The 245,572-nt window shown below is 40.8% G+C and overlaps 1 protein-coding gene and 1 pseudogene across 2 annotated transcripts; both read left to right on the top strand.

Moving 5' to 3' along the window:
* Positions 1-25,172: 25,172 nt before the first annotated feature.
* Positions 25,173-243,103, top strand: ROR2 (receptor tyrosine kinase like orphan receptor 2). 2 transcript variants are annotated; one of them, XM_032786541.2, is made up of 9 exons: positions 25,173-25,641; positions 178,047-178,124; positions 191,780-192,067; positions 193,164-193,194; positions 226,348-226,475; positions 234,956-235,270; positions 236,539-236,784; positions 238,654-238,856; positions 240,027-243,103. In XM_032786541.2, the coding sequence occupies exons 1-9, from the start codon at positions 25,533-25,535 to the stop codon at positions 241,467-241,469; spliced, it is 2,841 nt and encodes a 946-aa protein (XP_032642432.1). In that variant the 5' UTR covers positions 25,173-25,532; the 3' UTR covers positions 241,470-243,103. The 2 variants fall into 2 exon arrangements, with proteins under 2 accessions (XP_032642432.1, XP_032642433.1); XM_032786542.2 differs by lacking the exon at positions 25,173-25,641 and adding an exon at positions 147,366-147,465.
* On the top strand, positions 35,826-36,297 carry LOC116828378 (histone H3-like; annotated as a pseudogene).
* Positions 243,104-245,572: the final 2,469 nt, after the last annotated feature.

Below are 245,572 nucleotides of genomic sequence, written 5' to 3' on the forward strand. Positions count from 1 at the left end.
GAATATTGGAGAATATTGACAGAAAGCAAACTTCAGATTCCGGAGTATTCACATGGGGATTCTGATTTGTAATAGAACAAAAACACACCATGTGACTTATGTCCAATCAAAATAGCTCAGATTTGTATAGCAAACCCTCAGAATGTTCACAGACAAGCTACACATCACAAACCATTAGAAATTATTCAGAAAAAAAGTTTTGAATAACAAATTCCTGAGCTGTTCACAGATACTTGGTGAACAGAAAAAGATGAGCAAAGAAACTGTTATGAAAATCATTCCCCCATATCTATACTGCTACTTTTCAAAAAGGTTTTTAGCAAGCAGTCTCTAAATATATACATGGGTTCTCATGATATCAAGTTTTAAAATTGTCTTAATAGGCATTTGTACGGTAGATATGAAAACTGTTCTTATCTGTCTTGTCAGTTCTTGTGCTCCTGGTTACAAGTTGTTTTTCTTCTATTGTTTGTTATTACTTTGCATTTTTAAAATGTCAACATGAAAAATAATCTGAGAGAAGTTAACTAAGTCTGTTCATTTTTGTAAACCCCAGTTCTTCTGCTTCTTACCCCTCTGTCATTCTGTATTGATTGTTGAACACTCTAATTCTATGCACATTAGACACAGATCTGTGAACACTACAGCAGCTTAGTTCCGACTGTGTAGATTGTGAACTTTTTTTCCAAACTACTCTTATGAGTTCGGAAGTGTAGGTCTTTGTAGTTATAATACGTTGTATCATGTAAATCCATGTGAATACACACACCTGAACAAAACTTTCCCTTCACATTACTCAGCATAGACAATTTGATTGTGTTGAGATCTTTCTGAATCTTTTATTTTTTCCTTCTTCCCTCTTCAAAGACTTTCCCCCTCTTCCCTTTATGAGAACTTTCCAGGGTAGGCACTAATAAAATATTAAATGTCTAGAAGATGTTGAGCAAAACAAAAATATTTGGAAGACATTAAGACATATTCAAATAGGGATTCAGTGATTATATCCCTACTTCCCAGCTTTGGAGGCAGGCCACCTTGGCAAGGCCAACATTTGTCTGGGTGGCCTGGAGCAAAGGGGAGCAGTGGAATTGCAGAAAGTTGGATGGCTCTGGATCTGTGATCACCCTATGCAAATGTGCTAGTGTAGATTAAGCGATGGGTTGCTCCTTCAAAGGCATCTGATTTCTGTCCCTGCTTCCACAAGAATGAACCTCCCAGCTCAGGTAAACAGACTTACAATAGAGGGGCTCCAGCAAGCGCTCTAAAAATAGCATGGAAGTTGTGGCTGCAGTGGAGACTCAGGTGAGCCTCGAGCTTAGGCCTAGGGGGTTGGTTGGGACTTGGGAGAGTTGACTGCAACTGGCCCCAAAAACAGCTCTCACGTACTGTGCTACAGTCTATCTCAGGAAACAGCCTGCAGGCCTAAGCTTCTCTCCTCTGCTTCTGTGGCACTTAGCTATGCTGCAAAACCATATGCCATCTGGTCCATTAAGCCAACCAACACTGGATGTTCCCCAGCCCATAGAGCATGAGCTTTCGTCACAGAGGGAACAGAGAGAGAGGGAGAGACAGAGCAAAAGAGGGGGAAGGAAAGAAGGATGTTTGTGTGGGATGTTTGTTGCCTTTTAAAATAAATAAATAAATGTATTGAAGGCCAAGATTCAAATATGGACACCTAAAGTTGCTGCTTCCATTTTATTATATTCGGCATAATGGTATAAATACACACACACTTTTTTAAAATTGGAAGTATGATAAGAATATGTACATCCATATTCCCTCTCAGCCACAACATACCTAAATCTAAGTAATGGTGGCATTAAATGATAGCAGCTGGATAGAAAACAATGCAGTAGGAATAATTCTGTCATTTATTTTGAAATAGCGGATCCTTGTTTCCCGTTTCCCACTCCCCTTTGTCCAGTTTTTTGGTCAGTTTTAAAATAACTATTCAAGGCTTTCTTAATATAGTCTTATTGTATTAAGGTTGTGACCAAATGGAGTAGGATCTCTTGTTTTATTCAGTGCAACCTAAAATGAAGTAGGTGCATCACATTCAAGTCACAGGATTTTTATGAGATGGTAACTTTACATTTCTTGTTAATATTCTGAAAAAAATATAAATCCTAGTCTGTTGTTGCTTCAGAGAGAGTTTCTGACTAAACCGTTTTTAAAATTCTGTCTACGCCTTTAACTCAGGCAGAAAACAAGTAATAAGTGATCACTAAGCTTTCATAACATAAATCCTGTTTTAATAAATTTCTAATACCTAGTGAAGTTATATTTAAAAGATGCTGGATTCTGACCTGTTAAATTCATCACCTGCTTGCCTCACAACATTCTCCTGGAGGTTAAGCGTTCATGTCCCTTTTCACCAAGAATACATCAAGTTATTACTACTTCTGGACAACAGGACATAAAATTTCCAAATCATGCTTTCCTATAATAGTTGTGTATAGATGTGCCCTCTCTAGGAATAACAAATAGCATCATTGGTGTAACTCAACAAATCAAAAACAGTAAGGGGTCATTTAATTTGTAATTTAGCATTCATAATGTTAAGTATATTCAGCATCTTTCATTCAAAGAGATCCTTAAAACCTTTGCAAAATAATTTCACAAGCTATCCATAAAGGAATCACTTCAATCACCATTGAAATGTGGCTGCTACTGAGGTAAAATGTGACAACAATTTAATGATGCAGCAAAACTATGTAACAGTGTAAGGCGAGAAGTAAAGAAAAAACAAGTGAAATCCTGGCCCACTGGAATCCCAGTTTTGCCATTTACTTTGCTGAGGCCAGAAATTCACCCACCTTCTGTACTTAGCCCTTGTAGGGTTTTACATCTTCAAAACTGTAGTAGTTAGCTAACAGCCTAACCTCACAAGCCCCCTGAGAGAGAAATAAATTAAGAGCTGTGTCTGAACCTTAGCCACAGATTTATTTATCCATCCATCCACCGCATCCATAGTATCTGATAAACTTTGAGGATGTTCTGATTCTAAGCCAGACTTTGCAGCTGGGGTCTATCTTCTTTACAGATGAGAAAACCAAGACCCAGAAAAAGATTCTCTTTAGAAAGCTGGGAGTTGCTGGGTCCTAGACACATATGTAGTTCACTAGACGAGGCTGACTCAAGTGAGCATCAAAATTAGCTTCTACATCCAATTGCAAATATAATTGTAATGTTTCTTTGATTTTAGTCCATTACTTTCTGTTCATTCTTTAGTTCAAATCAGAATAAAGGTAATGAAAGCTGCACTTTTTACTCTTCAGAAGGTGTGTCACGGATAACTGAGAATTAGTCTTTGAGGATATGGAGAAATAATGGATGCTGGATGATTCTGCTGAACAGAAGGCCAGTATATCATCAGTATATCGATCAGCATAAAGTGTACAACAGGGAGTGCAAAAAGCCTAACTAGTCTAACAGCTAAAACTGAGAGAGCCACATTTCTCCCCTGTGGGCAGATGGTTATGTTTTTGACCCAGTATAACTTCTTTAATCATTTAGATATACAGTGGATTTGAGAAGGCTCCAGATGGAGGCTGAACCTCTGACCCTTTAACATAAAAACATCTATGATACCAATTACACCATCTGTTGGTCATAAAACCACATTCTCTATCTTTTCTTGGCTTTTGTGCTATACAAAAGCTGAAGGGTGATATTTGGGACTGTTCTAGTTTATCCATGCACTGTAATGCAGAACACATTTCCACACAAAGAATGAGAACAAAGCACAATAGCACTGAAGTTCAATTTACATTCTCAGTCAGTGAAAACAAAAATGAAAATAAAAAACAGTTGTCTACAAGTCATTATTCATACTCAAACTATGTCTTCAATTGTACTTTTTCCTCCAATGCCTGTGGTGAAAAATAAACTCTGAAAAGTCCTCTCACAGGCGCATGGCATCTGTAGAGTAACATTCTGTAGCTGCAGTTGTAGGTCCACAAGCCATTTCAAGGCCTCTTCTGTGGTGCTATGGATATCATCCATTTCACCGTAGAATCCATATTTGGGACACTGTTATAATACATTCGATTTTCTCACCACAGTTGTACGAATAGAAGCCTTTGATTTTCCACTTGTGCATCATCTAGCTGCATCTTCCATGGTTTGTTCAGATGAAGTTCAGTGTGGTCCCACGCAGACATTGAAAAGTCCTGGATAGCAAGAAAGTCTTTGATCATAAAAGAAAATATGGGACTGAAGGTTACACAGGTAGGCCATGTTGGTAGATGGCATGCAACTGATATTTTTCCTGCTTTTTAAAGATGCCTTTGTTAGCAATTTGCATTGATGATACGAGACAGAGGTGTGCTGTGTAATGCCTGACTAGAAAACAATGACATGCTAAAGATTCAGCAAGTCTGTCATAAGCTCCCACAAAGCCACTCTAGCTTCACATCCATTCCATCCCAGCGTATAGCATAGTCTCAAACAGTGTCTGAAAGACTCAAGAGGACTTTGAGAAGTGGCTGGATGAGAATCAGGATCCAGTAAGTGCCAAGGCTATATCAGCTGAAACTTTTTGAACTGAGATTGCAGGAACTGATAGTGAAAACATTTCTGTGCTGAAGATAATGATCAATAGAGGATGCTTTTCTAAATTATGATCATAAGGACTTTAAAGCATTAGGATACGGCATGGCACCCTCAAACCTAGGAAATGAGAAGAAAATCAGCTATTAGTTCCTAATGGATTTTGAAGGCACAGCACAACTTTTCAATTGTTTAGAGGCATTATGTTTCCAATCAGTAGTTCAGATTTTTTTTCTCTGTGTTACTTGTGAATTTTGAACTGTTTTAAATAGCAATAGTCATTTCAGTGTATGCTCTTTTTCTTTGGAGTCAGTGGCTGTTCTCAATGTTAAACTAGGTATGAAAAAGATCAGCTTAGAATACACATTGCTTTATATTTCAGTGTGGAGGCCAACAGTTACTTGGAACAGAAAGTAATGATGAAAACAATGTGGTGTCTGTTGGCAAATATTAACATTTTAGTGCCCAGTTACCGCACCTTGAAGCTAATCCTCCACTGCCTTTACCCAGGAATGATGCAACATCCACTGATGCAAAAGCAGTATCACTGTCTTCATCTAACATGGAGAAGTTAGTTCACGTTAATCCTGCTCTGGCACATGTCCAGCCAGGGGCAATGTGTGGAGGTGCTGTGCTTTATGGCCAGGTAGAGAGTCCCACTGAACTGTTCTTTAAGGATCCTTATGCTGCAGCACTAGAGTGCCAAAATGAATTACCATATTGTGGTATACATGGGATAAACAGAGCAAACAGGGAAAATGTTTCTTCAAAGAGATTGGAAGAAGACTGCAGCAGTCCAGAACACATGAAAGCTTGTCAGCATCCTTTTACCTTCCAGACTCCTGAAGCAGAAGACAAAGCATTAGGTAAAACTCTGGTAAACTATACTGTAGTTAATTGTTATTTATTATTTGATTATCTTTCCCAAAAATGATACATGAGGAAATGGAGAGAATTTAAAAGTATAAATCTATACAAATCCCCTTATGATGGGGAAAATTGAGTAAAATACACCACTGATGTAAGGCCTTTAAGTACAAATCCATTTGGCACACGAGGGATGAATTTGACCAATTAATAGAGCAATGGAGCAAAGCCATAGATGTTGGAGCTAAGACAAGGAAGAATATATTAGTAATAATGCATGTTAAGGAGTGGTTTATAATGTGATAACGGCATGGCCCACGTGCATTGTCCTCCTGCCCCTAGAAACTATGATGATAAATGAACATACTGTTGCCATATGCTTTATCTTTGTCTAGATACTAGTATGTGCCATCAAATAGGATGTTTGGTCTTTGTGTTGAAAGATAGAGAAAGAACATAATAAAATATAATAGAAGGAATTTTGGCCCCAATTTTCAGAAGGCTCTCAACCCAGCCTCCATTGTATGCATGCATTTTCATACACAGATTTGCCGAGTTCAGTACTCTGTGCCTATGCAACTGAAAAATTCAAACACTCTGTTTATAAGTAGCCTCCATCCTGCTGACAATAGCATGCTATTTCTTCCTCCCTCTGCTTGATCGTCTATGCAACCTTTGCACTACGAAGCATTCCATTCTCCTCCATATCTATGCTGGGAGCCTCTGATCTCTTTTGTTGTGGTTCTACTGCCACATAGTAAAGCACTCTTTCTCTGATGGCAGTGCCCTATCTGTGCTAACACTGGCATCAGTCTTCAATTCTGAGCCCTCCTCATTCTTTATCTCTTCCTTCATTTAATCTCTACATTTAACTACCAGTTTCATACTGATCACTCAACTGTGCATGTCTCTGTCACTATTTGTGTCTCTCTTGACCATATAAACTTGTGGCTTGGGATCAAATCCTGCTCCCACTGAAATCTATAGAACTTTTACCATTTATTTAAATGAGGCAGAATTAGGTCCTTGGTTTCAACTTCTTTCAGTTAGATGTCTTGAAAACAGAAGTGCGTCTCTTGGAGTGCAGGAGTGAGAGAAGAAGCATCTTCTAACAACACTCCATTTCATCTATCTCACTCCTCAACAAGGACCTCCTATTTTCCTCCATTGCCGTTTAACTGGATACCAACGGTCACCCAGAACACTCCTCCCTTCACCTCTCCTGTGTCTTCAGATACAGCTGTTATACGTTTCAAATCACTGCCCGTGTGCCACAATTTCATCTCTACATCTGCTGAAATCGATGCCTTACTTTCCATTCCCTTTTTCATTTTTACAGAAACCATGACCTCTTGAAGTGCCAGCTCTCTAGACTCCAGCATGTGCCAATTGCTACTGCTTGTCCTCTCACACTTACAAGAAGCATGACCACATTACTTCCAGCCTCATATTATTCTTCGGGTTTCCCATTCATTTTAGGATCCAAAGTTGCTTTCCTTGTTTCCAAACCTTTCCATAACTTTTCTCCAGCCTATCCCAAAGAACCTGTCCCCATACCTCTCTCACGTCCCTACTGTTAATCACAAAGTTACTTACATTCCACACAGATCTTATTTGTTGGGTCTTTGTATCACAATGTGTCCCAGATTTGATAGCAGGTTGAAGTATCCCTGTACTATTCCCCTTTTGTTCCTTCTACTCACTAAGGGTTTGATCCAAAGCCCAGTGAAGTCAGTAGAAAAACTTTTACTGATTTCAGTGGCATTTATATCAGGTCCCTATAACATTGGTCCCCTTTCTTTCTTTTCTGATAACCTTCCCACAGAGTTAACGCAAAAGTGTTCTTTTCTACCATCTGCAACAGTCTTCTTATATCTCATCTCTGTTTTTTATCAAATTTTATCCCCAAACATATTTTCCTCCTTGCTCTTCATTCTATAATTTTCTTTGCCTCTCTCTAATGGCCTTATGAATGCTTTGTTTTAATTCATCACACAATGAGTGAGATCCTTACCCTGCTCTGCTCCTTTTTCACCAAGTTTAAGGGCCCTAAAAGCCCAAGTTCTGATCTGGGAATGATTCCCCCAGTGCCTGGGCTGCAGAAGACAACTCCAGGCTAACCTCCAAGCACTCCCTTGCAAGCCCTGGCATAGCTGGCAGGGTGGAGCTACAGTATACAGTGTTGTTGAGATTCTAGTCCATTCTTCTGCCACCCCTAGGACAGCCCAGGAGGCAGCTGTAATTTAGCTCCTAAGTGCTGTCTAAATTATGCCAGCAGCTGCTCAGGAATGAGATTATGCAAAAATAATACCTTAACCTCTGCTCTGCCTCTAAGATGTATAGCACAGAATCTTATCGTGCCTTGACGCAACTGTTTTGCAGTAACTGTATTCACTGTCTTTTATTTAATTCTATTAAGCATTTTTGGGATACAGTTTATGAAATATACTGCACTGAACTGTTACTTGGTTCCATATATTTATCCCTGCCTCCCCTCTCCCATACCGTGGCTCTCAAGATCTTAAAACTAATCAGAATGAGATCAGGTGTAATTCTAGGGCATGGAGGAGGCTTCACCTTCTGCTGAAAGAAGGAAGGATTTTCCTAGAGAGTACAGCTGATCTTCCAATTAAGGCACAAGGTAGGTGATGTGGATTCTATTTCTGAGTCTGCCATAGCCTTTCTATGAGAGGTTGGGCATGTTTTTTTAAACATGCCTATACCTCAGTTTCCTCAACTATAATAATAATTCCTTACATCATAGGCTGTGTTTTGAGGTTTCATTCATATGTTTCTAAAACACTATGAGAACTTCAGAAGCAAAGAGCTATATACGTGCAAATTATTGTTATGAAAGAGGACTCTATTGTCTTTAGTTAGCCCTTCATGCACTGTCTGTGCTATATAATTTAAGTAGATCACTCTGGAAAATAAATTACTGCATCTGAACTCCTCCATGGGTTCTGACAGGCCTGTTTAAATAGGAAATTAGGATATCATATGTAGGCATTACTAATAAAACTTTATAGGAGTTTAAATATGGTAGTTTCTTGAGAGGCTAATATACACCTCTACCCCGATATAAAGCTGTCCTTGGGAGCCAAAAAATCTTACTGCGTTATAGGTGAAACCGCATTATATCAAACTTGCTTTGATCCACCGGAGTGCACAGCCCTGCCCCCCCGCCGGAGCGCTGCTTTACCACGTTATATCCAAATTTGTGTTATATCAGGTCGCGTTATATTGGAGTAGAGGAGTAGTTGTCAGTATGTGTCTTGGACAGAAAAGTATCTCCTAAAGTTTAAAAAGACTAAACTAGTTGCAGCATGGAGCAAAACTGATAGAATTACTTTGCAAATATTAATATAAATGCATTCTCCACCATGGAAAATAAAGTAAGAGATGACCAGCTAAATAGATGTGTATTGGAAATAGTTCCATTCCTCTACTGCACATTCTTTATGAAGCTCACTGCCATGAAATTTCTATATATGGTAGTCCTAAAAATATATTAACTTCATTGTTTAATCCTTTTGGTGGAAGGTATGCATGTTTATGTTTATATAGCAGCTAGTTATATTACTTTTGTTAGACATGTCCGATTAGAATTTGCCAAGAAGATTGTAGGGTATTTCCTATGTGGATACTAAATTTCTCTTCATAACATTTCAGATTTGTATTATTTCCATAAGTTTTCAACTTCATTCAACTCTTTGTTTCAAGTCATTACAACGAATTTGAGTTGTCATTGTTCAAGTCTTCTTTATAATATATTTCATCAGAGTTTAAAATAAATGCAGACAGCAACAGTGTTGGACCTTCCATGCCAAGCAGATAACACATGGTTTGAATGACAGAGACATGCCATTAAGTGTGGTTCAAGTTGAAATCCTTGCATAGTTGTTGTAGAATACTCTGATACAAATCTCCATCTTTAAAGCAGCTTCTTGATTTTAAATGGATTCTTTGGAGGCTATATCCTTCCATTGATGCAGGCATGTAACTCCCATTAGTATTAAACAGACTTACTGGAACCAGAGGTTCAAATCCTGGCAGAGTTATATTGACTTTTCATCCTCCTGAAGGCAAATAAATGAGTCCCATTTCATTTATGATGGGGAGAGAAGGGAAACGGGAGGAAGTGGAGGTGTCTTTTGGCGAAGACCTTAAATGTCATTATCCTGTACACACTATTATGAATGCTGAACATCTTATGACTTTTGTTAAAGAGATTTGGTCCAGAGTCTCTGGCAACAATTGCTTCTTCCTCACTCCTGCTGGGAAATGTTCTGTATGCCACTTTGCACAAAGAGGTGTCTGCATTTTAGTAGTGCAATATGTACTATAGTAAATACTGGGATTCTTCAAGCTGGAAAGCACTATAGAGATGTATGTTGCTATTATTTGTTATGTTAAAGAAAAATTAAGGTGGCAGTTAAAAAAAGTCAAAGATTTCACCAATGGCATTAACTCAGCCTCTTTGTACATACAGAATTTTTTGTGTGCTAAAAGTGGTGTATAAATTTCTGAAGTGTTTTTTTATTATTATTAATCCATAGTACCACGTGCATGTTTATACTGCTAGAATTTGCTTGTTCAATAACGATCCAGTCTTTGGGTAGGTTAGAGTGAACCCAATCCCTAGTATGTTGAGCTGGCTGGCTTGATAGCACCATAGAATATTTGGAACAGTTAGTCCAGCCTGTTTAATGGGTCTGTATAAAGTGTCTGCACTCACTCAGTCTTTTCTAATTCCATATAAATTCTAACAACATCCTCTGTATTCCTGTTGGAGGATTATCTGGGGTGATTACAGAAAGATTTTGAAACAAGAAAAATGTTCTTGGCAAAGTGTTCATTTTGACTGTGGCTATTATTCCCAACCAAGAAATTACATACTTCCCCCAACACTCCAGATCTGTTTTCAATTGATGATGGAGTGGTTTGACATTTAAATCATAGAGCTTTTCTAGGTTGTTTGATATTTGAATTCCTAGATATCTTATAGAATTTGTTGCTCATTTGTACCCATTAACTGGCTGGCTTCTGGCTTGGGTGCCTGCTTGCAGCAAAACCAAGCACCACAGGAAGTCTTCCTCATTTTACATCCTCTGATGGACCCCTCGCCATCTATCTCACTTATTATTAGGCTTTTGTCCTGAACTTAGCCCTATGGCTCTGTTATTGATAGTCCTTTCCTCTTTTAGGGTACTAAAGAGTTCAGTGATTTAGGAGACCTGTAGCCCTAGCTGAGAGGCATGTAGTCCCTGTTCCCTTTATGTGTGGCCCACTTGTTCAAGGCCTTAAGAAAATTCTCTTGTTGGGTTTGGTAGGGGAAGCCACCCATTCTCTGGTTCCGGGCCAGGACCCTGTATAAAGTCATTGGTGCTATCTCCCCACAACCCTTTAATGTGTCCCTGGCTGTTCCTCTGGTTCAATCCTCTAATCATCTCCTCCAAGGTCCTTGTTTCCTGGATGATTACTCACTGTCAGTTACTACTGAGAGTCTCTGCTCTTGGTGTTTCCTCAACTTCTCTGGCGCACACTGGGCTATCCAAACTGTCCTTGTAATTTTCCTCCGTAAGTCAGGAGTTTCCCCCACCACAGGCCAGCTGCAAAGTTTTAACCAGCTTCACCGTCAGCTGAGCCCCTTTTTCCAATTCATTCTCCAGCTTGAAACCTTCTCTAGATGGTGTCTGTCTTGCTATGAGGGAAGAAAAAGAGTATATGCTGGTCCCCTTCCCAAAGCTCATCCCAATTGGTTGGGAGAAGGGAACCTTGCCCTACTCACTCTGCAAAGTTCCTATTCCCAGGCCCTTAAAGATACAGAAGCAGGATTCCTTCCAACCACTACTTATTCCCAGGACCATTCATCTCTCCCCCTATACCCTCAGCCTTTGTACATCAGCTCACTCCAGACTCTTAAAGAGGCCATACTCCTTATCATCTTAAAGTTATGAGCTGACCACTAGGTACCTTTCCTCTTAGAGGAGCAGATCAACCTGTCTCATTAGACTACAGTTTTCTGGGAGAATTATCAGAGTCTGGTAAATTTATAGCTAGATTTTGCGTAATTTACTTAAAATCAAGATGCTTTCCCAAAGTGATGATTTCTTTAGATACTAATTTTAGGGAAATATTAGGTACAGATTAAAATAATATTATCTCATCTGCATATAAATCTATTTTCTGATGGAAAAATGATTTTTGCTCCTCCATTCACTTATTACTCAAATACAGATGATGATATCTTGCTTCCCAGACATATAAAAATCATGTTCAGACTGTGACCAAGCATTAAAAAAGTCAACCCAGAAGGTGAAAGTTCAGGAAAGATATGAACATGTGGAAAAGGAGGTGTGACAAAGTGGGGATTTTCTCGTGTTATGTTGTATGTGAGCCTATGTAAGTTTTATTGTTTTGCATGAATATTGTGTGTGCCTCAGTTTCCCTGTGTGCTGCACCAATACCTCGGTGGTGGGAATAGGGGTGTGTGACTTTGGCTCAGACCTCTGGAGCAAGTGAGGCTGCTCCAGCTACCTGCACGAATGCTATAACCGCTGCCTTTTGTAACCTGAGACCCAGGAAGAGGATGCAACCAGGTGATGACCAGGTGACTCTTTGCCCAGGAAGGGAGACAAAGAGAAGAAGGAGGAACAACAGGGGTGTCTGAGGTCGGGTTGCTGGAAGCTGGCAGTTTGCTTGAGGGGACTGGAGGAGGGGGAGTGCAGGGCTTCTGGCCCAGGACTCCCCAAGATGGACTTGGCTGAAAGTCACTGATTTCTGTGCTAACAAGTTCTGTTCTACGCTGTATTCCTGTCGAATAATAAATCTTCTGTTTTACTGGCTGGCTGAGAGTCACGTCTGACTGTGGATCTGAGGTACAGGGACTTCTGGCTTCCCCAGGAGCTCCATCCAGGCAGACTTGCTGCTGAAAGTGCACGGTGTGGAAGGGGATGCTGAATGCTCTAAGGTCAGATCCAGGAAGGTTGAAGCTGTGTAAGCTTCTTGCCCTGGAGACAGTATGCTCAGAGAGAGGAGGCATATTCCCCCAGAGTCCTGACTTGCTTCGTATGGAGTAGTTCCAGAGCATCACCCAGTGACTCTGTGACAAGAGGATTACAATGGAAACATTTTTACAACATTAACTTGGGTCTCACCAGCAGCAACTAGAACTACTGAAGGTTTAATTGTCAGAGTTTTTACTCAATCGCAAAAGGAGTAAAGGGCAGGGCCAGTGCAACCATTTAGGCAAACTGGGCGGCCGCCTAGGGAGCCTAAAAACCCACTCAAGTGAGGAGGTGGAGTGGAGGTGAGCTGGGGCGGGGAGGGAAGGGCACAGGGAGAACCTCCCGCAGTAACGGGGGTGTCGTAGCTTCCTACTCAGATTTGAACCTTAGCGTTCATAAAATGAGAAGCTAGCATGAACCCTCTAAGCTTAATTACCAGCTTAGATCAGATATCGCTGCCACCAGCCAAGGATTCCAGGGATTGGCTCCCTCTGGTCTCCCAAAACCTTCTCTGGGGGACCCCAAGACTCAGAGGCCCTGAGTCTCACACCAAAGGGAAAACAACCTCCTCCCACTTGTCTCCTCTTTACCTCTCCCTGGCTTCCCTCCCTGGTTATCCTGGATGATACTGTACTTAAACCCTTGACTTTCAAAACAGAGAGGACAATCACCTCCCCCTGCCCTTTCTTCCCTGAGGCTGCACAGAATGCACCCTCACGTAAAATCTAACCAAAAGAATTTCCCTTCCCTTCGTTCCTTAGCCTACCCAGAGAACTTAAACGGGGTCCTTAAAAAGAAAGCTTTATATAAAAAAGAAAGAAAAACACATAAACATAGTCTCTGTATAAGGTTGAATACAGGGTCAAATGCTTAAAAAAAAAATGAATGACAACCTTATCAAAAAGAAATACAATTTAAACATCCCAGCAACTACACACATGTAAATACAAAAACAATATAAAAAAACTTATATTGGTCTTATACCTGTACTTACAACTAGGAAACCAAAGATAGAAGATTCCCTCTCATAGCCGGAGACACACGAAAAGACAGACCCAAAACTATTCCTCCCTGAGCTTTGAAAAATCCGGTTTCCTGATTGGTCCTCTGGTCAGGTGTTTGGTTCCCTTTGTTAACCCTTTACAGGTGAAAGAAACATTAACCCTTAACTATCTGTTTATGACAGGGGGGAAGAGGGGGGAGAAAGGGGAATTGCTCCCTGCCCCAGATCACCTCCACTCTGCCTCCTTTGCTGAGCACACAACCCCCACTCTAAGTCTCCTCCAATCGGTGCCGCAAGCCTGGGATGGGAGGAGAATTAGAGCAGCGCCAGTGTGCTCAGCGGAGGATAGCTGGGGTGGGCTCCCCAGGTGAGGTTAGCTGCCACAGCGGGGGCTTCTTGGGCAATGTTAGCTGCCGTGGAAGGGGGCAGAGTTAACTTCTGTAGGGGGGCTCCCCAGGTGGGGTTAGCTGCCACGGAAGGCAGGGTTAGCTGCCATGGAGGGGGGCGGTGTTAGCTTCTGCGGGGGTGGGGGGCTCCCTGGACTGGGTTTGCTGCCGTGGAGGGAGGGCTTTCAAAGGGGAGTAGCTGCTGCAAGGGGGGGCTCCCCGGGGTGGGGTTAGCTGCCATGGGGGAGCTGGGGGCAGGGTTAGCTGGGGGGGTGGCGCAAGGTGGAAGTTTCGCCTAGGGAGTGAAACTTCCTTGCACCGGCCCTGGTAAAGGGATAAGGCCAGGTTTCCTCTCCTGCTTGGTCTTGCTCAGATTGTGATTCTTGTTGTAATGGGAGAACAGGAGCAACTTGCCCAATAGTCCCACCTGTGAGCAAAGAGAGGATGCAAAGGGGAATAGAGTGACAGGAGCCCTAACTTTGCCCCCACACCACACACACTTGCCCACCAAAGTAGCTGGTCAGGTGTCAGGGAAGAATAAGCTGCTCCACAAAAAGGGGTGAAGTAATATACTTCTCTTCCACTCTTGCCCAGCCCCTTGCAGAGAAAGGAGGCAGCAGGGGATAGTTTGTGACTCTGAGTGACAATTTATTGTCTGATCTGCTCGGATAAAGCAGCCCTTGCCTTCCCTTACTCAGGGCAGATTGTGAAGTCACAATTTAGCCCTGATGGACAATACACATCATTTCTGTAACTGCTGCTTGTCTCTGGTCTTGCCGCTTTGTGAATGAAAGGGGCAAAGTTGTAAAAGGAGCAACAGAAGGGAATGTGAGTGGCAGAGGTATCCTTAGAGAAGGGAGATCTTGGAACAGAACTGTATGTTTACTAACTGCATAAATTTAATATGCAAGAAATGATAACATTTAGATATTTGGGACTAAATTAATTGCTGGTGTAATTCCATTAAAATCAATGGCATATCAGCAGGCATACAGCTGACTGCTTTTGTCTGCAGTTGCTCTTTCACCTTAGTCTCTGTACAAAGTAATTTAAAATAGCTGTTCAGATTGTTCTGGCACCACAGTTGGGAAGGGAAACAAGAACAAAGACAGAGTGTATCTTTAAGTGAACTGAAATTTATGGTTTCCTCTCACATCTATTCTTTCTGTGTCATGCTTATGTGGATTGCATTGTTCATAGACAAGGGGAAAGTAATATAGTAAGACAAAAGATGAAAATGGACAAAATAATATGCTATAGGTAAAACTGCAAGAGGAGAACCAGTAGCCAGCAGATCCACATACAGTAAAAAGTTTAACATTTCCAAAACATATAAAATATATTTATTTATTTAAAAAAACCTGTTAGATATAGCACTTCAGAGGGGAGATTTTCAAAGGCACAAATGGGAGTTTGTCACTCAACTTCCATTTACTTTTAAGTGAAGTCCTAATGCCATTGATGTCAGTGGGGGTAACCAGCTGCACAAGTTATTTTCATTACTGATGCTGTTTGTGTACTTTTTGCATTTCTCCTTGGACAGTGAAAAAAAGATTAGTCATCTTTATTTCTGCACATATACCTATTCTCGTCAATTTCAGAGGACTGTTTAACTAAAATTCAAGTGCGAACAATAAATAGTAGGAGTAGAGGAAGCTGTAGGCTAGATAAAAGTGGGTGGAATGAGATGAGAGAAGAAGAAAACGTGGCACGGCTTCCTCAAAAACATCACAAAACCCAAGAAAAAGTCTATCAGAAAATAGACTCAAATCCAACAGCACTTAATTGCCACAGAAAACAGCAACTATGGCCAGCTTTAGTTTGTGTGGATGTTCCCATTGCTATGTCTTCTGTGTCTTCTTTGATGTTTATCCATGTTGCTTTTGCTGTCTTATGTGTGCATACCATGTGTGCCCGAAGGAGCAGGGGAAATTCCGCTTTACCATCCAGCTGATCTCTGACTAACATATTGAACTTCTCTTTGTTTGACTGGGCTTGTCACATGTTCTGATCACTTGCAGGCTACCACACCCATTAAAAGTTACTACAAACTTGTTTTCTGTGGCATGATCAATATTAGGTTGCAATTCTTGTTTTTTCTTTTATTTTCTCCTGCACTTTGCCACTTGTAAAACTTTTTGGGAATGTCAGTTAGCTGGATACCACAAGCTATTTTTTCCAAATCTGTGGCCTACTTTGATACACCTTTACAAGACTGGTCATGTTAGGTCTGTCATCTGGAGACCTGTCGCTGACTCCTGGGACGGAGACCTGTCGCTGACTCCTTATTGCTGTTTCGTGTGGTTCGAAGTCACAGAGGAACAGATTTTCAAAAGTGCCCATCATCCTCAACTGATGTCAGACTTTGAAAAGAGCTCAGGTCCCATTTAGGCACCAAAATAAGAGTAGGTCAACACTGCAATAAAACACCTCTGGCTGGCCCAGATCAGCTGACTTGCGGGACTATAAAATTGCTATGTAGAGGTTCAGGCTCCATCTGGAGCCTAGGTTCTGACACCCTGCAATGGGGAAGGTTCCTTTGAAACTCTGGCTCTAATTGTGGGTGCTGAGCACTTAAAATTTGGCCTTGAGCTCCTTTGAAAATCTGCTTGTGTGTGATCGTTAAGTTGTAGAGCTCCTGTGCATTAGTCAATACAATTCTAGTTAGTTTTACCATCGCTTTTGTATATCATTCCATGGTAACTAAATCTCTAACAGTCCTGACCCTGTACCCACCTAAATTAGGAACAACAAAAGTTATTTTTATATTTCAGTTTTCTTTGTGAGAGAAACAAGACGATCCAATCATTAGGGCACTAGCCTAGGACCAGGGCCAGCTCTAGCCATTTCACCGCCTCAGCACGGCAGCACACCACGGGGGGCACTCTGCCACTCGCCAGTCCCGCGGCTCCGGTGGACCTCCCACAGTCGTCCCTGCGGAGGGTCCATTGGTCCCGCGGCTCTGCTGGACCTCCCGCAGGTGTGCCTGTGGATGCTCCACTGGAGCCGCAGGACCAGCGGACCCTCCATAGGCATGCCTGCGGGAGGTCCACTGGAGCTGCCTGCCGCCCTCTCAACAACCGGCAGAGCGCCCCCCGCAGCATGCCGTCCCAAGCACGCGCTTGGTGCGCTGGGGCCTGGAGCTGGCCCTGCCTAGGACTCAGGATGCAAGTTCTTGCTCTGCCATATCCTTCCTGTAGAACCTTGGGCAAGTCACTTAGCCTTTCTGTGCCTCAGTTTGTCATCTGAAAAATGGGGATAAAGAGCACTCCCCTACATCACAGGGTTGGTATGAGAATAAATACACTAAAGATGGAGATACTATGGTAATGGGGGCCATGGAAGTATCTAAGATTGGTAGGAGTCTTTTAGTACAATCAACAACTAGTGATAGTGGGAATCATATTAAAAAGAGTATCTTAGTTATTTGTATTTGGGGGGAGGAAGATTAAAATAGACAAATTCATTCTTCAGTGAAATCTCAGGAGTACCAGGGATGACTTTGGCCCTAAATGGAATTTTTTTTCCAGGTTAGAGCACTTCAAATTTTTATTTGCCCTTATTAAAGAAGCTTGATCTTACACTGTGTTCAGTTTTGAGCATCAGCAAAGAATTCTTTGTTTGTATTGTTTGTAGTAATAACTGACACTGAGGGGATGGAATGAAGCTTTTCCCCCTTTTTCAATTTTTCTGGTTTTATGAGTGTCAGAGGGTTCAGATGGCAATATACTACTCAGAGATTCATAATCCAGATCACCTACGGATTATGGGGGTCAGCTATGTCTCTTTGAACATTTCTGGAGTGTACTTTAAAAAATAATAAATAATTGTATTTGTTTTATTTTATTTTTTAGGAAGGGGAAATGCCAGACATATCATGTGTTCACTTTTAAATATATCACTTATAATGACATGAATGCTTGTTAGCATTTTGGCTGCATGAGACTGACCAACATCTGTGATCAATGTGGTATATTTACATTGGTGAAAGAAACATGGGGACAGTTGCCCTGTGTGTGCGCTTGAACGAGAGGGCGGAAGAGAGAGAGGGTGAGAGATTCCTGCCATATTTTTTCATTATTTCTTTTGTGCTAGCTTACTAATTAGTGCAAGTGTGTGTGTGTGTGTAATATCTAATGTACAATCTGTGTAATCCTATATAAAATATGTAGTTTATATATATACATATCACTATTATGTAAGAAAAATGCTTTCTAATTAACATAATTTTTCCAGTCTCATATTTTGGTTGCTATGGAGAACTGTTATTTCTGTGTCTCTTTAAAAAATGTGGGACACCTGCAAATTGGCTCTGAATAATAGGGACATTACATAGAGCATAGTTCATAGTGGATGAAATTCACAAGGCCTATATAGCACTCAAGTCCTATGCTGAGGGCTTAAGTGGCGCTTAACTGGTACCTAGACCTTGAGCTGACTCTGCACAGGGAAGAATTTCACCCAGTTTGTTAGAATGAAGTTTGTAAAGTTAAAAATATTTCCATTTCCAATGCAGTAAGAAATTCACATCTCTCTGAATTTTACTACCACTAGTAGAGTCTTCTGAACACTTTTAACATAAAACTAAAGTTTTGTTTTCGTATGTGGCATATGTTTAAAATATATTAGTACATAATACTGCCTGTATATTTTTAAAGCTTTATACAACTTTTATTTTGGAAGTCAGACATGCTTAGTCGGGGTGGGGACAGGTTGTGTTTAGGAATGAGGGGCCAAATTCATCTCTAGTGAAACTTCATTGATTTAGTTGAATTATGTGGCAGGTACTTGCCAACTGTTTAATGAAAACTACAAAAGAAGAGCTAGGGGTTGATTCACCAAGCCTGAGGCACAGAAGCAGTCTTTTCCTGTGCAAGTAGTCTCATTGCCTTCAGTGGGCCTAATTACATGAGCATAAATATCGGGCCCCTAACCAGGCGTTGATTTATGTAGTAGATTTAGTGCATGAATTAGATTTTCTCTGGATTTTGGAAGTGATTATGGGATCATTGAAACTTTATGAACTGAAGCCCGAGCCACACCAGAGCTCATAAGCCTCCTTAAAACATAGTTAATATAGGACGTAGAAGTCAAATGGTAAAATGAATCTGTTCAATTTTTTTATCAGATTCTCAAATAAATATCACCAACTAGCTCCACCTACTGCTTTAAACTGCTCCTATCAGGCACATTTTCAAACCATTTGGTCATGCAAATAAATCCATGCACAGATCTTTTTTCATTAAATAGCAAGAGAACAGTTTTGGACCGTATGCTAAAGAACACAAGTGAACTCTCTAATACTTTAAATCAGTAGGGTGAGCAAACCCAGAAAAAATGTACAATTGTCCACCATTTTGTGCTTGCTGCACATATTTCTTGCTATACAGAGAAGGAATTTATACTGTGGTTTCTTATGCTTAGGCTCTGCCAACTGATTCTCCCTGAGCATGCAGCATGCTCGTAAGTGGAATATTATGAAACCCTGTCTTTGAATGAGACCCAAATGCTTGTTGCATTAATTGGTCAAGTTTCCCTGTGCTTGTTTCTTGTGTGAGATGGGAATAATGATATTTCATTTAGGTTTCCATCAGAATCTGATCAATCGCTAAATTCAGAGTTATTTGGACACAGGAGCTTGTTTCAGGCCCATATCCTAATTAACTTGCAAGGTGCTTTGAGATCCGCAGATGAAAGGCACTGAATAAAGGCAAAGTATTGTTTATTTATGTTATTATTTTATTTATTATGGGGACATGCAAAATGAAAAGCAGTTATACATGAAAGTAAACACATTTGGATTTTCTCCTTCATAGTGTATATAACAAAGAAAGCTAAACTACATAAGCATAAAATATAGGAGGATTTAGGTTTTATAGGCCTTCAGTTGACTGGTTTACCTTAAATTGGGTTTAAAAATGATTTAGTTAAACCAGGGCAAATTCCTATGTAGATACTCTTAGAGTGACTTAGTTTAAACTGAATCTTAATCAATTTAAAGATTAAATAAAACCAAAATAATCCTGGTTTAAACTGAAATAAGACTGTCCACACAGCCTTTTGTACTGGTTTAACAAAATCAGTTTAAAATACAATTTTTAGTTAAACTGGTGCAATTTTCTTTAGAGAGAGTTCATTCTCGGTGTTGACTGTTCCTTGATGAATTAATTGATAAATTCAGTAAATATATTATCCATAACTGCTGTCTACATAACAGTCACTGCATCTAATTCTGTAAAGTGTAAGGGGCCCAGGAAGGAGATTGGTATGTGTGTGGAAAAATCAACTTCTCCTGCAGTAAAACCCATGGGAGGAGGTTCTGGGAAAAGAACTCTCTGCTAGGATGCAGTTAGGAAATTTTTCTACATTGTTTTGTCTAACAGTCTTTAGACCAGATTCTGATCTAATTTACACCAGAGTGACTTGATAGGCTTCAGAATCTGTCTCCATGTTATAAGCAAGACGGATTTCGTGTGAGATCTGCAAGGGGACAGGAAAAGAGTTAAGATTGCTTGGATAATGCTCACTGCATATTTCCATATTTTAGAATCCTTTTATTTTTGAGACAACTACAGTGTTCTCTTACTAGCTTTTTCTTTTAAGTAACTGAAAGGATAGTTACTTCAACTATTTTTAATTACTTATTTATGCATGGAAAAATAGTTTTACAATGGAAGGTAGTGGACAGTTTTGTTAAAGACATAACATAATAAAGAATAATCAAGCCTACCTTATTCTTTCATGACTATATGAGCTCTACAGTACAAACATGAGCAAAAAAGTGGTAAAGTCTTATTCTTGTCCTTATAGTCAGTAGATATAGGTTGGAATGTTGTGATGGAATCCTAAACACAGCAGTGGATGTGTGCTAGTACTTAAAAATTGTGACATTTACTAATCAGAAAGTGAAATAGACCAATCTAGTTATTTTTCTTGTCCAAGCTGTGTGGCCTGACAACATTTAACATAAAATGTTGACAATAAATTTGATTTTTAACATTTTAATTTAATCAGAGTTGTTGTTAGTAATAATAATTCCTTTAAAATAAGAATTATTATAATGAATATGTATTTTCAGAGCAGGCTAGAGAATCTGGATACCAGGGCTTTCCCTTCCCCCCAAATACACTCCCCTGAATTTTCCCAACACCCCCACCCCCAGTTTTGTGACTTAGTTACGTGCAGTGTTGCCAATTTAGTGATTGGTTGGAAATGTGAAATGAAATTGAAACATTAACACATACTTTAAAAGCATATAAATTGTATGATCAAATACGTGTATTTGAAAAGTATGAACATAGACTAGTTTCCTTATACAGCTTTTGTTTTTATGACTATGTCAGATGTCAGTTGGTGACGTTGGGCAAATTATGATTTGTAAACAAAGTCTAAATGAGCTCTCCCTGTCAGCTAGTGATGAGCTGGGGGGAAAGGCTTCAGATTGTATTTACATTCACACCTAATCTACCTAGGTATCCAGCAAACAGAGCTGTGTTGCCCAAATGATAGATTTTGGCGGGGGTTGGGTTACAAATTACTTGAATGTGTGTGTGGAGGGGAATGAAATGTTGTTATTCTTATTGCATGAGTAAAGGGCAATAGAACTATACTTAGCCTGTGCCTGTGCTGACTGAGGGCATCAAGAGAGAGGGTGGGGACAGGTGTTTTGCTTGATGGTCTGCCTGAGTCACAAGTACTATTTGACCTGCCCCCCTCCACTGTTTAAAGACAGAGCTGATTAGGCTCCATAGATAGTCTTTTGTTTTGTTAAGTAACCACTACAGCTGAAATCACTGATGATCAGGTCTAAGTGGAAGACAGGGCCCAGTCTGCACTAACAGCAAGGTTTCCCTCACTGAGAACTCAGCTGAAATCACTGTGAGCTGGGTGGAACCTCAAGAGACATGCCAACAAACATGGGTGTGGCATCATACTTTCTATTTGAGCAAGAGATACCACACACTCCAAACTGGAGGCTAATGTTAAGTGCATTGTCATGTGTTCATCCTGAAGTTGAACACTGGTTCTGAAAAAGACTAGCAAATGCTCACTATCTTTCTGCAAGAAACTCAGCTGACTGCCTAGAAGCATATAGTGCAACAGTGAAAGACTCAACATTTGAAAAAGTGAAGATCTCTCTCACCACATTCAAATAAGCAAGTATTAAGTCATTGTGTATGTTATCCTGATGTCAGCGGTAAGCTAGTAGATGCATTTCTAGATCTTCAAGACACATAGGCTGCATCTGTGACAACAGACATCTTAGAAGAGTTAAATGCTTGTCAGCTGGGCCTCAGATAGATGGCTGCTTGTGCATTTGATGGAGCTGCAAACTTAATGGTGGAGTACAAGCTTTGCTCAGAGAAAAGTGTAACTCTAATCTCTCCTATACACAATGCAGAACTCATCCACTCCAACTAGCACTAGTACAAGCTGCAGACTCTTCAAAAGATGTTTTAAAAGCTATAAATGTAATGTCTTCATTATATTCTTTTTTCAGCAAGAGTCCAAAAAGACAGAATATCTTGGAAAATATAGAAGATACACTGGAACTGAAGTTCAAATTAGTCCAACCTGGGAAAACCCTCTGGCTTTCTCATGTGCGATCCTTGGCTGTTGTCTTAAAATTACTCCAGCCATTATTACTGGCTTTGGAAAGTATCTACCAAGAAGGAATGGACCTAAGCAATAAGGCTGGTGGATTACTTTTGCTACTATGTTCAGAGAAGACTATTGCCATTCTCTCGCTCTTGTAAATCTACTGTTGAAACCACTTGGGTCATTAAACAATGCCATCCAGGCATCTGCTACAACAGTAGTAGTTCTTTGTCCAGCAACAGAAGCTATATTTGGATCAATCAGAGAAATATACATTGAAAAAGTAGTGGAAGAAACAAAGACTTCAGTCCAGAAGCTGACTAATGAAGGCATTTATACTGAATCCTTAAGTGAAGAGGACAGAAGTGTTTAAGACAACTGAAAAAGTACACAGACTTTATTGTTAAAAATCTACAACAGCGACTTCTAGATTCTACTCAACCTCTATGTAGCTTTTGCAGATCTGTGTCCTATAAAACACTGACAGCTGAGTGAAGTGAGGTGCTACCAGAAATGGGGCTGCCTTGTGCTCAGGACAGGATAGAAAATTTGAATAAAAAGTGGAATATCGTACAACAAGTGAATGAAGATTTGATTTCAACTTCTTTTTTTATCACCACTATTGGCTCGACCCAATCTTTATGCTATGTTTCCTGGGATGAAAGATGTAGGAATTCATCACTTGTTACTCCCAGTCACAACAGCTACAGTTGAGTGTTCTTTTTCATTATTGAATAGAATTGTCTGTTCTGAAAGAAGTTGCCTTCTGCCTGATCATGTGAACGAACTAATGAGCGTATCAGTTGAAGGAATGGAAGTACTGGACACATGAAAAGCCACCAGAGATGAACGCATTGCATTCAAGAAGTTCATTAACAGAGTTGTGCAAAATTATAACAAGAAACCAAGAAGGATGTAGATGTCATGCTTCACAGAAGGGTTGAGTACCCAACTTCAATTTGTGGTGATTTCAAAACATGAGTTAAATCTAATAAAATGGCCATGAAACAGTTTTCAGTTTTTACTATGGTGGCATACAACCCACCTTCACCCTCACAGTCTCACCCCTCATCGAACGTGATTCCCCCCCAATTTCAATTCCTGGGGAAAACACTGCTGGATACATAGCTTCCTTTAAAATTAATGGAAGTTACATAAATCCCTACATGACTTTGAAAATCTCAAGAATGATTTTTTCATCTGATGGGGCCCCTTAAACTGTGTCTCAGGCATACTGGCTGAGTAAGTTGCCTTTTGGTGGTAAAAGTTTCCTGAGGATGGCTGGAGGTGGAAGGAGATTCAATGTAGTCCTGGCATTACTGGCTCCAAATCAAGAAAGCATCCCTGTTCAGAAAAGTGCCTAATTGCTTCCTAAATCAAGGCCTCTCTGCCTAATGATGATCTGGTGTTAGTTAGCATTAACAAAGTAGTGATCAGAGAGGAAATTATGACTATTCCAGTCTCATTCCTTTTTCATGATGAGGTGCCACAGAAATTTTCAGCTTGGGACTGGAAAACTTAAAGAGGAAAGAAACTGGCCACAAAGACATAAAGGACTACGTTGCTGTGTTTGTCTTTGTTTATGGTAAGTAGAAAATTTTGGGCAAAATAGTATTTGTTGAAAGCAATGTACAGTCAGGGCCTGATTCTGAGGGGTGTTGAAATCAATGAGAGTTGTGTGTGTGCTCAGCACTAATCAGCATCAGGCCTTTACACACAATACCTATAACAAAGAATAATATTTGTAAGATCTTATATCTATAGCCTCAATTATTTGATGAGATTTCACTATCACTTTATTTATTCCAACAAATCAAATACATATCTATAAATACTATTTCAGCTGCAAATAATATACCAGACCTCTAGATTTTATGTCATATCATGGAATGAACAAGTCCCTTCTCTGTTTTCTGCATTAGCGTTAGGGAATGATTTCTTCACATTCTTTGTATGTGTAAAAAAAAAGAAATTTGAGAAAGCAAATAACTATATAGTTTAAATGGTGCTCAAAATATTTAGTACTAACTGTAATAAATTACGGTTTAAGTGCCTTGCAGCTTTAAGGGAACAAATCGTTTTCTTCCCTTAATGGGTAAAATTAGACGATTTACTTTTAACATTACAAGTAAAGAGTTCCACTGTGCTCTCAAGGCAGGATCACATTCGCTGGGTACTCTCATCTTATCGTGTGTGTTACAATGCTAATGAGGCTGGACGTTTCCTTGGAAAGAGTAGTGGTTTGTGATCACTCGACACTGCATGGAAGTGAAAAAGCTGCTTTCTCTGCTGCTGAGGAAAGGGAGGCAAGTCCCATCAAGCGGTGTATTGTTTCTCCCTTCACGTTTTCCTTTTCGGACGCTTTTTTGGTATCTTGAATACTAGAGCTTTTCCCTGGGGGACTCGCTTGTTGCACGGCCTAAATGTACTTGGTCCTCTGCAAGCGACTGTTTTGTCACCTGAAAACAGGAGTGAATTGCCAAACGCAGACTCCTGCCAGTTCACGGCAGAGACCGGCCTGCACCTGAACCAGCTGCCCCTGAACTGAGCAGGAGAAACCCCTCCCGAGGGGCCTCCTCAAGCCGCTGAAGTCCCGCTCTCCTCCCCGCTCCCGGCGTTTGCTGTGTTGCCGGCAGAGGGGGCTGAAGCGCAGGGCTTTTCCTTCCCCTCTGCGCCGCGCCGCGCGAGCTGCGGGCTTGGCACGTCCCCCCTCCCCGGGGTGAGATTTCCCCCAGTGACGCTGGGATGCCGGAGGAGGCGGCCGGGATCGCTCCTCGCTCAGTCCGGGACTTCCCGTTACAGTGAGAGCTGGCTGGAGCCCGGGCGCCCCCGTCCCCGCCTGCTGGGCACTGGGACGCGGCTGGAGGAGCCAGGAGCCGGGAGCAGAGGCGAGCTGCGCAGCGCTGAAGCGAGGAGGTGAAATCCCCCCAGCCCCGGGCTGTCACGGGGCGCAGCGAGCTCCGGGCAGCGCCTCCACTTCCAGCCCCGGTCGCCTCTGCGAGGGAGCAGCCGCCGCGGGGACCAGAGCGGCTGAACCACAAAGGGCTCTTTGTACGGCGGCCGGGCGCCCGCCTCCCTCGCAGGCGAAGCAGAACCGGAGGGAGCCCCGCGGGCAGCATGGTCCGCACCCGGGCGGCCAGGGGGGCACCAGCGCAGCGGCGGGGCGCGGTGAGCTCCCTGCTCGCCCTGCTGGCGGCGTCCTCACTCCTGCCCCTCTACGCCGCAGGTAAGAGGCTCTGGGACACCCTCACCGGGCGGGGGGTGGGGCTACTTCATCTGTGAGTGCTCCCCCCGCCGGTTGGGCATAGTCCTTCGCTGGCTGCCCGCCTTGCACACCCGGGCGGAGGAAGGATGCTCCTTTTTTTGTGCGGGGAGGTGTTTTTGGTTCAAGACTAGCTCTGCAAAGCCTCCCCGCCTTCCTTCCGAGCCGGGGCTGGCGGAGCCCGTTTGTTCGTTGTTGTCTTTGGGGGCCAAATAGAAACCTGATGTTACATTTTTGTGGGGGGGGGGGGTGACTGCTGAGAAAAAGCTTTTGAGGCTTCCCCTTCCCGCGATCCATCACCGTCTCTTCTTCCTCACCCCCAGCTGCTCCTGTAGCTGAGCCTCTTAATGCGTTTCAGCAGTGGGTGCCCCGCATGGCGCTGGTTTGTTTTTTTGATGGGGGGAGCAGCAAAAACAGGACGGGGGACGTTTGTTGCAGTCAGAGGCCCTGATGGGGAGCTCAGGGTGGGGTTCCTCCCCTCCGACGGGCTGCTATAATGTGTTATTACTTGGGCTGTTGAGTGTTGCCAGAGTCTCGGTGGGGGTGGGGATTAAGGTTGAGTGCAGTGGTTTGGAGGGTGGGGGGAGCAGCGGTGCTTGGAGTTGATGGAGGCTTAATTGAGTCTCTTTCTGTGTGTGTGTTGGAGGGTCCCATTTCCTGTATGTACCTGGCTGAGCCGCAGAGAGCCGAGGGGGCAGCCCTGGGGAGCAGGAAACGTCCGGACTCGGTTCACCAAGCATTGCGATTGTTTGGAGAGCTGAATAAACTGGTCCTATTAACATCTGACCTCGCGCCGTGGCGGACTGGCTGCGGCTGCTGAAACGTTGCCAGTTTGTCCGGCATCTCCCTGGTCCAACAACGCCAGGATTTATAGAGAGCTCTGGGAGCGTGTGGGGCGGGAGAGCTGCTCTGGTGTAAGCGCTACAGTGTCCGTAAAAGAAGCTCCATCCATGAACGGCGTGTTTCATGGCCAGCTAAGCTGCGTGGCCCTCCCCTTGAAGCAAGCAGGGAGAGGTTTAACTTTTCCTTGCCCCTTAGGTTGTGGAGTGGGAAGGGGCGATGGGAGCTCCTGGCTTCAGTCCGACACTCTTTGATCTCTCTCAAAACCGTTCTCGGGACACGCCCCCCCCGCAGCTGATAAACTTTGTTCCCCAAACCCCTTCCCTGGGGCGTTTTGCCCAGTGATCCCGGGGAGGAGATGACACTGAGTCGTCATTTGCATTTCAGGTTCATAACCGGTCCGTCCTGGGTCAGCTTTGCGACGGGATAGTTTGGCCGATAACTAGTGAATCTTCATTTCTTTGTAAGAGGCGTCAACTTAACTGCCCTGACGTACATAAGGAGCCCGACGATATCTGTACGGAATAACAGTGATGCTGCAGATTGGAGGGGATTTGTTAATCAGTTGCATGTTTGAAAGGGTTTTTCTTCCCTTTGTTGGGTTCGTAATCCATTTACCTCTCCCCGGGAGGTGACAGATGCCTATATTTCCTGTTAGTCAGCTCTGGGCTCCTCGGTCGTGCCATTTGCTGCGTTAGCATGGAGGGAGGGGGCACGAGAAAGGTGGAGGGTTTTGGGGGAGGCGGTGAGGTAGGAGGGGAGCATGTTACACCTCAGGGACGTGGGTCAGCTCCTGTTGCGCGTTGAGGCTTTTATTGCTCCCTTTGAACGGCCTGGGGCAGCGCTAACAAATTGCAGCGCCCTACACTGCTGCCCTGGCTTTCCTGCAGGGAGCTTCAGCCACAATCTGGGTGCACATCGGGGGAGGAATTTCACAAGCGCAAGCCCCTAGCGGTGCGGGGTGTTAGCCGGTGGCAGATGTTCAGTGGGTGCCTTTAAAAGCTTCCCGGAGTCTTGGCTGTGGAGATGGCGATCCTTCCGTGTATGCTGTCGTTCCAGCTTGAATGCCAGATACCATTCCCCTCCCCCCCCCCCATTTTCTTCCAATCTCTCAAAACAGCTGGATCTGTTTTTAGGGACCAACATGAAGGACATGCGCAGGATTTCCAAAGAGTTTTACTCTACCCTTCTCTGCAACGCAGGGCGCTTCCTTCCCCTTTCAACAAAGAGTCTCTCTAAGCAAAGTCTTAAACTGCCTTACATGCTTAATTTGATTTTGGTGAGATGTTTTCTGTACTCTTGATGGCTTTGCCAGTGAAATCACAGTTGAATGGCATAGTAACTAAGCAAAATACTCCAAACATTTGGCTGCCTGTTACCCAAATCTGCATATTCATTGATTATCTAGCATTCCCAGCTCACTCCTTCCCTTCATGTGCTGGCAGAAGAACTCTCCCCTCCCCCTCCCTTGCGAATGTCTTTGATGGGTCACCCCTTAAGTATTATTCGCAGGGTGTAGTCACACAGCGTTTGCTAGTGTCACAGCTCTGCATAATTGACTGCAAAAACAAAGACATGCCAAACAGTTCTCTACATCTCCCATGAACAGCAGTTGTCTCTACTGGGAGTTAGTAGTGGAATGTCTTTTTGTGGGGATAAAAGCACTGAGTGTAAGACAAAATATTCTAAGGAAACCACGTACAGTGATATAAACTGCATGCACAATCTTAATTTTGTTGTTGTTCTGAGATTGTATTGACAATACTAGGTTTATTTCTCTAGTTGCCTTTGTAGGCAATATGACTTGGTTGTGGTGGTATGGTCTTAAAAATAGAATTAAAAAAATGCAATTAAAAAATGTTGGGAATTTTCCCCCTCTATTTATTTTTCCTATAGCTAGGTTAGCTGAATCATACATTAATCTGAAAATGTTAGTATGTATGTGGTTAGAACTCGTATTATACAAAATTTGTATCCACATCCCATTAGCAAAAATGATCCAGGGATATCTGCGGATGCGGATACCCGCGAATATCCGCAGATTTGCAGAGCTCTAAAAATTGGTCTATATTTAATGTTAGGTGCAAGACCTGCACATTTTAATGACCCTATAGCAACCATTTATGTGACTTAGGATGTAGGCCATTGGTGCAAGATTTTTTTTTCTGTTACTATGTCTACTTGGAGAGAAATCAAAATTGAAATGTTATGATTTTACAAATACTGCACTTTATAAAATTACAGATGCTACTAATGAAGAGAAAACATTTCTTTGGGTACAGTATTATTGAAGTTATTATAGTGCAGATTACATCTAAAGGCCTTTAAATATATTACTAGATGTAGTAAAAACCTTGAATTTCTAAAGTTTTACTGGATTTAGCTACTGACCCCCTTCTGTCCCCCTTGACTTTAATAAATGAGATTTAGCCAGAGACTTCCCATTAAATCCAATGCAGATTATTTGGCTAATTCCCATGCAGCTCTGAAAGTGGAGGAATCTTAATACAGTTAGCAATACATTTCACTAAATACGATTTCTACGGCAAGCTTTTTTCCACATACAAGACACAAATCTTTTTTGTTATAATTACAATGCCAGTTGTATAGCAGTTCAGTTTGTCTTTGAGTCAAAAGGTAAATTAAGTTTCCACTGAAACTTTTTCCCCCCGGAGTGTCTTGATTTTGTTAATAGCAATTCCATCACAAATGCTTTTTCTCCATAATCTCTCTTCTGCTGTAAATAGAACAGAAATGTGACTTTGTGGGGACAAAAAGGCATATTGACAGGCTGGGTAAATTAATCCTATTTAGTGAGTTTTCAGTTGTTTTCAGGAAAGCTGATCTCTTTAAATTCATTGCACTTTTGGGCAGGTGTTAATCGTACTGAGTATTGTCATTTGTATGGAAATGCACTTGTTCATTAATTGTGAAACTAACAGCCTTAGTGCACATATACTGGTTGGTATTTAATTAGAAAGGAAAGGGTCTTGTTGCAATATGCAATGAGACTCCATTGATAACTGTATGAGTTCTAAATAAAGATTTGTTAGTGTCTTTTTCAGACTATATATTCACAGAACCTCTATTATCAAGTGAAATGTTGTATTCAGTTAAGATGATAGGTAGATGCATTTAGTATCTGTACATGTTGGAAACAATTTATCAGTCAGTAGTCAAGTTGTTCCCCCCCCCCGCCCCCCGAGTCCCCTTTTCATAGTTCATACATTGTCTGTCAGCTCAGCAGTCATGTCAAAAAAAGCAAACCACCTTTGTTATGCATCAGCTTAGTATGTTTATAGAAGCGTGGTGCGGTGTTTCTCTTAACAGGGAAGAAATGCTGTTTATGGTATTTCATCTAGTTTGTAATATTCTTGTAACTGGGCTTCCTGTGTGAAGGATGGCTTGCTATTTAGGCTTGTTTATTCTCTCTGGAGCTGTTGCTTTGTAAAGGAAGTTGTCATTTGGCTCAGCATGTCTGGAAAGTAGTCAAGCACTCAAGTCTTCTAATCCAGTGACTACAAAGTAGTTAAAGCTTCAAAGAAAAGGAAGGACAGGATTTTGCTACACTGAAAGAAGATGCATTGTTTGTTAATCCTATTTTTTATTGTTACTAATACTGCAGGCTCCTGCAGCATAGTCATTTGGGACAAATAACAATTTAACTTAAATGATTCTTTCCTCTGTGAATAGTTTGAAGTCAAATGTCCCTTACCAATTTACTTCTGTGCAAGCCTTTTGAGCTGTTGGCTCAATATTAGTTCTGTTGTAGAAAGCATTCTAGAAAATAGTTCTCTTCAATGATGTTTCTGTTTTGAAATGAAATCTAAACAGTTTGGACAGATACAATTAGCTTATTGTTCATTAGCTTCACAAAAGTAAATAAGATCATATCTATCAATTTTTTTTGTTTCTAATAACTTGCTAATTTGGAAATTATGAATCCAAGAAGGGGGGAACAAACTTTTAACTTTTGTGTTGTGAGTACAAACTGTTTTTTTTTACCCAGTTTATTTAGAACTGTTACAAGTGGCCAAGAGAGAACAATGTAATTCTTGCAAACTTTAAAAAGTCAGTTAAATGCCCAGATTAGGAATTGACAGATTAAACCACTGAATGCTCTGAATCATTTAGCCTAGTATCCTGTCTCTGACATCACAGAAAGGTGCAGAAAACTCTGTAGTGGACAGTTATGGAATAACTGCCCACAGAGAGATTCTTTCTTATACCAGGTGAGTTTCTATCTCTTCTAAAAAGTTTTATTCTGTCCAATATAACTGTGGAGGTTCTCATCCATATAAATGTCTACTGCCACATATAAATGAATACCACTAAACTTTTAGGTGTGATATGTTGTGGAAGTGAGTTCCACAAGTCAGTTATAGATTGTGTAAAAATATTTCCTCTTATTTTTAAATTTATTGCCTTATCAATTGAAATTAGTGCCCCCTTGTTCTTGTATTAGGAAAGGCTGAACAGGTGCAACTGGTTTACTTTCTCTATACCATTCACTACATTTGTCTCCTCTCTAAACTAAGTTGTTTCAATCTTTTTCATATTCTGTGTGGACATCCTTCCTTTTCACTAATCATTCTGGCCAATGGTGTTTAGACTCCTTTCTCTTTCATATCTTTTTTTGAGATGAGGTCACCCCCAGACCTATAGATAATATTCCAGATGAGAGTGAACTATTGATTTATATAGTGGTATTATAATATTTTCATTTATTTTCTATCCCATTCTTTATGCATACCATTGTTTTGTTGCCTTTGTTTTTAACTGAGTGATCTACAGCAAGGTTCAGCTCTTTTTCCTAGTGGCTACAGTTAATGTAGAACCCAGCAGCAATTGATTCCAATTGACTCATACTGGGTATTCTAGTTCTAGAGGGGAAGGCAGTGCATATATCTATTACAGAGAGATTACACTATGCCTGTCTGTAAAGGACATTAATTTACCCTTTGTCTTAATCTATATTAAATGCAGACTGCAAAAAGTAAAGTATTCTGAATCCTTTTAGGCATTATATTATTCTCTTTCCCTGCTATGGTCGTATTTTGCATTGCATGTGATGTGAGGTTTTTACCACGTAGGTGTTGTATCAACCAGGCAGGATACTAACAACTTCAACAGGACTGTATTTTTACAATAGAAAGTTCTGTAGCAAGCTGCAACTGCTGCACCCTCTGTAACTCTCACTCAGCCTCCTCAACTCCTCTCCCCTTCTTTCCTGTCCTTTCAGACTCCCAACAGCCAGGGCTCCCAGTTCTAATAATTACAAGCATATCTAAACACCACAATAGGTGACTACTTCAGTATTACTAAGGTCATACTGCATTGCCAAGGAGTTGCTTCTGTATTATTTTGGTTTGCTAGGGGATCCTAATTTTTTGAATGGATATGCTTTCTAGGCCTTAAAATCCTTGGACTAGATCCACAAAGCATTTAGATGTATGTTACTTTAGGTGCCTTAGTTCAATAGTTAGATGCTCAGATTCTGCCTAACCCAGTAGGTGCCAAAATTCCCGTGGTGCCTGAATTTCTGCCAATGGGCATGCATACAGCTGCTTAAATCCTGATGCCCAATGCTTATTTTATGCCTGAGCCTCAGTGGGAGTCACAGACGACATCTACTGGATCAAGCCCTGCATAAAACACAGCCAGAGGAGGTGGCATCACACATTCCCCAAAGTCATTAGAATACTTTCCCAAAATTCTGGAGATCTGGGTTCAAATCCTCATTCTGCCTGATTTGGTGAAGTATTTGAATCCAGGTCTTCCACTTCTTAGCTGACTGGCCTATAGAGTATTTTGCAGCAGAGCTCTCTTATTGAAGCAGGTCCACTTTGTACAAAATACTGAAATATTCTGGAGGTGGGAGGGAATAAAGACAGCATCTATATTCCAGTATTTAGGGAACTCTCCTTGGAAATGGGGAGAGTCAGGTTCAAATCCTTGCCCCAATGAATATTCAAGTATTTTAAACAAAGTGGAAAAGTTTCAACAGGAGATTCCACTAGAGTGGCGGCAGGGCAACTGACCAAGTCCTTTGGGCTGGCATGTTCCTAGATTTGGTATTACCCAATCAGCAATTCAGGTTGTATTCTCTGAAACCAGCTTTTGAAAAGATACTACCAGTTGTAATCAGTTATACAGATGCTCAGCAGACAGTTAGCCAATGAAAGTACTGATGACAAACAAGGTCTTAAGGTCCTAAAAAAGAGCTCTGTGTAAGCTTCTCTCTCTCTCACCAACATGGTTTTGTGGGTTTTTTTGCCTTCCTCTGCTATATGGAATATGATTTGCCAGCTGGGATCATCTGGGCACGGGGCGGCTCCAGGCACCAGCATGCCAAGCGCGTGCTTGGGGCGGCATGTTGCGGGGGGCGCTCTGCTGGTCCCCGGGAGGGCGGCAGGTGGCTCCGGTGGACATCCCACAGGCGTGCCTGCTGAGGGTCCGCTGGTCCCGTGGCTTCGGTGGAGCATCCGCAGGCACGCCTGCAGGAGGTCCACCAGAGCCGTGGGACCGGCGACCGGCAGAGCGCCCCCCACGGCGTGCCGCCGTGCTTGGGGTGGCGAAATGGCTAGAGCCGCCCCTGTCTGGGCATATCTCATCTAATCAGTTCACTGCCTTCGTACAAGCTTTGGGCATTGGTGATACTGGGCCTCTCCAGTTCTCTGCCCATAGCACACAGTTAAGTCCCTTGAGGACTGAAATGCTTTAGTCTAACTAAAACTTTATATTAAGCCTCAAAGATATTTGGATGAAATTTCATGTCCAGCGATATACCAGAAGTCAGACTAGATGACTGACTGGTCTTAATATTAATTGATGTTCTCTCCTATTGGAAAAAACTCACTGAGAAACCTGGGGAGACCTGTGAACCCTACTGAACTTAGATTTCTGGCTTCCAATTGCTCTGACAGTTAAAAACTTCTCCTAATATCTATAGCCTAAACATTTTCTCCCATAACTTTGTCACTGCTCCTTGTCCAGTTTAAAATTGTTTTAGGCGGTTCATTAGCAGCTCATCTGGTAAGTATTATTTCAGGATGAAGTGGCTTCTTTAAGTGATTTTTCCTTACTTTTGCCAGCCTAATGCCTTAACATTATTTTTCTATACTTCTGTGTATTTAACTAGAATGACTTTCCTTTGTTGTATAAAGAAAAGATAAATTCAGTCATGGTTCTGCTACAAGTTAGCTTTCACACTCAATTAATTCAAACTAACTTTTCAACACAACATACGTAACTGTCCAACTGAATCGTAAACTGAACTATAAGGATAATAATCTATTTTAACATTGTAAAGATCATATAATATCACATTTTTGTTTAGAGTGATTGGAATACCATGTAACTTAGAGTGAAAGAGAGTAAATTTTTTTAATGCAATTTCCCAAGAAAAACAGTTAAAAGTGAAATTGCATAGAGATAGCAATATTGTTTATACTAGCCAAATACATATCTTCTCTTCTTAAATTTTATTTTAAAGAAAAATAAATTTCTATCACAACATAAACTACGACCTAGGATATTTAAATAAGGTTACTATATGGGGAGAATCTCAGAAAATTATTTTGCTGACTCACCTGACAGCCAGACCAGATGGGTTTCATTAGCACCCCCAGTTCAGGTGTAGAAAAGGGCTGGAGTGTTTTTCAGAGGATTAGGGAGCAAGGGACAGAGAAAGAGAGGTCCAGAAGAGAAAACCTTAGGAACAATTGAACTCCAGAAAAAGCTTAGGCTAAGGTTAATATTTTCTTGTTTTAAGTTAATGAGAAATGTGAGGAAAGGGGCAAATGTAGACCAAGACCTTTGTATTATGTATATACTTAGTAGCAAGATAGGAACAGCACCTGTTTATATATATATCTGCATCTGTAAGATATTATTGAATTTAGTAATTCAACATATGCACACATCAGAGCTATGCATATCCACACATTAAAATTATCAGCCATAAAGAAATATGCAAACAAAAGAGAGACAGTGCAGACCCTCATTTTCTTCTACAACACTCTCCCACCCCTGAAAATGCTTCAGTAATACAATAATATGTCCACAAAATGTATAAAGCAACATTCATCCAAATCAGAATATCAAATAATTCTACTGTCTGAAATAAGACAATATAATGCTGCACATCAGGACTTGGATCAAATATCTAGAATTTCTCGATCTATACTGTTTAGTATATGAAATAAGGAGTTTGACTTTATTTGATAAGAAATTTTAAAAATTGATGAATGGTAATGCACGTGGAAATACTATTTCCGTATTACGTCTATTAGGCTAGTTTTTCCGTGATCAATACAAATTCTGCCATACTGCGTTTTTAAACTAGATACTTCCTTCCTCTTCCAGCAATCAACACTTGCACATCTGGCTGCCACCAGTAAATTGTTTCATGAATTTGTTTTTCTAAAATATATACTTTCTCATTTGGAACATGCAAATGTAATATTGGTGGCTCAAGAGGGAGGTCATGACCTGTAATCTCTTTAAGCTCTATAACTATTTGTTTCTAAAATTTTACTACCTTTGGGCATTCCCACCAAATATGTAGAGAATTTCCTGCATCACCCCCAACACATTAGATTTTCTCTCCTCTAAATTTAGTCTAGTTGTCATGAGATCCCAGTAGTACATAATTTTAAAATAATTTACATTTATGGTAGTACTGTGTCCGTGAAAGGGTTGTGCCAATTAGAAATTCCATTTTTATCTTCTGATATGGCTCTATCAGTAATATTTTCAGTATTTTAATAAATGTGCATTTTCTAACTAAGAGCCAGAGAATTCCATAAAATACATTTCTAGAATTTCTCCTCTAGAATTTCTTTTTAAAAATGTTTTAAATTTCCCAACACTATTCTTCCATTTGAGCTGTAAGGTAACTTTGATTCATTAGAGAGGTTTAGAAAGATCACAGCTTCTCTTGTCTGTATCCCCATATCTTAAATATCTTCTTCCAGTGAACTGTCATCAAAGAGAATTTTTTTTTTTTAAACCAAATGGATGGTGGATTTAGTATCTATAGTCCGTTAATTGTTTATATTGAAGGGTCACTTATTTATACTCAAGAAACTTTGCTTTAGGCTATGTCTACACTACAATCTTAAGTCAACCTATGCTAGGTGCACGTGGCTGAGAGGTGAAAACATTATTAATTAGTGTGGTGGCTAATGTCCTCACTACCCTACTTCTGTTGGTGGTCCTTACAAGGAGCACTTCCATCAACTGAAGAGGGGCAGTGCGGGGGACTTAGAGCCAAGCTGGGAACTGTGACCATGGGGAGAGTCAGCGGCAAACAGCTGGGAGCTGCAGGGAGTGCTGCTGTTTCTGGTGGACTGGAGAGAGGTTGGTAGCATGCTGCAGCGAGGATGGCCCATACCAAGCAGACAGCTTGTGAATCCACAGGTGGCAAAGAGCCCTTCAAGCAGCTTGCCACTAAGGCTGCCCTGAAAAGTGCCCCCACTACGGGTGGGGTGAAGAAGCTCCATTGCTACCGCCCCAGCACCTTGGCCCTGCAGGAAATCCACCAAGCTGCTGATCCACAAGCTGCCCTTCCAGCCCCTGGTGTGGGAGATCGCCCAGGACTTCAAGACTGGTCTGCACTTCCAGAGCTCTGCTGTCATGGCTCTGCAGGAGGCGAGCAAGGCCTATCTCATGGGGGTCTTCGAGGACACCAACCTGTGCACCGTCCATGCCAAGAGAGTCACCATCATGCCCAAGGACATCCAGCTGGCACTCCACATCTGTGGGGGAAGAGCCTAGAGTACCCCCCTCGGAGTCCGCCGGCTCACAAAACAAGCCTCTCCTTGTGGAGCTAAAACAGTGGCCCCTCCCTGCGTCTCCCAGCTCGTTGCCATTGCCTCTCCAGGTGGAGCTAACACGTGGGAGCTGTAGAGAGGAGTTGCTGAGGGTATGGGGGGCGGCATGCCTGGGATGTGTGACTCAAGCTGTTGGGGGAGATGAACCTTTAAATTGTTCCCTCAACTCTTAGTAGGACAGTTATCTTTGGCAGAAGCTCCCAGCCCCACCACCCTGCTTCAGGGTAGAAGCCCAGAGCTCCCCCATTCTCCCAGTCTGGTAGGTGGGTGAGGGGCAGAGCTCCGAGAGCTGCACTTTAACGTTAAAGAGCCCCGTGCGGCTTGCGAGCCATAGTTTGGACATCCACATTTTAGTATGTCAGCATAGCAGGGGAGTTACATCAGCAGCAGAAGCATTTCAGTGTGTACACCTTCACTGTTTTGTCAGCGAAACCTGACTTTTGTCAACAAAACTACCTAATATAGACAAGGCCTTAGAAGCGTTACGAGTAGGTTACAAGTAGTAATCTCTTATCTGTGCGGTTCTAATTTATAACCTATCTCAATAACAAAACTTGAATTGGGACTTTCAAATAAATTTTAAAATAAAATTACATATTCTCCTTTATCTTATACTTAAAACAACCTAAGAGAGAGAGAGTATTTTTGTTTGTGCCTTATGTTTTCTAATTGCTTGGGCTTGATTTTGTTACACACCTTTTCAGGATATTCTCACAGTTGATTGCCACTTAGGATTCAAATGTCTGTAAATCTTACGCTCCTGAGCTTCGTCCGTAATGTCCACATAGGACATCATTGGCCCCACAAGTGTCCTGTCTTGAGGCTAACTTCTAGGTAATTGTTGGTTAAAGACAAATGTTACCAGAATGAGGAAGGTAATGAACCTCAAAAACCCCCTTGGATTGTAAACTCCAGCAAATGCTGCTTAGCTGAGTTTTAGGACATTCATCCTAAGCCTTGTATCACAGTAGGTAAAAATGAATGATCATTTTTAAACTGAATGTGTCAGGTAGGAGAGTCTTCTGCCATAATTATTGTTATGACATAAAAATGGTATATAGGCTAGAGATAAAAAGCTAGAGGAAGTTTATACCTTCCTACTAAAACATTAATTTTGTATTTTAAATATAATTAAGCAGTTGGAATATATATATTAAGGTAAATCTGAATTCAAAGTATCAAGGAAAAAGGCGTCTATCCATAATTACCCCATAAGTATTAAGACAGTGTGTTGGAAGAAGTGATGTAGACCATACGTGCATTGTTTTGAAGGGATGTTTTAAAATAAAGCTGAAGAATCAATAAGAATCTTTTGACAAGCCAAAAACATACTAACCTTGTGGGGAATACCTTTACTGGGGAACAGGAAATAAAGACATCGCCTAGCATACCCTGGGAACCCTGATAGCTGAAGTTGCTGCTATTTGAGACCTTGAAAATTTAAGATATTCTGTAGTTACTATGGTGGCTGACGGCAAATTCTTGTCTCTTTGACCAAAATCCCTTGCATAGGGATAGGTGATCTGGCTTGGATAAAATTACAAGCTTGAAAAGGATCTGAACCAAACCTATTTGAGGCTAACTTTGCTGTTTTAATTTTTTTTAATAACTGCACTTCCTAATTCTGGCTGGAAGCAATTTAATGCTGCAAGGGTGAATAATCTTGAGGTATTTCCAGCCAGACCAGAAGTGGTACTAGATGTCTTGGAAAAACTGTGTCTGTTCTTGCTAGACTTATAATCCAGTTTTGCAGACTCAGTTGATTTGGACATTTAATATGCGAATTTTTGGATACTTGTCCAACCTGTAGAACCTTCTGAGGCTCCTGTCTCATTTGCCTTATCCTATTTTTGTCAGCATAGTGCATGTGGAAGACTTACTGAATCTCTTTAAATCCTAATACTTTAAGTATGTCAAACTAGCTAGAGTTTCATGATTTATTTTTAAAAAATTTACGGTATATAGATTAGACATTTTTACAAAACCTTCCAACATAATTAAGATATAAAGAAATGAGTTGATCATAATATTACTAAAACATTTTAATTGATGCCCATAGGGGCATCAGAGAGAGAGATTCTGGGGATCATTCACAAAGTTAGGAATGGGGTGCTGATGAATGAACAATTTTATGGAATGGGGAATCTGTAGTAATTGCTGTTGCAGACAGTGTGCCTGAATTTCTAAAAATGTTAGCTGAAAAATGTCTTATGAATGTTCTATCTATTCTAGATAATTTCTGATCATGTCATGTCATTTTTTTGGAGAAAACTTGCACTTCTCATTGAAGTGATATGGCAAATCTACTTCAATAGTAGGCAATGGATTTGCCATACAGAAATTATTCTGAATGTGGTCTTACTCAAAAAGGACCGGACTCCCCTGGCCCTTGTGTAGGGAGAGGGAGTGAAAGTTCCAGGACTGATTCTTTCCTATATCATTGTGCCCTGTCCAAGGGCAAGGAACAATTCTGAGAACTTCGGAGAGCTCAGGGACTACACTCTCTGTGCATTCCTGGAGGCAGGGCTGGCTCCAGGCCACAGCATGCAAAGCACGTGCTTGGGGCGGCACGCCGCGGGGGGCGCTGTGCCGGTTGCTGGGAGGGCGGCAGGCGGGTCCGGTGGAGCTGCCGCAGGTGTGGCTGTGGATGGTCTGCTGCTCCTGTGGCTCTGGTGGACCTCAGGCAGACACGCCTGTGGCAGCTCCACCGCAGCCGCGGGACCAGCTGACCGTCTGCAGAAACGCCTGCGGGAGGTCCACCGGAGCTGCGGGACCGGCAAGCGGCAGAGCGCCCCCCGCGGCGTGCCGCCGTACTTGGGGCGGCAAAATTGCTAGAGCCGGCCCTGCCTGGAGGTCCAGATTACTCTGGAGGAGTACCACCTATTGAAATGAATGGGGCAGTTCATACCTCAGAGCTATGATTTTAGGCCCTCTGCAATCTCAGTAAAGCGTCTTTGAATCTGTTACACTTGCTTAACAATCTGAGGTGGTGGTGGTGGTGGTTTTTTTTTTTTGGTAACCATAACAGCTAAAGACTTAAAAAGAAAAAAAAAGTGTGGGGGGGTTGAGACCCTGGGGAAGAATTGAGGTCTGTCTGCACCCCTTGCCTGACTAGTCATTTGTGCACTACTCTCTCACTGTTGAGGGATGCCACCCACACTTTAGGCAACATGGATATACAGACTTTGCAGGCTGACTGCTCCAACTATGTGCCAGAGAGTTATGGGAGGGATTGTTCCTCCTTACGACCAATCTCTCCCTCAGCTCCCTTTGGGATGACTTGGCTCCACACCATCCCTCAGTGCAAGCCAGGAGCCAAGTGTCAACGTCTGGCCCCAAGACCATAAATCCACCCTATAGTAGAAACTCTCATTATTCTATGCTCCTGTGAGTTCTGCTTAAATTAGTTGCTTTTCTGTAATGAAGTACAGTATATCATCATAGCTTCTAACCAGAGAAGGAAATTAATTGTTTTGCAAGGCAGAGGTAAGACAGAACTACTAAATGGTAAAGGTTTTGCCCCCCCCCTTTTTTTTTTTTCTGGGCTCAGATTAGGTTTACTGAGAATTTTTTCAAAACTTGGTCTCTTAATTTTACTTATTTACTTTATTTTTTTTTTAAAGTAATGCATGTTTACAACATTTTAGGGGATTAACCAGAATCCTTAGTGGCTTATGTTTTCTTGTTCCTCTCTACTGTGGGATAAAGTGCTTAGAAATCCTTGACTGTGTGGCTAAATATGTGACATGACCATTTAGTTAATTAGCATTACTGCACAATTCAGAACATACAACTTCATCATCATAGCAAACTTGAGTCCATAGACTATTTTAAATAAATGTTCAAGCTTAGAACTAAAACCAGTTAATACTATAAAAATATGCATTTCATTAATGTTTGCCATGTATCATGCATTCTCTCCTTCCCTGTCCATCTCCTTTAACCCCCATCTTTGTACGTCCTGCTCCTTCATTCTAACTTCTCCCTTCTCTTTACAAATTTTCTATTTCCATCCTGTTAGGTATGTTTTCTCTGCCCACACTCAATTTCATTCTGGCCCTTTTCTCTCAATTGCCTACAACTCTAGATTCTTAATTTGCCACAGTCAATGGGCATAGCACTGTCAGTATTGCATCTCCACCAGTGCGGGCCCTGCCCTAAGGATTAGAAGAGATTGGAGTTTGTGTCCAAATCTTGATCCACCTGCAACTTGTTGTGGTGGCTCTTGTGATGGGTAGGCACCTCAAGTCACTGAACAACTGTCAGATGGTTACATTTGAAACAGTGATGGAGAGATGAATTTGTCTATTTTATTTTGAGAGTTACAGTGCTACAGTAAAAGTAATGGGGTTGTCTTTTAACCATTTGAGAGAAGTCAGCGTTCTTTTTTTCTGTAAATTAATACTGTTGGTTATGAAAAAGTGAAAATTCTGAACGCCTTTCTCTTTGTAGTACATATAATATGTGCATTCTGTATGAGTTTCTTCATACTTTTCTCCCAGTGACTTTTATCTTTGAACTAGCAAGCCCACTATCTTTGGCAATTGAGTCTGTTAGGTCAGACTTGCGCTTTTCTGTGCAGGGACTGCCAAGTTATACTGAAATGTGTGGCGATTTTGTGATTTGGGTGAATGTTCAAAATAGGCTAAGAATTGAGACTACCAAATGTCTTTAATTTAAAAATGTAATTTGGACTGGAACCATACGTCCCAGGGGTAAAAGACCAGTGCTTTCATTTTTACAACTTAGTCATCGTTCCTCCCTGCATAGGGGATTTTTTTTTTTACTGTGCAAGGGCTATGGTTTACATTGCCTTTTTAACAAAAATGAGTTCAGTTGATTTAACGTTCTGTTTTGTGATGAAGTATCCTGCCTAGGTCATAGTTTAGCTGTTCACAAGATATTTATGAAGTGGTAAAATTTCTCTACTCTGCGGTGAGTTTAGTCTCTGGAGTAGGGCAAAAAGTTGGCTGTTTAGCAAATAAAATACACTTTCAGATTATATGTTAAAACTATTGCATATAATTTTAATCTTTTAGAACCACTTAAATCAGTTAAATTTCTGGAAACTGCTCAGAACTATTGTAAGCTGATCTTTGCAATAGGAAAGGCTGAAACCATTTCAGTTAGATGAGTAATGCACAAGGCTGTCCCAGGGAGCAAAGTTTCTGATTTACAGAACAATTTAAATTCATACCTTTATGCTGTATATAAACTCCGAAAAGTATTTGAAAATAAGGGCCCATTCTTGAACTCCTTTCTCTGACAAAGCTCCCATTGACTGACTGACATGAGTTTTGACTTATAATGGACCAGAAATGTTGGCTTACAGTTAGCATTTCTGATAGACTGCTAGTGGTGGTAGGGTTTTTTTGTGTTTTTGGATGTTGATGGTGAAGTGACATTTGTGATACCAACAGTATGTTTCTTTCATCTTTGTCTAGTGACTGTTGTTATTTTGTATTATGGTAGTACCGAAGGCCTAGTTAGAAACAGGGGTCTTATTGTGCTAGGCATTGTATCTACTCGTAATGAAAAGATGGTCTCTTCCTCAGAGAGTTTGTTGTGTGTAAATAGTGAGAGGTTTTTTGACTTGCCAGCAAAAGTATAGAAAATTAATCTTGGTTTGAATTGCAGTTATATCTGTGAACCAGCAGTGGTTTCTCTAAATATTGTTCACATCTATGAGTGGCCTGTAGAAACTTTTTGCAAACTTTCCTCTCCCTTTATGTATATTGGCAAACTTTATCAGACCGCTATTCTATGATATATTGAATTTTGAGTACTGTTTATTGTAATATATCATGTGGAGGAACTTGCACGGTATTTCACCTGTGTCATTAATTAGCTGGGCGTTAATAAGCAGAAGTGATTTTTCATTGGTTTCTCTGAGAGAGGCTGTACGATAGTTTTTTCCACCTGAACTGGAACTCAGCTATTTTCTTGTAATTCCTGTTTCTGTCTGACTCTGGCAGGTAGTGACCTCCTACTTTCTGTAGTGCAGTTCCTCCAGTTACTGGTAAATAGATCAATTTTATTTTATATTTTGGCTCATTTAATTATAGCTTAGACTTAAAGGGGAAATTTTCTTTTTTTTCCTGAGACAAAGTTCTGTTTTTGCAATAGAGATGAGAGATTATTCAATTTCCAGCTTCAGTGAGCCAGCAAAGTGGTGAGAATGGCCCTGAAGCTAAACCTTGCTTGTAGATTCACAAGATCTGACCCTGGGGAGGAAAGTGCATTTGTTTGAACGTGGACCTTTTTCAAACTTTGGGACACAGGAATCATTTCTGACAGAAATTTGTTCCTGACAACCCCCTCCCACCCCCATTGAACTGAACTTGAAAAACATGACTCCATAAATATCTTTTAAATTCATATTTTGCCTGTAAACTACTTATCACCTGTAGTTAACATCTGATACATCTGGTCCTGTATTATTAGTGCTGCAAGTAATGTACCTTTGCCCAGGGTTGGATTAAAGTTATGAGGGGCTAATGGGAGAGAAGGGCCTAAGTATGAATTACATATTGCAAAAAAAATTATGATGTCATCAAACATTTTTCTACATACATATTTATATATTATCTAAAATTAACAAGTTTATTCTATTCTCATTACACTCAATTCTTCAAACAAACACATTTTCCCCCTAGCTTTAGCTGTGACAAAGTCATGAATGATGTCATCGTAACTCAAAGACTGTTTCATTCTCAGTGCTCATCAGGGACAAAGCACTGAGAGCCTCTTGAGTCGTGGATCAGAGGGCATTTTTGACCCTTGTTAGAGCAGAAGGAACGTTCTCCACTACAGTTAGTGATCGTTAATGACACAAACAGCCATAATGCAGTTACATCATTTGGGAAACGTTCTATCACATTGGATTCAGTGATAACTCGGTACATCCAAATAGATTTGCTTTCATCATCTTTTCTCCCTATATCTGAGAGTGATGTGAATTCAACAAACTGAAGAAATTCTTTAGCAAAATCTACTGGGAGATCATCTGGGTACTTCTGACACAGACTTTGATACCTTCACTGACTTCAGAACTTGAAATATTAGGTGAAAAAATTGTCAACACACTAACGTTTTTTTCAAATTTTTCATAAGCCTCGATCTGGTGTTCTAATGAACTCTTCAGTTTGTCGATGATTGTGATGAAGGTATTAACTCTGAAAGTCTTCTTGTCACTGAGTGAGTGGGCAGTTGCATCATCGCATGTGTTCTGTCTTTTGCTGCATTTGATTGCATCAACTGAAGAAATTGTACAATTCTTGGACAAATACAAACTGCTTCAACACAACAATCCGGGGCAGACTGGCCAACAAAGGTTGAGTGAGCGAACAGCACATGGTATGTAGTCAATCAAAGCATTGCGCTCTTTTTTTTTTTTCTTTGCCTGCATCCTGGAATGTTTGCCGCTCGTATTACTTGCATTGTCATAGCTTTGGCCATGACAAAGGCTGATGTCAATCCCATTTTCGGTGAGAAAATTATGTAGGTATGAGGCAAGTTTCTCCCCTCTGTGGATGATGATGTTTATGACCCGTTTATGAAGGTCATGAAATGCTCAACTGGTCCTCTGGGTAGCACATTATGCACAATGACAGTCAGCTGATCTATATGTGACATCCACTGTTGAGGTGATGGACACTGAAAAATATCCCACATCTTTGATCTCATCTACAATGGCTGATAGTGTCGTCTTTGCCAGCAGTGCAATGAATTCATCACATAGATATGATGTGTGGCCTTTTCTATGATTTGCTTGTTCATTGATGTGGTGAGCTAAGAAAGGGTCAAATTTAGTGATTAGCTTTAGAATGCCAAGGTAATTGCCGTTGAGTTTCGATCTAACAGTCTCATATGAACCACGGAATGGCAGACTGCGCACAGCAAGAAAAACTGTGGTTTCAACTACGCGTATGAGGATGTTCTTCCAATAAGCACACGCTTCCAAAAACTGGTTTTCCAGCTGGGTTTCAATTCTGCCACTAACTTTCTTTTGGGCATGGTAGTTGCTAATGGACAACATATGCTGCTCACTCATTGCATGATTGGTAATGTATGCAGTATTCTTCCAATCACTGAAACCTTCACTGAACATTCTGCACTTTTTGGTATCAGAAAACAGGCAGCAATAAAAACAGTATACTTTCTTTTTGGAAGGTGAATAGATGAGCCATTCTCACTTGCCAAACTGTTTGTTAGGCTTCACATATTCAAACATTGATTTGGTCAGATAAGAATTCTGATTGGTGTACTCTTGCTTTGTCAATAAAAGTCAGCATCTAGATTCTGCCATTTCTATGGGCCTTTCTCAGTCCAGTATGCAATGAGATCTTGAGAAATCATGTCCCAATCGTCTGGATTGTTGGGGAAGGATATTTTTGTATTATACCGCTACACTGATATAATGTGACCTAATATAACATGGGTTCGCATACAATCAGTAAAGCTCTGACACGCTGCTCCGAGCAGCGTGTTAAGGGTGCCGGGCCAGGCCAGGGCCAAGGGGTTCCATAAGGGGCAGAGGGTCTCGGGGGCGGTCAGGGGTGCTTTCTCCTCCCCCCCCAGGGTCTAGGGGGCAGAATTAAACCTTCAAATCCTGTGTGGTAGTACTGTAATGTAGCTATTTGCTACAGCGACACACCTTAGTAAATGCACACCCTTGAGAGCTGGTAGCTAGGTTGATGGAAGAATTCTCCTGACAACCTAGCAATGTGTATACCAGAGCTGAGATTTGGTTTAAATATGGCCTGGTCTACACTACACAGTTAGGTCAGTGTGAGGTAGTTTAGGCTGACCTAATTATGTCAGCGTACATATGGCAGCCTTGTCCTGCCGACGTAAGTGCCGTACTACATGGATATAGCAGCAGAGAATCCTGTGGCACCTTATAGACTAACAGACATTTTGGATCATGAGCTTTTGTGGGTGCATACCCACTTCGTCAGATGAATGTACCAATAAATAATAATGGTAGTAAAGAAAAAAGCCAAAAGAAATACCAGAACTGAGATTGGCAACTGTATAGCTGTTATAGAAACCATTGCATGCATTCGATAAGTAGGAAAAAAGTTAATAATATTAATAAAACTGTAAGTGACCCCCAGAGACTTTAATACTGTTAATGACTTAGGCAGAGGATAATGTTGGAAGGTCATGAATCTTCTAATTTCCTTTGACAAATTTTGCAAATAACCTTACACTTAAATATAGCAAGGGAAATGTGGGGCCTATTTAAGCATTATTTGATATAAGGTAGCGTCTTATGTGCGTGCATAGGCTAATAATATGTTAACGGAAGAGCCTGTAAGAGTTACAAAAAGAGAGTAGAACCAACCAAAATGCTAAAATAAAAATCCTGAACAAGAAGTTCCTGTTGTTTTAACTTAGAGGGAAGAAGAAAAAAAAATATCTGGTGCAGATCATGCTGACTTTATTTCATGAATTTTTGATCACGGGAAGTGAGAAATTTAAAAAAATCTTGATGCATTTAAACCTTGTAGCACTACACTTCTTAATGAGGGTCAATAGATTCCAAGGCCAGAAGGGATCATTGTGATAATCTAGTTTGATCTCGTGCGTGACACAGAGCAGATAATGTCCCCAAAATAATTCATAGAGCATACTTTTAGTAAACATTGAATCTTGATTTAAAAATGGCCAGTAATGGAGACTTTATCACATCCTGTGGTAAATTGTTCCAATGGTGAATTATCCTTACTGTTAAAATTTACTCCTTATTTCCAGTCTGAATTAGTCTAGTTTCAGCTTCCCATTGTTCGACTGTTATACCTTTCTCTGCCAGGTTGAAGAGGTCATTATCAAATATTTGTTACCCATGTAGATTGAAATCAAGGGTTTGTCTACACTACACTAAAAAACCTGCAGCACTGAGTCTGAGTGCCAGGTCAGCTGACTCAGGCTGGTGGGGATTGGGCTGCGGGGCTAAAAATGCAGAGTAGGCATTAAGGCTTGGGCTGGAGTCCAGGCTGTGAGACGCTTTCCCTCATTGTGAGGTCTCGGAGCCTGGACTCGAGCCTGAGCCTGGATGTCTATACTGCAACTTTATAGCCCTGCAATCCAAGACTGAATCTCCTGACCCTGGCCAGCAGCACTTGTGTTGTGGGTCATTGCCATGTAAACATACCCCAAGTCACCATTTAACTTTTTCTTTGTTAAGTTAAATGGATGAACTCAAGAAGCTCAATTGCTATAAGGCAGGGGTTCTCAAGCTTCATTGCACCGCGACCCCCTTTTGACAACAAAAATTACTACACAACCCTAGGAGGGGGAACTGAAGCCTGAGCCTGTCTGAGCCACCTCGTCCTGCGGGCGGGCAAAGCCAAAGCCCGAGTTCCACCACCCTGGGCAGGGGGTCCAGAGCCGAAGCCCAAGATCTTCAACCCCAAGCAGGGGGCCTGTAACCTGAGCCCCACCATCCAGGGCTTCAGCCCTGAGCCACAGCAAGTCTAAGCCATCCCTGGCGACCCCTTTAAAGCGGGGTCCCGACCCACAGTTTGAGAACTGCTGCTATAGTTTTCTAATCCTTTAATCATTTTTGTGGCTCTTCTCTAAACTCTCTCCAATTTATTAACATCCTCCTTGAATTGTAGGCACCAGAACTTCACATAGTGCTTCAGCAGTGGTCTCAGAGGTAAAATAATCTGTCTACTCCTATTTGAGATTCCTCTGTTAATGAATCCTAGGATCACGGTAGCCCTTTTGGCCACAGCGTCGCACTGGGAGCTTATGTTCAGTTGACTATTCACTCCTTCCCCAAAATCTTTTTCAGAGTCACTGGTTTCCCAGGAGAGAGTCCCCCATCCTGTATGGATGGCCTATATTCTTTGCTCCTAGATCTATTTGTTTATATTTATATGTATTAAAATGCATATTGTTTTGCTTGTACCTATCTTACCAACCAATCTGGATCGCTCTGTATTAGTAACCTGTGTTTTTCATTATTTACTCCAAGTCTTGTATCACTGCAAACTTTATTAGCAATGGTTTTATGTTTTCTTCTAGATCATTGATAAAAATTTTATGTAGCTTAGGGCCAAAAACTGTTCCCTGCAGGACCCACTAGAAACATACCTGCTTGATGATAATTCCCCATTTACAATTACATTTTGAGACCTATCTGTTAACCAGCTTTTAATTCATTTAATGTGTGCCATGTTTATTTTATAGAGACAAGGTGGGTGTGGTAATAATCTTTTATTGGACCAACTTCTGTTAGTGAGAGAGACAAGATTTCGAGCATACCCCCAGACCTGAAGAAGAGCTCTGGGTATGTCTTCGCTACCAATATTAAAGCGCTGCCATGGCAGTGCTTTAACATGGCTGTGTAGTTGCGGCACCAGCGCTCTCCCAGCTTTGCAAAAACACCACCTCCACGATGGGAGTAGCTACCAGCACTAGAAACGTGGCTCACAGCACTGGTGCACTGTCTACACTGCCACTTGACAGTGCTGAAACTTGCATCGCTCAGGGGGGTGGTTTTGCACATCCTTGGGCGAGAAAGTTTCAGCGCTGTAAAGTGGTGGTGTAGACAAGGCCTGGGAAACGTACTCAGAGTATCGCACCTAAATACAAGGTAGAAGAGATTGTTTAGCATAAGTAGTTAACACATTTCAAGGGACTATTCAAGGTGAAGTGGCCCATTAACACCCCTCCAGTCACAGGGAGGAAAGGAAGGGGTGGGGAAAAGCAGCTGGGGAGACTCTTAGTGAGGGCTTGGCTACATTAGAAATTTCAAACCGCTGCCCCGGCAGCACTTTGAAGTGTGAGTGTAGTGTGAGTGTAGTCAGAGCCGCAGCGCTGGGAGAGAGGTCTCCCAGCGCTGCTTGTAAACCACATCCCTTACGGGTGTAGTGTGTAGCGCTGGGAGCCGAGCTCCCAGTGCTGCCGCCCTGGTTGCACTGACACTTTACAGCGCTGCATCTTGCAGCGCTCAGGGGGGTGTTTTTTCACACCCCTGAGCGCGAAAGTTGCAGCGCTGTAAAATGCCAATGTAGCCAAGCCCTGAGTTACAGATTGTTGTAATAAGACACAAATCCAGTGTTTCTGTTCAGTCCATGATTTTTAATGTCTAGCAGAGTAATGAATTTAAGCTCCCAGGCTCATCTTTTGAAAGTGTTATGCAAGTTTCTTTTTGAGGATGGATATAGGCTAGATACAGAGTGATTGTTTTGTGACAAGTGTTCACCCGCAGATGATGTGGTGTTTGTCTTTTATCATTTTCCTGTGTGAGTTCATTCGAGATCATAGTGATTGTCTGGTTTCACCCACATAGTTGCTATTTATATCCTTTTAGGTTTTCAGTCAAAATGTTGTGGGGTACCAAATCACATGCCTTACATAAGTCTGTTATGTCAACATTATTATTTTTCTCAAACAAACTTGTAATCTTATCAAAAAAAGATGAAGTTAGGTTGGCAGGATCTATTTTTCATAAACCTATGTTGATTGACATTGATTATATTACTGTAATTCTTTATTAATCGGGTCCTATATTAACCGTTACATTATCTTGACCAGGACTGATGCACTGGTAATGGAAATGTAGTACTGGGAATGAAAAAGGAGAGAGGGATCCAGCCACAGACATCCAGAGTTTTTATGCCTGCAGAATAAAGTAATGCTAACAACTGATAAACTACTTTATTGGGGGAAAACCAAAATACTAGAGCAAAATTAGGCCTACTCATAAATAGAGTTAAAATCAACAATCATTCTAAAACAACAAGGAGTCTGGTGGCACCTTAAAGACTAACAGATTTATTTGGGCATAAGCTTTTGTGGGTAAAAAACCTGAAGAAGTGAGCTTTCTTATCCATGAAAGCTAATGCCCAAATAAATGTTAGTCTTTAAGGTGCCACTGGATTCCTTGATGTTTTTATGGATACAGACTAACATGGCTACCCCTTGATACTTGAAATAATTCTAAAATGGCTCAGCCACTGAACTGCTCTTTTAAATCTGTTTTTAACAAAAAGAAAAGAAAAGAAATAAAAACAATTAGAAAATAATGAAAAAATTGTAATTATAGTTGTATTGGAATGGTTGTTAAAGCTGAATTTTTTTAAGACTGTGATAGTTGCTAGTAGTTAGTATGTCCCTGACCTAATTGCTTCAAGTCAAGCAGTTCAGGGAAAAGCATTGTGGTACTGATTTTTTTTTTTTTTTTTTTTTTTTCCTGAAAACAGAACAATGCTGGTAATTCTAACTTCCATCTCTAGAAAAGCAATAGAATCTACTAGCTCAGTGGTTTTCAGTCTGTGGTCTGCACACCCCTAAGGGTCCACAGACTATGACTAAGGTTTCTAAAGGAGTCTTCACCTCCATTTGAAATTTTTTAGGGGGTTGCAAATGAAAAAGAGGTTGAAAACCCTGTACTAGCTAGTTATTGAGCACATCAACTTCCTCACTCAACATCCTGCCAGTAGAGGGCTCCATAATCCCCAGTGAATGAGAAAAGGAAGTAGGATCTTAGGGAAGAGAGTTCTAGGCTCAGGAGATAGCCAGAGGCTGCACAAAACTATGAACTGTAGCCTAAGCGCTGGGACTGGAAGGCAGAGAGCCAAACAAATTCACCCTGTTGCTGGCAGAAGGCAATCAGTAGCTGCAGCAGGAAGATACAGAAGCAGGCAGTAGGTAGGAGAGTAACTTGGAGGAGTTACACTGAAATTGTTACATTTGTACCAGAGGCAAAGAGGTGGAGGTGTAGGGTTGGCCCCCCAGTCTCCCTGCTCTCCTTAGCCACACTATGTATCCCTGTGCAGTGTGTGCCCCAGGCTCTGCAGCTGAGGGTGCTCTCTGCCCCTCCTCCCCCACTCTTCAGCTTCTGGGGCAAGACCCCAGAGCAGGATGAACCTGGGATTATGGAGGGATGAGGTCAGGGTGATCCCCTTGGCAATAGGCCCCTGCCTGAAGGACCCTGGCTACAGAGTGCAAGCAGGGCCCTGATACTAGTGCCTGGTAGGGGAGGTGGTCCTGGGCCAGGTGGACTCTTTCTCTCCTGGACTGCAGAGTGTCCTTCAAGATGGCAGGTGCCAGATCCAGCTGGAGGCGCTTGCCAGTGGGTTATTGCTGAGGGAGCTGGGGTGCTGCAGCTGAAATTAAAACTGGGGAGGGATGTGAGGCGGTCTGAAGCCACCCGGAGTCCTAGGGAGTGTTGGTGATGTAGGGATCTGGGTAGTGTGGCCACCCAGATAGTGGAGTTCCCTGTGGGGAGCAGGAGCTTGGCCACAGATAGAGGAGAAATGGGATGGAATAGACTCTACAGGGAGTCACTGCCTGTTCTCTTGGATCACTCCGAGCTCCCTCACTGCCTCTGTCTTCCTCCCAGCACCTTCCAACTCTTCTCTGCTAAGCTGGTAAATTGCCCCACTTGCCCCAAAGTTCACAAGCCATCACTGCCTCTCCCCACCTCCCATCCCACCTGGTTGCCCTCTTGCCTTTATACTCATGTACTGGACTACCTTGTGGCTGAATTAGGAACTGTTCTGATTGTTTACTGTAAGCACTAGGGTGTTTGCACCCTCTGTTTTGCCATCTCTAGTAAAACAACTCTTTGTTGTTCAAAGCATAGATGTTTATGGGAATTCACCAACGGTTAGTCTATAGAATCTAGTGTTTGGAGTGCCTCCAGAGCCTATCTCTGAGCTAACAGAGCACACTACCAGTCATCACAGAGGACTTGTGTACCACAGAAACACCCTGCAGTGAGGCCAGTTACAGTACAAATGTTTTTAGTACTTACAGCATACTGGAATCATGACTACCCTGGATATATCCTGATGGAAGAACTTGCTCAAAACTTGCTCAAAATGAGATGGAATATTTTTCTGACAAGCTCACAAGAGGCAGGTGTCAGGTTGTGCCTTTATTGTAGAGCTAAGCAACAGACACACTTTTTACAGAATTGCTCTGCCATTTCATTTACTCACCATGGTACATGGCTTTTTATACTGCTGACTACAATAGAAAATTCACCCTTCAGTTTTCAATTTTTGTTCTATCTCAATGGACATAGCTAGAGCGTGAAAGCTGTTCCTTTACAAGATGTATGTTTTATGGGTTCAGAATGACATTTTAAAAAATATGGGCTGGATCTTCAGCTGGTGTAGATTAATGCTTAGTATGGTTCCGTTGAAATCAACGGAGTTGCACTGATCTACTCCATCTGAGGATATATCACTAAATAAAAAAAAAAGGTTAAATTTTGAGCCTTGTAAAGTTGACAGATGACTTTTCTCATTGCTGAGAATGTTTTAGAGAATAAGGTTTGACTTTAGGCCAACTCACATCCCCAGGAATTATCAGTAACATAGTAAATAACATTCTTTTAGCTGTGGATCAAGGTAAAGTGACTGATTTTAATCTCAAGCTTTTTTTGTATCCCTTTGAAATTGCCTATTACTAGTCCTCCATTTTACCTGCTTTATTGTCATTCTGTTAACATTTAATTGAGAAGTATGCAGATGATACCATTTGGTTTGCTTATTTACAGTCTAACTGTTCACCATTTGCTCAGTTCCTTGCAATCAAATATTAGAAAAATAAGATATTTTAAATGCACAAGAATAAGATAAGAAAATCAGTTTATTCCAAAGCAAATGCTGCAGATCTTCAGAGTCAATTGGAAAGAATTTCTTGCAACATCAGAAATTCTAAGATGATGGACATATTTAGGACATACTTTAAGGATTCCACTATGATGACTTTCTTGTCAAGTGATGTTGTGGACACCACCTGGAAAGAGAAAAAGAGGGTGACCTAGAGAAACACTGCACAGAGCAATAGAGAAAGAAGCAAAATCCATCAACATGACACTCAAAAGTCTGAACAGACCAGCACAAGACCGAACAAAATAAATGGTAGAAACTCTGGTGAGCACCTTGTGCATTTGAGAGTATGAGAAGATAAAGAAAGAAGACTCCTAACGGCCCATTGGTAATGTTTAAAGCAAAGCTTTCTAATATGAAGGATAATTTGTAAAAATTTAGATGGTGCGTCTTTATCTTGTATAGAATTACCTACGACTTTGGCTCAGATTGTAAGTTTTTTGTAAACACACAGAGTAAAATCCTGATCCCACTGAAGTCAAGTAAAGTGTTTTTTTCCATTGACTTAAATAGAACCAGGATTTCACCCACTGATTTTTTTTCTGCATAATGGATTGTGTGACTCTAGGCACCCTGGTATTTATACTCTATACGCTACTGCAATGACATTTGTGCAGAATATGATAAACAAGTCTGCCCTAGACAAAAGAATGTGGGTTTACCTCATTTTATGTATTAGCAGTAAACAAAGCTATCAAGCTAAACCAGTGGGGACTATCCTGTTCCTCAACTCAAGAAATGGAGAATGAACATGGTTCCTGCATGTTAGAGACACAGGAAACTGAATCCCAATTAGGTGTTCCTGACTTGTAAGACAAAGACATCCCTTTGGGGATATAAGTAACAGAGAAAGACTCCATCTTTATCTTTCGCTTAGGAAGACAAGGGGAAACCATCACCTTGTACATCTGTGGAAGGGCCTCACTGGCAGAAAGTCAGCCATTTTGGAAAAAAGAGAGATTAGTAAGAAATCTAACTTGAACAAAGACTGTGGATTGTTAAGTTGGGTTTTGCCATTATAAACCATATTTTTCTTTTGTTTGCTTGTAACCATTTTTGTCTTTATCCTGTGTACTTGAACTCACTTAAAATATTTTTTTTTGGTTTTCCTTTTAATCTACACCCAACTCAGTGCTGTGTTTGAACTAAAGTGATTAACTCTAGTTAAAGTAGTAAATTCTGCTTTTTGTCTCTTTAAATGAGCAATTAATCTCATTACTTAGTGCTCTAGGAAAGGGCTCGACTCTTCAGGGCAGATGGTTTTGAGGAAATTCAGGACTGAGAATATGTTGGGGTCAACCCTGAAAGTAGTAATCTTGGCTGGTGAAGACCAGGGTGGTGCTGTTGTGTTGACGGGAGGCTGCTGGGGTAGAGTGCTGAACCAGGGCTGCACGGCACATAGACCAATGGTGGGCAACCTGCGGCCTGTCAGGGTAATCCACTGGCAGGCCATGCAACAGTGTTTACATGGACCGTCTGCAGGCATGGCCGCCCGCAGCTCCCAGTGGCTGTGGTTTGCCATTCCCAGCCAATGGGAGCTGCGGGAAGCGGCGGCCAGCTCATCCCTTTGGCCTGCGCTGCTTCCCTCAGCTCCTATTGGCTGGGAACGGCAAACCGCGGCCACTGGGAGCTGCAGGCAGCTGTGCCTGTGGACAGTCAATGTAAATACTGTCTCGTGGGCTGCAGGTTGCCCACTACTGTCATAGACACTCAGTGAACTGCATGCTTGGTTGCTGGTGTCTGGGCTGTGAGCCAGAATAGCAGAGCATTTAAGGCCTTGCATTTACAGGGTGACAGAACCTCTTGTCTGGGTAGAACCCCCAAACATGATAGACTCTAATTTTGATTGTTGGATATATTGTTGTCAATAGCTCTCACTTTCATGGTTGTTATTAACTGTGAGAATACAGGGCACAGTGCTTAAAGCCAGATCAAGCTTTTGGTCTTGCCCCAGTGCAGCAGGCATGAGAAATAATTCCTATCTTAAAGTATATTTAAATTTCAACAATGAGCTCATAATCAAATTTCAGTCTTGGCATTTTTGATGAGTAAGTTATTTTGCAGAGCCTTATTAGCATTTAAACTTAAATTCCTGTCAATGACCATATATGGAGTGTTTCTTCATATATCTCCATGATTTTTGATGGACTGTATTTCAAAATAGCAGATTAGCTGAAGAGGAATGGGTTTTGATTTATGAGACTCCCTTGTTGCAATGCATGTGTGTGACCTGAAGCCTCATGTGGCTTATCTTGCCATCCAGATTTGAAATAAAACAGTTGTAAAAATTACAACAAAAGCAGATTTACAGATATCAGAGAACAGGTATATTAGTCAAAGAACTGATTAATCAAGTGGCAGGTATATGCTATTTGTATAAAAAAAAGAAAATCCTCAAACACTCAATACCCTTTAAAAAGCCAGTCTAGTTCTGAGATGTTCACTCCCAGCTGTCTCTATTTTCTGGGATATGGCGTCACCAGGCAGCACTCAGTCTGACAGTTTCTAAAGGCAGAAGTTATCCATAATTTTTGGAGTCCAAGAAAAAGTTCAGTTCCAAACAGTCTTTAGTGCCTCCCCCTCTCCCAGCCTCTTGGATTATTAGGAGAAATAAATAAAGAAATAATTAAACACATACAAGTTTCTCACCTTTCTTCCGCTTCCAAAGCTCTGGGCTAGTGCAGCTGTCTCTTGCTTTCTTTCAGCTTTGGACATTTTTACCAGTCACTGTTTTTGTCCCTCAAATTAAACATCAAAAACAGAGCGTGGATCTTTTCGTTCATCACTTCTTACTGATGGCTATTGCTTTGGTCTCTTTCTTTTTATTATTTTTTTTCTTTCCAGTCAAGAGTTGCAATCAAGAGTTGTTAAAATCCCCTGTGAGTCAGAAACTCCTGACTGCTGATACTGGGTTTGATACTGGATGACTCTGCAGCCTTGGGCAAGCCACCTGTGCCTCAGTTTCACCATCTGCAAAATAGGGATAATGGTTCCTTAACATCAGCAGGAGGAGATTGATTGTGAAGTGCTTTGAAGATGGAAAAAAGTTTTGTTAGATATTATTGATAATCATTTCTCCAGGCTGTCTGTAATTCCCTTTCCTCCTCAACTGGCCCGTTTGCCTTTCCCCCTTCAATTCTAATTTCTCTTTCTAAGTTTCATAGGGTATTTCTTAATTACATGTTGCAAAGTAGAAGTACTTATTCTTGAGTCCTCCCCCCCTCTTACTAACTGCTATGTTCTGTTAATTGCCCTGGAACACTCTGGCTTGGGCTGTCTTGATGCCCCTTACAGAATATGAGCAAGCACCTTCTCAGCCAACTAACTACTTTTAAACGAGTAGCCAAATTGATGATGTATTGTGGTGTAATTACACTAATCTTTGGCTCTACACAAGAGAGAATTTGTTCATGTGAGGGTTTTTGTTTTTTTCCCCTTTTCTGTTCTCAGTGGACAGTGTCTGAAGAGTTGTGGATCTGAGCTGAAGAGCAACAAGGAGACGCTATGTCTTTCTATTCCTATAAAAGATGAGATGTTCTGATTCAGCTACTGAATGCAATGGAAAAACTCTTGCTGATTTTTACACTCTTGAAATCCTTAAGCCTGTGGATTATGTAGTAGGGTTAAACTTTTAAATAAAAGTGGCCTGACTTTCAGGCTTACTGAGCACCTTTGTCTTCTGTTGGAAAAAATACGTGTGTGAGAATTTCAGGAAGTACCATATTTTTAGGGCTTCTAAATTTCGCTCCCACTCCACATTATAGTGGGAAGAATCTTTGTTTAAGGAGATTACAGTGGATAGTGTCCTGTCTTCAGATTTTCCCCATCAAGGGGGTAGTTGTAAATTGTATTAAAGTATACTTTTGTTCTAACTTTTTTTTATTGTTGCAGTGAAAAACTATATTATTAAATCTTTCCTCATTAAATTTACAATGGTATTTTTCTGTTCTGAGTTGCTGCTGTTAAATCAGGGCCTAGAACTCTATCCCTGCATGTTTAGGCTTACTTGGAACTCCATCGACATTGGTTGTCAGCCAGTTAAGAGTTCCAAGTGGATGCAATTTAATAACCCTTGTGCTGCTTTGATTTGCCTTCCATACCATCTGGTCTATGTCTCACTTTTTTTTTTTTTTTTTTTTTTTTAAGGATAAGAAGTATTTTTCAAGTAATATTTTAAACTTCAGGCATGTCATCTGAAAATGTAGGCTGCTGTAAAATTTACCAATGCAATATGTTTTCATGGAAGGAGACCCTCTACAGGGGGAAAACGAAGAAGACAGAACATGAACAGGAACTTGTAGACAGGTTGGAATGGCAGGAATATAGTGCACAGTAAAGACGTCTGTTCTCTAGGACTGGAATATTAAACACCTTATAAAAGTGAGATTATTTAATGGTACCGAGATCTTCTAGATTGCTCTCCACTGTTCTGTTCCTTGACTCTGTAACATATTTAATTATTGGGGGAGGACAACAAGAATCCTCTTATTTTTGCAATTCAGAATCTCTTCAGGCATTGCAGAGCTGAAAGCAAAGCACTGCATTAAAGCTTGTGATCTATTAGCTGTTTTTAAATTATACTCAGTTATTGTTTCTCTACCGAATGTAATGACAACATGGTGTAATGCTGCCTAGCTTTAACCATATGAGTGTCTATTCACCATGAGGTTCAGTAGGGTGCTCTTTGAAAAGCTTGTCTGTGTTGTATGCTGGAACTCATTCTTATTGAGATTGCCCTCATAAATCTAAAACCATTTGCCAAAATAATCTGGGTGCCTTTCCTTCAGAAGTAGGGTTCTATGTTTAAGATGGGGTAGCTGATTTAGGTACAGTTCCCGGTGGACTGTTGTCCACATTACATAAACTGTCATTGTGGTTGGCAGCATTTTTGGCCGTCCTAGGTAGAATGATCTACGGTTTATTGTATAAAGGCACAGAACCATATTCTTACAGGTGGTCAGGGTGGAGGCACATTGTGGGACAGTGTTTGGAAGTTTGTACTGCCACTACCTGTACTTTGTGATGGAGGACTTCCGTCTTCATCACTGTCATCATTCCGGGAAAAGGAAGCTGGATGGGGGCTTCTTCAATCTGTCATCCATGCATGCATCCAAGCAGAGATCCTCTGCACAGCATCCTCTAACTCCTTGTGGGAGCAGTCTGTTTCTCTCGTGGCTTCCTTGTTTTGATACTGTGACCTGCAACCCCATTCCTGTTTTTCATTTTTGTTCCCTGTAATGCATTAAATTCTGGGTTCTGCGGCCCCTCCCTCATCTGAGGGGGTGAACCTTTTATTGCTTGATTGACTTTTTCCACCATCCGAGACTGGTACCATTCATGAGCACTAAATTCACAAATCAGATGTGATTTAACATAACACGGGCCCCTCCCCCCCATTTACAACCTTTAAGGCCATATATGTTTCAGATCTGGGTAAATAGAGACGCCATCTGAGTTGTGATTGATGGTGTGAGGAGTTAAGGGAGTCAGTGTCAGTCTGCATGTATTGCGCTGAGTTAGCCATTTAGTCCCACACACTTCATCAGGCTGTTGACATTTTGGCTCAGTCCCTCTTTGCTCTGCTCCCCGCCCCCCTCCTGCTCCAATGGCCTGGCTTCCCTCCTCAAAATGGGCAGCCAATTCTTAGTTAGCCAGATATAGCATGCTTGTCCTGTCAATCAACTGTTGCTAGATAGGGCATGGCTTCCACAGCTGCTGTAATGATGTCAGTTTCTCCTGCTGAAACACAGTTCTACAGAGGCCACATATCATTCAATATAATTTACAGGTTTTTTTGTAAGTGATCTCTCTCTCATGCTTTTGCTGAAGTTTGTAATATTTTTAAAAAATTAACCATGCATACTTGCATGTAAATCTATCCTATAATTTTCTAAATTCCATTTAATATGCAGTCTTCAGCAGTTACCCAAAGTTTCCTAGCCAAAAGCAAAATATACATAGCACATAGAATCTAAAAAATACTCTTTGTACTACATATTTCTTCCTGCAACTGCCATCGTCCCCAGAAACACAAGGCTTTAGTTCCAGTTTGATCTATCAACGGGAGATTTTTAAGCGTCCCTGATACCTTCATCTCCATTGGAAGAACAGTATTTTATCATGAGGTATTTTCAACTGCCAGTCTTATGGACCTTATTCAATATTCAGGAGTGGAAGGAAGTTGTATTTTGAAAAGGAGATTTAAAGTGTTAAAAGAAAAAGTTGCAGAAGATGAGTCTTTTGGACTTGTTTTCTTCTGGGCTGCACTGCTGATTTTGTCTTTTGATTTTGGAAGCAATAGTTTATTTCACTTTGATTCCAAGTCTGTGACCTGTTAAATGTGTGGGCTCTTGGAGTTCCCTTTCTGCATTGAGATTATAGCAAAATTCCATTTTCCAGTTAAGTATCCAATAAATCTTGAGCTGTCAATATGAAATTTGTGTTTAGTCTCTCAAGATTTCAGGAGGGATTCTGGAGGAGCTCTTGTCCATTAGAGTTGCGGTCTCAAATTTGACTTCCAGAATTAAGCAGGGCTGTCAAACGATTAAAAAAAATAAACAATCACAATTAATTGCAAGCTTAAAAAAAGTAATCGCTGTTTTAACCGCACTGTTAAACAATAATGGGGTCAAAATCCCCCAGCCAGCCCTTCAGCACTGCACAGCCTGTAGTGCCCAGGGCTTTGGCGGCGATTTAAAGGGCCAGGGTCTCCGGCCACAGGCACAGCGGTGGCCAGGAGCTGTGGGCCCTTTAAATCACCACTGGAGCCCTGGGGTAGCGGGGCTGGGGGCCTGGGGCCCTTTTAAATTGACGGGCCCTGGGGCAGCTGACCCTTCTGCGCCTGCCCGCCATCAGCAGCAGCCTTGGTGGTACGGTCAGCACTTTCTTACCGGTACACCATACTGGATCATACTGGCTTATTTTTACCTCTGTAGCCTTTAGAATAAGTTGTCCCTCAGTAGAATTGTGCTGAATCAGGTATTTCCTAGATAATCAGGCTGCCTCCCCTTGGTTATAGAATTCTACTTCCTGTGCAGAATTTGTTTTTCTTCAAGGAGAAAATTCCATTGAAGTGGGCTGAGCTGTCTCCCACCATGGAGCTAAAACGGTGTCCTGGGGAAACCAGTTACCTTTGCTTGAATTTTGTCTAGCGTTATTCTGCGATGTGCTGAGGCAATCTGGGCAACAGATATCTGGGCTTGTATTCACATCCCTTTCAGGATGGAGGTTATTGAGGAAATGTGGTTCCTTTGTGGGTGGAGCTTGTCAACATCTTCCGATTGGGAATATGAGGGATGGCAGATGCCCCCTATCTTTTGCTCAGTGAATTATCTTTCTATGCTCGTAGTCTTGCTAACGTGTGCCCTGTACCCGGTTTCACATTTTGGGGGAAAGTAATTGAGAAGGTGGTAGCCTGGCAACTCTGGCTTTTTCTAAGTCATCAAATTTCCATGGCATCTGTCAGTCAATTTTGGGGCCTGGTTTTGGGCTTAACTTTAACTGAACTGGTGGTATTGCTTGATCTCCGTCTGAGAGATGAAGATGATCCATGATATCCATGCTAAGTCTTTTGGCCCTCTAGTTGCCTTGGATATGCAGGCTTCAACAATGAGATGCTGTTGGCACATTTGTGTCCTTTAATAGGTGTGAATGGGGTTGCTCTACTCTACTCTTCAGGGAAGTCTCTGAGGGTAATGTTGGGCCATTGCTTCTCTGCCTTGTGAAATGTCTTCTGTGAGGTATAACAAGGTTCTGTTTTATTGTGATCGTGGTTATTATTTGTATTTCAGTAGAGTCTATACTGTTAGGAGCTTTCCAAATACGATTTCTCTATATTTCCTGTGTGTGTGTGTATGTGTATATATATATATATATGTATGCTATTGGGAGGGTTAGTGAAATGCCATGGGATTTGATGTTCATGAACCCTGCTCTAGACCTGGCTACTGCAGTGGAACAAATGATCCAATGTTCCTCTATGATTAGAGTCTAGACAAGGGCTAGCTTTTGAGACTCATTTGGAAATTGAAGCCAGTGCAGATGTCCACTTACTAAGGAAACCTTCTATGCATGAGGTACATCACAGAAAGGCTCTGGGAACTGCCTTGGCTCTCCGCAATTTTTTGGTGGTCAAGATGTTGGTTTTCACCTGTGAAACCCTAATTGTTTTTGAAAACTGGGTTACAACAGAATCTCTCTCCCCCCTCCCCCCAATGACATTACTGTTGCAATCCCCAGAGGTCACTGAAAAAAACGGCTGTTTTGTTTAAATGGAACTTGTTTTCCTCCATTTGCCCACCAGAGCCCATATTTATTAATCTCCTTCGAATGCTGCAAAGTCCATCTCTTGTCGTCCACAGGCCTGTGGGAAAAGTGATGAGGGGGAAGATACAACTGGGTTGAATTGGAGTAACTGTTGTGAATATCTAGTGAACTTTTGATAAATGTTGGAATAATGACAATTTGATAAGCTTATTAATCTTAATTTTTTGTTTAATGTTTAATTAGTGAGAGGCACCTAACATTAGAATTTTAAATTCCAAAGTGTTAAAAACAAACCAAAGTTAACCTTGGAGTTTTTTGCAGGGAAAATAATTTTTGTTTTTTGGATTTATTTTTCCTTTTAAGAAGAAAGGAAGTCATGAGTTGCATTGAATGCTTGTGATGGTAATTACCATTTCACTTACAATAACAAACATTTATTACTAATAGTTGTTAATAATAATATTAATTACTATAATATTATTATAGTAGTTGAAAATGCATAGAGGCCTACTTCAGTATTTCTGTTCTAATGTTGGTTGAAACAAAAGAAGGAAAAGGTTTGAGTATTTTTGTGTGTTTTTTGTGTTTTTTTTTTGTTTTTTTTTTTAAATATGGGAGCAAATTTTTATCTTCATGAAGGAAATGTTTTGGAGTCAGTAGTGATTCGCCAGAGGGAAGAATCTCCTGCTGGGATTTTAAAATATTACTAGAAGAACCTGTAAAGTGCATAACTTGGTTGCCTCAGATTGTTTTACAACAGGTGTTTAATAGAGCTTTGCTGTTTGTTACAAAACTTTGGGTGCACTAAAAGAATGCTGCTTTTTGTCAGGGATTTCTCTGTATTTAATTTACTTTGGTGCAGATATAGCAGTGGGTCTTCTGTTGTCAACTTCATTGAAAGTGTGAATCACAAATTAACATCCTGAAATATTACATCTACATTCCATTGCTAATCCTAGAGATACAAGTCAAACATCAGCTTGGGGGATTTTGATAGTTTATCTCAACAAGAATTGAAATAGTTATCGCTTAACCTTGTTGAAAAGTGTTATCTTTGAAAACAAAACAAACAAAAACCAAGAAGCGTGCAAGCTTTTTTCTTTATACAAAAGAATAAAAATGTGCCACAATCTCTGTTTATATAATTGATTGAAACACTAATTCCTCTTTTGCCCGGGTTCTTAAATATTTACAGTTGTTTAATAAAATCCATGATAAGATTGTTTGTTTGTTTTTTATTGACTTCTCAAGGCGAAAAGTTCTTATCATACTTCTTGCATTTTTAAACAGAACCCATAATTCAGCAACTACCACTACAAAGGTCATGATCAAAAGATATTTCAGTTAGGCAACAGGCTAAGGTTTGGCTTATCAAACATAAAGCCTGATTTTTTTTTTTTTTAAAGTTGTACTTTGTTTTCCTCAAGAAAATAACACTCCTTTGTAAATATGGCAAGGGTCTGTGTTTTCTTGTTCAAACCTAATTTGTTTAAAAGACCCAGTTCTTGGGTACAAGCAGATGAATGTTTATTACTCTGACTCAACATTGCCTTGTGGCTTGTTCAACTGGCTACTGTGTCTCATATGCCAACGAAGATATTTGATGCTGCCAACCTGTATTAGGGAGGATGAAACCTAAGAGGGTAGACACAGCTGAAACAAGGAAGCTCTTAATTTTAGTCCATATTGCCCGGAGGCAGCAATAGCTTAAATGTCAATAACTTTGCCAGTTTTGTCCATCTGTTATATTATTTATAAAACATCATGCAGGTTCCATGTTTAATATGCTGTAGCTTCAGCTGACTTGCAGATGGAGCTAAGACTATGGCAAATTTCTGTTCCTCCTTCCCCAATTCTTTTTTCTTTCATGATTAAACTAAACAAAATAGATTTTTATTTAAAAAAAAAACCTCAATCTCAATGTGAAATCTCTCTAATTCATTAATATTTATTTATTACCAATATATGTTTTGTAGGGACAAAATACCACTGCAGTTGAATGTATCATTCTTGGTACTATGATCCTTTCTATGTTTTGAATTTAAATAAATAAATAGCAACTCTCACCATCAGCACATTAAAATAGTCAGAAGGAACCCACTTACAAAAATGGATCTTTTAAAAAGCCTTTTGAATCAGAGAAATAAAATTGAATGCACTAAAAGTAAAAACAGAAATATCTCATACCTTTGATATCCAGTATATCCAGGCAGATGTGGAAGTAGGAGGGAGGAATAGTAATTTTTGATCCTTTAAGTTGGAGGATTCTTAACATTTTGTAGTGCTATGCAAAACACTTCAGTTCCAGAGAGCCCTATAGCAGGTTAAGTGAGTGTCTGAAGAGGGTAATGGGCAATTGGCAGGGAAGATAACACTGTGCTAAGTTGTACCTCTTGCTGCAGGTTTTCTGGCCGACTTCTACTAGATTTGATTTTGTTGTATTGAATAGTAATAAATAAATTCAATAGTAATAAATATTTGTATTGGTGACTAATTACTTATGTTTCTAAGAAGTAAGTCATTTAAAGGTGAGGACAAATTATATGAAAAAAATCTTCTGAGACAGGTGTGGAATTGGCTGCAGATATTAAATCAAATATGCTTCTATTATTAGTTACAGATCAATGCTGATTTCTGTTAATTAGTAGTCTTCTCTTCATATTATAGCAGTGATACTCAGACTGAGGCTCAGGAGACGCAAGTGATTCTTTAATGTGTCTACCGTGTCTCTTTTGTAGCACCTGATATTAAAACAGTGTAATTTAATTAACAACCAATCAGGATGCTTTTACTATGTTATTAACCAACTGTAGAGTACTCGGTGAGTCATTTTGCTGTGAGAATATATAGTGTGTGTGTGTGTGTGTATATGTGTGTGTGTATATATATATATATATGTGTGTGTATATATATATATAGTAATGAATAATAAATTCACACTACTGCGGCTCTTTTGGGTAATGCTGATGTTAATTTGACTCCTGAACCGCTGAACATCATTGTATTACAGGCTTAGCTTGGTAATCACTTAATAAGGAAAATATTGTTTTAGTTTCTTCTAAAAAATATGGTTTGACTAATGCTTCTCATGAGGGTTTTAAAAGGAACTTATTTGTAAAAAAACTGCATTGAATTCTAAAGACAGAGAGCTTTTCACATGTATTATTTATTTCTGTATTATTGCTGAATTTTTCATAGTTATAACTTCTCATCTATGCTTTTCATATGTGCCCCACAATGTATTCGTGTTATCCCTACTACTGTTTCATTTTCATGCAAGAGTAAAGGGAAGTATTGTTATACTTTACTATTTTTGTCTAAGATTTTGTAAGTTTGAACTTGCTAACTAAATGAGAGCGTTTTTTAAAATTGTACGTTTTAATCCTCTTAAGTTACTTCTAAGCATATATTTTTTTAAGAATTAGAACTGATTAAAACAAAACAATGCTGTGTCCAAACCTGCATTTTTCTTATTACTTTCCAATCATTCCACCACCATCATCGAGTACTATATTTTTACAATGCAGAATTCTTTAATCAGTCCTGACATGCATCCACTTTCCATTTGGCCTGGCCCCAGCAAACACCGTCGTGCTCTACTACACATCATTTCTCTCCATAACCTCCCTTTTTCCTTTGGGTAACATACTTCATTTCAGTACTTACCTCTTGCCACATGAAGAGGGCCTACAGATCTGTAAGGATTAATCTAGAAGTAGGATATTTGGTGCATGAGTAGGATCTCATTTAGGCCCACAAATACTACTGAACATAAAGTAGTTATGGCCTTTTTGACCATAAACTTAGCCAAACCAGCTGCAAATCTAAATAATATTGTTGTGCTCTCTTACCAAACTGCTTGCACTTCCATGGTGAAAGAGGAAGTTTGTACAATGGTCCTCATCTATTGCTTTCCAGAACATCACAGGTTAAAAGACTGCCTGAGGTCAGTGGTTCCCAAGCTTAATTGGTGTGTGTACAACCTTCTTAAAAAATTGTTGTGAATGAATTGATGGAACATCAAGTTCACAGATCACCAGTAGTACACATACTGCAGTTTGGGAACCACTTCTCTACATAACATTGTGATGGGTGGTGTAGGAATACTCAAGTCTGAGAGAGAGAGGGAGAGAGAGAGAGAGATTTGCCACCATATTCTAAAATGAACAACTGCTGTCTCATGGTGAGAGGGCACAATGTGGATGCTAAATGCTGCCCCACTGGTGCTACAATAAGACGTGAAAAATGCTTTTCCAAAAAGCAAGATTATCACTCTTAATACACTGCAAAGTTGGTGGGGGTGGGAGTGAGTGAGTGCTTTAACTCAGTTTTAGAATATGCCTTATGTTTACTGATCATTGATATCCAAAGGTCTTGGCACTTTCCTCTTGAAACTCATAATTCAGCACAAACAGCAGCAAAAAAAATTTTCAGTGTATAAACAGCATGAAGAATTTCTATTTCTACATACCATTTCTGTAATGTAAGACAGCAATAGGGAGATTCCTGTTGCTAATACAAAACAAAACAAAACAGCCCTAAACAATATTTGCTGCAGCAAGTCATCTAAAATAAGAAGTCATCTTTGTCTTTTAATTATGGTCCCCATCCCAGAGCATGTTGATGCTTAAAGTTTAAATATTGGTTTCATAGGCACAATAGGCTTGATCCACAACAGCCCATTAAAAAAACTTCAGCTGACTTCAGTGCACTTGGGATCAGGCCTCAACAGCACAAGCCCTAGCATACTAAATTTGTATGAAGCTTTGGGGCTGTGTTTCTGTCTCCGCCAAACAGGCTATGGGCTTCCTCTGCCCTCTACTACCTTAAAAAACCCCAACCCCCCCGCAACATTCTTGGACCTAGAACATAGCTAAGGTCAGAAGCATTTTCAGTCCTGTTGCTTAGGAACAGGGAAAGTTGTCTGATGATGATAGAATCAAAAGACTGGAAGCACTTCGAGAGGACATCTAGTCTGGTCCCCTGCACTCATGGCAGGACTAAGTATTATCTAGACAGTCCCTGACTGATGTTTGTCTAACCTGCTCTTAAAAATCTCTGATGACAGAGATTCCACAACCTTCCCAGGCAATTTATTTCAGTGCTTAACCTTCCTGACAGTTGGGAAGTTTTTCCTAGTGTCCAATCTAAACTGCCCTTTCTGCAATTTAAGCCCATTTTTCTTATTATCCTATCCTCAGAGGTTAAGGAGAATAATTTTTCTGCCTTCTCCTTGTAACAGCCTTTTATTTACCTGAAAACTGTTATGATGTCCCCTCTCATTCTTCTCTTCTCCAGACTAAACAAACCCAATTTTTTCAATCTTCCCTCGTAGGTCATATTTTTAGACCTTTAATCATTTTTGTCACTCTTCTCTGGACTTTCTTCAGTTTGTCCACATCTTTCCAGAAAAGTGATGCCCGGAACTCGACACAATACTCTACTCCAGTTGAGACCTAATCAGTGCAGAGTGGAAGAATTACTTCTTGTGTCTTGCTTACAGCACACCTGCTAATACATCACAGAATTATGGTTTGTTTTTTGTTTTTTTTTTTGCAGCGATGTTACACTGTTGACTTACATGTAGCTTGTGATCTACCATGACCCCCGGATCCCTTTTCGCAGTGCTACTTCTTAGGCAGTCATTTCCCATTTTGTTTGTGTGCAACTGGTTGTTCCTTCCTAAGTGGAGTACTTTGCATTTGTCGTTATTGAATTTCATCCCATTTACTTCAGACCATTTCTCCAGTTTGTCCAGATCATTTTGAATTTTAATCCTATCCTCCAAAGCACTTGTAAACACTCACTTGATTTATTTTTATTTATTTTTTTTTTTTAAAAAAAAGGCTGCTGGGTGCACAGTTTTTCTTTTTTCTTTCGAAGTTTCCCCCTAAACTGGTGCTGTGTACTTCAGGTGCCTCTCCCCCCGCTGCTGTGCTGCTGCTGCCCTCTGCCTTGAAGCCCCTGGCCAGCTGCTCCTGGGACCTTCCTGCTTTCTGTGCAGCGCGGGGGCGCTGAAGTCAAGGTGTCCACTGCCCCTGTATCCCATCTCCATAGAGCAGGGGTGGTGGGCGTCAGGCATGGCAGGACTCAGGAGTGGGACAGAACTTGCTGGTGACTGCTGCTGTATCTGAACAAGCAGGCTTCAGACTTAAGTAGTGCCAGATCTACTTAAAAGGGCAGCGTGTGTGTGTGTGTCTGTCTGTCTCTCTTTTCTCTCTCTCACACATGCCTCCCAGCACATACTCGTATTATTGTTACTTCTTGATAGTTCCTGCAAAATATATAAAATAAAATAAAAAAATATTCCCCTCTCACCTCTATGGGTGGTATGTGTCTTCCTCAACCTCGGGTCCTCTACCAGTGGCCTGGGAGTTTGAGGGTTCTGCGCAGTATCTTAGCTGTTCCTAGCACTGCACTCTTCTGGACAGAGAGCTCTGATGTTGTTCCTGGGATCTGTTGGAGCCACTCACCCAGCTTAGGAGTCACAGCCCCGAGTGCTCCTACCACCACTGGGACCACTTTGGCCTTCACTTTCCACATCCTCTCTAGTTCCTCTTTCAGGCCCTGGTACTTCTCCAGCTTCTCATATTCCTTCTTCCTGATGTTGCTGTCACTTGGCACTGCTATATCTATCACCACTGCTGTCTTCTGGTCCTTGTCTATTACCACGGTGTCTGGTTGATTGGCCAGTACCTGCCTGTCCGTCTGGATCTGGAAGTCCCACAGAATCTTAGCCCTGCTATTCTCCACAACCTTCTGTGGAATCTCCCATCTGGTCTTGGGAGGGTCTAGCCCATACGCTGTGCAGATGTTCCTGTACACAATGCCAGCCACTTGGTTGTGCCGTTCAGTGTATGCTGTTCCTGCCTGCATCTTACATCCTGCCACTATGTGTTGGACTGTCTCTGAGGCCTCTCTGCACAGTCTGCACCTTGGGTCCTCTCTAGTGTGGTAGACCCCTGCTTCAATGGATCTGGTGCTCAGTGCCTGTTCCTGTGCTGCTATGATCAGTGCCTCAGTGCTGTCTTTTAGTCCAGCCCTTTCCAGCCACTGGTAGGATTTCCCAATGTCAGCCACCTCAGCTATCTGTCGATGGTACATCCCATGCAGGGTCTTGTCTTGCCATGGCACTTCTTCTGCTTGGTCTTCCTCCCATGTCTGCTGCTGCCTCAGGCATTCTCTCAGCAGCTCATCTTTGGGGGCCATCTTACTGATGTACTCCTGGATGTTCCGGGTTTCATCCAGGACAGTGGCTTTGACGCTCACCAAGCCCCGCCCGCCTTCTTTCCGGCTGGTATACAGTCTCTGGGTGTTGGACTTGGGGTGGAAACCTCCGTGCATTGTGAGGAGCTTCCGGGTCTTCACATCGGCAGCCTCCATGTCCTCCTTTGGCCAGCTCACTATACTGTCAGGGTATCTGATGACCGGCAGGGCGTATCCGTTGATGGCGTGGATCTTGTTCTTCCCACTGAGCTGGCTCTTCAGGACCTGTCTTATCCTTTGGTGATACTTGGATGTTGCTGTCTTCCTTGCCTCCTCATCATGGTTTCCATGTGACTGTGGGACGCCAATGTACTTGTAGCTGGTCTGTATGTCTGCTATGTGGCCCGCTGGTAGTTCCACCCCATCAGTCTTGACTACCTTCCCTCTCTTCACTACCATCCGGCCACACTTCTCCAGTCCGAATGACATCCCGATATCCTCACTGTAGATCCGCGTCAGGTGGATTAGCGAGTCGATGTCTCGTTCATTCTTAGCATACAGCTTGATGTCATCCATGTAGAGGAGGTGGCTGATGGTAGTTCCACTCCTGAACCTGTACCCGTATCCAGTCCTTGTGATTATCTGGCTGAGGGGGTTTAAGCCTATGCAGAACAGCAGCGGGGACAGTGCATCACCTTGGTATATGCCACACTTGATGGCCACTTGTGCAAGCTGCCTTGAGTTGACTTCTAGTGTTGTCTTCCATAGTCCCATTGAGTTCTTGAGGAAGGTCCTTAGTGTCCTGTTGACTTTGTATAGCGCCAGACATTCACAGATCCACGTGTGCGGCATTGAGTCGTAGGCTTTCCTGTAGTCAATCCAGGCTGTGCTCAGATTGGTCTGTCTAGACCTTGAGTCTTGGGCGACTGCTCTATCTATGAGCAACTGGTGTTTTGAGCCTCTGGTGTTGTTCCCAATGCCCTTCTGAGCTGTGCTCATGTACTGGCCCATGTGGTCCTGTAGCTTGGCAGCTATGATGCCTGATAGGACTTTCCATGTTGTGGGGAGGCAGGTTATTGGCCGGTAGTTGGACGGTTCTGTCCCCTTGCAGGGGTCTTTCATGATCAGCACTGTCCTTCCTTGTGTTAGCCAGTTTGGGTGGGAGCCTGCTGCTAGCAGCTGGTTCATCTGTGCTGCTAGGCGTTCATGCACTGCTGTTAGTTTCTTTAGCCAGTAGGTGTGGATCATGTCTGGTCCAGGTGCTGTCCAGCTCTTCATGTTCTTGACCCGCTGCTGGATGTCTTCTACTGTGATGGTGACTGGTTTCTGTTCTGGGAGATTGCTGTGCTCTGTTCTCAGGTCCTGCAGCCACTTTGCACTGGTGTTATGAGTCTTCTCTTTCTCCCATATGTTCTTCCAGTACTGTTCAGTTTCTGCTGCTGGTGGCTCTGCTGTTATTGTGTTGTTGCACTGCAGTTGGGAGTACACCTTGGATGGTTCTTTGGAGAGCAGGGCATTTACTTTTTTGGCCTCTGCTTCTCTAGTGTATCTCCTTAGCCCGGTAGCCAGTGCTGTGAGCCTTTGTTTAGCAGTCTCTAGGGCTTCAGATGGAATCAGGCCCTTGTATTTTTTCAGTAGCCGAGTCTTATCCTTAATCTCTACACCCTTCTGTAGTTCCACCAGCTGACTAACTTCTCTCTGAGTCACCTTGATCTTATCCTCCAACCTCATTTTCCAGGGTGGGCGGGAGGGTATATATATATATATATATAAATAAAAAATACAGAAAATCTCTCTCTAGGTTTTTTGTTTCTACTGCTGGTGCACATCCTCATATGACCTCGATATTGGTGCACATAACAAAATTAATTCTGCACACAGATGGAAAAAATTAGAGGGAACATGGCTAGCAACTCTCACTGAAATTGTAATTCAATGAATGTTAACTTAGTTTTGGCTACAAAATAGTCGTTATAAATATATGAAAATATGTATCTGTATTAAACTGGTATCTCTCTTTTCCATTCAAACATTTTAGATATGTAGCAAATTGCAATTAAGTATTTGATTGTATATACAAATAAACAGGATGCCATCTGCCTCCCTCCCTTATTATACAATCCACTTGTAATAAAGCACTTTTCTAAGGGGTTTCAATAATTTACATTGCCTTGACCTCATTAGTTAAGTTGTTGGTAAAGCTCCTTAGTCCCTTTTTATGTATTTTTTGAAATGTAGCATAGGTTCAAAGACTGATCAAATTTAGGCTAATTCTTTCCCTATACATATATTCATTTTAACTATTCATAACAGTGTGCAAAAGTAAGGTGAAACAAAAGTTGGATTTACTTATGTAGTCTAAACATAAAGTTTGAGGAACAAAAAGACATAATTAAGAAATCCAGGAACACTATATATTTCAGAACAAAACAAAAGAGCATGATAACTTGATATTAACTATATGAAAATACACACATTCTCAGCACTACCTAAGTAATGTAAGGGACAAAACACCCACTTGCGTCTTCTTCCATGCTGACAAAACATTGTTACAGATAATCTGGTCCTTTCAGCCCATGCCTCCATTCCTGATATCTTGGTTTTATATTTAGAAGAAGAAAAATGTCTCCTCTGTGTGACTGTAGCTAAGCGTCTCCCATTCTTTTACTGAATACGACTTCTCCTTTTGAAACATGGTCTCAATGAGTTCTACATTCAAAACACAATCCCATCAGCTGTAGTCTGAAACACAGTGTTCTTCGAGCTGTCTCCTTCTAAGTGACTTCTTCCTGTCACTTTAAACCCATACAGAAACACAGTTACGTTGGCAACTCTTTCTTCCCCTTCTTCTTGTCCCTCTTGTCATCCTTCAATTGTCCCAAACCGGCAGACCCTTTATCACGAAGGCCAATTTAAATGCTGAGTCCAATTGGAAATACAGGATTTTGCCTTGGGTGTATGAGCATTTAGAATTTCAGCACTTTGCAGGATTGAGCTCTTTGTCACATGCCTATTTGTGTGTTTAACTGAGCACCTATACTTACAGAGAAAATGCCATTAGAATTTCAAAAAAATCAGGGGAATCACAATTGTACATGAATCACCATCTCCTCTTATTTGTGTTATGTGGACAGCTTTAACGGGTTGTGTGTTCCCAGTTCTGTAAATGAATTGCAGAGCACATCTAACTTCTAAAGAAGAACAGATTCTCAGATAGATCTGTTCTGAGGATTGGATGTAGACAGGTCTATTCTTAGGGCCTGTTCCTGCTCCTGTTGTAAAGTCTACAGCAAATCTCCACTGGCAGCTTTGGAACAGGATTGGGCCCTATTTTGGAGGTGGGGATCAACAAATCTCAAGTAATTCAAGAGCCACAATAAACTTTACTTAAAGAACTACCAAAAAGTGTTCTGCCCAAGAGTTTAAGGAATGAAGCCTGGTGAAAGGAGACAGATGCTAGAACTGTTCTTGTGCTTAAGTGCCAACCTCCTCAGGTTTGAAATGGACACACTTTTATTTAAAAAATAAAAATAAAAAAACCCCCAAAAAGCTGAAGGGACACTTTCAGGGCTACTAGTTGATCCCCAGTTTACCTTATTAACTTTTTTCAATTAATTTCACAGCATTTCGTTTTTAAGCAAGCATGTCTACTTCTACTTGATGCATCTGATGAAGTGGGTTTTAGCGCATGAAAGCTTATGCCCAAATAAATTTGTTAGTCTCTAAGGTGCCCCAAGGCCTTCTTGTGGTGTCTACGTCTATGACTCTGGAAGCTTGCAGTGAACTTTCCATTGGAAGCTTTCATCCTGTGTTTTGCCTTGAAATGCTACTGTGGCAGGATTTAAAATACAACAGGAGATGGCTTGAGAAGGGTAATTCCTAGATAATGCCATTATAATTTGAAAATTATTTAAGAAAATAAACCAAACCTGGAAAAAGGGTTTATGCCGGTCCAAAGGGTTTGTATTAGAAAGTCTCCAATTGCATACTTATGTACTGATGGACAGATAACTAACTATAGAGATTTATATGCTATTACCAGTATTCATTCAGCTGAAGAGTGATTAACTCACTTTACAATTTAATATTTACTTTTATAGAAATATATCTGGGATACAAGTTAACAGAGGTCAATAATGTTTGATCTAGAGCTTCTAATATGTTTTTTGTTTTCATTTTAAATGAGCTCTTGACATACAGCTAAAACCAAACAAACTTAACATTCTTAAAAAGCACTTGGTCAGCTGTATCCTTTTAAAGGTGTTGAAATGATGTCTTTGATGTGAACAGGAACCATTATGGAGTCACGTGATTCCATAACTAACGCGATCAGTCTTTTTCTATTTTCTAAAACTAATTTTGAACCCACTCAGCTTTTATAAAATCCTTTTTCTGATTAAAATTTGTCATGTAATCATTGTTGGGAGAAGATTTGATTTTGGGAAGTTTGGGGTTATTTAGATATGTTAGTTTTGAGTAAATGAAAACACACTATTTTTTTCAATAGGTTGTTTTTCTATTCAAAATTACTTGATGTAAAAACTTAAGTGAGAACTAGTGTACAAGGACTATTTTGTTATGAAGTAGATGTGCAATAGTCTTAAATTATTAGAAGTAATATCATGTATTATAAAATAGGTGTGGGTGGGTGGATATAGGTATTTATATACATATATGTCGTAGAATATCAGGGTTGGAAGGGACCTCAGGAGGTCATCTAGTCCAACCCCCTGCTCAAAGCAGGACCAATCCCCAGACAGATCTCTAAATGGCCCCCTCAAGGAGTGAGCTCACAACACTAGGTTTAGCAGGCCAATGCTCAAACCACTGAGCTATCTCTCCCCTCCAAGAGAGCTGTGGCAAATGTTACTCTACTTCATGTAATCTAAGTTCTGTTTTATTAAAAAAAAAAAAATACAAAAAATACCTCATTAGACATATATGTTAACCTCTAAATGGCTCTGGTCACTGCAGGTGGATCTTCTTATGACTAGGTCTGGGGATTAGCTTTTGCCCCCTATGACACCCCTGTCATCAGTTGCTCACACTGTGGGTCCGTTCTCTCTTTGTGACTCAAAGTGCTCAACCCTTCAGACAGGTCACTGTACAGTCTCCCCCTTCTGGGTCTTGTAAGTGGCTAGTATGGGAATCCAGGACCCTGTGACTAGAGATCCTGGTCTACTCAGCCTCCGACCTTGTTTGTTTTCCTGGGCTCCTCCAGGCCCAAGTGCTCTATCTTCTGGTCTAACTCTGGGTTTACCACCAGAGCTTTCTCTGCCCATCCTGGCTACTTCACTCTCTTGTCAGACTCTAGTCCAGGGCAGGATCCCAGGGCTTATTCTCCTCCTGGACTTTCTCCTTTTTCCCTCTAGGGAATGGAGTGCAGGGTCCCACCCTGTAGCCTCTTCCTGTGCTCACTTTCTGTCTTTTTATAATCCTAGCCCAGCTCCTATCTAGCTGGGCTTCATCTGCAATTAGGGTTTCTCAATCCGTGGCTCTCCTCCAGGTGCAGCATATAAGGTTAATTTTTCCCATTGTGGCTCACATTAACTTGCTCAGGGCTTGTGTGGGATAAGCACACCATCACATTGTTACACTCCTTTGTTTCTCTTATAACAGGGATCAGCAACCTTTGGCGCGCAGCTCGCTAGGGTGAGGACGCTGGTGGGCTGGGCTGGTTTGTTTACCTGTCGCATCCACAGGTTCGGCCAATCGTGGCTCCCACAGGCTGCGGTTCGCCGTCCCAGGCCAGTGGCCGCTGCTTTCCACTGCCCCCGTTGACCGGTAGTGGCAAACTGCGGCCAGTAGGAGCCACGATCGGCTGAACCTGTGGACGTGGCAGGTAAACAAACCGACCTGGCCCACCCTGGGTAAGCACCCTGGTGGGCCATGTGCCAAAGGTTGCTGATCCCTACCTTAGAACTTCTGGGTTACTTTCACCATAATTTTTCCAAAATATCTTTTCGTAATTTCTTCTTTTGATTCTCTGTCGTCCTGACTTTGGGACTCTTACCTCTAGAGAGGTGAAAGGAGGTATGGATACATGGTCAGTGCTAGAAACTTAACTGATTTCTTGAATTTCTCATGTGTGTATCTAAACTATGACAGTAATTTTTTTTGAAAGGCAGTATATTCCCAGCCTTGTTTTTTCTTTTCCCTGGAAATAACCTAACAATGGCTGACATGATCCATATGACGTCTTGTTCTAGGAACCAGCTCAAGATGTCAGTGAGTGATCAAAAGAATCTTCCAATCAGATTCATTCTGGTAATAGGTTTTACTATATTTTTATACTATATTTACTTCATTTTATCGTCTTTTCCTAATTAGGAAGGATAAGATTAATGGTTTGGAAACCTTTTGGATGAAGCTGTGTTAAGGAGATGCCAGTAACAGTAATAATGTAGCCCCCTGTGATTTTTGGCAGTTTAAAAAAAATCTTGAAAAATTATGGCTTATGAAAGGTGTCAGTTTTATTTGGGACATTAATTCCATCCTCCACCCTCAATCCAATTGAACCTCAGAGTTACAATGTCTTGGGAATGGAGGTTGTTTGTTACTCTGAACAAAACATTGTGGTTGTTCTTTCAAAAGTTTACAACTGAACATTGACTTAATACAGCTTTGAAACTTTACTATGAAGGAAGAAAATGCTGCTTTTAACCATCTTAATTTAAATGAAATGAGCACAGAAACAGTTTCCTTATCTTGTCAAATCTTTTTTAAAACCTTCCCTTTCAGTACGGTAGTGTATATTTAACACAGTACTGTACTGTAGTTGCTTTTTTCTTGTTTTATTTATTTTGCCTCTGCTACTTCCTGATTGCGAAGTTCCAGTTCCAGTTCCAAATGAGAGGTGTGTGGTTGATAGGTCAGTTCCTAACTCTGGTGTTCATAAGTCTGAGGTTCTGCTGTATATCTATAGTTGCAGTCTGGTGAATTGTGATAAATTGGCTTCATGTTTTGTGACAGAAGATGTAGCATTTATTTAATATAGGGAGGTGCTTAAATTTTAATACCATCTTTCTATAGTCTAAGACTGGCTTATAAAATAACCTTAATTGATTAATAGCTGGATGCAAATGAGTCAGCCTCTAAGTTGCTTTATTTTCCTACTTTTTTGAAATACTTTTAAAATCAGTTTAATTAGTTTATCTGGAAGCAGTAGTCTTTTTTTCTAATGCATATATTTTGCTTTTTATTATTTTAAGTAATTTAAAAATTTTTAAAGTAATTTTAAGTATTATTTTAAGTGCCTTTATTTTAAGTGAACATCTTATTTGCATAACTGAGAGTTTTGAGATATGAATAACAATTAACCAAAGCTTGCATACCTGACTGATGAGAATGAAGTTGATTATTGTTCTCACTGGTGGAGATTGTGCAGCTAGACTTGTGCACTGCTGCAAATCAGGTTTAAATCATTATTACAGATATGTATGGTTGGTTTATAAGTGTGTTATCTTCCGTAACAATCAAACATAAACATATCTAGTGTTCTAAGACCAGGGTACATGAGATGACAACCCACATTTCATTCAAAGTTAATTAAGTAGTTTTTCAGATACTACTTTCAGAAGAATATTTTAATTTTTTTAATAATGAGGGCGCAAGTAGGTGGACCTTACAGAAAATACTTTGAATTAGTGTTGCCTAATAAGGAACCAGAAATGAAACTCGAATTAATCAGACAAGAACAGAGGGTACTAAAAACTGTTTTTTGGGGCAGCAGAGGCAATGCCCTGGTGAAAAGCACAACTTCTCTGTTGCAGGGAACTGGAATGGTGTTGGGATTCCTATTAGTGTGCTATAGCTGGACGCTGGGGGCACCACCATTTGTATCAGTCTCTGATAAATTTTGCATTGCCACCCTCTTTTTATCTGGCAAGAGTCAGAAGAAGCTTTTGTATGTTCTGCCTCTTGCAAAGTGTGAGGATCTTTACTGCTCCCCCAGAGGCAACTAGCTGCTGTGAGATGATAGAGAGGTTGCAGAGAAGAGATCTGATTACTCTACATGTCCCAGAACCTACATATTTTGGGTCCTTTTCCCCAGTGAATAACTCTAGTGCCTGCTTCTGCTTGGTTTACATGGAAATGTTGTTTGTATAACCACAAGGGATAAATGCTTCTATTTTTTTTAAATTGATGTCTTAAATCCTGAAGAAATATATTCATTCTCCCACACTTGCCAGGGAGAATTCACACTTGATATTCGTAAGTGGGTGCACAGAATTTTAAAGCCTTGATTTTTTTTTGATTTTTTTTTTTTAAACTGGTGTGGAGGTTGTCTTTGAGTAGATACAGCCATGTATTCCACTTAGGCGTGTGTGTGCCCAGCCCATTGGAGCTGGAGAAATTTGCCTAGCAGTACCTATAGAGGGGCAGCACTCACACCTCATGGCCATAGCCTTTCTCTTGGCTATATGAGGCAGTGCTGCCCCAATCTTCCCTCAGTTCCTTCTTACCACCCATGACTGGAGTCACAGCTCTATGTGGCCTTAACCTCTCAACTAGCATAGTGTTCTCTTGTGTATATAGTTGGTACCCTTAGCGTTAGTTGGATTAGTTTAGTTTTACTTGGCAATGCCCTCATTGGGATTTTAACGTTGTCTTTCGTGTGGGGGCCGATCCCCAATAGCACTCCCTACACATGGTGCTTACTCTGTCTCAGTGAGGCCCACATTAAAAAATGTGGTGCTATCAGAAGATGGTTCAAGATGAGTCACCTAAGTGGTATGCATGGGTGCATCTACTTGAAGAATAAGAAACTGTTACTGACTGTAATTGTGATTCCTTGAGATGTGATGCAGACGTGTATTCCGCAACGCACCATCCTCTCCCTCTGCATCAGAGTCGGATTTCCATGCCTGTGGTGCAAAGAAATTGAGGGAGTGTCAGGGTGGCACTGCTTCATGTAGCCAAGGGAGAGCCTACGGCTGTGAGGAGCAAGTGCTATCCTTCTACAATTACTGCTAGGCACATTTCTTTGGTTCAGGTACTCTGGGCGTGCACACACCTAAGTGGAATATACGTCTGCATTGCATCTCAGACCCACGGTTATCGTAAGTAACCATTTATTGTTTAGAGACTTTACAGGACAGAAGATATGTGTGACTCACTCTTTATTGAATTTCATGGGTTGCTTTTCTTGTTTTATTGCTTTTTGGAATGGCCCTTTTGTACTTTCCATTACTGAGCTGGATGTTGTCTTGTAGGTAGAGTTGGATTCCCAAACATTGCCTGCAATAAAGGCTTGTGCCATTAGGTTATTGGGGATGGGTGGGGAGAAGAGAAAGGACTCAGTGAAAAAGGCTCTGGTTGTTGCTGGATCGAACTATTTCTCAGCAGCAGGGGTGCTGGAACAGTTTTTTTAGTGGTGGTGCTGAGAGCCATTTAACCAAACTATAAACCCTGTATATAATAGAAACCACTTCAAGTAAAGGGGTGCATAAGCACCCCTAGTTCCAGCACCTGTGCTCACCGGGTAAATAAATTAGCAAATCTAACCGTTATTTTAATGTTTGTTATGTGTGTTACAAATAATGAAAGAGAGGACACCTACAAACATTTTCAAAGATCTATTAACGTGAAAATACTAACTGATTTTTCAGAAGCATGAGTAATTTGTGAGAAGTGTCAAATATTTGTGAAAATTTGCAACGCTTTCTTTACTATTAAGGCAGCGTTGAGTTGAATGCTCTACAGTCTATTCTGAATTGTAACCTATTTCAACTATCTTCTGTTAAAGCCAAATTCATAGGAAATATTGTGAAGAAATTAGGATTCTGGTACACTATCAATTGTAAATTCTTGGTCTTCCAGTAGTGTTTTGTATTGTGGTCTGAGATGGTTTTATATTGATATATTGCGGTTTCTTCAAGTAGCTGTCTCATATCATGGCCTTTTGGATATGATTTTGTATACTGCCTGTGTGTGTTTGTGGGTTTATTGTTGTTTGTTTCTTCTGTGCCAGTTTTCTGATATTGCTGTGAGCTAATGAGTTGCCAGAGTATGTACTGTTGACTACTTTTCACTTTTATGTAGGCAGCACCTACAGTTACTCAGTCAAACCTGAATGCTGCCAGGCTGCATGAGATCAAACCTTAAGGCCTATATTTTCACATGTTCACTAATACTTGGTTCTTCACTTCTTGATGCCAGTGTGTCATGACTCCTCATATGCACAATACACAATAAAACATGAACTTTTATTAGATAGTAAATCTAATTACATGACCACTCATTCATCACATAGAATATATCAGACAGGGAACACCTGCCATTTCTTTTTCCATTGCACTTATAGATATCTGTTTCTCTGGATGGATAAAAATAATTTATTTAAAAAAAAATCAGATTTTAATATAAATCAGATTTTTAAAACATTTAAATAGCTTTTTTTGTTTTTTTAAAAAAACTATTAAACTTGAAATTGAAAACCTACATTAAGGCATAAATTTACTATAATCTATTAAAATAATTTAAACTGATTAAAAAAAATTAAGCAGTATATGTTTGCTGCCAAGTTCTAAAGAAAGTCAAACTGCTGGAAGTCACGGCTAAGTACCTGGAATCAAAGTCTGTTGAAGTGCTAAACCAGCTTTTGACAGCAGTATTTTTTTCACTTATGTTTGTTCAACTAGTTCAGTTCAGTGATTAGATTATTCAAAATAAAAATGGGAGTTGAAGAAGTAGGAAAGCTTATCTTCCTCTTCCAATCTGTGAAGAAAAATTAGATGTGAGAGGATGAGAGCTTTTTCTAAAATCTTGAAGGACATGTTAGCTAGAAACAATCAGTTCTAACTAGATATTGTTTCCTTTGCTCAATAAATTAGTTTTTAATGCAAAATCTGTTTGGACAAACTTTTTTCCTTAAATATCCAGCACATTTAAGGTCATTATTAGTTAATTTAAAAGGAAGTTCTGTTTTTTTGCATTTTTAGTTGAATTTGAATTTCTGTCCAAACAGAATTTGATGCAGATCACATGTTAAAAAAAAAAAAAAATCTCTATATTACCTTAAATGTGTATAAATAGAGTATCCTTCCGAGTAGTAAAAATAAGCACTAAATGTAGTGTTAATTCTATAGATAATTGCAGATCTACATGTTTTAATGATTACCAACTGTGACATTAAGCAGCCCTGGATTCACACCGTACACACTATTGTAATAATGTTTGAACAAATTATAGCTTGTAAGGTATCATTTGAAACTAACATACTTTGTCATTGATATCTTTGTAAAACGTATGTTAACATTATATGTGAAGTTATGACTTGTCTGTATAATGTTACTGGAACATGTTAAAGAGAGAGACAACCTAGCCTAGATAAAGGTGATAAGCAGGTCTGTCCTGCAGAAAGGAATGTGGATTTAGCTCAATGTATATATTCAAAAACAGAGCCATCAAGCTAAACCAGTGGAGGTTGTCTTGAGCCTCAACTCAAGAGACTGAAAATGTGGCTCTTGCACCCTAGAGACAGAGGAGACTGAATCCCCAGAAGGGCTTCCTAACTTTGAGAACAAAGATGATTTGTTGGGACTATAATGGATAGAGGGAGACTGCATCTTTTTCTTTCACTAAGAAGTCAGGGAAAATCAACACTTCTGTGGCAGGTCTTGACTGAGAGACAGTCAGCCCTGCTGGACAAAGTATACTTTGCGTAAGATGGGTATTGCTCACCAAGACTCTTATCTTTTCTTATCTTGCTGGGTTAAGTTTTTCGCTTTTGTTTGCTTGTAACCATCTCTTACTTGGCATCATTTAACCTATATCCTGTTTTTAATTAACTTGTTTTATTTTTATCTAAACCAACCCAGTACTATGTTTGAATTGCAGTAATTGTTAACTTCAGTTAATGTGGCAAGCTGCTTGGTAGTAACTCTTTAAAGGAACAAACCTTACTATTTCTCTTAGTGTGCCAGCAGAGGGCTGGATGCTTCAGGTGGGCTGGTTTTGAGGGAATTTGGGACTGGAAATGGGTTTGGATCATCTTGCCAGATATTACCAAAACTGATGGAAACCAGGGTGAACCAGTTGGGATGAGAGCACTGAACCATGGCTGCACAGCACACAGACACTAAGGATGTTGCATGCTTGTTTGCTGGCTACTGAGGCTGTCAGTCACAGCAGCAGAGCATTTAAGGCACCCAGGGTTACCAGGCAGGTAGTGACAAAACCTCTTACTGGTCTGGATTACACCCCCAAAACATGACACCAACCAATGAAAATCAACCTTTCTTTAGGAACATAGTGTAAATGTGAAACCCGATTACAACTGATAATTTAAATCAAGGTTTCCTGCTTGCTGATTTAAATCATGTCCGCTCCTGTGTTCCTTGATCTCCATGTTTGTGGTTTAGCAATATGCATCCACTCAATCAAGACAGAAAGCTTTATGACTGAGATGCCCAGCCCTCCTGTTTTGTGGAGACTTGTCATACAAAGTCACTATTTTTGTTTTGTTTTGTTTTTAAATAAAAAATTAATGTTATTCATTTGGCTTAGTTTTGGATTTCTAAAAGCAGCTGTTTTTATATAAACTGGTCAAATACTTCAGAGATGCATTGGTATGAAGGTTGTTACATAAATATAATAATGCTTTCTAAATGTTTTCTAAATTAGAACTTTAATTTATAATAGCCAGAACTCAGTTATTCTCAATATACAATGCAACTACTTTGACTAAAGGCCTTATTAGTTAACAGTAAAATAATATAAAAACTCTTGGATAATAACATTTTATAAACTCATTTCATTTGTAACATTACATATTTCACACTGAAATAATCCCATTATGAATCTGTTTCACACTTCCTCAAAATTAACGAGATCCCCCTCTCCTCCCCTAGTTTTATCATGACTTTCATGGAACATCAAGGCAGTTTGTGCTGCAGGGGGCTTGTTAACTTACCTTTGCAGGTGGCTTGTCATGTTTCCCTGCCTGTTTGACTACCCATTGATGTAAAATAAATTGCAGGTCATAAGAACAAAAGGTTTGGAGGCAGGGTTTGTAATGGTTGAATGAAACATGCACATTGGGGATCAGAAAAGACTTTCTTTAATATAGTCTTGAGTAGCATCCCTGGCCTTGTTATTTCAGAAGGCAAAGTGAAAGTCAATTTGTCAGAGGTAATTTATAGCTCGAAGCTTTTGAAAAGGGGATAGCTCCAAGGAGCATGTGGCTAAAGTGCAGGCCAACACTGATGATGTGCCTTGGATGCTTTCTGACGTGGCTTGATCCAGCTGTACTGCAGTACATAAATCACAGTTCTGTCAACAGTTCAGTCTTTACAGTTATGATAAAATATTTTACTGGTTAGGAAAAATGCCTGTGCACCCCAGTGAACACACACTGCAGATGCAGTTTTGAGTACTTCAGTGAACTCTGTAGAACTTATTTCCTTTTGGCATATTTTCAGTATTTCAAAATGGTGGTATATGTATAAATGTATTTGTAATCTCTTTATAAGGAGACACACACCACAATTTTGATTTATATGTTGTTGGAGAGTCTGTGATTTCATCCCAAGAAAAGGAAACAGCCCACATCCTGTAGTATAAAAGGAAACTGATTGAATTGTCTTTAATTAAAATTAGGTCACTGAAAGATTACCCAAAGGGACTTCGAGGATTTACTCTATAAAGGTTTTGTCTCATGCATATGGGGAAAGATGCAGCATATTATGACACATTCCATATCTTCTCCCTTGACATGATGCAATCCAGTGCAGTAGGGAACAACAGAAATTGAATGAGGGAGAAGTTTGTACTGGCTGGAAATATAGAATTAATTCTTTTTTTTTAAACTTCCCACAACCAATTGTATAAATGCAAAGATATTGGTACTTTTAAAACATCAGTGTTTGTCCGTATATTGAAAATACAGTACTATGAAATGAGCCATGTACCAGATTTGACCTCATTGTATTTATATTCTCTATGCTAATTAGCACAATAAAACAGCTCTTACAAAAAAGTAATTAGTAATAACTTTGGATCATTAACATTAAATAGAAGCTAAAATTGAAATAATCCAAAACTACAGGTAATTTGGACAATCCTGTTGTAGGCACTTCAAGAAAATCCTCTGCAGGTTTGGTGGCCTCAGAACTGAATGTAGCTTGGATAAATATTTTCCCCAGGTGCACAAAATGTTATGCACACCAGCATCAGTTTTCATTTAAAATCAATTCCATAACTGTAGCTGGAGGCAATTCCAGGCTGCCTGAAATAATGTATTCCAGATTTGCTAAAAAACAAAAGAATTTCTCTTCCTTTTGACATCTGCAGCTTAAGCATTTAACGTTTTATTCAGCTTTAAGTAAGAAAAGTCTTTCGGTTAAGAAACCAAACATATTGTTTATATAAATAGCATCTTAAAAACTTTTCTTTAAATGGATGAAATGTTGAGAAGGTGTTACTACAAAGTAGATGATCCTGAAAGTCTTAATGGGAAAGCTCAGTTTAGTGACTGGTGGGACCTTTCCATTCATGTGAACAGCAGTCCATCTCATTCACAAAATGTATTAAACTGTTCTTGCCAGAATAGCGGCTGCTGCATATACATATTATTTATTCTGTGATTTTTATGTAAATGAGGCAACATGGCTGACAGTTAATTTTCAGAGCAAAATCTCATCTTCTTTAAATTAAAAAAAGGCTAAATTTTGTAGGCAATTGTAATGATTCCTTGCATGATGATAATAGGGCTAGTTTGACTTTAAAGTAAAATCCCCATGGCTTCATCAAGTCCTTAATGTTACTTTTGGCAGGTTTTTTCAGTTCACAGTATGACTAGGACAGACATTAACACAAGTGTAATCAATGGGAAGAAAACTAGGGTGACCAGATGTCCAGATTTCATAGGAACAATCCTGATATTCAGGGCTTTGTTTTATATAGGCACCTATTACTTGCCTGCTCCCTGTCCCGATTTTTCACAGTTGCTACCTGGTCACTCTAAACAAGACAGAGCATTCATCTGCCAGCTTGTTAACTGATAGAGCAGATTGGTGTTGAAAGTATGCAGTCTAGAGAGACAATTCTGCAAACATTTATGCATTTGAGTAACTTTGGCCTTAGAGTTAACGTACCGTTAGTTTTGGCTACAGGTATATCCAAAGAATATGGTTAGTTGTAGGGGAAATGTGTACCCACATTACTTGTACCAAACACTGTCAAAGTTCACAGATTGAATTTTTTACCTATTTAAAAAAGTAACTCTAGCTAAAGTGAGGAAATAATACAACTAGTAATAATGCTGTCTTTGCTAGAAACAGCCAAGTCAATGTTAAATCATAAATTAAATTAAAAATGAATAAAGCAAATTTTCTATAAAAATTAGAAAATCACCTGTTGTATTTCTTGTTTTTCTCTCTTTTTTGCAGCATTTTCTAACATCCTTTCCCCTTCCTCTTTCCCTCTCTAATTCTTTATGCTTTCAAAAGACCTCTTTTTCTGTCAAATCTTCATTCACCTAGAAATGATGTCTTTCTGACTTTTCCCCGCTCTGTTTTCAGTGTTTAGTGAACTTCTCCTCTTCCTTTGTCCCTTGCTGTCTTCAAATGTTGGGTGAGCTAATGCAGCGTGAGGTTGCAGGTGTCAGTCAGTGGTCAAAGGGAAGATGAAAAGTGGTGGAAGTCTTAATCATGGCCCATTCATCATACTGTTTCCCTTGGTGGTTCCCCTCTGCCCTTCTGCACCCTCCTCTGATAGCTATTGCCCTTCTTTTCTATCCTCACCCCATTGGTGCTTGCTGCTTTCCGTCTCCCACTTCCTGGATAGCAGAAGGGGACAAAACATGAAAGAAAGTGCTATAAGTGCATGACCGGCAAGGGGGTGAGATGATTGAGTATGTCCTCTCCATCTCAATCTTCTGACATCCAACAATACAGAATCATAGCTAAACTGAAGAGCAGTAAATAGTTACAATGTCTGCATGGTACTTCAGAATGAATACTTCATTGAGATGAACTGTGACATTTGAATGGTGACAGGATACAGCTCTCAGAGCTATTTCAGTCTGTAGGCCTGAAGATTCAGATTCTATAATACTTTGGCCCAGATATTCAGAATTGTGTATGCAAAATTTTGGGTGCATTTGTGTACACACTCTCTATGACAGCATGCAAATGTGTGTGGATAGTTTGGAAAACAAGCATGTCTTCATATTGGCACCCCTACTTTTGTGTTTGGGGTTTTTCTTGACCAGAGACAGCCAGTCGTGAGAAATGGTGTGGTTTTATGGTGGTCACAAATGGACAATTAAACTTAGACCACTAAACTTACTCACTTGTCAGAGCTGGGATATGACTGAGGTATCCAGATATAAAAGGCAAGTACCACTGTACCTGCTGTGATGTATTTTTTTTCCAGACATGAAGTGCAAAAAGATACTTTCAATCAAATTTACCTCTTCTTTAGAATAAGAGGAAAAACAAAAAAGCAAAAGTAAAGTCCCAATGAGAGATCATATTGGGTAACTGTTTATCAGATTATCTCTGATAGTCTGCACTGGACTGAAGATATACCTGTCTGTCTCTGCAGGCATCAGGGTTCTTAGAAATTTAGCAGTAATGTCTACAGGAAGCAAAGGCATAGAGGTGACGTAGCTGAATACATCACATAGCAAATTTTATTTCAAGTCTTTGATAAATTATTGTATAGTAAAAAGGGGAAATGATAGATTTCTATTCGACTGCATCTCCATATTGTTCCTATTGTTGTTAAATAATTATATATAATTTCACCCCTCCCAGATTATAAAAATTTGTCTCTGTTCTCTCCTCCTCTCTGCTCTGCTGCTGTTATGACTGTTTGCTTTTAAGCTTCTCACACAGAGTATGCTTAAACTAGGGAAAAAAGTGTGTATTTTACAATGTGAAAGCCAAAATGAAAAATCCTAGTGTAGGTAGGGCAAGTTTGTAGTTTTACCATTATTTAGCTGATCGAGGTGATCCCTTGCTAAATTAACCTGCTAAATTGAGGTAAAAGTACAACTTGCCTCATCTGCTCTAGGGTCTTATAACATGTCAGCCATCACCTTTTAAAAACAAACCTCTTCCCTAGTGCAGATTTACCCATAAGCTCCTCTGTGCCTTCTTCCCTCTTGCTCCTATTCATGGCCCCACCTTCCTGGGCTTGTTTTTAGGGGCTTCCACATATAAGTCCACTTAGTTTTTCCCATGCTGCCTCCAGTGTATTGAGATGACGTGTATATTAAGTAGTACTAAAGGGGGGAAATATTCTGTTTCTTCTTATCCCTAACCTCAGTCTACCTTAAGATTTTTGAGCTCCTTTAGCACATGGACCATTCCTTGTCTGTTTGGACATCACCTAGCATAGAAAAGCTGCCATAAACAATTCACTAATGTTATTTTTCTGATTATCCTGATTCTAACTTACCTATGCATTCTGTAAGGATTTTTTGCAGTAGCTAGCACAAATATAAGTGCATATTCTCTATCTTGCCAGTCCTCTTTCCCAACTTTTTTCCTTCCTTGCATCAGATAAATAGGCATATTGAGGTGCTAGTCCCCAAGCTCTCTGTAGCAAACAACACATTGACAAAGGAGCAACGATGCATAATGCTACACTTTTGGAGTGAGAGTAAAGATTACTTCTTAACTGAATACTTACATTCTATGCGGAGCATATTAATTACAACCACTATGAACTTGGGTTTCTTTAATTAATTCTTCCAGTCTCTGACATTACTGCAATATTTTGTGCACAGTTTTTCACTTGACAGTGTGTATGGGATATATTACCTGCAGTTGTAATTGAGAGAAGGCCTCATGCATAACCTTTTTCCTTCCAAAGTTAACCCCTTAATTTTCTTATTTCACTTGAAAAGGATTTATGCTTGATTAAGTTACTGTCTTTTATCGTAATTAAAGAAAAATGTTGTGGAGATTGAACTAAAAACTCTTTTCAATGAAAAACAGATTGTTGGGCCTGTAGTGAAACAAAAGGGACCCTGTCACACACTTTTGCCTCCTTTTTCTGAATAATCAGCAGTCAGAAAGATTTATCTACTGTGAGAATGATTCAACTGTCCTGAGTTGAGGGGTGAGGAGGAAGGAGAGCATATTTAAACTTTTCAGAAAGGAAGCTGCATACTGCAGAGTTAGACTGAGATCATTGGAGTGGAAGCCCCAGCATAGTGCTTATAACCTGTATTTGTAAACCATCTTGCCCGTTTGCAGGTCATGCCAAAAAAGGGTTCGTTGATTTTAACAATATCTCTCTTTAGTAGGATAAGTGAATTACTGCGTACACGGTGCTCTTGATTTATAAAGGGCTTCTCCTTATGGTGCCTCAGAGTCTCATTTTAAATAACGAAGCCTGCTTGCAATTTTTTAAATGTATATTTCTGGCTGACTTAATTCCACTGTTGTTCTCAACTTCCAGCTAGTTACAGGTACCTGCGAAGAATAACATATCTATAAAAAATTGTGGTAGAACACTGCAAGGTAAACAAAATAAACCAGTTGCTATTCTTTTTATGCAGATATTTGTTGAAAAACTGTATTTGCATTTTTACTTCTGTTCTACTGACTTATTGCTAACTTGTGGTGGATCAGAATTTGTTTTGGGGCATTCAATAAACCTGACATACTACAGTTATTTAATGTACTACAGAAGTGTAAAGTTTTACCTATATAATTTAGTTTCCAAATTTTAAATGAGAACACATGTGAATAAGCTGCAGATGAAGTTGTCTTGAACTTTGGCTGTATCGTTATTGTTTTGTGCTTCAGTGTTACGTTTTGATACATTTTCTTTCTTTTTTTATTCATTTAATTTTTAAAAGCATTAAATATTTAGAGTTTTATTAAAGGGATGCAATTAGCATCTGTTGAATAGAAACATAGGTGCTCCGACCAAGGCAATAGAGGGAGCTGGTGTCAATGTCTGGATTGGAATCCAAGTTTCATTGGCTCCTAGTGATATGCTAGTAATTGTGCCATGTCCCTCTCAATAATATGAAGAAAGATATGGTCAGAAATTGTTGAGTTGATAAAAGAGGATATTAGAAGAATATATTTTTCTGTACTTTGGAACACAAATCTGAGTTGATAACTTTATAATTTTTCATTCGGAGAATGACAGAAATGCCAATCAAATTGTACTAAAGAATACATTATAGTGTCACTTTTTTCTCCTGTTTTCCCAGCCGCATACTCTGCCTTGATTAGTTGGTCACAGTAGCAATTCCTATTGTATGAAGGGAAATGAATTAGAAAAACTGAAGAACTGAGAAACAAAGGCAAGAAGTACCTTGCAAATGGCATCTTGCTTCAACCTGCCTCTTTGGGGAATCTATTTGCCTCTGTTCTCAAGCGTGTTTAGCCATTAAGTGAGATGGTGTCTGCTACAGCTGTTAGCTAGGACCTTCGAGTTTGTGATTCATCATCAGTTCTGACAAGCTTGTCCCCGCAGCATAGAAAACTATAGAAGATATAGGTAACTTTGTATATTTGGTATTTCTGGCAGGTGCTCTGAAATACCTGCCTAGTGCCCAACCAGACTTTATGTATGTATGTATGTATGTATGTGTATTGTGGTAGTGCCTAGGAGACCCTTTGCTAGGTCTCTTTTGAAATAAAATAAGCTAATCTGCTTGTGTGTCCAAAACCTTAGTTGTTGTTCCTTTGTCTAAAATTGTCACTTTGTTTCAGTTCAGAGTCTGAAATCTAAGTCAAAGACTTAAGCCATAAAGCCTTTAGCCATAAAGGAATGATCCACCCATATCTCTTGTCTCCAGTGCCGTGGCAAGAATCTCCTTTGACCCTGTCAAGAGAGGGGAAGCAGAGTCATTTCTGTGCCTCTGTCTATAACGAAATAATATTTCCAGTATATGTTCAGGGATGGGTGGAGATCTTGCTACTTAACTCCAGTTCAACCTGTATAATGAGTGGGAGGAGAGAACCTTTCTGAGGAACCATTGGAACAGGCACTGTAAAACCTTGCTGAGAATAACATACTATGCTTGCTTCCTCATGAAAACGGACTGCTTTTAGGTGAACAAGGATCTGTTTGCTGTCCCTAAGGTGCTCTAGTGGGAAAAGTAATCAGATTCTGTTGAATATTCCCTTCTTGTTCTCTGTGATACAGAAACCTTAACTGAGGGAGGGAAAAAGGAGAAAGGAAGATGGCAAGATCTTTGTACAACAATACCTGGCACAGTTTGTTTGACATTACTACATGTCAGGTACATGATGCATGTGAATTACTTACCCATGGGTCCAGCATGGTGTATCCAAAATGTAGAAACTTTTACAGGCGCTAAGTATTATTTTGAGAATGTGGGGGCAAGGGAGAGGTATATCCTCTTATAAATCATTGTATCTAATGTATACCCCAAACTACAGTATTCTATGTAGATGAATTTATTTATTTTTCCTGTATTTGGGATGATTATCTGACTCTTGAATTTCTGTCCATTTGCTAGATCCAGAACTAAATCACTGTATGCTGGTATTACATATGTGGTGTCTCCATGTGATACTACTTAAGGCCCTGACCCTGCAGACATTTATATAACTGTTTCACTTTATGCACATGTGTAGTCCCATTGATTTCATTGGAATTACTCACATCTATCACTGCACTATATTTTTTTTAGTTTAGCAATATTAAAATTAAAATGCCCAAAGTGTGGATCTAGTCTGAAAAGTAACCATGTAAGAACGGCAACTTCTTGTTCAACTGTGTGTATTTAGAGGTATATTTGTGGACTTCAGTGACTAAAATAAATGTATACTTTCTTTTAATCATGTTGACCCTGCAGTCAGCACAACCAAGAGAGTGAGCCGGATTCTAGTCCTCCTTGTGCACCATGTATGGAATAGTTTACTAATCTCGAGTTACAAGGCAATCAATTACACTTTGTGCAACTCCACTGAAGACAGTGGAGTTGCAGAGGTGTCACAGGCAGGTTTTGGCCTTCGTTATTGCTAATCATAGAAGTGTAGAACGGGAAGGGTCCTCAACAGGTGATCTAGTCCAGTCCCCAGCACTCAAAGCAGATATAAGTAATAACTAGACCATTCCTGACAGGTGTTGGCTAACCCTGCAATGACAGAGATTCTACAACCTCCCTAGACAATTTGTTCTAGTGCTTAGTTACCCTGACAGTTAAGAAGCTTTTTCTAATGTCCAGCCTAAACCTTTCTTGTTGCAATTTAAGCCCCTTATTTGTCCTCTGAGGTTAAGAAGAACATTTTTTCACCCTCTGTCTTATAACAACTTTTTATGTACTTGAAAACTGTAGTTGTGTTCTCCCCCACCCCCAGTCTTCTCTTCTCCAAGCTAAACAAACCCATTTTTTTTCAAATTTTCCTCATGGCTCATGTTTTCTAGACCTTTAATCATTTTGTTGTCCTCCTAATTTGTCCACATCTTTCCTGAAACGTGGCACCCAGGACTGGACACAATACTCCAGCTGAGGCCTTATCAGCATGGAGAAGAGTGGAAGAATTACTACTTGTGTCTTGTTTTTAACAGTTTTGCTGATACATCCCAGAATGATGTTTGGTATATTTTTTTTGCAGCTAAGTGTTGCATTGTACGCTCATATTTACCTTGTGATTCACTATAACTTCCAGATACCTTTCCTCAGAACTCTTTCCTAGGCAGTCATTTCCCATTTCATGTGTGCAACTGATTGTTTGTTTCTTTCTAAGTGGAGTACTTTGCCTTTGTCCGTATTGGATTTCATCCTGTTTACTTCAGACCATTTCTCTAATTTTGTCCAGATCATTTTGAATTTTAATTCCATCCTATCCTATCTTCATACACAAGAAGGAAGGAGCTCAGCTTGATTCTCAGTATCCAGGTTGAGTTTGTAGATTTGCCCATGGGGGGAGAAAAAAACTTGTTAATTGAGCACATTTACTCTGGAGAAGACAAAGAGGCAATAAATATGGAACTTCCATGGAACTTCATGATGCCATTTTAGAAAGCTGCTTTTCAGAGTAGAGCTGTGCTTAGTATTAAAATGGGAAGTTTTAAATAATAAATCTTTGCCTTTTTAACTCTCACTTATTAACCTCTTTTTATTAATTTGTCCTGCCAAAACTTATAGATTCGAAGTTTCATCAGTTTATAAAAGTTTGTGGTTTAGTGAAAAATTCATTTTCTTCCCCCACCCCTTCTCTTCAACATATGCGTAGTTTTAATATCCATACTGAAGTATCATTAGTGGTGAGCCATAGGTGATAAGTCACCCTTAGTTCCTAATTTAACTGAAAGATTTCATGATATAAATAACTTTCTTTTTAGGGTCATCTGTTTTGCATTTAACATTGAGTTTCTATACTACCTTGAGATGTTAGCATTGGAGTTGCAGTGGAAATATGTATGCTTCACTTTGTAAATTAATCAGAAAGCAGGTTTCCATCAACATCAAAAGGAGAACGCTGAACTATAGAAAGGCTAGTTTGCTCAATGTGGGATATATCTTGTGGTAACTATGAAGCAATGAAAGATAATATCCTGCTGTTGTTTTTCTTTATATACTAGAATTGTTAAGGAATTTTTTTAATGAATTTATTTTCTCAGACACTGTCATGATCAGATATATTAAAACAAATCACTTTGGGGGGAAAATCGGAGCTGGCTCACGTCTTTGGCACATCCACGTGTGTAAACAAAAGCTCTTTTTAAAAAAGGTTTAGGTCAGTTCACATAAAAAAAAAAAATCTAAGTGATGTTCATTTTGTTATAGTCTAGAATTATTTGGCATGGAAAAGAGTAGAGTTAGATGGGACTGGGACTGAAGAATGTAGATTTATCTATTTTAGATTCTTAAATTGGCACAATTCAGTGCAACATCAGTGGTGCTGTGAGGCAAAGACATGGGGTGGGAATGATCAATCGGTCCTTTTTTACTTTGTTGCATAATATGAAAACACTAAAAGCTAAATTTAAAGGCAGCAAATGAGAATCAATAAGAGGAAATACTGTGATGCTTTATGCAATGTACAGCTAGTTGGTCTGTGCTGTTCACAACCAGTGGATGTTGACAAGGCAAATATTATAGCTGGATTGTTTTATGAAAAAGAGTGGTGAACATTTGCTGCTCTGTGGTTGAAGATACTGTTGTGGTCACTTAAACCCCAAGCTTCTGAGTGTAAACTGAACACCTGAAGGGGCCATGAAGGAGTTTCTCTTTTCTCATATCCAGTATAACCTAAAACCAGACATTATGGGTTTTTAAACCTTTCTTAGTAGCATATTGGCTAATTCCTGAGGCATTTGGATACATAACTTCTAGTTTCATCTGGCAGCTTCTGTGTTACTCAGTCATCAGGGTATTCCTCACAATTTATAGAGCAAACCATGCAATTATCTGATATGATCTTCTCCTGTCTCCCTTTCCACCTCCACACCCTTCTGAAGTGAATCACTTGACCCAGTACTGTTACTTTTACTGCCCTTACTACCTTGTGTTTTTATTTTGAGTACTATTGCGTTGTGGAATGATTGAGGTAAAGAAACAGTGTAGGTTACTGGTTTGGCAGTGATGGTTTGAACCTCTATACTCGTCTGTGATCCAAAGCACTTGGCTTTGGAGTTAAAGACATTTCTTCTAAATTAGAGATTAAAGAAAGTCACAGATGGCTGTAAAAAAACAGAAAGGAGTCTGATGGCGCCTTAAAGACTACAGATTTATTTGGGCATAAGCTTTTGTGAGTGTAAAAAAAACAAAAAAACTTCTAGAGATTGTCTGGTTTGACCAATTGTTTTTCAGGATAGATCAAGCATTCTTAAAACTACAATACCCACCTGGGGAAATAAGGAAACAGATTGACAGAGCAAGATTAGGTACCCAGAAGTCACCTACTACAGGACAGGCCCAACAAGGAAAATAACAGAACACCACTGGCTATCATGTACAGCCCCCAGCTTAAAACCTCTCCAGCACATCAGCGATGTCCTAGAAAACAATCCCTCCCTCTCACAGAGCTTGGGAGACAGGCCAGTCCTCGCTTACAAATAGCCCCCCTAGCCTGAAGCAAATACCAGCAACTACACACACCACAGAAACACTAACCCAGGAACCAATCCCTGTAACAAACCCCATTGCCTACTCTGTCCCCATATCTACTCTAGTGACACCATCATAGGACCCAGCCACTTCAGCCACACCATTAGGGGCTCATTCACCTGCACATCTACTAATGTGATATATGCCATCATGTGCCAGCAATGCCCCTCTGCCACGTACATTGTCCATTTTGGCCAGTCTCTACGTAAAAGAATAAGTGGACACAGATCAGACATCAGGAACGGTAACATACAGTAGGAGTCAAGTATCAGAGGGGTAGCCGTGTTAGTCTGGATCTGTAAAAGCAGCAGAGAATCCTGTGGCACCTTATAGACTAACAGACGTTTTGGAGCGTGAGCTTTCGTGGGTGAATACCCACTTCGTCAGACGCAGGTAGTGGAAGTGGGTATTCACCCACGAAAGCTCACGCTCCAAAACGTCTGTTAGTCTATAAGGTGCCACAGGATTCTCTGCTGCTTATACAGTAGGAGAACATTTCCATTTCCCTGACCATTCAATAACAGATTTAAAAGTAGCCATCCTCCAACAAAAAAACTTCCAAAACAGACTTCAAAGAGAAACTGCAGAGCTGCAATTCATTTGCAAACTTAACACCATTAATTTGGGCTTGAATAGGGACTGGGAATGGTTGGCTCACTACAAAAGCAATTTTCTCTCTCTTGGTATTGACACCTCCTCATTAATTATTGGGAGTGGACCATATCCACCCTGACTGAATTGGCCTTGTCAGCACTGGTTCTCCACTTGTAAGGTAACTCCCTTCTCTTCATGTGCCAATATATTTATGCCTGTATCTGTTATTTTTCTCCATACTCTTAAGAAGTGGGTTTTTTACCCACGAAAGCTTATGCCCAAATAAATCTGTTAGTCTTTAGCCACCGGATTCCTGCATTGTTTTTGTGGATACAGAGTACCATGGCTATCCCACTGATGAATTGCTGTAGAAACATTTGAAGGTACAATAGTCTATTCAGAAACACAGGGTTTGGATCTTCAAGGATAAGGATAACTAGTTAGGGGAAAGCCTGGGTTGGAAAGAGGAATAGTTTTATACATAGGGCAGCTGGGCCTTGATAGTTTGGAATTGGATGTGAGGCACTGTAATAAGGTAAAAAAAAGTCAGGTCAGCAAGGGAATCACTCCTGGGGGCTAAATCTTTTCATGTTTCTCCTATCATTAATTTAAATTGCCATGTGTACATCTTCATACCAGCCTTTTTCCTTTCAATAGTGCAAAACTATCATTTTTTTTTCAATGCTGTTTTGTGCAAACAGAATTCCTTCAAGATTCTGTCCTTTGTATCCTGAAGTTCATGTTAGCCCTGGTTTTCTTTCATCACTTCTAAGAATTGAATATCCTTCTATTAAGTTTTTCTGAAGGAGATCTGTGCACTCTTTAGAAATGTTGATGGTTTTCTTTGGAAACAATGGTCACTAAATATTACAAAGAGTGTTTCAGGAATGAGCAGAAATAATTTGTATGAAAGTACTGAATAGTAGAGGTCAGGTCATATCCTCCCAGTTCTGACTTTCCACCTTCCAGACAGTGAACTGTCAGTTGTGGAAATAAGCTATCGTACAGCTAGACCACCCAGTAAACAATTCAGTATGTGGAAAGCATGCTGGGAGAACACAAAGGGAGTATGGATTCCTTTATGCTTGGAATCTGTTAGTACCAGCATAGTCTGTTTCCTAGCAGAGGTTTAAATTAAGATAATAACTTTAGATAGGGATTTAATTGAAGAAAGATCTTATATATCCAGAAATACTAAAATGTACTCTGATTTACATTCTGCATGTTTTACAGTTGTTGAAGTACTTAAGGTAGCTTGTGGAGGAATCTCAGTGCTAGAAAATAGATAATGGAAGTACATTGGCATCTGAAAGAGGATTTATGAAACAGGGTGTTAAGACTGAAATGAAATGACTTTGAGCTTGTTTCTTTACTTGAGTAAAACTCCAGATTAACACCTGCAGAATTTCTCCCACGGTCACTGTTACACCAGAGTTAGTTTATTTAAACTATTTAACAGTTTTGAATGAGGGAGGGAAACCAGAATGGCAATATGTCACTTCTGTTAAATAAGATTAAGTAGATTTTAAAATGTAGGTATTGGATAGTTAATTTATATATTGCATTCAACTGTGCAGAACTCCCAACAACTTATCCACAAGAAATCAGTACTTAAATGTTGTTTATGGTTTACTATTATTACATTACCTTGGTAATTGATGTATGATCATTGAAATGCTCTCCTGCAAAACTTGACGATAACATGTTTTAGCTCTCCACTTTCTGCTTATGAGGAATTTAGTGGTGATATTTTTTTCCTCTAATTTATTTAGATTTACAGTTTAAGATTGGCTGCTTGGTTTTTGCTTAATCTTGGTTTCTAGTCAGCTCATCCACATTATGAAAAGTTCCAGCCTTCACCTCCTTTTCATTGCAAAGATGAACATTTAAAAAGTAACTTTAGGAAAATCTCTCCCTTTAAATTAAATCCTGGACTATGGCCAAGAGCTGCTTTCTTCCTTGCTTATGCTCACCTGCTGGTTTCCTGATGTGGCAATGGCATATTCATGTGTTCTTTTTGGGGAGAGTCAGAGTGGATGTGGGCACAGCCTACTTGTGTTGCTGTTGGAGAAAGACATCGCCTGGGAGTATCCAGCATTGCTAGGCACAAGATTTCAAAAGTAATGAGTTAGGTTTAAAAAAAGAGAGAGCTTAAAAATCATCAAAAAGTAATAATTTGGGGTTCTAGTATTTGAGTGTTTAAGCTCCTGTATTCAAGCTTTTACCACTATGGCCAGAAAACTTAATTTATTTGTTAGATGAAAACTAAGATTCTCAACTATTCACATTCCTCTGGGAGCTGGGGTTTCAAGAAAAAACCAAATACTGTGAGATTTTCAATAATATTTTGAGAGTTGCCAGCGCTGAGTATTCAAGAGCCAGCTCGGAGATGACATTCCTTCCCTCCCTCCAATATGGCAGCTCCTTAGAATGATCCACAGTCCTTCCTGACACCCAGCTTGTTAGAAGTTCTGTGGCCTCTACCTTGCTTATGATGCCATTGTTTAGTGTCTCGCAGGCTTGTGCTCTCAGCAGCAGAGAGAGAGAGAGACTGAGTCGTATTTCTAACAAGCTGGCTCCTAGGCGGAGAAAGCGTTTAGCTATCATTATAGCCTGTCAGAAGTTTGGTTGGAATAGAAAATATTAATATAAAGAGCTGAATCTGTAATCACTTTCTGTTAAAATTAAAAAGTGTAGGTAGATTGCCAAGATTTTGGTTATGGGAGAGAAGCCACAATGAAGTGAGGCAAGATTTTTAAAAATTTAAGCATAAAATGAATAATTTTTGAAAATCTTGATCTAGAAATCTAATGACTTTTGGATACTCAACCTGAGACACCTTAAAAGGATCCAATTTTTAGAAAGTGCTAAACACTGTCTCACTTGAAATCAGGCTCCTTTAAGCTGTGTCAAGTTGGATACCAGAAAATGGAGGCACTCAAAATCATTAGTTTTCAAACTTTTGGCCTTAAATCTATATTGAGCTTTAGCCAGATCATGGCTATTTTTAAATATTGTTTTAGTTACTAGTCAAACAATTATGGCTTTCGAATAGACAGAGAATCCAATTGTATGATAAATGTATGTTTAGTGGGACTCAGTATGGAGACAAATGCTGGAATTTTAACAATAAATTATTTTAGTAATTACTTGCTCTGAATATAATTTAGATTCTAATTAGATGACTTGTGCCCTGTGCCATCTTTCCCAAACTGTGGTGACAAACAGTAGTTCCCAATATTCCTGTGAAATTTATACATTGAGTTGTCCTTGGAGGAGAATCAAAGAAGCCAAAGCACTTTAGATAATATTTTATCTTTTGTCCTCACATCAGAGCTCAGAGGTTGCTAGGAAACATGCAGTCATTGCCTACTGCTTTTCTGCTGACTCAAAACCACATTGTGGTTTGTTTGCTGCACAACATAGGAACCCAAAATACAGGACTGTGTTGCTCCTCTTCCTACTCTTCTCCATTGGGAGGGGTTGGTGTGTGGTAAGGGTATGATGTGAATATAATTAGAATGGTAGAATGGAGTCCAGCAAAGGAAACAGTGGCAATCAAAAATGACTGATAGCACAAAAGTAATAGTGCTGCTAAAGGGCAGTTTTATCCCCATAGCTCCTAATGGGAGACATGCAGCCCTACTCAGAGGGATGGGTCTACATGAAACCTGTAAGTGATTACTTAAATGAAAACAGAAGTAGACTATATTTGTCCTTTTAAAAAAATAAAGAGAGAAAGCAATGGAAACTTTGCAACATTTGTAATAACTCTGACACTTTATTCAACAGCAATAAATATTTCTTATTAGTGAAGATTTATAGAAGTGGGAATTTAAGGATGTGTCTCTTTTAAGATAGCAGTTGGAAATAATTATCATGGTTACCTATGTACTCCATCATGACAAAGGTGGGTCTTAAGATTTTCCCTCTTATTCTTGGATTGTGACAGTTAATTTTCAGCAACTTTTGCCTACCATTGCTTTGCCTCATTCTTCATGCGAGTGGTCTTTTTCTTGCAGTAGGCACTAAACCTTATACAGCTTGATCCTGCAAGGAACAGTGGGCCAGATTTGTAAAGATAGTTAGGTCCCCTAATGCTGCAGATAGGTGCCTAGTGGGATTTTCAAAAAATGCCTAGCTCCCATTCAGTGGTGTAGTCCTAAATCTGAAGGTTCCAGAATGCTACTCACTAAAGGGAGCAGAGAATGTGAGTGAGACTTGGGGGGTAGGCACAGAAGGAATGGGTGTGTGTGTTGTAATGGGAGGGGGAATAGTGGCTGGTTAGGGCTCAGACCAGGAGTGTCTAGTGTAGAGGGTCTAAGGAGAGTTAACCCAGTGGGACCCAGAATCCCACAGAAGCTTTTCCTGTTCACTCCTGGGAAGTGGTGCCTCCAGCTCCTGACTCCAATTTCTGTCTCTGCCCAGAGACATCTCTACCTGCCCCCTTGCCTGTCCTTTAGAGGTATGGGGGCTCAAGGAGATGGTAGGAGCTCAGCAGAGGAGTCAGTAGGGGATAAGGGAGGGTCAGATTGGGGCTTCCTCACCAATGCAGCAGCTTATGCTGGAGCTGGCCTTGCCGTCGCTCAGACATGAAATGTCTGGGCTCCTTGCCCTGGGGGATGTCTTCTGGGGGTAGGGGAGAATGACGATGTGGGGGGCGATCCACATGTGTCAGCACTGACTCTGGGGCCCAGAACAGCGCAGCTGGGACAGCAGCTTCTCCATTGCCATCTCTGAGGCTGGAAAAAGGGAGTAGGAGATGGAGCTAGGGTGACCAGATAGCAAGTATGAAAAATCCAGATGGAGCTGGGAGGGGTAAAAGGAGCCTATATAAGAAAAAGTCCCAAATATCGGGACTATCCCTATAAAATCAGGACATCTGGTCACCCTAGCTGGGGCCAGCACCAAGTTACCTGGCCAGAGGTTTTAACTGTCAGGACCCTGGACTCTGTTGCTGCTGCTCAGGGCTCCCTGGTGCAGCAATCTCCTGCCCCTGGGTGATCTGAGTTGCCACTAGTTGGCAGAAACACTGAGAGGAGCGGTAGCGGGCAGTGCAGCTGGGTGGGGATCAGGGGACTGAGCAGGGCTGCTGCAGTAGTACCAAAAAGTGTTTCAGTATGCTCCAATTCAACTACACCACTGCTCTCGTTGAAATCAATGGGAGTTAAGCACCCAGGCGCTTTTGAAAACCCAGTGGTGCTTATCTGAGGGCCTCCAGTGAAATGAATGAAAGTGAGGATGCTCAGCACCACTCAGAAGCACACAGTGTGGGTTCTGATCCATGATTTAGATCTGCTGGAAAGACCTGTACAGCAATCCGTTCTAAATTAGTTTTCCTTTCACTTTTGTTCTCTGCAGCTCCACCAAACAATAGCCTTGTTTCTCTTCCTTGATTCCCAACCCAGATCCTTTTCTTCCTTTTTGAGGCAGTTTTACAAACAGTTTAGAGAAATTTTACAAAGAGGAAATTAATGCAGAGTAATATAAACAATGTGACATGAAAATACAAAAATGTGACTGAGAAGCTTTATTAAATGCACGCATCTCTGATGTGAAGTGACTGCTTGGGTGGGGAGAGGCCTCCAGTATGCAGAAACAGCTCCTGGCTCTTGCAGCATGATCTGAAAAAACTTGCTGTAAATACATTGTTCTTGTGGTTCCCTGCTCAACCAGTGGCGCCAGGAATTGGTCCAAAGGTTTGGGTTTTTTGTGTAAATGTTACTTCATATTTTGTTACATGATTAAGTTTTAAGTGCTATTGTTCCATATTTGAATCATTAAAGGCTTTGAGGTATGCCTTGCCCTTAAGAAGTATGGATGTCATCAGGATCCTGTGAAGTGTGTATTTTCTGTATCTTTATTTTAATGTCATTTTTGACACTCTGCCCAGGATTTGGTTATTAGGTTTTCCTCTCTGGTAAAACAGAAGTTAATCTAGTTTTTCCCTTAGAGTGCACAAAGAAGCCTTTTTTTCAGTTTTAGTGAAGTACAGTTTTACTGTATGCAGCAAAAGTCTGTATTCTTATTCCTGTATACACTTTTTTTTTGGCTAAGAACAGAACATCTATTTTATGAAAATGACTTAAAAAGATGTCATCCCAGTATAATCATTCATGCTACATTTCCCATTGATCATCTACTTCACTTTCATTTTTTCTTCATATTTTAAGATCTATTAAAGTCAATATATCTTACTTTTTCTCAATATTTAGTCAAAATAATAGAAAACAGATTTATTTTCGATACTGCCTTTTGTATCAGCTATATATCAGTGCCCTCAAAGGGAATAAGATATGTTTAGGACCTAGACCTGCACTAGGATACACACAGATGGGCCTGTGCTAGGGTTGCCAACTGTCTAATTGCACAAACCCAAACATCCCTGCCCTGCCACGCCTCCCTCCATCACTCACTCTTCCCCACCCTCACTCACTTTGACTGGCAGGGGGTTGGGGTGTGGCAGGTGGTGGGGCTCTGGGCTGGAGAGTGAGGCCTAGAGGTTTGGAGTATGGGAGGGGGCTTCGGTCTGAACCTGGGGCAGCGGGTTAGGGTGCAGGCTCTCCGAGGGAGATTGGGTGTGAATGGGGGCTCAGGACTGGGGCAGGGACTTGGGGTGCAGGAGAGGGTTTGGGGTGCAGGCCTTGGGTGGGTGATGCTTACCTCAGGCGGCTTCTGGAAGCAGCTGGCATGTCCCTGCGGCTCCTAGGTTCGAGGCGGCCAGGTGGCTCTGCGTGCTGCCCCTGCCTGCAGGCACCATCCCCGTAGCTCCCATTGGCTGCGGTTTCCTAACCTGTGCACATGAACAGAGCTCCACTGAAGATATAATTGTTTTATTTCAGTGGTCTCGTGGCGGCAAGAATCAGCCTATACGCATCTTTGTGCGGATTAGGGTCATAGAAGCTCTTCAGTACAGTGTGCTTTTCCTCGTTGTTTGTAAGGCACTGAACACATTTTAGGGACTACCACATTATAAATAATTTAATGCAGAAAAGGCAATAAAGACAATATGTGGCAGGAGCTGTATAGCTTGCAGAGTAATGTTGGACATACCACCTGTAAAATTGGATGGCAGAGGAGCTCTCAGGAATGAGGCAAGATGAAGTTATCTTTTCAAAATTTCCTTTCATTTTCTTTTAATTGGCTAGAAAAATGTGTCTTGGTCTCTTAATTTTATTTTGTGTAGATAAAGAAGACTGGAGATTTTATGTTTACCCATTCCTAATATCTTTCCATGCATATGCAGTTTTGTCATTTATCTACTAGTACTCTATTTTATAATGGACGTTTTAAAGCCTGTTAAAACTTTACCGGTTGTACTGTAAATATTTCGGTTCTTAACATTCAACTTAAACAGTTTATATTCAGATAACTTTTACTAGGGAGCATGTTGTGTGAGTTCCAGTTGGAGGAGAAGGGTGGTCCTTTCCATCCCAGAAGATCTCATTGTATGTCTTGTCCCCACCACTCTTTGCTTCTCAAACTCAAGGCCACACATCATGGCTAATGCTTGTAGCCACACAAAGTTTTAGACTTCAGAGTGACATGAGAAATAAAATCTTGGCTTTGTGCCTCCCCTTTGCTTCTTTATTATGTTTGGAGAAAGCCTCTTTCCTTGCTTTGTCCCCACAAAAGTGCATTGTGTTGATTTTTTTCCTGCTTGTAGTAATGGTGTTGACGTGTTTCTGTTTTTACATTACAAATTTGTCCCCTGTTTAGGAAAACACTTAAACATATATCTCAGAATCAGAGCCTCAGATCCATTACCCATCAGTATAAATTAGCAAATGATAAAATGGCACTATCACACTGACTGTCCTTTGCTTTTGCATATTGCTTGAACTTAGTTGTGAGACAGTTCCTCATGAGTAAATGAGGATATGGACAGGATGTTTAGCTCAGCCTATAGCACCTGCATCCACTTTAACTAGTCTAACTTCATTGCATTGTTGTAAGGATCTCCAGGTGCCAAGTGATCTTTCTTGCCACAGGAGGTAGTGCTGCAGTAAAATCCCATGCTTTACATGCTGCAATGGCTATATGAGTGGTCCGTGGAAATGCAACAGTTTTACTTGTTTTCAGAGTAACTGAAAAATCAGAAACATGCAGAAAGATGACTGGGTCATGTCTTCTAGGTTTGGATGGAACACAAGTAAAGCTGTTACATTTCTGTGGATTGCTCATACAGCCATTTTACCACGTACAGCATGAAATGTAACTGTGTCACTGCCTCCTGTAGCAGTAAAGATCACTTGGCACCTGGAGGTCCTTACAATGATGCCATGAAGTTAGATAGTTAAAGTGGTTGCAGGTGCTAGAGGCTGAGCTAAACATCCTGTCCTTATTCTCACTGACTCACAACTTAGCAGCAGTATGCACAGCAAAAGATGGCACATATTCCCTTTCTCCATCCTCCAGTCCTTGTTTACCTGCTCATACCAATTACACTTTTTAGTGTAGACATTTATTTTGCTAGCTGTCAAGAAGATGTAAATAGAACTATCTGGGAGTTATAGGGAAGCTGCTCTCACTTCCTGCAGTAGAGTCTCGTAGCCAGATTTTCAGACGTTAACTAATGTGTTTTTCCAATGTTGGGTGCTCTGATTTTCATCCAGTTGAAAATTTTGGCATTGGTAATAATGCATCTTTTGGAGATGTGTCTTTCTCTTTTCTAGATGTGTTAATGACCTCTGTTGCTAAAGGTGCTGCTACTGCTCATATTTTCTGTGTTGAAACACACTTATGCCTCACTGAACCAGAAAATACCTCTGTGTTCCAGGTCTAAAAGTGAGGTAAAATGCAAAGCTTAATTCTAATATCAAATGGATTAAAATCCAGTCAATGCTCTGGCTGTATAGCCAAGGGAAGATTAAACAAAGCAATTGTCTAAACTTGTTGTTTGAATCAGGTCTCAGTCATGTGGTACGTAGATGGGGGAAAAGCAGAGAATTACACAAGGCAATAAGCCTTGAGGAATATAGGCTTCCCAGCCCCCTCAGAAGGTGGGCTGCTCATGTTCTCCTTATAAAACCAAATCAGTAACTTTGGGAGATCTATGGATTCAGAGCTTGAATAGTAGTCTGTTCTCTAGGTATATAGTTATTTAGTTTGTGATAAAGTAAAAGCACAGGTAGTCAGAAAAATCATGGTCTCATATAAGCTGTAAACATAGTTCTGCTGAAAAATGTCTGACTGTGCAAATAACATCATGGAGTCCTGTCTCAAATTTTATTTAGTAAATGCTCAATTGGAGTTAAAATATATTTTTCTAACTGCCAGTCTTGCAAACTCAACCTGGGTTCTGAGAGTCATAAGAATGGCCCTACCGGGTCAGACCAAAGGTCCATCCAGCCCAGTATCCTGTCTTCCGACAGTGACCTAATGCCAGGTGCCCCAGAGGGAATGAACAGAACAGGTAATCATCAAGTGATCCATCTCCTGTCGCTCATTTCCAGCTTCTGGCAAACAGAAGCTAGAGACACCATTCCTGCCCATCCTGGTTAATAGCCATTGATGGACCTATTCTCCATAAATTTATGTAGTTCTTTTTCCAGAAAGAGAGATTACACGTCTGGGGTGAGGGAGATATGGTGGAGATTTGAGGGTGGTAATAACATGGGCTGCAGGGACCTCGGTAAGCACCGCTGCTCTCTCCTGAAACCACCAGTGTTGTGGCAGAGATAGCTTTGAGCACGCAGCAGCCTGCAGGCGTCATCCCGCCACCGCTGAGCCTTCTGCCTACACTCTGTTCTGACGTCTCTCTTATCCTCGCTACGCCGTTACACTGGCATCTTTCCTGTACTCTGCTAGCTACTCTTACACTCTCTGATGGCTCTGTCCATGTGGTGTTACTTCCATGATTTCTCGAGACCATTTCATCTCTTGTTCCATCCTCCTCTGCCTTTTTGAGCTAGCCGCTTGTGGATGGCATAGGGAGGCCGGACAACGTGCAGCCTGCAGTGGGAGGGAAAACAGGGAGAGAAGTATGATAAAAAGCAGACATAGTTAAGAACATGCTTTACTTTCAACAGTGAATAACGCTAATCCTACCTTACAGTCAGCGAGCATGTGATTTCCACTACAGGTTCATTTTGCATTGGTTTAATACTCGAGTGCTTTGGCTCTGGTGTTGGCAGATCTCACAACGCAGGTCCAGCTGCCAAATAAGCCTTACCACGCGGCATGGTACAGCTTCTCTGTTCGCTTCTCCAAGCGTTCATATACACAAGTGATCTATGATGCTTGTTCCTGGTAATCGAGGAACGCAGCACTAAAGCCCCCCACACCTCTTTCCCATCCCCCACCGCAGTGAACTACTCGGATGTAGGATCACGTGTACTAAGATACGGGCTAAGTCTACTTCAGGGTACATAAATCCTGGTCGCCAACGCTGACACAACCAGACGGTATCATTATATCATATGTCTAACTACCTGGCGACAAGCCCGCGATTGCATCTACCGAGCGCTAGCCGATTTCCGACGACCTTCTCGCTGGCTAATCCATGAGGGTACTTCTTTAGATGTACCTCTGAATCAGTTCTTCCCACGCTGATCTATATGTAGCTGGTACTCGGGAGGGAGTCCTGGTCCAATGGAACTCAGCCTAATCCCCCCCCTAGAGCAATACCTGCAAGGATCCTGTCTCAATTAAGTCGATTAACAGGTTACAATGAATGATATAATCTTCCTGAGAATACCCCACCGCAGGATGCAGAACGTAGTTTCTGGAATGCAGCAGTCCTGGCGCGTACGCCGCGCGTGCTTTGTGAAGCTATAATTCAGAATTACTGTTGCACATGCATGGTGTGAGAAAGTGTCAATACAATGCGGGACCACAAAAGGCGCCTGCCTTGCCCTACACTCTGCATAAAGCTTTTTGATACCTCCAAGCAGCGATTCATCAGAGATTTATTTGGAGGATTTCGCTCCATCCCCAGACACGTACGATCTTTTCCTGTAACTGCATCTGGCTGCGAATGCATCCCAAGCCCTGATGAGCAAATTCAATCATTAAAAAACGCTGTTTTTAAAACATTTGAGTATTTACAAAGGTCACTCCACAGAGGTCGCTTCCCATGGCTCACTGTCGGGCTTGTGGCTTGGAAGGGCTGGGACGGTAATCGGGTCCACAAAAAGCCTCTCTGCTGTTGGGGCTAACGCGAGTGCTGTGTGCTCTACAGCAACTCTTTCTCACATCACTCTTACTATCCTCATATCTCCCGCCCGCGACCTACAGCTCCACGGTCTTGATAATTACAACCCCCGCCTCTGAAATTCACGGCAGGGTGGGTTAATGTACATTACCCACCTAGAAATTGCATGCAGCTCAGCTAGAAGTGGGCGAGTGTTTCGGCCCTGACCAGATCTGCTCCGTTTAGGTTCTCTGTTTCTGTGCCTCGTCTGAGATCCCTTATATAAATTACGTCTCTGCACTGCAACTGAGTCCCTGCTTGGCTTTTCCATCATAGACTTTGAAAGTTCTTCAAATCGCTTTTTCATTTTGTCTTCTCGGAACGAGTTCTGTTAGCACTGAATCCTCTCCCATATATGCATCAGTCAGTCCTTGTAGCTCAGGTATACTACTAATTTTTCGATTCCTCAGAGACTGCATTGTTAACGTGTGCTGATGAGCTCTGCCGTGGTCACTCTGTGCTGTCAGAGCTTCCATGCTGGCCAACAAGAGAAATTGAATTCAAAAGCGGCGGCTGTTTTCTGTTAGCCTGCGCAGTGCCTCAAGAAGTTCTGATGCTGTCCAGAGTGGTCAGTGGTGCACTTGGTCAGTGGTGCACTGTACGATACCTCCCGGAGGCCAATAACGTCAATTTCCGTCCACACTAACACTATTCCGAAGTAGCAATATCGATTTTAATGCTACTCCTCTCGTCGGGGAGGAGTACAGAAATCGATTTAAAGAGCCCTTTATATCGATATAAAGGGTGTTGTAGTGTGGACGGGTACAGCATTAAATCGATTTAACTCTCTTTAAATTGATTTAAACGCGTAGTGTAGACCAGGCCTGAATCACACAGGGGACAGAACTGTTGGGTAAAAAATGGCCATTTTTATATGTCTATGTTTTGGGAAGAGCCATACTTCTATCTTTTTCAGAGAGAGACTGTAGTTAGTCAAAATGGCCTCCAGTCACATGGAAAGGCTCAGATGAGGAAACAGAACCAGTACAATATGATTTTTATTTGCATTATCCATAAGAATCTATCACAAAACTTCAAAATGGATCCTTTACTGTTTTCTAAGGACTGACTGTGTACTTGGTACTAAGTATGACACAGAAGAAGACATTTTAATTCCCCAGAGGAGTTTACAATCTAAGGTCCAATTTTTTAAATGCTGAGTGCTGCGGCTGCAATTTTTCCTAGTCTTTATTGCAGATGGCAGTAGTGGGAGAGCATAAGAAGTCTTTCCCATCCCTCTCAGTCCCTCCTTGAAGGCCAGGCAGGATAACTGTCCCTGTGTTACAGCATCCCAGTGTGGATAAAGAGAAGGCAAAATCATATTTCAGTAACCCTCTGCATAGGCACATGAATCAGGATAAGGATGCAGAGGGGAGAAGGCTGTACTTCATAACAAGGTGTAGCAGCAACTGCCCCCCATCACAACAGGGAACCCCAGGAAACACTCTAGGATGCTTGCTGGTGCTCCTCTTGGTACAATGCAGCTGTGTACCACTGCTGATTCTGTGATATACTTGAATGGCATAATCTAGCCCTAAATAAAAAGATGACAAAACAGCTGAGTTTTAGAGCAAGTTTCAATCTTAGGCTTTTTATGATAAGTTATTGGTAATGAGGGGTCCAGCAAGAATAGCAGCTTTGAGAGTTCCCCAGGTGTGTGGTTAACATAGTGAGTGTGTGGGATGGGGAATCCATATTAAACTTCTACATTTTTTTTTACCAGAAATTCTCTAAAACTACATTTTTAAAAAAACCCTATGAGCTCAAAAAGGTGTCCCCTTTTTCAGTGTGTTCAGTTTTGTTATGAATAGCTTGAACAACTTTTGACAATGATAAAGCTACAGGCAGTCCTCGACTTTACGATGCTCGACTTGCAACGAACGGCACTTATGACATTTCTGAATTGACAAGCTGATTCGACTTACAACAATTGGTTTTAACTTTATGATGCTTGGTCCCACAATGGAGTATATTGTGGTTCTGAGTTGCGACACAATTTTCAGGAACCAATTGTGTCATAAGTCTGAGGACTGCCTGTATTCCATTCTGGCTTTCTTGTGTTTTTAATTTGTAATGTATTTTCAATGGTATTGATGTGATTGATTAGTATTAGGCTCTGTTGCCACTGCTGTGGTATGCATAACTGATTGACAGAGATTTGAATACAACCTCCATCTTTTGTCATTTAGTCTCTTTTCCAGGCTCTGGACAGTTTGTTTAATGATGGAAAAATATAATTACATTAAACAAATTGATGGGCAGAATTAGGTCCTGATCCTACAAATTCTCATCTTCAGTAACTTCACATTTGTGAATAATAATTTTCAGCATATGGGTCTCACTATGGATACTCACTTGATAACTTAATGAAAGATTGTTTTCTGTATTCATGGAATTAAAGCTATTTTCAGAATTTCAGCCTTTTTAAAATTTTCTTCTCCATCCACACATGGCCATCGGTACATCATGATCTGAACAACTGTGTAGAAAGTTATTGAGATATCAAGAAGTGTAAGTGTGGATCTCTGAGCCCTGTCCAAATCAGTTGGCCCATACTATACAATAGCTGTGGTACTCACTTGGCATTGACTTTGGTGGAGTTAAGCCAATGCTGGATATTTTTTTGAGAATTCCATCCATACAAATTCCATCCATTAAACTCGATACCTTTTTAAATAAGGAAAAATGTCCCCATCAGTGATTTTAGACCCTTCTTGTTTTCACTCTCTATATATTTTCTCCTTTGAAAACCTCTTTTACTCTCAGGATTTCAACTACCACAACCCAAATCTATTATTATATTAATTGACAGTGTGCTGACAACTCATCCTATCACCAATATTGCATCTTGGACTGAGTTTCAGACGTCTTGTCTTGGATGTCCATCTCAAATGCCATCTGCCCAAAACTCTCCTCCCTACTAATACTGCTCCACTTCCTCCCTTTGTTTACTGCTGACATTCCCACTCTTTCACTCCAGCTTTCAACTTTTGGGCTTGTCTTTGATTTCTCTCTCTTCCTCCTCTACACTTTTCAACAAGAATCTTTTTAAGTTCTGTCCCCTCACATTATGTTTTGCTCTTGGATACTGAGGTGATGAGACCAAATAAATCAACCAGCGGAAATGCTTGCCTCACTGTATTCTTGTCCACATATTGACTCTCACGTTGGTTACAGTAACCTTCTTCGCTATATCCAAACTATATCCAAACTAGTGATGCTAAAATCATTTTGCTTTCTAGCTGCTCTCTTTTCCTCTCCTGCTCCACTCCTTTATTAGCTTCCTGTCAGTTACTGTGTCACTCTGAACTCACTCTTCATAATCTCCCTCTTCTCTGTCTCGTTCATCCCACATAGTATCTCCCCTACCTATATCTCCGCTCCTGTCTCTTCCACTTCATCCTCATTTTCCTTTCACTCCTTCACATTCCTCCTGTTCTGTTACTTCATTGTTTCCCTTCCCCAAGGTAACCTTTTGGCCTTTGATCTTGCTGTCCACTATGCTTGGAAGTCTCCTATTTCTTTTGCCTACCACTGCAAGTTCCTCCTCACTTTTTATTAATCCTTCTAATGTTTTTGTCCTCAATTACATCTCTGCACACTGGTTTTCGTGCACTAGTTTTTTGGTCTTGAATTATAAACTCCTCAGGGCACGACTGTCTTAATTCTAAGCCTTGTAAAACATTGTGCATGCTTATGAAACGGTTCAAATGTTTAAAAATATTTTTGTTCCCTAGGGCACTGCTTCTCAAAGTCGGGCTGCCGCTTCTTCAGGGAAAGCCCCTGGTGGTCCCAGCCGGTTTGTTTACCTGCCACGTCTGCAGGTTTGGCCAATTGTGGCTCCCGCTGGCTGCAGTTCGCCGCTCCAGGCCAATGGGGGCTGCAGGAAGCAGCGCGGGCCAAGGGTTGTGCTGGCTGCCCTTCCTGAAGCCCCCATTGGCCTGGAGTGGTGAACCGTGGCCAGTGGGAGCTGCGATCAGCCGAACCTCTGGACATGACAGGTAAACAAACTGGCCCGGACCGCCAGGGTCTTTCCCTGCACAAGCGGCAGACCGACTTTGAGAAGCAGTGCCCTAGGGCATTCACCAATTAATAGTAATGAAATGACAATTTGTTACTTAAGGTTTCTGTTCACCTGTAAGTCAGTAGACCGTTTTCTTCAAGCCTTTTGTGAATACAGTGATACAAAGAAGTCATCATGCAATATTATTCTTCTGATATGTAATTAAATGTTCAAGTTATTTCCATGGGATGTTGTGACTCTGACTTTTCTGGAAAAGTCTTACAGAATTTGAGAATCAAAGCAATAGTGTTACAATAATTATTCTATAAAATTACTGAAAATTATGGATGAAATTTGGCAATTTGATATTAGGGTAAGCCTTAACAAATTTGGGTTGAGTCTGATTTGAGGTGGGGAAGGAAGAAATAACAAAGCTTGCTGTATTATCTATATGTGTGCTCAACAAGATATCCCTTTTGGATATTTGAAATTCTGGCAAGTGAAATTTGGAAAAGAGAGAAGCAGGCTAAATGAAAGGGTTATTTTAAAAAGATGGCAATATTTTATCCAGAACTAATTTTTGCCCTTTTATTCACCTCTAATGGGGAGCAAGTTGAAACAAAAACAGGCCAAAGACCACTCAGATAGTAGCAGGCAGAAGGAAGCGAAGTGTATTCTTCCAGCTGTCCAAAAAGAACATAATTTGTGGTCCATTTCTTGGGACCCCATTTTAAACAGATGGGCTTCTTCTTCAAAGGCTGTGTTAGGATGGCCTAAATAGTTTAATCTGCGTTACCAGTTTCCGAGTATTTGGAGGACTTGGAAAGAAATAGTTTTGGGTGGATGGGGTCTTCAAATATATGTAATGCTGGACCTGGGAAAACAAGATTAAAAGAGGTTAGTGATCAGATTAAATTGTGTTAAACATTTCTCCCCCAAATGTCAGTTGTGGATATAACTCTGAGATAATAATATACAAGGAGTCTAACTTCCTGCCAGTGCTAGTTCATTAGTTTTCCATGAGATTTTGCACCATATTTTCATTATTTAGACTGGCTTAACAATATTCTCACCCTCATTGGCTCTGCCATCTGTTGTAAAATACTCAGTTTAGCACAAACTTATGAATGGGGTGTGGTCATGCCCTTTTTAAAGAAGGCCTGAATTGTAGGAGGCACCTCATTCCAAAAATGGATTTGAGTGTGCTTGGTCTGAGTAATGGGAAACCTTAATTTAGGAATTGTGGTGGTGTAAAGATTACCTCATTACTTTCTTAGATGACTGCCTGAGCTAATTGAATTCTTGCTGATCCCATTAATAACTCTTGTATTTTTTTGCTAGGGATCTCAAGGCCTGCATTATAACCATGTGGTTACTTTAGCAGCTGCTAGATAAAGTAATGCAAGCCTGCATACTCTAGATCTAACCTTCAGAGTAGGTCTGGGAAATGGAGGCCTAGTAATATCATTGCTTTCCCGATGGCGTAGCGGAACATAATAAACTTGCATCCACCAATGTCCATGGTATGGTCCTTGCATATTGCTCTTCCTTCTTCCCCTTTTATCTCCCATCTCGCTGTGTTCCTCATTTCCCTCCATGAATGCCTGGCATGCAAAGATTGTGGCAACATTTGTTTTGTGACCACCTCTATTTGCTGCTTAATCCTGATCCATTAACTTTGTGATCTCATGCTCTCTTCTCTCAGGAGGAGTGCTGATCCCATGCTACTGAATTTTCCAATTCTGTACATGTTACACTCAAGACTGGAGAGCCAAAAAGGAGAAAAGAGTACCAGGCATTGCAGGCAGCACAGTAGTGTAGGCATCATAAAGAGAGGTTTTTGCACTCCCTTGACAGGAACTGGCAAAATGGTTCAAAAGTATCTCAGTATTCTCAGAGAAAAATACAGAAGCATTACTGCAGGGCCTACCTAGGGTCAACACACTTTTTAATTTAAAAAAATTGGGACATTGGGAGATAGATGTTCCCATTGTGTTAGGGGCGGTTCCTTTAAGTTCTCTCTCTCTCCTCTGCTCTTCTTGACTAGAGTGCACCTGGGGCTGATCCTCGTCTTCGTTTGGCTTACTCCTCTCTGATACAGTCATTCTGCTTTGTTACCTTTCTGGCTTTCCTTTCAAAAGGGCCCGACACTGAAGCCCTTTTGTGCTGCACAACATTTATTAAGGAAGGCATGGCATCCAGCCATTGTAAATGGATCAGTTGAAACTGTAAGTTGCAAACTTAACAAAGAAATGAAACATATCTATCCCAAAATACTCAATATTGGAGACTGTTTGACAGCTACATAGATTGTCACTGGGTAGTTAAAACATAGTTCTTTCAATTCAATGTCATGACAGATGTTAAATATTACACCTAATGCTCATGGATGGAAAAAAAAATCCGTATTTATTTGAAGTGGGTAGCTTAATGGCAAGGCATTTTGCTGTAATTAGAATGAAAATGTAGATAATCCATAGCTTGTCTTTCACTGCCTCTGCTAGAGACGGTGCTAGTATTGTTGATGTGATGCTTTCAGCCCTTAGTGGGTGAGAATGCTTTGTTTTATACCCTGGCAACACCTCATGGATAATATATATATGGGAATCTGCTCTGGAAGAAGATGATTTTATGTCTTCAGTAAGAGGATAGTGCTGCAGAACTTAGTAGGGAAAGAGACAGGGCTGTTTCTGCTGCAGGATTAGCGCCCTATCATGGAAAGATCTTCAAGCAAAAAGGAAGTTGCTGTCAGATACAAAGTTTCTTACAAAGAACTACATTGAGTTTATAACAATTTAGACAAGAGAGTACATGATATCTTTTAAAGTTGTATAGTAAATTAAATAAATAATGCATGTTTGTGGTTTTATTATTGTAAACCTTGTTCTGATTTGAACGATGAAGTACTGGCTAAGTATAAATTAAGGGGAAGAAAAACAGATGCTTAGCAAACTACGTAATACCTTACAGTGCCTTTCTTATATGTTTGCTGCTTCTAACAAGAGCAGTATGACAGAACCATAAAATCTAGGACCAAATCTTAATTCTGCCACCATTATCTAAGGCCTAAACTTAGCCTCTGAATCCTCCCTCTTTAGCCCACCCATAAACAGAGACATTGTTGCTAGCAGACATAAGGCAGAGCAACATTCTTGGGCTGAACTGGAAAAGCAATCATTTCCTGGCAGAGAACACAGTTGGTCAAGTTATAAAGTGGTTTCACGTGAACAGAGCCTGTGCTATCAACTTTTATTAGGACCCTGTTTATCTTGGGCCTTGTGGGAGTTAAAAGAAGTTGTTTAAATAGAACTTTTAGGTAAACCTTTGGGCTGCATCTAATGGGTCATGTCTGTATGAAATATAGGATTGAGGAAAAGTTTTATTTAACTCTGAAATCACTTTTCAGTTTTGAAAATTACCTTTTGTGAAAATGGCTCATTTAAAAAAAATAACATAAACAAAACATATCTTTATATTTCCAGAGAGTTCTACTGTTTTGATAGATGTGGCTGTGAGGTTATATAATGCTGGTATTTTGACTAACCCGTAAGCCTTGAAAATATTTTTGTATTGTTTTAAAAATAAATGTAAATGCAGTCATGTACAGTCTGCATTACTTTTTGTTGGACTATAAACTTAATCTGTTAAATCTACTTGGTTTTAGAGAATGAGTATGTTGATATAAATAATGCTATTCATTGTCTTGTTTTTTTTTTACTTGAGACTAGCGGCCCTGCCTAGCAAATTCTTAGTATTCAGATGACTTTTTCAGTGACTTACACTAGACTGTATTTCTTGGCTAATGTGGGCAATATTGTTTACCTCTGAGCCGCACATAGTAGTCACTGAGCTAAAAACATAGGAAATGTGGTTAAAAACACCGCTTCTTCCATGCGCTTTTAATTATGGTAACACTTGTGAATAGAAAGATATACTCTAAAACAGATAATTTTGGAAGGGAAGATTTGAGCTATGGAAAAACACCTTGTAAATCCTGATTCTTAACTGAATAATACCAAAATCACTGAAGAATAGATATTATTTGAGTCTCCTCTGAGTTAGAAATATTGAATAATTTTTTTAATTTGTTGAAGTGGCTGAGATATGTGTTGTGGAACTCATTTTGCTCTTTCCATCCCAGATAATTTTGGTAGATTAGAAAGGAACTGTATCCACATGTCATGACTGAGATTCCAAAAGCTAGATCAGGATTTCTGCAGCTGATTTGAGAGCTAGCACTTCTTGAGGATGATGGTTGCAAAGCACTGTCTTGTTACATGAAATAGAATATTTTCCTATGTACTGAGAAGGGTAAGAAAATCACTTTCACAGAGCTGAAAACTCTTAAAGTCAGAGGCTTAAAAGACAGAGATGCATAACATCTGCACACATTTTAACAGTATTTTCCTTGATGAGATGTATTTTTAAAATCTCCTCCTCTTTTTAAAATAAATGCATATTCATAATTTTTAACATGGGCCTGAAGAGATTTATGCATTGCTTGGCTCTGTTTGCAGGGAAAGGAAAGTGAATAATGAAGTATAAATAAGGCATTGGCTAGAACAACCAGTGTTTTTGTATTTGGGCCAAAATATGAATATATCCCCAAATGCTCATCTCCTACTTAAATTTGCAGGACATGGACTTCTGGCATAAATCATGTTTGAAATTTGGATGAAGATCTAGTAACATGATCTACACATTTAGCAACCTCAAGACTGGACTACTGTAACTTCCTGTGTAAGTCAAAGCCAGTCCAAAAACTCCATATATGGTACAGCACACTACAGCCCACACCTTGAGGGTGGAGAATGGTGCACACTACTGGCTCCTCATTTCCTTCTAGTTGTGGTGTTAATCTTCAAAGCTCATATTGTTCTTGTACCATGCTGTCTCAGGGACTGCCTCATGAGCTGCAAATTCTCTCATCAGGGATGGGTGACGTATAAATGCTTAGGGCTCAGCATTAACTGTGAGTCCTAGATTTTTGAACACCCTGCTGGCAGGTATCAGAATGAACTTAAAGCTGCCTGTTTTTATAGCCGACCTTCAATAAGAGATGGAAACTAAAAGTTCATTTAAACTGCTAGGGTAGAAAAAGTAGAATTCAAATCTTGTTATGCTTATCTTTACATTGTATATAGTGCATAGATACTGGAGACTGATATCCCATAATTGACTAAGACAGATGTCCATATAAAGCAGAAAAGCATTATGAGTACTCTTAGTATGCTAGTTTGGAATGGAAGGGTTGTAACTCCTCCTTTTTCAAACAGGCAACAGTACCACTGATCACCACCAAACATACTTTGGTACCACAGGGTCTGTTTTGTCCTGCTCTTACACTTCCTCCGCAATTGTTCTGCCTTATGAGAGAGTCACAGTAACTTGACCTCCTAATTGTTGAATTGCTGTTTTTCTTTCTCCCTCTCAAATGTCAGACTCTGCACACAGAAAGGAAAGAAAATGTCTGGAATGTAGGCAACACCATCAGCCTACAGTTGTGGGGTCAATTTGTGCTAATTGCACCAAGGCAGCTGTTACCCTAAGGGGGGAAGAAGTCTGATATCTCAGTCAGAGGCCATGTAGAATGGGAGCTTACTTGTTTTCTTAGGAATATTATCAAAATACAGCCATGGAACCTGTAGCACAAAAGGAGAGGGATAAAGCTAATTCACCCCCTGGATCAAAGGCAGTGAAACCTTTACGATCGCATTTCATCCTAAATTGGCAGCATTTTTATATTTAGATCTGTATTGTCTGACTAACTCACCTGGCACCATAGTGTTCACCTTGAACATAATTCAGCAGAGTCTTGCAACAAGCAGAAGCATATTTTTATGGCATTCTTGCTTGGTTTTCCTTAATATTCTTTCATCTTTGGCTGACTGAGAGATGGCACCATTCCTCTCAAATATCAATCACACCTTTATACTTTGAGGGTAGGCCATTGTGGTGTGCTTTGCCTAGTATTAGCCTTGAATATTGCTTCAGTTAGTTCAAAATATGGTTTTCACTTTTGAGGCAAAACAGACAGAAGAAGAGCTATTACGCCTGTGCTATTGATTCTTCACTGGCGGCCAGTGCACTTCAGGGTGGATCTGAAGATGCTGTTAAATACAGTCCTTAGTGATCCAGGCACCAGTTATCTTGGACCACTTATGTCATCTGTTTTCAGAAGCAAGGCGCTGGATATTTGTCCCAAAGATGAAACTTGCAGAAACAGGAGGCAGAGTACTCTCAGAGACAGGCTCTTGAACCTGTCCATTTTTCAGCACAAGGTGTAAGAGTCCTGTTTTTCAGACTTTCCACTAACTGCAGAATATAGAACCTCCTGAGATTTTCTTTACTGGCTACTATCTGCCGTCATGTATATTCTAAGTGAGGCTGGGTTAGCTCCTGCAAGGGTAAAGGAAATGTTTTCTACGTTGGAGTAAAAGTTTGGTACTGTTCTGACCTTTATATAGTGCAATGAGGTACTACAGTGATAGAAGTTTTATAAATGCTTTGTGGCAATAGGAGTCCTATTCTTCTTGTTTTCTATCAGATCAACTGTTCCTTTCCCTGTATCTCTGTATCAGAGATGGTAAGACATATGCTTTCTTGTCTTGAGGAGAGAGGTGAAAGAGAGAGTCCTAAATCTTTGATATCTAATATGTTTGAGGCATTTCAAAGCAGTCATCTTGGCTGATTATTTCATCCATCATCCAAAACAATTATAATACTATCACAAATTGCAGAAACATCACAATCCTTCAATTACCATATTTCTTTTCCAATGGGCAACAATATTAAGTATGCACACATCAGAAGGAGAATATTTCAGTCATCATCTTACTTTCATTTGTTACTTAAATTTACAAGCAAAAGGAAATATGATGATACAAAATCGGTGAAGATAATAATGAACTAATTTATATTTTATGAAGCAAAATATGCATTTGTCCTTATAAAAATGACATTTTAAATTTCTTACAGGAGGAGGAAGGGAGATGTGAAATGCACATGTTGGATATTGAGGGCCTGGTTGGACATTGTATGAAGTCTGAGGGCACAAGATACTTCCAACTACTGAGTAGTTGGGCATAATTCAATATTTCCATCTCCCGTAACTTTATAATAAACCTTATGATATTTGGGTTTGAGTTTTTGGGGGGGGGGGGGGGGAGAATCAGATTTTTGAATTTCTGACTTGGATTTCCCACATTGCTCTGATCCAAAATAGCAACCATGTCTCATTCCTGTCATGAGACGAAAGCCACAGACTTCCCTTAGTAAGATGGCCTCTGTCACTTTAACAATTGCAATGAAGTGCCACCAGCAAAGATGGATTGTTGTTTCCAAAGAGGCTGAAGCCAAGCTGTCCTCAGAGAAGAGGGTGACCTCTTAGTCACTGTACGTATCAGACAGGTCAAGAGAATGTGGAACAGGTGTTGAAATTGGACTATGGGGAAGAGGATGTGTTAGGGACCTGGGGAATATGGCATGATAGAAAGGGAGAATATGATGAGTAGGAGACTGTAAGGCGAAAAGGAGGGTAATTTAGGGGGTGCATGTGGGACAAGAGTTCGGGAGGGGAGTATGTAGGGAGGATATGCATGGTGCAACTGTCTTTCCTGGCTAGGTAGTGTTAGACAAGTGAGGAATTCTCTCCATACCCCAGGGGCAAAAGTGGATGGGTAGAATTCTTTTTAATCAGTGAACACAGGGGTAACATTTTTGTGTATTTAAGGATGATATTTTTACTCTGAGGGGTGATAGCACACCAGTAGGGAATCAATGGCTTCCTCCCACACATGAAAATTCAAAACACAGGTAAGAACTCTGGGTATGTCTACATTGTAATAAAATACGTGCAGCTATAGACCATGTCAGCTGACTTAGGCTTGTGGGGCTAGGGCTAGGGCTGCGGGCCTACAAAATTGCAGTGTAGAAGCTCAGACTCGAGTTCTAGCCTAAGCCCTGGGACCTTGCAGGACCTACACTGAAATCCCATAGCCCCAGCCCTGTGAGCCCAAGACAGTTGGCATGGGCAGCCTTGGTGGTTTGATTGCAGTGTAGATATACCCTATGTGATTTATTATTTTAAAATCTTGTGACTTAGAGTCCCTCCAACTCAATATTTTTGAATATTTTGTGTTGTGGATGATTCAAGTCCTTGCATTCTCATCTCTTTGGCAGATGAGAGACAACATAAGCAGGTGTCACACCTTCTAACAACATGGTGCAATGGAAGTATTCTACCTGTGTTCTCAGGGGCTCCAGAATGCATTGTGACTTCATTTAGCACAATCCCTCCCAGAGCTTCATCTCCAATGTGATTTATATCATAAATACACAGCTGAGCCTTAATTATGCTGTTGATCAGCATATATATTTTATTGAGGCAGTGGGATAGCTTCTTCTTATGCCTCTTGATTTTTTTTATTTTAAGATCTTGGTTTTGTTAGCAGTTTCTTTGGTCTAGAGCAGTGCTTCTCAAAGCCGGTCTGCTGCTTCTTCAGGCAAAGCCCCTGGCGGTCCGGGCTGGTTTGTTTACCTGCCACGTCCACAGGTTCGGCCGACTGCGGCTCCCACTGGCTGCGGTTTGCCACGCCGGACCGATGGGGGCTGCAGGAAGGGCGGCCAGCACATCCCTTGGCCTATGTCACTTCCCACAGCCCCCATTGGCCTGGAGTGGTGAACCGCGGCCAGTGGGAGCTATGATCGGCCAAACCTGCGGACGTGGCAGATAGACAAACTGGTTGGGACCACCAGGGGCTTTCCCTGAACAAGCAGCAGCCCGACTTTGAGAAGCACTGCTCTAGAGTGTATGGAAACATAGTGAGCTTACCCTTTAAACAGCGCTGATTGATTCATCAATAAAAAACAAAAACAAAACAGTCCTTCGTATGATACTGGTTATAACTGATTCTTCCTCTTTAGAGGTGAAACTGTCATGTCCACTTAAGCCAGACCCTTCTTGAGTGGATTTAGGAAGTGAATATCTTGTTCAGATCTGTCTACCACATTATTGGAAAGAAGGTCACAAATTAGAGAAAGTTGAGAAAAAGTCAACGAAAATGATCAGGGGATGGAGATATGGAATTATGAAGAAAGGCTGAAAGGGCTAAACGTGAATAGCTTGGCTAAATTATGACTACATGGAGAGAGACTTACATTTACAAATATTTGGAGGGTGTATACAGAGATATAGTGGTACACAGGCAGAATATAATCAGAAATAATAATGGGATGAAACTAAGACAACATTTTTTCAATTTCTCTGTCAATATATTTTGCTCTCAGGAACTGTTTCTCGAGGGATGTGTTGGGAGTCCCATTACTTAAGACTTGCAGAACTAGACTGGGTAAAACACTAGAAAATATGCTTTTGATTGGTAGGGAGAAAAGTAGGTGACCTATTGTATATTTTAATATCTGTTAGCACTTCTGAATCATGCGTGCAAAATATTGTTCATGACTAATAAATTTTGAATAAAAATGCAAAATGAATGTAGATATTACTCTCTGCACAGTCATATTATTGGCCACACTTATTTCTTTATCTGCCTGCTGGTTCCTTCATACGGCAAACATTCCTTAACTATAATCAACTGTAAATGAGATACTGTTCTGGATTCCAGTGAAGCCATAGGCTTGTAAACTCTGGAAAGCCATTGAATCAGAGGTCACTATATTGTAACATCAAGCTACGCCGTCTGTTTATAAAGGGAAACGTTCTGTATAAACAGAGATGATGGTGATCTGAAAATACTGAGTGTTCAGTGGCAGAAATTTCCAACTAATTTCCTACACAGTGATGAAAAGGTTTATAACTTTATTATTATTATTTTTTAAGTGGATGAAGTATATAAAGTGAAACCCTCTATTGGACCCACATTACAATTGTTCATCCTCTGTATGTAGTACAATGGTGATGAGTTTTGATAAATCAGGAGTGTAAATTGCCGACAGAGTTTTTCCCCTGATATCTCTGACATGTAATAGTGCCTATAAAGAAGCTATTGCAAAGCTTATGCTCTTTAATTCTCTTTTTATTTTTTCAAAGGGATGTTGTAAAGGTAAAACATAAATTTTCATCTTTATTATAAGTAACCCAATTTTTAAAACGTTCTTTCAAAAACAAGATTTGTAACTACTGCCTCACTAATGGTACTGGGAAATGAACAGTCTACTTATGACAAAGGCAGGGTGCTGAGTTACTTTGCCTTTATGACCCTTCATGTTTTTTATTCCTTCACTCTGCTCACGATAACAAAGTGGACAGGCAAGGGGAGCGTGAAGTGTGCAAGAAGGCTGGCTTATGAGACACATCTAGTTTTCATTTGTAGCTGTTTTTAAATAGGCAACTGTAAATATTGATTATATCCATTACCATAGAATAGTACAAACTCCCCTAATGTTGTTGTTAGTCTACTCAGGTTTGTATTTCTTGCATTTCTAATAGTGCTAATGATTAGAGATGCCTGAGGAGGTGGTATTTGGATATGGACTAATCTTCACCTAGGGTTTGGGTTCAAGCCTGAATCCTGGCTGTGATGTGGGTCTGGCTTCAATCATGCCAAATTCCTGGGAACGGTTTATCCAAGCATTTCATCCCCAAATGGTAAGAATATGAGATCAGATTACCTTGTGAGATTGTTGGCATCTGAATCAGTACTGGAAAATTCCATCCCATCTGGTTTTTGGATCTAACCTAGATTGGGTTCCCATTTCCTCCAAGAAACTGCAGGGGTTCAGATTTTTGGTTCTGTTTTTTGACCCATCTGTATTAGATGTATAATAAAATACATTAATTACACTCAAACTATATATTTTTGATTTTTTGTTTTTGTTGACCAGATATGAAATTTCAGTATAGAGTAATTTTCTTTTACACAGACATGTAAGTCATCAAGAGATGGCATAATTTTTTTTGTCCTTACCTCTGTCCTGCCCATTTTCATCCTTTACCAGTATTATCTACTTCTCTTGTTCTTTTCTTAATTTAGGGCCTGATTCTGCAACTCTGATAACGAGTAGCATTTACTCTGAGTAATCCCGCTGATGGGAACTCAGTATAATTGTCTTTTGCAGAATCAGCCTCCTGCCTGTATGCTTTTTGGAACTTGAATTGTTCTGTAAAACATCATGTATCTCTGTTGTATTATATAAATAATAATCTGTCTGCTTTCATTGAGAGTATGTTTCTCAATCCAGCTCTTAATAAACTGATGTTATATGCTAACAGAGAAAACATAATTTGTGACAACTAAATACAAATTTTAAAATCAGTGGTGAAAATAAGGTCTACTTCAGGGATACTTTCTCCTTTTGTTCTAGGAGGTACTTGGAGTATTTTTGCATCGTACCTATTCTCTGCCTAATCAACAAACTTACTGTATATAATACAATAAAATGAAGGAGGAAATATTACTTTTAATCCCAACTGTACAGTGTTTGCTTTCCCTAGTTCCATATTTTTCTAAATTATTGCTGATTTTACTAGTAAATGTAATTGGAGAGTTCCACTGTTGAATGAAATCATTCTTGTAATATAGAATTGTACCCAAGTTAACTGCTGCTGCTCTTAACTGTAGCCACTTATGCTTGCTGTTGACTCAACTGGATTGCCTCTGTTTGGGATGCATTGAGCAGTCACCAGACAGTGTAGCAATAGGATGACCTAAAGAAGAGAAAATGGCTTGTAATCATGTGTGGGGCAAAGTATGTTCTTGTGTGTGTTTGGGGACTCTTTTTGCCCGTTGTAATGAAAATACTATACAGGAAACAGAATCACCAAATCAGATGAGACTCCGGGCACAGGTGCCAAATTTGGGTTTTTAATTTTGTTTCTTAAAGCTTGAGTTGCTGCCCTCAGATTTAAAAAGGTGTCTGGAAATTCTTGTAGTTGGGTGGCTGATACATTACTAACCATTCTAAGACTCTTCCTGGGATATAATGCAACTTGAATCTGCAGTCTAATTATTGTATCCTGTTGTGCTTCTTAGTTTAAATGCTACAGTTTAAATCTCAGTCAGTAACTCAGATAGGTTTTCAAAATTTGAACATTGTTTACAGTGTAACACTTAAATCTTGTATATTTCCTCTTTATTTGCTTATCCACCTCTTGAATTTTGTACTCTCCATGAGAGTATTTAAGCATACAATCCCATTAATGACCTGAGTTAACATCTGTGTTTATTGAGCTATCTCAAGATATTACAACACCTGGACTATTTGACTTCTATTCTTATCACAACATCTCATAATTACTGAATGCAGTGGTGACATGTTAACATCTGAGTTATCTTGTGATATAAAAGCAATAAAATGGATGTCATGTCTCGATATATTGTGAGGTAACTCAGAAGGTAATGCATGTCACCAATATACATCAACATGCATGTTTCAAGGCTATGGTGTTTTACTCCAGTAATGTGTTGGTTGCATCTCTGTTTTATGTAAATTTCTGGAAATGAAGGGCCTCAACCTTTGTGCTTTCCTCCAAAGAATAAATGCATATATTTCTTGAGATACAACCTACAGCTCTTTCATTGGGCAGATGCTTGGAAATTTCAGTGGGAAACAGGCAACTAACTGAATGCAGTAATTACACCACTTCCACTATGAGATTCAGATCAGCAGATATTTGAATCCTTTACAAACTATCCTATGCTTTCCTCTATATCTGTGATAGTCAGAATCCCAAAAGTTTCAGCTTCTGTGCATTAAGACTTTGTTGAAATGGATAAAAACAGATGTGAGTTTTCAAAAAATTCACTATACTTTTCAAGGCGTCTGTTTGTCATCAGCTTCTGAGAGCTGCACAAGTCCATCTGTGGTCCTTATGATTTATAGCATCACCGATTTTTGCAGAGGAAAGCAGATGAATCCTTCCATTTAATTTTCTCAGTGAGATTATACACGTGCAGGAGCCTACTGTTTGGCTGTGGTGGTGTTGACCATACTAAAGTTGTGTCTTGGTTGTCCAGAAAAAAAACTTTCTGGAAAACGGACTTCAGCAACCTCTCTTTTTGTGCCAAAGTAGATCACTAGCTAATTGCAAACACATGGGAGTATTTACAAAGAGCAGGTCACTGGGCTCAAAAAGTGACTGATCATATGTTCTGGTTCAGTGTGTGTGTATGACAGCCCTTTGCAGTCCTGTTCCATGTCAGCACAAGTCTGGTTCATCAGTTAGTGACAAAGAACAGCTGCTCTGTAGGCACTAAGCACCCCAAAATATTTCAACAATAAAAGATTGTTTAAGGTAACAGATTTTGAAAATTAGTTACTCTATTGATCAATGATAGGAGTTGGTTGGCCTTTAACTAACTTCCATCATTGACTCAAACTGTCTTTGCGAAGTTGAAAAGAGCTTGAAAATTTCCAGTTTTCCACTCTCCTTATCTCTCCATTTATGTAAGCTCTTTGTCAAAAGTAACTGTGGCAATACAAATGCCGGCTTCTCAATAGCAGAGCCTGGACGTAAAAGCTTTTAAACCTCAGAAGTTTGGTTCCTCTTCATCTTTTTTTTTCCTTCTTTGTCTTCGTCGTCGTCGTCTTCTCTGTGCTCTTCTAAAAGGTTCCTTTGTAGGATAAGCAGTCTATAAGGAGAAAAGACTATGTCAAGGTTCTAATTTTTGCCATTCAAATATTAGTTTGTGTTGTGCAGGGACCTGTACTTTTTATGTAAAATGGCTATCATATTGCAGGTCTATAATAATAATTCTTCTATGTATGTTTTTAAATACCTGTAATTTTAATGGTGATCTGATCAAGTTCTGAGTAATGCAACCATGCAGGTTGTTGCTAAACATTTCTTTCTCGATTATTTTCACTTGTTTTTGGACAAACCAATGTTCAGAGGATCATTTTGGATAAGTGTGCAAAATTTTGGCTATTTACCCAATCAGTCCTTTGGGATGTACAGAACTTGTTATCTTGCTTAATTTGACACTTCTGCGGCCAAGTCTTGCCATGACCACAAAGTGCAGAGGTGCATGAAAATGATGGATTAATAATAGCAATAGGGTTGTGGAGCAGGAGCTCCAATTTTGTTTGAGTTATGGTTGGTATTTACTTTACCCTAAAACTGATAAACTGCAATGTTTTGGCTATTACTGAAATTTCTTCTGAGTTTGTATACCTCCATATTGTCAGTGAGCCATACCTACAGCGAAAGAGACTCTTATGGTAGTCAAAAAGGGTTCTTGCACTGCTAATGTGTTTTAGTTTACTGCAAGAAAAACTAGAAGTGAGAATTTTAGAAGGGACAAGCCCCTTGAACACAAACTTTGTGTACCTAAAGTGGGTGACTTTTAGAACTTCTGATTTAATTCTGTTAAATGTCTTAAGAATTGGAAATAGAATTTTTCCAGTTCATTTTATAGGCCCAATTCTGCAACCACTCTAAACCTGGAACTCCCGTTGAAGTCAAATGGAGTTCTGTTTGCATAGTAGCTGCAGGTTTGGGCCTCAAATTATGATTTAAAATATCAATAGCTCTGGAAAGCTGGTCATTTCAGTGCTGATATGAACCTCTGAGGTTCAGAGAAGTTAAATTTTTACACTGACTCCCATGCACTTGGTCTGTAAGTCTGCCTGTACTTTGGTAATACCTTGAGGTTTCTAAGGTACAAATTATTCTGCCAGAGCTTCATAAACTATTTTCTTTGGTAGGATAGATCTCTGGGATCTTTTGTGTTTGGCTGCAAGCTTGGTGTTGATTAAATTTCACCTCCCCCCCGAGGTCATCAGATTTAAAATGTACAATCTGTTTTTTTTGTTTTTTTTGGTTGACCTGTGAAATTGTTTTTCTATTACTGTGGGTGTACTGGAAGGGATAATAGGTTGCTCAGATTGGTAGAATATTTTTACAGTGATAGAAATTTGTTTAAACTAATTACAAATGGACTGAGATTAACATATGAGTAATTGGAGTGACGGGCTTAATGTGGCAGCTTTGCCTGGAATAGTTATGTGAGTACAATAGTTATGTGAGTACCTAATAATTTAAAGGTGTTTTCTTGTAAATATTAAGTAACTTGCTTACATATCTCATTTTTACTATTGAGGTTTGATGCAAATAGGGGGACCAGATCACAAGAGTGAAATATCAGGACACAGTGGGTGAGCATGCAGGAGAGGAGCCATAGCTGCCCAGCACCCCACACAGAATCCCTCACTTGCCAGTTTCGTAATACATAGTTCTCCTCCCAGTGCCCTTCCCCACAGCTCCACCACCACAACTAAAAATGCCCCACACAGACCCCCTCCCAGTGCCCTGACACACACAGATCTCTCCCACTGCCGAGCTCCCTCCACACCCTCACAGCCCAGCAACCCCACACACACACACCTCCCAGACACTCACTCCATCACATCCTGCCCCCTTCCCTGGCCACACTCACCAGTTCCTAGGGTCAGAGTGGCGAGGGGGGTCTCCGGGATCTCCAGACTCTCCATGTGCTGCACCCGCCATAAGTGTGAGTTCCTTGGCTCCCATTGGCCGGGAAAAGCACCAATGGGAGCTGCTGGAGCTGTGGAGCAGGACTTGCAGGTGGGAGCAGCCCACAGAGCCCCCTCCCCCTCCCCCCACCCCACCCCTAAGAGACAGAGGGACCTGCTGGGGGGTGAGGTGGGGAGTCCTAGCAGCGCTTACCTGGAGCGGCTCCCGGGAAACATCTGGCAGGTCCCTCTGGTTCCTAGGGTAGGTTTGGGTTGGGGTGTGTGTGTGTGGAGGGCTCTCTGCCCTCTGCTGGCGCCTGCAATCCCCGCCTCTGCAGCTCTGATTGAGCAGGAGGGAGCCAGTGCTGCATGCAGAGACTCCCTCCAACTCAGGGCTTTGGGGCGGCACTGCAGGCTCCTGCCGGTGGGCAGGCACTGGGAGCTGCCCCACCAGTCCTGGGACTTCAGGTGTGTGTGGTGAGAGGCTCCCAATATTGCGACAAAGAGCATCCTGACTGATGTGTGGCCGGGACACAGGACAAATGTCTTAAAATCGGGACTGTCCCGATAATATCAGGACATCTGGTCACCCTACATGCAAAGTCCATTGAAGTCAATGAAAAGGTTCCCAGTGACTTCAGTGGGCTTTGCATCAAACTCTTGCTTTGCGTAAATAGTATATTGGAATTTGTATTGACCTAACAGATCTGCAGGGTTTTTATTATGGCGCTGGCAGTGGAGACTTCATAAATGATTGCAAATAAGCTGAGACTGAACCAATATTCTAAAAACCTTTTGTCTTTATTTTGCTTTCCAGTCTTGGATACATAAACATAAAACGATTAAGCAAATCAGTCGCATTGTATAGACAGAAAAATAAATAAATAACCTACAAGAAGATGGGTCATAAAGAGACAAAACAACAGAAGCCTGGGGCTAAATTGCATATTCCTCAATGCACTGCAAACATACTAATGTAGTAGATTATATATTAAACCTTAAGAAAATGAAGAAGAGGAAAAACTTGAACAATTGCGGAACACTAATGCTCTGGGACTGAGATGACCTATATGTCTGAAAAATCATGGATCTTTGTTGCATCTGGTAAGAGAGATTCCAATTCACCCTGCCAAATGCCTTCTCTATGTTCAGAACCATTCAGTAACATAATAGTCTGACTTCCTCCTCCTAGGGGTGTATGTGTAGATAGCATCCTACCTTCAATGGTCCAAAATAGTACAGATTACAATAGCGCTATTAGTTTCACTATTGTAAACTATAAACAGTATATATATTGTATACTATACTGTATATATTTACAGTAGTGAAATTGTAACCACATTATTGTAATCTGTACTATTTTGGAGCATTTAAGGTAGGATGCTCTGTCGTCTTTTTTTTTTTTAAAGTAATAGAGGGATAACTAGATACGCCCATATTACAATCCACTTGACTGTTATTAATTATCATTATCAGTTTAATTATTAGTATTCTGTTAGTACCTACAATGTGCACTGTTACACACAGGAACACACAATCCTTGCACAGAAGATCTTAAAATCTTATCTCTACCATCTGCTGATATTCCTTTGATTTTGCTGTTCTGCACTAGATTTCTCTGTTCTTTTATAATATGGTTTTGATTAAAAAAAAATATAGAAACAAAAATGGATTAGTTTGAACCCTTCAGAATGAAAAGAACTGAAATTTTGTGAAACTAATTTTCCGTGTTTTTTAGACCACATCTTGGGTTATAATCCCATCTAACGAATTGGGTGGGAAGGGATGTTCATTGCTTTGTGAAATTCCTCCCTTTTCTTACCGTGAGACCTTACGAGCTATAGTGTACCTGGAAAAGAAATTACAAAATATTCTGCTTTGTTTTGAGTTTTAAAGCTCATTAAAATGGGTTAGAAAATATTTATTGGAGCCCCAGTTACCTATATTTAGGGCCCTACCAAATTTATGGTCGTGAAAAACACGTCATGTACTGTGAAATCTGGTCTTCCCCCTGAAATCTGGTCCTTTGTATACTTTTACCCTACGCTATACAGATTTAACGGGAGAGATAGGTGCTTCTCAAACTGGAGATTTACCCAAAAAGGGATTATGGGAGCGTGGGTGGTGGTGGTGGTGTTGCAGGGTTATTGTAGGGGGGTCGCGGCATTGCCACCCTTACTTCTGCACTGCCGGAGCCCCGGGGCCTTTAAATCTTGAAAGGCCTCGTCTCTTCCGGTTGAGGCCACGCCTGCTCAGGACTCTGGCATATTGGTAAGTCCTTTAAGTTACTTTTACCACTAGTTTAGAGCTAAAAGTTCAGTCATATGTCACTTTACAATTCACTAATTTACAGTTATGTGACACAGATCTGAATAATTAGGAGCATTAATAGTAAAACATGTAAAACTTAGTTACATTATGTTGACATTCTTGGGAAAAAAGTCAAACTTTAAGTGTGACCGAGCAAATTATGATTCTTTAATTTGTCACAGGCAGAACTGATTTAGGTTGGCAGAAACTACAAAACAATTATGTATTTTAGAACAGCAAGGAGTGAAGTGAACCCAGTTTTTGGCCCTAGAGAAAAGGAAATGATTCTAAAAATTGCATAATTCACAAAAGTTCATTATCTGCTGCCCTCCCCAACCCCACTTCCTGTTGTTGTCTGGAACAGCCATAAAGAAAGAATAGAAACTAAATTGTTAACCTTTACAATACTGGCTAACCCCCAGGTCTACTGGGAGGTGGCTGTTTTTCTAGGGTGCTATTGTGTGCTGCGCCAGGGAGGTTTTGGATACTCCGCGCCTCTCTTTCGCCTCACTTCTCTGTTGATGTGTTGATGTCTCCTGCTGCTCCCTTCCTTTTTTATCTGGGAAGGGGGAGGGGCGAAGGCATGTTACAGTAGAATGTCAAGGTTGAGGCAGGGAAGACTCAGTCATTGAGTCTACAGCATAAAAGAGCAGGGTCAGCAACGCGTGGAGGTTCTGCTTTCTGAGGTAGTCTGTGGAGGTGTTTAGTACTTGATGTGAGGCAAGGGAGGTGAACGTTACCGTTTTACTCAAAGGAGGACGGGAGGGAACAGCTATGCTGGAAGGAGAGATGCTGACGATGGTTATTGCATCCTTAGTGTGTCAAGATTTATTGGAGTTCTCCGGGATGTTTAGATGATATTTTGTAAGCAAGGTAATGTCTGTCTGTCTGTCTGTTTTGATGTGGTGGGAAAAATAAACGACTGCTTCGATTTTCCTTGTTTTAAGTAATTGCTTTCCATTGTCTTGCACCTTTCATTGCAAATGGGATTATGCACAGTAACTCTTTTTGTAACAGAAAATAAATGCCTAATAATATGAAGTTATGCATTCCGTTAATTCTTTTCTAACTCAGTTCCTTTAAAGCTTCTTCCCCTCCCAGTCCCCATGAGGAATTGATTAAAACTGCAAATTTAATTATATCTTTGTTTTTGAGGCATCTTCAGTGGTGTGTGAAGTGGACAGGAAGTAAGAAAGCTGGTTTAATAGCATGCCTAGTAAGGCTGTCTCTCTTCATGTGACTCTAGAGAACTATCTTGACATTTCCTCTGGATTTGGGGGGTGAAAATGTTTGCTCAAGTGCATGCTAGTTTAGCAGGTTTATGTGTCTTCAGCCTACCTTCAAAGCTGGTATAGCATAAGGTTCCCAATGTTTTGTTAGGCCTTTAGGAAACACAGGAAAACATGTGAACCCATAACTGAAGATTGTTTCTATGAGTTTCCATAATTGTAGACATTTAAAAAAAGTAAATTAACATAATAAATTGAGAATAATGAAATTTATTGGCTAAATTACTATTTTCACTTGGATTAATTACCTGTTAGAAGGCCTATTACCTATTTTAAATATTTGTTTTAAAAATCTTAATGAAAGATTTTTGAAAATTGTTTAGACATGAAGGTTAATATGTTATACCCTGTCAGATTCTAACTGATGGGGATTTCTTGAGATTTAGAAATGATTACTCAGAATTCAGGTAATTCTGCTCACTAGAATTCTGTCACAAACATAACTTTATACTTTTTTGCTGCAAACAAATTAGTTTCCTGTTGACTATTTTTTAAAAAAGGTATGGCATTTAAATTCATAGTGCCTAACGAACCTTATTACTAAGGTTTATCTCTTTATGCATAAATGAGTTTGGCCTGAAATTGAGTTAATTCCCTGTATTTTTCTTAATTGAAAGAATTAACAAAATGGCATACAGTTTTTAGAAATGGAAATCTAGCTCTTAGGACCAGACTTTCAAAAGTGCTTGGCACCCAGCAGCTCCTTCTGTTCTCAGAGGGAGCTCTGGGGTGATGAGTTCTATTAAAAATCTGGCTTTGAGTTTTTAATCTGTATTTTGAAACATGCTTCAATTGGCAGGATATTGTAGGGATTTTTCTCTTGAGATTAATCACTATTTAAAAAGAGGGAGAGAATCTCTGCTTATCAAGTTAGAAAAATATAATTACTAAACCTGTTTGGGGTCTTTTGGCCAGTTCTGAATACTTTAATAGTACTCCTGTACTGAGGTCTTCTGGAGTGTGAGACATACCAGGGTACACTCTAGACTAATGAGCAGCTGTGTCACCCCTGCCCTGCAACTGTGGGTGCCTTAATGCCTTGCTGTAGTAGCGCCCACCTGGGCTGATCACAAACAGCCTGCCAGCATGCAAGCCACACCCTGTATGTCTGTGTGTAACTGCAGCCTGCCAGCCACAAGCAGGTTACAATCTGGCTCTCACCAGCCTTGGTTATACTGGAGGGAGAACCCAACACACACCTCAGTCCCAGATTTCCCCCAGAAATGTGTGTCCTGTGCTGCCCAGCCCTCTCCTGGAAAGCTGAAAATATTTTAAGTTCATTATTCCTTTAAGGCAGTGGTTCCCAAACTGGGGTTCGCAAAATCTTACAGGGGAATTCCCTAACGGCGGACAGAGCTGTCCCTAGGGACTGCGGACAGCACGGGGCCAGCAGCCCAGAACCCCTGGATTTCCAAGAACTAAGCAGATCAAAGCAAGCATATCTATCACACTGAGGAGATTTAAACTTCAAGACTCCTTATAAGAAATGGAAAGGGAGGTGGATATTTTTTGCTGTTTTTTAAATTAAATGGGCAGCTACTATTTAAAATTATTATGAAGAACCAGTGTAAGCTTTGTTGTAACGTGCGTTGTTTGCTTTGATTGCTCAAGACCTGAATGCTTGTGTAGGAGGAACTCTGAGCTGGCTTCTTAAATACCTTCATGCTGTTTCACATCTGATACTCTTCATGAAACATAGGAGACTTGTCGTATAACAGACTTGTTCAAAGTGATACAAGCTACAAAAGTGAGATCTTGGAAGAGTGTTGCCGTTTTCATAATGTAATAAAAATACTGTCATGATAAACAGTAATTAATAATAGTGTGTAATAAGCATGTCATATAAAATTTGTTTTTATTTCCAAGATCACTGCTTTTATAATTTATACTCAGGTAAAGGAGAAAATCCTTGGAAATATTCATATTTAGGAGGGGGTTCACGAAACTTGACATTTAGTGAAAGGGGTTCATATGTTGATAGAGTTTGGGAGCCATTGCTTTAAGGGAACAATATGCCAGTGTATTATTTCAGATAGTTATTCAGACACTTCAATTTAAATACACTGGATGACACAAAACAGTAAAAACAAGTTGATTAACTACAATGAGAGATTTTAAGTGAGTACAAGTAACAAGGCATAAAAATCAGAAATGGTTACAAGAAAAAGAAAGATAAAATCTTTACTATTACCCAACTTAATAACTATATCAGATTCAAGCAAAGTTTTCCAGCAGCCTTACAGACCAAACCTTGTTAGTTAGGACCCCTCCTCCAGAGTCCAACGAATGCTTCCTTTGTCACTTCAGGTGCAGTGAATGCAGGGGGTGGGGGGAAGTCTTCCCCTTCTTTTTATAGTCCTGTCCCCTCTTTGAGAAGCGTTTCCAGCTGGGAGCAAGGCGGTCTGTGTGGAAGGGAACTCTGTGTTTCTTTGCTGAGATGCAGATTTTTTTTTACCTCTGCCCCATTTCCTACCAAAGAATAGCCACTTAGCATGTAATGATCCGTCAGCCTTATTTATGCCTGGCTGAGGTGTCAGTTTACCCTTTTTCTCTGAGAAACTGGTTTGGCCACTCCCCAGACTTCTCTGGAAAACATATTTTTAGTCATATCATCACTTGGTTTATAATCACGTATAATGCTGCTACATGCAGTTTCCATTATATTATTGAGCAGAGGATTGAGTTTTTAAATGAAACCTCACAAGACAGACCTTGTACGAATGGTTATTACAATAATATGTAGTGTGTGAACATGGGTATAGTCTGTCACAGAGTGCTATTCCATTCTCCACTGAGATGAAACAACACATTGGACCCATACTTTGTTCCCTAACTTGCTTCTGTGTATACTTCTTTATTTCATTAATTGCTGATATCTTCTTTACTACCACTTCTCCTCCCCAAAGCATTTTGAAAATCAATGCAAGTTAAACTGGTGCAACTATTGTGTGTAGAAGTGGCTTTACTTAACTGTGGTAAATTAAGCTGATGTAAGCCTGGTTTAAACCAGTGTAAGTGTGTCCAGACATAAAGGGCTGGCCCACATCCAGTTCTTGTATTTCTTTAACTACATCAATTCAGAAGCTATAGAGGAACAGAAACAAACTATCTCAATATAACTAAGGCCTGGTCTACACTAGAAAATTAGGTCAGTTTAACTGTTAAACAATATCTGTCGGCGGTATGAAAAAGTCATGCCTCTGAGCAGTGTAGTTAAGCTGACCTAAATCCCTGTGTAGACAGATGGAATTCTTTCGTCAACCTAGCTACCATCTCTCAGGGAGGTGGATTACCTATGTTGATGTGAGAATCCCTCCCATCAATGCAGGGAGTGTCTACACTGAAGTGCTACACTGGTGCAGCTGCAGTTTTGTGGTTGTACTGCTATAGCATTTTAAGTATAGACAAGCCCTAAATCAGTTTCTGAACAGATATAGGTAAATTGATCTAAGGCCTTGTCTACGCTAGCAAGTTTCTGCACAGTAAAGCAGCTTTCTGCATTGTAAATCCAGAGGGGTACACACTGCTAAGCCACTTAGTGCACAGAAACTGCGCAGAGAGGCATAAAGCTTTCTGTGCCAGGGATCAGCGCCGTGATTCCAGTGTAGACACCACGGTCAATTACAGCGCTGCGATTGGCCTCCGGGAGGTGTCCCACAATGCCTGTTCTCGCTTCTCTGGTCATCCGTTTGAACTCTACTGCCTTGCCCTCAAGTGACCAACCATGAGCCCCACCCCTTAAATTCCTTGGGAATTTTGAAAGTCCCCTTCCTGTTTGCTTGGTGACACATGCAGTGGTCTCTGCGCAATTTTCCAGGTTGCCATGCCTGTTCCACGCACCGGGCGATCCCCAACTTGGAGCAATGCTGAGCTGCTGGACCTCATCAGCATTTGGGGAGAGGAGGCTGTCCAGTCCCAGCTGTGCTCCCGCTGTAGGAATTATACCTATGGACAGATTTCATGATGCATGACAGAAAAGGGCCATGACCGGGACACACTGCAGTTCAGGGTCAAAGTGAAGGAGCTGTGGAATGCCTACCACAGGGCATGGGAAGCAAACCACTACTCTGGTGCTGTACCCACAAGCTACCAGTTCTACAAAAACCTGGACGCGATACTTGGTGGCGACTCCACCTCCACTGTGAAGACAACTGGATACTTTGGTGGTTCGCATGCCAGTTGAGAGTGGGCCAGGCCAGGAGGAGGAAATCTTGGATGAGGATGTGGAGAGGGAGCGGGAACCAGAGGCAAAGGACGACTTGGAGATCAGAAATGCATTCAATCAGGAGCTCTTCTCTACCCCAGAGGAGGCTAGCCAGTCACAGCTGTTGGAGCTTGGCAAAGCACAAACAGGAGAGGAGGCCTCTGAAAAGTGGCTGATTTTGGGAATCGCTGAAGCGAGTTGTTGGGTGCAGGAGGGTTGCATAAAGCAGGCTTGTGTCTGTATGATGCACGTACTACCACATGCTTAGTCAGACCAGTGGAACCGGATGTTGATTGACTGCATGGATATACTGGACAATCCACTGCCGCAGGTTCTTTGGCAGAACTGCTTTGTTTCTTGCCCCATTAAGGGTAACTTTTCTGCACCACTCTGTCATCACGCAGGGCAGTGGGGAGACCACTGCGGCACACATGTGAGCTGCATAGGGGCCATGGAGGAAGCCACAGTCTTGGAGAAGACCCTCCCTTGATTCCCTGCTCACCCTCAGCAGCGAGATATCTTCCATAATGAACACAGCCTGTGGAAAACGTGGGGACAGGAATCAGTCCCCCCCCTCCGCCCCACACATACACAATGCTGGCTCTCCCCCAGAGCCACATGCCCAGTGTACAGTACGGTCCTGGAACACTGATTTCCCCTGCCCCCGTGGTTATTCACCATTTTCGGGGTTGTGTGTCTCATGTGTGCTTGCCTGGGGTCAGCCAGTTAGTGATAGGTATGTGAATAGTGGCTGTGTTTTAAATCACTGAATCAGTGGTCTCTGTGTTGTGAACAATACTGCTTCTGTAAAATGTTGCATTTTGGCTTCACAAATATGACCTTGGGAGCCCAGCCTCCCTCTTTATCGGTGGCTGAATGGCTGCGCAGAATTAGAAAGTGGCCACAAAGAAGTGAAGAGGACTTTCTGTGTGAGGTCATGATGCACTCCACGGCCAAAAAATAAGAATTGAAGGAGTGATGGGACAGTGAGAAGAGGGACCAAAAGGAGAATGTGGTGCGCCAGAACGAAGCCGTGGAGAGGCTCTTAAACATTATGGAGTGCCAAGCAGATACGCTGCAGGCACTACCTGCACTGCAAACCAAGCAGCTCCATGCCTGCCTTCCCTGCAGCTACTGTCACAAAACTCTTTCTCATGACTCCTCAACTCTTATCAACCTCCTGGCTCCAATCTGTACCCATGGCATTCCACTCGTCCCCATCACAGTCCAACACTGCGGACTCCCGGTACCCACTTCACTCAACACCCATCCCTCTGCAGTTTAGTCCTGCTGAAGTAGAGTACCTGCTGCACTGTACTCCAAAGGAGAAGGTTGGATATGATACCTGGACATACACAAATCTTTAACTGTCCCGGGACCCCACCTCCTCCTGGGATGCTCCCTTCCTCCATCCCCCTCAGTGCTGATGTACTTTTTTTGGTTCTCTCTGTCCTCCAGTTGTGTTTTAATAAAAGAATTGTGTTGGTTTGAAAGCAATCTTTATTCCATTCATTAAAAGCAAACAGCCCTGCAAAGCAACAGGCAATTTTCTTAAACTTTCATAGTGCATCGACTGCACCAATCACAATCACCTCCTAGCAGTACAAGCATTGCACTCCTGAGCATAGCAACAAATATTAGTGGCTTTCAGCTTCAAATTGCTGCCACAAGGCATCCTTGATCCTTATGGCCCTGTGCTGCGCCCCTCTAATAGCCCTGGTCTCTGGCTGTTCAAATTCAGCCTTCAGGTGCTGCGCCTCAGCAGTCCAGCCCTAAGTGAAGCTTTCACCGTTTCTTTCACAAATATTATAGAGCATACAGCACGCGGCTATAAGCATAGGAATATTGTCATCGGCCAGGTCCAGCCTCCCATATAGGCAGCGCAAGCAGGTCTTTAAATGGCCAAAAGCACGCTCAACAGTTATTCTGCATTTGCTCAGCCTGTTGTTGAACCACTCCTTGCTGCTGTCAAGATGCTCCATGTATGGGTAGACATACCCTAAAAATCTGTGTAAAAGCCAACCTAAAGGTGCAGTAGTTTAACCAAATCAATTCAGCTTCACACTTTTTGTTAAAAGGATGCCCCTTTGTATGTAGTCCAGGACCTAGTAGAAAAGTCAGTGGGTACCACAAATGTTTAGTTTCACCAGGATAAATAAAACAGAAGTTAAATAAAGTAATAATAAAAATGCATATGTAACTGTCATAGACAATGATGAGCCTGTATAATATGAACTGTATCTACTATATAAATCTTGGTAATGTTAATGTTTAGTTTTCTGTATTTGGACTTTCCTCCATTTGCATGGTAATTAAACCTTATCTCAAAAGGTTTGAAGATGCTCACTGGAGATGAGACTTTATGTGAACTACCTAAGGCCAGAGGCTGATTGGAGATGGATCACCATATTTGGGGTTAGGAAGGAATTTTCCCCCAGGTTAGATTGGCAGAGACCCTGGGGTTTTTCACCTTCTTTTGCAGCATGGGTCATGGTTCTTATGCAGGTATAAACTAGTGTAAATGGTGGATTCTTGGTAACTTGAAGTCTATAGATCATGATTTGATGACTTCAGAAGTCAGTGAGAGATTAGGGGTCTGTTACAGGCATGGGTGGGTGAGGTTATGTGGCCTGCAATGTGCAGGTCACCTTAAACTCTGAGGGGAAAAAAAATTAAATGCATGCCAGCAAACATTTAAAACAGGAAAACAGATCAGAATTTAGCATGAAGCAACAGAAGACAAGCAGACCAGTTTTTTAAAAAGGTAATGTAAGTTGCTTGTATAACTGGAAAAAATGAGATAGTGCTGTGTTTTGGCTCTGGAACAGTGAGGTTGCACCGCTCTGGTGTAGTGCACGGGGGAGAATCGTCATCTCCACTTCTAAAGGAAAGAGGACTATACCTACAGAACCTGATAGCACTGGTGGATTTACTGAGGCTGCCTGCTTGAGACACAGACTTAACGACTAGAAGCCAGAACCCATCAAAGCATCTGCAAGCCAGTGTCATGAGTGATTTGCCATTTCTAGAACTAGTTAATCTAGGTCTGCCTCCATTGCTGCATCATCCGTAACTCTTGGTTGAAGATATTTAAAGGATAAGCTGCAAATAAACTTTACTACTTTTCCTTGAACAAAGACTTTCTTAATGTGTTTATTTCTGCGGGTTTTTTAATTGCAGAAATATTGAAGGGCTAAGCCATTTCCAGAGTCTGTAACAGGTCTGTTTCCAAACTTCAGGCTGGTTGAAGATCCACTGTGGGATCTGTGGACCTGAGTACCTGAAGAAAAGAAATTTTTGAGGAAAGTGCACATTATTTTTCCTATTCAACAAAACATAATATTATTCCTTTGTTAGTAAGGGAGACTGATGGAGGATGATATCTAATTCTGTTGATCTGCCATTTATACTTGTTAAATTTTTAACCAAAAGTACTTGACAAACATTAAAATAAAATGCTTAAACTAGAAAGACTCCATTAGAGTCCTGCCTTGGCTAATCTTCAGTTTGCAATATAGAACCCTGCATATGTTGCATTTACTCAGAGTATTTCTTTAATAAAACATATTTGTTTCAGTGATTCCATAATCCAGTGCATTGCACACAAATATAGTTTTGTCATGAATTGCAATGTTAGTCTTACCACCAAACATAGATGTAGATTATCTTTGTAGTGCAGACATGAAACCAAACATGCAGTATTCTACCTCTTGTCTGTAACAAACTGATATAGACACCAAGTACCTTCAGAGCCTTTTAGTTGGTGAGGGATGACAGGGCTTCATTTTCTTAGACAAAATAATTCCAACTACATCTATTCCCTTTTACTGCTTGCTTAGTACATTTTTAAGGAGTTTTTCTCCCTTGATCATGAGTATAGAAAGCTCTTTTAAACATCTACATTGCTAGGTAGTGTTTTATGTGTTTATACCTTCTATCACATAAATTTTCTTTTAATCTGTATGCATATACAGCGGGCAGCTGGAAAATTGAGTGTTTCTAGAAGGCTGTCTGACAATCAAGGTAATGTCATATTTTCCAGCAATACCAGAACTATGCTGTGTATGATTTAACAGGCAATTTCTGCATCAAGAACAGTATTCACTTTGTTTAGCTGAGGATTAGTGAAAATCCCATAATTCATCACTAGTCTGTCAGAAGTAGGTTTTAGTTGATTTAGTACTTCATTCTGTATTAAAATGTACACATTTTTCCTTAAACATTTAATGTTCTGTTTCAAGTACTACTTTGTAGCTTCATGTCATATTCCAGTTGCCTTAAAGTTTCACTTTTGAAATGACAAATCATATTAACGAATGAAAATGCTATGAAATACGTTGCATTGAAAATGCACTGGCTAATTATTATTATTAAAACTATTCAGAAGAAAATAACTTGTAACAATATAGTGCAATAAATGACATGGGGCTATAACTTATTTACCTATATACAGCAGTGTATGTAATACAGGATGTTTAATGTTCGTTGGCCTATTTTAAGTAGGAAATTAAATGTCTAAATTTATAATTTGATTTCTTAGATCTATCACACAATTGTACCTTCTATTTGCTGCCTCAATCTACTATTAGGCAAAATGGACTAAAAAGAGTATTGCATTACTGCTTTAACATTGGGCTCTACCGCACACGTTGTCATCCATGCTCTTCTGGCATTCAGTTGCACAATCATTGTAACTTCACAGCTAGTAGACCTTCCAGTGTGGCTCCTCTTACACCTTTTGTGCCTGGAGCCACTATTCATTTAATCTTCAGCAAATATGTCAGAGGCTCCATTATTCCCCTTGTGGAAGAATTCAATCAAGTGGAAATTATAAAACAGTGAGTCACATCTAATTCCTGGTGGAAATTGGAGGCAAATCTCTATTTAAACTTTCTTTGACTAGACGCTTCATCAGTTGCACGTATGGACTTCATTGCCTTTTTGAAAATTGGCTAAAAAGTTAGCCAACGATATTTTTTTAATTACCCTGCTCCTCCTCATAAGGTTCTGTGTTCCCTGTAGTTTGTGTAATGACACCACTGGTTGGGTCCTCTAGAGGGAGTGAGCTCAGGTCCTCTGTGTGACACTGCACCCCATATTTGTCATAGTAATATTATTATGATATGATTATGGAATAATTATGATGCATTTTGTACAAGATGAGTCGTGAGGTGTCATTGAAAAAGTTATGATTTGCTGAATATGATTATTCTATGTATCTTTTTTGTATATAAAGTTAGGAATATTGACTATGTAACTGTATTTCAATTGTACTTATTCTGGATGACACCCACAACTAGACTTTCTGGTACAACACTGAAGAAGCCAGACAGTGCTGATGGCCCATCAGCAAAGACAATGGACTGTGGAATAGCTTAACCTTCCTGTGAGCGTTTTGGCCAGCCTGTAAGCAATGGCTGCTATGACACTGACACTGCAAGGACATGTGACCCAGCCACAGGATTCTGGACTCCACCTTGGGATGTCAGTATTTTTCCACAAATTGGTCTGGAAACTAGGTTTTGAAAAAGGGTTCCCTCCATGTGCTAAAACTATATAAGGCAGGGAGTAGCATCTGTTGTTCTTCACTTCCCATATGAGAAGACTCCTGGAAACACCTGGGGAACAAAGACTGAACTAGGGGAAGTACTGGACCCAGGCTAAAGGGATTTCTAGCTTTTGTATGAAAGACCTCAGAAACCCAAGTGGCAAAGCTAATGCAACTTGTACCTTAAGAATCTACAAGTCTTCCTGTACCATCAGTTAGGGTGAGAGTCTGCTCATTCATATCCAATCTTATCTAGTATATTAAGCTCAGTTTGCATTTTGTTTATTTGCTAGGTAATCTGCTTTGATCTGTTTAATAAATTTAAGTGATTATAAATGATAGATTTTATTTTATGTTTTAATCTAAACCAGTGAGTTTGGAATGAAGTGCATGGGAATCTTAGCTCAGAAAGGCTGTTGCATATTCCTCTCCACATTGCAGGTGGGGTGGGGAGGGGGTAGGGGTGAACTCTGACCTTATGCTATACAGTACCCTGTGCAGCACAAGACAGTATAATTTTGCGTTTATGTTCCATAGGGGGTGTGTGCCTGGGGAGCTGAAAGTTACCTTGGCTTTAGCCTCTCTATTGTTGGTTCACATGCAGTGAGTGGTCAGAGAGCCTGCATTTAACTGCAGCTGGGTCTGTCTCTACCTGTGTGTATGCTGGTGGAAGCGTAAGACCGGGAGCCTGTCTGCAGCTTGTCACAGCAGCACAGGGTGAGAGGGAGCCCAGGTTGGTGGATCAGAGTGCTCAGTGGTACCCAAGTTCCAGCTGGCACCCCGGAGGGAACCAGTCACACTCTGGATTTAAAAGTGTAAGTTTCTGCTGCATGAGGTAAAGAACCAGGTCAGCTGACTTCAGACTCATAAACCTCAAGGAACCACTCTGTGTGGGTTACTTTTTTTTGGGGTGCATTTTTGTAAGAGTTCAGCAAGTGGAACCCTAAATTTGAGGAATCTGAGAAATATTGATTAGATACCAACTCATCTTTTGTTTTAAAATATGAATTAGACTAAGTTCTCACAACTATCAAAGAGCAACTCTTGATTTCATTCTCTAAGAACTCCAAATGTAGCAGTAGATATGTTTCTAAAATATATTTGTCCAGAGAAAAACTAGATACTTTGATAATGCCTTCTTCCAAAAATAAACTCATTATTTTTGGTCATGCAAGATTATATAGTCTGCTGTATCAGCTTCTCCTTCAATATTGCAAATGACAGAAAAGTAACTCAAAGCATTTCAGGGTATGAAACATCTGCTAGAAATTTGCTTGAGCACTTGTGCATCATATATCCAGCATACCTAAGTCTTAACTAATTTGGCTTACTGAAGTGTCTCTCTCTCTTTCCCCTTCCCCTCCCCTGCCCCCATTTTACAGCTCCAAAGAGCTTTCCAAGGAAGATGTTTTTTTTAATCTTTGCTTTGTTGAACTGCCTTGGGTTAAGTATATTTGACCATACATACCAAATGTGGAGAGTTTAGGCGTATCAGTTGGAGGAGATACATGCGTTTACGGTGGGAAGAAAAGAGTGAATGGCAGAATGACCATAAACTCCAAAACGCCATGCACTACTTCCGGCCTAGTTGGCGCACTCTTTCCTAGCCAACACTAAAAGGTTTATAACAAGCCAGGCATGAAGGACAAGACTCCATCATATCAAAGGCCATGCTGCTGTGAGAAAACTCTCCACTCCATCAGCTCAGTTCATCATTCTGGCAGTGGGAAATGTACAGAGTGAGTCAGCTGACACTTAGATCAGGGTAATGAGAGTTAAAAAAGAAGTATTTAACATTGATATGTGCCATTGTTGGAGTGTACAATGAGAGCAAAAAGTTAACTGATGATGAGGCCATGCTTGCTTAGAGCAGGGAGTACTATGAGCCACAGAGGCCTTCTCAGTTAGGTAAGAATTTTCGTCACTGTATGCTCAGTGTTTTCTCCTTTCATGAACAAGTGTCCTGAAAAAGATTGCCCACCCCAAAGAGCCTCATTGCCCAAATATTTCTTAGGCAGCTCCCCTCCCCAATTCTCCACTACTACTTTCCTTTGCTTCCACTAAAACAGATGTATTGTCCCAGGGGGAGATTCTGTGTAAGAGTGAGTTGAGTGCTGCTCAGATGTCTTGACTCATGAAAGGAAATGGAAATCCCATCTCACTAAGGTCATAAACACTCACCTTTGTGCTGGTACATGGTCACTACTAAGTTTTAATATGAACTCTGTAACATCTTTGTTAGGTGGATTTAAGGCCTGGGAAATGAGATCCAAAATATATTGATGGTATGTTTTAGAATTCTTGAAGAGTAAACTTAGAAAGTTTTCTTAGGGTATGAGAAAACTAATTTTTACTTATATTGAACCCACTAAACTTCATAGATTTCACATATGAGACACTCATTCCTACATTATTGGGTTTCTGCTTGAAATGCAGTGTATGAGGGGAAACAGCAGAGGGAAAAAATAGTAATAAAATGGTGGGAAGGGGATGCACACATACATGCACATAGTATGTCTGCTTATGCCAACCTACATTATGAGGTATCATTTATTTTTTGTTAATACTTAGCATAGATTTCTGTTTAACACAAATCATGACTCAATATTTTAATGGTATCAACCTTGAAAAGAAATATGGATTTAAAACACTGGTGGTTAAAAGATGAGTGAATTCCAACTACTGTAATGAATGCTGCAATCCACCAAAACTTGTTGGAGCCCTGAAACTCTTCTAATTCAACAAGCTTTACCATCTATATCTTTGAATATTTGTAGAGTGCCAAACTTGGATTTGAGTTGGGTTCAGGTAGGGGATTGTTTATTGCATAGGTAATAACTCTGATACCACATTTCCTCAGAGTAGTTGCTGACTTTTTTTTTTTAATTTGTAATGTTAATTATAAAGGATACTCTAAAATGCAGTGCTTTTTATTTATATCTTTTACTTAGTTTTCTACAATGATAAATCTAAACAGTGAGGTTACAGAGATAGCAAAGATTTAATCCATATACAATTTCCTTGCTAAAAAACTATTGTTAAACAATTTAGGGGAAAATTTCTACTACTTTGGTGAGCATTCAGTTTTAGGTTAACTTATTATGATTACTGAAACTTGATTTTCTTTAGATGCATAAAGTTATACCCCATGTCTACACAAATGCACAATCCCTAAAACAACCCTGTTACTGTTTAAACAACTAGTATAAATAATGAAGCACTCCATTACCAAGAATATAAATAAATTTAGACAAGTAAGAGTTCTCTGGAGCTGAAAGTTTAGGTTATGCAAAAACTTCAACAGCTGTAATTTGTAGGTCCTTGTAGACGGAGGGTGTGAGTGATGTAAACTATAGAAAGTCGACATTTAGTGTGTGTATATTTTGTCACTTTGCCAACAGGCAAGATTTCACCGTTATGTTTCTTCTGGTGGGTACAAGGTTTGAATAGGGCAACATCTGGCAGCAAAGAATTCCATAAAATGCATTAAGCTACATCTTGCTGTAAACAGAATATAGCACTTCAATACATTATTAGTAATAAATCTTCATTTTAGAAAAGTCTGTTTTAGTAAACTTTTCCTAACTGGATGAAATTAAGAAGAGAGAGAATCAGGAAAACAAGTATTCACTAAATTAAATTTATTTACATACAGTATTTGCCAATATGTAAAATTTAAATAACATTAAAAGGTAATTTAGAAAAACTCTTTCAATCCAGAAATATGCTTCAGAAATTAGAATATGAAGTTTAAAAGAGCGATCCTCTTCTGGTTAAAGAAATAAGAGCCCAAAATTTCAAACCTAGGTGCTTAAAATATATGCTTTAATCCATATTAAAGCACCAAAGTGAAAGTGGCCTGATTTTTCCAAAAGTATGAAGCATTTGCATCTGCAGTACACTTTAGTGGGATCTGGAGTTGATCTAGACTTCAGAAAATCAGGCCTCTTTTCTTTAATATCCTGACATTTTAAAACCTAATTTTAAACATCCAGGTTTGAATATTTTGGCCATTGTGAATATAGTCTTTTGGATTGTAAAAAATGACAACATGGGTAAAGTTAAGAGTTTTCCTTTACTGACAAAAGGGTAAGGTGTAATGTGTCACTGGTTCAGGGAATTTTTGTTAAACAGAGCATGGTTCATATTCTATGGCCTAAGTCCAGAATATGTACAGAAGCACCACAGTATGTATTGCCAGTTAGTCTGAGATTGTGGCTACACAAGTAATCGTAAACTGCCTATGGGCTATTACGTTAGTGAGTGGGGACACAGAATTAAAGTTAGTTATTGGTTTTAAATGGCATGTTTCAGAATCATTAATAGTGGGGATCTTGGATTGTTAAATTACTTCACGTGATTTTTTTCACAGATGTGTTAACTTTCTTTTTAGACCTCCTGTTTTGATTAGCCTGGTTAATGTTCTGTTTTTATTTATAATACAGCAACATTTTTCAAAGCAATAACACCTGATGTGCAAAATAAACCCTGAACTCCAGTCTGTAGCATGAGGTTGCTCCTCTAAGAGGTTTATGGAAAAATTCTTTTCCCCTTGAAGAAAAGACCAAGTTAATTCAGGAAAAATAAGAAACAGGTAGAAGTATATTAAATGCTAAATGGACTACATTCCAGTGACATTTAAGGGTCTACCAAACCAGAGTTCATTTGGCTGTTCAATACTTAACATGCAGGTGCTATGCTCCCCTTTGCTACTTGACAATGAGGAGATCCAAATGCAGCAGCAGCAGGCCCCCATGTGCATTAGCAGAAGCAGAAGCTTAGTGGAACCATTTCTTCTTCTTGCATCAATCTTATGGAAACTTTTCTGTGCATAAATAATGACATTATGGCTCTAGAGGCAGAGGATAGGAGGGACCTAAGAGGATGCCCACATCTCTAGAGCCCTGCATGGATACATCTGTATCTGCATCGTATCTGCATCTGATCCATGACTCGCAAACATAGTCCGCGGATGCGAACATCCTTGGATATAAAGTGGATTCCGCAGATTTGCAGGGCTCTACACCTCCTGGGGCATTTTTCTGTTCTGTCCGCCATCCAGACATACTATGGCAATTTACTAGGGCTGTCGATTAATCACAGTTAACTCATGCAATTAACTCAAAAAAATTAATCGTAATTAATTGCAGTTTTAATCACATTGTTAAATTAGAATACTAATTGAAATCTATTAAATATTTTTGGATGTTTTTCGACATTTTCAGATATATTGATTTCAATTACAACACAGCTCACAGTGTTCAGTGCTCACTTTATATTTTTTATTACAAATATTTGCACTGTAAAAATGATAAATTAAAGAAAGTATTTTCAATTCATCTCATACAAGTACTATAGTGCAATCTCTTTATTGTGAAAGTGCAGCTTACAAATGTAGGGGTTTTTTTGTTACAAAACTACACTCAAAAACAAAACAATGCAAAACTTTAGAGCCTACAAGTCCACTCAATCCTACTTGTTCAACCAGTAGCTAAGACAAACAAGTTTGTTTACATTTACGGGAGATAATGCTGCCCACTTCATATTTATAGTGTCACCAGAAAGTGAGAACAGGCATTTACATGGAACTTTTGTAGCCAGTATTGCAAGGTATTTTCGTGCCAGATATGCTCAATGTTCGTATGACCCTTCATGCTTCAGCCATCATTCCAGAGGACATGCTTCCATGCTGATGACACTCATTAAAAAAATAATGCGTTAATTAAATTTGTGACTGAACTCCTTGGGGGAGAATTGTATGTCTCCTGCTCTATTTTACCCACATTCTGCCATATATTTCATGGTATAGTAGTTTCAGATGATGACTCAGCACATGTTCATTTTAAGAATATTTTAACTTTTGCTGTAGATTTGGCAATCAAAGAAGGTACTAACGTGAGATTTCTGAAGATAGCTACAGCACTCAACCCAAGGTTTAAGAATCTGAAGTGTCTTCCAAAATCTGAGAGGGATGAGGTGTGGAGCATGCTTTCAGAAGTCTTAAAAGAGCAACATTTTGATGCAGATACTAGAGAACTTGCACAACCAAAACAGAAAATCAACAGTCTGCTGATGGCATCTGACTCAGATGATGAAAATCAGTGTGCATTGGTCTGCATTGCTTTGTATTGTTGTTGAGCAGAACCTGTCATCAGCATGGACGCATGTCCTCTGGAATGGTGGTTGAAGCATGAAGGGGGATGTGAATATCTTTCGATGCCAGCTACAACAGTGCTATGTCACTACAACAGTCTCATTTTCAGGTGACATTGTGAACAAGAAGTGGGCAGCATTATCTCTTGCAAATGTAAACAAACTTGTGTGAGCAATTGGCTGAACCTGAAGTAGGACTAATTGGACTTGTAGGTGCTAAAGTTTTACATTGTTTTATTTTTGAATCCAGTTATTTTTTGTACATAATTCTACATTTGTAAGTTGCACTTCCATGATAAAGAGATTGTACTACAATACTTATATTTTTAAATTTCCCTAATACTATTTCTTTTGATTTTTACAGTGCACATATTAGTAATCTAAAATAAATATAAAGTGAACACTGTACACTTAGTATTCTGTTATGATTGAAATGAATATATTTGAAAACGTAGAAAACCTCCAATAATATTTAAATAAATGGTATTCTATTATTGTTTAACAGAGCGATTAATCGAGATTAATTTTTTTAATCTCTTGACACCCCTACAATTGACCTATGTGTGCAAGGTTGACCCTATCATTTTGGTGACAGCTCTGTTGAATCCCTCTAAAGGGTTTGGCAGCAGCCACAGGTGGGGACCACATGAAACCAGAACATTTACGTAAGCCCTCATTGATTTCTGTGTGATGTTTCTTGCTTTGCAAAAAACAGCAGGGTCTGCCAGGACTGTTTTGTGGGTGGCTGAATTATTTTGTTTGTCCTCTTTTGTCTTGGATTGCAGTCATGCCTTGAAAAGTGGAGCAACACGTACAGCCAGAGAGCGATATTGGGGATGAGAGAGGCTCCTTAGAGAGGGACAGTCTGTGACACATGTTGGAGAATGCAGGCATTCACTTCCCATTCCTCATGCAAGAGTATATCAAAGGCAGATTGAAATCCCATTCATGAAAGAACCTAAACAGCATAGATCCAGGGTGCAAGTGGCTAAGGGAGAGCCAGTGACAACCATAGGCGGCAGGTTATATGGGCTTGAGGTGCCTGGGCTCCAGGAATATTCAGGGCTGGGGGCCCTGCTCCAGCAATATTTGGAGCTGGGTCTCTCCCAGCCTGGATCGGGTCCTGGCCCCAGCGCCCGCGGGCCTCCCCCCGTCCCGCCCCTCTGCGTCCCAGCCAGAGCCTTCATCCTCCTGCATCCTAATCCTCTGCCCCAGCCCTGAGCCCCCCCCGCAGCACGAACCCCTCATCCTCAGCCCCAACCCTCATTCCCCTGCACCCTGAGCCTCTGCCCCAGCGTGCACCACCTCCCCCTTCCTACACCCCCACCCCCAGCCGAGCCTGCACCCAAACACCGTCCCAAAGCCTGCAGCACTCACTCACTCCTGCACACCCACCCCCTGCCCCAGCCCGGAGCTGCACCCAAACTCCTTCCCAAAGCCTGCACCTCTCCTGCACCCTAATCCCCACCCCAGGACCTGCACCCCAGACCTTCCCCCTGAAACCCCGCCCAGAGCCTTAGGCAAGTGGAGGCGGAGTTTGAGGGGGCAGAGTTGGGGGGGCGGGTTCTGGGCATCACCAAAATTTCTACAAACTTGCCTCCCTTGGTGACAACAGGCAACCCAGTAGAGCAGTGCCAGCAGCAGCTGTTGTAACTGTGGGCCACTCAAGAATTGCGGCAAGTGACCCAACAGCTGCTACATGAGATGGTGACCCAGCCAAAAGACCTGCAACAAAAACAGGTGCAGCAGTTACTGATGAGGCTACATCTGGCTGAGGCAGCCCACGATCCAGTGGCTGGAGCTGTGAGCCCAGAGCCTGTACTCCCACCGGTACCAGTGACGCTGACTAATCTGAGGCCTAATGCTGACCCCACTTTCTGATTTCTTTTGAGTGGCTGGCAATGTCTTCCAGAGCATTGATCCCTTGTGCTGGCCCTACTTTATTGGCCCAGTCCAGGCAGGGACTTGATCATGTGTCTGTACATGATTCTGCCCTGCTTAAGTCTGCCATTCTGGACTTTCTCAATATCAGATATACCACTGCCTCTGCTTCCAGATGGAAATCTATCCTGGGAAACTAAGAACTATTGTTAGCAGAGGTTACAGCAGGAGGAGCAGACTGGAACTCAAGTGAGCTAGTTAATACTGATGGAGCATAGTACAAATAATGCCCAGTGGGGGATAGGAATGCGTACTGAGGCACCACCTAGGGACTTTAACTCACACAGTCCAGTTGATGTATGACCAACTTTACATCTCAGGTGATGCAGGAGCTGTGCTTCCTATTGAAGATCAAGCTACTAAAAACTTCCATCTATCATCCCCAAGTGGATGTTTTAGTTGAGGGATTCAACAAAACCCTGAAGGAGATGCTAAAAAGGGTTGTGGACTCCAGTCCTATGCATTGGGATCAACTATGTAGTCCCCTTTTTGTTCGCCATAAGGGAGGCATCACAAGTTTTCACCGGGTTCTCCCCAAATAACAGTTCGAAGGGAAACAGCCTGGAAAAATATTAGTCTGGTGCACCTATGAGGTCTGTGGCACCTGGAGAGGGGCAGATCCTTAAAAGGGAGAGTCCAAGCCCAGTGGAGGGCAGTAGTCGGAGGGAAGCAGATCTACAGCACAAAGCTTCCTAGCTCCCTAGAGCAGGGCTGCCTACCCAGCAAGCTGCTGACAAGTCTCTGCTACCTGGTTCCACTGGCGAGGTAGAGGGGTCATCTTTGCTTTGCTTCCTTTTCATTAGAGCCAGGGTGCTCACCCTGGGCCTATTAGACACAAAGGGGGGTAGGAATGCCCTTCACAGACACTGTCTTGTGAGGAACAGCACAGATATCCTGGTCCATTTTGTGGACTGCAGGATTATTTTGTTTGCCTTTGTTTTCATCTTGGACTGAGGTCATGCCTTAAAGTGAGTGAATTGCTTCCCTAGGACTTACAGGAGGCTAGGAGACTGCTCCAAAGAGTCAGCCAGAGAGGGATGTTGGGGATGAGGGAGGTACTGAGGTGCTGTAGTGATATAGCTCGTGACAATACGTAGATATAAAAAACACCTGAAGTTAATACCTGATGTAAAGGGATTGATTTTAAGAGATGGATTGGTCTGATTATGACTATAAAACAGTATGTTGATAGGAATTGTCAGTGACTGGGCTATGGGTGGTTGTGCCTAGTGGATAGAGCAGGAGGTCAATACTCAGGAATTGGAGCTGGAGTCAGAAGCCAGGCACAGAGCTGAGGGTCAGGATTGGGTTACCTGCAGTGAGGCAAAGCTGGGTTCTAGGCAGGGAGCAGGCAGAGCCATGGGCAAATGCTTTGGGCAGCTGCTGAAAAACTGCTGGGCTTAAGAGCTGGTCCACGGACTCTTCCAAGTAATTAGCCAGTTAGGCAGCCTGCTACAGGATAGCATCATGCATTAGATTGCCCTGAGACTGGTTTTGCTGCAGGCCCTTGTTCCAGAGTGGCTCTGGTGCAGGTTCAAATTTCTGTGGGAATTTTTTTTAAAGCTATGTAAATATCATTCTTATGATCTTTCTTCTTTTAAATGTAAGTATCCTAGTAGTGTCAAGACATTCTCTTTTAAGTTCTGACTGCCAAAATTAAAAGGTCAGCTTTAAAGGCCTTTAAGGACCTTAATTTCTAAATTAAGCCATTTGTGATGTAGGTGGGATGAGTTCATGTATGTACTGGGGGTGAAGGGAGAGAAGGTGGTGTAAGGCTTTGAAAATAATAGCTTTGTCTCTCATCTTTTAAATTAAAAAAACAGAAGAAAACTCAGTTTTAAATGAACTAACTTGTTTTAGACCAGACCCAAGAACAAAAGTTCCATCTGTGTAACAATGCCCAAGCTCAGGTTTTAGTCCTTATATTTTTCCAGCTTTATAGACTTTCTGGAAAGGGGCTGTTTATTCCTGGGCTAATGATTGAAACTACCTCAGGGGAGGGGGCAGGGAGAGAAGAGGCAGAGCAAAGCTCCTCTCTGATTTTGCTATGACCTAATTAATGACAAATGTATAAATGATTAATATGAATCTTTAGCTGAATGGAATACTTATCTGGGTCTTATGTTGATAAAGGATTAGAGTTGTATCCAGAGATCCATTTTAAGAAAACTAATGATGATGTATCGCAAAACCTAGGCACTTTCACTCAGTTTATTTAGTCAAACATGTGATTACCCACTCTTATAGGACGATAAATCTGACTTACACAGCAGACTACTGGCAGAGTTGTGGCCAAACTTTGTACTCAAATAGCACTTGATCCAATTCCAATTGATGTCTTTGGGAGCTAAATCAGACTGATACATAGGTGGTCCTGTTCTTTGTTCAACAGTTCTGATCCCCGGTCTTAAATCAGTTTCACCAAATATGCTAGACCAGGCTTCCTTCTGATCACAGGAACAGGAAACCTGGCAAAGGGCACTAATAGATCTTATTTGTCAGATTCTCTTCCTTTTGTATTTAAGTACGTTATTTATGCATCAAAGAACACTCTTGCTTATTTCAAGTAAAAGTCACCTATTCTTTAATTTCTGATATATTTACATCTTTGTGGTAGCCAGAGCCATCCCTTGGGTAGGGCGAATTGGGGCAACTGTTCTGGGCCCCACGCTTGAGGGGCCCAGCGGGCTGGTGCGATCGGTCCCAGAAGAGACAAATCCGTCACTTCTGCCCCGGGCTCCGCACCCCACAAGGGACGGCCCTAGTGGTAGCTATTGTGGAGCAACTTCTGACACCACTACTAAGTATGTTCTTAATTTGGCTTCATTTGGGGATTTTGAGACATTGTCTGCACTTTGGAATTGCAAATAAAATTGGTCTTCAGTTACATAATCTTGTCTGCTAACTTCCACTTTGCTGAAGAACATTTAGTTTATGAAGTATTACAGCTCCTGTGGGGAATTAGTGGCCCATTTTATGGAATATTTTGACTTGTGATTATTTATTATTTGTATCCTAGGTGCACTTTGGGGTCCCAACCAAGTTTAGCCACTACACAAACACATCATAAGAGATGGTCCCTGTTCCTAAGAGCTTACAATATAAATAGACAAGACAGACAAAGAGCAGGAGTAAGAAAGTATTATCTCCGTTTTACAGATGGGGAAATGAGGCACAGAGAGATTTGCTGACTTGTCCATGGTCGCACAGGAAGTCAGTGGCAAAGCTGGGAATTGCACCCTGATCTCCTGACAAGCTTCAGCTTGATGTGAGTTAAAATGGCCTGGGTTTAAACCTCTGGGGGGCAAAAACTGTATTCATAATTAAGACTATGATTATGTCACAGAGGTCACAGAAGTCATGGAATCTGTGACTTCCATTGATCTCCCTGACATTTTCTGCCACAGGGCTGGAGCTCCCAGCCATCCTCTTCCCCTCCCCCTCTCCCTCCTCCCCAGCTCTCAGTCATCAACCTGGTGGGAGGACACTGCAGCTGCCAAGCCACAGCGGTGGGTGAGGGGACCCCACAGCAGCCCAGCCCCCATGAACAGGGGGACCCTGGAGCTCCCACTCAGCGCAGCTGAATCCACCTCCCCATTTTGTAAGGGATGTTTTTAGTGAAAGTCAGGGATAGGTCACAGGCTTCTGTGAATTTTTGTTTGTTCATAACCTTTCCATGACTTACTAATAATATCCATGACAAAAACTTAGCCTTAATCATAATAAAATATAAGCACATTCTTAACTATAGCAACTACCACCTGCACTTTAATATCAAGAAGTACATTTTCAAACAACTAGATGAAATATAAAGTGTAAAGAGATTTGTCAATCACACAATCAATGCAGAGCTTTTTTTTCACTTGTCTTAAAAGCTTACTTGTATAGACCATCAACAGTACAGAACAGAGGAATTAATACATTAGTTTCCAGTGGGACTCTAATGGGTTTGTTTCTTCTTGAGTTCTGATGAACTCTAGTTTTTAAGTATGGAGTGTAGTATACTGTTTTTTTACCTGTCATAGGCACAAATTTTATGTGTAATCAAGATCAAAACCTGTAACATTTTAATAGTACAAAATAAAAAACTCTGAAATAAAATGATGGGCTAGATCAGGGGTGAGCAAACCTTTTGGCCCAAGGGCAACATCTGGGTATGGAAATTGTATGGCGAGCCATGAATGCTCACAAAATTGGGGGGTGGTGAGGACTCTTGAGTGTGGGTATGGGCTCTGGGATGGGGTTGGGGCTGAGGCATTGGGGGTTCAAAAGGGTGCTCCAGGCTGGGACCGAGGGGTTTGGAGGATGGGAGAGGTACCAGGGCTGGGGCAGGAGTTTGGGGTGCAGGAAGGGGTCGGGGTGCAGGCTCTGAGCAGCTTACTTCAAGCAGCTCCCAGAAGCAGCAGCATGTCTTCCCTCCGGATCCTACATGGAGGCGCACCCAGGCGGCTCTTCATGCTGCCTCCGCAGCCAATGGGAGCTGCAGGGGCGGCGCTTGGGGCGGGGGCAGTGTGTGGAGCCCCCTGACTGCCCCTATGCCTAGGAGCCAGAGGTGGGACATGCCCCTGCTTCCGGGAGCCATGTGGAGTAGGGCAAGACCCAGATGCCACTCCCCAACTGGAGCACACCGCGGGGCAAGCCCTGGACCCTGCTCCCCGGCAGGAGTTCGAGGGCCGGATTAAAACCTCTGGACTAGTTTCTGCCACCTTTATTCATGTTCACAGACTTAAAGGCCAGAAGAGACCACCAGAACATATAGTCTGACTGCTTGTATATCACAAGCCACCAATGCACTAAACCCAACAACCAAAATTAAACCATAAATGACTAGTCTGTTATGTGCCACAGGCAAACATTGGAGAGAGAGAAGTGAAGCAATTGAATACCTTACTCCATGAGTATTCCCCTCAGAAGGTCCTGATGTACTTCAGCGAAAATGCGTACATTCTGATTGGGTTATCTACACTTAATGATAGTTCACGCTGAGTTCATGCGGTTGGACTGGCTGCACATGCAAATCTCTGCTTCATCATTGGCTCTTTGGTCTGTTATAACTTGCCTGGGCCTCTAACTTCATCTCCCCTTCCAAATATCATATTGAGAGAGAGTAAAATCATTATGCTCTTGGTCCAGGATCTTTACAAAGGAAAGTTTATTGGTGATGAAAGTATTTGTGTTGAATATTGGACCTCACCAATGTATCATGTAATATTTTTCAGTATGTTCGCTGTGGTGTTTCTATACTAGTGTAGCTATAAATTCAGTGATGTCAAGGGGAGAAAATATCAGAGGTAGGAAGGTAGGTAAAGCTAATATCTGGCTTTATTTAACCTCACTGCACCAATGTAGTTCCTCTTTAATGTAAAATAGGAACTGTTTATCCAGAGGGAAATCCCATAGATCTTGGGGTATCCTTGTGTCTAGACCCTACAGAACCTGCCTATAATTAATACTTTAAATAAATATAATTTATTCTACATGTCACTGCACTTATCTAACAATTTTAGGGTTTATATCAATATAATTACATTGGTGCAAAAACTATGTCGCTTAAGCCTTGGGGTTGATGTTGAGTCTGTTTCTGTTAATGAATAGCAAAATGCATACATACATTTAATTCCACTTTCATTAGTGACTTGATTATTAATAGCATGCTGGAGGTCTATTAATAGCAGCCTATCATGGCTCCTTTTGCTTTAAATAAGCGAAAAACATGCAGATCAAATTTTAATAAAGTAGAAGGAGATTTAATTTTATGTCCTAAACTAAAGCTACAAAGAACCATTTCAAATGAATTAAGTTTGACCATAAATTATGAGTACACCAAGGATCACTTTTTCATGTCTCAGATCAATAAGGTCACTTGTAATCTCCTTAAAGGTCTTGGTGCAGTAATTTAAGATGGTGTATACATTGCTTCTTTTGTTTATGCAGTGGTTTAATAAGTTAATATGACGGGAGAACAATTCCTCTGACCTTTTTGTCCCATGAAACGGTAATTGGTAAAGAAGATAAAATTGGATCCTGATAAAGGAATTCAACTCTTCTATTGCCCATTAAGACTTGAGTTTGAGGATGTGTCTCAAACTCAACTATTATATGGTGTTGAACTCATTGTAATTATTTCATTCTACTTTGCCCGTTTTGTATACCTATTCCTGGAAGGGGATGTAGTCCAATTAAGGACTCAATCTCTTGTTCTGTACTCAGACTTCTATTCAAATCAATGCACATTTTGAATGTGCAGGAATTGCATTGTCAGGCCATTTTATTTTTAGCATCTTTTGGGGGCTTATACAGCAGGTGTAAACTTTAGATTATTTGGTTTATTGTTTCACTTAGCCGTGTGTGTGTGTAAGTAAATATAAAGGCTGAATAATTACATGATATTGTGCAGTCATTTTTGTTGCCTGAATATGAGTGAACATGTTTGGATTCCTTTCATTTTTTTTAAACTCATAAGTTGTACGTTCAAAGTGACAGTTACTTATTTCTGGTACAAAGTTTTGCTTATGTTTTATCAATCTGCCTATACAGAAAAAATATATTTAAAGGAGTGAATTTGCCTTTATTTTATCAAATTATTTCTTGAGGGAAGTGAGGTAAAAATTTTAACTGCCTTCAGCTTTATTGCAGGTAGTTGAAGAAGTTCATTAGAACATGGTGATTCCAGTGATTTTGATGCTTACAGCCTTGTACGGTCCAGCTTTTTACTTCTGTGAGAGTCTTAGCTTTACAAGAGGTCAGCGCAGGTAGCACCTTTTGCATTTTAATATAATCTGAAGTTAACTACCCTTTTTAAAATGTTTGCAGTATTCCTTGTCTTGAAGTATCTTAATAGCTTCTCCCACTGATGTTTTTTCTTAGATGAATCATCCCATGAGCGAAAGAGATGCCTCATTTATCAAACCCACTCTATGAAGCTGAGATACACTAATGGACAAACACATAATTGAGCAGAGCACTTCTTAATTTATTAGAAATACAATGCTTATTCTGTCAGGAAAATCAGGTTAGCTATTTCAGATAAATCTATACAAAAGGAGCACAGAAACAGAACAGAGAAGAACAGAGCCAGCAAAAGAATAAAACAAGGTCAGAGAGGAATATATCCATCTTTTGAGTTTCTGGGTCATAGTAGTTTAAATATTTGAGAACTCATTCTAGGAGTAGTACAGAGTTCTTGGAGTTAGATCTTTGACCAGATCTTATCTACATACATACAGCAGTATTGTAAATCACAAAGTCTTTCATGTCAGCTGCTTTGTAGAAAATCTGAGAACCACCATGTAATGGAAAGTCCAGAGGAGCTTTTCAGTGCATCATAACGTTTTATCTCATGGCAGAAAGTGCAGTGCACACAAATAGTCATTCTGATCTTTTCAGACATGCATTTTGTCAGTCCCGCAACACATAACACTGATTAACATGGTATGTTTTTGTTTAATGCTTTGAACAGAATTTTTCAAATATTTTCCCAAAGTATACAAATTATATGGCAGAAATGCCCTCATATCTTTATTACAATGCCAGCAGATACCCAGTGCAACAAATTACAGTCCCTCCCACCAAAAAGATCTCCATAATTTGACTAAAGTTTATTGTTTATATCAGAATGTGAACATTGGCCTCTGTCCATCCCCCAGTTAGGGACAATGAAATAGTTTGCAAGTGCACAAAATGAATAAAAATAACATCACTTAAAAAAACCCCCTCTGTGCTGAGAAATTCGAGTATGACAGCTTTAGAGACAAGTTTTGTGTTAATAAAACAGTTATTTTGGGGGGAGAAGGTATAGTAAAGCTCCCTCACCCCTTCTGCTTTGACAGTATAATTCAACCTTGCATCTCTCTGAGTGATCATTTCTGACTGCTAAATTGTTGGCATCTTTATGAGACTGCTAACAAGTGCCAGTTATTGCTAGTTTTGATTGTAGTCTTTTGTGATGCAAACTCTTCTTTACCAGGATGTGGCCTGAGCTCCCATTACAGCCATCAGCTGCCTACTTTTTATTCCCAACCTAAGCTAGTGAACAGATTTTAAAAATGTGAAACATATTACTGGAGTGTTGGTGGTAAGTTGCAAAGTTTTCTGACATTGCGAAGAAGAGTCCTTTGCTTTTTAGCCTCTCTTGTCAGCCAGCTACTCTCCCACTCTTTTATGATCCACCCTTTCCACTATCTTTATGAAGTTTGGGTGCTGCTGCTATGATCTCCGTCTTCATGTTCCTTATCTGAGCCTCAGCTCTGTGTGTGTATGCTAACCCCAATGTGTCGTCTTTCTGCCTTCCGGCAAACTCCTCACTGATTCTGCTGCACGGCCACACTATAGATTATGGAGCTCACTTGGAGATGCACCATAATTCACAGTCGGATAGGTACAAGTACAGCTGGGCCTGAGACCACTCATGAAACTCAGAGAAGGTGACCAGGTGATATGTACAAACCAGGACAAACCCCCAGTTTCACAGAATTGACTTGAGCACCCCTGGTGAATTGGGATGTCTGGCCACCCTAACTAGAAGTCTGTTGTATTTCATTAATACCCTGAGCCATTCAGTAATCTCCTCTCTTGACATCACTCTCCCAAGAAAGGATTTAAAATGTTTAGTTAATTGAGTAACCTAACTGGATTCATATTCCTAGGTGTTTTATAACAACTGAGCTAATTTGCTCTTGAAACCTTTGCTGCATCCTAACCCCCTAAGCTTTCTTACTTTCCCTTGCACAAGATAACCATGCTGCTTCTACAAATATCGGATACAGGGAGTGGGCCAATCTACTTGAAGTCTCATTACCAGTAGAGGTATTAACATCTCCTCCAAGGACCTACAGTTGCATAATCTGTTCTGTTTAATGCCTGGATATAAAGAAGTGCTACTGGTTCTTGTATGCCTTCCTGAATATTAGGTCTACCAATCTGTACCCTTTTCTATATCCAAGAGTTTAAAAGTTAACTATAACTAATGTAAAGGAACTTGATTGCTTACGTACTTGGAACAATTCCTTTGGCAGTTGCCCATAGCTGTTATAAAATGTTTGTTTGCAAGAGAGATGGGTTGACGTTTTCTAACTCTTCCTTGTGTAACTTTATTGTAATGTATCACAGAAATAAGTATTACTTGTGCAAATATTTGCTTAAAGATAATGAAAACCACACCTGTCCTTTTTGATAGGTAAACAGTGGTTATAAGTAAATGGAACAAATCTAAAAGTGACAATTAAGATGTGTACATGAATACCTATGGGATTTTAAAGCGCCTGTAATATATATGTCTATATTTTGAAATGTAGACATTTTATTTAAATGCATTAAGATGAAATGCATATCTTTGCTCATTTTGTATTCTCACAGTGGATAATATTCTGTTTCACAAATGTCTTGAAAACAAAATCCCATTCAGATGCCAAAGATGAGTGAAACTGCATCATATTTCAGAACTGTTAGGAGTACTGTTGGGTATATCTGGCAGTTGCTTGGCCTTGCTGTCTACTTTTGTGGACTTCATAATTTAAGGGTGGAACCAATCAATTTTACATAAGTAAATACTGCTGGGATATAATAGAGCACAGCTTGTTCCACTTCTGCATATGAATATGTTTAGAACACTTTTTTTCCATGGACATCAATTTTCATTGCATTTGTTGAAATGAAGTGGCCTTAATTAAACTATAGTAGCACAGTGGAAATGAGTGTTAAAATATGAATGATGTTCCATGTTTGAATGTGACTGACTTCAAGATCAAATTTACTCAGTTTATTAGATTTTTTTTGTTTTCCTGATTTTCAGTCCTCACCTTGGAATCTAAAGGTCAAGATGTGTTCTTTCTGGCTTATGTTTCACCAACAATGGAAATTCTGTGATCAAAACTTCATAAATTATTTTATGAAGCTCACTGTTCTAAAGTTGTGTTGCCTCTACAGTGGTAAGAGGAATTTAAAATAGTAAAGCGTGTTTTACACAGTAAAGGAAGCAGACACAGCTATGCACAGGAACAGACCTTTTAAATAAGAAGGTGCCGGTTTTAAAATCATTTTCTGAGTTGAGCTGCACTTTCAGTAGCTGTCACTTTCTGGATAGCCATTTACTTTGCCAATTTATTAATGTGACAGTGTGGTGGTGGCTTCTTTAAATGTTGCTATTAACACTAGATCATCATAATGTGATTACAGTTGAATGGCTTGTGATTAACATGAGTTGCAGTCGTGTAACTGGATAATGAGTGATTATAGGAGTTGAGGAAATCCCTGCCTGACTTAGGGAAAATGTAGCAGTTCAGCTCAAACTGCCACTCTTTTGAAAACTCACCCCCAAGTGCGTATGCGTGCACATGCCCACGTGCTGATTTAGGAAACTGTGCGCTTTGCATTCAGGCAAGCTCAGAAGAAGACATTTTCTGTACATCAGTATGTTGTTGAAAATGAGCTTGTTGGCTAGTATCTGTGGAACTGTGACCAGATTTTAGTTTTGGTTGCATGCTGTCTACCCACTGAAAGCTGCAAGTGTTTCCAGCTGGGTGCACTCCCACCATTCATTTAATTGCTTCAGTGTTTTATTTTGAGGAAAGAATAAAGCTCAGTAAATTTTGTCTTTTTGTGGTGTAAAAAAGGTTTTTGTTATAGCTCTACTGATTAAAATAAATATGTTAAGAGTAACTGGCAGCAGCTCTGTTTTAGGCTGCTGAGCTATGAATCATTCTGTTGCTTTTAAGGGAGGCTTATGGAGGAGAAACAGGAATTTCTCTTGTGGAGATGGTTTATCCTTTCTCGGTTTTAATGAGAGAGCTCAGCCAGGCTCTTCAGTGAGAGAAGGAAACACTTGTCCTGTCTAGAACAGTTAAACAGCATGTGAACCTAAGCTCAGTACTGAAAGTAGGCTGTGCTGTGTTGAGTTAAAAACTCATCCCCTTTTAGCTGTCCTGAAAACACAGAAGTGGTTTGGTTGCTTGAGAGAGGTGCAGAGTGGCAGTTTCCGAAGCAGCACTCAAAGATTGGTAAATAAGGGTACGTCTACACTACGGGATTATTCCGATTTTACATAAACCGGTTTTATAAAACAGATTGTATAAAGTCGAATGCACGCAGCCACACTAAGCACATTAATTCGGCGGTGTGTGTCCATGGTCCAAGGCTAGCATCAATTTCCAGAGCGTTGCACTGTGGGTAGCTATTCCATTAAGCTATCCCATAGTTCCCACAGTCTCCCCTGTCCCTTTAGAATTCTTGGGTTGAACTGCCCATGGCTGATGGGGCATAAATAATCATTGTCGGCGTGGTTGGTTTCTGTTAAATGTCGTCAGTCTATCCTTCCTCGTGAAAGATGGTAGACGATCAGTTTTCGTGCCCTTTTTCCCTGATTGCCCTGGAGACGCCAATGCCCCATGGCAACCATGAGCCTTTGTTTCAGTCTTTTTTTTTTTTTTTTACAGTCACCGTATGTGTACTGGATGCTGCGGAACAGAGTGCGATATACTCCAGCTACACGCAGATTCATTCGCTTTTGCCGTCATTAAGTCAGAGGACGTGTTTATCCACTAACATTATCTTGTACCGTCTCCTGTGCTGGACGAGGTAATGATTGGACGCATAGATGTAAGTAAGAGCATAGATAGTGTGTACGGTCCCACCATCTGTATCTTCTGTCTCGCAGCCGATGGCATGGGAGCGGTGTCTGGCTGAGATCGTGCCGGCGGCTTGCAAAACAAAACTGGAATGACTTTCCCCAGTCAATCCCGTCTTTATGGTTTCTATAAATGAGTCAGTCTCTGCCCTAGAATTATGGCAAGCTTACCAGATGGCACAGGCTCGTTTCCGTGTCAGTATCCTGCAGAAATGATGAGACTTCATTGCCATTCACGGGGGGTGCCCATGCAAACTACCCACCCGTTGCTTCTCCTCCCCCTACTCCTGCGGCTAGTGCCAGTATCCTCCCTCCCCCCATTTGTGTCATGAAGTTAATAAAGATCAGGAATCAAAGAAACAGTGACTGTTTCAGGCAGATAAAATGAGGGGTAGGCAGCCTCCTGGGCCTATGACAGTCAGCAGACTTAAGCGATGGGGGAGAGAGCCTCAGCATCCCACTGCTATGATAGTCAGGCAGTACAGGATCTTTTCTACACAATGAACAGGAGGGGCTGATGTAAGCTTCCAGCCCCAGTTGCTATGATGAAGCGGTTTTACCAGCCGTTCTTTGTTCCCAGTCTACTGGGTTTATTGTGTACCAGTAATCATTCCTATTTTACCCAGGCGCCCTTCCCGGCCGGTCTCACCTCAGCCGCCAGATGGTTTACAGCAGTTCAACAAGCATGGAGCACTCACAGGTTGATAGGGACCGTTACCAGTCCTACGCACCCATCTGCCACTGGTACAATGGTGAGAGAGAGCGAATACTGCGCTTCACTGCTGACAGATCGCGGCTCTACCGCGCATTAGTAAATAGGGTGCCATTGAATAAGAAGTCCAATGAAACAATTTCTCTTCTCTCTTTCTTTCACGTGGTGGTGGGGGGATGTAAATTGAGAGCTATCCTGAACCACCGTTCGGACAATGTGTTTGAACCCCACGCATCGGGATGCTCAGCAATGTAATGCAAATACTTTTCGGAGGACTGCTATGGACTGTGGTATAGCTGGAGTCCTCATTAAGTACCCCCCTCCATGAGCGTCCATTTGAGTCTCTGGCTTCCCGTTACGCTTGTCACGCAGCACTGTGTAGCCTGGAGATTTTTTTTTCAAACGCTTTGGCATTTCGTCTTCTGTAAAGGGGCTTTGATAGAACAGATTTGTTTCCCCATACAACGATCAGATCCAATATCTCCTGTTCGGTCCATGCTGGAGTTCTTTTTGGATTTGGGACTGCATTGCCACCCGTGCTGATCAAAGCTCCACGCTGGGCAAACAGGAAATGAAAATCTAAATTTTGCAGGGCTTTTCCTGTTTACCTGGCCACAGCATCCGAGTTCAGATTGCCGTCCAGACACTGGTGCACTGTGGGATACCACCCGGAGGCCAATACCGTCGATTTGCGGCCACACTAACCATAATCCAATATGGTAATACCGATTTTAGCGCTACTCCTCTCGTTGAGGAGGAGTACAGAAACCGATTTAAAGAGCCCTTTATATCAATATAAAGGACGTTGTAGTGTGGACGGGTACGGCGTTAAATCGGTTTAACACTGCTAAAATCGGTTTAAACACGTAGTGTAGACCAGGCCTAAGAAATGCAGCACTGACCAGGCCTGAACAGGGAGTTAACCTGCAAGGTCCTTGTTCTTAATTTCTCAAGATAATACCACTAGCTGTAGTGCCCCAATATGTATATGCAGGATTATGGGATGTGCACTAAGAATAGTTTTTGTGTGCATTTCAAATTGGAAAGAAGGCCCATTCAAAAGAGAATGTAATTGCCACCAAAATGTAGTAATTTGAGTGCAGTGAACCCAGACATGAAGAGAAGCTGACTGAAAAACCAATATAAATAAAATTCATTATTTTTTTTCTGATTTTGTTAAAATTTTTATTTAAATTTTTAAAAATTTAGGAATTTTGACCAGTTCTACTCCTGAATCCTCCATACCTGAGAATTCAAATTCCATACACTAAACACATTTTTGTTTTTGTTTTTTTTTAAAAAAACAACCGTGATGGCTTGTGAAAGTTCAGATAGACTGAATGCAGACTGAGACAGAGGGTATGGCTACGCTTGAAACTTTAAAGCACTGCCGCAGAAGCGCTGGCTTTGAAGTGTGAGTGTGGTCGCAGTGCTGCACGTGCTCCACCTCCTCATGGGGATTAGCTTGCAGCGCTGGGATTAGCTTGCGCTCCAAGCTCTCCGGCACTGTTTACACTGGCGCTTTACAGCCCTGTATCTTGCAGCGCTCGGGGGTGTTTTTTTCATACCCCTGAGCGAGAAAGTGGCGGCACTGTAAAGCGCCAGTGTAGCCAAGACCAGAGTAGTGCTGCAAGCTTCCCTGCTAATACACCTCTGCCCCAGCCCTGAGTCTTTATGCTATCACAGCCTTTATCACATCACTGAAACAGTCAACAGTGATGCCAGTTAACATCAACGGCAATAGTACTTCAGTTTTTATGATGAGAATACATATGCTGTAGGAACTAGAACAGTTTGCTTCACCTAGACCACACAAATCCACCAAAATGGTAATGACGTTTAGATGTTCTGACCTGAATTCCATTCAAACTGGTGGCATGTTTCACAGAGACCCTATCCCATTTTCCAGAGCCATCCAGTTTCACTCATATCTGTACAGTTATCCCTAGCAAGGGAGGGGGGTGGCCACCTTTTGTATAAGTAGAAACTATAAGCAATAGTTGTATTTAAGTGCTTCTCTTCATTAGAAAATTTCTTGTTAGAACACCTCCTTGAGGAGTTATATTAACGAATGCAGTGTTAAACACAATTTTGCAATCTGCAAATCCAGAACTGTTATGTTTAAACATCACGTGAGCTGGTCATGAGTGAACATATGGTTGAAGTAAGGCTGATCTGCGAGCAGCTGACGTGAAGTTTAAATACAATGGTCACAGTCCCATTGTGTTCATTAACATGACTTTGCAAAGTTTGTGTTCTAACATGACCTAGTTTTCTAATGAAGACAAGCCCAAACACGGTAATATGGACACACATCTGCCAGTTTGTCTGCATGGAACTTGTCTAGCATTACCATGTCAGCTGATTTAAAAGAAAATAATTCTAAGCATCCACTAAACTATTTGAGAATAAATATTGTACTATAGTATATAAAATTTGAGAATAAATATTGTACTATATTGTACTGCATTAGGAAGTTTTGGGTACTCTGCATCTAAAAAAATCACATTTTATTTAGGTGCTTTAATTACTTCAAACAATATTTAACTGTAGGCTCACAGGATTGAAAATTTTAATGCTAATTTGTCTCTATTTCAAATTCTATATTGGTAAATTAGAGATGGTAGTACTTACCCACCAATATTTCACCATTTTAAAAAATGCATTGAGTTTCTTGAGTGCTGTATAATACTTTGCACTTGTTCTTTTTAGGAGAATAGATTGGCTAGCACTCAAGCCACCCCTTCTTTTCAGACTGATGTAATTTTATTTATTTTTGGAACATAGTTTCAAGATGTTGATGTTAAGGCTGTAAAACAATTAAAAAAATGAATCATGATTAATTACGCTGTTAATAATAAAATGGCATTTATTTAAATATTTTTGGATATTTTCTACCTTTTTGAAATATTGATTTTAATTACAATACAGAATACAAAGTGTACAGTGCTCACTTTATATTTATTTTTTATTACAAATATTTGCACTGTAAAAAAAAAAGAAAGTCTTTTCAATTATTTCATACAAGTACTGTAGTGCAATCTCTTTATCATGAAAGTTGAACTTACAAATGTAGAATCCATGTACAAAATGTCCCTTGATGCTTCAACCACTATTCCAGAGAACATGCGTCCATGCTGATGACAGGTTCTGCTCGACAGTGATCCAAAGCAGAGCAGACCGACACATGTTCCTTTTCATCATCTGGGTCAGATGCCACCAGCAGAAGGTTGATTTTCTTTTTTGGTGGTTCGGGTTCTGTAATTGCTGCATCAGTGTGTTGCTCTTTTAAGACTTTTGAAAGCATGCTCCACACCTAGTCGCTCTCAGATTTTGGAAGGCACTTCAGATTCTTAAATTTTGAGTTGAGTGCTGTAGCTATCTTTAGAAATCTCACATTGGTATCTCCTTTGCATTTTCTCAAATTTGCAGTGAAGTGTTTTTAAAATGAACAATGTGTGCTGGGTCATCATCTGAGACTGCTGTAACATGAAATATATGGCAGAATGCAGGTAAAACAGAGCAGGAGACATACAATTCTCCCCCAAGGAGTGCAGTCGCAAATGTAGTTAATACATTATTTTTTTAACCAATGTCATCAGCATGGAAGCATGTCCTCTGGAAGGATGGCTGAAGCATGAAGAGGCATATGAATCCTTAGCACATCTGGCATGTAAATATTTTGCGACGTCAGCTACAAAAGTGCCATGAGTATGCCTGATCTCACTTTGGTGACATTGTAAACGAAGCAGGCAGAATTAGCTTCTGCAAATGTAAACAAACTTGTTTGTCTGAGCAATTGGATGAAGAAGAAGTAGGACTGAGTGGACTTGTAGGCGTTAAAGTTTTATATTGTTTTATTTTTGAGTGCAGTTACATAACAAAAAATCCTACATTTGTAAGTTGCACTTTCATGATAGAGATTGCACTACAGTACTTGTATGAGGTGAATTGAAAAATACTATTTCTTTTATCATTTTTATAGTGCAAATATATATAGTCAAAAATAATATAAAGTGAGCATTGTACACTTTGTATTCTGTGTTCTAATTGAAGTCAATATATTTGAAAATGTAAAAAAAATCCAAAAATACTTAAACAATAGAATACCAATTGAAATTTATTAACAGTGCAATTAATTGCAATTAATTTTTTTGAGTTAATCACATGAGTTAACTGTGATTAGTCAACAGATCTAGTTGATATCTTTCCAAAAGTTTAACATTATTGTAGCATCATAATTTATGGTAATCAGCCATCAAAATGTGAAAATGACTTCTAGGATAAAATATTTTTTCTTTGTCAGACTCAACTGTGACTTATCCTCTTTTTAGCCTACTTCCTATGACAGAGGATCTAATGTTATTACTTTGGCCCTAATACAGGAAAGTACTTAAGCACATGCTTAGGTGTCTTCCTTGAATAAGGGTGTTTTTCTCAACTGGGGCCTTTAAAGATTTCAGCCCAAGGCTGCACAGAGGATTGGTATTTTTGGATTTTAAATGATTTTTTAGAAACGAGTACTGTGCAAATTGTTTTCTCCTGATTGGTGGAGTGTTATACTCCTAAATCATGATTATTTTTAGTATTTTGGTTGAGACTGTTTTATTTTCACAGCCAGAAGCAGTAAAATAATCAATCATGTAATAATGTCATGAATGATTGTCATGTTAACTTGATGTTCTTTGAGCTGCAGGTGTGTTCACTGCTGCTGCTGAGTGCTTTTAAGTTAAGATTTTACAGCTGAGGTGGAGAAGAGCTTTGGAATGTGTCCATGTTTTCCAAAAGGATTTTTTTAGTATTATACTTAACCAATAATTGCTGTCTGTTATGAAAGCCAGCTTGAGCTGCATGACTTTCTCCCTCTCAAGGAAAAAAAAAAAAAAAAAATTTAAGGGTTTTTATATGTTCCTGACTATATTGACTTAGTGGTGTGTGCTTTTGCTTCAGAGCTGTTTAACATCGATATAGTTTCTACATATGAAACGGTGTGTATTTGTGATACCTAGTCAACTTAGTGGTTCATAAGTTGCAAAAATCCCATATGACTTTGAAGAGTCTTCATGGCTTAAATGACTCAAGTGTTTTATGCCATAAATACCATAGAGTTTTATTATTAACTATTTGAAACATGGTTTTATTTGGCCCTGGCCATCTCTTTTTATTAATATTCACAAAGACTGTTTTCCTTGTCCCTTCCTATTATGGGTATATAGACAATATAGTTTCTCCATTTAGTATAGAAAAATATGGCCTGTATTAGTAGACCAAGTTTATGGACTCCTGATTGTTTCCTCTACTGTCCTTTGCTCTAGCAAGTGTGTTTTCACCTTAATTCATGTTCTTCTCTTAGCTTTTATAGTTTCATTATTTCTAAACCAAAATCCTTTTAAATGTTTCATTGAGAAGTAAGTCCTTGGCAATTCAGGACTTGTTTTACAGTTAAAACTCTGAAAATTATGCTAATTGCTGAACACTCCCTGTTTTCATGCCTGGATCTTTCTAGCTGTCTTATCTTAGGTGATTATATATCCTCCACCCCGGTCATATCTGAGAACCTCACAATTTGTATCATATTTATTATCGTATTTATCCTCACAACACCTTATTTTACAGATGGGGGACAGATTTTGAAGTCAGTGGGAGTTAAGCACCTACACACTTTTTTGAAAATCCCACAAGGTACCTATCTGCATCTCTAGGTGCTTAAATACCTTTGAAAATCTGGTGATTTAACCAGGGCCATTCAGGAAATCTGTGGCAAAGCAGAGAATTGAACTCAGATCTTCTATGGCCCAGGAGAGCACCCTGACCACTGAACCATATTTCTGTCTCTGTTATAAGAAAACCAGACAAGGTGAATTATACTCTACCTTTTTTTAAAGATCTTTTTGACTGACAATTTTTATATCATAGCTTAGCTTTTTCAGAAAAAATTTGTATCTGAAAATTGGAAACTTAAAAATGAAACCATAACTACACTGTTACTACAATGTTCTAATAGTTTCTCAGTGAGGTTTTTACTCTGAAGGAGATCTGAATAAATATTCCATGTGTGTGTCTCATTTGACCTTTCATTTTTAAGATGCAAATATGAAATACAGAGCAAAGAATTTAAGTCATTTAATAGCTTAACTCATAAAATGTGAACTGTGTAAATGGAAGGGCAAAAGATTAATAGGGGGTTGGAAATGCTGTATGGTATAGAACATGCATAAATGATATGAGGAGTCTGAATGAATCAGGTGATTTGCTGAACTCTGTGTATGAATCTCTAGTAGTATTATTTTAAATGGTTGGATTGGTTCTGCATTTAACATTGACCTGATGGTACATGTAGATGCACCTGTAGGATGTGTAAAAAGTAGATACACTGAAGATTTGTAGTATAAGGTTTTTCTTTTTGGAAGTGGGATAGGGTTTCCTATGGAGATCAAGATCATTCCAGCTTTACGTAGATTCAGCTTTTTTAAAAAAAAACAACTGATACTACATTGAATAACATGTATTATCTCTTTTTGGGGACATGCATTTGATATTTGAGGATCAGTTTTCAAACATAGGCAAATTAATATATCGTAATAAGCATAAGAGCACAAACATTCAGATTAATATATGTGTGCAGATTCCTTTTTTGAGTGCCTAAGTGTCAACTGGGTGTCAGTCTATGGGATTTTGAAGTCCTATTAAGATGCACTCATTTGAAAATTGGGCACCCCCTATACAGAAATCCACCCTGGAAATCTTGTTTGTAGGTAATACTGGAGAGGGTTGCATGAAGGTGATATAGCATGCATTGCTTGAAAACTTATTTTAATTTTATGCAAAAATTTCTGACCAAAAAAGTGAATGAATTAACCACTGTCAAGGTTGATTGGCCCCAAATGTAAGCTAGCCCTCTAGTTCATTTATATTTTACTTCAATGTGTTCTTATTTTCTAAAAATGAACCATTTCAGTCCAGCAGTCATGAAAAACAGAACAAATTTAGTGAAGGAAGACTTACATTAAGGAAACAAGTTTCATGATTCCAAGAAAGATGCTTATAAATAATGAGAATAACTTATATATATCTGGGCCCTGACCCTTGTAATATGGCTTCTTATTTAGATGTGTGTTGAGGTTTAGTTAGTTGTAAGGTTGGCATTTCTCTTGGGGTATGTCTACACTATGAAATTAGTTTGATTTAATGGAAGTCGATTTTTAGAAATCGATTTGATACAGTTGATCCTGTGTGTCCTCACTAAGCGCATTAAGTCGGCGGTGTGCATCCACAGTACTGAGGCTAGTGTCGACTTTTGGAGTGTTGCACTGTGGTAGCTATCCCATAGTTCCCGCAGTCTCCACCCCCATTGGAATTCTGGGTTGCGCTCCCAATGCCTGATGGGGCAAAAAATTGTTGCAGGTGGTTTGGGGTACATGTCGTCAGCCCCTTCCAAGAGCAATGGGAAAAAATAATTTCTCTCCTTTTTTCCTGGGTAACCCATGCAGATGACATACCACAGCAAGCCTGGAGCCCAGTCAGCTCACTGTCACCTTACGTCTCCTGGGTGCTGCTGACAGACGCGGTACTGCAGTGCTACACAGCAGCAACTCCTTGCCTTTGCAAGTTGGCAAAGACAGTTACCAGTCATACTGTACCATCTGCTGCTGTCATGGGTGCTCCTGGCGGCCTCAGTGAGGTCAGTTGGGGGTGCCTGGACAAAAATGGGAATGACTTCAGATCATTCTCTCTCTAAGTTTTGTGTAATGGAGATTCAGTTCTGCCTGGAATATCATGCCAGCTAGAGGCTTCTGTCTCAGGCTGCTCTCCCAGTCAGCAGCACTGCGCGGTTGCACCTACCCCAGCCTACCCCTTGCTCCTATGACTCATGAAGCCTGGACAGTAGTAAGGAGCAGTCCAGCTATAGGCTGAGCAAGTGCAGAATGGTGGTTCACTCTACTTGCCTGTAAGCCAGCCGCCCTCCCCTTTCCCCTTTTATCTCTGCTTGCAGAGGCAATAAAGTCAGTGTTTCAAATTCATGCGTTCTTTATTATTTCATCACACAAATGAGGGGGATAACTGCCAAGGTAGCCTGGGAGGGGTGGCGGAGGAGGGGAGAAGGGAAGGAAAAGGGCGCTTCAATACTTGTTGAATGACAGCCTTCTGACCACTGGGGTGGAGTGGTTGAGTGCCTGGAGCCTCCCCTCTCCCCTGTGTTCTTGGGCGTCTGGGTGAGGAGGCAGCTATGGAACTCGGGGAGGAGGGAGAGTGGTTAAACGGGCTGAGCGGCATTCTCTCCAGCTGATGTTCCTGAACCTTCACCAGACATCGGATCATGATCTGTTTGTTCCCACAGTAACCTCAGCGTTCCATCCTGCCTCCTCTGATCTTCCTGCCGCCACCTCTCCTCGTGTTCACTGGCCACTTTCCTATCCTGTTCTATTGTGTCCCTCCACACTTTCTGCTGAGCTCTTTCAGTGCGGGATGCCTACATGAGCTCAGAGAACATTTCATTGCACATTTATTTTTTTCGCTGCCTTTTCTGAGAGAGCCTTTGGGACAGAGGAGGGAGGCTTGAAACATTTGCAGCTGCGGGAGGAAAAAAAAGGAGAGAAGTATTTTAAAAGATGCATTTTACAGAACAATGGGTATACCCTTTCACAATAAACAACACTATTCACATTACATAGCACGTGTGATTTCGGTACAAGGTCATTCTTTGCAGCTTATATTGAGTGCCTGCAGCTTTGATGTTAGAGATCAAACATGCCAGGCAACAGAATTCAGCTTGCAGGTGGCCATGGTAAGCCATAGTCTTTTGGCTTCTGCAACTTTCATAACAGCAGTGCCCTCCTTTTGCATACCAAGCAAAGCCCATTGAGTTATCCATTTAGGGCTGTAGTTTTCTTGTTAACATGCAGCAGCAGAAACCAAACTAACCCCCCCCCCCTTTTCTCTGGGATGACGGCTTTAACCCACAGACAAACAGCCCAGTAGGAATGGCCACTTAATTAAATTCCCGTATTTCAACTGCGTTATCATGAGCAATATCACTCTCCTGAGGAGGTAAAGAATGGATGTTACCTGAATGCCAGCAAACACCGGGGTTTCCAGGCTTTGTCATGCAATGATACCAGATTACTTGCTACTAGCATGGAGTGGTCAAGTGTCCTACCATGGAGGATAGAATAAGGCTGCTTTCCCCAGAAACCCTCTGCAAAGGCTTTTGGAGTACCTCCAGGAGAGCTTCTTGGAGATGTACCTGGAGGATTTCCGCTCCATCCCCAGACATGTTAACAGAGTTTTCCACTAGCTGTACTGGCCACGAATGCATCCCAAGTCCTCAGGGCAAATTAATCATTAAAAAATGCTTGCTTTTAAACCATGTTTTATATTTACAGAGGTACACTCACCAGAGGTCCCTTCCATGGCTTCATGGTCGGGGATACTGCCTTGGGAGGGTTGGGAGGGTATTTCAGTCAAGGTGAGAAAAAGATCCTGGCTGTTGGTGAGAACGGTGTACTGTGTGCTCTCCTCAACCTCATCGTCGTCGTCCTCATCTTCCCCGTCCACAAAATCCTTAGGCATGGCGACTGAGAGTACCCCGTCATCAGAGTCCACAGACAGGAGTAGGGTAGTGGTGGCAGCCCCCCGTAGAATTGTCTGCAGCTCAGCATAGAAGTGGCACGTCCGTGGCTCTGTCCCAGAGCGTCCGTTTGATTCTTTGGCTTTTCTGGTATGCTTGTCTCAGCTCCTTAAGTTTCACACGGCACTGTGAGTCTTTGCTGTGGCCTTTCTCCATCATGGCCTTGGAGATTTTTTCAAATGTTTTGGCATTCTGTCATTTGGAATGGAGTTCTGATAGCACGGATTCATCTCCCCGTATAGCGATCAGATCCAGTACCTCCCGTACAGCCCGTGCTGGAGCTCTTTTTTGATTCTGGGACTGCATGGTCACCTGTGCTGATGAGCTCTGCATGGTTACCTGTGCTGATCAGCTCTCCATGCTGGGCAAACAGGAAATGAAATTGAAAAGTTCACGGAGCTTTTCCTGTCTACCTGGTCAGTGCATACAAGTTCAGATTGCTGTCCAGAGCGATCACAATGGTGCACTGTGGGATAGCTCCCGGAGGCCAATACCGTTGAATTGCGTCCACACTAACTCTAATTCAAACCAGCAATGTCGATTTCAGCACTACCACCCTCGCAGGGGAGGAGTACAGAAATTGCCTTTAAGAGCCCTTTATGTCGACAAAAATGGCTTAATTGCGTGGATGGATGCAGGGTTTATTTGATTTAACGCTGCTAAATTCAACCTAAACTCGTAGTGTAGACCAGGCCTGAAGTTCAACATTCCTTTTTCATGTGAATTTGCTGGTTAGCTCTTGTTGAAGTTAGAGCAGGCTGACTCAAATTCTAGCATTTTAATAGTGAAAGCTCCTATTGCTGTCAATTTAGCTTGAGCTCATGTTAAAAGATGCTTTCTCTGAGGAATCAAAAATCAACTTTTACGTTGAAATAATTGTTCAGATAACTTCACAGTGTGCTGTGTGTGTTCTAAGAACTGTATGTAATGCCTCTGGCACCAAACAACTGAAACAAAAAGTATAGACGTTTTCCTCCTTTTTTTGTATTTGTATGTGAAATGACAACTGACACAGAAAAAGTAGAGCTCCTAATCTTCTGTAACTATAAAAGCAGTGTACTGATCATGTAGTACTAACTGTATCTTTTGTGGACTGTTCACTGCTCTTTACAGGTTTGCCAAGCCCAGTTTGCAATTGGTTGCCAGGGGCTGAAGATGTTGGAAAAGGAATTTCAATGAAAGGCCCTGATTCAGCAACCTAATAGCCTGCTTCCCAAATCCAAAGTAATCAGATTGGCAGCTAAATCAAAGCCGACAGTGGGTCCTTTGTTTGGGGAGTTCTAGAGGTTAGTAATTGACAGAAGGTCAACAAAGTTTTATGATGAAAAGAACAGAATGTTAGGTGGTATTAAACTGAAGTTTTTTTTTTCTTTTGGGAGTATTATATTATTGAAATAAAGATAGAACCTAAGTCAAAAGTTGACATAGTGAGTGGTAAAGGGGGTTGTGTTACTGTTTTAAATCTAGACAATAATTTCAGCTCCTGGTTTAATATATATTGATAAGTGGAAGGATTAGACAGAAATAAGATCTATGGTTTGGTCCTCAACCATAATTTAAAAATAATGCTTTTTAAATATAAAAATGGTTAGTATTTAAGAAGTGGGAGTTTACACGTAATCTGTTTTGGGGTTGGCTTTTTTTTTGTATGTCTGATAAACATGCCATATAATATTTTTTTTAATAGGATTACATCCATAAACATTATCAACTCTATTTATTACAACTGATTTGCATATACTGAGAGCCCTGAACTAAAGAAATAGTTAAATTCTGAAACGACTATTTAACTATTACTTTACCAGTAGCATATGCCCTGTGATTAGACTTTTTGTTCAACTGAGAAATCACCAATTCTGTGTTAGTACTCATGCTATGGCAATCTTGCCTCTGCCTTGCAGGATGTTTACTTCTGTGTCAGTTCATGAGGAGTCCCAAGAATTTTTATAAAAGGCGGCCTAAACTGTTTACTCCCCAGATCCCTGTCAAGTTGGCCACTTTTCCTCATGTTCTGTGACAAAAGAGTACATTCTGAAAGGGATGGAGTTGACAGAGGAAGGGATAATACCACGCTTAGCGTAGGGGTTTGGTTTTTATATCCAAATTGAGCAAGGACAGTGATTTTTACACTACTGTTTTTCTTTCTGAAATTTGCAATGATGGCCGCATCCTTGCAAAGTATGTGCAAAAATACAGGCTGTTCTCTTATGTTTCCTTTTATTGAATAATGAATAGATTTTTAAAAAAATAGAATCTTTCTAACTAGCTTAAGGCGTACAAGCTCTTATGGAACTAAGAGATTTCTTATCTATGCAACCAACAAATATAGCACACACAATGAGCTAACCGAACTGCTAGAACCTAGTGATGAGACTTACTGCTCTTTCAGATTTTATCAGTATACTTTAATTGCTTGGTACCAAAAGGTTAGGAGTTCATTTCACACACCTGTGTCTGTAGTCTTACTCTTTATGACCAATGTATACCTGTGTCTGTAGTCTTACTCTTTATGACCAATGTATAAATCAACCAATCCAAAGAGAGCAGTACCATCCGATGGTGCTATCTTTCAGATAAAGCACTAAAGATGAAATTATGTCTATCTTTCTTCTGTTTGTGGTTTCCTGAGGATCTGTTCTGTTGGCCTGAGAGATTATTGGCTCCTTTTTCTGTAGGTCAGCATTTTCAAAGGGGGCTATTTACACTCTGGTTACTGAGTGCTCCACAGTAGCCATGGTGGTTTGTCTGACTTCAGTTAACTACATATTTACGTACCAGCATGCTACTCAGCTAACATTTTAGCAATGTGAGTTGATACTATCGCAGCTAGGCTTCAGATCATGAGCATTTCTCTCCAAGTCAATTGTTTAATAATAGCTGTTTGCATACAGTTAACGTGATGGCAGTTCATCCTCCATCAGTTCTTTCATATCTGTAATCCTCATTGCTCATTTGCGTATCCATCCTTTGCTAGTTGACGTATGTGATGTTGCAGTCTATGTGGTTTTTTAAAAATATGCTAATGAGTGAATATAATGTAACTGGAATATGCTTCATGCAAAAGGACTCTTGTAAGGTATCATTACGAAGCTTATAATCTAGTGAGTGTGATCATTCTATTTGTATAAATGTACCACTCTGGTATCTGAAACTAGAAATATGAAATATAACTATGAGGACCTATTGTAATTATGCAAAGTGTGGGCATTAATGGTGGTTTGGAATCTTGATGACTCCCATTAACCAGGATAATTGTCTGTGGATGGCTCTGTTTTACCTGTAAGTCTTCCTGTATATCTATGTGCTGGCAAGTTGGCAATGAAGTCTTGCAGTGACATGTGATCATGTCACCTGAACTGGAATCCATCTTTAACCTGGTGCCTTTCCATTGAGAAGGAGGAGGTGGGAACCCAGAGAGGGACAAAGGATTCCCACCTTATGCAAAAGACATAAAGGGGTGGAAGAAAACAAAAGGGAGAGAGGAGCCATCATGAGGAATCCCCTAGCTACCGCCTGAGCTGGAACAAGAGCTGTACCAGGGAAAAGAATTGTGCCTAGGCCTGGAAGGTGTCCAATCTGATGAAAAAACTTACTGAAACATCTCTGAGGGTGAGATTATCTGTCTTCAGTTTGATTAGACATAGATTTACGCGCTTTATTTTATTTTGCTTGGTGACTTACTTTGTTCTGTCTGTTACTACTTGGAACCACTTAAATCCTACTTTCTGTATTTAATAAAATCACTTTTTACTTATTCATTAACTCAGAGTATGTATTAATACCTGCGGGAGCAAACTACTGTGCACATCTCTTTATCAGTGTTACAGAGGGCGAACAATTTGAGTTTACCCTTTATAAGCTTTATACAGGGTAAAATGGATTTATTTGGGTTTAGACCCCATTGGGAGTTGGGCATCTGAGTGTTAAAGACAGGAACACTTCTGTGAGCTGCTTTCAGGTAAACCTACAGCTTTGAGGCAAGTAATTCAGACCCTGGGTCTTTGCTGGAGCAGACGGGAGTGTCTTGCTCAGCAAGACAGAGTGCTGGAGTCCTGAGCTGGGATGGAAAGCAGGGGTAGAAGTAGTCTCGGCGCATCAGGTGGCAGCTCCCAAGCGGGGTTCTCTAATCTAACCCGTCACAACAAACTTGAGTTTTGTTGCGGACACAATGGCAAAATGAGGACAGACACATTCATGGAATAAACAGCTGGTCACAATTTTTAATGTATTTTAACACAGCGGAGGGTCACTACCTGTCCATCACCCATACTCTTTTATAGCAACTATTTAATAGGTTACAGTGAGGGGGTTACATGCTCCTTACAATATAATGTGTAACTTGGGGTTGGTTCTCCTCAGCCTATCTACCGGGATTTAACTCACTCTGAGTTCTGGCGTCCTCCTCCCTGCAAGGAGGACCGTGGCTCATGAGGGCCACAAGGTCTTATTTTAACTCATGAGCCCCAGGCCCATCACCAAAATATTTTACCTCTGGGAACCATTCATTTTTCTTTTAATGCACTGGAAACCAGCTGCAAGTTGTGATGAATTAATGACTCAACCTGAATACCTCAGTTAGGTACTAAATGCATTCCTGCTTAACCGTCTGTGGCTTGTAGATACTGGGAGAAAGGCGGCAAACTCCGTGGTCCTCTGTCAAATTCCTTCCTGACCCCCAAATGGGCAATGGGCTAGACCACAGCATCTGTCAGGTTGGCTTCCCATTCCTAGGCCAGTATGGGTAGAGTAGGGTCGCTGGAATGGATCTGAAAGAGGCTCCATGTGGCCCATGTACTAGGTTAAATCCTAGGAGAGGAGCATGCTGGCCAATCAGCACTCTTCTCCCCCCGGATGGCCAATGGGGGATCAAGACTCCCATAAGGGAGGGAGGAGCTACTTGGTATCCCTCAGTGAGCATCTTCCTTCCCTCTTCAGTGCCAGCCCCATCCAGTCTTCCACCCACTGAAGTGAATGAATGACATTTTTTGGTAAAGTTGAACAACACTGCTGGAATTACATGAAGTCTGGTGTTTTTATCACATCTGAAATGAATGTAATAATATACAGCTAGGTCTTATCTACCTGCAGTTATCTACTTGTAAAGACACTGTAGCACAAACGTAAAAGTCATGCATCTGAAAAGATCCAGTCGGTCTGCTCCTCTATCACTACCAATTAAAGTACTGGGTGACATGGCAGCCACCCAGTTACAGATTCCGCCCCCAGTTGTAATAGCAGGAATATCTAAACCATGGCCTTAAATGCATAATATTTTTAATTCTGTTTACAATACGAGGAACAGCTTGATCCTTCAAGTTTTAAAACCGTTTATTTTCCAGACTCCCAAGAAAATTAATTTAGGAACACAGATACGATATACCATTATTACTGTTACTTTTATTTTTATTTGTAATTATTGTTCATATGCTTAGTAATAAATATACTGTGAACTCTGCAAGAAATCAGTAAAGAGCTTAGCCACCTCAAGGAATTTACAGTCTAGAATGGTCAAACAGAATGCCCTGGAAGGAAATAAACTGGAGGCTTTTTGTTCAGTTCATGTGTGAATGATGGTTTGACAAATGCATGGAAAGAAAGGGAGAAATGGAAGAGTAGCAAAGAGGAAGGGGAAAATGGGACATCGGAGCTGGAATTTTGACACAGCAGAGTGGGGAAGGGATGCATTGACACACAAGGTCTGAGATGTAGGTTGGGGAAGAAATGTATGGGGTCTTGAAAGGACTACCAGCGGTGTAGACGTGATGCAGAGATCACAAGGAAGATGGCTTCCTCTGCCATAGCAATCCAGGGATTGAATGGGTGGGGCAGGGCCGTCCTGAGGCATAGGCAGAACAGGCAGCCGCCTAGGGCACCACTCTGCTGGAAGCCTGGACAGATGGGAAGCAGTGGAGCATGTAAGAGCAGGGCTGCTGGGTCCTAGAGAGAGATGAATGCAGCACAGTCTGAGGGAGGGGATTGGCTGCTGGGGTCTCTGGGAAGGGGTTCGAGGAAGGAAAAACACCTGGTAGGGGTGAACAATGGTCACCGATTTTATAGGGCTCCCGGATTTGGTGGTCGTTTTTTATAATATTAGGTTTTCCTAATTCCCCCCACCCCGTCCCGTTTTTCACCACTGGCTGTCAGTCACCCCTAGCTGGTGGCTAATGGTGTACCTTATAAAGACCAGCCCAAATAATTTGGACTGGCCTATAAACAGAACATTCGATTCTGACCAACCCTAGGCTGGAAAAGCACATTCTCTTCCCCCTGGGGGCTGGGGCTTGATTCATTCTTCGTCCGGAGGGAAAACTGCCACAGGGGGCAGGAATGACTGCTGCTTGGCTTTCATTGGGTTGCCCGCCCCCCTGAGATCGATGCTGTCTAATCCCCATGATCAGTTGGGCTGGCAGTTGGTGGGCCCATGCATGTGATTGGGGACCTGAGGGCTGTCCACTCTTGCAACCCAAGAGGTGGATTTGGGGTCCTGCAGTTTTCTACCTATCTCCTCCTCTACTGCAGCTGTTGGACCAGCAGGCTGCGGGGTGAGCCAAGCATGAAAGCAGTACTGTGTTTCCATTTAGATTGTCATTTAGCAAATTTGGTCCCCAAAAATGCTTGCTAACAATCCTGAATTCAATTTCAATATTTTTTTAAATCAATATCTTAGCCAAAACCAGAAAATTAAGTTGACACTTATTTGTGACAAGTTGGTATGGGTAAGGGAGTGGGCCAGTTTTCATCAGAGAAACAAAAAATGTTGACTGACTTTCCTATAGCGTTGTTACTGCTAAATAGAGCCCTCCAACAACTGTAATATCCTCATCTCCTTACTAATGTATAGAGAAGGGGTCGGCAACCTACGGCACACGTGCCACAGGTGGCACATGAGCTGATTTTTGATGGCACGCAGTGGCAGGCTGAGCGACTGAGCCCACCACTGCTCTGGGGTTCCGGCAGCTGCCCCATTGCACCCGGGGTCCTGGCCGTTGGCCCCACTCAGCACCCACTGCTGGCCTGGGGACTCCCAAGGAACCCCAGGCTGGCAGCAGGCTGAGAAGGCCAGCAGCTGAGACCCTGGCTGAGCCACTCAACCCACTGTCCGCCTGGGGTTCCATTCACTCAGCTGGTAGCAGGCTGAGCAGGACTAAATTGAACAAAATAGGACAACAAGGGCAAATGCAAGAACCTAAAGCAGTGGTTCCCAACCTTTTTCGTCTGGTGCCTGCCAGACAAAGGACCATGGCAGTGGATGAGCATCCGCCAAAATGCCGCTGAAATTCGGCGGCATTTCAGCAGCGACGCCTCTGGATGATGCTGCTTATCGGCAGCAAGCGGCGTCATCCAGAGGCATCGCCACCGAATTTCACTGGCATTTCAGCAGATGCTTGTCTGCCGGCCAGCACGCAGGTGCACTGAGAGGCCCCTGCAGGCGCCATGGCACCCACGAGCACTGCACTGGGGACCCCTGACCTAGAAACTCTCCTGAAGAACAGCTATTGTTTTGATTTAAATGGACTTGAACTGTATGAAGAATTGAGTATACTGTCATCCGTGTTGCCACATGCAAAATTGATGATGGACATTGTACAAACTTGTACATATATCCTAATGTGTACATTGCCACTTGTAATCTACTGACAATTCCTGTAACAGTAGCATCAGCAGAATGGAGTTTCTCAAAACTAAAACTCATTAAAAACTATCTCCGCTCTACAAGGAGTCAGGAACACTTGGCTGGTCTTGCTATTCTTGCAGTCAAACAAGGCATCAATTTGTCTGTCATATGATGACATTATTCCTGATTTTTGCAGCCAAACAAGCCAGAAAGATTGCTTTTAATTCAAAACAAATCCTTGTTTCAATCTCTCTTCATATAACTTTCCAATAAAATGTTGACAAATTAAAAAAATTATATTATTTGCACCGTTCTGTAAAATCAGAATTTTTTCTATAGTACTACTTCTTTAGTGCTAGTCCATCAGCATTACAGTGTGCTTAACTACGTTAAACTGGTTTTAATAACATGCGTGTGGCAAGTTTTCCAGTAGCGTAAGTTTATGTTTGTGTTGCTAAGAGCAAGACAGGCACAGGGGCACCAGTTTAATAATCCTGCCTAGGGCACCATAAATCCTAAGGACGGCCCTGGGGTGGGGGATACATCAGTGATCATTGTTTGTTTTAGCTCAGCACTGTGAATCCAGTTCTATCAGAAGAGAATGTATTAGGATGACAGGAATGTAAAATTATGAAGAATTGAGAGAAGCAGTCAACAGGAATGGAGAAGCAAGTGCATGAACTCTTCTTCTGAGCGCCTCTCTGCACTTTTGAATCAGTGGTTCTCTCATATTGTTTAATTTAAAGGGAAAAAGCTTTCCATGTGCAAAATGACTTATTGGCAGGTCTGATCCTGAGGCATGTACAGTGTAAAACCTTTGGAATATTTCATGTTGAACACAGCTCTGTGTTGCTTTAACTCTTAGTTCAGAAATGTCAGGGTTAGAATTAGGGCTGTCAATTAATTCACTCTTAAACAATAATAGAATACAAATTTAAATTTATTATAAATATTTTGGATGTTTTTCTACATTTTCAAATATTGCTCTCAATTACAACAGAATACAAAGTGTCCAGTTCTCACTTTATATTATTATTTTTGATTAAAAATATTTGCACTGTAAAAAAAACAAAATAGTATTTTTCATCTCACCTCATACAGATAAGTACTGTAGTGAAATCTCTTTATCATGAAAGAGCAACTTACAAATGTAGAATTATTTTTTTACATAATTGCACTCAAAAACAAAACAATGTAAAACTTTAGAGCCTTCAAGTCCACTCAGTCCTACTTGTTCAGCCAGTAGCTAAGACAAACAAGTTTGTTTACATTTATAGGAGACTATGCTGCCCGTTTCTGCTTTACAATGTCACCTGAAAGTGAGAACAGGTGTTCACAGGCACTGTTGCTGGCCTTGCAAGGTATTCACGTACCAGGTATGTTAAACATTCATATGCCTCTTCATGCTTCTACTTCTAGACTTCTAAAATTTTACATTGTTTTGTTTTTTGAGTGTAGTTGTGTTAAAAAAAATTCTACATTTGTAAGTTGCACTTTCATGATAGACATTGCACTGCAGTGCTTTTATGAGGTGAACTGAAAAATACTATTTTGTTTTTTACAGTGTAAATATTTGTAATAAAGAATAATAATTTCTCCCTCTTGTCTTCTATACTCTCCTCCCTTCCACTGTGAGGCACTGTACACTTTGTATTCCGTGTTGTAATTGAAATCAATATATTTGAAAATGTAGAAAAAAAGCCAAAAATATCTATAATAAATTTAAATTGGTATTCTGCTGTTAACAGTGTGATTAAAACAGTGATTAATTGCGACTATTTTTATCTTGCGATTAATTGTGATTATTTTTTAATTGTTTGGCAGCCCTAGTTAAAATTAAGCATTCATAATAAATATGGTTTAAAAAAGCAAACTTTCAGATTAGAATATTTAAAAGATAAAATGTTTGTTTCATTAAAGCGAGGGTTGAAAATGGCAGATCTGTTTTGGACTTATAATTTACAGCCCACACAGGATTTTTCAGTTTTAACATTTCTTTGTCATGGAGGCTTTGCTTAGTCATGGAGGCTTTGCTGATATATACTGTCTGTGGTTTGTAATTATTTTCTGATAAGGCACATATGGAGACAAATGTTTTTGCCAGACATAAACATACCAAGCACAAGGAGGAATTACATAAAACTATTATTAAAGCATTTTAAAATCAGCAGATGCTTTTGTCTCGTTCCATTCTAATGTGAGAGTTAATAAACACCAACTAGGGATGTGGGTGTGGGAGAGAGAGACTGCTGTGTGCGCGCGCGCTCTCTCTCTCTCTGTAGGCTTCTCGTGTTTGTCACTTTTGAGAATCCCACTTAACTGATAAACCAATGGAAAACGTAGGAAATAAAGTTGAGCATAGATCAGTAACATAAAAGAAAATAGTCAAGGACACTTAAATCATTGCATGGGCATTGAAAATTACATAGAGGAGTGTGAGTGTAGGTAACTCCCCTATGTATCATAATTGAGCCTGTCCATTTTATAAATAAAAATTTGTCCTGTTCTTTTGTAATTCCCAGTGTACTCTGATCACTTGAAGAAGTCATCAGTTGAGAGCTTAACATTGAGAGTAGGCTGGGTTTATGCACATGTGACTCAAAAACCTGCTCATCAGGATTGTCACACTCTGCCTTCCACTCCAACTCTTGGTATGAAACCTTGCCTTTGGCTTCACTGTGCCAAAAAAAAAAAAAAGGAAAGAAAAAAAAGTGTGTGTGTGTGTATTTTTACAGCAGAATAATTAACATACATTAGCTGTCCCACTGAAAAAATCCTAGTGGAGACAAGGCAGTGTAATTTTTACCTAAGTAGCTAGATGAAGTGAACTACAGGAGAGAGTCTAGGATTATGAAGTACTTTGGCTTGGATCCACAAAGGTACTTGGGCACAGTGAAAGACACTGGAATCCTCAAAGCCTGAGTTAAGTGCCCAGGCTCCTGATACAATGCGTAGGGAGAGAGAGGTGCTTGAGAATGGGAGCCATAATGGCCAGCCATGCTAGCCAATGGGAGATGCCAGGGAGGGGTGTTCCCAAGCCCCACGCGCTCACGGAGTTCAGTGCCCAATATATGAGCTGCAGGGAGGCATCTATCTCTGTTTGAGCTGGGAACCCCTCTGGTGGAGTTAGTGGCTGAGCCGTTTCTTGCGAGAAGTAGTTTTAGTGAAAGCAGCCCTATAACTGTACCTCTTATAAATCCACCCATCCCTGTTGCTGAAAGAATATTTTAAAACAAAAAATCTGTCAAAAACCTGCAGCAGTACTCATAATGTTTGCAAAAACCATAAAAATAAAAGCCTGTGGATGCTGTGTCTACTGCTCTTCAGGAGCAGTCAACTAACAGTTTCCAGTGCTGTTCTGAGATATTGTATAGTCGTGCGTAAACAAAAAGTTGAATAAAAATATATTAATTTCAACACTATTAGGAATACTGGAGTGGGGGGAAAGGAGTTCAGTGTGCTGGTTTGACCTAGAGTAAATGGTGGATTCTCTGTAACTTGATGTCTTTAAATCAAGATTTGAGGACTTCAGTAACTTAGCTAGAGGTTATGGGTTTATTTCAGAAGTGGGCAGATTTGTGGCCTGCAATGTGCAGGAGGTCAGGCTAGATGATCATGATGGTCCTTTCTGGCCTTAAAGTCTATGAGTGTACACTAACAGTAAAATGATAGAACTGGCTGGGGAAAATATTAGATTTTCAGGCCCCTAGTTCTAAGAGACTTTTGCAAATAATGTATAGTTATAAAACACTCTGATTTGAATTCTTTTGCTGTCTTTCAATGCCTTGATGGGTGGTTAGATCATCATTCAAAAGGTGGTGTTAGGGCTGGGAAGCACAAGGCGTCAGGGGTGAGTGTGACCTGTGAAAATAGAATTTAAATCAATTTAATATATTCTCAAAAGCAAGTCTTATGCCATGTTTTGCTTGAGAATGTCAGAGTTCCACTAGTGATTAATCTGATATGACAAAGAAGGTTTGCAGAAAGTATTTAAATTTTATTTTTTGTATGGATAGAACTGTAACACACTTTTTAATGCTGTCACCATGTAAAGCACAATACCTTCAATTTGTTGTGCTGAATAGATTTTATAGTCAATAAGGGCTAATTCCGGATCCCCTTGAAGTCAATGGGAATTTTGCCAAGGGCTTTAGTGGGACCAGGTTTTGGCCCCAAGTGAATTTAAATACCCAATATCTTAATTCTGCTTAAGAAGAGAAAGATCAACTCAATCTCAACTAGTTTAAGATTTTAATGGTTTATTTTTCACTTAGGTGAAATGGAGATACCAGATTCCAATGATCCTCTGAGTCAAGTGGATGGACATGACAGGCAAATTCCAACACCTAAAGGTAAAAATAAGAATGATTTCAATTTTTTTTTTTGAGTAGAAGTGTACTTTAAAATGTACTATGCAAAGGAGTCATTTTTGTTATGTACTTTCTTTATTTACCCAGGCATCAATATGTTGTGAGAAAGAGGGCATGCCTACACAAACCCTTACTGCCTGACAAGCTGGGGTGTAAATCTACAGTACTCCAGCATGCTGCGAGCTAGCTGTCTGTGTGGACCCTACTGATGTGCACTAAAATTTCCGTAGTGTGCATAGACATATTGCCGTACCACAAGGCTTGCATAGACATGCCCCTGTTGTGTCCCAAATGTGACTTAATATTGGTATGGAAATACCCTCACCAGTGATCTCATCTAGATTCAAGGAGTTTCATGATTAATTCCTGTTTAAACTTTCCTTCAGAAACTTGTTGGGTAATTTGATGCCCGAACCACAAAAAAAAAAGAAAAAAAAAAAAGTAGTTTCTATTACATACTCAGTAAAACCATATCATTATGTTACTCAATAGGCAGCATAAAAAGTGACATACCTATGACATGCTACATTCCAGTTTGGATACAATCTCAGGAAATGCATGTTTGCGTTACTTACTGTATTTTGACATGACTGTTTTTGGTAATGTCTTCCTGCCAGCTCCCTTACCACATACAATACTAAAGCAAGGTCACAGTGGGGAAAGGAATATAATGACAAAGCCCCAGAACTGCCATTATATAAAGAATGCTATAAACAAGCAAAATACTATTAATTGACTAGAATAATGGTCAAGATGTAGTATCATTAAACTCCATACTACTGAAAATATTACAGAGGAGGGATTTGAGGAGGAGATGGGGACAGAATCATATGGCCCTTTTGAAATTATTGCATCTTGGGGACTAACGAGCATATTTTTCAGCAAAGCTGCTATTTATCTCTGCTTTTTTTCCTCTTTTTTGGGGAGAGTCTTGTTTCATATTGTGTGTTGAGTTTATATATCTTCATTCATTTAACAATTTTCTTTTTGTGCAATAATACCATCTCTCTCTCCCCCTCCCTCCCCCTTTGCTGTGGCAAGGTTTTCTTTCCCAGTGGTTGGATGTTCATGGTCATATTCTGTATAGTTGTCATAATTAGTGTACATAGTTCTTAGAGTTAGTGTATATAGTAGTTGTCCCTGTTATCAAGTGACTGTTCGCCCCGGGGGCTGGACATGCCTTGTTCCCCAGGCTTCAAGCCATGTGCCTCTAGCAGCAAGCTGATGCCGTACACTAGCTGTCTAAAGTGGCTGTGGAGTCTCACATGAAAGAGAAGGGCCAGATCTGCAGGGACTTCAAACCCCGTACCAGAAGAAGGGACATTCAAATGAAAGCCATTCTCATGGAGACGGCCCTCAGACCAGCCTCGGAACCAAGCCTCTCCGAATCGGCACCAAGCACTCCTCCAGCACCGTGTTCTTCCCGGCACCATTCTCCATCCCCAGTGCTGAAGAGGGACAAGCAGGGAGGAACTGGCATAGTGAGACCTGAATCGGGCCACTTGTCCTCTCCTGAGCCATTGATGGCTCCACAGACTCCACCTACAGTGCCCACCACAGAATCCCAGGAGCAGCCATGGAGCCAGACGGTTCCTGGCCTCCTTGGTGCTGGAGGCTTTTCAGGCGGCGAAGGATCTGCTGTCCCTCCTGATCCTGCTGACTCCTAAGGACCCCCACCGGCTAGGGCAACCAAGGTCAGAAGGGAAGAAGTCCGTCAAGCTCTGTCTCAGTATGAGGCACTGTCCAGAGGCAAGACCTCCATGGTACCAATGCATTGACTGCCATCCTGACACTGGTCCCCGTCTGTCAGCACTGCCCAGTGGTGAAAGCAGGTACTGCACCACCATGGTCTCCAAGGTAAGAATCCTCTCAGGAGTCTGAAGGGGAATCCTTCGCTCCATCCAAGGCCTATCGATACCCAGCCTCCAGATTTCAGTACCAGCCCTCCTGCTGGCACCTAGCCACCAGGCCAGGACTGGCCAATTCATGAGACCTGATCCCGAAGACCAAGAGGGATCTACAGCCTATCGTGGACCTGCATGGCCTCAACAAATATCTCAAGAAACTGAGGTTCTGCATGGTCTCTCTGGCCTCCATCGTTTGCTTCCTGGATCCAGGAGACGGGTACACCACCCTTGACTTAAAGGATGCCTATTTATACATCTCTATCTTCTGCAGCCACAGAAGATTCCTCAGGTTCATAGTGGGATAATGCCACTACCAATACATTGCCCTTCCCTTCTGTCTTTCGGCAGCACCAGGGGTTTTGATGAAGTGTGTGGTGATGGCAGTGTTCCTCAGGCATCAAGCCATGCAAGTCTACCCATACCTTGATGACAGGTTGATCATAGGTCGGTCACTGGCTCAGCTGCAGCACAGTATCAGCATAGTACAGATCAACTTCCAGGAACTGGATCTATTGATAAACGAGCAGAAGTCAACCCTGGTCCTGGTTCAGAGAATAGAGTTCATGGGGGCAGTGCTCGATTCAACCCAGGCTACAGCCTCCCTACTGGCTGCCCATTTCCAAGCTACGTAGGACCGAATTTCCAAAGTCATGATCCACCCACTAACAACAGGTCAGGTCTGCCTCAAGCTGTGGGGTCACATGGCAGCATGCACCTACATGGTGCAGCACACAAGGTTCAGTATGTTTCTGAACCTTTCAGTGGCAGCGCCACTCACGCTCCTACCCTGCCCAGACTTGATTCCACAAGACCACAGATGGTTGCTTCACTTGAACCTCACCTCCCAGCACCTGATAACATGGTTGCTGAACCCTGAAGAGTAGGCCTGCTTGGAACAGATTCAACAAGTCTTGCTAGGTAGTAGAAAACCTTCCACCAGGACTATCTACTTGGCCAAGTGGAGACGTTTCATTTATTGACCCTCCGAATAGAATATCTCTCTTCTGGTCCTCTCTGCAATCTATCTTGGACTGCTCCACCTAAAGCATCAAGGTGTGGCTCTCTCATCTATTGAAGTTCACTTGGGAGTCATTTCAGCCTTCCACCCTCCAGTGCCTGGCAGATGAGTGTTTTCCCATGAGATGACAGGTTTCTCCAGGGGCTGGAAAGACTCTACCCTCAGGTTCGTGATCTAATTCCCTCATGGGACTTAAAATTTGGTCCGGTTGAGGCTCACTGGGTCTCCCTTCAAGCCATTAGCATCATGCCCCATAGTGCTTCTCTCTTGCAAGGTCGCCTTCCTGATGACCATCACCTTGGCCAGAGGGTCTCTGAGATCAAAGTCCTGATATCAGAACCCCCTTATATGGTGTTGTTCAAGGACAAGGTTTGGCTGTGCCCCCATCTGGCCTCCCTACCAAAGGTGATGTTGCAGTTCCACAACAACTAGGACATTTTCTTCCTGTCTTCTTTCCAAATCCTCACAAGACCGTGAAGGAACATCAGTTTTGTACAGTGGATGTTAGGCGTGCTCTCGTCTTCTATATTGAGAGTACCAAGCTCTTCCACAAGTCCACACAACTCTTTGTAGCAATAACGGAAAGCATGAGCGAGCTACCTGTGTCATCCCAAAGAATCTCGTCCTGGATAACCACCTGTATCCGAGCTTGCTACGAGCAGGTGAAGGTTCCACCTCTGGCCATCATGACTGCACATTCAATGAGAGCCCAGGCTTCATCAGCAGGCTTTCTCACACAGGTACTAATCCAGGATATCTGCAGAGCTGCCACATGGTCATCAGTTCATACCTTTGCGTCCCACTATGCCATCAACCAACAGGCCCAGGATGATGTCAGTTTCGGGAGACCATTGTTGCAGTCAGCACATCCATGAGCCAACCTCTGGGGTTATTGCTTGTGAGTCACCTAGCATGAAATGGACATGAGCAAGCACTCGAAGTCAAAAACGGTTACTAACCTTTCATAACTGTTGTTTTTTTGAGATGTGTTGTTCATATCCAGTCCATGACCCACCCTCCTACTCCTCTGTCAGAGTTACTGGCAAGAAGGAACTGTGTGTGTATGGGGCCAGTGGCGCATACGCATGTGACTTCAGAGAGGGCTGGAGCCAGCCCTACCGATACCACTGAGGGAAAAATATCCAGCAACTGTGCATGCAGCGCGCACACATCTATCATGGAATGGACATGAGCAACATATCCTGAAGACCAAGAGTTATGAAAAGTTAGTAACAGTTTTATATTTTGGTTTGCTGGCAACTCTGAAAAATTGGAAAATAGAATTCATTTCAGGGCAAACTGCAAACAATTTTTTTGGAAATATTCAGCAAACGTAAAAGCTGGAAAAAATGGAAGAATGACAGCCAAGATTTCAAAAAAATAGAAGCCTAAAGTTTGGCTCCAAATAAATATTTAGACACGGGTTTTTCTGAAAATTCCACCCTAAGGGAGTTAGTTGTCCAAGACCCAGTGAAATTCTTTGGAATTTGAAGTAACTCTCTTAGATGCCTTTGAAATTTTAACTTTCAAACATAATAGCATGAGTTTCTGGGAACTCAGTGCTTTTGAAAATTGGGCCATCTGTGTGTGTGCCTGGCCAGCTAAACAAATGCTCCCACAATTGTGTGCCTACACTTACATGAAGCAGCTACCCTATGTGTGTATACAAATATGCTTTCATGGTGATTACACGCACACATGCAGGCTATGGCATTGCACATGCATTTTTTATCATTGACCTGGGTAAGGCCTCTTTCCAAAATGTTGTTTTGAGATCTTAACCTAAAATATCTTCCTTTGTAAGTAGCAGTGATTTCATTCCTTGCTGCAGTCAGCTATGTGTTCCAGGATGGATATTATTTAAACAATACATGTTTTCTTCATTGGGAAGCCCAAAAGTATTATCAGTCTAGTGGTAGTTGTATCCTTTGTTTTTTAACCTGTTTGTTAGCTGTTCTTGAGAATTTGGTAACAGCTTGATATTCCAATAATCTGTGAAAGAACTTTCCGTATTTCTACCATCTTTCCAACACTCACAAGAATCACTGCTCTATCTTAATGTGTTTACTGTGAGATTCTCTTTGCTATATTTTATATTATTTTCATTCCATCTTAAAAGATGAGGAACTGGCAAACTAACAGAGGCAATTCAATATATAAAAGAGTTCTGACCATATTGCAGTGTTAGTTGTTTCTGCAGCCTAGTGTATATGTGGGATGCCAGGGCCATCATAGTTTGATATGTGGACTAAATTTTGCTAAGTTTTGCATTTTTCCAGGCAAGGTGGAATATTAGAACTGATTATAAGACATTTTATAAACCATAACAAGTGAGAAGTTTTAATTTAAAACTACTGTGCCTATGGCAAATACAGAAATATCTAGCAGATTGATTTTTCCGTCTGAATCCTTGGCATTCAGACAGCAGATTCAAAGCCTATTGAAGGCAATGGGAGTTTTATCTTTGATTTCAATGGGCTTTGGATCAAAGTCAGAATAAAGCAAAAATTCCCTAACAATAACTTAGATATAACGGAACAAATTCATTTGCAATATAATAGGACTTTTAAAAATAAAAATTTTCGACTTGAATATCTGTATCCCAAAGCAAATGTAATTGTTGGAACATAACATATTTATAACTGCAGTAATGCTATCTGAACATAGTGAACCTTAGCCATTTTTGTAGGGGCTTTTTTTCCTTGTTTCATAAAATATGCCACTACTGTACCAGATTACTAAATCTGTTTGAGTTTACAAAGTCTCCAGTTGGCTGGCACAGTATTTGAAGTATTGCTCACAAAACACAATTTAAATACATAAACATAATTCAAGTTCTGTTACATTGCATTTCACTTTTTCATACATTTATGGGAAATAGAATATTTGTAAGGAGAGAGCACCACATTTTTGGAGAATCATGAGATGCCCAATTAATGAAAGAGAGCAGTTTCTTACCCCAAATCATTGCATCTAAGTGGAATCCACACAATATTTGTGGCATACCATGCACCATAAAAAGTAACTGTTCATTATCACCACAGAAATTAAATAAAGAAAACATTCTTAACAATATAGCTGGTTAAATTTTCCACTTTGTTTGGAAGATTTGCAATTATAGGTTATCCGAAAAGAACGTCAAATAACAGGGCAGCATAACAAATGGCTGGCTGCACTGTCATACAATTACTTCAGATTTAGTAAGTTTTGTAAACAGCAGGCTTCCCCCTCTATTTGACATTGGTGAGCCTCATCTGGAGTACTGTATCCAGTTTTGGGCCCCACACTACAAAAAAGATGTGGAAAACTTGGAAAGAGTCCAGCGGAGGGCAACAAAAATGATTAGGGATCTGGAGCACATGACTTATGAGGAGAGGCTGAGGGAACTGGGATTGTTTAGTCTACAGAAGAGAAGAAAGAGGGGGAATTTGATAGCTGCTTCCAACTACCTGAAAGGGGGTTCCAAAGAGGATGGATCTAGATTGTTCTCAGTGGTACCAGATGACAGAACAAGGAGTGATGGTCTCAAGTTGCAGTGGGGGAGGTTTAGGTTGGATATTAGGGAAAAAAATTTTCACTAGGAGCATGGTGAAGCACTGGAATGGGTTACCTAGGGAAATTCTTACAGGTTTTTAAGGTTGGTCTTGACAAAGTCCTGGCTGGGATGATTTAGCCGGGGATTGGTCCTGCTTTGAGCAGGGGGTAGGACTAGATGACTTCCTGAGATACCTTCCAACCCTGATATTCTATGATTATATGTATCATTTCTCAGAAGAAATTAAACTACCAAATAAAGAATTGGTGCTTCAAGGTATTGATACAGAAATAGGGTAGGTGTAGTACATTGCACTTATGTTTCTAACTTTTTCTGTAGGATGTTGGTAGAAAAACATTCGTGTCAGGTTAGTTCAATAGGACAAAAAATATTTATTACTTGATTTGTAGTAACAAAGTAACTTAAAATATTATTTAATATGTTTATAAAAATGGCAGGAGAAAAAAATGAACTTGAGCCAAAGTCAGAGTTGGTGAAAGTGGATTCCATTTCATTGACATCAGGGAAATGACATCTGGTCACACCAGATCTGAATTTGGCCATAGAATATTGGTGTTTCTTTCTCTGATAGTTTCTCAAGCAGTTTTGTTCCTGTCGCTTTTGGTATCTGGTCTTAAGTTCAGATCACATATTCTGGATCACTTAAAAGCTGTGGAGGAAATTCATTGCTAAAGTAACTGGTTTCACTGAAATTATAGCAGAAATGAATTTGAGCCAATTTGTGTAGTAATCCTTTGGGGTTGAGGTTTTGATCTATAATAAATACCTCTCATGCATCCTATCTCACTGAATTAAATACCATTCTACAGTTGAATAAATTTTAATTTACAAGGAAATGTCTGTGACTGGGCTGATTTAGCCAAATTCACTCCAAGTCAAAATTTTAAATAGCCGATAGTAAAAAGTATTGAAGCAAGTGTTATCCAGCCTGTGAGCTGGAGGCCAATTTACGGGTCTCAAAGGTAACCATATTAAGAAGAAAAAGTTTTAATTATGAATTGAAAGAGTGCTTCCTGACTACACTCTGTGGTTTTCAAACAGAAGTGCTTAAATCGGCCCCTTCACTACAGAGAGGTGGTATGGAGCACAGTGGTCCCACTTGCCTGGCAGAACCAGAAATAGCTCCGATATGACCTGGGAATGCTCTGAGTAGCAGCTGTTGTTTCCTGGCTACAGCTGTAGAGCAGCTTCTCATCTGACAGTCTGCTATATCACAGGAAGAGAGAAGAGAGTAACTCTGGATAGTTCAAAGATGGGAATTCAACTGGTTCTGCCTGAGCCTAAGGAAGCACCTAGTAAAGGATAGCGCCTCTCCTCCGTACAGCCATTCACAATGCCCAAGAAAGGAGGGAAAGGGAAAAGCACAAGCAACCAGTTACAGCTTCCTGACTCTCTGACCGGGTTGAGGTCATAACAGCCTGGGAACAGCCAGGGGTAGCAAAGAGAGAGTTGGAGAGCAGAACTTTATTTTTGTTTCTTTTCATGAAATATTTTTTCTGACGTAAGCTGTGTCATTGGAAACCCATATTTTGACAAATATATTGAATTATTGCAATCTATCCATCTTCCTCCGCCCATCTCTGCCTTGACAACCCAAAGTGAAAGTAAACTACGTTGTTGTTATTGTCTCTGCAAAAGTGGCAATACCAGTTTGGGAATTTTTAAATACTAAGTTAAGATTGAATTCATCTTGGAAATTGCTATTCTAATTTGTGGTGGGATGGATGTGTGTTCTCTGTAGTTAATTGAAATACTGGTGTGTGTGTGTGTGTGTGTGTGTGTGTGTTCTGCGGAAATGTTAAATTCAAATAATAGTTAGAAATTAGTTACTTATACCTCTTCCAATAAAGAAGGTATCAAAAGATATAGAAAGGTCAACTGGTGATTTTCTAAGAACATAAGAATATAACAATGGGCATACTGCATCAGACCAGTGGTCCATCTAGCCCAGTATCTTGTCTTCTAAAAGTGTCCAATGCCAGATGATTCAGAGGCCATGAGCAGAACAGGGTAATTTATCGAGTGATCCATCCCCTGTCATCCTGTCCAACTTCAGACAGAAGTTTAGGGAAACCCAGAGCATGGGGTTGCATCCCTGACCATCTTGGCTAATAGCCATTGATGGACCTATTGTCCAAGAAGTTATCTAGTTCTTTTTTGAACCAATTATAATTTGGGCCTTCACAACTTCCCTCGGCAATGAGTTCCACAGCTTCACTGTATGTTGTGTGAAGTACTTCCTTATGTTTGTTTTAAACTTGCCATCTATTAATTTGAGTAATTTTGTACCCTCTCCAAACTTTCCCACCTCACTGTGTACCCCTTTTTCCAGATCTTTGACTATGCTGAATAGCACAGATCCTTGTACAGATCTTTGGGGATCCTACTGTTTATCTCTCTCCAGTGGGACAATTGAACATTGATTTCTACCCTGTGTTTCCTATCTTTTAACCAGTTACTGATCCATAAGAAGACCTTCCCCCTTATCCCATGTTTGCCTACTTTGCTTAGGAGCCTTTGTTAAGGGACCCTGTCTGAAAGTCCAGGTACACTGTATCAACAGGATCACCCTTGTCCACATGTTTGTTGACCCCTCCAAACAATTCTAATAGATTGATAGGTGCGATTTCCCTTTACAAAAGTTGTGTTAACTCTGCCCCAACATATCATGTTCATCTGTGTGTCTGATACTCTTGTTCTTTACTATAGTTGCAACCTATTTGCCTAGTATTGAAGTTAGGCTTACCAGCCTGTAATTGCCAGGATCACCTCTGGAATCTTTTTAAAAAAAATTGGCATCACATTAGCTATCCTCCAGCCATCTGTTACAGAATGTGATTTAAGTGATTAGATTACGTACTACAGTTAGAAATTCTTTAATTTCATATCTGAGTTCCTTCAGAACTCGAGTGAGTACCATCTTGTGACTTATTACTGTTTAATTTATCAGTTTGTTCCCAAACCACCTCTATTGACACCTCAGTCAGGGACAGTCCCTCAGCTTTGTCACCTAAAAAGAGTGGCTCAGCTGTGGGAATCTCCCTCACATCCTCTGCAGTAAAGCCTGATGCAAAGAATTTATTTAGCTTCTCCACAATAGCTTTGTTTTCCTTGTATGCTCCTTTAGCACCACTATTGTCCAGGGCTTCTGATGTACTTTTTTTTTTTTTCGCTATTAGTTTTTTCCTTTTGCTAGGTGGTCTTCAAAATCTTTTTTGGTCTGCTTAACTATACTTTTACACTTGACTTGCCAGAGTTTATGCTCCTTTCTATTTTCCTAAGCAGGGTTTGAGTTCCATTTTTTTGTCTCTAGCCACCTCTTTTATTCTATTTAGCTGTGGTGTTATTTTTTTCATTCTATTTATTTATTTATTTGTTTAAACTTTTTTTTAAATTTGGGTTATACATTTAATTTGAGCTTATATTTTAGTGGGGTTTAGAAGATTCCATGCAACTTGCTGGCATTTCACTCTTGTGATTGTTCCTTTTAATTTCTGGTTAAATAGCCTCCTCATTTTTGTGTAGTTCCCTTTTAATGCTATTGTGGTGGATTTCTTTAGTATTCCCCCCGCACACACACACCAGGATGTTAAATTTAATTACATTGTGGTTGCTGTTACCGAGTGGTTCAGCTATATTAATCTCTTGGACCAGATTCTGTATGCAATTTCGATCTAAATCAAGCATTGCCTCTCCCCTTGTGGGTTACAGAACTAGCTGCTTCAAGAAGCAGTCATTAATGGTGTCTAGAAATTTCACCTCTGTATCCTGTTCCCAGTCCATATGGGGATAGCTGAAATCCCCCATTATTATTGGCTGTTCTATTTTTGTAGACTTTCTAATCTCAATCTGAGTATTGTACAATTCCTGCCACCATCTTGGTGAGGTGGTCAGTAGTATGTTCCTACTGGTATATTGTTATTATTCAAGCATGGAATTCTATCCATAGCTATTCTGTGGTACAGTTTGATTCATTTAAGATTTTTACTATATTTCACTATATGGTTTCTCTCACATATACTGCCACTTCTCCACCACTGTGACCTACTCTGCCATTCCTATATATTTTGTACTCTTATTACCAGGCCCCATCAATTATCATCATTCCACCAAGTTTCTATGATGCCTATTATATCAGTATCCTCATTTAATACCAGGTACTAAAGTTAACCCATCTTAGCATTTAGACCTAGAATTTGTATAGAAGTACTTATAAAAGTTGTCAATATTTGTTGTCTTCATGTAATGTAACTGAATGGGCCTCTTTTGCATTTGATTGTTTTTCTTTAGTTCCTACCTGTACTTTTCAACTTCTGTCCTCTCCTCTTTATTAGGATATGGGGTATTCCTTTTAATAAATCCTTCCCTAAAGGATGTCTGTGTCTGAACCTTGTGCTCCTCTGCACTTGTCAGCTTTCCCTTAGTTTAAAAACTCCTCTTCAGCCTTTTCAATTTTACATGTCAGCAGTCTGGTTCCATTTTGGTTTAGGTGCAGCCCATTCTTCCTGTATAGCTTCCTCCTTTCCCACAAGGTTCCCCAGTTCCTAATAAACCAAAATCCCTCCTTCAAACACGATAGGCTCATCTATACCTTGAGGCCTTGCAGTTCTGGCTGCCTAAATGGCTCTGTACATGGTACTGGAAGCATTTCAGAGATAGTTATCATGGAGATCCTGGAGTTTAATCTTTGACCTAGCAGCCTAAATTTGGCCTCCAGGATTCTCTCCTATCTTTCCCTATGTCATTGGTACCTGTGTGTGTCACGACCACCAGTGCTTCCCCAGTACGGCACATAAGTCTGTCTAGGTGACTCGAGAGGTCTGCAACTCTGCATCCGACAAGCAATTCACCGTGAGGTTCTCCTGGTCATCACAAACTCAGTTGTATATATTTCTAATGATCAAATCCTCCATTGAGTAGATATGCGGACAGAGCTGGCACCAGGGTTTGTAGCAGGGTTTGGTTTCGATCCCTCAGACAGAGACAAACACCCACAGAATCTCTATCTAGCGTTCTTAAAACTGCAGTACCCACCTGGGGAAGTGAAGAAACAGATTGACAGAGCAACACCCATCCTTTCATGTATTTATACCTGCTCCTATATTTTTTACTTCATACATCTGATAGGGTGAGTTCTATCCCACGAAAGTTAATGCCCAAATAAACTTGTTAGTCTCTAAGGTGCCACAAGGACTCCTCGTTTTGGGGGGTTCTTTTGCTTGTATTTTTTGTTGTTCTACTATGCTCCGTTTTCTCATTGTCTCCCTCATTTCTGTGCTCTTTCACTTTTGTATTGCTCTTTGCTTCCCTCCTTCCCCTTCCTCTCTTATTTTTTGAAAAATTAAATTTTTGAAGAGGTTTTTCAGGATCTCTTATTTACCATCTTTGACTGCTTCCCTCAAAAAGGCCCCACATCAAGGTGACACTTCCACATCTTTTAAAGAGTCTGGACATGTTTCCTCCTTCCAGAAGAGTGCCTCATTGACTTCTTGTAACCTGTGTTCTTTCTGTCTTCCCTATTTCTGCCCACCGGGCCAAAACCATGGCTGAATATCCTATTTGTATAGTGCTTCTACCCTTTGTGGCCTAGCGACAAAACTGCCAGTGAGCCAACAGCATAGCTTCTTCTATATCCATGTTTTGTCAGTCTTCTCTCCTTTGTCTTAGTTTGTCTTTTACATTCCTCTTTTATCCCGTCCCTTCATCTTTCCCTTATGTTTTTCTCTTTTCTTGTTTCATTTTCTTCCCCTTGTTTTCCTTCTCCTTCTATTCCCACCTGTATTTCTCCTCCTCTTCTTCCTACTTGGTTTCTTTTCATTCCCCTAAGGATCTCCCAGATCTCTGACCTTACTTCAGGTCCTACTGGTGCTGCTGCTTCTACTTATACAATAGCTGTTCTTCAGCCTAAAACTGCTGGTACTGACATGAATGTTAAACAGCTTGTCTTTGTTTATTAAATACTGTTCAGTTCAGTGATAATACCAACTCATCTAAGTTATATCTTGCATCATTGCTAAGATGCTTTTCAACAACACAATGAATACATATTCACTCCATTTTGCAAACCATTTGAAGAGGCTTGTGCCATCCAAGTGTAGAGACTTCTAAATAATGTAGTAGTGACTCACTAATCAGAAGTTAGTATTAAATAAATTTTTTACAAATTTTCTAGTACATTTTCTAGTGCTTTTGTCCACTCTATTTCCAAGTCATGAGTCTTCCAGACTTCCCTGGAAGAGAGTAGGTCTCACTGGTATTTTAGAATTGGAAAAAATACAGAGAAGGGCAACAGTAATGATTAAGGATATGGAACAGCTTCCATATGTGGAGAGAATAAAAAGACTGGAACTGCTCAACTTGGAAAAGAGATTACTAAGAGAGGACATGGTAGACATCTATGAAATTATGAATGGGTGTGGAGAAAGTGAATAAGGAAATGTTATTTAGTCTTTCACATAACACAAGAACCAGGGGTCACCCACTGAAATTAATAGGCAACAGGTTTAAAACAAACATAAGGAAGCTTTTCACAAAATGCACAGTCAAGGTGTGGAACTCGTTGCCAGGGGATGTTGTGCAAGCCAAAAATATAATTCTGTTCACAGAAGAGTTAGATACATTCAGACAGGATAGGTCCATTAGTGGCTATTATCCAAGAAGGTCAGGGATGCAACCTCATGCTCTGGGTGTCCTTAAACCTCTGATTATCAAAAATTGGGGATGGATCACTTAAAAATTATCCGGTTCTGTTCATTCCCTCTGAATTATCTGGCATTGGCCATCATTGATAGACAGGATACTTGGCTAAATGGACCATTGGTCTGACCCAGTATGGCCATTCTCATGATACAAGCTAAATAGAAGGGGGAAAAAATCTTATTCCAGAATTCCACACAGGCAGTTATAGTTGTATAAATTTACATCTTGCCGTATCTCCGTGCAACTTGCTGTGTAGGTAAGCCCTCATTCATAAGACAGAATTTGGAGGATGATAGGGTTCCAAATCCAGGTTGATGAGAATTGTATTTCTGCATCGCATATATTTGAAGGAAAACTGAAACCATTTTAAAGAGCTTTTCTTAAAAATGTGCCCTTGGGCAGTCTCTTATCCAAATCCCACTGAAGTTTGATCTTTTTTGAACTTTCACCTTTACAGGTTACTTTCTGACCTTTCTGGAACCAGTCAACAATATCACCATTGTCCAGGGCCAGACAGCAATTCTCCATTGCAAGGTAGCAGGAAATCCTTCCCCCAACGTCAGATGGTTAAAAAACGATGCACCAGTGGTTCAGGAGCCAAGAAGGATCATCATAAGAAAAACAGATTATGGTTCACGGTTAAGAATCCAAGATCTCGACACTACTGACACTGGGTACTATCAATGTGTAGCTACTAATGGAATCAAGACAATAAGTGCGACAGGAGTTCTTTTTGTAAGGCTTGGTGAGTCATTTTGCGTTAAAATGTGGCTTTTATGACTCCTTTAATTGGTTTATAGACTAGTTCTTATTTTTCACAATAGCAGAATGAGAAATTAATTTGCTATTTAAAAAACCCCCCTCAACATTAAAAGAAATAAATAAAAGTTGTTGCCTGAGGCCTCTCTCTTCACACAAGAGCTCTTAGCGAAACCTGATACCCATTTACTTGTAATAAAAGAAAGGAACTACATATGGAATGTCTGCAAATATACATCTCAAAGGAAATCACAAATGTTAAATAAGCCCAGTGCAAGGTACAAAAACGGTAAGTTTCATTGTGTCAAATTATCACAATATTGCTGAACTCATTCTGTAAAAAAGAGCTTTTGAAAGGAAAAGGGGAATGAATAACAGTTCATAGTGTTAACTGGTGTTCATAGTTTGGAACACATTCCTTGTGAGATACTGAATGCCCTTAAATGGGTGAAATTAATGGAAGTTGAGGGAACAGAGCACCTGGCAGGAGGTTCTTATCCCTTTTGAGGGATTTGTCACTTAGTCTGCAACCAGAACTTTTATTTGTGTGGTTTTTAAAAGTCCCTGAGGTGGTGGCACAAAACTCTAGGGACACTCCATTTCCTAGACACTGTTCAATATTGTTATGGTAATGATTAACGTCACTATTTGCCTTGGAGAGATGTATTAAATACTAGGGTTTCATATCATGTTCCTATTGTGACACAGGTTACAAGCATGCCTCTGACACATCCTAACAGCTCTGATAGTAAGCCTCAAATGAATTTAATTGGGTTTACTAAGAGATAAGTGATCTGCCAAGATAATGCTTTGTGTTTTTTGAGATTGTATGTTTCTATACCAGGAGATGCATTCTAACAAAAATAAAGTCTACTCAGGTTTCTGCCTGAGTAGACAGAAGATTCATGTGGTTTTTTGAAAATAACCGTATTTATGTGCAGGAACTCAAAACCTTTTGTTTGATGCTTTGCAAGCCTTTCTTAAAGAAATCTATGGAGTTCTATTTAGCCTGCTACTAGCTTTTTAATGCTACAGTCATGAGCTGAATTTGTCAATAATTTGTATTTGTTTTATGTTTATAGGCCCAACAAACAGCCCGAATCACAATTTTCAGTAAGTATTTTTTTTGGAAATAATTTACTGCATCCTTAATGGTTTTGCTGTGAAAGACTTTGAGTCATAAATCCTGCAAACACTGCTGGCAGTCACCACATGTCTTTGCTACAAATATTTAGCTTGATTGGAAACCCTCAGAATGGCTGAAGTCTTTTCAAACAATGATAGCATTGTATTACAGTTAGTTTTGGTTTGACAGAATTTTCTTAAGGAACTTCTGCATGCATATTTCATATTTTAGGGAAGCAAAATACCACAACCTGTGAAGTTTGGATAGTAATCATTTACAGGACAAGTATGAGCAACACTGGTGGCCAGAAATGAACAGGTCAAATTTTAGGTCACTGCAGTTGTAACTTTACCCATGTTATATTACTATAACTGGAAAAATCAAGTGAAATTAGTTCAGGTATTTGTCTCTGAGCAATTAGGAAACCTCTGTTCTGTAATGTGATTCAATTTAGACATGAATGTTTCATGATGGCTTCCTTATTTCTGTCAGCTGCCTGGAGTTGGTGGGCTACCCAAATTACCAAAAAAAAAAAAATGGCTTTGTTTTGCCATTACTGTTGCATATGTTTGAATAACTGTAAGTAAGCTTTATTGTATCATTTGTTCATGTAAATTCTGTGATGCTGCTGTTCAGTAGTGGAATTAGTACATTTTGGGAAGTGTGTGCACTCGTATATTAATAGAAAAAGAGTGTTTGATGGGAGGACAAATGTCATAGTCTACCAAGGACAAACTTGTATATACAGAGTGGGATTTTCAAAAGTATTCGCAAGCCTGAGCCTAAATCTTCTCCCATTGAAGTCAGTGCTAAAACTCTCATTAACTTCAATGGGAGTAGAACTAGACCAATGCTGAGTGATTTTGAAAATCACACCCAGAAATTTTACACTTGCATTAAAACTTTGAACATTTTAAATAATGGAAATGCACTGACCATGAGTCCTGCATCCTCCTTGTATGTTCTTTCACACAGCAATCCTAATACTGTTACTTATATGCATAGAAGTATAAAATCCCTAGGAAAAAAGAGTAGCAGAAAACACATTCTAATTCTCTTCTATTCATATGCTCAGAACATGTACATGAAGGAAAGGATTTTCATAATTTTACAAACTGAAAGGTGAGACTTGAGCCTTCAAAGGGTACTTTGTTGTTAAACCAGTTTAAATTTCATAGGTATATCTCTCCTAAATAAAATTGGGCTATGGCCATTAAGGGTGACACATGGATGTTCACATGAAGAAATGTGCATTTTAGTAACCATTCTGAACCCTACATACATGCTGTGTGTTCTTCATTTTACATCAGAAGAACACCAAGAATCTGTTCTGCCAATTAAGTAATATGTAGGTTTCTGAAGGATATGAATTTCTAACTAGCAAAGAAGGTCAGAATAGAGTTCCAGGAGGGAATAGCATGGGAGTCAGAAGATTAAGAAATGAACAGTGAAGCACTGAATTGATCTCAAAGCATACATTCCTGTGACTTACATAGATGTGAGTTTGATCTGAGCACAGAACAAAGAGCCAGGAACTTCCAGTTCCATTTTTACACTGATTCCCTTTATAACGGTTAGCAAGTCATTCAGTCTCTCTCTCCCTCATTCTGTAATATTTCCCAATCTCATAAGGGCCTTGTAAGGATTAGTTAAACTGATGTTTGGAAAGTGAAAAATTCTGGGTAGTAAATGGGAAAAAGTAATTGTGGTCACATACTAAAGACTGTATTGTAATACATATATACAGAGGGCCAAATTAAGGTTACACAAGCAACCTTAAACTTGCGATTTCCTAACTTTTGAGTTCTTGATGTTGCAACCTTGACTTTATTTTAATGTATTTTTTACTGTAATTTCCTAAATTAAAAAAAATTAAAATTTGAAAAATAATTCCATCATTGTAGAACCATAGTAACCCTCTCCCATATAGATTGTCAACAGAGCAGTGGTATTTAGATCCATGTCAAAGTCCTCTACCACTTCAGCTGATGGAATATTTAGTAGCAGTAGAGGCTGTCTTCTATGCGGACCTGCCACTGCAGGGGGGATGACACGCACTTTGCCAGTGGGTATCACAGCTATTTGCTGGACTGCCAAGGATTGCTAAGACTCAGGAATAATAGGTTTAATTCTAGGCAGGAGCGGCGCCAGGGTTTTTGGCGTCCTAGGCGTGGGTCCTTCCGCGCTCCCGGTCTTCGCGGCACTTCAGCGGCAGGTCCCGGAGCGAGTGAAGGACCCGCCGCTGAATTGCCGCCGAAGACCCGGAGCGCGGAAGGACCCCCCCGCCACTGAATTGCTGCCGAAGACTCGGAGCGCGGAGGGACCCCACGCCGCAGAATTGCCACCAAAGACCCAGAGCGCGGAAGGACCCCCTGCCACCGAATTGCTGCCCCCACAAATCCTGGTGCCCTAGGTGACTGCCTAGGTTGCCTAAATGGAAGCCTGATTCTAGGTTGTGTAGGGGAGTGTTCTGGGACCCTGCAAGTGCAATCCAGGAATTCTAGTGATTCTTCTGTCCCTGTTCCCCATACCTACCTAGCTCCTGCCTATCCCCTCCCATCTTCTGTCCTTCCCTACCTCCCTGACATTTGCCTCATCCCCATCTCTGTCCCATGTCCCACATGACACCCCCCCCCCCGCTCCTATCCTCCCTCATTCCTCTGCTCCTGCCCTTATCACCCCTCCTGTTCCTAGCCCATTTCCCCCAAAGACTCTTATCCTTCCTCTTCCCAGGTTTTTGCCCCTGTACCCATGCCCTGCATATCTTTCCCCACTCTCCCACTCTTCTGTATTCCTGTTAGGTGATTTGCTTCTCCTTCTGCACATACCACAGCTGCTCTGGGCAGCCAGTAGGAGCAGCTGCTCAGCTGTTGCAGCCTCTGTTTGGAGCACATTTAGTCACTGTGTGGAAATGGTATATGTGCACTCCAATCAGCTGGTAGGAACTGACAGCATGAGGCATGTTCCATGCAGATGAAATCTTCAGAGAATTTGTCTGCCAAATTTGCACTGAACTTGTGCAAACTTAGATTGTTCAGAGTCTTATAACTGGGCCAGTTTAGGCACATTTTCACAGGTATGGCAAAAGCCCTGACACCAGGATGACTCGCCCCAGCTACCCCCCGACCCCCAAGTCCCTTGCCAAATTTAAGCCCTTTCTCCAAAGCATGGAGGCACTAGAGCTTTTCAGAGAAACGGTTGTAAGATTTTTATTTTTTTTTAACATGGACAAAACAACATATTTTCCCCTAACCTTATTTCTGGAAATGGCTGAACCATTTTACCTGAAATGTTCCACATAAAAAAGTGGCTATTGGCAGACACCTAACATGGAAAATTTCAGCATGAATGGTTTAAATTTAGCAGTTGTCAACAGGATCTTATGGAAATTATTGGGCAACTTGAAATACAAATTTCTTTGCATATACCACCTACAGTCGATGTTTAAAATCTGAATGCGGTAGGAAAATAGGGAGACCTGGGATGTGGGTAGGGAATAATGGATGTGGGTATGGAGAGAGATGTTCAGGAGTGGGGATATGGGGAGACATAGGGAGGAGAATACATGGCACCACTGATAGCCAACAGTGTTGATAACTATTAGACTTCACTCCACTGATATAGACTTCATTAGAAAGCTCAGAAATTCCTTCTAATAGGTGCTCGTTCAAGTGCATATACCATGAAAACAAGCATAAAAGAGCAAGGAAATCACTAGGTAGTCCTCACTCCACAGTTGCAACTTACAACTACGATTTTGCTTGCTCAGCATTACTGTAACTTGACTACATCCACCACCCAGAGCCACACACCTCCTCTCTTCATCTTAACACAAAAGAAGGAACTTTAACTTCATTACCAAATATCAACTATTGAAAAACAGTGCACAGCATTGTACATCCTCATTACATCACCTAAATAACATTCCTGGGAATGTTACAACCAATAACTTCCCAAAGTACTAAAACATTCCATGAACAATAATCCAGCACACCAGTCTTAAAGGTCACCATCAACTAAATCCTCACCTGACTATACACACTAGCTTTCTTCTTCAACACAATATGAGATCATCATCCCAAACAGTTAGAAAGCATCCATCCCTGAAGACTCTAGTGTCCGAACTGGAGACTGCACATTTTGTGTGGAAATAGGAAGACTTGTGAGCTTTGGCTGGTGGATATGGAGGAAGACGTTGCAAGGGTTGGGTGAGCACTTTAATGATTTCTTGGCTTTTTATGTTTGGTGGTGGTATTATCACTTTAGCAATCTTTAAATGTCTTGGAATTAATTTTTTGTTTTCAGGAATTAGTATGTATTTTTAAGAAGTATTTGAGCCAGATTCAGGCTCCCATTCCAGAAGCTTTGCGTAGTGGACATGGCTTGGGAAAATGGGATGTGACTGGGGTGATCCAACTATTCCTAGCAGTCAGAACAGTCCATCAGGGACATAAGCTGCTAGGCGTAGGTTAAAGTAGGCTTGCTAGCTGGAGAATCCAGTTGCATTTAACCACTTTTGTCCCTCTCTGAGGTTTGCTGAATGTAACTCTGACACAGCCCAGAATCTTGGTGCTCCTTATTTGCTTGTTTTCTGGCTGAAAATATCTGTTTTTTCCAGGTATATCCAGTCAGTACACGTCTTTTTCATTGTATTTTGGTGTCTTGTATTTTGTCAAGAATTTTTTTGGCTGCCAATGATTTTTTAAAAAAAAATAATTCAACCAAGCATGTATGCACGGGTGGGCGGGAGGGAGCGGGGAACGAGGGAAGAGGAGGAGAGAGAAGGCCTTCTGAACTGCCAGCAGGACTATAGAGTACAGAAGGAATTGGTATGGAACAAAGGGCTCATTTTATTCATTAGCCATCCAGTCCAATTTCTGTCTGAAGCACAAAGTTCCGTGCCTCGTGGCATGAATGTTTTTCAAAAAGGTACACTTCTGTGAGAACACTGAAGTCAATTGTACCTCAGTTTAAAACAATGCCTAATTCTTAAAGAATATCAACCTTTATCTGTTTGATATCATCTGTCATGTAAATTTTCATTTAATCCATATGCTTATGTTGAGGCCATGTGCTAAACAGGTATTCTAGAAGACTGTGTAACAATCAAGGATTGTCAGACATATTAAGAGTCAGATTTGTCCATATAAAAAAGGACACTAGACTTTAATAAGGATGAAGTCAATAAGGTTTCATAAAAGCCTAAGTAAAGTTGTATAACAATTACACAGTAGACATACAGATTTTAATTTTCTTTTAAAGACATTTCTAGAGAGGTTGGTTTAAAAATTTTTTATTCATTATCTGTAAAATTCTGGAGGATGTTTCTAGAAAGGTGTAAAAATACAGATTTATCAAAATTACCACATTTGGTTTGTAAATCAATTCTAGTTTGGTGATTTGTCTTGTCCAACTATTATCTTTTAATTCTCTGGCTGGTGGCCACAGTAAAGGCACACCTTCAAATCTGTAATGGAAAGTTGGTTTTTTGTTTGTTTGTTTGTTTTTTAAAAGTGTCTGACCATCCTTTGCTGTCGTACGCTGTCACATTTTCCATTTCATAATACAGCAGTAGAGGAATGGTTAGACATAACACTCATTCCTTTCTGTTTTACTGTGTAATCCTGTTATCTTGTACGATCAATGTTACCCACTTCCGAAAAGGAATTGCAATTTGCCCTTCTCTCTCAGAAAAGACGACATTTCTGCCATTCAGAAAAACACAAGTTTGTTAGTTACTGTTTGTTTTAAAGTAGACAGGAAGCAAATATCAGACAAACCTTAGAAAATGCAATTTTAGCAAAACTTAGTCAAATTAATAGATTCCAAGGCCAGAAGTGATCATTGTGATCCTCAACTCTGACCTCCTATATAGCATACAACATAGAACTTCCCGAGAATAATTCATAGAGTAGATCTCTTAGAAGAAACATCCAATCTTGATTAAAAATGGTCAGTGATGGATAACCCACCTTGGTTAATTGTTCCAGTGGTTAATTACTCTCACTGTTAAAAACGTACAGCTTATTTCCAGTTTGAATTTGTCTAGTTTCAGCTTTCAGCCATTGGATCATGTTAAACCTTTCTCTGCTAGAATGAGGAGCCCGTTATTAAATATTTGTTCCCATGTAGATACTTATAAAATGATAGATTTCAGTCTCTCAGTCCTGAAGTGTTGGCTGAAAACTGCTCTCTTCCCCTTTTTTAAAATGTGGTTCATGCAAAAAATAATTGTTTTAAAGACTACATACTCTTTAATCGAAATTGGGGGGGAAGGTGTCTTTGAATTTTGTTTAACGTTAATTATTTAAATGGAAATTTGAAATCCCAGCCCATGGCTCAGTTTATGATTGAGGCAGTGGCCAGAGTTCTTTAACAAGACTTGCTTTTGTGGGAAAGGGGCATTTCTCTCATCCCCATAGCAATGCTGCAGCTAGTGGGGACTTGGGATGGAGGGTATTTTTCCAGATGTCTGCTGTTTCTGGGGCTTGTGGAAAGCTGTTAGGGCCTTGAGAGTGAGTAGAAAGTGTGGGGAGGGCACAGCAGCTGTAGATGGTAAATTAAGCCATTACAAAGTGTAGCTGGGAGAATAGGCAGATCCACTAGTCGGACCTTACCTATTTATAGAGGACATTGATCCCATCCCCCAGGGACTTCAGGACACAAAAGGTTCCTTCCTGAGCTCTCATGCAGAAGCACCAGACTTACGATATGTCTACACCATTGCTGGAAGTGTAATTTTCAGCTTCAGTAGACATAGCTGTGCACTAAAAATAGAAGAGTAGTTGCAACAGCCCGAGTGGTGGGACAGACTGAGAATTACCTAGAGTTCTGGGTGGGATCGCACTTGGAGTGGCCAGCATGTTCTGCTGCTTGCATCACCATGGCTGCATTCTATTTTTAGTGTGGCAGCTGGATCAGAGCTGGCACTGGGTATGTCTACCCAATCTGGAAATTATACCTCCAGCTTCAGTGTAGACATACCCATAGTAACTATGTGAGATGGCTGTTATGGCATATCTCCCATCCACGGCCTTGGAGTATGTCTACACTGTTGACTGGATGTGGGTCCAAGCAGGTTGTTGTGCGAGAATCCCTCTGCAATCCACATCTAAACCCCAGAAATATGGGTTTCAAGGCATATGTAGGGCAAGAACATTAGCATACCTGAGCGGTGTGGGTATGAACATGCCTTGGGCAATGACATAGCTCTCTACTTGTGCCAGTTTGTAGTGTGGACAGGGGCAAGGGGCATGTCCTGAGTCCCATGTTCAAAAGTCCTCCAACCCTGTTCTCACAATGCGCCAAATCCTTTCCTGCTTGACCGTTACCCAAATCTATAAAGGTCCCTGTCCTGTCATTCTCACCTATAATAGCAAGCTGCACTGGTCACTTCACAACAGTTTTCACTGTACCAGCACACATGAACATGGAACACGCTCCGAGAGCAGCCATCCGGTCAGCCAAGCACACCTGGGTGCTCATCAGTGTGTGGTGTGAGTTCACTGTACTCCGCAGCTTCTCCTGCAGCACGAGGAACTTACACTGAGATGTTTAGGAGAGGCTGGTGCCGGTCTCATTCACTGTACTCGAGCCCAGTGCCAGGGACAGATAAAGCACCTAACGTTCCAGTACCACAGGTTAAAAGACTCTAACAGTTGCTCTGGGAGTGGCCTTCAATATGACCATTCTCAAGGAGCTGGACTGTGTACTCTCCAGCGCTCCCAGTACTGAGCCTGAGGGACACATGACTCCTCTCCTCAAACCCGCCAGCCTAATTGTCTGACAGGGTGCTGAAGAAGACCAGAGTGTGTAAGCAGGGGGAACTGGTGAGGGGGAGGCCCCAGAAGACCCAGAGGAAGAGGAGCATGTTATCCTGCACCTCTGCTTGGAGGAGTTGGTTCTATAGGTCCCTTCTGACAAGGAAGGAGGCCCTGAGACTCAGCAGGAACCAGAACCCAAGACAAGTAAGCTAAAACTCCACCCTCCCCACCAACAACCCCTCCCTCATTCTCTGGGTCTGCGTGCAGGACTGGAAGGCCACCCACCCCTTCTGTCAACACATACAGTGGTCCCCAACCAAGACACAACTTAAATTCAACATTTTATTGAATTACCATGAACCACTATGAATCTTTTGGCAGAAGCTATAGAACAGATTATCAGCGAACTATCATGTTGCTCATGGGTCTGTGCATTTGTCGGCCAAGAATCTGATAGCGGGGGAGAGGATAGGAGGGGAGGGGGAAAAGGTCAGGTTTGGGTACAGGACATTTGTGCGTGATTAATGGTTCTCCACAGTTACAGCAGTTTTCTGCTCCTTTCAAGATCACAGACTTTCAGTACAGTAATCCCCCACAGCTCTTCAAATGGGAGCTATGCAAAAGGAAGAGGCAGTTTAGTATCAGGGCCAAGACAGAGAAAGGGAACCTTTGCTTCTCAGAGGAATGTGACAGCGGCCATCTGTCACAGTATGAATGTTCTCAAACATTGCCAGTCCCGAGTGTCCAGCATCTCCCGGCTTGGAGCCAGGCCACACAAGTCAGGAGAAAGGAGGGTGGGTAAGGGATCCACTCCTGCAGCTGCACAGGCACCCTGCAGTGTCCCTTTGCAATGGGGAGGCTAGTGATTTGCGGTCTTGATTGGAAAGTTCACGGAATGCGACTCTTTATTCCCCCCTGTTCCTTTCTCCAGTCTTTGCTGGATGAAGGGACCAGGTTTCCTGATGCAGAGGGAGGCTTGGGGATGGGTGGGCATTTGCAGTGGTTTGTGTCTCCCTCTCCATGCAGGCTTCATCTGCCAGCTTGGAATACAGTCTATTTCCATGCAAATCGCCTGCCAATCCTGTAAGCATATGTCAGCAAATTTCTGGTACAGCAGAAACTCAAGCTGGTTCTTAAGATTCAATGGCAGTATCAATTTGCTTGGTCCACCTTCATAGCTCTCCAGACCCCTCCATTCAGCAATATGTAGAGGGGTGACAAGTAGCACAAACATCTCTCTGGCATAGGTTGTCAGATCCCCACATCATGCCCTTTTCCAGTCTGGTACTTTCAAAATTGCTATATTCTCCAATTGATGACCAGCCTTTAAAGAAGAAATACCTACACGTCAATACATTACAATTTTAAAACCATTAGCTCATGCTCCCTTCCATTTTCAACAGATGCTTCTTTGGGTGGGGGGTAGGGGGCCTGCAGAAGTTGTCTGTGATACTGAAGGATGCTGAACAATTGCATTCCTGAAATGCTGAAAAGTATCAATACTGAGACATAGGACCCAACCACCTACCCCATGACAGGGGAGTAGCCACAGGACTCCTTACACAACATCGTGGACTGGCATCCAAAATCCCTCCTGGGGGAGCCCTGTGACCATGCAGGAGGGGAACAGTGAGCCTCAGACTCTGCCTGAAGACCAACATGTGTCTTGCCCCCAAACCCTGCTCAAGAGATGACCCATTTGTCCCCCAGAACAGATTCTGCCACCATGTCCCTCGCCCCTTGTTTGGGGGATGGGGAGGTCAAGGCCGAGGAGACAGGGTCATAGGCAGTAACAATTTTAGGTTCTTTGGGGTATCTGATCCTTTCTGGTTTCAGTCACAGTTCCTTTTAAAAAATGTTCAGAGTTAATGCTACATGTACTAATTTCAATAAATGTTAGTTTCTGCACATACAATTTGATCATTTGAGTGGCATTGGTAGTAGAACTGTAGCAGTTCTTCCCTTCCTATAAAAAATGGTCTTGGACTTCATAAAGAAAGGGTTGGATGGGACAAGTTGAAAAATAGGCTAATAGAGGTTGTTGCTATTAATACACATGGTTTGGATTCTCAAAACAAATATCCAAATATAAAAATAAGGTCCTATAATGGGACTTTACCTTCTGCCATGCTGTTGTCTAAACATGATACCCCAGATCTTGGGTACAATGCAGCTGCTTTACATTGCACCACTGGCAGATCTTGGCCCCAAAACAGGAATATCAGCTATAGGCGGGTCATTTATTGTGAGAAAAATCTTACAGTAACATCGGGGCTCCTAGGCTCCTGCACCCTGTTGCTGACATAGAAAGAAGGGGCTGTGATCAGAGCTTCCCTATGCTCTGCAGAGCTCCAGCTGTCAGATTGGCCCCTACTGGACATGGGTAGCTGGCATAATTTAAAGCATACTTCAGGCTACACTAAATTAATGTTATGGTGGACATACCTGGCACATAGCTAATCCAAGGGATTGGGGGAAATGCAAAGGGTGCCTCTCCTCCCATTCCTTAATTGTGCTGAAGATCTGGGCCATTGTTCTTTCCTGTAACATGACTCTTCTAAATCTGTTTGTTGACTTTGGTCAGAAGATAGAGCATCTGTCTCTAGCTTATTTATCCTTAAAAGTTTAATCTCTTTTGTCACAACTTGTGAAGTATGTATCTGTTTTTATTGCTATGAGCATAGCTAAGTGGGAAAACTGCCATCTATTTCTAGAAAATACTTCAGAATGTTTAAGATTGTCTGAAGGGTTTGCACATATTACTTGCAACCCTGCTTCATGTGGGCTACAGCATACAGTCCTGTAACATACTCAATGAAAGATTAAAGTATAAAAATGTGGTAAATGTTTGTTTTCCTATAAATCCCATATTTCAAGTTTAAAATGTAACTTGCCAAAGAGAGAGAAACGCACTAATGTCACCATGTGGGAGGTTTGACGCACAACTTGTATTGAGTGTTCCACAGGCACCTCCCTTATATTCAGTAGAGGTCAGAATGTACCTTTTTGGCTAGAGAGCTGCAGTTTTTTAGTACAGTCAGCATGCTGTCACATTGGTCAAGTGGGAAGTAGTAACTTAGGGTGCACAGCATACAGCTAAAGGCCAAATGCAGCTCTGACCTCATAAAATTTGACTCCTAGATGCCCTCTCCCAGTGAACACAGGCTGGTAAGAGAGCTGCTCAGCAGCAGGTACTTATTTTTAGTAAGATCAAAGAAACAATTTGAATTATTCTGTCAAAGAAGTTACAAGTACAGCTTGTTTGTGCATTTGTTATTTTTAAACAATATGTATATGTAAATCGACATGTGAATTAGTGATAGCCCTTGGGCGTATTCCACTACCTCAGCTGTTGGACATCCCTGATGATCTTTAGTTTGTTTTGAATTTACTTTTAACCCCAACTGTTCAGTAACTTAAATGGCTTTCAAAGTATTTATTGTGTCCCCTACAAAAGGACAGTTGTTTGTTCCTGTGACTTCCTGTGCAGCTTTTTATGCCACATTGAGTTTAATTAGAGTGCCTTAGGATGCATACTGGCCTTAAAGTGGGTGAAAGGTATGCATGGATGAGGGAAGGCAAGAAGATAGAGGGGACACTGTTCTCATAAAATCTAGTCAATTTAAAAAAAATGAGTTAAAAGTAATATCAGGTATTGCACCTGCCCATAAGGCTTTGTGTCAATGTTTATGGTTTCATAGTCACGCTTTCCTATTTTTAGATGCTTTTTTCTCCCCCTTTGCTCTTTGATAGAACCACACAAACAATATGTGACACTTTTATCTAATTGGCTGTTTAAGAAAAAATGAAAGACAGTACAAAGTAAGCAAACTGAAAAAAGATGACTATTTACTTTTTAATTAAACTAAAATGATCTTAAATGGTGTTTGTAACAAAAAAAGGTTAAAAATTCCAGCAGAAGTGTGATTAAAAAAAAAATTCTAATTCCACATTGTCTAAAATATAAGGAGACATAGGAAATATATCTGTAAAAATTAAATAATGTAAAACATTTATCAATGTCCCCCAAAATTACTAACCACAATGTCTTTTTTGACATTTTATTAAGTCTGATAATAATATGAAACAAAGGGTTAGTTACTTCAGAGCCACATGTTTGTTAGTTTTGGTTTATATAGCTGCAAGCGTCAAAGAAGTAGTTTCGAAGTTAGTTTTGCTTAAATTTTTGGTTTACAACTTAAATTTGCAAGCCTGAGATGTCTCCCCCACTTTAGAGTTGGAAAATCAGTATCTTGCAACTTCAGAATGGGAGGTAAATGTTCTCCTGCTGCATTCACAGCCTTTCTGTATATTTGTGAAACTGTTCTGTCGATGTCATAGACTTTAAGGTCAGAAGGGACCATTATGATTGTCTAGTCTGACCTCCTGCACAGCACAGGCCACAGAGGCCACGTCTACACTACGGGGTAATACCGAATTAGCTAAAATCGGTTTTATAAAACTGATATTATAAATTCGATTTCATGCGGCCACACTAGGCACAGTAATTCGGCGTTGTGCATCCATGGTCCGAGGCTACGGCGATTGTTCTGAAGCGTTGCATTGTGGGGAGCTCTTTGACGTAGCTATCGCGATAGTCGCCGTGCAGGGCCTTGCCCGCCGCCCTTGGAATTCTGGGTTGAAATGACATTGATTGTCGCGGGTGGTCTCGGATAAATGTCTGATCGAGTCATTCCTTCCGCCGGGAGAACATCAGCCTGAGCAATCGTCTTCGCGCGCATTTTTCGACGCTGGATTGGTTCCGTGGCAAGTACGCCTATATGGGCACGGCAACTCATGGGAGTCCGTGTCAGCCTTTATTGTTTGTTCCGGGCATCGGCACCGATGGTACCATGGGAGCCGTGCGGAGAGGGAGGCGATACTGTCCAGCAACTACACAGCAAGCATTCCACTTGGCTTTTGCAATGACGTTAGCAGGAGTGGTTAGCGGTTATTTGTTACTGTCTACTGCGGAGAAGGAACTGGCAATGAGATGACGGTTATCTCTCCCCTCGGTACGGTCCGCTGCTATCATGAGTGCTGTCTAACTGAAAATCGGTCAGGGGCAGCAACGCAAAAGAAAATTGGATTGACTTCACTTGGGAGTGAGTCATCCCTCCCTTATGGTTCTAAAAAATAGGCAGTCAGTCCGCCTAGAATAAGGGGCAAGTGATTGAGGGACCAGTGGTATCAGAGAGCACAGCTGCTCCGTGTCAGTATTGCCAACAGGGGGTGCCCCGTACGCACAAGCCCCACGAGGCCTTGGGCTGGCCGGTTCCTCCCCCAACCTTCCCCTAGGGCTATCCTTGGCGAATGTCCCCACGCAGTTTGGTGTCATGAAGTTATAGGTAAGATGGGCAGGAAGGAAGATATCAGAGGACTTGTTGGGAGTGAGATAAAAATGAGGGGGAGGTGCAGCCTGCGCAGGGCTAAATGACATCCAGGCGTACAGAATCTTTTCTTTACACACGGAAATGGGTAGGGGGCGTAATGAAGCTCAGCCCCCAGTTTGCTATGATGAAGACGGTTGACGAGGTCCATTCTGTATCTCATGCTACTGGTAGTCAGGTCCCATTTTTACCGCAGGCCACGCCCGCCAGCCTACCCGAGCCAGCCAGGAGACAACTCACGGGCTGGATGGCGGATCGGCGGATAATCAAGTCATATTGTTAACCTTATCTACCACCAGGTGGAGGGGGAGAGGAGCAGATATCTACTCTTCACTGCTGCAGCATCTGCGTCTACCAGCAGCATTCTGTACGACATAGGGTGACATTGACAAGAAGTCAAGAACACATGTGCGTTGCCCTTTTCTTTCACGTTGGTGGTGTGGGGGGAGTAAATTGGAGGAGCTCATTCCCTGGAACCCAGCCGGACAATGTGTTTGAAACCTACAGGCAGTTGGGAGCTTTCAGCCAAGAAAGTGCAAATAACATTTTTGGAGACTGCTGTGGACTGTGGGATAGCTGGAGTGCCTCATGTACGCTCCCTCGCTCCATGAGCGTCCATTTGAGTGCTCTGGCTTCCTTGGTTACGTCCATTGTGCGACGGGGGCAGGGCGGACTGTGTAGCCTGGAGATTTTTTTTTCAAACGCTTTGGCAAATTTCATCTTCTGTAACGGAGCCCTTGATAGGAAGGCAGATTTGGTGTTCGCCGGCTACAGGGTGACATGCGAGTCAGATTTCCAGTATCTCTCTGTTTCGGTCCATCGTGGACGCGTCTTTTTGTGATTTGGGGACTTCGCATTGCCAACTGTGCTGATCAGAGCTCCACGCTGGGCAAGACAGTGAAAAGTGAAAAATCGGATAAATGGTTTTGCGGGGGCGTTTTCCTGTTTACCTGGCCACAGCATGCCGAGTTCAGATTGGCCATCCAGAACGACTGGTGCATCTGTGGGTAATAGGTCCGCCCCAGAGGCCAATAACGTCAATTTCCGTCCACACTAACCGTAATCCGATATGTTTAATATCGTAGGTATTAAGCGCTAACGGTGTCTGCTCGAGTCGGGATGTGGAGTACAGAAATGCGCTTTAAAGAGCCTTTAGTATCGATGTATAATAGGGCCGTTGTAGTGTGGCCGGGTTACACGCGTTAAATTCGGTTTAAAGCGCTGCTTTATAAGGCTGAGTTTAAAACGGTAGTGTCAGACCCAGGCCAGAATCATCACCACGCATGTGTCTGTATCAAAGCCCTAACCTTATGTCTGAGCTATTGAATGTCCTGAAATTGTGGTTTAAGAGACTTCCCTAACCTATGTCTGAGCTATTGAAGTCCTGAAATTGTGGTTTAAAGACTTCAAGGAGCAGAGAATCCTCCAGCAAGTGACCGTTGTCCCACGCTGCAGAGAGAGGCGAAAAACCCCCAGGGCCTCTGCCAATCTGCCCTGGAGGAAAATTCCTTCCTGATATGTTGAACTACAGAAATTTAGACATTTTCAGCCTATTTTATTCTACAAAATCAGCTTTGAAAAGTTCCCCTTTTGACACACTGTCAACAGAATAGCTTATTGTGTTGCAATATTCAAAAGGCTAAAAGAAGTGCATGAAGTGTGTGTAATGCTAGTGCAGCAGGGCTTCCCAGCAGGTGGGAAAAACCTGGCTGAGCTGTCAATGGTATTAGGAAATTGTTTAATATGAAGGTAGTTCCTGGGTTTTTTTTAAGATCAGAGTCTATCTTTCCATTCTCTCCCCTGTTGCGATGGACTACAGTTTATTACATGTTACACTAAAGCATAATTATAACTGTTAAATCTGTTAAATTAAACTGAAATCTGAAATCAGAGAAGAAAACATTCTTTGGAGGTTGTATTCTGTGCTTGCAGTGTTGAAATACTGTCGCTGCTTTTTAAATATGTTTCGAGATGGTCTGAAGTGGTTGTGGTGTGCTCAGTTGACTGTTTACAGCCCAGTACTCCAGTGGCTCTCACCCTCTCTCACAATCTCTCCGACTGCTGTTAGCAGCATGTTTGATATTAGTGTGCAAAAGCTTTAGGAGGTTACCAGGTGCTGCTATTAAAATAATGTGTTTTTCTTCCATTATTAGTTGGGGGAGCGGGGAATTGAATTTTTACATATTTTTATTAATTAATGATTATTAACTTTACATATGATTAGGTGAATTTATGCAGCGGCCACATACCATTGCTTATAACCAGTAAGTTGGTGACTTTGGAACATAAGCCATTTTGCTTTACCAGAGCTTTGTACGATAGTTTCCACTAATTTTTATAATATAGTAGCAGAGTTCAGATGAATAGATGTTGCATTGAAGCATGAATTCTAAGGAGGATGGAGAAGAAACAGAATGCTTTAGAAATAAATAATAATTGACTCCCAGTAATTGATTTTGAATCAAAAGGAACAAACACTAGAAGAAAATGATCATTTAGGATTGCGCATATTGCACCCTTTCAGTAAATGTAGTAGTTGGGAGCTGTTTGATCTAAACTTCCCTTGAATTCCAGAGGCATTGGTTGAAATTGGTGTGTCATTCTGAGCTTTCTAAAATAGCAAACTGAAAAAATATCAATCATGTGGAATTATATTGACATCTGCATGACTTATCAGGGTTGGAAACTTTAACTCCGCTACACAGATCTCCGCCTCTTGAGCTTAACTGAGTAACTGATAACCATAGCAGGTTTTCATCTTCTGTGTGGACCAGCACTAGAGGGGATGAGAGATGCAATTTGCCAGTGGGTTTCACAGATATTTGCTGACAGGAGAGTAATAGTGAGATTCAGGAATCTTGGGTTCCATCCAAGTTCTGGAGGGGAGTGTTCTCTAGTAGTTAAATCCTTCTACCTCTGTCCAAGTACTGTATCTCTTCCACATCCCCCCGCTTCTTGTCCCAGTCTGCCCCTTTTCAGTCCCACCAAACTCCTTGTTGCAATCCCAGTTTTCCCCCTCACTCCCAGTTTCCCTGTCCGAGGTTCTTCATCTATTCTCAGTCCTAGTCTCTCGTACTCCTCCCGCAGTCAGGTGTCTTGTCCCAGTCTGCTCCTTCCCCCACCATGCAAGTCTGGTTCTTGTCCCTTCTGAATTTCTGTCATACTCCCTGGGTGCCAGCAGGGGCAGTCATAGAGAGTGCAGGAGAGACAGTCTCCCTGCTCTCAGTTCTAGGTCCCAGCACCCAAGCAGCTTGCAGTAGCCAGAAGCAATAGCTGCAGGAAAAATCTTTGGAGAACTGACTAGCAAATCCTGTCAAGTCTCTACCCTGTGTGTGAACTGAGATTTTTAGAAAGGCTTATAATTTGGCCAAATTTGGGCAGTTTTTCATGGGAACAGCAAAAGGCATGTTCCTGACACCAAGCTGATTCCTCGGCTAATTTCATGAAGGACAAAGGTGCCAGAGCTTCTCAGTAAAATGGTTATAATTTTTTTTATCATAAGCAAAACATGTATTTTTCCCTAACCTCATTCTTAGAAATGACTGAGCCACCGTTGCTGAAATTTTCAAAGGCAAAGAGTTGTCAGAGAAAATTTAAGGGAAATTTAAGCACAGATGCATGCTAACTGTCGTCAAGCTAGCACCTAAAAGTAGCAGTGTGGCTGCAGCACCAGAGGTGGTGGCTAGGACTAAGTGCCCAAGTACAATCCCCAGCTGTCCAGCTACCACAGCCATGCTGCTATTTTTAGGCACTAGGTGGAGCAGCGCTAGTCTGTAAATGTCTACCCTAGGAGGGAATCACATCTCCCAGCGGCTGTGTAGTTGAAGAGCTCTGGGTAAGCTTGAAAGCTTCTCTCTCACACTAACCAGACTTGGTCCAATAAAAGATATTACCTCACCCACCTTCTGTAGAACATTCTCTGAAATTTCAGAGTTGATTGGATGCAGCATGTTATCATGTTACAGACGTACAAACAGAGAAATCTGGTCGAATTGAGCGTAAGACCTGCGCAAGCTCAGCCAGTAAAATTTCAGTATGGCCATTTCAACAAATAGGAATACTATGAGCATGTTTGGATGCGTACTGAATACTTGGTTTAATACATTACATCACATGATCTAATTAACAGTAACAAGTTAAACATGCCTGATGCTGTTTTGGAGGGGTAAAGGACAGTCTTTGTCACTTTTAAAAAATATCTAAAGTATAGAGAGTCCTGTGGCACCTTGTAGACTAACAGACATATTGGAGCATGAGCTTTCATGGGTTAATACCCACTTTGTCAGATGCATGAAAGCTCATGCTCCAGTACATCTGTTAGTCTACTCTTTATTGCTTTTTATTGATCCCGACTAACACGGCTACCTCTCTAGATATTTTTAGACATTGATTCTGGAGCTTCAAGCAAGGGGCATTTTATTAGTTGAAGTCCCGTTTTCAGAGAATTCTTTCTAAGTAATTTTTTTCATAACAAAATTAAATAAATGTTAATCATCAACAAATAAAAAGCCAGTGAAAGCCTGATAACATCCCATTTCACTTTATTTAGATTAAAGGTCGGAAATATTAAATATTGTAACAACTATATTCTGGGGTGCTCCAGTACTGAGTGAGTGTGTGGTGCCAAAATTCATGGGCCTTATCCTAAAAATAATAATAATTGGAGATATACCTATCTCTTAGAACTGGAAGGGACCTTGAAAGGTCATTGAGTCCAGCCCCCTGCCTTCACTAGCAGGACCAAGTACTGATTTTTGCCCCAGATCCCTAATTGGCCCTCTCAAGGATTGAACTCACAACCATGGGTTTAGCAGGCCAATGCTCAAACTACCGAGCTATCCATCCCCTCCTCCAATTATATAAATCCCCTCCTCCAATTATATATAAACATTGACTTTGTTTGAGCTGTGACTATGCAAGTTGAAGATCTGGTCTCATCTGTTTAGGTTTAGGCTCTCTGTTGATCCTGTTGCACTAGCCAACTCTAGTCTTTTCCATATCTTTGCAACTCCACTCCTATTTGTCCTTAGGGATGGCTTAAATCTCCTCTTCCCACATTAAATATTTTTTAATTAAATATTATTTCTTATCAGAGAGTAGGTGAGGTCAGTAAGGTAGGGAGAGAGTCAGAAGTTGAGGTAGACATACTTATTGTGGACATATTGATGGAAATTTTTAACGACACTTACCAGTTTCTTTAATGATATCCTTTCTACAGAATTCTTAAACTAACTATAGATATCTATTATGTTCTTTAGGTTGCTTTAAATGATTGTTAGAATATAATTTGAGGGTTCTTTCTACTAATTTGATAATCATATGGGGCCCAGAATCTATTTATCCATTTATTACATTATAAGAGAAATCCCCCTCAAATTATTTTAAATAATCCTTTTGTGTTACTTACAAATGGTACAATAGGTTAATGGGATATTTATTTTTAAAACTTAAAACACAAAAACCAGACCAGATCTAACAATCCTATAGACCAAATATTTGTACGGTTACATTTTTATTTTGTGTATAAATCAGGAGAAATGCAAACTCCATCAGGCTCTTTACTATTTAATCCCTTAGGCTCTGATTCAGAAAAACACATGAGCTCGTGCCTCTGTGTTTTCCTGAATTGGCATGGATTTAAGCACATTCTTAAATGCTTTTTTGCATTAAGGTTTAAGATCCTGCAAGTTGCTGAGTTTCCTCAACTCCAGTTCACTCCTCTGGCAGGATTGGGCTCCTAGTTACTTAAAGTTCAATCTCTTGATTGTTATAGGAGCAGAGAAATGAATCAACATTATTACTAAGAACACTTAAGAATATCTCTCTCATACTGTCACAGACATCTTTGATTTATAGTAAAATACTAGATTATTCATGACATATAAGTTTTCCTTATATTCTAGCTTGAGTTTGTGGGACCAAGACAGAAAGAAGAAAAGCTCTTATTAGCAAATATTAGGTTCCACTTAGGAGTGCCTGCTTTCAAAATGAACCCTTTTGCTTGATAGTTTAAAAATCTCTAAATCATCATGTTTCTGTGAAACATCTATGTAAAACCTGTCTGCCATCATATGTGTTCCTATTGCCTGATGTTCTGGCTGGGAATTTGTAACATGTATTAACATATGAAATATCTTTAACATCCAAATTTAAACCAGGAATATTCTACATTTTTCAACAAAAGCCACAGAGTCTGATCCTCTTTATTGTCAGGGACACCAAGTGCATGCCCACTTTAGGCTCTAATTGATTTCTCTATTCCTATTTACCTCCAGGAAAGGAATTAAATATAGAATGAAGTTTCCATGAGTCACTCTTCAGTCATTAGGACATTTTCCTCTAATATGCCCTCCAGCCTGTTCACCTGTGACAGTTGTGTACAATAGATTGTGTTACAGTTATCATGTGTTACATTCTGTCCATATTTATTCTTTTCACCATTTCAGCTTTTCCATTAAGAAAGGCCTCTTTGTTTTGTAGGTCTTTTCTTTGATGTCTTTGTCTAGTGGTTGTATATCATCTATACAGTTACAGTAAGATTTAGATTTCAGAGTAGCAGCCGTGTTAGTCTGTATCCACAAAAAGAACAGGAGTACTTTTGGTACCTTAGAGACTAACACATTTATTTGAGCATAAGCTTTCATGGGCTACAGCCCACTTCTTCGGATGCATAGAATGAAACATATAGTGAGGAGATATATATACACATACAGAGAGCATGAAAAGGTGGGAGTTGCCTTACCAACTCTGAGAGGCCAATTAAGTAAGAGAAAAATTAATATTTAGAGACTCTAGATGGTAAGAACAGTTCTAGAAGCAGTCTAAGCAGGGACTGCTGCACTGGGGGAAGAGAGTAAAATGGGTGCCAAGGTGGAGCTACCCCTCCCCTCAGCACCTCTGGCTCCAGAACAGTGCAGCAGAGACACTCCCTTACCCCCACTTTGGGGGCACTAGAACCCAGATGATGCCTCCCGTCTCCTGCTGCCTCTTCTGCTTCTCCTAGCTTCAGAAAAACTGAAGAGGAGCCAGCCAGAGACTCCAGCCCAGAGGAGCAGCTGCAGCCAAAGCAGGGATCTTTGGACATTTAGAGAACTTGCTGCAGTTTTGACTGGAGTGTCTCCGCTCTATTCTCAGTGGCAGCATTAAGCACCTGCAACCCATGCAATCGCAGGGGGTCCGAGGCAGTGAGTTGGCCCCCGATAGGGTGACTCAGTTACTTGTCCCTGGTGGCAAAATGAAAGCCCAAGTGAATCACAAACACTGCCCAGCGTGATGGTGCAGGGACACAAGCCCCACCCAGCAGGACTGGCAGCAACACTGGTAGGGGCCCCAGAATTGAGCTTTGCCAGGGGCCACCATGAGGAAAACACCATCACTGCACTGTGCTGGTTGGCTGTTTGTTGCAACCTTCTCGCAGTCTCTTCACTCCACACCTGTTGCTCAGGCTCCCTTCTTCCTGGCCCTGTTCCCTCACTCTCCTTCTCTTCAGTGTCCCTTTCCCTTCCCTTTTCTGCCCATTTAGCTGATCCCCTCCTTACTAAACCCCCTTCTTCCCCCCCCCCCCAAGAAAAAGGAATTGTGGCACTAACCTGCTGCTTGTTGCCATCACAGTGTGGTGTTCCCCTTCCTCCACCCTGCCTGTCTTGTCTAGTTAGATTGTGAGCTCATCAGGGCTCTGCTACTCTGTGTTTGTACAGTCCCTAGCACAATAGGCCCCATTCTTGATTTGATCCTTAGGCACTACATAATAAACATGATTAATATTAATAATAGTAGTGGAAATAGTATGTAATAGTGGGTTCACTATATTTATGCAATGCCTGTAGTACACACAGGATTTTATAAATTGTAAAGATTTCAAATTAGATGTATGTTTGCATGAAGCTATATGGTTCTATAATCTTTTAAATACAGTTGATATTACATATCAGAGGGGTAGCCGTGTTAGTCTGGATCTGTAAAAGCAGCAGAGAATCCTGTGGCACCTTATAGATAACCCGGGAACCGTTTTTGGAGCGTGAGCTTGTGGGTGAATACCCACTTTCCGTCACCAGGTAGTGGGAATTTCCGGGGGCAGGTTATATATGCCTGCAAGCAAGCTAGAGATAAGAGGGTAGTTCAACTCAGGGAGGATGAGGCCCTGTTCTAGCAGCTGAAGGTGTGAAAAATCCAAGGGAGGGAGAAACCTGATTCTGTATTGGCAAGCCATTCACACGTCTTTGTTTAGTCGAGAGTTGATGGTGTCAAATTTTGCAGATGAACTGAAAGCTCAGCAGTTTCTCTTTTGAAGTCTGGTCCTGAGTTTTTTCTGCAGGATGGTCACCTTAAAGTCTGCTATAGTGTGGCCAGGGAGAGTTGAAGTGCTCTCCTACAGTTTAATTGTATAGCCTTCCTGATATCTGATTTGTGTTCATTTATCCCTTTCCGTAGTGATCTCGTCCAGTTGGCCGATGTACATAGCAGAGGGACCATGTGCTGCATATGATGGCGCTATATTACATTGGTGGACGTGCAGTGAATTGAACCAGTGATGATATGGCTGATTCTGGTTAGGCCTGTGAGGGTCACTGGCTGTAGGATATGTGCGGCAGAGTTGACATCGAGGTTTGTTGGCCATGGATTGGTTTGCTGAAGGCTAGAGTTACTTTGGTACGGTGTGCAGTTGCCTCGGTGAGAATACGCTTTCAGGTTGGGCAGGTTGTCCCTGTGGGCAAGGATTGGCCTGCACCCAACGACTGTGATGAAAGTGTGGGATCATTGTCCAGGATGGTGTTGTAGATCCCTGCAATGATTGGTTGGAGGGGTGTTTGACGCTGGGGGCTGTAATGTGATGGCCAGTGGAGGTCCTGTGGTTCTTTCTTGGGTTTGTCTTGTAGTCAGTGAGGCTTCCTGGGTAACACGTCTGGCTCTGTTGATCTGTTTTCCTAATTTCTCGTGAGGGTATTGAAGTTTTGAGAATGCTATAGCGTGGAGATTTTGTAGGTGCTTGGTCCTCTGGTCTGAGGGGTTCAGAGCAGAATGCGGTTGTACCTCAAGTGCTTGGCTGTAGCAATGGATCGAGTGTGATGTGCCCAGGGATGGAAGCTGGGGGGCATGACGGTAGGCATAGCGGTCGGTAGGTTTTCGATATAGGGGGTGTTAATGTGACCGATCACTTTTATTTGCACAATGGTGTTCCTAGAAGTGGACCATCCGTGTAGATTGTCCAGGCCTGAGGTTGATGGTGGGGTGGAAGTTGTTGAAATCATGGTGGCATTTTTCTAGAGTCCTCCTTCCCAAATGGGTCAAGAGATGAAGATGTCCATCCAATGAGCGTAGGTAGAGAAGGGGCGTGAGTGGACGAGAGCTGAGGAAGCATTGTTCCCAGGTCATGCCATAAAAATTTTGGCATATTGTGGGGCATGTGGGTGGCCCATAGCAGTGGCAGCTGATCTGGAGAATATATATGTCCCACAAACTTGAAATAGTTGTGTGTGATATAAATGGCACAGAGTCAAGCCAGCAGTTGTGCTTGTGCTCATCAAGGATACTGTTCCTGACAGCTTATAATTCCATACGTGTGTGGGATGTTTGTGTAGAGAGCCTCAACCATCCAAGGTGGCAGATGGTGTTTTCTGGGAGGTGACCATGATGTGGTTTTCCTCAGGACATCAGTGGTGTCACGAGATAGCTGGTGCTGGTGCATAGGCTCTGAGAGAGAGTCCACATTTAATCAGACAGTCTTCAGTGAGAGTGCCAAGCCCAAGATGAGGGGGCATCCCAGGATTCCGGTTTTGTGGATCTTGGGTAGTAGAATAGAATAACCCTGGTCCGGGGCCTAAGGGAATGCTGATTTTGTTCCGGGGTTATTGTACGATGGACATCAATACCAAATGGACTAAGGTAAAAATCACTGCCTACTACATACTACAACAGACCAAAGATGAGAGATTTATGGCATACACTATAAAAAGAAAACTGAAGGCACCACCTGATCAGCATCCTATCATCAAACCAGGGAAAAACATCAAAAAGATGCTCTCCAACCTGGGACTTCCCATTAATAACCAAAACTTCCATAAAAACGGACTTCACTAAAAATAAGACAGGAGATCTACAGCACTCACTTCACCTCTCTAACAAAGGAAAACGACTGTAAGCTGTCTAACTCCTACCTGCCACATGGGGACAAACCGCAGTGCCCCTAACCCACCCAGTAATATCATTCAATCTATCCAACTACACACTCAGCCCAGAAGAAAAGTCTGTCCTATTCTCGGTGACTCTCTTTCTGCCCTGCCACCCCACCAACATGATACAGTTCTGTGCGATCTGGAACCAACTTTCCACGTCTACGACTCAAAGAATACTTCCAGGACAACACTGAACAGTGCACTGATAAACAGGTACCCTCCCACCAACAGCACAAGAAGAAGAACTCCACATGGACTCCTCCTGAGGGTCGAATGACAGTCTGGACCTATACATTGAATGCTTCGCCCGACGTGCACAGGAGAAATCGTGGAAAAACAACACCGCTTGCCTCATAACCTAAGTCATGCAGAATGCAATGCCATCCACAGCCTCAGAAACCACCCTGACATTAATACATCAAGAGGCTGAAAAGGGAGTGCTGTTGTCATCATGAAACTGGTCTGACTACAAAGGAGGGCCGCCAGACAACTCTCCAATATCAAATTCTAACAGGCCACTTCCCTCAGATCCCTCTGAGGAATATACAATAAAAAACTGCACCATCTACTCAGGACACTCCTTACACTAACACCGGAACAAATCAGCATACCCTTAGAGCCCCGACCAGGGTTATCTATCTACTACCCAAGATCCACAACCCGGAAATCCTGGATGCCCCATCATCTTGGCATTGGCACTCTCACTGAAGGACTGTCTGGAATATGTGCTCAGACTCTATGCACCAGCACTCCCAGCTATCCGTGACACCACTGATTTTGAGGAAACTACAATGCATTGGTCACCCTCCCAGAAAACACCATCCTAGCCACCATGGATGTAGAGGTTCTCTACACAAAACATCCACACACAGATGGAATATAAGCTGTCAGGAACAGTATCCCTGATGATGCCACAGCACAACTGCTGCTGACCTCTGTACCTTATAACTTTCTCACACAACTTTTTCAAGTTTGATGACAATATATATCTCCAGATCAGTGCACTGCTATGCGCCACCACATGGCCCCACAATATGCCAATATTTTATGGCTGACCTGGAACAATGCTTCCTCAGCTCTCGTCCACTCACGCCCTTCTCTACCTACGCTACATTGATGACATCTTCATCATCTTGACCCATGGAGGAGAGACTCTAGAAAAATGCCACCCTAAATCAATTCACACCCACCATCAACCTCAGCCTGGAACAATCTACACGGGAGTCCACTTTCTAGACACCATTGTGCAATAAGTGATGGTCACATTAACACCACCATATCCGAAACCTATCCGACCGCTATGGCCTACCTTCATGCCTCCAGCTTCCATCCGGCACATCACACGATCCATTGTCTACAGCCAAGCACTGAGGTACCAACCGCATCTGCTCTAACCCCTCAGACAGAGACCAACATCTACAAAATCTCACCAAAGCATTCTCAAAACTACAATACCCGCACGAGGAAATTAGGAAACAGATCAACAAGCAGACGTGTACCCAGAACCTCCTACTACAACAAACCCAAGAAGAACCAACAGGACTCCACTGGCCATCACATACAGCCCCCAGCTAAAACCCCTCCAACGCAATCATCAGGGATTACAACCCATCCTGGACAATGAATCCCACACTTCACAGGTCTTGGGTGGCAGTGCCAGTCCTTGCCCACAGACAACCTAACCAACCTGAACAACGTATTCTCACCAGCAAACACACCGTACCATAGTAACTCTAGAGTCAGGAACCAATCCATGGAAAAACCTCGATGTCAATCTGCCCACTATCTACACCAGTGACACACCATCACAGGGCCTAACCAGACTAGCCATACCATCACTGGTTCATTCACCTGCACGTCCACCAATGTAATATACGCCATCATATGCCACAATGCCCTCTGCTATGTACATCGGCCAACTGACAGTCCACTAGGGAAAAGGATAAATGGACACAAATCAGATATCAGGAATGGCAATATACAAAAACCTGTAGGAGAGCACTTCAACCCCCTGGCCACACTATAGCAGACGACCTTAAGTAGACCAATCCTGCAGCAAAAAAACTTCAGGACCAGACTCAAGAGAGAACTGCTGAGCTTCAGTTCATCTGCAAATTTGACACCATCAACTCTGGACTAAACAAAGCTGTGAATGCTTGCCAATTACAGAATCAGTTTCTCCTCCCTTGGTTTTCACACCTCAGCTGCTAGAACAGGGCCTCATCCTCCCTGATTGAACTAACCTCGTTATCTCTAGCTTGCTTGCTAGCATATATATACCTGCCCCCGGAAATTTCCACTACCTGCGTCTGACAAAGTGGGTATTCACCCACAAAAGCTCACACTCCAAAATGTCGGTTAGTCTATAAGGTGCCACAGGATTCTCTGCTGCTTTGATATTACATGATTGCAATGTGATTATTTCTATGGAAGTAATAAATGTTTAACTAAACAACAGGAATTGAGGATATTTTCAGTTCTGGATAACAAATTATTTCAAAAGACCTCTTATAAAATTCCTGTTTCCATAGTGCACACAATGTTTTTTGGGGCCTGACATGCCACTCCAGTGGGAAAATAGCAGGAATCTAGGGCTTTGTTTGTTGTTTAGCTTTCCCCATATTGCATATATGTTTCCTTCCTTTCATAGATTCAAAGTTGTAGCATAGCAGTTGGAAGAGAGACTGTGTTTAACCAGGGTATAATGGATGTGTGATAAAGAGATAACTCCACCCCCCCACACACACACCCTCCACACTCCCTTATCAGTGCTGAGCCCTCTTTACTTTCTAACAGGCCCTGTGAGCCTGGCATGAGTTGAACATCAGCTGCAAAAGTTAACAAGACCATTTTCTTTTCTTACAATGCATAAAGACAAACTTTGGTGTTTCTTGGTTTTTATTTCCCACCTTCCCCACCTTTTCCCCACAAAAGGTTGTCCTCCCTCATCACCAGAAACTGAAATTAGGTGTTAAGAGAAATGGGAATGTTCAGTCAGATTGTCTGTTTAAAACTAGTAACAAACACTTGGGAGAATAATTCTCTTTGAAGAAAAATTGCATTGCCGCTCCCCTTTAATGAAACACTAAGGCCATGTCTACACTACAAAACTGTTGACTGAACTTACATTGGCATACAGTCACTGCAGTTATTAAATTGCTTGTATGTGTGCACACTTGGCTCCTTGTGTTGGCAGTGCATGTCCTCACCAGGAGAGCTTGTATCAATTGTATTGTCAGTGTCAGGCATTGTGAGATAACTGTTGCCGGCATTCAGGAGTCAACATAAGCAACGCAGCATCTACACTGACAGTGTGATGACGTAATTACATCGACCATGACTCTGTGTACCTCATGGCGGTGACATTACTAAATTGGTGTAGAGAGGCACTTAATGTCAATGGGAACCAAATATAAATGGAAAACACTTCCATAGCTAGGTCAATGCAAGGCAGCATATGTCAGCCTTACAATGTAGTGTAGACCAGGCCTGAGAAATTCCTGCTATAGGTCTGCAGACTTTGAGAGAGGTTTTTTTTTAGCAAAAAAGCCAAACAAACAAAGCAGGAAGTAAAAACTTTTAGTCTTCCTGATACCTCTGTTAAAAACAAGTAGAAAGCAAAAAAGAGCAACAATAACAACCTGGGAAAAGGGAGGTAATCTTTAAACATACATAAAGCATTAGTAAAAGACAAAAGCAAAAACGTTTTTCATTTGCAGTTCATCTTTAGGACCTTAGTAGCCTGGGACAAACTGAGCCGTCATGGACTGTTGAGTTAAGTTTAAGATTTGCTCTTGTAACACTGATCAGAGCAATGTTTTCAGCTCAAGCAGCAGAAAATTGAAGAGGCTGCGTTTCTGCCTGTTTTCAGCCACTCTCACTTCTGCTCCATCCAGAAATTCAGTTACTGGCATCTGGTTTGAGACAAATATCAAAAGCTTCATGTGACTCCAATGAACTCTGCTTGAATGGAGAATGAAACCCCTCTTGTTTTCTTTCATCAATTCCCCCTGTACTTTTGTCCCATGTGTTATGCCCCATTCTGAGTATATGCGCAGCTGAGTGAAATTAATCGAATATTAGTCGTGGAGGGGGCTATCTGTGCCGCCATTTCTGTAGCTTTGTAGAACATTGCCACCTTCGTCAAAATTAAATGTAGCATAGTACTCAGTCACTACTACTCATAAGTGTATAGATTCCTAGGCCAGAAAGGACCATTGTGATAATCAATTCTGACTTCCTGTGTGACACAGGCCAGCGAACTTCCCCAAAATAATTCCTAGCACAGATCTTTTAGAAAAAAACATCCAGGTTTGATTGAAAGATTGTCAGTGATGGAAAATCCACCGCAACCCTTGGTAAATTGTTCCAATGGTTAATTACTCACTATTAAAAATGTATGTCTTATATCCAGTCTGAATTTGTCTAGCTTCAACTTCCAGTCATTGGATCATGTTACAGCTTTCTCTGCTAGACTGAAAAGCTCTTTATTAATGTCGATTTTCCCTGTGTACTCAAATCACCCTTAACCTTCTCTTTGTTAAGCTAAATAGATTTTGCTTGAGTCTATAAGGCATGTTTTCTAATCCTTGAATCATTCTTTTGGCTCTTCTCTAAACCCTCTCCAGTGTATCAACATCCTTCTTGAATTGTGGACACCTAAATTGGACATGTACTCCAGTACCAGTCAAACCAGTGTCAAAATCAGAGGTAAAATAACTTCTCCTGTTCAAGATTCCACTGTTTATGCCTCCCAGGATTGCATTAGCTTTCTTGGCTACAGTGTCACAGTAGAAACTCATGTTCAGCTGATTATCCCACATGAGCTCCAAATCTTTTTTTCAGGATCACTGCTTCCCAGAGTTCCCGTCCTATAAGTGTGGCCTGCATTCTTTGTTCCTAGATGTATACATTTATATTTAAATGTATTAAAACACATATTGTTTGCTTGTGCCCAGTTTACTAAGCAATCCAGCTCACTCTGTGTTAATGACTTGTCTTCGTTATTTACCACTCCTCCAATTTTTGTGTCATCTGCAAACTTTATCTGTGAAGATTTTATATTTTCTTTCAGGGCATTGATAAAAACGTTAAATACCATAGGGACAAGGACCAATCCCTGCCAGAACTGTACTAGAAACACACCCATTCGATGTCAGCCAGCTTTTAGTCCATTTAATGTGCCATATTAATTTCTATGTCATTGTAGATTTTTAGTCAAAAAGTTGTGCAATATCAAGTCTTACAGAAATCTAAGTATATACAGCAACACTATTACCTTTATGAACTATACTAGTAATCTCGTCTACCAAAGATAAACTAGTTTAACAGGATCTATTTTCCATAAATCCACATTGATTGGTATTAATTATATTACCCCTCCTTTAATTCTTTATTAATCAAGCCCCATATCAGCCGCCTTATTGTCTTGCCCTAAATCAGTGCGAGACTGACAGGCCTATAATTACCCAGGTCGTCATGTTTTTATTTTTAAATATAGGCACATATTATCTTCCCTCCAGTCTTCTGGAACTTCCCATTGTTTCAAGGCTTATTGAAAGTCAATGTTAACAGTCGAGTAAGCTTCTCAGCCAGCACTTTTAAAACTGTTGGATGCAAATTATCTGGACCTGTTGATTTAAAAATGTCTAACTTCAGTAGCTGCTGTTGAACATCCTCCTGAGATACTAGTGAAACGGAAAATATTATCACCATCATATAATAAGACTATATCAGCTGTTTATATAATAAGACTATACCATCTGTTTTTCCCAAGTACAGAACATAAATATTTATTGAACAATTCTTCCTTTTCTGCATTATTATTGATAATTCTATCTTTTCCATCTAGCAGTGGACCAGTACCATCGTTAGGATTCTTTTTGTTTCCAATATACTTTTAAATATCCTTTTTTATTGTCCTTAACTCTGCTGGCCAAAGAGTTCTCCTTGTATCTCTTTGCTTCCCTTATCAATTTTCTGTAATTCCTAGCTTCTGATTTATATTCATTACGTTCAACTTCCCCATTCTTTTATTTATTTTGTGTGTGTATAAATGAGAGAGAGTACTAAAATGTTCTTAAACTATTCCCAATTATCTTCCACATTTTTCTGATTAAATTCTTCCTTGCAGCTGATTTGGCTCAGAATTGTTTTCAGCTTTGTGAAATTGGCCTTTTTATAGCGCCCCGTGTGTGTGTGTGTGTACATGGTTTTTTTGTTTTTTTTTTTTACTGGTTTGGACTTTATTCTGTTTTCACATTATAAATATCAAGTCATGATCACTTGTACCTAAGCTACCACTAATTTTTAATTCTGTGATCAGTACCTCTTTATATGGCAAGATTAGGTCTAATATACAATTCTCCTGTGTTGATTGCAACGTGTTTTGGGTTAGGAAAATATCATGTATAATATAGAGAAATTCCAATAATATTTTAGTACTGGCAACATGATATCTCAAGCATGTGTCACTCAAACTGAAGTCCCCTGTGATCATGCAGCTTTTTCCACTTCACCTTATAGGTAGATGCGTAAGGAGCCAGTCATCCTTTTCCCTAGTGTTGTTTGGTTTTGTGTAGCAGACACCAGCTAATATTCCATTTTGTGCTTTATGTCTTAGTATATTGACCCATAAGCATTTGAGATCGTTTTCTTTGAAGTTGTCAGCCAGACTAGCCAGACTTATTTTAGTGCTTTGCCTGGATTATATTAGAGAGTTATAAAGGATTCATGTGGAACATGGCATCTGAATAACAGGAGTCTTGCTTCTGTCAGAACCTCTGACATCAGATTGCTATTAATTTTTGTGCCCATCCAAGATAACCATATTTCAGTTTAATCAGTAGTTGACTATAACATTCCGCAGAGAAAATATGTATTCGCATGTATATATACACCGTAACTGAACTGTGTTTGCAAGTTCTGACAGAAATAAATAAATGGAACCTGAGTGATCATACTGTTCTTGTCACCAATACCTTGTTAGTTAGATTACTTATTCCTTCAGATTCTTTATGCTGACAGAGAGGTGGAGCAGGAGGGTGAGAGATGGTTACACATAGCTCTTTTAACTGACTTTGTTTCTCATGATCAGTGTTTGAACTATGCCTTAGTGAAAGAGGTCAAACAAGTGTTTCATATTCATGCAGCTCATTATGGAGATCATTGACTTCCTATTGGGGTGGTCTGGGCTGACTGACACTTTGATTTTTTGGAATTGTTAGAAAATGAGGTTTTAATACAATAATAAGTGTGCAACTGAAAGCTGTTCATTGTGGCAATTAACTTGTCCTGAAAGCTTCTGACTCACCTGTCCTTTGTTCCCACTGGAGAAAAGTAAAATGTCTTTGTGGTAGTTAATCTGCATTCAGCATTTGTGGATGAATTATTATTTTATTAGTGTTTAACATGTATACTGTGCTGGGCTTAGCATCTTCAACCAGGTCAGAGGGATGACTCCATTATGTTAGGCACTTGGCAAATATGTAATAAATGGCACTCTATAATAAGGTGGCCCCTCCTGTGGGACACCACAGTGCAACAGGTGTGCTTCCCTCAATTTCCCCTTTACTCATCCATGAAAAGGAGTGTCTGTCTCAGGAGCAAGTTCAGATCCTTTTATTCACATAAGGTACCACAGTCCACAGATTCCATATGGTAAAAACAGTTAAACTCAGAGACTTTAAGGCCAAAAGGGTCCATTGTGATAATCTAATCTGACTTCTTGCACATCACAGGCCACAGAACCTCACCCATCCACTCCTGTAAAAGACCCATAACCTTTGGTGGGTTCCTGAAGTCCTCAAATCATGACTTAAAAACTAAAAGATTTTAAAAACTTAAGTTACAGAGAATCCACCATTTGCTCTAGTTTGAGCCAGCAAGTGACCCATACCCCATGTTGCAGAGGAAGGCAAAATAAATAAATAAAAAATCAAAATAAAACCCAGAGTCTCTGCCAGTATGACCTGGGAGAAAATTCCTTCCAACCTTATATGGCAGTGAGTTGAACCCTGAGCATGTTGGCAAGATCCATTAGCCAGACATCTGGGAAAGAATTTTCTGTAGCAAGTCAGAGCCCTCCCCATCTAGTGCCCCATCCCAGGCCATTGGGATTTTTGCTACTAGTCTCAAAATCCTGAAGTAAAACAAGTTTACAATGCAGAAGCTCTTCAGTCCCATTCACATGTCACTGTTCACAGGTTACCAACTCTCATTAACCACACTGTCCCAGTACCATTAGTCTCTGTTCGAGGTTCCCATTTTCCAGGCCATCTGCCTGAGAGTCCCAAGATATCTGCTTATCTCCCATGAGTCTTCTTCCATAGCCCCAAGTCAGGTCTCCCACAAGAGGGCTTCCTGCAGAAGAGCATTCAACCAGGCCTGCTTCCTTCAGAGTCCTACCCTAGCTCATGGCTACCTCTGTCTAGAGTCAAGCCCTTGCTTCTGAGCCTAACTTATACCTATCATACTGGTTTTTCCCCTCATTCCTAAGGAACTGAATATCTGTTCCGTTGTGACATTGTTTTACTTTGGGGTTTTGAGATGAACTGTTTTTACCATGAGGAATCTGTGGACTGTGATGAGAAACGTGAGGAGCTCAGGGAAGTCTCTGCTGAGCTTTCTTCCTCTCCTCTGTTCTCAGGTAACTCTCCTCTCCCCTGCAGACTCATTGTCTGTAGGATTGGGTAACAAAAATAATGGACTGTTTTTGGCAGAGTAGCGCTGTGTGCAGTTCTTAGCTCACCACACCTAGCCATTATTAGATGGCAGCTTTCTGAACATATTATGACAGGAATGAGTTTTAAGGAATGAGTTTTAAAGTTTGTGGCATTACCTATTTTGACTGGAAATTTCTTCCACCTATAAGAAGGCGGCATGGGAAAAAGAGTGAAGATGTTTGTGGAAGAAACAAACAGGTGGGTGATCTAGGCTGGCATTACTGGCAGAGCAAAAACAGCTGGTGACCTACAATAGGATAATAAATGAGACAGATTGACAGGGCAGGGCTAAATTGTGGAGAGCTTTGAAGTATCACTTTTAAAAAAGGGGGGGAAAGGGGAAATATAGGTATAGCCCATGTTTTTAAAGTGATTCCTTAGTTAAAAGAGGCAATTTATGCTTTTGATTATACCGGTATTAATCTAGAGCAACTACATTCAAGTTGTTATATTTAGCCTAGGTGCTACAATAATACAAATACTTAATAATAATGATATATTCGTGTAAGGAAGATCAGAATTTGGCTGAAGAGTGGAGGGGGGAATTTAACACTGAATCGAAACAAAGGGAGGAGAAAAGAAGTTAACCACTGATTCTTTTCATTCTGTTTATCCAACTCTTGGTTCAGAATTATGCCATATTTTAAATGAATCTTGAGTAAGTCCTATTTTGCTATTTGCTTAAGGAAATAAAGAATTGTAGAAAGAGGTGGGAGACAAGAACCAACTGCTTGCCTAATCGTATTCAATGCAGTCAGATGCCAGAAATGCATGAGGATGTGTAACATGATCTATATTACTGTCTCAGTCTTACAGCTTTTTAATAGGTTCATATGTCAAATCCCATTACCATTAGCATATAACTTTGAGATTATTCTTGGTTTTTACTTTCTTTCTTGAATTAGATGTTTGCAGTGGTGCCCCCATAAATACTTCCAAAGTGGTGTGAAGGTAGGCAGAGTGGAGGCAGTAGCACCTGGAGTACTGAAGAGTTTCAGATTTAAGTCGTTTTAAGAATATATTTCTTAAAAATTCATTGGGGACAGCTGGACATCTGCAGATGCACTTATAGAATCCCCTTGTCTTTTGCAGAGAAGATTACCATGAAGACGGGTTCTGTCAGCCTTACAGGGGAATTGCATGTGCACGAATCATTGGAAACCGGACCATTTACGTGGACTCCCTCCAGATGCAAGGAGAAATTGAAAACCGAATTACTGGTAGGATTATATGCCTCTAGTAGGACAATAATTTGTTCCAGTATCCCGTTCAAATGTCGACAGTACTAGTTTTATTACCACATAATTGATAAGTCTAATGGACAAGTTACCCTTATAGTAAGGTTTGAATAAGCAATCTCTTTTCTCTGTCTTGTATTCAGAAAACTTTATTTTACAGGCCAAAAATCTGCTATCATGTGAAAAACATTTTTTACCTTAAGTGAAGTGTCAAAGGCTTGACTCTTTAACAGCTTGTAATTTATATTGGTGCATTTTAAATGATAGATTGAAATGGAAGTACATTTTTAAAAGTCCAAGTACATTCTAGTGTAATAAAAACCTGTTGTGGTGACTTTGTCCTTGGGCTTCCTCCCTTTTACTGCAAAATCCCAGTAGAGTTCTGATTTAACACTGGTTTATATAAAATAAGTAATGACCTTTCCATGTTCTGCCCCTTCTAATTCTTTCTCTGAACACCATTTTGGTACACGCTCAGCAACATTTGGTGTTCAAAAGTTAATTACTTTTCTGGCACAGTAAATGAACGTTCAGTTTATTCACAGAACCACACCAGAATGATCAGTGATATTAGCAACAGTTGATTCTAATGCCCCTTTGCTAGAGCTATCAGATAAATCCATACGCCTCTAAGGAGCAAAGCAAACCAGACATAATCCTATTTATTACCATTTAGCTCACCATCATCACTGTATATTTGATCTTTTAAGAAAAGGATTAACATGTTTGCTGCAGTGAGGTTTTCCAGAAAATGTAGCTACTTTTTGATCAAGTTAAAATTGTTCCCATATATATGTGGCCTTCCTCATGCTGATCGAGTAATATTGGTGTTGGGGGTGGGGGGGAGGATGTTTGGTGTGCAGGCCTGGGGTTGGAATTATGTTTTTAGGGGAGTTGATGTCAGTTTTATTTATTAACAAGTTTGATACAGCACTTACACCCAGATCCTGCAAATAGATCAGTGTAGGTGTTAGCCCTGTGCCTGCCCGGAGTGCCGCTGATTTCCATGTGGCTGTGTGCAGGAACAGGAATCCACCATGCAGAGACAACTGCAGGACTGGGGCCTTAGTGCATGTATAGGTGGTCATAAGGAGTCATGACCAAATAGTATTTTAAAAGTATATGAATTTTGAGAAGTGTTACTAAATGCCCTGTGGACTAATTGCTATAGATTTTGCAATGTGCTCAGTTGTTGTGAAGATTCAGTGTATATGGAAAGCCTTTAAGCAAATATCTTAGTATTTTGGGGATTGAGCTAGTTAGCTGTTCCTCAACTAATAAGCAATCTCTTAAAAAAAAAAAAAAATTTGTACTTGCATAGATGTGTGTAGTGTATAGTGAAGACTGTGGCTCTTTGTGAATGGGTAGTAGGGACATCTACTGTCCAAAGCTAAAACTGACAAAACATACTTACATTAAATTTTTGTTCAGGAACTGAAGAGTAAAATTTACCTATGGTGGTCTGAGATTTTGTGCTGTCATGAAGTATTTAGCTCAGGGTTGCCAACTCTTGTACTTTAAACAAAAACCAGCTAATATTAGGTATTTTTAATTAAAATCTTATCTCCTAAAGTCATGTGATTATTTGAGAATCTCAGTTTTCATTTAAATTTTTTTTCCCAGCATTTATGGCTCTGGAGAAAAGCTTGTAAACATGACCTTTAGAGACTCAAAAGTCGTCAGAAAGCAAATAAACAGAGCCCCAAAATTTATAATTTTTATGATTTTAAGCCAATCTCATGATTTTTGGAGATCTGACTCATGATTTTTGAATGCTCAGGATTAGCAATATTGTTGTATCATTTAACACTGAAAAATGAGTTTGTTTTTTCACTGAAGTAAACAATGTGGTCCTTGCAGGCATTTTTACTTCACTGAAGAATAAAATACTCTTGTTCAGGGACTGAAGAGCAAATTTTACCTGTGGTAGTCTGACATTTTGTAGTGGTGTGAAGTATTCAGTTATTCACAGTGTTGCCAACTCTTGTAATTCAAAGAAAATACAGCTGATGTGCTGTGCTGTTTTTTGTTTGCTTCTTTTGTTTTGTTTTTTTAATTTATTCTTCTTGACAATTGCCAATCCAGCCCCATCCCTGCCGCAGCCAGGGGATGGACAGCCCAAACCGAGCCCTGGCCCTGCCGCGGCCAGGGGAGGGTTGCCAATCCCATGGCCCCAGCCCCGGAGCTGCTGCAGTGGGGAGAGGCACCTCTCTCCTCTCAGCCCAGGTGCTGTTGGGGGGAGTCCTCTCTCCCTGCCATAGTCACGAGGCAGCCTGCACCCCAAACCCCTCATCCCTAGCCCCAACGCAGAGTCCACACCCCCATACAGAGCACTGTCCCCCTGCACCCTAACCCTCTGCCCCACCCCTGAGCCCCTCATCCCTGGCCCGGAGCCCGCACCCCCAGCCAGAGCCCTCATACCCCTGCACTCCAACCCTCTGTCCCAGCCCTGAGCCCCCTCCCGCACTCTGAACCCCTTGGCCTTGTCCCCACCCCATGAATTTTGTTATGTGCAGCAATATGAAGGTGATGTGTCACAGATCACCTCCATATTGGTGCACATAACAAAATTCATTCTGCTCATGTGTGGGGAAAAATTAGAGGGAACACTGGTGGAGTCCATTCTTGCTCCTCAGTCTCCTGGTTCTCCTGGGCCTCTGTTTCCCACATCCCTTCAAAGTGTTTTAGGGATGCCTACTCCCAAGATTCTGGAGATAAGGAGTCTGATAACTGTTTGACCTCAATGTGGGGACTTCTCTGTCCGCACTTTGTCTGTGGCTTATAATTTCATTTATTTCCTCTACATTTTTTCCTTGCTCTGCGGGTTGTATTTCTTCCCTCCTGGGCCTCTGAGCCCACTACAAGGTAGTGGGGCAATCCATCTACTACCTCTATATGTTTCCACCTTCATGTCCCCTTGACTTCCAGGGACACCTATGCCATAGGGCAGAATTTCATATCTTCATGTACATATTCAGTTTTGACCCTACCTCCAGGAAGTATCCTCTGTGGTTTCATTAACTCCCACCTTATCAGCAGAAGGAATGAAGCTATGTCCACTAGATCCATTTGGTGCCTCCTCCCTATCTTGGTGCCGCTTTCTTGCCATTACTAAGATGGTAGTCACAGTACTTTTCTTTTTTCTTCCCTGCCTAGGGGTCTCAGCCTACCCACAAAACCATGAAAACCCACAGTCCATGTATATGTCTGTCACGTCCACATTGGAAATACATTGTGGCCTAAGCTCCTGCCAGAGCTGTGTTGGGCTCCTCCTTCATCTTCTTGGGGTCCTTTCTGGCTGTAGGTGTTCCAGTCCTTCTTCCCAGATCTAGTCCCATACTAGACTTGTAGGCTCTGAAGTTTTACACTGTTTTTGAGTGCAGTTATATAACAAAAAGAAATCTACATTTGTAAGTTGCACTTTCACGACAAAGAGATTGCACTACAGTTCTTGTCTGAGGTGAACTGAAATATACAGTTGATTTTTATCATTTTAGAGTGCAGATATCAATAATCAAAAATAATATACACTTTGATTTCAATTGCAACACAGAATACAATATATATGAAAATGTAGAAAAACATCCAAAATAGTTAATAAATTTCAATTGGTATTCCATTGTTTAACATCGCAATTAAAGCTGCGATTAATCATGATTAATTTTTTTGAGTTAATCGCGTGAATTAACTGATTAATCGACAGCCCTAGTAATTAGTACTAACAGTGACCAGAGTGCTGTCTCAAGAGCTAGCCCTCAGCTCTCTGTCACAGTAAATCGCCCTCTGTACCAGATGACTGGAGGGTAGCTGAGGTAACACCAACTTTTTTAAAAAAGGCTCCAGAGGCAATTCTGGCAGTTACAGGCTGGTAAGCCTAACTTCAGTACCAGGCAAATTGGTTGCGACTATAGTAAAGAACAGAATTATCAGACATCTAGAGAAACACAATATGTTGGGGGAAGAGTTTTTGTAAAGGGAAATCATGCCTCACCAATCTATCAGAATTCTTTGGCAGGAGTTCTGCAAGTAGGTGGACAAGGGTGATCCAGTCGATACAGTGCACTTGAACTTTCAGAAAGCCTTTGACGAGATCCCTAACCAAAGTCTCTTAAGCAAAGTAGGCAGTCATGGGATAAGAGGGAAAGACCTCTCCTGGATCACTTAATAGTTAAAAATAGGCAACAAAGAGTAGGAATAAATGGTCAGTTTCACAATGGAGAGGGGTGGCCCACCAGGGATCTGTACTGGGACCAGTGCTGTTCAACATATTTTCATAAATGATCTAGAAAAGAGAGTAAACAGTGAAAACAGTGGCAAAATTTGCTGATTATACAAAATTACTCCAGATAGTTAAGTCCAAAGCTGACTGTGAAAAGTCACAATGCGGTCTCACTAAACAGGGTGACTGGGCAAAAAAATGGCCAATGAAAATTCAGTGTTGTTAAATGCAAAGTAATGCACATTGGAAAACATACAAAACATACAAAATGATGGGGGTCTAAATTAGCTGTTACTATTCAAGAAAGAGATCTTGGAGTCGTCTTAGATAATTCTCTGCAAATACCTGCTCAATATGCAGCAATACCCAAAAAACCTAACAATGTTAGGAACCATTATGAAAGGGATAGATAATCAGATAGAAAATATCATAATGTCACAATGGTATGCCCTAACCTTGAATACTGCATGCAGTTCTGGTCACCCCATTTCAAAAAGATATATTAGAATTGGAAAAAGTATGGAAAAGGGCAACAGAAATGATTTGGAGTTTGGGTCAGCTTCTATAAGAGGTGAGATTAAAAAGACTGGCTCATCATAGAAAAGAGAGACGACTAAGGAGGGGATATAATAGTGTGGCAAATTGCCGGTACTGTTCTGCTGGGTCTCGCGCTTTCTCTTCTCTGGGGTAGGTTCAGGGCGCTATTGCTTGCCTCTGAACCAGTTCTTAATCATTCCCCTAGTGTCCTTGGAGGAGGGGAGTGGAGAGGGAGGGACCTGGGCCCGCCCTCTACTCCAGGTCCCAACCCAGGGGCCCTGGGGTTGTGGTGAACCACTTGACTAGCGGTTTCTTCCCCTGGGTTACTTCCCTCTCATACCCGTCAGCTTGTGAAGGGCTTCTCGCCTCTCTTCTATACAAGCCTGGTGCCCCTTACCTAGGGTTTCTGTTGGGCTTCCCAATCCACCGCAGCACTCCTCCAAACCTTCTGTTTCTCTCTGGACAAACTCTTCTCTTCTGCAATCTGCACTCTGCTCCAATCCAACCTTTCTCCTTCAACTACCACACCCTGTCTGACTGAAGCAGGGGTTTATATCCCATGACTGGAGTCAGGTGCTCTAACTGGAGTCAGGTGCTCTAATTGGCCACAGCTGTTCTAGTTAATCTAAAGCAAACCTTCCTCCCTTGGCAGGGAATAAGGCCCCCTGCTAACACTCTTATGCTGCCTTCTGGCCATGCTGTATCACAATAGTCTATAAAATTATGAATGGTGTGCAGAAAGTGAATAGAGAAGTGTTATTTACCCCTTCACATAACACAAGAGCTGGGGATGGCCCAATGAAATTAATACGCAGCTGGTTTAGAATAAACATAAAGAAGTACTTCACACAACACATAGTCAAGCTGTGGAACTCGTTGCCAGGGGATGTTGTGAAGGCCAGAATTATAACTGGGTTCAAAAAAGAATTAAATAAGTATACCTGGCGAATAAGGGAAGTAGGCTAGCGGCTAGGGGATATGAGGATGGCTTCTAGGGAGACTTTGGGGGAGTAGGCAGATTGAGAAACTTGAAGGGTTGAGTGGGTCTTTGGGGAGATAAGGATTTATCAGGGATGTGCAGGGGATAGATCAGTGGCTTTCAAACTTTTTTTTTGGCGACCTCAGTTGAAGAAAATGGATGCCCACGACCCAATGGAGCTGGGGATGAGGAGTTTGGGGTGTAGGAGGGGGCTCAAGGCAGGGGGTTGGGGTGCGGGAGGGAGCCAGGGCTCTGGGTTAGGGGTGTGGGCTCTGGGGTGGGGGTGAGGGGTTTGGGGTGCAGGAGAGGGCTCTGGGTTGGGGGGGCGAGCTCAGGGCTGGCAGGGACTGGAGCCTGGGCTTGACTCAGATGGCTCCAGTTTAGTGGCACAGTAGGGTTGCTGAAACAGGCTTCCTGCCTCTCCTGGCACTGCGTACTGTGCTGCACCCCAGAAGCGGCCAGCAGCAGGTCTGGCAGCTAGGTGGAGATGTGCAGCTCTCACCCACAGTCACCGTGCCCCCCACCCCCAGCTCCCATTGTCTGGTTCCAATGGAAGTGCGGAGCCAGTGCTTGGGTTGGGGGTAGCGCGCAGAGCCCTGTGGACCCCACCTCGGAGCCAGACTTGCAGCTGGCTGCTTCTGGGGCGCAGCACGGAGCCGGGACAGGTAGGGACAAGCCTGCCTTAACCGGCCAGCAGCACTGATGGGACTTTTAACAGCCCAGTCAGTGATGCTGACCAGAGGCACCATGACCCAGTGCACTACATTCTGCATCCCAGTACTGGGTCACGACCCGCAGTTTGAAAACCACTAGGATAGAAGGAAGAGCCTTTTTGTGCAGTTGGCCTGGAGTGGAGGGGAACCAGTGTCTCTTTGCCAAGGCATTAGGCCTGGAAGGTTGCCCCAGTGCACCAAGGCTGATAAGAAAGTCCTTCAAGAGCCAAGGCCTCTGTGCAGATACTTTGCTCCCCAGTACTGCTGCCTTGGCTCTCTGGTGCACCAGTAAGCACGCGTTCCTGATGTTCCTGCACATCTGAGAGGTATACTTCAGCCCTGCTGTCTCCACCCCCAATCCTGTTCTCTTCAAGCACACCAACAAAACCAAGTCCTGATCATAATACACCTATCATTCATGTATGTAGATCTGAAATCTGTAATATCTACATGAAAATTACTACCAAATGTAGTTGTTTGCAGAATTTTAGCTGTGTTCATCCCAGGATATTGGAGAGGCAAGGTGACTGAGGTAATACCTGTTATTGAAGTTGTGCAGTAGAAGATATTACTTCTCCCACCTTGTCTCTACCAAATTTTGAACAGTCACTAACAATTAGATCACCCATTTACATTCACATTTTCTCCCAAACTTTACAGACAATCTTAAAGCTGTTTTGCAGTCTGAAAACAATACTTCGCTTACTTGCACACTCCAGTACAGAGACACTGACAGAACTACTTACAATAGAATTGACGAAAGCCTATGTTAATAATCAAAGCACCTGAACATATAACCAGTAAACAGGGTTCAAGCTGAAGCAGCAGCACATTGTCTGCTCAGGAAGAGATAAGTTGGCATAGTTGGTGGAAGGATGATAGTGAAGCTGAAGAGAGGAACTGATGAGTGGATCATAGACGGGGCGTTGAATGATTTAACGGCTTATTTCCTTGCTTTTTGTGGTTTGTGTTGGTGGAATAAGCAGTCTAACAACCCTAACTCAAAGTTAATTTTTTTCTGTGGGAATATTTCTATATTTAGGGCTTGATTCATCCCTCAGATACATGATGCACATCATTATTTATCTCTTCTTCTTTAAAATGTTGAAGAAGACTTCCAGATAAATGGCAGTGTGTAGGCATTCAGTGCCTGAGAGGAGAATCAAGTCCTTAGTGAGTTATGACACGTGCCTTAATAGGATTGGTGCTTTGGGATTATCAATATGCATTTCTTCTCAGCACTTGCAATCGGGCTTCTCATTGCAAAATCTCATCAAATGTTAACAGAATCCTTCCTTTTTTCTGGCAAGGATTGAAAATACATATTGCCTGGTTTACTGATGAAAATGTCTGGAGAAAGCTGGAGACTTAGTGATCTAAACTCAGGTTTGACCTAACCAGAAACCTTGACACTACAGATTCAAGTCTTGACAGGGTTGGCTCAGTCCTTCATTCTTCTAAGGATATGTCTACACTACCCGCCGGATCGGCAGCTAATGATAGATCTATTGGGGCTCGATTTATCGCATCTAGTGTAGACACGATAAAATCGATCCCCGATCGCTCTGCCGTCAACTCCGGAACTCCACCGCAGCGAGAGGCGGAAGCGAAGTCGCCGGGGGAGCAGCAGCGGTTGACTCGCTGCCGTCCTCACGGCCAGGTAAATTGAAGACCCTCCCCTCCCCCCCCAGCATAGACCTAGCTTAAGACAAATAAATAAACTACCATATAGTTTACTCTGTAAGGGTGTCTTGAATCACACAATAGAAAGTGAGGTCCTGTGCACTCTGCATGGACATTAAAGATACAACAGCACTTGGGTTTGCCCAATTAAGTCTAGCCAATATTTGCTTTCCACTATTTTTCTGTGCATTGTTTGTCTGCCCAGCTCCCACACTCTACCTCACTGATACTGAATATAGATAGGCTTTGCATTAACGTAAAAACTATTTGATTTGTTTTGTTTAGTTTATTGTGTACTAGTGCTCATTCAGTAATTTTTGTTTATTTCCAGCTGCATTTACCATGATTGGGACTTCTACCCATTTATCTGATCAGTGCTCGCAGTTTGCCATCCCATCATTCTGCCACTTTGTGTTTCCACTGTGTGATGAGCGCTCTCGGACCCCCAAGCCAAGGGAGCTGTGTCGGGATGAATGTGAAGTTCTGGAGAGCGATCTCTGTAGGCAGGAATATAACATTGCTAGGTCCAATCCCCTCATTCTGATGCAACTACAACTGCCCAAGTGTGAGGACCTGCCACTGCCTGAAACTCTGGAGGCTGCCAACTGTATAAGAATTGGGATCCCTATAGAACGGCTCAACAGATGTAAGATTTAATCTTTCAAGCTTTGACCTTTTTTATTTCTCTTGTCACTGACAAGATTCTGAAATGAGATGGTCTTCAGTGACTCTAGCTATATAAGCTTATTGTCATACTGAATGTTTTCATAAGGAGATCTGATTGCCTTTTGTAGTACATAATATTGATCATAACCTGCAGTGTTGCAAAATATAGAGCTAGGTGGGAAGCTTAGAGGAATTGAGTGATCATGAAAGCTGCTGAATTGACAGCTCTGGAAGATAAAGGCCTGTATCCACACGAGAAGTACACCAGAAACAAGTGAAAGCTTCCTCATTCCACTGTCAGTGTACCACAACTCTGTTCTGTAGGATCCCTGGGTCGGGAGAGTGGAGTTCACTCACCTGCCCTCTTCAGTCCTTGGCCTCTTGGCTGAGACTCTGTATCCATCTATGTGTAGATTTTGTTTGAATTTCAGTAATCTTTAAGTAGGTCACAAAGGCTTCATTTGAAATGGCTGTTAAGAAATGATACATTTTAGGATCATTTACTTTCATTCTTTTTATATGGACTATTAATCCTGCAAATCAAGCTAGGAGTGCAATGATCCTTGCTATACTGGATACATGCATCTGTAGGTGTTATATTTGCATCCAAGGGTTAGATTCATTGTGGTTATTATATACTGCTCTTTTTCTCTTCCTACTCCATTCCCCTGTAACTGATCGCCATACTCACATGCTGTTTTACCTCTCAGCTACATTAGACTAACATGACTATATGTAGATAGCTGGCAAAATTCATAGTTGGCTAAGCTTAGTCTGAATTCCCATCCTCTCAGTACAGCCTCCTCTACTAGCAATCAGCAGAACTGAGCAGCAGGGGCAGTGGAGTAGAGCTGGTTGGGGTCAATTAGGATGAAATGTAACCATTTGAATTGCAATACAAAGGTACTTGGGAGCTGATTAGTCCAAGGGAGCTGAGAAGCGGAATCAGTCAAAGAGGTGTGTTTGTGGGGGAGGAGGGAGACAAAATCAGCCAGGGAGTTGGAAAAGATACCAGCCAGAGGGAATGGAGAAAATAAAAGCAACTGGGATCAGGGGAAAAAGAGTAACCAAGCAAGGGAAGAACTCAGCACATCAAATCTGGCTCCAGGAGCTAATAGCAAGCATAATTTCCCATGCTTCTTAGGGTCCATGGCATTCCCTCTAAGGGGTGAAGTTCTGCATGTGAGAGCAGCAGCAATAAAGTGTCCTCTTCATTTTTTTAATTATATGTGAAATCCCTTGTTGCAGATCACCAATGTTACAATGGCTCTGGAGCTGATTATAGAGGGACCATTAGTGTCACCAAATCAGGCCATAACTGTCAGCATTGGAATTCCCAGCATCCTCATAACCATGATCTGACAAGCACACAGTTTCCAGAGCTAGGAGGTGGACATGCATATTGCCGAAATCCTGGAAGTCAGATGGATGGTCCCTGGTGTTTTACACAGAATAAAAACGTACGCATGGAACTCTGTGAAGTACCATCTTGTAGTATGTATTCTCTTTTTTCCCCCTTACTACTGTCCTAAAGATTTTACAGTTTTAAATATTGCTTATTGTTAGAGTATCACTCATTGAGAAAATTACAATTCTAAGATTTTCATTGCTTCTAGTGTGGCACCATTGTTTCTGGTTACACATTTGTAATGTTTTCAGACCAAAGTTTATTGCCTGGAACTCTGTACTGTCTGTCTATTGTATTTCTGGAGCAAAAAACAGAGACAATAATTAACAATATTACATGCATGTAATATATCATATTTCTGTATACAGTTTGGTTTCTGATTCGGTTGATATAGTTGGTGTTGCTCTGAACATACATTAAGAAATATTTTGGTTTTATGTAACACCATTCAGCATTATGCTACTGTTTCTCTCTCAGGCATCTTAGTTTGGAGAACATAGATTCTCAATCTGGTCTTGAGGTGAATGACAATCTATATACTAAGCCAACAAAAGTCGGTTTTATCCATCTTTGGCATAAGAAAAAGGAGATGATAATTCACATATCCTGTAGAGGGAGATAAAGCATTATAATTGGTTATAGGAAACAAAATCAAAAGCATAGAATCAAAGGCACCATACAGATCATGATTTTAAAATAAATCATCTAGAATAAATACGAAGTAATGAAAATGCCCATGAATCAGTACTGGATTAGTATTAGCAAGAAGCCATCCTAGTTAACGCAATGGAGTCCTGCCCTATAGTGACACATTAGTATCGTCCCTTTCGCTTCAGTGCATTAGCATAGAATTCAGTCTAGAGCCATTACTGTTAGTTTGAGCTTCAAAGGTGAGCTCAGTACTGTGTAGAACAAGGAGAAAGGCGCAATCCCTGCTGCAATAGGTGTGAAGTAAAAGCCTCACAAACGTTGCTGCATTACAGACAGGCAGTACTTAAAAAATTAAAACTGTAAAATGTAAAATTTCTGGTTTACCTCACTTTAATACTTTTTCTTGACTTGACTTAAAAAGAAAAAAAGTATATTGCATGATGGTGTTATCAAGATTTTATTGGTGTCAGTTTGGGAGGGAAGCACTCAGAAATGGCATAGTCACAAATTTCATAAGGTATCCCAAATGAGTGCCAATAAAAGCTTTTGTACCATACCATGCTGCCCTGTACTCTGTATATGCCACACATTTTACAAAAAAATATTTTAGAAATGCTTTAGAGAGCCTTTATTAAATATATTGACACTATTTTTCATCTTTGCCTGCCTGGGAAACAAGACTGCTTTGGTACCAAAATGTTCAATGGTATCTAAATAATTTGGAGGTGGGGAGAGAATTCCACATTTTATGGGCTAACACAGTAGTGTTGGCAGAGTTAAATTAGTGGGCAAAGTGCTGATGAAAGGGTTAAAGTTGGATGATAAGGACTGTTTGTCATATGGCTCTGCAGTTTATCACATTGAGATCACTCGTGCTTGCATGCCTGCATGTATAATGATGAAGACTACTCACTGTACTTTATCCAGTAAGCAAGTTAATACAATTGCACAACAGTCTGTATTCTACAGTTTCTGTACTGGGAAAGTTCAATAATAGTGCTTCAGATGTAAAATAAACTATAAATGAAATGGATCCTATGATTTCATAATGTATCCTTGAACCCACTAGTTGCCATGTCCATTCAACATTAATTCTCAGAAATATTTGACAGAAAATTAGTTTATGGCTGATGGAATTAAAAGCCTGTACTTAGAATGTAACTTCTGTTTTAAAATCATGTGATTTGCTTCTTTTGTTTAAAGATTAGTCTCAATATTCACACTAGTGTTTTTAATTTCCTTTGCTTTTGAATACTTTAAAAAACAACATCACCTGAAAACAATAAATATTTAAATCCCAACAGGTCCACGTGACAACAGCAAAATGGGGATCCTCTACATTCTGGTTCCCAGCATAGCCATTCCTTTGGTTATTGCCTGCCTTTTCTTCTTGGTCTGCATGTGTAGGAACAAACAAAAGGCATCTGCTGCTACACCCCAGCGTCGCCAGTTGATGGCATCTCCTAGCCAGGACATGGAAATGCCACTTATTAATCAGCACAAACAGGTATTTTTTGCAGACTTCTTAAAGGCCAAGATTGTGAAAAATGTCATGGTTTTGAATGCCTCGCATTTTGGCCAACTTGAGGCATCTGTAAAAGGCCTGATTTTCAGAGCGTTTACAAAGCACCCAACTTAAGAAAATCAGGTCCTTTGGGGGTATCTCCCAAAGTTGAGAACCCATGTCAACAGTCAATACAGTTTTCAATACCAAAATATTTCTATGTAGTTTGTATTTGTGTGTGTAACTGGCACTCCTAGTCATTCTTTGCTTTGTCTTCTTACTTCAGTGACTAGAAATCTTGATATTTCTGATTTATTCTTAATTTTGCCCTGGTAATGGCTTGTAGTTTTGCTTGTTTTAAGCAGTACATGCAACAATTTTCCTTCCGAATTACTCTACTTAGGTTTCCAAAATGCTGAAGCCCTCATTGGACTGGGGGAAGAGGATATGGAAGAGTCTATGTACAATATTCTTGTAAGCCTGGGTACCTCAGAAGACAGTACAATCAAAATGACTTTTTAAAATTTTTGATAAATGTCAATAGTTTAACGTCCAGAATATGAATGATTTTCTGGCTAATTAAAAGGTCTCCATATTAGAATTCTGTTCAGATCTAAAGTAGAATTTTTATCCTAGTATTTATTCGATGTTAGTTCAAAAAGACAATGCATGATTTGGTACAGTTGGCAACACCTGTTCAGAAAACCATCAGCTGAAAGAATAAACATTGCCAGTTGAATCAAACTGTGTATTAATTTTATGAATCCATTAAGGATTGAGGTTTAATGTTAAAGCTGTATGGGGAGTCCACACAGTGTCTGATTGTCCTATGGTTAAACAAGTACTCCCTTGTTTCTAAAGCTGCCAGTTTTACCCAGAATTGGTAATCTTTTCAACTTGCAGAGGTATGGTTGCTCTTTTGTATCTATCAATTGAAATAATCATGCTCACCTTCCAACACATTTAAATTTGGACTTCGGATAACGATATCCTCCATTTCAGGGTTATGAGTAAAATTAAGATCTAGTTGAATATACAACAATATAAATGGAAAATTAATTTTGACAAAACCATCATCCTGTGGCGGCAGCATAATAATTAGTTTTGTCTTTTAAAAAAGAATTGTAGTGTTATAAAACACTAGGAATTACCTTGATTTTTTTTTTTTTCCAGACTAAACTTAAAGAGATCAATCTGTCTACTGTGAGGTTTATGGAAGAGCTAGGGGAAGAGAGATTTGGAAAAGTCTACAAGGGGCATCTCTTTGGAACAACGCCTGGTGAACAGACACAAGCTATTGCCATCAAAACACTCAAAGACAAAGCAGAATTGGCTCTTCGAGAAGAATTCAAACATGAAGCAATGATGAGATCACGTTTACAGCACCCAAATATTGTCTGCTTGCTGGGAATAGTGACAAAAGAACAGCCCATCAGCATGATTTTTAGTTATTGTTCCCACAGTGATCTCCATGAGTTTTTAGTTATGAGATCTCCCCATTCTGATGTTGGCAGCACTGATGATGACAAGACAGTAAAATCAGCTCTGGAACCAGCAGATTTTTTTCACATTGTGACTCAGGTAGCTGCGGGAATGGAATACCTCTCAAGTCATCATATCGTTCACAAGGATTTAGCCACCAGAAATATATTGGTATTTGATAAGCTTAATGTGAAAATATCTGATTTAGGCCTTTTCAGGGAAGTTTACTCTGCTGATTACTATAAACTCATGGGTAATTCCCTTCTTCCTATCCGATGGATGTCCCCTGAGGCTATCATGTACGGCAAATTTTCTGTCGATTCAGATATTTGGTCCTATGGAGTTGTTCTGTGGGAAATTTTCAGCTATGGCCTGCAGCCTTACTGTGGTTATTCTAACCAGGATGTCATTGAAATGATAAGGAATCGACAGGTTTTGCCGTGTCCAGATGACTGCCCCACATGGATATACACTTTGATGTTGGAATGTTGGAATGAATTCCCCAACAGAAGACCAAGATTTAAAGATATTCACAATAGACTAAGAACATGGGGAAACATTTCTAATTACAACAGTTCAGCACAAACCTCTGGGGCAAGCAATACCACACAAACAAGTTCTCTCAGCACAAGCCCCGTTAGTAATATCAGCAATGCTAGGTACATTGGACAAAAGCAGAAGACTCAAGCTTTTCCTCAACCACAGTTCATACCAATGAAAGGGCAGATCAGACCAATGGTCCCACCTCCTCAGCTCTACATTCCTGTCAATGGCTATCAACCGATGCCAGCATATGGTGCCTACTTGCCAAATTTTTACCCTGTCCAAATCCCAATGCAAATGGCTCCACAGCAAATGCCTCCACAGATGATTCCAAAACCAGGCTCCCATCACAGTGGGAGTGGTTCTACCAGCACAGGCTATGTAACAACAGCACCCTCCAATGCATCTGTGGCAGACAGGGCTGCTCTGCTTTCTGAGAGTACAGATGATACACATAATGGAGCAGAAGATTTAGCCCAAAAACCTGTCCAGGAAGAAGAAGAAGAGGAGGGTTCTGTACCAGAAACAGAATTACTGGGGGATAATGACACTCTTCAGATGGATGAAGCAGAGATTCAATCAGAAGCCTAATGAAACTGGACTCACTACTAAGAGAAAGTTTCACATCACTTCAGTGCAGTTGAAGACTGTAGTCCCTTTGACTTAAGATCAGTCATTTTGATCTGACTTTTTAGCCACAATTGACCAAACTTAAAAATAAAATAAAATGCATCAGTAAGGATATACCAAGTTTATTGATCGTTGCAGAAATCTGATGGCAACAAACATGATGGTATAGAATTGCTGTTTCTAATTTTTTTATTGACTACCGTTCTTGAGGGAGGCTGCTTTACTATAATGTACTGTTGCTGTGCAACATATTGCGGAGTAGCATTGCACATCATGTATATCATGATCTGTGATTGTAATTTTAGTGAATTGTGCTTAAGTCAATAACAGAAAAAGGAGTCAAACTACAGTAGCACGCAGCATTGCTCTGAGTATGAAGAAGTGCCCTGGATGTGATGGACAGCTTAGCATATAGTATTTATCTCTTTGATATAATGGACAAGAGATTGTATGTTTATTTTTTAAATCAGAAAAAAAACAAGTTAGGAATATTGTTCCGTGTTTGTATTACAATAGGCAGAAAATTAGGGTTACGGAACATAACATGAGAAAAGAGAGAGTGACTATGGCAGAAACTTCCAATGAGTTCAGTTGATTTCCTCTGTGAATGAGTTCCTTCACTGCTGCATATTTTTAGCAGCAATTAGCCTTAATACATTGTTAACCAAAAGCAGACACATGGGAGGCTGTGCACTAACTTAACAATCCAACTTATATTGCATGTTGGTTGTCAAGTACAGAAAAGGGCTTAAGATACACATTTCTACATTTAAAAAGTTTTTTGCAGGGTTATGAACTCCCCTGATTTTAGTGAGGATAGTGCTAGATTGCATGTAAAACCCTGTTAGTTTCCTGCCTTCTTAGTGAAAATGGATTTTTGAATTTTAGAAGACCAAAATAAGCAGTATTGTTCAGGATGCTGTTTTTGTGCTTCTTGCAAGATGAATCATGTACAGATCTTTAAATGTAATTTATGTTTTATTACATTTTATAAACCTTTTTCATTTAAGTATTTTGGTTTTTGAAGAAAAGGCTTTATAATTTAATCGTTTACATTACCCACTTGGGATGCAGTTTTATTGTATTTTTTTTGGTTCATTTTGTAAAATATATAAGCAGGTCCATACATTTCATGACCGTTTCTGTAATACACATACGCATTGTAGTATTGTAATAGCCAGCACACAGTATAGTAATAAATTGTAAACCCAACACGGAATATCCAATAAAGTGATGCAAAACGTTGAGTTAAGTTATCGTTACAGTTTCTAAGAAGTTATTTTTGTTACAACACTTTGTGAAATGAAGTACACTGTAGAAGTGGAAATGGCCAAAGTTCCTCATGGTTACAGCTTTTTTATGAACTACTACACTTAATTATGAACTACTATTATACTCAGTTTGGATCTACTTACAAGGTGTGCATCATTGTAACCGACAGCCTATGTCACTGGTGTGGCAGCTTTACTGGTTTCTTGCTTTTCACCTGGACTTGGAAATGCACTGGTAGGAAAACAGTGAAAAAGCTCTCTTGCTTTTTGTTAATGTAAGGCGGCTTTGGATGTTATTAATAAAACATTATAAATATTTTTGAAGTTACTACTTTTGTCTTTTTTTAAAATTATTTTGGCTTTGACATGTAACAGCATATTCCACTTGTCATCTTCTCTTTTGCTTACTTTTTTATTTACTGACAAAGAATTAGAGGCAAGGCTGGTCAAGTGGTGTCCAAAATTCTCCAGTAAGAGAAATCAAATATTAATTTTTGATGCACAGTGGAACCACTTCTGAACAATATATCCTAAAGTTTACTGCAATTAATACAGTCCAACATCTTTACAATTTTTGGTTTTATAAACTTTCCTAATCTGCATCCTCACTCCTCATAAATTTAGTGTATCAGTGCAATCAGAAAAAAAATTCAGCGTTTTATTATCAGTTTTCATTTGCTCCTTATATGAAGCCTAAATCATCTCTCAACCCAACTGATGGTGGAAGAGGGTAAGTGTAAGGGAATTCTTTAGACATTTGTTTCCCCATTTATCCCATTTGTGCTCTGCTAATTTCCAGTCCTTTGAATATTCTAAAGATTGTACAATCAGGTAAGACATGGAAAAATATAAATACTTCAATTATCGGAATTTCAAAATGCTGCTCTGAACTAAAGGATGCATATAATATCAGAGTTCCCGTTACATAGTGTTGGTATGTTGCTTCAAGTTTTTTCAGCTACTTTAATTGCTTTTACTACAGAGCAGAAGAAAGAGGGTAGTATAAAATATACCCGTGGGCTTTTGAGAAGCCATGATAATCATTATCAAATCTAGGGAAATGTCTAGATGAAGATTCTGTAAATAAGGAGTGCTCAACTTGATGAAAAACTGTACCTAAGGTCAGTCATGGAGCCGGTAATATTCAATATTTTCATTATTGACTTGGGTAATGGAGTGGAGAGCATGTTTATAAAATTTTCAGATGACACCAAGCAGGGAGGGGTTGAATTCACAATTAGAATTCAAAACGACCTTGACAAATTGGAGCATTAGTCTGAAATCACCATAATAAATTTCAGTAAAGACAAGTACAAAGTACTGCACTTAGGAAGGAAAGATCAAAAGCACAACTGCAAAATGGAAGTAACTGGCTGAGTGGTAGTACTCCTGAAAAAGATCTGGGGACTATAGTGGATCACAAATTGAATACAACAACAACGTGATGCAGTTGCAAAAAGCTAATATCACTCTGTAATGTAGTACGTAAGACATGGAAGGTCATTGTCTGGCTTTACTTGGCACTGGTGAGGCCTCAGCTGTAGTACTGTGTCGAATTACAGATTCCAGTCTTTAGGAAAATGTGGACAAATTGGGGAGAGTGCAGAGGAGAGCAACAAAAATGATAAAAGGTCTAGAAAGCCTGAGTTACGAAGAAAGGTTAAAAAAAACTGGGCATGTTTAGTCTCGAAAAAAGAAGATGGAAGGAAAAATGGCAAGTCTTCAAATACGTCGAGCTCTTATAAAGAGGACTGTGATCAGTTGTTCTTCATGTCCCATCTCTAGTGAACAAGAAGCAATGCACTTAATCTGATAGATTTAAGTTAGATATTAGGAAAAGCTTTCTAAGTATAAGAGTAGCTAAACTCTGGAATAGGCTTCCAAGGGAGGTTGCGGAATCCCTGTCATTGGAAGTTTTGAAGAACAGGTTAGCCAAACACCTGTCAGGGATGGTCTAGGTTTACTTGGTCCTGCCTCAGCACAGGGGGCTGGATTTGATAATCTCTCAAGGTCCCTTCCAGGCCTTCTGTGACTCTGATACATCTGTAACATGTAAGACTTTCCCAGCCAATTAATTCAGTGCCTCAGTTAATATGGATTTAAAACAGTCCCTCAAAAGTCACTCTACCATACCACTCCCAGAGCATTGCACACTCTGACTCGTGGGGAAAAACAACTAATTTGAAAGCAGAGATACAATTTCATAAATAACACAGATTTATAAATATAGATGTTTATCCTATTTTTCTGAACTTTGAGCATCACACTGTTTAATATTTGACACTAATAATTGGCATAAAGCCTGACCCACAGTTGTAAGTGATCACATGTACACCCCTCCCTGAGAACATTTGTACTGAGCTTCCTGGATCTGCAAGGATTGAGCACATCATAGTTCTAATACTCTAAGGAAAATTTGCTTCACTGTAGCAGTCACTCCCATTCTCACTACTGATCTGATTTTTGAGCTCTGCTTCTCAATACGGAAATGAATGATTGCATTTAATTCCAGATGGGAAGGGTTCTTCCACAGAAGCCCTCTTTGTCAGTGTGGGACGCGAGGTGAGCGAGCTGAGGTTTATTGTGAGAGACTTCTCACGGGGATGGCTTAGTTTCAGAAGATTTAGATTCAGACTTTCAGATGCTTACCCAAGAGTTATATAAAGGCAGCAAAGAGTCCTGTGGCACCTTATAGACTAACAGACGTTTTGGAGCATGAGCTTTCGTGGGTGAATACCCACTTCGTCGGATGCATGTAGTGGAAATTTCCAGGGGCAAGTATATATACGCAAG

Source organism: Chelonoidis abingdonii, chromosome 6 (genome assembly GCF_003597395.2).
Source record: "Chelonoidis abingdonii isolate Lonesome George chromosome 6, CheloAbing_2.0, whole genome shotgun sequence".
In the NCBI taxonomy this organism is placed as follows: domain Eukaryota; kingdom Metazoa; phylum Chordata; order Testudines; family Testudinidae; genus Chelonoidis; species Chelonoidis abingdonii.

Bases quoted from the DNA above. Each gene is read 5' to 3' on its own strand.
- ROR2 (XM_032786541.2), top strand. From the start codon at position 25,533: ATGGTCCGCACCCGGGCGGCCAGGGGGGCACCAGCGCAGCGGCGGGGC. The intron at 192,068-193,163 runs GTGAGTCATTTT...TTATGTTTATAG, and splicing joins AGTTCTTTTTGTAAGGCTTG to GCCCAACAAACAGCCCGAAT. The intron at 226,476-234,955 runs GTAGGATTATAT...GTTTATTTCCAG, and splicing joins AATTGAAAACCGAATTACTG to CTGCATTTACCATGATTGGG.